We start from the raw sequence: 214,823 nt of genomic DNA on the forward strand, positions 1-214,823 counted from the left end.
GGCCCTCCCTTATCACTAGGGTAAAATGTAAACTCCTCTTTTCCACATCTAAAGTCCAACATAACCTGACTCCAATCTGACTCTTTCCAGGCTGATTATTTCTTCTCAGCACTCTAAGATGCAACCAAATTGTCTTACTTACTATTGGCAACGCATGTCATTTCAAGTAGTTAGGTGGTACAGTAGATATAGTGCTGGGCCTGGAATCAAGAAGACTTGAGTTCAAATCCTGTCTGAGACAATTATTAGCTGTATAACGTTAGACACATCACTTAACTGCTGTCTCACATTCCTCATCTGAAAAATAGGGATCATAATAGTACCTGCCTCCAAGTTGTTGTGAGGATCAAGTGAAATCTTATTTGTAGAGAACTTTGCAAATCTTGAAGCACTTTCTCTCTCTCTCTTATTATTATTATTCCCTCCCCTTTACCTTTATATCACCTTTCCTGAATGTTTGGAATGCTCTTAGCTCTAACTTTTGTTCTCAGAACCCCTAGCTCTCTTTATGTTTCAGTTAAAGTATTGTAGGAACAAGAAACCTTATCTGATTCCCTCAGGTATTAGTGTTCCACCTTATGAAATTACCTGTTATTTTGCACATCTCTTTCATTTACTTTTCTGTGTGTTGAATCTCGTCCAGGAGAATGTGAACCCCTTAAGAGTCTCTTTTTTTTTTCTTATGCCCTAGAACTTAACACAATGCCTGGCACATTGCAGGCATTTGATTAACACTTGTTGATTAATTGATTGATTGATTGAAAATAACTCGTGCAATACTGGAGAAAAAGACATTCTGTTTTTGTTGATGTCAGTAATAGTGCTTCTTCCAACTTCACCTTCTCTTCTATTTTCTAAAAAAACAAAACAAAACAAAACAAAAAACCATAGTCGTTACCTTTTTCTTTCTCCCTGGAGAGTTAACAAGCAACTGAGAATAGCTTTAATGAGAATATATTCTGAAATGTTCAAGGTTTGCATGTTGTCCTAACATTTCTAACAACCAGTCTAGGGAAACAAAGTGGTAAAGAAAAAATAATAGAGACTGAAGAGAAATAGTGATATTTTATATGAGAAAAACAAGTACTCTTCTAAGAAAAGTGAATGAGATCATAGCAAAATAATCTACTCAAGGTAATTAATAAACACAAAGCTACATTTTGTGTCCAGACCATTAAGATGTATCAATATATTGGGTTAAAGAAAAGGAATTTTATTTTTTCTGTTCAATAGTATTTCATTTTTTCCAATTACATGTACAGATAGTTTTTAACATCCACTTTTATAAGATTTTAAATTGCAAAATTTTAGGGGCGCCTAGGTGGCACAGTGAATAGAGTACTGACCCTGGAGTCAGGAGGACCTGAGTTCAAATACAGCCTCAGACACTTGACACATTTACTAGCTCTGTGACTTTGGGCAAGTCACTTAACCCCAATTGACCTCCAAAAAAAATCAAAAAAATAAATTGCAAATTTTTTTTCTCCCTCCCTCCCCTGTCTACTACTCAATATGGCAAGCAATTTATATAGGCTATACATGTACAATCTTATTAAATATATTTCTACTTTAGTCATGTAGTGAAAAAGAAGAACAAAAGAAATAAAAGAACAACAAAAAGAGAAGATAGTATGCCTCAATCTACATTCTGACTCCATAGTTCTTTAAGAGAATGAATTTTAGGGGCGGAGTCAAGATGGTGGAAGAAATAGCACTTCTGTGGGGCTCCTGCTTCCACCTCCTCCAATTCACGTAAAAGGTGACTCTGAACAAACTTTGGAGCTACAAAACTCACAAAATGACACAGAAAAGCTAACCTCCCACTGAGGACAGCCTGGCAGGCTGGCAGGAAGCAGCCAGCACAAAGCTCTGGGAGCCAAGCCCAGGCTCACATTAGCCCTAAGTGAGCCTGAGTTTATAGCCTCAGGGCAGCCACAACCAGTCACCAGCTAGAGGGACTTCAGATCAGCAGCAGCTGTAGTGGTTTTCAGAATTATCAACCCATGCTAAGGACAAAGTGAGAGGTCAGTGCAGTGTGGACTTTATGAACTGGGAGTGAGGTCGGGCCTTTACCCCCTGGAGGGAGAAGTGGCTGAGGCACTGTGGTGGTGAAGTCACCACCACATGGCTGTTTCAGAGTTCCTGGTCTGCAGATTGTAGGGGGACCATGGGAACAGTCTGAGGGGTAATTGCTCTTGCTTTAACCTGCTTGGATCTGGATCACTGTCTAGAGTGGAGGTCCTGAGGTGTGTGACCAGTTTGTCACAGCATGAGGAAGCTTCAGAGAAGGCACCCAACTAATAGCTCCAGCAGCTGAGAAAACCCCAGCAATTTGGACAAAGCTCCCCCCTCTGGTAGCAGAGTTCTACTGTGGCAAAAAGCTCAAAAGTCAAGTAATTGAGTGGCAACACGAGGAAACAAGGGAAGCAAGGCAAGCCTACAGCAGTCCAACTCTGGATTCCTTTTTTGGGGACAAAAAGGATTGGGGCATGGAACAGTAGGAAGACTGCAAAGTCAGAACAGCTGCACCAGAAGCTTCCAAGAAAAAATAGGCTGTTTATAAGCCACAGAGGAGCTTAAGAAGGATTTTGAAAACCAAATAAGAGAAGTAGAGGAAAAATTGGGAAGAGATGAGAATGATGCAAGAAAATCATAAAATGAGAATCAACAACCTGACTGAAGAAAATAACACCTTAAAATAGACTAACTCAAATGGCAAAAGAGGCTCAAGAAGACAATAAAGAGAAGAATACCTTAAAAAGCTGAATTTGCCAGATGGAAAAATAATCTCAAAACCTTAGTGAAGAGAATCATTCCTTCAGAATTAGACTGGAGCAAATGGAAACTAGGGATTTTATGAGAAATCAAGATTCTGTTAAATAGATCCAAACAAATGAAAAAATACAAGGCAATGCAAAATATCTCATTGGAAAAACTACTGACCTGGAAAATAGATCCAGAAGAGATAATTTTAAAATTATTGGACTACCTGAAAGCAATGATTAAAAAAAAACCTAGAAATCATCCTTCAAGAAATTCTCAAGGAAAATTGCCCTGATATTCTAGAAGCAGAGGGCAAAATAGAGCTTGAAAAAATCTACCAATCAGCTCTTGAAAATGATACCAAAAATAAAATTCCTAGTAATATTATAGTCAGGTTCCAGAATTCCCAGATCAAGGAGAAAATATTATAAGCAGCCAAGAAGAAACCATTTGAATTCGTGGAAACACAATCAGGATAATACAGGATCTGGCAGCTTCTACACTGAGGGATCAAAGGGCTTGGAATATGATATTCCAGAGGTCAAAGGTGCTGGGATTAAAACCAAGAATCACGTATCCAGCAAAATTGAGTATCATGTTTCAAGGGAAAATATGGTCATTCAATGGAATAGAGGACTTTGAAGCATTCTTGATGAAAAAAACCAGAGTTGAATAGGAAATTTGACATTCAGATACAAGAAGCAAGAGAAGCATGAGAAGGTAAACAGGGAAAAGAAATCATAAGGAACTTATCAAACTTGAACTACTTACATTCCTACATAGAAAAACAATAATTGTAACTTATGAAATTTTTCTCAGCATGAGAATAGTTGAAGGGAACATAAATGTGTGTGTATATATATATATATATATATACATATGTATACATACATATATGTCTATATAGGAGAGTATATGGGCATATGAATACATATGTGAATATGTGTATATATGTGTACAGGTATACATAGAGGGTACAGTACCAGTTGAATAGGAAGGGATGATACTTAAAAGGTGAAATAAGACGTGAGAAAGGAATATAATGAGAGAAGATGGGAAGAGATAGAATGTGGTAAATTATCTCATATAGAAGAGGCAGGGGGAAACTGTTACAATGGAGGGGAAGAACAGGAAGGCAAAAGGAATGAGTCAACCTTATTCTCAATGAATGTAACTTAGGGATGGAATGACATACACACTAAATAGGGTATCTCACCCTACAAGAGAGTAAGGGGGTAGGGGATGAGAGGGGGGATGATGGAAGGGCAGGCAGGCTGAGGAGGAGGGAAGTTGGAAGCACCCACTTTTGAAAAGGAACAGGATCAAAGCAGAGAATAGAACAAGTGGGGAAGTGGGATGGGATGGAGGGAAATATAGTCAGTCTTTCATAATATATCCACTATGGAAATGTTTTGCATAGCTACACATGTACAACCTATATTGAATTGCTTATCTTCCCAGTAAGTGTGGGTAACAAGGCAGGTAGGAAAAGAATCTGTAATTCAAAGGTTTAATAGCAAATGTTTAAAATATATATATATATTATTAATACTATTTTACATATAACTGGGAAATAATATACAGGCACTGGGGCATAGAGATCCACCATGCCCTACTGAAAAGTTGGAAGGGGGATGGGAGAAGATATAGGAGAGAGCAGATTGGGGAAGGGGATATTCAGTGGGATCTCTGTTTTGGGGTGGTGGGTGGGGGGAAAATGGGGTGAAAATTTGTAACTCAAAATCTTGTGGAATTGAATGATATAAACTAAAAAATAAAAAAAAACTAAAACATTTAAAAGAAAGAAAGAAAAAAAAAAACAGAAGTGTGGGTCAGACTGGAATGCTCTCCATCCTCCATTCTGTCTACTCATCTCCCTGGCTTCCTTTAAGTCCAACTAAAATCCCACCTTCTATAGGAAGCATTTCTCAACCATTCTTAATTCCAATGCCTTCCATCTGTTAATTTCTTATTTATCTAGTATACAACTTGTTTTGAATATATTTATCTTCATGCTGTCTCCCTCTTTAGATTCTAAGCTTCTTGGGGGCACATATTGTCTTTTGCCTCTTTTTTTGAATCATGTTTCTACTGTTTACAATCTTTATAACTTTAGAAAATTCAGAGTGGTAGTCAGATAAAATTGTGTTAGAAATATATCACCTCTTACAGATTGGGTGAGCCTGGGCAAGTCATTTAATATCTCTGGCCTTCAGTTTTCTCATCTATAAAATTAAGTGGTTGGATTTAATGACCTCTAAGACCCTTGCTAACTCCAAATCTATGATCAATGATAAAACAAGCACTTATTAAACACTTATTAATTTACACATGTGATGTTGAGGGCACAAAGACATAATTAAATAATTCCTACCTTGCTAGCACCTATATTCTATCTGACTAATGTATATGGCTAATTTATATATACAGATAATTTAATATGGAATACATAGTGGGAGAAAAGAACTTTCAGGGACCGGAGTCAGGAAAAACCCATTTGCCACATGTGTTCTCTGCATTTTTGCCTTGCTGCCAATGTAATTTAGGTTTAAACTACCAAAAGACTTAGGTATGCCTGTGGAAGAATACACCCCAGGCTTTTGGGAATGGAATGTTTATTAGCTCTTGTTTTTGGTATAACTCCTCAGAAAATATCTTTTTTAAAAGAGAATTGTACATGTGTACATTTATATGCAAATGTAAAATAATATATGGAAATAAATAATATACATTCACATTATGCATATATACATTCACACATTGTGTGTGAGTATGTATATGTGTATATACACATACACTCACACACACAAATATATGTGTATGTATATCTTTTGAATGCCTTTCTGAATATCTGAATAGTGCCTATATACATATGTATTTATGCATACACACAAATATATAATAATTATAACCATCTACAAATGTGTGTGTTTGGTGTCATTATGTCCAAAGGAAAGAGATTCTATAATAAAAAAACAGAACATAAAAGAAAATGGAAAAAAAAGAGAAAAAAATTTAAAGAAAGCATTAAAAAAATTTACACCAATCATTACTTACAATTTCTTTGGTATTATTTAAAACATTTTTTCACATAACTCCTCTGGAAGGGGCAAAAAGTTTTTGTGCCTGAAAACTGAATTGTCCATTTTCATTAAAATATAGGCATTTATATCAAACAATAAATTTTTCAAAACCCTCTCTCCATTCTCTCTTATTTCTTAAATTCTTGGAGAAAAATGTTTGTGACTTTTCACAAACCAGTTTACTGAACCTATTTAGGGCAATTAAGGAACTGAGAACTTTTTACCATATCAGAATTATCTCTTTAATTCTGTCAGTGATATTTCCAAATATATTTATTATAAGAAGACAGTTGTTTTATTATTTGGCGGGGGGGGGAGGGGCAGAGTAATATGCCACTTGGATTTCAAAGGGTTTTCACTTCCACAAGGCTAGTCTTATAATAGAGGAAATGTAGCATATTATAATGAAAATTACTAAATTTTAAGTCAGAAGACCTGGTACCCCAATGTGAATAGTTATTGACAAGTCATTTAATTCATTCTTCCTTGTCCCACATGTATTTACTCAGGTTCCAAATCTTTTTGTTTCTCCTTCCACATCTCACACATATGACCACTGCTCTCAATTCACACAGTTACCAGTTTATTTCAGTCCCTCATCACCTCTTGCCAGATTTCTGAAATGACCTCCCAATTGATCTCTCAATTCATCTCTCCTCATTCCTCTCTATCATACACAAAGATGCCAAAATGGTTTTCCTTGAGAGATCTGACAAAATCAGCTCCCTACCTAAGAAACTAAACTGGCTTCCTATTGACTTGAAGATATTAGTTAAATTCCTCTGTTTGGCTTATATGGACCTTCTTAATCTGGCCCAATCTATCTTTCCAGCCTTGTTGTATCGTATCCCCCTTACAAAACTCTGTGATATGTCCATATTGGCTTCCTCTCTCTTGCTGACTTGTGACATTCTCCCACATCTCTGTGCTTTGGCTGTCTCCCATGTATGGAATGCTCTCTCTTGTCACCTCTTTTCTTTTTAGACATAGCTTAAGCACTATCTGTCACGTGAGTCCCTTCCTGATTCCCCCAACTGCTAGTGCCCTCCCTCACTATCCTGTATTTGTTACCTTAATATTTAGTCTGTTAATGTTTATTATATGTATCGTTTTCACCCCCATTGGACAGACCATGTTACCTTATAGTAGGCATATTTCCTTCTTTGTTTTTGTAACCATAGCACCTAGTACAGTGATTGGCACATAATAAGTGCTTAATAAATTGTTTGATTTCTAATTTTTGATGGAGACTCCTTACATATCTCTGTGTTCAGGATGTTTTACAATAACTGGAAAGAAACACAGGTGGCAAATTTGCTGATAACAAAGTTAACATAGTGGATAACAAAGTCAAAAGATCTTGCCACATCTGTAAAATTGTGTACCATTCTGAGAACTAGATTCAGTAAGGATGCTGATAAACTGAGAAAATGGAGAAATTCAGCTAGAATGTAAAAGGACCTCAAGAATATGCTCAATGAGCATTAGTTGAAAGAACTGAAGTTAGCCTAGGAAAGAAAAGACTTAGTGTCTATACAATGGCTCTCTTCAAGTATTTGAAGAAGTGTTTAAATTTGTTCTGCCTGACCCCATACAGCAGAACTAGTAGCAGTGGGTAGAAGGTGTAAAGAGGCAAATTTAGGCTTAATGATATAAAAAAGTAGAATGGGCTTCCTTGGTAAGTATTGGGTTCTCCCTCATGGGAAATCTGTCTGTCTAGCCAGAACTTAGCTAATGACTCCAGGGCCTATAATGAGAAATGATGAAGAGTTTCCTAATTGCCTTCTTGTCTGGAATTCAGTTATCTCTTCTCTCACTTCTCTCACCTTCCAGTTTTGATACAAAAGGGCTATTCTGAGCAGTGACTAAAGAGTAGGGTAGGGGAAAGGTAGCTATTCTATCTTCTCTTAGCCCCATGTGATGATGTCCATGTGTTCTGCATAAGCAAACCAGCACCTGGCATGAGACCACTTGTCCTGGGGTTTCTTTTCCTCATATAAGTGACCTTGTGAATTTCAAAAGGTCTGGAGGTCTTCAGTGGCAATGGGAACATCGTTTTCTTGTCATGAAAGTAGCAGCAGTGTCCTTTGGCAAAAGTGACAATGTCTGACAGTGGAAGAAATATATACATTGGGGAGAATGACCACTGAAAGAAAGGACTATCCCATTTTAGCCACTATGGCAGGAGGCTTTCACCTCCTGATAGGACTCCAGATATATAAGAGAAAATAATGTAAAAATGACTAATTCTAGTACTGCAGACTATACCATATACCAAAGATGCTAGAATATTATCCTATCAGGTGATTATACTAATAGTTGTAAGTTGTTAATTGAATTCTCTGTTAATCATTCTGTTGGTATGCATTGTGATTCTTTTTATGGTTACCATTGCTTTCTACATAGGAATAAATGAATTTTCTTATGCCTGATTCATATTTGCATATTGCATAACTCTTTCTTACTGCCCTTTTTTGGGGGAGCTTTTGATTTGAGCCCCAAAGTAACATTGTCCCCAGGAAGCAGGAGTGAGATTTTAATGAATCAATGAGTATGAGAAAGAAGTTAATCCTAGTAATTAGAAGTAGGTGCCATTAAAAATGCTCACAACAAATGTCTGATATAAGAAGAAAAAAAAAAGAATGGCACAATGCCTGTACCTCTCTTGAACCAAGCAGTAGTTTTTTTCTAAAAGTTAGGAACACTTTATTTCTGTCTTAGTTTTAGAGTTTTATAAATTGACTTCCATATGAATATTTTTAAAATGAAATAAATGGTTATTTCTACCCTTTTTTAATTCTTTATAGACCTGACATTTTGAACATGAAAATTATTAGATCATTAATTCTCCTCCCTTTCTTCCCATTTTGATCTCTCTATAGGGAAAAAGAGGTAAACAACCTGACCTTTATACGTAAAATGAATTATATTGCAACATGATTTTTTTTTAATCTCTACTATCAGTTTGCCTTTTTGTAATATTGTCCTAATATGTGTTCTTTAATGCTGCTCTAAATGTTATAACCTGATTTAGCCATGGGTTATAATCTTCACAAGTACATAAACAGACTTTTTTTCCTGTAAGTGTTTCAAGTATTAGGCCCTTAAGGAACATAGGGATGAATCCTAAAATGTACATTATTTCATGATTGCTAAGGCAACCATATTGTTCCTTTTTAGATTTATTATAATTAATTAATTTTGTGATGCTTTTTCAAGTAGTTTAGTCTTCAAAATATTATATATATATGTACTTCTTTTTTAGATTAATGATGAATTTCTGTTACCACATTATCTGTTTCTCATAGAATAATAAAATGTCATTTATTGTAATGTATCTACCTTTATTTTTAAGTTTTAATTGATACATTTTACCTTGACTGCAAACATGGCCTAACAAAACCCCAACAATCTCCAACCCCGAAAAGTACATTCTTTCAAAACAATCAAAACCATCTCACAAAATGCTGATGATTTATAACATGTCTCTTTGCAATTTTGTAACATCATTTGTTAACAAAAAGGAAGAATGTGGGCTTTAACTTAAATAATATGGTGCCAACATTGTTCATTGCATTTGCTTCATACATTCATATAGCACTTTAAGGTTTACAAAGCACTTTACAGATGTCTTATTTTATCTTCACAATAACCCTGGAAGTTGGTATTATTATTATCCCTATTTTATAGAAGAGGAAAACAAGGCAGACAGATTAAGAGACTTACCCAGGTTCTAATAAGTATATAATGCTGGATTTAAACTTAAGTCTTACTGACTTCAGATCCATTTCTCTAGCAACTATACCATCTATTTACCTTCAGAAGGATCCTTAGAAATCACTTAGTTTAATCTACTTCATACCATGTTGATATAAAAACTACTCACTTAATTAGAACACAAATGTAATCAAATACTTTATTCCCTCTTAGGCACTGCTCCCTTAGAATAAATGAATACAGTAAATTGGTATCAACAAAATATTAATTTCTCCAAGTTAATTCAGTTTTAATAATCACATGTTACATTCCCAAAATACTGCACCAAAGAAAAGATTCTTATTTTCTAAACTAGCCATAGTACTATACTCAACTGTATTGACAGGTTTCTAAAGCTCAGAAATTAGATTTACATTGGGACTTTGTCATATTCATAAGTAAAAAGGTATTCAAAACAAATTCACTATCAAAAATAAAGACACAATAGTTTCATAATATTAGAATACCAATTTTCAAATGCATTAAGTGGTACTAGGAAAAACTATGAAGTAGGCATTTTGTCTTAAACATTTTTCTCTTTTCAGCTTTGAGTTTGCTTCTCACTCCCAACTAGACTGCTCTTTAGAGAATTCTTAGTCTGTATACTGACTTATATACCTTTATACATTGTACATTTTCAGTTTTTTGCTCAGGTTATTACCCCTGCATTAATACACCCCTCCTTTTCCCATTGTCCCCTTGGTGAAGCAGTTCAACTCTATACTGTCCTCTTTCTCTTGAGTCCATTCCTTCCTTGTTATATTGCCAATCTTGCCCTCCAAGCCTCAGCCTTGTACATTCCCACCATCCACTGACTGCATTGCAACACACATTGCTGAACAAAGCTGGAGAAAAATCACAAAACCATGCAGGTCCATTACAAATTTATATTACATAACCTTATTATTGCAAGGCAATCCCTTTGTTGCCCCTAATTAGTTAATTCTCACTCACTACAGTGACTTTTCTAAATCTTTTCATCCCTCCTTAAACCTCCCATGGCTCCCCATTTCCATAATCTCTCAGCTGAGGACTTTTCTTCTTATGTCACTGAAAGTATTGATACCATTCACACAGAGTTCCCTCTTCTCTCCTCCTCATCTTATATCACCCAGAAGCCTTCTGCCATGATCTCCTTCACCCCAGTCTTACATAATAAAGTGGCCCTTCTCCTTGCCCAGATAAACCCTTTTACATGTGCAAGTAATCCCATTCCACCTCATCTTTTCTAGTAGTTTACCCCCTCTATCAACCCCACTTTCTCACTCCTGCTCCCCTTGTCTATTGGCTGCTTCCCAACCATCTACAACATTTCCCTTACCCTTGAAAAACTCTCACTTGATCTGTTCAAGTGAGTTAAGTAGTTTGTTAACTAGTTAACTTGTTAACTAGTATCCCATTTCTCTCTCTTTCTCTCTCTCTCTCTCTCTCTCTTTCCCTCTCCTCTCCTCCTCTCTCTCCCCCGCCCCCCCCCCCACACCCCCCCCCCTTTTTTTTTTTAAATAAACTGCTTGAAAAGTCCATTTACAGTAATTTCCTCTACATCCTTTCCTCTCTGTTTGTAACTCTATAGTCTAACTTGAATCTCAACATTCAACCAAAACTGCCCTCTCAAAAGTTATTTATTTCTTTTCATTTTCTTTTTCTTTTTCTTTCACATGGTTAGTTTTTGTGTTAAGTGTCTGAGGCCGGATTTGAACTCAATTCCTCCTGACTCCAGAGCCGGTGCTCTATTCACTGCACCACCTAGCTGCCCCAGTTATTTATTTCTTAATTGCCAAATCTAATGACCTTTTCAAGTCTTCATCCTTGCTGTTTTTACTGCTTTTGACACTGTCAATCACTTTTCTTATCTGAAATACTCTAGTTTTTTGTGACACTGTTCTCTTGTGATTCTGTTCTTATCTGACCTTTCCTTCTCTGTTTCCTTTGCTGGATCATAATAATAAAACTTTGAAGAGTGCACAGGAAAGAACAGAAAGCTAGAAGAAAATAGAAAAGCAGGACAATTTTGAAAGCATTGTGCTGAATCTGTTACGTGCTCAAAAGGAAAAGCAATTTGTAGTCATTTTAAATGGAATTTCTCTATCTCTTCTAGAGATAGAGATTTTATTGGCATTATATGGAAATGCTGTGGATTTATTTTACATACTACAAGTTTGATGAAGTTATTAATTATTTCAATTAATTTTAGTTTACTCTTTTTAGGGTTCTTTACACCTACAATAAAGTGATGTGTGTTTCTTCTTTTCCTATTGTTATTTCATCAATTTCTTTTTCTTATCCTATCCCTTATACTATTTCTAGTATTCTGTCAAATGGAAGAAGTGATAATGTTTGTTTCCCCCCTGAATTTATTGGAAAGAATTATAATTTATCTCTATCACAAATAGTAGAAATTTTTTATTTTAGATATAAGCTGTTTGTCATTTTAAGAAAAAGTTCCTTTAGTCCTATTTTAACAGAAATTAAGTTGGTCATTATTGCTATGAAAGTCATTCCCAAATTATCTGTCCTTGTTCAGTCAGACCACCAACTTGTTAAAGCAAAGATCAAAATTTATATAAAACAAGAGGAAAGAATAAAACATGAAAATAAGATACAGAATATAATTAACTGTCCAGCCTGACCTATTTCAAAAAGCTATTAATGGAAAATTGGAAATGGATGGGAAAATACACATTGCACAGATAATAATTGGCTTCTAAAGAAATTTAATCAATGTAAATTATTCACCATAATAAGACCAAAAGATCCTAGAAACTACTTTAGCCAGTGAATACTTTATCTCCTTTCCAACTAGAGAGATACGGCAGCCAGGAACAAGATTACTTGATAATTTAAGCTTATTTGTAATATGATGGAAGATTATGAACAACATAAAACTTCAGTTCATAAAACTGAAAAAATAACCTGAAAGAAAAACAAATTTTTGGAAAGCTTGGCAAGGGACTTAACAAAGTAAAACCAACTTCAGGGTATTTAAGGATAAAACTGGAATGAGGACTACAAATAGAAAATTTTTTAATGTTATAAAAAATTTTATAATAAACTCTTTATTATCACTGAGATGGAACCAGAACATTTGGATTGATTCCATCACAGTCCTAGATGTGCTGCATGAGAAATGATGCTAAAAGAAATAATGATAGCAGGAATGTCTAAAATGAACTAAGTATAAAGAATGTAAGACTATGCTGAAAGTGATACAACTAAGAGGGCATTAAGAGATTGATTTTCAAGGTATCTAAGAGAGAATTTACAAAAGACTTAGAAAAAAGACATTAGAGATTATCTCCATCCCTCAAAAAAAATCTCAGAAATAGCATTATTACTGATTCATATGCTTACTTTCCCATATGCATATAATTTTATTAAAATGATCCAACATGCTCTGATAATGTCCTTTATGGGAGAAGGAGAAGGAAAGAAGGGAAGAAAGAAGGAAGAAAGGGAGGGAGGAAAGAAGAAAGGAGGGAGGGAAGGAGGAAGAAAGGAAGGAAGACAAGTATTTATTAGTATCTGCTATGGGTCAGATACTGTGCTTAGTGCTTTACAAATATTATTTCATATTATCTTCACATAACCCTAGGAGATATGTTTGATTATCTTCATTTTCCAATTGAGGAAACTGAGACAAAGAGAAATTAAGTGACTTACAGTTACTTAGTGTCTGGGACTGCATTTGAACAGAGGGCTTCCTGACTACTGGAGTAGCATTCTCTATTGATTGTGCCACCATTAGAATAAGCAAAAATACTAGCCCTTTTTTTCAGTTACCATTTCCATAACCATTGTTTCAGCTTTGCTACACATTGTAAGATGATAAATATACATGATTTTTACTACGCTTTGATTTGTAACTTTAATTGGGCTAAGTGATTAATTGGGGGGGATGATTTTAATTCCATTTTTAAGACAATCAAACTGGCATGGATTTTAGGGCCTTTAGAGAAATGTGAGATGGGAATAGTAAGGTATTCTCAAATGATATTCTATAGCAGACTACATTTTTATAGCCACTAGTACTTTATTAAAAGGCATAGAGACTGAGATATAGAAGGCATAGAAATCTACAGTGTTTATTTTTTGCTGACAATATAAAAGAATTTGATCCTTTAGAGCAAAAAAATAGTCTTAAAGCTTCTTCTGTTAGCTGAGAACAAAACCCAAAATTGATATACACACATAAATACATATGTACATGTGTGTTTACATATACATATATATGTACATGCATAAATATATACACATATCTTGGACTGATATTTTAAATGAAACTGAAAAGGAGTAGGAAAGTGGGTTGCATTGGCTATGGGATGTTATATTTTTAATGACTGTTTCTCCATGAAACAAAGGCCCATCTTTTTAATACTAATATTAATTCATCCAGCGATATATGCTTGCAAATAGTAGAATACCATTATCTCTGAAAAACTGAGATTGAGAATCAACCAAAAGGTACATGGTAGCTTCAGATGTCTACATCATATTACAGAGAAGGAATTATAAAAGAGAAATAACTAAAAGGATATTTTCATAGAAATGTATGGCTAAAAAAGAGGTAAGTTATAGTGAGAGCAAAATATCCTCAATGGGTCTATAGGAAATGTTGAAATATCTAAGGAGGGTCCTCTATTGCATTGTGTAGGCTCCATGTGGCTGATTTACAAAAGGACATGGACAAAAGCCAGACTCTCTGATAGGAGAGGATGAGTATGATCTTCATTGTTGAAGGGATTATTCATGCTGATAACAATCACAGAGTCTTACAAGTGCTTGAATTTCACCCTTAACTTTCTGTATTTCAAAGTAAAAAGCCAAATTCAGTCAATGATTTTTTTTGGCTAAGATATTTATTTTAAGCATAGGGTGATTTTAAGCATTGGTTGTTTCTTAAGTCAGTAAATTATTTTCCTTCACAAAAGAAACATAAGTAGAACCTTGTTTTCATTTATATGTTAATTGCTATTCTCTGTAGTAGTCAATAATTGTTGTATTTTTTATGTGTTGAGGGGAAGTGAGGACAGAAGTATAAAGTCCCAAGGCATAAGCAACATTCATTTTACAAGTGTGATTCATTTTATATTGTTCTACTAAAGAATGGACCATCAAATGAACAGCCAGACTTATAAAGCAGGGAATATAGTGAAGAGAGGCTCATTTAGTCCATTATTATACTGGTTGGAACTGAATCTCCTTAGCCAAAAGTGAAATAACACCCATCCTGGGTTTAGGATATGAAATTGAAATTTTCGGATAAGAAAGCATTAGCCATTTGCTCTGCATGTCCAAATGGCAGCCTAGCAATGGATCTAAAACATTGATTCATATAAAAGAACTTCCATTGTGACATACAAATAGACTTTAGCATAGAAAGAGGCCAAATATTACAAAAGACAAACTTGTTTTGCCAGATGGAGTTTACTATCAATAAAAAACAAATTATTGCAGATGTGTATAGGGGAAAGCTTTAAATATTTGTGTTCCTTGCATTTGAGAGAGAATTAACCATACTGAAAAGCAAACAACAAGCTAAGGAAATTCTATTTAAACATAAAGAAGCTATTAAATATAGGACAGGCAGTGATGCCATTCCAACTTAGTTTAACAATTTCTAACACTGATTAGGTATTAATCTTAAATAATTAATTAACTATACCCCCAGCTATAGGACATGGTAGGAAACATCTGAATGGTAACAAATCCTGGTCCTATAACTCAAAAACTGCAATTGAAAAGAAAAGATATTGCTTGCTCCTAAAGAAGATAGTAAAGTAATGAATACAAAGGTGAGGGTTGTTATGCCTCAGATTGTAATTACATAAATATTCCTCAAAATTCCAGTGATAATTGAAGATTACTAATATTCAGTAATATCAAGTATTGCTCATTGTAACTCTGAATGATTCAACAAAGAATTAAGACTTAGAAACTAAGACAAACAATAAATACTGACAGACTATCACATTCTCCAACAGATTTGCCTAATTTCAAGTTAGAAGAGCAGGGTGAAGGGTTTGCTATGGAAATTCACGATAGTCTTTTTAATGCTAAAAGTTCTAACAAGTATAAAATGATAAAAAATCCTTGATGATAAGTGGAGAATATATGTGGTGGATAATGAAGCAATGGGGGAAAAATACAATTTGAAGGCAAAATACTTTGCTTGGGCAGATTAAACTAGGAGGCACAAAACTGTCCATCAACTATTGTATTTAATAGGATTAGGGACAAGACCTGTGGTTTCCAGGGAATTCCAGGTGAGGAAATTCCCTCTACCAGTATAGGTCAGCACCTTCTCTAAAACTTAATCTTAAAGAATTACCTAAAGCACTATGGTTCTTTGTTGGGGGGGAAGAAGGTTGAAATGACTTAACTAAGGTCAGTTACAGGTAAAATGTGAACTTACATCATCTTATGCTGGAGCCAGTGTAACACAACTTATTCTGTACATATTTGGTATTTGCTCATCTGTCTTTATTTTCTTTCTCCCCAGTATGATATAAACTGCCTAATGGCAGGGACTATTTCATTTTTGTGCCCAGAACAATGGTTAGTATATAGCAGTACTTAATAAATAACTGCTGAATTAGTAAATGAACCTCTTTTAACTACCTAATTTTATAAATGAGAAAAGTTATATAGAAAAATCAATTGATCTGACTAAAGTTACATAGTTAGAAAGTAGAAGTCAGAATTCAAACCCAGGTTATCTCATTCTAAATCCAACACTCTTTCTACTATATCATATTATTAGGACTTAGGTCTTTGGATTGTTTAAATAGCACAAAATTATATCAAAGATTGCTAAAAAAAAAAGTACCTTTTGTCCCATTTTTACAGAAGTCAAATTTCTACCACAAGGCAAAAAGAGAAAAAATAGACACCCTGAATTTCCCTTTCAATCTATAATAAAATAAAACACAATGAAACATGAAGGAGAGGAGGCACGGAGAGAGTTTTAAATGTGCTGCTGAAATTAATCCAAATGAAATAATATGATATAAAAAAAAGCCACAACAGCAGGTCCTCTTGCCAAACATTGGGAAAATGTATCAATACAATTTACAAAAGCCTATGAGATAAAGTTACATTTATTATCCCTCTAGACCAGAGAAACAGCAAACAGTCCTTTAGATAATTCAAATGGATAAATATTGACCAAAATTATTATATAATGTATGAGGGAATTAGGACCGCAAGTGACTGATTGTCAGAATTGAGTGAACCACGGTGACTCCATCTTGTGACTATATTCTGGATCTAGCTCAGTTCCCTGGAATTATGGATAAGAAAACTTTGTTCAGTTGTGCAAGTTGGAAGAAAACCATTTGTAATATTTGTACCTAGCCCTGTATGACTGGGAAGCTGGGCTAAACCTACCTGATGCTTAGAGACCCTTAACTAAGGACCCAGGTTATGCTGACCAGAAACTCAGTCAGATCCAAAGATTGATGCAAGGAGTTTTTTTTCACAATTGTACATCTCAAATATTCCAGATGTATTATATGAAAATTGGTCCCATACTTACCGATCAGTGATTGTTTCCATGTTCCTTTGATTATTTACAGATACTTTGGGAAATGGGACACCTCCTTTTCTGAGAATTGCAAAATTATGAGAATTTTCAAAGAATTGCACAGGTTTACTCTCCCCCTTCCAACTTGGAAAGTCCCAAATTTTTCCTCCAGTTAGAGATCAGATTACTTAATGTTAGTCTTGTTTCCTTTTAATTAATTGGCCTTATCTGATTATTTGTTATATAAAAGTCTGTCTCCCCTTGTACTATACTCCAACCCTAAGGTGAGGAAGGGTCTTGGTCCCTATTTGTTAGAAATTTGTCCTGTATTATTTAACAAATTGATATGCTCTGGAAGATTGAACTTTTGTTTCCTCAGTCATTTAATCTTTCACTCTCCACACTGAGGAATCCATGAGATGGAGGAAATAAGCATAAAGTCAGACAATATATACACCTTACCTAGACTTCTATTACAGGCAAAAAAAAGTTTTAAAAGTGGTGTACAAATGCATAGGGTGTGGAACTAAATGGTGTTTTTTAGGAATTCTAAACTGTTTTACATTATGACTTTATATCTATCAGGAAGAACCTTCAAATTATTTGCATTATTTATTGATTTTGCATATTAGTTCAGTTAAAAAGATATCTTAGGGTGGCTAGGTGGTGCAGTGAATAGAACACTGGCCCTGGAGTCAGGAGGACCTGAGTTCAAATCCGATCTCAGACACTTAACACAAAAACTAGCCATGTGACCTTGGGCAAGTCACTTAACCCCAATTGCTCTCCAAAAAAAAAAAAAGAAAAGAAAAATATATCTTGCCTAGATTAATATCGGTAAGGCATCAAATGATGGGGTTATTATATTGTGTAATTCAAGGTCAGATTTTTACTGAATAAGTTCTATAAGTCATGAAAATTCAGTTAGTAATTATCAAAGAGCATTATAAAAATGACTATGATTTGGATAATTATTTCACTGATTATGTAATACTATAGTTGCATGGTACTTTATGGTCATTAGTATGTAAAATACACTCTCTTTTTTTGGATTTTTCTAAAGACTGACTCAGAGCCAGGTATGACCATAGAGGGGGGAAAAAAGAGGGCAGGAGCAAGAGACAATAAAAGACAACCTGCAAGTTCCTGTTATAATCACCCACTGTCTAGAGAGCTAAAGAAAGATCCCTACCATGTTGAGTAGACATGTGGAGAATTTGTGGGAGGCCCTGGACGAAGGTTGCATAGTATGAGAGGTCACAGATTTGAGCCTTATTATTAGGAGTCATACCCACATCACAAATGCACCAAAGTGTTGAAGTTTAATCATTTGGAGAAATCTTCAAAGGAAATAACACTTCCTGAGAGATCATTTAAACTTGTGGCTAATAAAATGAAGAGGTCTCCCAAATTGCAACAAAAGGTGGTTTTATTTTTTCTTCATGTTATCAGCACTTAGCACAGTGCATGGCAAGTAGCAGATATTTAATAAACGCTAGTTCATTGACTGACTTCAATCATCTCCTGACTTTCATGTTATCTTTAGTTTTTCTTTTTCTACTGGCTCCTTTTCTTCACCAGTAGGCCGTGTCAGATCTCCCTAATCCTGATGAAGAAAATTGAAAGGGATATAATGGAGAATGCAAGTGGAAGGGATAACTTTGGGAAGTAGAAGGATAATCTCTTCCTCTGACACCACAGGAAGTAACACAGAGCAGATGAAGACCTGACTAATTTGAAGGGGAGGTTATGAAGTTCATGTCACTGGGTCTTCATAATTTCAGTAAAGCTGGAAGATATTTACTGATATTAAAGGAAAAGGATTTAAAGGAAAAAGAAAACATACCCAAGCTAATTTGTGACCCTGACCATCAATTCCAATCTACAGCATGATCTGGCATTAAAATATAATGTCTTCCCAGTCTCTTTAACTTAATACTTTAACTAGTATGCCATACCTTGCTACAATAATTTTTCCATGTTTTCTTTCTTTTTAAATATTTTCATCACTATGAACTAAAAAAACACAGAAACAAACATTTCCTTATTAAAAAAATGAAAAATTAGGATTGTATAAACACTATGAATTGCTATTACATATTTTAAAATGTATATATTAAGGTTAACACTGTATTTCTAATATTCCTCTGCTTGACTATATCTCCTGAACTTCTTTCTATAGTCTTCTGTGTATTTAAAAAAAAATTCATCAAACTCTTTTATTTCTTTTCTTCTTCTGCTGCTGCTTCTCTTTCTTCATGTTGGCCTTTTTATCTTATTATTATTACTCATCTTCTGCTTCATCATCTCCATCATCTAAATCATCATCTCTTTTTTCTTTATCTCCATCTTTAACATATTTGGCATTTTCTTTATCTTTTTTCTCTTCTGAATCATCATCATCTTTTTACTCTTTCATTTCCTTCGTCAATTTCTTTATTAGCATTTTCTTCATCATTATTTTCATCTTCTGATGCTTCTTAATGTTTATCATCTTTTTATTTTTCTTCCTCATCATCTTTTCTTAATACAATTCTTTTGTTCGGGGAGGCCAGGTGGCTCAATGAGTAAGAGCACCGGCTCCAGTGTCGGGATGACCTGGGGATCAAATCCGGGCTCCGACCCTTAGCACCACACCCAGAAATAACTGGCCATGTAACCTTGAGCAAGTTACTTAACCCCATTGCTCAAAAAAAAATAATTCTTTTGTTACTTCATCTTCCTTATCATCATTCTCCTCTTCATCTTCTGCTGTTTAATCTTCATCTTCACCTTCTACATCATCTGCTTCTTCTTCATCACCATCTTCTTCATAACCACCATTCTTTATTCCAATATCTTTTCTTCTTTATCATCATCTTTTTCTTCTTCTCCTTTCTTGTCTTCATAATTTTTTCTTCATTTTTTTATATCTTCTTTCTATTCATCATCTTTTCTTCTTTATTGTCTTTATCTTTTTCATGTCTTATCATCTTTTTCTTCATCTTTTTTTCTGCATCTTTTTCATCATCATTGTGTGTTCTTTTTCTTCTTCATTATCATCTTTTCCTTCATCTTCATCATCAACTCTTCTGACTGCTGCTATTGCTTCTGCTTCCCTTAATTCACTCTAAAATTCTGCACCCAAGAAAAACAAAAGCCCTCCTTTACCACAAACATATAGAGTCAAGAAAAACAAATCCACTGGCCATGTATGAAATTTTATGTGTTATTGTGCATTTCTGCTCTATCCCCTCTCTGCCAAGATCTAGAAAGCATAAATCATCATTAGTGTTCATGGAATCATGACAATTCATTGAACTGATCAGAGAGATTGAGTCTTTTACAATTCTTTTCCTTTACAATTTTGTAGAAGTTGTATAGCGTGTTCCAAAAGTCTTAATGCAATTTTAAGTTATTAAAGTTTTAATTAGGCTAAAGCTGTTAATACATTTTTTTGGAGGGCAATTGAGATTAAGTGACTTGCCCAAGGTCACACGGCTCGTTTTTGTGTTAAGTGTCTGAGGCCGGGTTTGAACTCAAGTCCTCCTGACTCCAGGGCCAGTGCTCTATTCACTGTGCCACCTAGCCACCCCTAAAGCTATTAATATTTTAAACTGCATTAAGATTTTTGAAATGCTCTGTATAAATTATTTCTCTGATTCAGCTCACTTCATTCTGTATCATGACTCCTCCCAAGTTTCTCTGAATCCTACCCTTCTGTTATTTCTTATGGCACAATAATATTCCGTCACATTCACATATCATAATTTGTTCATCCATTCACCAGTTAAGGGATGCCCACTTTGTTTCCAATTCTTTCTTCAGTCCTTCTTACATCTAAAATTTCACTTGAAAGTATTACAATAGGGTGACTAGGTGGCACAATGAATAGAGCACCAGTCCTGGAGTCTCAGGTGGACCTGAGTTCAAATCTGGCCTCAGATACTTAACACAAAAACTATCTGTGTGACCTTGGGCAAGTCACTTAACCCCAATTGCCCTCCAAAAAGCAAAAAAAAAAGTATTACAATAACCAAAACCTTCTTGTAGGCATCCAAATCTGGCCTCTTACAACCACAACTAAAACGTTTTATTTACCAACTTTTTTTAGTCCCTGACATTTTGATGTATAGTTTGTAACAATAGTGGTTTTTCATGTCTTTCAAGAGTAAAAAATAAACCAACAATATTTATTTTTAGATAAAATAGGAAGATAAAAACAGGTGTATATATATATAGTGAACATGAACTGATAGAAGAACATTCACATTTCCAAATCCACTGCCTCCATGCTTCCCTCCCCCAGGCTTCTTGTCACCGAACTCACTCTAGCTTGGCTTCCTCTTGCCCCACCCCTTCCTGCTACATCAGCAAGTTGAAGGGGCATGAAAGATCTTCAAATCCCATAACCATCACAGGAGGATATATTATTATTATTGCTATCATATACTATTATTACTATTAAAGAATCATTTCGTTATGTTACTCCGTTGCTCAAAAACCTACAACCATTGCAAACACATTCAGTCAAATCATGTAAACTCCTCAGCCTAGTATTTAAATATCTCAATAATCCACACTCCCCTTGCTGACCAAACTTTAACTCCTTCTTCTCTTTAACATAAACCAGCCAATCCAATCATCTCACAAAATCTCACATAAAATGTGCTTTTTCTTGCCTCTCTGTTTTTGCTTATGTTACTCCTCCTAACCTGCCTTCTTCCTTCCACACACTTAAGTACTAACCATCCTTTAAGTTCAAGATCAAGCAAGTCCCATATCCTCCATGAATCCTTAACTAAGAATTTTTTCCACATTGATTTTGTCCTCTTGAATTCCTGTGGCACTGGTGGACTTTACCACACAATAGTGCTCTAGTTTATCCCTCTATCTATTGTTCTTCAGTTTTTTCTTTTCATAAATGTCTTATCCATGAATATCTTATTCTTCTAATTACATCATAAGGTCCCTGAGGACAGACATTTGTGGGGGAGGAGGGGAGGCAGTTTTTCTTTCCCCAGATTCCTCATGGCACCCTGAATACTGCTAAGGATCTGGTAAGTGTTAAGTAAATGCCATTAACTTTCCTACATCTGAGTGGGGAATAAAGAAAGATCCTTCTAGCAAGTCTTCAGCATAAGGGGCATAGATTATAATGGGCAGGTCTCTAACTTCTGTGAACTCCATTTTTTCTACTAATATCTAGTCTTGATGAACAGTAGCAGAGTACTCTACATTTCTCAGTTTTATCTCTAGCCCTTCTGTTTTAGAAAGAGAATTTCAGTTACTCATTGGCAGTGACTGAGTATAGGAGATGAATTCAGGTAGTTCAGGAAGTTGCTCAAGGAAATGGTTGCTTGCTGATACAAATGTATGCTGCAGTTTTGCACTCAATCAAACACTTGCGAAAATCCTTTTGTGCACTGCTGATAAAGGTTTAGAGCATATTGTCTCTAGCTACATTGAAACTAGACTTCTCTTCCACAGAAATAGGGAGCTCAAGATTCAGAAAGTCTCCAAAGAAGGCCTTTTCTCTCCCAGTTTGCCAGTCTAAAATTAATTCACAGTCACCTACCCTGTGTCTTTCAATAAAACAGTGCAGTGATTTCATTTCAAAGAGTTAAATTACTTCTTTAACAGTAATTATAAGAGTGATAACAAAAAACTGATGACTATGAGAACCAAATGTTTTCTTTCATTTCTGGATCATTATATCAGAATTTCCTGGTTAAATTACAGTTTTGTTACATGATGGAAGGAAATGTTTCCTTTCAAAATATCAAGGGGAAAAAATCAGTTTTCCCTTATATTCCCTCTCAACTTTTAAGTTACTTTAACATTTTTTATACTATTCATGGAATCTTCTCAAAGAGATAACCTAAGAGAAATTATGTCTAAAAATTGTAGTGAAACTTTAGCATAGATATTTGACTTAAAAGACTTTCAAATGAAAATCAGGGGAAAAACTAACACAAAATGGCCAATGAAGATGCTTTAAAGTTTCCTTCCTCTTTTATAGTTATTTGAGAGAGTTATGAAATGATATAATATGCAACTAAGTTTCACTGTGACATTGGATGAGTTCTAAATACTACTGAATACTTGGCATACATTGTCTCTGCAGATAGAGCTCTCAAATCCCCATTATGTGGGATTGATCTAGATTTAATTTGAGTATCTGTTGTTTTGTCACATAAGTAATTTTCCCCATTATAAAAAAATACTGAGCAATTTATGTATTCTCAGAAAAACACTAGAAAATGAAGAGTCTTTTTGAGTAATGAGTTAGCATTCTTCCCATGTAGAATTTACATAATGATATTTGCATTTTAAGATGTTGACAAAAAATGGAAATAAGTACTTTGGCCATAAGAAGTTCATTTGATAAGTCTCAGAAAAATTGGTAGAATAGTTGGTTAAAGCAGATGATAGGCTAATTTTTGAGGGATTCATATTGAACTGAGTAAGTTTTATTTCCAAATCTCTTATTCAAAAGGAAGTTAATATGATAATTTTGACAGTTTTTATCTAAGAAATCCTCTACAAAAGTATTATTATTTTGATGCTACATTGTGGAATGGAGACAGTTTTGGGCTCTCAAAAGCTATGCCTCCAGAATGCAAATTATGAAAGACCATACCAAGTTGCACAGATTTGAGTAAGACACCAGTGATGGATCACCTCTAACCCAAGTAACTGCCTAGCTAAGTTCTGAAAGGTTCATCTAAAAGCTTGGTCACAAGGTTATGAAATTTTTAGCCAGAGTTTACATGGCAGAATAAACTACTTTGTAACTGAAACTTGTCACATTTTTTAATAGAATTGGTCATTCAAATTTGGGTAATGGGTCTGTCAATCAATAAGCATTTATTAGGTACCTACTATGTACTAGGCATAATCAGACTACATCTCTTTACTTACTACTTCAGCTATAATCTTTATAGCCCTTCCTGCCTCAAAGGTAAATTTAGGGGTTTGTTGTAGAGAGACATTTAAAGGGGTTCAAAATATCAAGAAGATAAAAGAGTTACCCATGGAGTGAACAGAATTTTTCTGTAGCTGTTCCATTTAATTCTACAATGCCAAAATGCCTACAGGAAGACACCTGCCCCAGAGAAAACTACTTGACAACTTAAGAGCTATGAACCATACCTATACTTGATGGTAAAACTAATATAGAACATCCTGAATTATGATTTTCCATTGAATTGACCAGGAAGATAGCATCTGAAAAGATCATGATTGCAGAATTTGTAAAGCCAATCACAAAAGCGTTTTAAGATGTTGACAAAAAATGGAAATAAGTACTTTGGCCATAAGAAGTTCATTTGATAAGTCTCAGAAAAATTGGTAGAATATGTATATATGTAGAATATGTAAAGCTCTCCTGAGTACTGCTGCTATGAATAACTTTAAGATTCTGACCACATAGTAAACTCTGCATTTATTCAGCAATAAACTAAAGCAAAACATTCACAACAATGTAACATAATAATTTATTACTAAGGTGGCCACATAGTTTTAAACAAAATATATCATTCAGTAAGTGACAATCTCATCGATTACTATTGAGTACTTAAGTGAAGTCTCCTTTCATCCTTTAGTAGAGATTGGCTTCCAATCATCCTTAAGGAATAATCATCCTTCAGTCAATCATCCTTAAAGGTGTGTTAGATGAGTGTTCAGAGTCTGACTCTGAGATCAGAAAAGGTCTTTATTCTTTCTCATGAGAAAAGGCACTGCCACTGTTGCTAAAATGGCATCTGCCAGGGAGAGTGCAACATGTGAAAGCTTGTGGGCTTTTCTTGTCCTGATCCTAACTCCACTTCTAACACCTGTCCTACCTCAGCATTGGCTGGTAAGGCAAGCTCACAATCTTTCTAATTGGTGCAAAGCAGTTTCGATCCTTCATTATGTATTTCCTTTCACTAAATTTGGAAGTGTCCAATCAGAAGTAGACTCGTATATTTTTCTTTCAAATTACCTCATTTCTGGGAAATTATGAGTTATCACCAGACTGAACTGGTTTACAAAATATGGGGAAGAGATAGGAATGTAATGGGGAGTTAAAAGAAATGAGGAAACTTCACTGTGAGTCATCTCTCTGGGATAATGAAAAGTACAAAGGCCATCCACCCCTAGGTCACAAGCAAGTTACAATCTCATCAGTCAGCACTGAGTACTCAAGTAAAGGTCCTTTCTTCTTAACTCCAGGCTGACTTCCAAACTCCATGGCTCCTCTTCCACTCCCAGCTCTTGCCCACATTCACAGGTAGGCAGCTCTCCACTCCTGTTTCACACCTCAGTTTATAGGGACAGCTCTTCAGAAATATCTGTTTCTGGGAAGACAAAGCTTAACAGAGCCACAACAATATTTACACACATTAAGCTTAACAGAGTTACAACAATATTTATACACATTGTTGGCACTATCATCTTAATTTGCTTTCTATCTGACAAAGCAACACAATTCAACAGTCAGAAAGCTTCTGTTTGACCAAGTAACACAACCAACAGACAGAAAGCTTCTGTCTAACAAAATAACACCAACACAGAACAACAGACAGAGTGCCAACATCACAAACATTCTCTCAGTTCTGCTTGGTCTGAAATAGACAGCCGAGCAAAAATAGGACGGCAATGCCTATTACAATTTGATAGGAGTGTTTATTAGACGGCAAACTGCCTCCCAAGTAGGGAAGACAGCCCTGAGCTTTCTGCAGAGCAAATTTTTATAGAATGAGATGTTTCTAACAACGAAGTGTGGTTGCAAGGGGGTGTGGTCCCATTTCTTGGTTACCTAGCAAAGCCCTGGTTACAAACAAAGCTTTGGGCCATTTCTAGCTACACAGGTGGAAAGTCCCCTAAATACTATGGCATAACAGGTGGTTTCCAGGGACCCTGGTAGGGGTCCCTTTCTGGCAGGGTGTGACTAGGAGGGGGGCTTTGGTGTATAATTTCTGATGGACACTTCACTCTCCCCTTTTTATTGTTCATAGTGGAAACTCGGACTCAACTGAGTCCAGGGGAACATAGGTAGTGCGGAGGGTGAACAGCTTGACAGCTGGATCCTTTTTCTAACATAGGTGGACAGGCAATTTATGAGACACGGGGCCAGTAACAATCCCAGTAGTAGGTCACAGAGATCAAAGGAGAGGGTAGGCTGGCTATAAGTCTCATTGTTTGCAATAAGAGTCCCATCAATTTTCCTACTAAGAGTCCAAGAGTAGAAGGTGGGAGCGGAGCATAGGGGTTGGAATCAACCAAAGGCAGGAATACCAAGAGCAGAAGCATTAGGACAGCCTCTTAAACTTCAGTTGTAAGTCACCGACTGGCTCTGTTACCCACAGGTCTGGTGGGTCAGGAGGAGCCGTCACCTTGAGCGTGTGAAGGTGGATCCAGGCCTTTCTTCTGGCCACCTTAACAGCAGAGGGGTTAGGCTCAGGATCCTGGGGTGATGACTGGGAAGTGGCCTGGTACTCCGAGCAACCTGGACTTGAGAAGGGAAATCCTGAGCAACCATACATAACAGCATCCGCCACCTGAAGTACAATAGGAGGTGGAGTACCAAACAGAATCTCAAAAAGGGGAATGAATTTTACACATATACATCCAGTTACAAATGTTAACACTTGCTTAGATAATGGAATAACTACAAATTCAGATCAAAACAGCAAGTTCTTTTCTGCTTTACAACTTGTTACATCAATTCAGCAATAAACATGTCTTACAAATGGAGGTTTTAGTGGGTCTCTTAAAATCACAATAGAGACTTTTAAAATTTCTTCTAAAAGTCCTTCTTCAAAACAGTTTCAAGATTTATAAATGATCACCAAACTTTTATGAAGAAAGTTAGTTGAAAACTTTTAAATGATCTTAAGCAGTTTGCATAACTTTCTGTACATGTTCTAATTCTAGATGAAAAATAATATTAGATTTTCCAATAAACTAATATGAAAGAGCTCATATCTTTTACTGATTACTTGCTCTGTGCATAGAAACCTGTTATAGAAGGAAAAAAGCAAGGGCATATGACATTCCAAATATGCCAGGATAAAACATCCTTGGCTCTATTTAAATTCAGGTAAAGTCACAGATATCCAACCATGCAGCATCTGTACCACCTCATAGCTAGACTCAGGAATAGGTGGGAAACATTCCTTTTCAAAGGAACCCCATGGGTAAACTGAGCCAGGAGGGATCCCATCCCCAGACAGAGGCTAAAATTGTCCCTTCAGCCTTTACCAAATGTAGATTTCCACCTGTTAACAGTACAGGATCACACTCCCTCTGAGTAGCTAGCAGCATTTTCTTTCAGATACTGATCTAATGCAGACACTTCTACCCAAACTCAGACTCAAAATAAAATTTAGTCATGGTCCCAAGTGCCTTTTAACTTAAACAACAAGCTTCACCAATCACAGCTTAGAGCCAGTTATAATTATTTCTATTCTCATGTAGCTGCAATAAGCAATAAAGATTTATCAGGTCTCATAAATGTAAGGAATTCCATTTACCATCCTTTCTTCTGAAATATAAAAGCCAATTGATAGAAATCTCTTTTAATCTTTGCAACTTCTTAGCAAGTTAGCTTCATTTAAAACCTACATGACTAAAACAAGTTCCTTTCCCAGGCTGAATGACTTTGCCTAATAGAAATAGTTTCTATGGGATTTGGCAGTTTTAAAACATAAGAAAGAATTATATGAATTCTAAGCAGGAGAGACTGGGGGAAGGGCTAATCCTTTCCACATACAGTAATCAATTAATAGTTTTAGGTTTTAGCATTAAAACAGTAGCCCAAAATAGCTTAGTTAACAATCTTAGAAGTTTAAACAAACTTAACTGAAACTTCCTTTTAAACAAAGAGAGACTTGGAGAGGTGTAAACACCCCATTTGCTAAATAGCAGATATACAGGGGTGGAACCAAGATGGCTGAGTAGAAGCACAACCTTCCCATGGCTCTGGCTTCCACCTTCCCCAATCCATATAAAAAGGGGACTCTAAACAAACTTTGGAGCTGCAGAACCCACAAAATGACACAGAGAAGCTAACGTCTCACTGAGGACAGCCTGGCAGGAATCCAGCGCAGCGCTCTGGGAGCTGAGCCCAGACTCACACCAAGGCTTTAGCCTGACCAGCTGGGGCCAGAGGGACTCCAGATCAGCAGCAGCTGTGGCCGTTTCCAGATTTATCAACACACAGATTCGAAGGACAAAGTGAGAGGTCAGTGCAGTCTGGACTTTGGGACCAGTAAGTGGGAGTATGTGGCTTTCACCCCTGGGGCGAGAAGCCACTGAGACCCTGGCACAGCCAGCCAGCGCCACATGGCAGCTTCAGCTCCTGGCCTGCAGAGCGTAGGGGGACTAAGCACCAGTCTGAGGGGTAATCGCTCTTGCTTTAACCTTCTTGGATCTGGATTGCAGCCTAGGGTGGAGGTCCTGGGGTGTGTGTCCAGCTTGCCAGAGCATGTGGAGACCTCAGAGAGGGCACCCATCTAATACCTCTGGCAGATGAGAAAACCCCAGCATTTGGGACGAAAGCTCCCCTGTCTGGTGGCAGAGTCCTACTGTGGCAAAAAGCCCAAAAGTCAAGTAATTGGTGGCAAAATGAGCAAGCAAAGGAAACAAAGCAGACAGGAGATTCAGACATTACATTCCTATTTTGGGGACAAAAAGGATCAAATCATGGAACAGGAGGAAAACAGTGAAGTCAGAACTCCTGCACCAAAAGCTTCAAAGGAAAATACAAGCTGGTTATAGGCCATAAAGGACCTTAAGAAGCAGATAAGAGAAGTGGAGGAAAAATTGGGAAGAAAAATGAGAACAATGCAAGAAAATTATGAAATGAGAGTCAACAGCCTGACTAAGGAAAATAATACCTTAAAAAACAGACTGACTCAAATGGCAAAGGAGGCTCAAAAAAGCAATGAGGAGAATTCCTTAAAAAGCCGAATTTACCAGATGGAAAAAGAATCTCAAAAGCTCAATGAGGAGAATCATTGCTTCAGAATTAGATTGGAGCAAATGGAAGCTAATGACTTTATGAGAAATCAAGATGCTATTAAACAGATCCAAACAAATGAAAGAATAGAAGGCAATGTGAAATATCTCATGGGAAAAACCACTGACCTGGAAAATAGATCCAGGAGAGATAATTGAAAAATTATTGGACTGCCTGAAAGCCATGACCAAAGTAAGAACCTAGAAATCATCCTCCAGGAAGTTTTCAAAGAAAATTGCCCTGATGTTTTAGTACAAGAGGGCAAAATAGAGGTTGAAAGAATCCACCGATCACTTCCTGTAAAAGATCCCAAAAAGAAAACTCCTAGGAATATTATAGCCAGGTTTCGGAATTCCCAGTTTAAGGAGAGACTATTACAAGCAGCCAGGAAGAAACAATTTGAATATTGTGGAAATACAATCAGGATAACCCAGGATCTGGCAGCTTCTACACTGAGGGATCGAAGGGCTTGGAATATGATATTCTGGAGGGCAAAGGAGCTGGGATTAAAACCAAGAGTCACCTACCCAGCAAAACTGAGTATCATGTTTCAAGGGAAAATATGGTCGTTAAGTGGAATAGAGGACTTTCAAGTATTCTTGCTGAAAAAACCAGAGCTGAATAGAAAATTTGACATTCATATACAAGAAGCAAGAGAAGCATGAGAAGGTAAACAGGGAAAAGGAATCATAAGGAACTTATCAAAGTTGAACCATTAACATTCCTACATGGAAAAACAATAATTGTAACTTATGAAACTTTTCTCAGTAGTTGAAAAGATTGGAGGCCAGTAAGGGTGTTAACGCTGTGTCCAGCTTAGCCTCTTACTCTACAGGAGCACTCACCAGAACAGAAATAGAATTCTCGTGGACCAAATTGAAAGAATTTGGGAAGGACTCAAGTTCCTGGTCCACTCAGGAAAACAATACAAGCCTGGGGCCAAGGAACATCATCTTGGTGGCCACCCTCTAGGTCGGCTGCTTTCCTGGCCCTCCAGGGAACCTGCACCAGCTGTCAATACAGAGCCCAAGGCTATCTCGGTGGGACCTCCAAGTGAAATGGACAGCCGAGCAAAAATAGGACAACAATGCCAATTACAATTTGATAGGAGTGTTTATTAGTTCCACAGTGACTGCCTCCCAAGTAGGAAAGACAGCCCTGAGCCTTCTGCAGAGCAAATTTTTATAGAATGAGATGTTGCTAACAGCAAAGTGTGGTTCCAAGGGGGTGTGGTGCCGTTTCTAGAGAAGCCTTGGTTACCTAGCAAAGCCCTGGTTACAAACAAAACTTTAGGCTGTTTCTAGCTACACAGGTGGAAAGTCCCATAACTACTATGGCATAACAGGTTGTTTCCAGGGACCCTGGTAGGGGCCCCTTTCTGGCAGGGTGCAACTGGGAGGGGGCCTTTGGTGTATAATTTCTGGTGGACACTTCAGGTCCCAGCTTTTGCTCAAGCTTTTATCTGCTCTGCTTCTTCCTGTTCCACCTTTTCTTTTGTGTCCTTCCTGTTGTGCTCTTTTGGCAAGTTCCTCCCACCTTGGGCTCCATGCGATAATATTAGGCCTCTTAAGGGCAGCAAAGGTCTCCCAACTCCCTTAGGCCTATTAAGGGAAACACATTGTATACTTTTTCCAACAAAGACCTGATATAATCACAGGTGGGGCTCAAAGGCTCTTGAATAGCTGAAACAAGGAGCTTAAGTAATACTTTGCTTGTCATTACAATAACCAAAGCAAGGAGCAAAATACCACTTTGCTAGCCATTATAGCATTATATCTAAGTCTCTGCTAATCAGATCAATCAGCTGAAGAAACAATAGGAAAAGAATCTTATGATATGTGTTGTCACAGTCCTAGATGGCCTGGGTTAGAGAGCTGCCTAAAATAGTAGTAGTAACAGTAGCAGCTACATTTAGATAGCACTTTGATGTTCAGAAAAAGCTTTATAAATATTCCCATTTTATCCTCACAACAACTCTACATGATGTCTGCTATTATAATGTCCATTTTACATATGAGGAAACTGAGAGAGACAAAGGTAAAGTAAATTGCCCAGAGTCACAAAGCTATTAACTGTTCAAAGCTAGATTTGAACTGGTCTTTCTAATTCAGGGTTCAGCATTTGGTCTACTCACTATACACCTGTTGATTTGTATAGAATGCAATCAACCCGAACTACACTCAGAAGTAAATAAGAAATATTTGTTTTAATATTTGCATAGCACTCCTGAGAGACAGCATAGAGTAGTAGACAGCATAGAACTAGCCCCAAAGGCAAGAAGACCTGGGTTTAACACCCATCTCTACTGGTTGTGTGATTGTGGACAAATCACTTAACCTCTTACTACTTTAGGAAATTTCCTTAAAGTGTAAAGGTATCATAGAAGTTATTAATCTTCATTGCTAGAGAAAGTTTAACTTCATCTAGGAATTCTCTGTATAAATGAAATCCCATTTCTAAGCCCCAATAGTATATTTATAAACTCTTCTTTGCATTCTCTTGTTCCATTTTGTATTAAATTTATTAGTACATGTATCTTGTTCTACTTTCTTTCCTCAACTAGCTTATAAACTATTATGGACTTTTGTATTCTATATTACCAAGCCCACTTCCATAGTTCAATATCTTAGAAGGAATTTAATTGTTGAAGTGAATGAGACAAATAGTTCCTCAGCTAAGTGAAGTAAAAGCCAGTTTCAATTGCTCACAGAAACAATTGACTAGTTTCATGTTTCTAATTGCATAAACCACCAGTTTCCTCTCGAGATGTCAGACTGAGTAAGGAGTAAAGTAGCCCAGCTTTCTCACAAAAACAAAAACAAACTCCACTGAAATGACTGAAATGACATGGCTAGACTTGTGCTTTATAGAGATTATTTTGTTAGTTCTATGAAGGATGCATTGAGGAAAGGAAAGACAAACAAACAAGGATTACAGTTAAAAGTCTATTACAAGGGGCAGCTAGGTGGCACAGTGAATAGAACACCGGCACTGGAGTCAGAAGGACCTGAGTTCAAATCCAACCTCAGACACTTGACACACTTACTAGCCATGTGACCTTGGGAAAGTCACTTAACCCCAATTGTCCTGCCTTTCCCCCTCCAAGAAGCAAAAAAAAGTCTGTTACAATACTCCAAGTGAGCAGTGATAAGTCATTTTAATTATAGAGGTGAACATATAAGGAGAAGAAGGATGTGAAAGATATTAAAAAGGTGGAATGACAAGACTTGGCAAATGATTCATTATGAATGTGAGAAGTAGAGTCCAGGATTCTGGGTTTGTAAACCAAGGTGACTGGAAACATGGAAGTGCCTTAGAAAGAAAGAGGGTAGGTAGGAAAAGGGACAGGCTTAGGAGAGAAATAGTGAGTTTCATTTTGGAACTATTGAGTTTGTTTATAGGTTTCCTACTATTGAACAAACACTGCATTCCTGGAATAAATGCAGTATGGTGATACTGTATGATCTTTGTGATATATTGTGGCAATCTTCTTGTTAGTATTTTATTTAAAATTTTTTCAGGAATATTTATTAGGGAAATTGGTTTATAGTATTCTTTCTGTTTTTGCTCTCCTTGGCTTAGGTATAAAACCATATTTGTGTCATGAAAGGAATTTGGTAAGACTCCTTCATTACCTATTTTTTCATATAGTTTGTATAATATTGGAATTAATTGCTCTTTAAATGTTTTCTATACTTAATTCCATTTGGTTTTATTCTTTTGTTTCCTTAGGAAGCTGATTGATGACTTGTTCAATTTCTTTTTCTGAGATAGGGTTACTTAAGTATTGTGCTTCCTCTTCTATTAATCTGGGAAACATGCACACATGCACACACACACACACATATATTTGTAAATATTCATCCATTTCACTTAGATTGTCAGTTGTGTTGGCATAAAGTTGGACAAAATAGCTTCTAATAATTACCTTAATTTTTTATTATTGGTTGTACATCTACCCTTCTTGTTTTTTATTCTGTACATCTACCCTTCTCAAATTAATCAATGGTTTATCTATTTTATTATTTTGTCCACAAAACTAGCTCCTAGAATAATTTATTCATTCAATGATTTTTTAAAATTTTACTTTCAGTTTTTGAAATCATTCTTGTGACTTACAGAATTTCTATTTTGGTGTTTAATTGGAGATTTTTAATTCCTAATTGGGGAGTTTTAGTTGCATGACCAATTCATTGGTCTCTTTTTTGCGGGGGGAGGGTTGTTTATTTGTTTTACTGATATATGCATTTAGAGACAAATTTTCCACTAAGTACTGCGTTGGTTGCTTCCCATAAATTTTGGTATGTTGTCTCATTGTTATCATTATCTTTAATGAAATTGTTTATTGTTTCCATAATTTGTTCTTTGAAACACTTTATCTTTAGGATTGAATTATTTGATTTTGAATTCATTTTTAATCTAAGCTTCAAAGTTCTTTTATTGAATGTAATTTTTACTTCATTATGGTCCAAAAAGGGTATATTTCATATATCTATTTTTCTACATTTGTTTATGAGGTTTTTATTCTCTAATACATGGTCAGTTTCTATGAAGGTACCACGTACAGCTGAAAAACGGTATACTCCTTCATATTCCTATTCAATAGACTTCAGAATATCAAATAATTATCAAATTAACGTTTCTAAAACTCTATTTCTGTAACTTCTTTCTTGTTTATCTTATGTTTAGGTTTATCTACATCTGAGAGGGAATGAAGTCCCAAACTAGTGTAGTTTTACTGTCTATTTCTCCCTCTCTAACTCATTTAACTTTTCCTTAAAAAATTTGGATGCTATGCCATTTGGTGTATATATGTTCACTATGGATGTTAATCCATTGTCTACGGTACCTTTTTAGCAAATGTAATTTCATTGATTTGTTATTTTCAAGTCATTTCAGTTGTGTCCAACTCTTTATAACCTGTTTTGAGAGTTTTCTTGGCAAAGATATGGGAGTAGTTTGCCATTTCATTCTCCAGCTGATTTTGTAGATGAGGAACTAAAGAAAACAGAATTAAGTGATTTGCCCAGGATTACACAGCTAGTAAATGTCTGAGGTTGTATTTGAACTCCTAAAATTGAGTCTTCCTGATTCCAAGTCCAAGGTTCTACCCACTGAACTACCTAACTGCATTTTCCTTGACAATCTCTTTTTATTAGACCTATTTTTGCTTTTTCGTTGTCTAAAGTCACGATTACTCCCCCTGACATTTTTACTTTAGATGAAGTATAATAAATTCTGCTCTAGCCACTTATTTTAACTCTGTGTGTCTTTCTGTTTCAAGTGTGTCTCTTGAAAACAAGATATTTCTGGATTCTTGTTTCTAATCTGTTCTACCATTCATTTCCATTTTATCAGTGAGTTTAGCCTATTCACATTCACAGTTATGACTGATAGCTATTTTATTCTATATCCCTCCATCCATTTTCTTCAATTTATCCTTTTTTTAACCCATATCCTCCTCAAATCTGTTTTACTCCCTTTTATTATCTCCATTTTTCACTTATCCCCTTCCCACTTTCCAGTTGGATAAGATGAATTTCCATACCCCATTGTATGTGGGTGTGTATAATATATATGTATGTATGCATGCATGCATACATGCATGTATATAATTTCTTCTTTGAACCAGTTCAGATTAGAGTGAGGTTCAAGGTTCAAACATTGCTTACTATCTCCCTCCATTTTCCTCTCCATTGTAAAAAGTCTTTCTTACACACCTTTTATGTGAGATAATTTTCCCCAGCCTTCCTCTTTCTTCTCCCTTCTCCCAATGCAGCTTTCTTTCTAACCCTTCCATTCTTCTTTTGAGATTATCCCAGAATGATAGACTCAGACCTATGCCTTCTAAGTAGACTCCTTATAATTGCCTTAATAATGACGTTTTTAGGAATTACATGTATCATCTTCCCCGGCAGGAAGTCGAGATATTAGAAAACACCCTGTTTTCCAGAGCTAAGGCCCAGCAAGGAGGCTGTGCCTTAAGCTTGGCATAACAATCCTTTGTACTCATCCTCTGGATGATCTCACCCTCTGGCAAAATTTCACATAATTATTGTATTGCTTTGACCAGCATCAAGTGTTCTCTGAGCTTGGACAAGCACTGGACAGGTACCCATGCTCTGGTCATGAAGCCCTGCTATGAGTTAAACTTGTCACATTGTTGCTATTATCCCTCATTGTCAGGACTACAATTCACTGTGTAGCCATTAGTATAAGTACTGAGATTTTTGACACACTAAAGCAGGTTCGCTCCAACTAGGGGGAGGACCCTGGTACATCTCTTCTTGTTTACAAGCCAGTTCCCTCACTTTGAAATTAAACTTCTGTTTGATTCCTGCCTCTCATATCTCTAGCCTGCTCTGTTTGACTCTGATCACCCACAGATTAGAGACTAGTTCTGTGTTACTTGACAAGGAATTTAATCAGTTTAAACTTTTAAGTCTCATGATTTCTCACTCATGTTTACCTTTTTATGCTTCTTTTGAATCATATGTTTGAATGTCAAATTTTCTATTCAGCTCTGATTTTTTCATCAGGAATATTGGATTTTTCTAATTCGTTAAATATCTATTTTTCCCCATAAGATTATACTCAGTTTTTCCGGGTAGGCTATTCTTGGCTGTCATCCTAAGTCTCTTGTCTTCCAGAAAATCATATTCCAAGTCTTCCATCCTTTTAGTAGTATCTGTTAATTTTCAGGCAATTCTGATTGTGGCTCCTTGGTATTCTAATTCTTTCTTTCTGGTTGCTTGCACAATTTTCTCTTTAACCTGGGATCTCTGAAATTTGACTGTAATATTCCTGGGAATTTTCATTTTGGGATTTTTTTTAAGGAATTGGGGTTAAGTAACTTGCTCAAGGTTACACGGCCAGTTATTTCTGGGTGTGGTGCTAAATATCAGAGCTGGGATTCGATCCCAGGTCATCCCAACTCTGGGGCTGGTGCTCTTACTCGCTGTGCTACCTGGCCACCTCCATTTTGGGATTTCTTTTAGGATGTAATTGGTAGTCTTTCAATTTTGCATTTGCTCCTTGACTACAATGTATTTGAACAGTTTTTTTTTCTTTATAATTTTTTGAAATACAATGCCTAGATTATTATTTTTTTAAATCATGGCTTACAAGTCATTCAATAATTCTTAAATTATCTCTCTTCAATCTGTTTTCCAGGTCAGTTGTTTTTTCCTATGAGATATTTCACATTTGCATCCTTTTCCCCCCATTCTTTTGACTTTGTTTTATTGTGTCTCATTGCATCATTAGATTCCACTTGACATATCCTCATTTTTAAGGCATTTCAGTGAACAAAACCCAAATGTGAAAAAGTTTTAGAAAAAAACTTATTATGTTATTTGGCAGAGGAGACAGATCAAAAACAGTGTGGCTCATGCCCCTTCAGTCAATATGAGTTTTACAGAGTTCAAAAAAAGACACAAAGATTAACAGCTGAGTGGCTGGTCCACAGACAGTTTCTAAAGGTTGTAGTTTCCAAATAAGGCACAAAAGTTGCTTAAGATGTATATCAGCAGTCAAGTCCAAACTTTCAATAAAATTTGGGCAAAACCAAAACATAGCTCTTGGGTGAGGTCTCAAAACACAAGACCTGAGTGGAGTTCATGTATTTCTTTCAGCTATTTCTATCTCCCCTGGAGGATCTCAAAGGTTCTCAAGATCTGTAAGTCCTGCACATGCTGAGATAAGCAATTTCTGACTACACAAAATGTAATAAATAATTATTTTCCCCCCAAGAGTTATTGTCTTCAGTGAGATCTTGTAATTTCACCATTCTCAATTCTGATTTTTTTAGGAATTATTTTTGTTCAGTATTTCTTGTGCCTCTTTTAGTAAGCTATTAATGCTCTTTTCACAATTTTCTTTCATTGCTCTCATTTCTTTTCCCAATTTTTCCTCTTCTACTCTTATTTGATTTTCAAAATAATTTTTTCTCTTTTTTATCTCTTTCTTTGGTCCTAGGAATTCTTGTTGAGATTTTGTTCAGTTTGCATTTTTTTTAAGTTTTCTTAAAGACATTTTAAAGTTATTATCATCTAAGCTTGTGTTTTGTGCTTTCTTGTCAACACAGTAGTTTTTTGTGATGGGATTCTTTGTTGCTATTGTCATTTGCTCATTTTTCCAGTCTATATCTTGATTTTGCACTAGACTTGATTTACGTTAGAGCTGAGATTTGCCCACCTTTGGGATGGTGAACATGTCTGACCTGAACTTTTATGAGACCTTATTTAAAATAACTTTTAAAAAATGAGCTTCTGTTGTTTTTATAGCATGGTGGGTTCCTGAAAGTTTTTGGTGCTTCCAAATGACTTGGGAAGAGGTCTGGTCATTGTCATTCTGGCTAGCTCTCTGAACCTCATGTAAGTGTGACTGCAATCATTCCTCTCCACCCTGAACTGTGAACAAAACAAGTTAATGGGCAACAGAGCTGTGAAATGCTACCCAATCCTGGACCCAGTGCTATACATTGGGATCTCTTTCTTACCACATGTTCACTCCCCTTACCATTGCTAAGCATTTTTCTTTGCCATTACTGCCCCCAACCCAGTCCAAAAGCAGTGCTACTTCCTCCATACTCTACTCCTCACCAACCCCCACCTCAGTGTCCACAGGTCTCTCCTTCTGTTTTCCTAAGTTGCTCTGGACTAGAAAAAAAATACTTCACTGTGGCTTTTGGTTGCTTTTCCCATTCAGAATTCAGTTTGATAGTCTTAAGAAAATTGTTGTAGAGGGATGAGTTATGACAGCATGGCAAAAATTCTAACTTCACCCCATCATCTTGGCTCTACACTGCCTGTTAAGTTTAATATGCCAATGAGATATCAAGGTGGAGATAAATAGCAGGTACTTAGTGATGCAGGGTATCAGCTCAGAAGAGAGATCAAGACTGGTTATATAGATTTGGAAGTCATTGCTTATTGATGAAAACTGGATATATAGGAACTGATGAGATCATCAAGATATATTGTATAGTTAAAAGGTTCCAAGATAGAGCATGAGGGCAAATCCACATTTAAGGGGGAGAACATTAGGTGTGATCCCAATGAAGAGACAAATCAAATAGGCATGAGGGAAATTGGGAGAGAGTAGCATCACAAAATTCTAAGATGAGAATACCAAGGCTGTCAAGGTGCTTGTGTGAAAAGATGAAAGAATGAAAAGAAAGATGAAGAATGATAAAAGGTAATTTGATTTAGCAATTAAAAAATTATTGATAACCTTGGAAGGAGCAGTTTCATTCAAGTGGTAAAGTCAGAAGCTAGGATACAAGGGTTTGAGAAATAAGTGAAAGGTGAGAAAATGAAGATAATGAATACAGAAGGCTTTTACTAGTTCAGCTGTTAAATGGAGGAGAGGTATAGGAAGATAGCTAGAGAGAATAACACAGTCAAGTGAAGGGTTTTTTTTTAGAATTGGGAGACCCAAACACCTGCTTTGGGAAGCCAGGAAAGAGCAAAGGCATAAGAAGAAATTAAAAATTAGTAACAAAGAGGCAGTTATCTGTAGGGAAAATTCCTAGAGTAGTGGAGAAGGGATGGGATTAAGATTTGAAGTAGAAGTGATAGCCATATCAAAGAGAAGAACCACTTCTTCCTCAGAGACTAGAACAAACAAGAAAATGGTGATGATGTCAGGGAATTTTGTGGTAAAGAATTAGGGAGAAGTGAGAACTTATGATGCATCATTTATTTTTTAGTGTAATGAGTCTTTGAAGTATGTCCAGATCATCTAAGTTACCTTAAGGATCTTGCCTGCTCATGCTCAGATCTCCTGAGATGCATTCATCATCCACTACCATGTGAGTAGATGTAGCCTCTTTTGAGTCCTACATAATGAGAACAGTATATTATTTTTTATTATTAAATTTTATTTTATTCCAGTTTAAGTTCTTTCCCTCTCTCCCCCATCCATTGGGAAGGCAAGAAATACAATGCCCATTACACATCTGAAGTAATGCAAAACATAGTTCTTTATTAACCATGTTCAAAGTAAAAAAGGAAAAGAAAGAGGAAAAAAATATGCTTCAATCTGCTCTTTGAGTCTAATAGTTCTCTATCTGGAGGTGGAGATCATTTTTTCATTATGAGTCCTTTGGAATTGTGGTGAATCATTGTACTGATCAGAGCTGCTTAAGTTTTTCAAGATTTATTATCTTTACAATATTGCTGTTACTGTGTAAATTGTTCTCCTGGTTCAGTTCACTTTATTTTGCATTATATAAGCCTTCCCAAGTTTTTCTGAAACCATCCCTTTCATAATTTCTTATAACACAATACTATTCCATCATATTCATATACCAAAACTTATTCATAGCCTATGTCTTTAAATTGGAGAGACTGAGATGGTTTTTCCACCTCTTTCTGGCTCCAAGCTTTTTCCCATTCCATCCGGAGATGGATCACAGTTCACCCACAGCATGAGCTCCATGAGCTGAATCGGTAAAAGGGAAGGACTTCCTTCCCTTGTTCCACTTTCTTTTATCCTAGCTCTGAGAACTAGGCATCAATTTTTTCTTGTTTCATTTGCCTCCGTTTCAGGTGATAGCTTTGATCACATCAGAATTGGGAATTCAAACTGTTGTGAATCTGTAGCAGGATTCCATGTGGGATGTTGCAGCTAGCCAACCTGATAGGGAAGCCCGGGAAAACTAGGGTCCCTCCGATACAAGGAGGGTTTTAGAGTTGGATATTGGTACTGTGTACTTTATAGGAAACAAGCTAATCTATGAACCTAATTCCCTTCCCCTCCCCAAAGACTAAAATTATACAAGGGGAGAAAGTTTAAATAGTATGCTTCAATCTACATTCAGAGTTCATCAGTTCTCTCTCTGGAGGTGGATAGTATTTCTTCAAAATGGGTCATTTGTAATTGTCTTGGATCTTTGTCTTTATCAGAGTAGCTAAGTTTTCTACAGCTGACCATCCTTACAATATTGCTGTGTACAGTATATACAGAGAACACTGTGCACAGTGTCCTCCTGGTTCTGCTCACTTCATCTTGTATCAGTTCAGGCAAGTCTTCCCAAGTTTCCCTAAAAACATCCTGTTCATTTTTTATAGTACAAATGTATTCTATCACAGTCACATGCCTCAACCTGTTCAGCCATTTTCCAGTTGATGGGCATCCCCTCAATTTCCAATTCTTTGCTGCCACAAAAAGAACTGCTATAAATCTGTTTGTACAAATAGTTCTTTTTCCCTTTTCTTTGATTTCTTTGGAATACAAACCTAGTAACAGAAGAGAAATATTGTAAAGTTGTAAATGACAGGACTTACTACTAGTTGGATATAGGTAAGAAAGAGAATGAGGCAATAATATATATGTGTACATATATACATACATGTATGTTTATAATGCATATAAGTACACACGTGTATTTATACATTTACATAAAACCACTTCCTTACTTCTGCTTTGGTATGTTGGCATGGACATTTAAATTTAATTTAATAAAAACTTTTTGCTTAACCTTAAATGACCATTAGTAATGGTTGTATTACTTTCCATGTTTTCCAGTGATCCAATAAAAATGCAAATGAAGTTGCAAAATATCCTTGGCAAAGGAGAGCAAAAAATTTTTAATACCTTAAATTATAAAAGCAATTAATTAAAAGACCAAAAAACTCCAAATGGTGACCAGATCTTAAAGCCAGAAGTTAGTATTGAAACAGAATGGCTCAGAGCCATGTTTGAACATTGTTTTCTATACTCTTTTAGTACTTTGGTATTGAATATTAGCTGAAAAGTTTTTAAATAGTCTTCAAGAACTCTTTATTTTCAAAAACTGGATCACTAACCATTATGAAAACACTAGGTGGTCCACAGCTAGGATAGTCACTTAGGCCTAGAGACAGGAAGACATTAGTTCACATCTAGCCTCATACATGTCCTAGCTGTGTGACCCTCAGCAAATCACTTAATCTTTGTCTGACTCAGTTTACTCAACTGTGAGATGGGGAATATAATAAAATCTACTCACAGAGTGGTTAAGAAGATCGAATGAGATAGTATTTGTAAAGTATTTAGAATATAGTAGGCACTTAATAAATGTTTGTTCCCTTCTCTCTTCCTTGATAGGGGAAGCATGACCTAAGCAGTACAATGTAGAGACAGGAATGTTGGTGTGGTTAGAAGAAAAGTTCTTTATTTTCTAATTAAATAATACTATTGGAATCTTTCCTTAACATTTTCATTAACAGAACTATCCCACAACCAAATTGTGAAGCTCAAAAAATTTTATCTGAACTTTCTCTCTGCCCTATCAGACTTTAAGACCCTTCCTCTCTTTCATGGGAAATCCCATCCCAAGGCACCTGCCTTATTCTCAGCTAGTTGTCTAATAATCCCCTCTAAGGTAGTAAGTAATATAAATTTAAGATGTTCTTTCAAAAAATATTTTTATTTCAGGAATTTGAAATGGTGGCAATGGTAAATAAATGTGGAAGCAAATACTCTTCTTGGTATAATATATACTACTTGTGGGGTGGCCAGGTAGCACAGCGAGTAAGATCACCGGCTCCAGTGTCAGGATGACTTGAAGATCGAATCCCCAGGCCCAGACACTTAGCACCCACCCAGAAACACCTGGCCGTGTAACCTTGAGCAAGTTACTTAACCCCGATTGCTTAAAAAAAATATATATATATATACACACACACTACATGTAATTACTCCATCTGTTCATAATATTGGCTTTATGTTAAGATGGAGAAACATATGTATAACCTTTGGCTCAAAGGACCAATTGTGTGAGACTTTCTAATTGCTCAATGCTCTTTACCTGCCTGAAGGATAGGCAGAACTGATGAGAGCAAAAGAGAAGAGAAATTCTGGCTCTTGTAGCTTTCAGCCTAAAGAGAGAAAATGCATGAATTCAACCTCTCTTTAGGTCACTGAAAAGAGATAAAGACTAGGGGAAAGCCAATAGGCAGAGAAGTGCACAGTCTCTATAATGTCAGTATACCCAGTTTATTACATTATAATCTTTGGAGAATGATGGAAAACAGGGCATGGATTAAAGAAGACTCATCTTTCTGAGTTTGAATGTAGCCTCAGACACTTTTATTAGGTGTGTGACCCCAGGCAAGTCACTTAATCTTGTTTGCCTCAGTTTCCTTATCTGTAAAAATGAGCTGAAGAAAGAAATGGCAAACCACTCTAGTATCTTTACCCAGAAAATCACAAATGAAATCACAAAGATTCAGACACAACTGGAAATGACTAAACAACAACAAGATCTGGGATCTTCTCTCTCTCGGTTGAGCTGACTTGTCACACTTCCAGTGGGAAAGTACTTTCGCTCTGTATTGTCTGGCATATATTCCCTTATGTACACTTTGGTTTTCTGTTTGCTATCCAATTGGATACTTTTTTTTTCTTCTCTCTCTCTCTCTCTCTGAAGAGCAGAGTAGCCAACCTCTGTTTCCAACTCCTGTTTCCCTTCCTACAAGGAATCAATCTCCCTTAGAAAATGATGGGGAGAAGAGACACTGGAGATGTTGATTCTTACTTCCCTATAAGCCCCTTCTCAACAGATCTATGCAGAAATACACAATCTACATGGGTGTGATAGTAATGGAACATAAAGATTCCCCTGTATTGGCTTGGTTTTCAAACTGATTGTGTTAAAACCCAGAGCTTGTTAATCCCACCTCTGGGATGGACTTGTTGATGTGAAAAGAGAATCCTGAACTGGGAGGAGCTGATGACGTAGATTTGGAGAGACAAGAGAGAGGCAGAAGAATTTTTTGGAAGCAGTACCTCGTGGAGGCAGAGAGAGACTGAGAGAATTGCTGGTGGCCACTTTGAATTGCCCTGGACTTTTGAGACCTGCCCCCTGAGCTACCAAGGACTGAGGAGACATGGCTGTTTTGCTGGTACTTTGTCTGTCTGTTTTGATGTTGTTTTGCCAGATTTGTCCACTGGTGAAAGACAGTCCTTTTGTTGAAGAAGTCCTGGAACCTGGCTGTTGGCTAAGAAGCCCTGAGACTGTCCTGCAGACAGAGAGTGAATACTGTCCACTGGTGAAGGACAGTGCTGTTGTTGCAGGGGTCCGGGAATCTTTCTGTTGGTTCAGAAGCCCTGAAGAAGGATTTTCTTGTTGTATGTTTACAGAAATCCTGGGAGAGGGTTTTGCTAATGTTTTCAGGGGTTCTAGGACTGTCCTACAGACAGAGGATGAATTAATGAAGGGACTGGCAATGTATCTTGTGGCCTTGCTAAGCCTTGTCTCCCCAGGAACTAAGATTGTTGAGAACTTGCCTGTGTGTCAAGATGAAGAAAAGACCTCCATTTGGGTATTAAGTGCTGTGCTTAAACTTGATGTAACTCTGGGGTAGATTCAATTGTGATCCAGGGGTGGGGAACTTTTGACCTTTTTGTGTTCTATGGTTGAGCAAATGAATGTACTTTACTTATGTTTGGAAACTAATCTCCATTTGAGAAGAGGGACTTTGTGGTGGACTAAATGAAGGTACAGCCTAGGGGGTGGAGTAGTATTTAGAACAGGGACTTTGTAATTGATTGAATGAGTGGAAGGTCCTGGGGTGGGGTAGTACTTGGAGATTATTTAATCACCCTTAGTAAATGCTGTATTTTGAATGATGTCATGTTTTGATCTTCTCTGTTCTTGGTTTGTCACTGAATAAAATGGAGAGCACCTATGCTGGTATTTTGAACCTTGGGAAGTTGCCTTTGGTTGGCATTACAGTACAATGGGCCAAACAATACAACCACATACACATACATTCTTACATGTATTAGTAACACACACAGTGAAACAACATAAACAGGCATATCCCTTGATGTTACAGTAACTTCTTTTTCCATATATAATATGAGAGTATAGAGTAAGATCAGGAGAGAAGATAGTAAATAAGGAGCTTTCATAACTTTTTTAGTATTCCTCTGACTTTGGAGAACAGATGACTTTTGGATTCAGTCCATTCCCTGCTACCATTATCTCTGCCATTGGCCAATTTTATTAAGAAGCCTGAAAATGCCAAGAAAATTGTTGTAGCCATCACTCCTATACTTTCCTAAATTCTCCCAGCATAATGAATGTTCTTATAGATTTAAACTTCCAGGAACCAAGATGACATAGTATGTAGTAAGTTGCTTTCACTTTCCTTTACTGACCTTGAAAAACCCAGAGAATATTGGTGGATTAATGGGAAAGGTCCCTCTTGCTGGGGCTGAAAGGGACCAGTACAGGATAGGAGGCATGCCAGCAAGCTAACAACAAGCCAACTGCCAACCGCAGGACCGTTAGCTCGGCTTTTCACTTTCTCTTGCTCTGCTATGTCAGCATGTCCATGGGACATGGGAGATCTTTAAATCCCATAACCCTTACACCAGGCCACTAGCCCCCAGCACAAGAAGTCTGGGACAGTACAAACAACATGACCAAGAAGAATGAAAAAAAAATCAATGACCATATAGAAATATTTTGGTGACAGGGAAGATCAAAACACAAATTCAGGAGAAGACAACATGGTCAATATACCCACATCTGAAACCTCAAAGGGGAGAATGAGCTGGTCTGAAGCCCAAAAAAGCCTTTTTGGAAGAGTTCAAGAAAAATTTTAAAAGTTAAATAAGAGAGGTGGAAGATAAATTTCAAAATACCATTGACAAAATTGGGTGGGGGGGAAGTATACTGAAGAAAACAACTCCTTAAGAAGTAGAAGTGACCAAATGGAAAAGGAGGTACAAAAGCTAACTGAAGAAAAAAAATCGTGAAAAATTAGATTTGGCCAAGTGGAATCTAATGACTCTTGAGACATCAAGAATCAGTCAAACAAAATTGAAAGAATGAAAAAATGGAAGAAAATTCTCGTCTTACATTGAGAACCTCCATGTTCTCAACCTCCTTCTTGAAAAGATCCTAATTGTTTTACTGTTGTGAAAAGAAAGAAAGAAAGAAAGAAGAGGAAAGGAAAGGAGACCTGGAATGAGCCAGAGTCCAATCAGTTTGCAAAGATTATAAATGCATTTATTTCCTAAGAAGGAGCTTGCAAGCTGAACAGTGAGACAATGTCCACCACATCTGTTTGAAGGGGGGCTGGAAAGGGTGAAGTATTTACACTTTTCAAACAAAGGAAGGCAGAGGACTGGGGAGAAAGGCAGGAATTAGGCAGGTCTTAGAAAGGAATCAGACAGAGAATCCCATTCCCAAGGGAAGGGGAGATCCAGGAAACAAGAGGAGTGAGGAATTCCAGATGTCAGACCTGTGACCCTTGACACACAAATTAGAAGGTATTCTGGGTGATAAGTAGTTCTGACAGTTCAAGGCTTGAGCACAAACAATAAGGTAGTGGGATGTTTCCAAAACCCATAAAACAGAATGGGTCTGAGAACCCCATAACCAACAAATAGGGGAGTCTCTAAAGATAAGGTTGTCACTTCAAGGTCTATAAACCATCAGATGGCTTAGGGTATGCTTCAAAACTGGTGTGAGCTTAATTGGCTTCAGAGATGCTGATTTTCTGCAAGTCCATATGGGTTTACTCTTGGTCACCTCAAAGGACTGTTGGTATGTCAGGCAGCCCAGGACATCAGAAGTCCTCTGCACTGGCTAGTTGTCGTGCTATTCCATTCTATGGTTTCCCTGTGAAAAAGGAAATCTCAAGCACATTTAATTAGTACAAGGATTATGTAAACCATGTTCACAACATCATATAAGATTTATACAAGGAAACCCACACACAAACCACACATATACAGTAAAACAATTTTGTCAAGAGAGTAACTTGAAAACAAGGTAGATTGAGATGGATATGAATAAAAATAAATATTCAATAAAATTTAGGCAAAGTCAAAACACAAGTTTGGGTGAACACAAAATAAGACCTGGGTGTGGAGATCTCAAACAAGAATATTTTAAGTGGATTCAGAGACTGTAGAAACTCCAAATTCCTTGTAGTCATCTCTAGCATCCCTGGAGAGTTGCTGGAGTCAGGTGACATGCTAGGTTCAAATAGTCTCTATTTAGATTTAAATGGTATAACAATTAATAAGTTTTCTGAACAACACAATAAAGCATTTTTTCACCACCTCTTCTCAATATCCACCCTTTGCTCCTTGTTCTTCCTTCCAGGAATAAGAAAAGCAAGGGGTCTACAATACATTCTTTGAAATATTTGAAGACAGTTATCACATTCTCCCCAAACACTTCACCTTCTTTATTATTTATTTTATTTATTATTTATTTATTTAGACTAAATACTACACATTGTTTCAAGAGTTACTCAACATGGTCTGACTCCAAGTCTTTCAAGATCCTGGATATTCTCCTCTCTTCTTCATCTTATGAAGAATGTTCTTCAACTTATGAAGGATGTTCTTCACTTATTACTTTCACATCACCCCAAATGTCTCTTTCATTCTTTCCACCCTTCCTCCCTGCCTCCACTGAAATACTTTCTCTCCACATTCCCTGTACTTTTCACACTAGTAGGAAAACCCAGCAAGTTTTATTGAAAGTTATATTGACTCAGTGACCTATTGTTTCCAGTACTGCTAGTCAATCAGTGTTGGGGGAGGCTCTGTTGGAGAGGGTTACATAGAATCTGCAGTTTTTTTTGTATTCCCTGATCTTTGTCACATACCCCAACCTGCAAAATTGTCATGTACTTGCTACCTCGGGGCAGAACTGGGTGCAAGAGTCCAATCTCTTTTGCTGAGGTTGACTTATCTAAATTGTCTATCACCAAAAGTTAGCAATAAAAGCTGTCCACCTTAAAACCAATCACTCATCTCCAGTGATCAGCCCATGCACATGTTGCTACCTAGAGCTATGTATAATAAACTTCTTTTTAATTCTTTGTCTCCAGTTTTGTCTTGTTAATCAGGGTAAACCCAAACAAAGAATTTTTTGTCTTTCTACATTTTGCTACTTCTTCCCAGCACTGAGGCAGATGGAACAATTCACTCTTGGAGAATAACTGAAAAAATTAAAATGTAATTTGTGAAATGCCCTGGCCCTCACAGCATATATACAATATTTGGAAATCTTGGCTGGTCTTCATTGCTTCCTCTGCATATTACTTTGCTCATTCCCAAACCATCCATCATTCCTTACTTATCCAATCAGAAACATGAGTGTGGACTTGTCTGATAATTTAAAGTAAATACTTCATTTGTTTAAAACTGACTAGAGAAGATGGTTTCACAGTAAAAGATCTGCAGTAGCCTTGTCTCTCCTTCCTTTACATTCTCAAAGGACCTTTTTTTTCCCCCTTTTCCTTTTATGTTTTACCATGCTATGGTATCTTTTCAACTTAGATACTCTGTTGAAAGAAAAAAATTCTTTATTTGGTCTTTCACCCTGAATAACAAGGCAAAATTCAGGACAAGAGAATTAAAAGAATTTTATTATATGTCCTATATCATATGTCAGTGTAGCAATACATTGAGGGCTAATCACTGAAGATTATCAATGGCTTCAAGGTTGGGATAACTTTTATAGGTAACTTTAAAATAATACAGATAGGTCTACCTCAGCAAGAGATGGGGCCCTTGAATCTCAGGTCCTCCCTAAGGTAGCAAGAATATGAAAAATTTGCAGGTAGGTGCTCCTGAAAAAGAGCAGGTGATACAAAAACTGCAAACAGTGCCTCTTTCTGCCCCAGAGCCTCTCCTGACACTGTCTGATGAGCAGGACTGGGAGCAAGTGGTAAATGACTCCACATATCTTTCAACAGTTTTATTCCCCATAAGGGGTTCTCTTGAACCCAAAGTCTCATGAGATATGATTTAGGCCAGTCTTTTTAGTAGGGTGTTCCTCAGTTCCTAAGAATAACAAGTATATTGCAGAAGTGTGGGGAGTGAAAACTTCTCAGGATGGTTGACTTCCCTTTCCCCTCCTTCACTGCTGCTGTCAATCAGCAGCAAGCCCTTTTAGGAGTCTTTGGACCCCCACCTAGCTTCAGTCCTTTGTCTGCTTTCCCACCGTTGTGGGTCCCTTCTCCCGGCCAATGGGAGTCAAGGACATTCTGAGCTCACCCTCCCCTCCCCCCCAACCAATGGGAGTGAGGGACAGTGGGGGAAATGTGACCCTGCTGTGCTAGGGTTTAAAAAATCTGTCACACCTTGTGCACCTCCTCTTTATGATCAGTGATGGGGAGGATCACCCTCTTCTCCTAGGGGGAAGAGAATAAAATTTCCTGTTCTTATCCTGAGAAATCTCCATGTTCCTGGTTAAATTTTAAATGCCATTTTTCATCCCAAACACACACAAAGAGGTTCCTAGCTTTTTCATAACACATTCAAGAGGTATCTTATAGCAGGAGCTTGATAAATCCTGCTTTAAAATACTTGCTGTATTATAAAGCTTGCTTGTAGGGTGAAATGTTATAGATATACAAAATATTGGGATGAGCATAACCTTTGAGGAAACTGACTCTAGGATCTTAGAATTTGGAAGGAAGGCAGGAAGCTCAACTTAGGGAATTGTTAGTGAAAATTAGCTGAGCTCAATCAAAATTAAAGGGAAATTGAGCAGTTTAAACCTGATGAGCAAGTAATGAAAATAAAAAATAAGAAGACTAGAAGCCTACTGGCATTAGGAAGGGTGTAACAATAGGTGTTCTATGGGGCAATGTGAAATGAATGAGATTTATATTTACGTGTATGGCATTGTTGCAGTTTGGGGTGCTGGGAACCTCGAAATGCAAGGGTATAGGGAGGGTCTGTCTCAGAAGAATTTGACTACTCAAACCTTCCAGTCAAAGTAGGGAGTTTATTTTCATTCCAATAGAAGCAGGTGAGATTCTATTTAATGGAGGTAAGATTGATACTTACATACAAAGAAAAGATGGGAGAAGATCTCCATGGGATTTAGGCATGGCAAGTAGCCTTGGGGTGGGCCAGGTGCAGCCAATGAAAGGAGTTAAGTGGTAGGGTCACAATGAAAGGACAGTTAAAAGAATTATTGAGTGTCTAAGTAGACTTTGTTGAGCCAGATCCCTAGGGTAAAATGCCAGGGATGCTGAATTTTGTGGGAAAGTTCATCATGGGGATGGTCCTTACAATATGATGGGTTTTTACAATATATGGGAGCTCTTGTTCTTAGTAATATAATTTCTGGTCATTTATTTTTGCAAGAAAATGTTTTTGTTAAGTTTTTCTAAAAAACTTGGAGAATTTATTTTTTTCTCTGTACTTGCTGTGGTTCTTCAGTAAGTTTTCTCATAATCAGGCATCCCATTGTGTTCTGAAAGAGGGCACAAACCCAAATTGCTTCAGGCTTTCATTGAATGACCAATAAAAGCTCCAGACTTGTCTATTCCACAAGACTAATTGTTTTTATTTTGTTTATACTTCTGCTGACCAAGAGTGAGTGTAAATATGAATTGTCTTCTATTAACAGTCTGGTTTACATCTTATGTTTGTAAGCCAACATTTTTTGAGTGTGTGTAAGAAATTTGGAAGAAGGATCTTTCCCTCCCCGGATAATTTTTTTTTTGTGGTGATGACTCCTAAGGCTACTCCTTTTATCTCAATTCTTACCTAACCATTAAAGATTGAATGGGCATTGCCTCAGGCAAGCCCTCTAAGGTTTGGGAAGCTTTTTAGGAAGTTCCAAGTTCGGTTAGTCTTGTTTTGGAAGCAGGGCTGTCTTCCCATTCTGGAAAACACTTTTTGTTTGAATTTTTCTTTTTCTTCATTGGAAACATAATTTTTTAAAGAGTCACAGAAAATTGCTTCTTACTGGTTATATTGTGGATTTTTTTTTAAAGTAATTTTTATTTTATTTTATTGGGGGTTTTTGGAGGTGTAAGAAACTTATCCTGGTTTGGCTTCATCTTGTTATTATGCAAATGCTGCACTGGGAATTCACCTCTACCTCTGGGGAGAGAGTCCCATACCAATGGGATTTGGGACTGGGGTTACACACTTTAGGGGAGTCTAAGAATGTAGGAAAAGAGAAAGATCAAAAAATAGGAATAGAAGTGTCCAAAACAGAAGACAAATTATATAGCAAAAATTATGATCTTTAGTTAAAGCAAGAGAGTTAAAGTTGCAGGTGCCACACAGCAGCAAGTGTTGTAATGCCTGCAGAATATCTGCTGAACCTATTGGGATCCCCTCCCCCATCAGATGCACCCCCATTAATTACCTTGAATCTGTAATAGTCTTGTCAGGGCAATTTGTGAGTATGTGTGTATGAGATGGAGGTACTCTCAGTTTCTACCTTAATTTCAGAGGGTTGTCCAAAAAAAGTCAAATCTTTGTATTTTACATTTTTAAGAAATCTTATATGATTTTAGTGTAGGGATGAGAGACATTGGATGGGAAGAAAGCCTTTTATAGCTATATTTTGCTTTATTGAATCCTGTGATAATCCCAGTGAGGTTTTTAATTTCATATGTTAAGAAAAGTTCCATCAGTGCTCTTTTTAAAGTATTGAGAATTGGATGATTTTCTCTAGCCCAGTACTTTTCCTTATGCCTTATTCTTTGACAATCTTGTCAGATAGAGAGACAGTGATTAATAAAAGAGGTAGCTAGTGGAGAATAAGAGAAGGTATCTGTCAATTGGTGATTAAAAAATATCTCACATTCATACCCTCAATCCACATATCATAACCTTCAGCCATCTCTGCATAAGCTAATAAAGCCAGTTAAATCATACCTCAATCTACCTATTTGGAGATTTCGGCTCTGATGACACTAAGACCATCAAAAATGAGTTGATAAATGTTCACCTTTTCCCTTTATCGTCAAGGTAAAAAAAATGGCAAGAATTATTTTTTTCTACTCACTAATTTCCAGGCATGTGTTTTTGTGGCTTCTTTCTTTTTCGTCTAGGCTTTAGTTTGCCTTTCAATCTGATTTCACTCATATAAGCATGTTTACATCAGTAGGGGACAGCTCACATGGTGATTTGTCCTTCACTCTGCATCCTTTGCTGGACATACCTGAGTTGCACTCTCTAATTTTGTGCTATTAGATGTATGTTTTTTCTCATGGCCCCTCCCTTCATTTGGGGGAGAGGGAGGTTGCAGAATCCACCTTTAAATTTGAATAATGCCCTCAGTCACCTGAAAATGCTAAGAAATCATCTAACACATAGGAGTTGATAGATTTGTGAATAGTTTGTTAAAATCTTAGCAAAGAAGTCAAGATGAATTTGTCTTGAGGTTAGCTTTAACTACACACAGAATTCCTAAGGACATACATAAAGAGAGGTTACCACCTCTCTTTCAGCTTAGAGAAAATAAATCAAATATGGGGTTTGGAAAATGTCATTTTTTTTTAAAAACAATACTTTTAATGCACCAAACCTCCATATTGCATTCACCCTAGTAACACTTATTTACCTTTTAACTACTATCCTAGTTTAACTACTATCCTACTTTTCAACTCTGAACTGTTTTTTTAAGCTTAGAAATTCTACTTGGCTATAAAATGCAGTTGCTTTCTAATCTTATCAATAGGATACTTTTCAGCAACTGCAAGTGGTTTTACCCACATCTGCCCTGAGGGAACTTAAAGCTGTTTTTATGCACTAATAATATTCTACCTTATATTATATTTTTGCACATCTATCAACCTGAATTAATGAAAAGGCAGCCAACACAGCAAAAATTATGATCTTTAGTTGGGGGCAAGGAGTTGCTGCTGAGGTTCCAAGCAGCAGCAAGTACTGAAGAAGGAAATGGAGGGACATAGGGTTCTTTATAAAGTATTTGGATGGAGGGAGAGGGGGGAGTAGGGATAGGTGGTTTCACTGGGTAAGTTATTTTGCATAACTACTGAAAGTACCTAGGGAAAGCTTGGGAATCCCTAGAGGGGAAAGTTTAGGACTTTTACAAAATTGTCTGTGGTTGGGAGTGATAGTGTATGGTCAGCCTGAATAGGCAATTCACAGGTCTGGGAAGGAGATAAGATCAGCTTCAGTCTGCTGCTTTTGGCACATGTTTTAGCATTTCCTACTGGATTATAATCTCCTTGAGGTTAGGAAATATGTTTTATTTATCTTTATATACCAAAACTCCAGTACTTAACACAAAGTATTCCGTGTGTTGTTGTTTTTCAGTCATATCCACTTCATGACCCCATTTGGGATTTTCTTGGTAGATATTGGAATGGTTTGCCATTTCCTTTTTCAGTTCATTTTACATATGATGCAACTGAAGCAAACAGGGTTAAGTGACTTGCCCAGCATTCTAGCTAGTAAATGTCTGAGACCAGATTGGAACTCAGGTCTTTCTGACTCCAGGCCTAGCACTCTATTCACTCTGAGCCACCTAGCTGCCTATTGCATAGATTAAATGCTTAATAGATGTTGAGTAAATTAATGAATTTGATTCTCGATTCCTCTATGTAATATTCTAAAACCTAGGAAATTGAGTTTGGGTTTTCCCATTTGTAGTGTCGATTTGTTTTGTCTGTCATCTGAGTCAAATTTGTTAGCAAATGGTCTTCCCCATTGGTTAAATTTTAAAAAGAGAGAGATAGTAGAGAATAGAAGGGCCTGGTGTGTGGGACAAGATGACCCTTGCCCAAAATAAATTAAGCAGAGATATCTCCAAGTAGAGACAGGAAGATTTATTTAATTATTTCTTCTTTCAAGAAGAGTGGTCTCACTACTAGAGACAGTCTAGTAGGAGAGGCAAAATACAAAATGCAAAGCTTGGTTATATACCCAAAAGACCACCCCTTCTCTCCACACTTTGTCCTGTCCTGTTCCTGTTAATCAGGAACTAAGGCACACAATCTAACCACAAAATAATCTGCTGGCACTTGCAGGTGAAATGTCAGTAATATGAAAAAGCAGAAGATACATGTCTAGAGGAAATGAAAACAGACAAAATATGTCATCAATATCAACTTAGTTATGAAAGCAGAAAATAGATGTTCTAACAATATCAACATAAATATGAGAGCAGACAATATTTTATGAATCATGGAGATTTTAGGACATGGTGACCTGTCCAGAGTTCTTGTAATGCCATGCACAGAAGCTTTCCAGAAGAATGCTACTGTGAACAGCTTTTAAGGTTCTGATTACTCAGTATAGTGATCACTCTCTATTCCACAACAAAAACAAAACATCCATGGAAAATCAAGGTACAGCATTCACAATATTACAACTTATCACAGAAAATCACAATATAATATTCACAACATTGTCTCAAAGTAAAATAGTCACTCTTAAGTTAACTCAATCAGTCACTTATCAGTAGTCACAAAGTACACAGTCAATGTCTTCCACTCTTGGGGCAGTCTTGATTGACTCAATTAGTCACTTATCAGTAAAATATCTCAAAGTACAATCAGTCACTTATTCAGCCAAGTCTTACTAAGTATCATACACAAAACCCTCCACCCCTTAGGTCACTAGTAAACTATAATTCCATAATTACTCAGTATCTAAAGAGGTCTTTTCTTCATCTTGACTTGGGGCCTGTTCTCAGATTCTCTGGATCCCCTTCCATGGTCCCAGATTCTACCTGGATTCACCAGATTGTCACCTGGGTTCAATGGCAAACAGCTCCCAGTTCCTTGACCAGCTCTCTGGTCAGGTCTTGCTCCACACTGAAATTCACAGGGTCTGGTCCATGTCAGATCCTTCACCATTTCTGCTCCAGGGAATTCAAGGCTCAACCAAGGTGAAAACAAACAAAGTCTCAGCATCCCAGTCATGCTTCAGTCATCTGGGCTCCTGGCTCCAGGCTCTTGGCTCCTGTTCAGAAGATGCTTCACCACCACAAGTTTTCAGGACTCGGTTCTCCATTCTTCTGTAGCTGTTCTGCCACCAGATCTCAGTCTAAAGGAAATTCTGACTGTGCCTCTCTGTGGCTTTTCTTTATATACACAAAGCCTGTTTCAGCCAACCCCTTCTTGTTACATCAGTAACAGGAGACAGGAATTCATACCTTCTGTTTCCCCAGCAGAGGCTTTCCTGTTACATCAGTAACAGGAGACAGGAGTTCATAGCTTCTGTTTCCCCAACAGAGGCTTGATCATTTACTAAGTGCTAAGTACCTGCTACTTTTGCCAACATAAAGGGATCTTCAAGTTCAAAATTACATTACCATTACAGTTCTGAAACAGGATTTCCAATTTTATATTTGTACAGGTCAGATGGTGGTCAGTGAAAACAAGTCTGGAACATTTGGGACTGTGGTTAAATTTACAGGGTCTGTGCTTCCCCTCCCATGCTTACCTAAGATTAGCAAAAACTTCAGCTTATGACCAGGGAAATAAGGCAAGGGTCCCAGGCTCCCAGCCCAGGTTTGCTAAGTCTTTGGTACTTTATTACAATTCTGTTCAAATTTCTGTAATGTTACCTGAGAAGTTTTCACTTTTATTCAATTCACTGATATGCTAGGTCATGAAGTATTGGATATGACTAAACAACAACAAAGATATTACATTTATATGTGAATTTTTTGAGACCAATGTGTAATGGAAATGCAGATTTAAAGATCTTCCCTGCCCCTAGGCTAACGTGCACCTGGAGCCTGGGGTGGGAGGCTTGTTTTTCAGTAGATACTTTTTGATTGGCCAGTGGGTCCAAAAGTTTGTTACATTCTCTGAGCCAGGAGAAGGCTATATAAGCCCTGATGTGTAGCTTTGTTTTGGGACTCACTTTGAGAAGTGTTCTGTGATTTGATCTGAATTCTGGGAAGCCGTTGTTGAGAGTCCCCCAGCTTTGAAAAACCCAGAATGTGGAAACCCAGATGTTGACTGGGTATGGATGTAATGGTTGTAGAGTTTGGAAATCTGTCTACTTGATGTTTCTGTCTTGATAATTATGCCTGTATACTTTGAGGTTCAGGGTGCTGACCTTTTCTCCTGAACAAGGTAAACGATATATGTCTGACTGATTAAAGTAAGCTTGTTAACCCATTTTGAGTTGCTTTCCTTTAACAAAGCAGATCCAAGAACCTGTGGTAGCTCCAAACCCTGAGGACGCTTGGGGTGCTTGCTGTTACACAATGCTATGAAGGAATTACTAAATTCAAGCCCATTCTTCCCAGTGACCAAGGTGATGAACCTTAAATATCCTCAGATTATACAATATTTTGCAGAACTGATGAATGGCCATTGTTCTATTTCACCTCAATTCTGCACTATCTCTCTTCAAAGTCCATGTTTAGTAACCAACCAGGGCTGGGCTTGAACTCCTCTTGTGAGTGGTTGTTTTCTCCAAGGCAGAAATTCCCCTACCTCTATTCTTTTCAACCCAATGGGCCTAAGGCATGTAGACCTTTTGACTTCCCAAGATCACTGCCAAAACTAAATGTAACCATCTGCAGAGCAATGTCTAGTATTCTATACAGGAAAGGAAACACAAAGAAGAAAAGACAGCCAGGGACTCAGAATCAAACTCACTATGTATAAAGACCCAATACCAATTAAGAAAAAAGGGACTTGGGTCCTATTTATCCAGTGGCCATCTGCATTGTTTAGCTAAACCTTTGTATCAGCAAGCACCCCAGTGTCCCCAGGGTGGCTGCCAATACAGGTTCTTGGATCTGCTTTTCTAAAGGAAAGCAACTCAAAATGGGTTAACAAGCATACTTTAATCAGTCAAACATATATTGTTTACCTAGTTCAGGGGAGAAAAGGTCAGCACCCGGAACTTCAGAGTATATACAGACAGAATTATCAAGACAGGGAGACAGATCAAGCAGACAGGTTTCCAAACTGTCCAACCATTACATCCATACCAAATCACAGTTGCCAGAGAGGGAAACATCAACATCTGGGTTTTTCAAAGCTGGGGGACTTGATGGCTGCCCAGAGTCTCATCTGGTCAAATCACACACTTTTCAAAGTGAGCCCCAAAGCAGAGCCTCACATGAGGGCTTATATAGCCTTTTCCTGGCTCAGAGAATGTAACAACCTTCTTGATCCACTGCTCAAACACAAAGTATCTCCTGAAAAACAAGCCTCCCACCACAGGCTCCAGGTGCACTTAAGCCTAGGGGCAGGGAAGATCTTAAAAATTTATATTCCAATTACAACCTTTGACTTTACTGCTTCCATAGTTCATTAAGCTCTTTCTTGGAAACTCAGGTGCTAGACTCAATTCTAGCAGTCTTGCTCAGTCTGGGAAGTAAGTGTACTTTCCAGATCTTCTCATTTACTCCCAAGCAAAGCTTAGGCACTGGGGGAAAGGCAGCTACTTAAGCTTTTTTTTTTAATGAATAGAATATGCTAAACAGTGAATGTTGAAAAGAAAATTGTTATTCTCAATTGCATCTGTGATAGCTTATAAGGCACCTGAAAGGGAATTAGGAAGGAGATCGATACCGTTGGCCCTACTTAAAAAAGTAAAAGAAAAAAAGAAGGAACTGGGATAAAAGAGAAATCTGTTGCTGGCACCTATACCTGTGAAACCAGTTCATAAATACTGGGAAAATAGAGATGTCTGAATTTGGTTTTTATTTATTTATTTTTTTGTTTTGCCAATCCCAAACAAGCAGAGCTCATCTTAAAGAAGGAGGGAAGGAAGGATGAAAGAAGGGAAGTGAGGAAAAAAATGTGTGTGTATGTGTGAGTGGGTGAAAGAGGGAACTTAGCAAGGTGTAGATTCTGAATTCTTAAAGTTCTGCCTCAGTATTGATTTCATTTATTTCAGGAAAAACTCCATAAAATAGCATAAATTCATTATCAGCTCCTTGAGCAGATGATGATGTCCTTCAAGGATGTCAACTTGACCATTTTCTGCCTGCAGTTTGAGTTTGTTATTTTTTTGTTCTTCCTTAAAAATTAGTATTTTTTTTCTTTCCTTAGTGACTTCTCTAGTTTTCAGTTTTATATTACACACACACACACACACACACACACACACACAAAAGGATGTTCCATATTCAAAGTCCTCTGTACAATACCTTGTATATTGAGGAAAGTCATTGTATGAAAGTACAAATATGTATTTCAAATTAACTATAAAACTAGAAATTGATATTGTACAATATAAAACAATTTGCATGGATATATAATGAATTTTTTTGTATATCATTTCATTATTAGAAGGTTGCTCAAATAATGGTAAGTTTGTATAGTTTATGGTCAATAAGCTGCTTTATCTTAAATTTTTATTAAATGTATGCCTCATTTAAATTTTTTTTTCTATTTTCCATACTACTCATTTGGAAGTTAATGTATCTTTCCCTCTCTACTGAAATAGATAGATAGATAGATGGATGGATGGACAGATAGGCAGACAGGCAGGGAGGGACGGAGGGATGGATGGAGGAAGGGAGGAAGATAGGTAGAAAGGAAGGAAGGAAGGAAAGAAGAAAGAAAGAGAAAGAAAGAAAGAAAGAAAGAAAGAAAGAAAGAAAGAAAGAAAGAAAGAAAGAAAGAAAGGAAGGAAGGAAGGAAGGAAGGAAGGAAGGAGGGAAGGAAGGAAGGAAGGAAGGAAGAAAAAAGGAAAGAAAGATAGATGCATATACTGAGACAACTGAACATGAAACTATTTTACTTAGGTCATAAAGCCTAATGACACTGATGGGGTACCTGGGGTCTAGGTCAATTTGTGAAACCAACTTGTGAAACCAGTCTGTGAAATTGTAACTGCAATTTGTATTGTAAAATTGTTATCTGTAAAATTCCTTTCCCAACCTCCGACTCTGCCCCTTCCCCCGACTCTGCCCCTTCCCCCTATCCGCACTAGGCCTAGGCAACACCTTGGGAATCCTTTGTTCTTACTTAATCCCTCATGTCTCCTTGGGTCTGGCCCAAATCCTCATGTCTCCTCCGGCTTGGCCCAAATTTTATCTAAACTATTTATGCATTGAGGTCCCTTCCCTCTGGTCAGCCCAGACAATGGCAGCCTTACCCTTTAAAAGTAAAAGCATGTACCCCTCTCACTCGCAGGTTCCCTAAAGGACTCTTGCCCGCTGTAATGGCGTATTAATAAACTTTCTCAACTATAACTCCAAGAAAGGCTGAGCTGAATTCTTTCCAGATGCCCTGTTGAACCTATCGGGATCCCGTTTCTCCCCCTCCCCCCCCCTAACAACACCAATTGGCAAATAATACAAAATATATTAAATGGGATCCTCATGAATTATTGTCTGAAGTCTTATTCTGAATACTGAAAATACCATTCTGGATATATGATATAGTCCTATTCCCCATTTGTTTCTATGAACATATATTCACATATATAGAAAGATATGTGTATGTTGTGTTAAGTATTCCACCTAGTGGCCAGAACTCCTGCTATCATGCTTCCCAAGAACCATTATAGAGATGAGATAAACAATGTATGAATCATAACATCATAGATTTAAAAATGGACAGGACCTCAGAGGCCATCTAGTCCAAACCCCTTATTTTACAGATGAGGACATAGGGAAAATAGCCATTTTAGATGCTTTGGTTCTTAAATACTTAGAGTAAATCTCCTGCCCAATTCATTCCTTTTCTTAAGACAACAGAAAAAAAAGAAAAAACACTTGGACCAATTTCAGTCTAAATTCTTTGTCATTTTGATCTAAAATAGGAAGGGAAGGTAGAGAAAGAAATTCATAGACTCTCAAACAGCAGTGACCTAGTAAAAGTATAACAACTATCTGAAAAGCTGAACACACTTTTAAATTTAATATGTATTATTAACTTTTTTTTTCTCCATCACTTTTTAAAAAAACTCTAGACAATCAACAAAACAATAAATCTAAACCTTGGGTTATATTGTTTGCCAATTTCTAAGGTATACTCACACAAAAAATTTACAATTATGATCTCCTTAGCTTATTCAAACAGCCTCTAAGCACACCCCTGCCTCAAGGAAGAGTGCTCCAGTAAAGTAAGAGATGGATGGAGTACGGTGAATGAAGCTTTCAATGAAGCTTTCTGGACCTCCTTCCTTACTTCTTCCTTTGAGTAGCATTCCTCACCTCTGTCCAGAGCTAAGGATACCCCTATGCTTAGGTGGCAATATTTTTAGACATTAAGTCACTAAGCTTTAGCATATGTCAGTTTTTCATCTTGGCCTATGGACCACACTTTGAGAATCACTAAAAAAGTTTATAGACTTAGAGCTGGAAAGACCCTCAGAGTCCATCTAGTCCAATTTCCCTCCTAAGGAGACAGTCTCAGACAAGTTGTAACTTGCCCACTGTCACAAAAGTATCAACAACTGGGATTTGAATTTGAATCTAGGACCCCTGACTCTAAACCTAGTATTCTTTCCAAATTTACCTTGAAACATTTATGTTTTCAGTATCTATTCAAAAGTTCTTCCATGCGTTTTAGGAATGTCATGGGGTTTTGGTCTACAGGAAAACTGACTGGAAAATTGTCCCCCCAAATCTACTATAAACCTAATGCTATTTTAAATAATATTTTATTTCCCTCCAATTATGTGCTAAAACAATTTTAAACTTTTTTTTTTTTACATTTTTGAGTTCCAAATTCTATCCTTTCCTCCTCTCTGAGATAGTAAGAATCAGATATAGGTTATACATGTTCAATCATATAAAACATTTCCATATTAGTAATTTTGTACAAGAAAACTAGAATTTTTTTAAAAAAGAATGAAAGAATGTGAAAACAGCATGCTTCAGTCTGCATTTAGACAATATAAGTTCTTTCCCTGGAGGCAGAGAGTATGTGTTTCATCATTAGTCCTTTGGGATTGCCCTAGATCATTGTATTGCTGAGAATAGCTAAGTCATTCACAATTCTTCCTTGTACAATATTGCTGTTACTGGGTACAACATTCTCCTGGTTCTGTTCACTTCACTTTGAATCAGTTCATGTAAGTCTTTCCAGGTTTTTCTGAGTCATCCTGCTTGTCATTTCTTATAGCATAATAATATCCCATCACAAATATATACCACAAGTTGTTTAGTCATTCTCCAATTGATGGACATCCCTTCAAATTCCAATTATTGGCCACCACAAAAAGGAACTGCTATAAATATTTTTGTACAAATAGATCCTTTCCTCCCTACACCCCCTTGAACTTTTTGTCATCTTTAGGATATAGACCCAGCAGTGGTATTGTTGGATCAAAAGTTATGCACCATTTTTAAAACCCTTGGCCATAGTTCCAAATTGCTTTCCAGCATGGTTGGATCTGTTCACAACTCCAACAAGTGTCCCAGTTTTCCCACATTCCCTCCAACATTTATAATTTTCCTTTTATATTAGCCAACCTGATAGGTATGAGGTGGTACCACAGAGTTGTTTTAATTTGCATTTCGCTAATCAATAGTGATTTAGAGCATTTTTTCATGTGACTTATAGATAGCTTTGATTTCTTTGTCTTAAAACTGCCTGTTCATATCCTTTGACCATTTATCAATTGGGGAATGACTTGTTTTATAAATCTGACTCAGTTCTCTTTATAGTTGAGAAATAAAGCCTTTATCAGAGATACTTTGTTGCAAACATTTTCCCCCAGTTTTCTGCTTTCTTTTTAATTTTGGTTGCATTAAGATCAGCATTCCTGTTGAAGGAACCAGGGATGTTTAGCATGAAAAATAAGGCTTAGGAGAAAATGATTTCTGACTTCAAATATTTGAGGAATTGTCATGTGAGGGAATTTGATTTGTGCTTGGTCCTATAAGGCAGAACTGGGAGCAATTTGTTGTAGACTGCAGAGAAGCTGATTTAGGCTTGATATGAAGGAAAAACAAAACAAAACAAAAATCTCTCTAATGAAAAGAACTATGCAAAAGTAGAGGGGTCTGCTTTGAGAATTAGCGAGCTCCCCTCATAAGAGGTCTCCAAGCAAAGATTTATTAGTTATATTATAGAGTAGATTCAGTTTCTAGAAAAGGTTGAATTAGATGACTTCTGAGATGCCTTCTTTCATTCGTAAAATTCTATAATTCTGTGCTTTTTATCTTTGTTTATTTTAGTTTTAGTTTAGTTTAATTTTCTGTCATTGGATTTTGGCAAAGAAGGCATTTAAAAAAATAACTTCACTCTTGTACAATCAAAATAAGCCACAAAAATGACACTCTCTGCTATAGTGAGGCCTAGTCTAGCTACCCTTTCTTCTTTGAATCCCAATGCCACAGAGGGAATAATTGGTTTTGTGTAGACTCCCTGAGCAATTGAAAAGTTTACAGGGATGGTATAAGCCTTTGTTTTAGACTTTAATAGTATCCTCCTATGGACAAGAAAGACATACTTCTTGGAGCTTCATGGAATATTAGTAATTGGGGATGAATTATTTGGCTTGAACTATTATAGATGTAATCATCCTATTTAGGAAGAGAGTTGGTTGAAGTCAAACTTCTTGGTGAGATTCCTAAGAAAGCTAAACATAAATCAGAGAGCAACTAAGCTAAAAAATGGAGCTGCCCTCCAGAGGGCCAACAAATTTATTCTTAATCACTAAGGATCCATTTTCCATAAGATGCCAAAGGGCATAGCATCAATCATACAATCATTAACCTAGAGCTAGAAGGCTATTTAGTCTAAGTCCTCCTCATCTCTACTTCCTGGTTTCCCTAGTTTCCTTCAAGTCCCAGTTAAAGTCCCATTATGAAAAGCATTTCCTGATTCCTCTTCATGCTAGTGCCTTCTCCCTGTTGATTTTCTCCAATTTATCCTGTATATATTTTGTTTGTAGTTAACAAGTTGTCTCTCCTATTAGATTGTAAGCTCCTTGAGATCAGGGACTGTTTTACCTTTTTTTTGAATCACCAGTGCTCAGCACAGTGCTTAGAACATAGTGGGTGTTTAATGAATGTTTACTAACTGACTAACTGAATAACTAACCCCTTCATTTTCCAGATGAGGAAACTGTGGACTAGAGGGGTAAACTTACTTAATATCATAAAAGTTGTAAGTGGCAATGCCAGGCTTCTAACTCTGGTCCTCCAAACTGCAAATCCAGTGATCTTTCTATTATACCACACTGCCTGCCCATGTGTGCCCTTGATTGTAAGATACAACCAAAGTCTTAAACAAAAGTCACCTCCCTGTAAACTAGTCTAGCAGTGTCAAACTCGAATAGAAATGGGGGCCACTACACCATACATAATCCCCACAGGATGCATATTGACTTAGAAAACCATACTTTTATATATTTATTTTTTAAATTATATATCAACACATTAAAATCAAATAAAAATGAACTAGATATAACATGCAAAGTTACAAATTTGACAGTTTGTTTTCAGTATTTATGTATGTGTGTGTAAACACACATATACATGCACACACATAAAATCTAGATACATATAAATTAGGTAAAATCTAGTTAGAGATAAAAAGCATGTGTTTTTTAATTTATTTTTAATTTTTGGAATTAAACAAGCATTTCAATAACAGTCCAATAAAAAAGATGTACAAATTTACTATGCACAACTTGCTATTCCTTTCACATATACAGCAAAATTATTACATAAATTTCTTTTTGTTCTTCCATCCCTCCTCCCCCACCCTAGAGATGGTTACTATTAAACACAAATACACACACATGTACAATTATTCTATATATACTTCTATTTATCAGTTCTTTCTCTGGATGCAGATAACAATTTTCTTCATAAGTCCTTTATAGTTAATTTGGGTATTTATAATAGACAAAATAACTTTTTGCTCAAAGTTGTTCTTAAAATAATATTCCTGTTACTATATGAAATATTCTCTTGGTTTTTCTCTTTTCACTCTTTATTATTTTGTGCAAGTCTCTCCATGTTTTTCTACAGTCGTTGAGCTCATCCTTTCTTACAGCATAGTAGTTTCCATCACCATCCTATACCAAAACTTATTCAGCCATTCCCCAATTAATGAGCCATCCCTACAATTTTCAGTTCTTTGCCACCACAAAGAGAGCTGCTATAAATATTCTACAACACGTAGGTTCTTTTCCTTTTTCCCTAATCATCTTTGTAAATAGACAAAGTAGTGGCATTACTGGGTCAAAGAATATAGGTACTTCAATAAGTCTTTGGATATAATGCCAGATTGCTCTTCAAAATGGTTGGATCATTTCATAATTTCTGCAAAATGAATTAGTACCCCAATTATGTCTTAATATCAAACTGATTAAAATTCACTACAAGAAAAGATTCAAAATTAATTTAATATTGCTTACTAGAACCTTGGCATCTTTTATCAGAAACAATTTTATTATCAGTTATAAGCTTTTGTGATAATGCAGTTTTCAATATGAAATGAATGTTAATTTCATGCTGTGTTAAGTTTTAGTAGTCTTCAGGATTAAAAATAACTACTCTAATAAGTATTTACTACCAAACAAACAAAAAAAAACCATCCTTGCATAAAGCTTTCACATTTCAACAAAATGTCTTGGCAAATAAAAATCTGGATCACTAACTTAATTATATGTTTTTAGCACTGTATTACATTCATTTTCAAAAACTTCCATTTGAATGCTACTTTTTACTCTTACATAAAAAAAAATTGAAGCACTAAATAGAAAAAAATGTTTTCACACATTTTGAATCCTTCAAATCACCTTTTAAATTCAAAGAGCAATGTTTTCTATCTTGTTTGGTCTTGAATTCTTCCTCTCCCTTTAGATCTGACAGGTAGAGTATTTCTTGCTCTTCTAATTTGCTTATGGAGTCACTCTTTATGCCTAAATCATGCCAAAGATTTGTCATCTCTAACTTCTCTTAACATTCTATTTTACCTTCTTAGTTTCTTTCTTGTTCATGTTTTGTGTTGGATTTATCGAGTTCTGAGAGTTGAGTTCCCCTACTAGTAGTTTTGTTATCTATTTCTTCCTGTAACTCATCAAATTTTCCCTTTAAGAATTTAGATACTATACCACTTGGTGCGTATATGTTTAGTATTGATATTGCTTCATTGTCTATTTTTTTTTTAGAAAGATGTAGTTTCCTTCTTTATCTCTTTTAATTGGATCTATTCTTATGTTTGTTTGTTTTTGCTTTTACTTTGTCTGAGATCAGGTCCCTGTTTTGTTTTGTTTTCTGCATCTGAAGCATAATAGATTCTTGTCCAGCCCTTTGCCTTTACTCTGTGTCTCTTTGCTTTAAGTGTGTCTCTTGTAGACAACATATAGTAGGATTCTGGTTTTTGATCCATTGTTCTATCCACTTCCGTTTTATGTGAGAGTCCATCCCATTCACATTCATAGTTATGATTACTACATGTGCATTTCCCTCCATCTTATTCTCCCTCCTGTTTGTCCTCTCTCCTCTCACCCTTTCCCTCCTGACCAATATTTTGCTTCTGTTTACCGCCTCCCCTGATCTTCCCTCCCTTCTGTCAGTCTCTCCCCTTCTCCCCCTTTATTTAATCGTCTCCCCTCCTATTTCCCTGTTGCATAAGATAGATTTCTATATTCAACTGATAATATATATGATTCCCTCTGTGAGCCAATACTGATGAGAGTAAGGTTCAGGTGATGTTTGTTGCCCACTCTCCCATCTTCCTCACCATGGTAATTGGTCTTTTGTGGGAAATTTTCTTCATGTGAAATCATTTGCTCCATTCTACCTCTCCTTTCCTTCTACGCCCACTATACTCCTCTTTCTCATTCATTAATTTTTTTCATGTTGTTCCCTCAAACTCACCTTATGCCCATACCCTCTGCTAATATTCCTTCTAGCTGTACTATTTAGTGATATAATTTTAAAGAATTACAAATATCATCTTCCTGTGTAGGGATGTAAATAGTTTAGTTCTATTGAATCCCTAATGTTTTCTTTTTCCTTTTTACCTGTTTTTCTTCCCTTGGGTCTTGATATTGGAGGTCAAATTTTTGCTTTAGTTCTGCTCTTCTACATATGAAAGCATGACATCCTTCTCTTTCATTGAATGACCATTTTTTCCCTTGATGCATTATGCTTAATTTTGCCAGGTAAGTGATTCATGATTATAGTTTTAACCCCATTGCCTTCCATAATGTTATGTTTGATGACCTATGATCCTTTAATGTTGCAGCCACCAAGTTCTGTGTAACCCTGATTGTGACTCCCTGATATCTGAATTGTTTCTTTCCGGCAACTTGCACTTTTTCCTTGCAATACCACTACTAGGTCTGTATTCCAAAGAGATCATAACAAAGGGGGAAGGACCTACATGTACAAAAATATTTATAGCAGCCCTTTTCATGATGGCAAAATATTGGAAACTCAAGGAATACACATCAATTGGGGAATGGCTGAACAAGTTGTGTTATATGAATGTAATGAAATACTATTGTGCAATAAGAAATGATGAACTGGCAGATTTCAGAAAAATCTGGAAAGACTTGTACAAACTGATGCAAAGTGAAATGAGCAGAATCAGAAAAACATTGTACACAGTATCAGCAACATTATGTGATGATTAATTAGGAATGACTCAGCTCTTCTCAGCAACACAATAATCTGACAAGTACAAAGGATTCATGAAGGAAAATGTTATCCATATCCAGATAAAGAACTGATGGTGCAGATTGAAACATTTTTTAAACTTACTTTATTCTTTCTCATGTTTTTTATTTTTAATCTGTTTCTTGTTTCACAATTGTGACTCACATGGAAATATTTTTATATGATAGCACATGTATAAACTGTATCAAATTGCCTACCATTTTCAGAAGAGGGGAGTAGATGTAGGGGGAATTTGGAACTCACAATTTTGCAAAAATGAATGCTGACATTTTTCTTATCATGTAACTAGTGAAAAAACAAAATACTATTTTTTAAAAATTAAGAAAACCTTCAGATAGTAATTCCTAAGTGCTTGGGGCATAGCTGCTAAAATTACAAGAATCAAATGATTCTTTTTAATTTTTACATGTAGGAAAAACTATTTTTTTTATTTTTAGTTGCCTTTCCAAAAATGGAGTTTTATCTTAGCTGAAACAAATGTGCATAAATGTAACAATCTTATTTCAATCTTGAAGTTTTAAATACAAGTCACTTAAATGCCCTATAATATCTACATTGGAAATTAAATCCTGAAGTCATTTCTTATAAAAATTTTCTGGTGTTCTTTCATTTCTAAAAACATTTGATTTCATGGAGAAATTGCTAAATTTACTTCAAAACTTCATGACAAGAGAGCCAGAAAAATTCTGTATAATAAAGCAGACCTACCTGCTTCACTTTAAAATTCTCAGAGTAATGAAGAAAATCATCAATTCAATCCCCAAGTATGCTTAAAATTTACTGTTTTCTTAATAAAATTTGGCACAGTTCTGTTTTCATTACTTTTAAGATGTATAATGCAGTGAATATGATGAAACTTACCATTGAGAGCAATTTCATCCTGATTAGTTAATAATTTAGCTACAAATCCATTGGTCTTCCCTGTCCCGGATGCTACATTGAATGGAGTAACACACTAGTTTTGATATTGGAAGATTATAAAAAAGTCCATATATGGGGCAGCTAGCTGGCACAGTGAATAGAGCACCAACCCTGGAGTCAGGAGGACCTGAGTTCAAAAACGGCCTCAGATACTTAACACTTACTAGCCCTGTGACCTTGGGCAAGTCACTTAACCCCAATTGTCCTGGCTTCCCCCTTCACCCCCCTCAAAAAGAAGAAAAAAAGAAAAATCCATATACTTCCCTAACAATGTTTTTACCTGTTGGACTGTCATTAAAGAGAAAGAATATCAAGCAATTCATCACTCATAGTAAGATTTTTGTGACATGTGTGAATAAACACAGCTGTCTAAGCCAGTCTATCAATATTTGTACTTTTATCAACTACAACTGAAAAAGTCAATTCTCCTATTTTGATTTAAATTTTCTACTGATGTTGGTGGCAAAATATTCTGAAAATTTAAAAATATTCATTGAAGAAGTCTTCATCATATGCTATTGTCTATACTGTTGATTTCTGATTATGATTGACATTTCACATGTACATATGTATGTAGTATGTATGTAACCTGGGCATGGCAAGGCATGCCCAGTTCTAATATGGAGGCATTCTTGAGGGGTCTCTGGAGCATATCTAGATTGTCAAACATAGAGGTCTTTGAGTCCCCTTACACATGGGGGTGTAAGTAGCCTCCTTTGACTGACTCTGCATCTTTAAAACTGCTAAAAGTGAGCTGTTTGCTCTCTACTGCTCTGTTAGTAGCTGTGTCAAGAGGGAAAAGATCCCAGTTCACCTATAGCCAAGTATGGCATGAATTGTACCAGGGAGAGGGGAAGGACTTTTTTTCCCTTGCTCTTTTACACTAGCTCCAAGAAAGAGGCCTGGAATTGTTTCTGTCCTGTGTCATTTTCAGTTTCAGGTGCACAGCATGGAAATCTTGAGAAGCTAGGGTATCTGGCGCTTGAATTTGGAACTGCGCTGTATGGGAAGCCTTAAGCTATGAACCAGTCAAGATATTAGGATATTAGGAGACATTGTCTATATCTGACTTATCTGACACAGTCCTATATCTGACTTTGTGACTAAATGTAATGGGGATACAAAGGGCCTATTTTCCAGAGCTAAGGCTCAGCAAGCAAGCTGTGCCCTGAGCTTGGCATAACAGCAAACCTTTGTACTCACCCTCTGGCAAAATCCCACATAATGTATTGCTTCAACAAGCACCAGGTGTTTTGAGTTCAAACACTAGACAAGTGCCTGTATTCTGGTCATGAAATCTTGCTATGAATCAAACTTGTCTCATTGTTACAGTTACCCCCTCATTGTCAGGACTACAGCTCATTGTGCAGTCATTGGTATATATGTCTCCCCAGACTGCTTCTGGTGCCCACACTAAGGGTGGGGCTCTGGCACGTGTCCTTGCCTGCAAGTCATTTCTTCTGTTTGATCCCAGACTCTCCTGTCTCTAGCCTTCTCTGTTTGGTTCAGCCACCCACGGGTTAGAAGATGGTTCTGGTCCTGGTGACAAACCTAATCCTTTTCCCTTCCCCAGAGACTGAGGTGGTGCTCAGGAGGAGACTGGGGGGAAGAGCAAGGGGTGCTGCCTCCCACATTAAGGGGAGTAAGTTTGTATATTTGTGATTATAACTTTTTGAAGTAAATATTCATGTAAAAGCTAATCTGAGTTTAAGTGACTAAATATAATGGGGATGCAAAGGAACCCCCACCTCCACCCCCCTACAATTAAGGGCACATTATTGGTGAGTTAAAGCCTTTGCAGAGAGCCTAAATATCCCAAACTCCTTTAAGGGTAAGAGAATCCTGGAGGAGGGGTGAAATTTAACCTACCTGGCTTTCCAGGTGGTGAGGGCCAGGACAGTTTGTATCACATGTACATACAGCAGAAAATGTAAAGCACAGATTAGGGGGCACTTAGTAAAAGATATATGAAATTATAAATGCCTTCTATAGAGGAAATGTTATATATCTGAAGATATTAATTTTTAAAGCATGGCTCTGTTTTTACACAATTCAAAGTTCAATGAAGTGCTACCTAATTTGCATGGGGAGGGGTAGTTTCCTCTCTAAAATGTTTATTTGAAAACAGTATTAAGTTGGTTTGGTTCAACTGGCAAACGTCGTATCTTCTACTCTTTGAAGGGACTGCTCCAACAGATGAGACTGGTGCATTAATCACTCTCATTTTAACAAATGAAAAAACATTTAATATGTACTTCTGTGATGAATTTTGAGGATATAAAAAAAAAAAAAGTGAAGATAGTCCCTACCATCAAGGAACTTATAAGAGGGGAAGAGTGGCTGGGGCATTTTGTTTTAAAAAAGAGTGTAGCCAAAAGAGAAGTCGATACACCCTTTTCCATACTCCTGGCTGGACTGATTTATAGTTCTAGAACTGGAAAGGATAGGAAGGATACAGCTGGATACAGCGGGTGGTGAGGGTGTGCCAGGTGAGAAAAGAGAGGCTAAGGAAGTATGACTAGCCCAACTGGTCTCAACCAGAACACTTACCATTAAGGACTTCAGGTGCTTGTAATTCCTAGACATTTTCACAAGCATCACCCAATATAGTCTTTACTCTGACACTGGTATTTTTATGTGTAAAACAACTAAAAAAAAAGACTCAATTCAAAACACAGTTTACAAGATAATTTATTATTCCTTTAGTTTAAGTTTTTTAAAACTATAAGCATGCCTCCTTTGATACATAAAAATAATTTACTCAAATTTTCTTTTGTATAGACTTCTTATATACAATGCTTTTAAGAACTTAAAAAAAAATTAGTAACCAAACAGAAATAAATAAGATTTCCTCAATTTCCTCCACAGCCCTAGCTTTAAATGACAAAAAGAAAGAACATTCCAAATTTCTTAGCACATGATGTATCAAAATAGAAAACAAATCAGTTGTGGTTTCACACCAGAAAGTGAGCAGGACATGCTGCTATCTGCTTTGTGAAATCAATTCACATCAAACCAAGGAGTGCAGCTAGAGAATAAGATCATCTGTAGTTTGGTGGATGGCACCATCTACTGAATTGTAACAGTATTGTAATTTACACTCAAAGTCATTATTTATTTCCAAGAAAGGATGCTTCTGCTGCACAAGATCTTCTATCATCTAGGCAAAAAAGCAGTCTAAAGACTGTAATAAGTGGAAAAATGTGAAAAGCACTAATACTATTAGTATTATTTGAAATTTAGTGCTTTCAGATGTGCAAAGTGCCACACATAACATCTCATTTGATCTTCAAAATACCCCTGTCAGTTAATAGTTTATAAATATGCATAAGGTGCCTATGTGCCAGGCGGGATACAAATACAAAAAGAACAACAACAAAAAAAACCCAGTCCTTACAATCAAGGAGCTTACAATCTAATAAAGACAACACACAAAAGAAAGCTGAAACCGAGGTTGGGGGGAAGGTATTCTATGATCTGGAGTTGGAGATAAGTCAGAGACATCCCAAAATAGTGCAGCCACATGAGAAATGAGAAGTTTTCAGGTGAGCATAGTCCTTAAATGGAAGTTTTGGAGTTCATGGCTCCACCCCTCAATAAGAGGGCAAAGGGTGGTGAAGAGGTAGAATACCCAGGCTTATAAGATCTCATAAGATATAGAGGTTTTTCCAATAATGAGTTTTCTGGAGGATGATGGAAAAGTCAGAGAAGTGCAGCCAGCAGATTTTACAGATGAGTAAACTAAGGCTTACAAAAGGTGAATGATTTGCCCATGGACTCATAGGTATTAAGTGTCAGAGGCAGTACTAGAACCCAGGTCTTCCATATTTCAAGTTCAAAACACCCCACATTCATTAAGCTAATACAATGTGCCAGGCACAGTGGATACAACACAGAAAAAATAAGGTTTGTCCTGAGCTTACATTGTAACAGAAGCTAACAAACATAGGGCAGTGCTGGCCAGTTTGGAAGGATATTGTGGTCTAGGAAGTCATACGGTGGTGAATTGAGTTATAGGGCAATTGACTAACATATCCTTTTGGGTAATGATAGGACAGTGCTGACTCAGTTACCATTCCCAGAATAAGAGGAGAAAAAGAAAGGATGTGAGTGTTGACAGGGCAAAAAAATGGCAGGAATGAAATGTAACACTAGATTGCATTTCATGATGTAGCCTTAAGTATCTGATGATTACTAAACCATGGTATGTCTGGGTGCTCAGTGATATTAATAGTATATAACAGGTCAGAAATGAATAGCCTAATAGGTCAGAAGTGAAAACTTGATTCCCTCCCCTAATATTTATACTCAAAGGTGCCATACTATTTGTCAGAGCTGCCTATTAGTTCGCAATGGTAACATGTTCAAAATGAAAACCCAAAGGCCTTGGAGTATCTTAAATGCCTTCTCAAAGAAAGGTAAAATTTCATTCAACCTATGGATAAAGTACTGGCCGTGGAATCAGGCTCATCTTCCTGAGTTCAAATTCAGTTTCAGACACTTATTAGCTGTGTGACCCTGGGCAAGTCCCTTAACCCTATTTACCTCAGTTTCTTCATCTTTAAAATGAGATGGAGAAGGAAACGGTAAATTACTGCAGTATCTTTGCCAAGAAAATTCCCAAAGAGGTCATTTAGAGTCAGACACAACTGAACAATAGAGTTTAAATTAAAAACTCTTTCCCACCATAACAGATAGCTGACTTGTAGTTTGAGCTACATAATCAACACCATTATGAGAGAGTGTATTCAAGAAAGTGTATTGAAGGACTGGTCAGGCATCCAGGGAGTAACCTTTCTGAGACTAATACACCATTAAAGAATGTTACAAGGAAGAGGTTATATATCTTTTAAAGTGGTAAGGACAAAGCTTACTCTAGAGCAGGAGTAGGGTACACAGGACAACGTAAAGAGGGTTAGATCAGTCATTTGGGGTCAGTCAAACTGGGCTCAATTCTTGGCTTTGCTGGTTATTATATAGGTGCCCTTGGGCAAATGACTTTAACTTTTCTGCACATTGTTGTGCCTGACTCTTCACGACCCATTATGGGGTTTTCTTGGCAAAGATACTTAGAGTGGTTTGCCCTTTCCTTCTCTCGCTCATTTTAGAGATAACAAAACTGAAGCAAACAGGGTTAAGTGACTTGCCTGGAGTCACATGGCTAGTTTATGAGACTGGATTTGAACTCATGAAGGTAAGGTTTAGGTGCAGCGCTGGCACTTTCCTGAGCTGCTGACTATTGGTGACACCAAGACCCTTCTTACTGATCCTAGCCTCCTTGATCCAAGTCCCATTGTCTGTCTTACCCTTAAGGTATAAGAAGATTGGAAAGGTCACAGGGATGAAGTTAGAATCTTTGGCTTCAGAAAACAAAAGGTTAACTGAAGAAATTCCAAGAGTGGAATGAGAAAGAAAAAACACACCATATGAGTCTGATATCACTAATAAAACTGAAATCATCTTTAGAAACATCTGTTCAGGGGCGGCCAGGTAGCACAGCGAGTAAGAGCACTGGCTCCAGTGTCAGGATGACCTGGACATCGAATCCCAGGCTCAGACACTTAGCACCCATCCAGAAACACCTGGCCGTGTAACCTTGAGCAAGTTACTTAACCCCAATCGCTTAGGGGCAGCCAGGTGGCTCAGCAAGTAAGAGCACCGGCTCCAGTGTTGGGATGACCTGGAGATCGAATCCTGGGCTCTGATACTCAGTACCACACCCAGAAATAACTGGCCATGTAACCTTGAGCAAGTTACTTAACCCTGATTGCTTTAAAAAAAAAAAAAGAAACAGATGTTCAGAAGTATCAGGCATATATGAACAATTTGGTGTTCCACTATTCTTGATCAGAAATTATTCTCAGTGAAGAAGCTCCTACAGCAGAATTAGAATTAGAAGCAATAAAAAGAAGCCTGACTACAAAATATTATTGATATCGATAAGTATTTAAATGCCAACACTGGGAGAATACATCAGGAAAGAAATTAATTCCAGTAAACCATCAAAAAACTAATCACAGAACTAGAGACAGAAGAAAGCAGTTATGGGATGAAAAACAAAAATATGCTAGAAGCGAAGAAGTGATTGAAGCACAAACTGGCAGAATATCACAAACTTGATAAAAAATTAAAACTTAAAAATTAAAAAAATATTAACTTTTTGGAATAAGAGTGCAGAGAATTCCAAAGGTTACAACTTTGAACTTAAGTTTAATCCTGAGGCTGGTACACATTATCCTGTGAAATACAGAATTCAAGTCTATTTACCACTTACGGAGCATCTGAACCAAAATGAGAATAAATAAACCAAGTAAAATGAAGAAACAGGTTCAGAAGAGACCCTAGAACAAGGGAACACAATGATAACAGAATTGAATAGTGTAAAAATGTTAAATGATGAAATTCAAAAACTGAAGGATCTTTAAAAAAAATTAGGGAAGCTAAAGAGAAAGACAGAAAATGTGCCACTGAAATAGAGTTCCTGGATAAATATAAACATTTACTTGAAAGTGGAGTTAATAAAGGCCTCAGTGAAGTCAGGAATGAACTGGATAACATTCAATAGCAATACCAGCTGGTGTTACAAATGACAACTGAAGACAAAAACTAAGCAATATTTTACAGTATGTCCTAGGAATAGTTGCTAACCACATTAGATTTCTTGAAAAAGCACCTTGAGAAACATTGCTACACAAGAGTGTGAAGGATTCATTGCTGAAGATTTTGTGGAAGATATTAAAGAAATTGTAGAAAAGTAAAAAAAAAAAAAGCTACTGTTATCTTTTCCAGTGCATGAAGACAAGTGAATTACTGTATTATAGATGAAGGCTTCATTTCTTAAGACGTGTCAGTGCCAAGACTTTTTTCTTTTTATTTTTTTTTAAAAGCATTTATTATTTGTATCTCCTGCCAATTGTCAGTAATGCATCAAAAGCAGAGAGTTAATTAGAATTTTTACTCTTTACGTTTGTATTTGCCAACTTGTATCTTCCAATCATTTCTGAATTTATTTTCTAAGTGTTAACTTGCCAGCATATGATATTCATTCAACTCTCCTTAATCTTAATGTACTAGGATCTCCAAAAGATCAATGAAGGACAAAGCATGAATTTATATTTACAATAAAAATGATTCAAATGAAAAAAAAAACATAAACTATGGCCCTCAGAAAATCAATGGGAGGGCAAAAAGAAATGTTAAGTTTTATTTCCTTCACCTATGACACCACATTCAATTTAAATTTTTGCATTATCCTCCACAAATATACCCACTGTGTGCACAGAATTAAGCACTACAAATATCAATGGGGTTTATGCCATTAAGGATCATATCATTCTAAAGAAACTTAAAACCTTTAGAAAACTTTTAAGAATTGCTCTTCCTCCAAATGAGCATGGTTCATATACTAAAATACGTATGGATCTTCTTTATAAATTAGACAGTAATGCAATTGTACTTAAGCATTTGTTCCTCTCATCAACTGTGAATCTGAATTTTCTCATGGCCTCTTTGAACTCATGCTAGCTATACTCTCTTAGGATAGTTATCCTTAATGTCTGGATTTGTGGTTGTTCAGTCATTTTCTTTTTTTTTTTGGAGGGCAATTGGGTTTAAGTGACTTGCCCAAGGTCATGGGGCTAGTTTTTGTGTTAAGTGTCTGAGGCCAGATTTGAACTCAGGTCCTTCTGACTCCAGGGTTGGTGTTCTATTCACTGCACCACCTAGCCACCCCTGTTCAGTTATTTTCAGTCATGTCTGACCCAATTTGGGTTGGCTGTTTGGTTGTTTTTTGACAAAATTACCATTTCCTTCTCCAGCTCATTTTATAGAGGAAAAGACCGAGGCAAATGAGGTTAGATGACTTGCCTGGGGTCACAAACTATTAAGTGTCAGAGGCCAGATTTAAATTCAGAAAGACAAGTCTTCCTGACTCCAGGCCCAGCACTCTATCCATTTCGTCACCAACTGTCCTAGTGTCTAGGTTAATAGATCTCAATGACTGTTACATGAAAAGATCTTTATCACTGTACTAAGTAGATAACCCTGTGTCTGTGATAATAATCAAAGCTGTGCTTGTAACACTCAAATACTCAATTTGGCCAGAGGGGGAATTCCATTTAGGCATTTCCATTTACCCATCACTCCCCATCCTCTATCAACAAGGCACCCCACATTATCCAATTTGGGATTCTGAAAGGGCAAGCTAATCTGTTTCAACAAATGGAAAAACTGCAATGTTTAAGAGAAATGTCATAGCCACCAAATATTCTATACAGACTAATCTATGCAGCAGCTTAAGTTGTCCAGTCAAAGATCTCCTAACTGTGTAATCTTAGGCCTGCATGGCTTTAGCAAAAAACTCAAGAGACCATGAGACCAAATTTGAGAGTACCCACCTTATGAACTTTAATGAGGGTTATCTTTCTACTGCCCTGTGGAAGGTGTACTTATTTTACTATGAGTTCATATGCAGCTGTGTATTTTGTGAATATGTATATTCTGAGGGATCCCTAAATAAATGTTTTGGGGATTTGAAAAAAAGATGAGTCTGATTCCAGGCCTGGCACTGTATCCACAGCACCACTTAGCTCCCCAATAGTTAATTACCTCTTCTTTAAAATTGAGGGGATTGGATGACATAACTTCTAAGGTTCCATCTAGCTCTTAATCATGCAAGCAGGGTCCACTATAGTTTACAAGCCTGAAAAACAAGATTGGGTTGGGAAGGGACATGGAGGACAAAGAAAAGATAGACAAAAAGATATGGTCATACAGTAACTCTACAAATTGGCATATTTGATATCCAATGACCTAGACAGATGGAGACTTAAGATTAGATCATTAGAAACAATTCCAATTAAAATTTGTAAGAAACCAAAATATTCATTTTAAGAAGTTGCATGGGTTAGTTAAGGAAAAATTGCTAATACACTTTTAAAAAATGGAATAGAAGTCTTTTTTCCTTTCAAGCTGGAGGTGAATTGCCTGAATACTCCAAGTGAATGTCTAGACTTCCATACAAAATATAAAGCACATTAAGGACTTTTTCTTGTATAGTATCAACTTGCTCAGAAGGACAGTAGTCATCCAAACTTGACCTGTAACCAAAATTTGAATAAAATTACATAGTTGAAGACAGATGAGGCTAACAAGCTTTACTATTTAACACCAATGAACTTTACAGTGATGAAAGCCTGCCTGTGAGCTTTGTGATGACACTGTTAGAATTTTTAAAATAAATCATTCCTTCCTGGAATTTACTAGAGAGGAGGGTAGATATATTTTGTTTTGAGACATGAGTACTTTTGTCAATTCTCACATAAATGCTGTGGGTTTATGTTACTTAGAAAGCCAAATAAAAGGACAATTAGAACAGCAATTTTTAAAGTTTGGTCCATGAGATTAGATTTTAGATGAATAGCTGGTGAAGTCTGTTGAGTTTCCAGAGAGCACAAAGAAAAAAAAGCTAGGCAGAGGGAAACACATCTTGTGACTTAGTGACTGACTTTGTGGCTAAAAAAAAAAACAACATCGCTTAGCTGTAGACTAAAGGAATAGATGGACAGAAAAGTACAAAAATCTCGGCCAAAGCAGCCCCTCTATAACAATGATTTTCCTATGCCTATCCCAGCCACGACTGATCTTGCCTTGAGAATGAATCCAGGTCTCCCTCCTGCTACAGAGCACAATGACAGAGGGTTGAGTAGCAAAGACTGAAGTCAGGCAAAGGTTTTTGTTTTGCTTTTCCTTTTGGGGGTAGAAGAATGGAGTTACTTGGGCAGGTGGTCTGTTTTCAACGCCAAAAAAACTTCTGAGTAAAAAGTTTAGGAATCAGGGTATTTAGCATGTTGCTATGCCTCAGTTCTGTTCACCCTAAATTACACAAAATTTGCTAGGTAATGAAACCAGTATGTACGTATGTGTCTGTAGACAGATACAGATACTATAGCTATAGAGAGCCATTAAAAGTCAATAGAAGGAACATGTACATAGATAACAGCAGTTAATAATTTTATGCATTTACTCTGTAGAAAAAGAAAAGAATAATTTAGTGAGTCTTACCGGGCAATAGTCACAAGAGTAGGCTTCGGTAAGGTTTTAAGTAAATACTTTAGAGATTGTACCAGACACTCAATTTCTTCTTCAGTGCTGACATGGTGAGGAAGCTCAGAATAATCACAGGTCAGACCAGCCTGATGGACCTAACATTAAAAAAAAAAACCTTTAAAAAGATAGTTTTAAAACACTAAACCTTTTTTCTTTAGCATCGTTATAGTAAAACTTTTCTTTTTATACATTTCTAAATATAGTCCTCTTCATTTTCTACCTAGAAAAAAAAGTGGTTCAGCAAAACTAACCAACACAGCAACTGAATTTTAGAGCATATGTAATGTTCCATACTCTGAATTTGCATATCTGCAAACAAGAGATGTAGGACTGTCTGCTTTCAAACAATTTTATATTCACTAAAGTCTTTGTATAGAGGTGACAGGAATTTTGTCAATAGCAGTTCATTTTCATTTTTTAGGATAAGAGATTTAAAGCTCTACTCTCTCATTTTACAGATGAAGCAACTGAAGCAGAGATGAAGTGACTGGACCAGGATCACACAGCTGGTAAAAAGTCTGAGACAGGATTCGATCCCAGGCCTACCTGACTCCAAGTCCAGAACTCTACCCATTATACCAAAAGACCTCAAACTTTTTCAGTCCCACCAAAATATGAAGATAAAGGACAAACTCCTAAGCCTTAAGAATGTTATATTAAAGGCTCAATCAAGCTGTGTTTCTGTGTGCAATAATCTTTACTCTAAAGAGCAGAGGATTTCATTAGCCCAAGTCTAGCCAATGAAATCACATTTTGAGCTGTATTTCAAACCAATAGACTAAATTAAGGTTTTTGGGGGGGGGGAGGGGAGAAGGATGAGGAAGAGGATAACTGTTTATCAATAAGATTGCCTCTTTTTCTTAAGTCACTGCTTAGAATATTGGCTTGTGAAAACAGATACCTACTAGTAGTCTCCTTTGTTTCTGTATTAGTGAAAAACTTTCTACAAGGAAGCAAAAACATGGTATAGGCACCCCCAATACACTGAGAGGATATGCAAAGCTAAATGTATTGTATTTCTATATCATATAAAAATGATGAACCCAAATGTTGATTATAAAAAATTTTCTGATTAATGGAGAACTAGAGATTTTTATTTTTCAATAATTTTTAATTCTTTTTAATTCATTTCTTTCAATAATTCAACCCTACTTCCAAAGCAGAGAAGCCAGTGAATCATTGATAAAGAGGCAATCTCCCCTCTCAAGCTTGCCCCCCCTCCCCCCCAAGCAAATGCTTTATAAAAGGCTAATTTATATTTCTCAGTTGAAAATATTTACCATCTCATAGTCTGGCGTTTCTGTCCGGTTTTTCAAACTCTGAACAAGTGGAATTAAGGACCCCATTCTGTAAAAATAGCACCTCCCCCCCAAAAAAAACATAAGTACACAAACACCATACATATCTTAACATATCACAATAGGAAAAGAAATTCTACTTAAAATTTTGAATTAGGACCATTTTATAAAATGTTTGTAGCATGAAGGAAAAAAAGCTATTATTATCTTTTCATTATCTTTAAACTTAATAATTTGTTTTCTACTTAATATCTTAAGACTACAGAATGTGTAGAAAGGTGAAGAGTTATACTTCTTATCCCTTTAAGCTAACATTCCATTGTCCTTTTAAAAATTAATCTGATTGGGGAGGCTAGGTGGCTCAGTAAGTAAGAGCACAGGCCCCAGTGTGGAATGACCTGGGGATCGAATCCCGGGCTCAGATACTTAGCACCACACCCAGAAATAACTGGCTACTTAGCACCACACCCAGAAATAACTGGTGGTGTAACCTTGGGCAAGTTACTTAACCCCAAATGCGTTAAAAAAAAATTTAATCTGATCGGGAGTCAAGATGGTGGAGTAGAAGCAGGACCTCCACCCGCCTCCGGCTTCCACCTTCCATGTAAAAATGGGACTCTGAACAAACTTTGGAGCTGCAGAACCCACAAAATGACACAGAGAAGCTAACCTCCTGCTGAGGACAGCCCGGCGGCAGTAATCAGCCAGCGCAGTGCTCTGGGAGCTGAGCCCAGACCCGCATGAGCTGGAGGTTTAGCCAAAGGGCGGGCCTGACCAGCCACTGCCTGAAGGGACTCTAGATCACTAGCACCTGGTCGTTTCCAGATTTATCAACATAAAGATGCTAAGGACAAAGGGAGAGGTCAGTGCAGTCTGGACTTTGGGACCAGTAATTGGGAGTGTGTGGGCTTCTGCCCCCAGGGCAAGAAACCTTTGAGAGGCCCCAGCACAGCCAGTGCCACATGGCAGCTTCAGCTCCTGACCTGCAGAGTGTAGGGGGACCAAGCATCAGTCTGAGGGGTAATCGCTCTTGTTTAACCTGCTTGGATCTGGATTGCAGTCTAGGGCAGAGGTCCTGCGGTGTGTGCCCAGCTTGTCAGAGCATGTGGAGACCTCAGAGAGGGCACCCATCTAATACCTCCGGCAATGGAGAAAACCCCAGCGTTTGGAACGAAAGCTCCCCTGTCTGGTGGCAGAGTCCTACTGTGGCAAAAAGCCCAGGGGTCAAGTGACTGAGGGGTGGCATGACCAGGCAAAGGAAACAAAGCAGACAGAAGATTCCAACATTAGACTCTTATTTTGGGGACAAAAAGGAGCAAAGCATGGAACAGGAGGAAGCCAGGGAAGTCAGAACTCCTGCACCAAAAGCTTCCAAGAAAAATACAAGCTGGTTACAGGCCATAGAGGACCTTAAGAAGCAGATAAGAGAAGTGGAGGAAAAATTGGGAAGAGAAATGAGAATGGTGCAAGAAAATTACAAAATGAGAGTCAACAGCCTGACTGAGGAAAATCACACCTTAAAAAACAGACTGACTCAACTGGCAAAAGAGGCTCAAAAAGGCAAGGAGGACAGGAATGCCTTGAAAAGCCAAATTTGCCAGATGAAAAAAGAATCTCAAAAGCTCAATGAGGAGAATCGTTTCCTTGGATTTAGATTGGAGCAAAGGGACGCTAGTGACTTAAGAGAAATCAAGATAATGTTAAACAGATCCAAACAAATGAAAGAATAGAAGACAATGTGAAATATCTCATGGGAAAAACCACTGACCTGGAAAATAGATCCAGGAGAGATAATTTAAAAATTATTGGACTACCTGAAAGCCATGATCAAAGTAAGAACCTAGAAATCATCCTCCAAGAAATTCTCAAGGAAAATGGCTCTGATGTTTTAGAACCAGAAGACAAAATAGAGGTTGAAAGAATCCACCAATCACCTCCTGAAAAAGATCCCAAAAAGAAAACTCCTAGGAATATTATAGCCAGGTTCCAGAATTTCCAGATCAAGGAGAGAATATTATGAGCAGCCAGGAAGAAACACTTTGAATATTGTGGAAACACAATCAGGATAACACAGGATCTGGCAGCTTCTATACTGAAGGATCGAAAAGCCTGGAATAGGATATTCTGGAGGGCAGAGGAGCTGTGATTAAAACCAAGAATCACCTACCCAGCAAAACTGAATATCATCTTTCAGGGGAAAATATGGTCATTCAGTGGAATAGAGGATTTTCAAGTACTCTTAATGAAAAAACCAGAGTTGAATAGAAAATTTGACATCCAGATACAAGAAACAAGAGAAGCTTGAAAAGGTAAACAGGGAAAAGAAATCATAAGCCACTGATGAAAGTTGAACTATTAACATTCCTACATGGAAAAACAATAATGAAACTTTTCTTAGTATGAAAATAGTTGAAGGGAATAGAAATATATATATCGGAGGGTATACGGGCGTATGAATAGATGTGTGAATGTGTGTATATATGCTTACAGGTATACATAGAGGGCACAGGACCAATTTAATAGGAAGGGATGATACTTAAAAGGGGAAATTAAGAGGTGAGAGAGTAATATAATGCGAGGAGATGGAGAGAGACAGAATGGGGTAAACTATCTCATAAAGAAGAGGCAAAGGAAAGGGGTTACAATGGAGGGGAAGAATAGGAAGGCAAAAGGGAATGGGTCAACCTTATTCTCACTGAATTTGGCTTGGGGAGGGAATGAAATACACACTAAATAGGGTATCTCACCCTATAGGAGAGCAGAGGAAAGGGGATGAGAGGGGGGATGATGGAAAGGAGGGCAGACTGGGGGTGGAAGGAAGTTGGAAGCACACACTTTTGAAAAGGGATGGGATAAAAGTAGAGAATAGAACAAGTGGGTGGTGGGATAGGAGGGAGGGAAATATAGTCAGTCTTTTACAATATATCTACTATGGTAATGTTTTGCATTAGCTACACATGTACAATCTATACTGAACTGCTTATCTTCCCAGTAAGGTTGGGTAACAAGGGAGGAAGGGAATGAATCTTGAATTAAAAGTTTTAAAATCAAATGTTTAAAATTATATATACTTATTAATACTATCTTACATGTAATTGGGAAAGAAGATATACAGGCACTGGGGCATAGAGAGCCACCATGCCCTACTGGAAAAGTTTAAGGGGGTATGGGAGAAGATATGGGAGAGAGCAGATTGGAGGAGGGGATATCCTGTGGGACTGCTATTCTGGGGTGGTGGGTAGGGGAAAAACGGGGAGAAAATCTGTAACTCAAAATCTGGCAGAAATTAATGATGTAAATCAGAAGTTAATAAAGCATTTGAAAAAAAATTAATCTGATCCACAACAAATGTGATAAAAGGAAAAAAAAAACCCACAGGTTTCCTAAAATATATTTTAAAATGACTCACTTGACCCCTCCTCTCCTTCAAGACACCATCCTATCATTCTCTCCCTAGCCTCTCACAGCCAGTTGTGATTTTTTTTAGAAAAAGCCAGTTAGATCAGTATCCATCCTTGTCCTTACCCAATTATCTCTCAATCCCTTGTAATATGGCTCCAAAGCTCAGTAATAAATTAATACTCTTCTTTCCAAGATTACTCACAATCTCTTAACTGCAACAAATGTTAACCTTTTCTTAGTCAACATTCCTGACCTTTTCTCAGCTTTTGACACTGCTGACCACCCTCCCTTTTTGACAATTTCTTTGGGATCCTGCACTTTCTTATCTTTCTTCCTATCTCTCTGAGTCCTTGATTACCCTTTTCTTCCAGCCCCAATTAGTGTTGGCATCTTCCCTTTAAAGTCTTCTCACTCTCACCCTCTTGGTGACCCATCAGGCAGCATGGGTCTACTGAATCAGTTTTGTGCAGATGATTATTAAATCTCTCCTCTAAATTTCCAAAACAGAAGCTATAATGGCAACTGTCCCACCTATCCCCTTCTTTTTATCATTCTGGCTCATTGGGCCCTTGGAATTTTGAATCATCTAGGCCTCATTTAATAACTCCTTTGACTAACTGGCAAGGGAGTTTGGAAAAGGGGAGTGAGCAAAGGATGCCACTTCCTTCTCCCCACTTCTAATCTTGGAAAGCCTCGTGTATGCGTGTGTGTGAAGAGCATACATGCTGAGATAGCTATTATACATTACATAATAACTACATCAGGAAGGTTAAGAGTCCAGATCTCAAACAAGCTAAATTGTAATCAATATATGAAAGAATATATTTCTCAGTTCACTGAGAACACAGAATACATACTAAAGATGCTGATGATGCTAGTAACAGAGCTACAAATAAGTCATCAATATTTAACAGGCAGTAATATTTCTTTATACTTGAGTTTTCTTCTAAGCTGCTTAAAGAAAAATAATCAGTATTTTTGTTATGCTGGCTTGAAACAGTGCTGATATGAATAGAGAAGAAAATTCTCCCCTTACAGTGATGACACACTTTAGAAGGCTCCTTTTTTATCTATGGACTTAACAAGATGTTTGGGTTGGCAGGGCTTGGTTAGCACAGGACCCCTGGAAAAGCCCTGCCCTACACTTCTCAAGATGCAGTTCCCACAGCAAGAAACAATTTTTTTCTAGCTGTAGAAAAATGCTACCTTTTACAGAGTTATGATAAGTTTTACTTTTTTAAACAAGGCTAACGATCTACACATATAAGCAACATGAAAAAAAATTCTCTAGAGGATTCCAGGAGGAAAAAAACACCCCCACCCCACGCCTTGATTCTCACCCAGGATTTGAAGCCCATCTCTGTACTGTTTCTTCATCATCACCATCACACAAGTCTGCAAAAGCAGCTTCTAAGTCTTCCAGCTGATGAATCCGACTTTCGACACAGTCTACCAAGTCCTCCTTTAAGAATGGAGTGTAACTGATTTCAGAATTCAAAGAAAATCCCATTACAATGAAAATTTCAGTTCCACAAGAAAAAGAGGGAGAAGCCTCATAAACCCCAACAAGAGGAAGATTTATTTAAATGAATAACAAACGAATGTTGGCAGTCCCTTGGAGGTTGTCACCTTAATAAGCTGCCAATCACGTATAACACAGGGTCTTAAAGAGGTTTTTTTTAATCCCCTCACTTCCCCCAAATAAAATTGGCATACCTCTGTCAGGTCTGTATCTGGCTTTTTAAAACTGTACAGTTCTTGTAAGAGCTTGTATTCTTCCTGGAAGACAAAACAAGCCCCCAGGGGAAAAAATGCTTAATAGTTTCAAAGATATGTATTAACATTAATGTTCAAAACAGTTTAACAATGGCTGTTACTAAGAAAAACTCCCTCGATGACTCTTTATAGGTCATTCTGGAAAAGTCAGATGAGAAGTGATCTTCAGATTTTTACACTTAAATGGTCCAATCCTTTTCAGGGACTCTTCACAAATGATTATTATTGGAACAATGAAGATTAATTAGTTATGTACAAATATTGCCTGAAGCCTACAGAGTAATAAAAGCCAGTATAGCTCTAAAGCATATGATAAAAATTCTTCAAATATTTTTAACTGTTTATAAATTTTACAATTTAAATATTTTAAACAAGATACTTATTCATCAAATAGAGATTTTCCAGATACCAGGCCAAATTTCTGGGAGCAAATAAGCAATACTGGGAGGAAAAAGTCCAGAAAACAGGACATATTTCAGTCAGTGAGGTACTGTACACATAGGGCTTGAAATTTACTGCAATTTTACACAAGACTTTGAGGGAGAAAAAATCCTCCCACTATGTGCTCATGTGCAAGGCTGTTAGACCACACCACTTACACAGGAGAGCATATGTGGCACCATAATCCCACTTGGGAATATGGGAAGCAGAAAGAGCCTTAGAATACATGTCCAAGCATTCTCTACTATGACAGCTTTCTAAGGAATTCTGATTGCTACTTAGTAATTTCTGATAGCTGTTGGTCACGGAGGCCATTGGCTCCAGGTGAATGATTCTCCACTTGAACACAACATACGTCTCATTCCAGCAGAGAAATGGGGAGAGCTGTAGATAGAAAATTTTCTCCTTTTTGTAGTTCCAGAGGGCATGATGCACTGTGCTCTATAGCAAGAAGGGGAAAATCAGGATGATGGATATTAGACAAACACTGAATATAGCCTACATTATAAAATCTTAGTGACCTTTAATGTTACATGAGAGTGCTGTCCTCTAAGTGACTCTTAATTGATTCCTATGTATCCATGTTGTAAAGACAGTAAAATGGAGACTGATATTTATGAGTACTTTTGATTTCTGACAATACAAGTTGTAGATTAACCCCCCCCCCATTTAAATTCTAAATGAGATACAAATAATAGGTGATTCTTTTAAAAAAAACTCACTAAAATTTAATGGTTTCACTTACTTTAAGGTTAATACTCTTCCAACACAAGTGCCTACAAATATAGGTCTAGAATAGCAGTTAAAAGTAAACTAGAGGCATGGAACATTAGCCCATTTGAATGAAAGATGTCATGTTGTTGTCACGATGTCACAAATGCAGTTATGCCTCAGATTCTTGCATTCTAATCTTTTTTTTTTTTTAAGCAATCGGGGTTAAGTAACTTGCTCAAGGTTACACGGCCAGTTATTTCTGGGTGTGGTGGTGAGTGTCTGAGCCCGGGATTCGATCTCCAAGTCGTCCCAACACTGGAGACGGTGATCTTACTCGCTGAGCCACCTGGCCGCCCCTAAGCAATTGGGGTTAAGTAACTTGCTCAAGGTTACACGGCCAGGTGTTTCTGGGTGGGTGCTAAGTGTCTGAGCCCGGGATTCGATCTCCAGGTCTTCTCAACACTGGAGCCAGTGCTCTTACTCGCTGTGCTACCTGGCCGCCCCACATTCTAATCTTAATCAGAACACATACTGCCTTGCTTCTGTGATCTGATAAAGCAGCCTGACAATCACATGCTTCTAGGTTGTTAGTTTTCCCTTGGGTTGCGTTAGTGACAGACAATGACACATGAACTTAAGAAGACATCTTTAGATCATGAGAAAGAGACTCTGAAAAATGCAAACCTATTTCCCGCCCTATACCCTGTATGTCTTTAGTAACCCATGCTAGTATATTTACCTGAGAGAACATTTCTTTGAAGGGATTCTTGACTGAAAAAAAATCTAAGTCAATGTCTAAAACAAAGGCATCTCCTTTCTTCAGAATCTGGAGAATCTCCCTAGCACCAGCTCTAGCTGGGCAGTCCTGAGTTTCAGAATTGCTTGAAACTGCTGGTGCTGTGCAAATTTGGGGAGTCAACTGTGATTCTGTTTCCTTTTCCATCCTTTCTGCTTTTGGGTTTGGACAAAGTCCTTCTGAAGAGGAAGAGTTTGTCAATGCAGTGCTTTGTGACTCTTCTGCAGCTAGCTTCAGCCTCTTAGCAGAAGGTGCTACTCCATTTTCCTCTTGACTACTGACTATCTGGGAAGAATTTACCAGAATTACATCCAACTCTAAAGGCTTTGGGTTCTCCAGCTGGTCTTCAGAGACATAAAGACCATCACTTAAGAAGTAATGATCTGTACTTGTGACCCTGAATCAAAGGAAAACAATTTCCAAAAGTGAAAAATGGGAAAATATGCTAAGATTTCAGTGTGCACTGTAGGAACAGGAGACATCTAAAAACGTAACAGAAACACTAAATTTGCAGAAGAAAATTTCATTAACTTGCAAAGAAATAGCTTTCTATAAAATCTAGAGTTTTTAAGTTTTTAAAAACTGAGAATGAATTTTTAAAAAATATTTACCTTTATAATACTTAACATGGAAAGCTACCTTACTGAATCACATGAACATGAGCGGAAGGTGCCTTTACCTTTTATTTACTTTTCTCCTTGAGGGCACTTTAAATTAGGTCCTTTAATGACCAGACTCTCCTTTTTTTATAGCACAGTTTACCAAAATAAAAAAATTAAATTAAAAAAGAACAAAAATAGATAAAAAATCTTTGAATTACTTGATAAGAAACCATACCAAAAAAACATCCTTTACAATCTAAATAGGAAATACAATTTCCACACTAACTGAAAACTAGATTAGCATATTCTTAAGTGTTCTAAAAGGGAGTATTTTAAAATACAACTGTGCCACTATCACTGAAAATTAGGAAAGGCAACCTAGTATGGCAGAAAGAAGACTTAGGAGTTAGAATGTGAATCTGATCAGGGCTCAAATCCCAGGTCAGACACTTACTATCTGTGCAACCTGTGGATTCGATGAGATCTCAGGGTCTCTTCTACCTCTAACATTCTGTATCTGTGTGAAATTCATTTTTTTAGATAATCTAGCCAAATTTCAATGACTATACCGCACTTATATTTTGCCTTCAGAATCAACAAAGAGCAGAACCTGCAGGATGAAAAACCTGGGCTAGGCAATCTCTGAGACACCTTTTTAACTAGCAGATTTGGTGATTTTTGTAAGAATAGTTAATATTATTCCCCACCTCCCCCGCCCCAAAAGCTTCTGTTGAACATTTAGCTTAACTGCTTAAATGAGCAGAAATTACATCAATATATCAAGGCATTGTGATTTCATTAGAGTGATAATTCAATTTGAGGAAGCAGATCACAAACTGTGTATAACATAAAGAATTAAGTGAACTATCTGAGGCTTAAAAAAGTTAAGTGACTTGCCCATTATGCTCAAGCTAGTAATTGCCAGTTCAGAGGTAGAATTCAAGCCCACGGTCTCCCTGCCTCCAAGTCTGGCACTCTAGCAATAAAATAATGTTTAATTTTTATTAAACCTGTTAGCTATCAGGTCAGGCTCACATTTTACAATATTAGTTCCATAAGTTGTCCTACACACAACTTGAAAATAAACAATTTTTATTATGTATATAAAAATCCTGCCAGTACAACTTTTGTGTTATAAAAATCAGTATTTTAATGGCTTAAAGTTTTTTATTTAGTCATAAATATACAGCAAAGTTTGTTATACTGGTGTACATAATGTAAACTAATTATGTGTAACATATGCTATGATAGATGTGATTTATTATATACTTTGGAGCTAAATTATTTATAATTAATGATCTGAAAAGGCCACTCTAGTTCTAAATATGTGATCCTAAGATGGAAAATCTAATGCTACAGCCAATGTTAGTAACTGCATGAAAATGATTGCAACAGTTAAATACAAGTGAAAAAAAGAAATACCTTTATTTAGTAAGTTGGTCTGTGAGATAGACTTAATTTTATCTACAACATTATATTTGATCACTCAATTGTTGATGACAAAATAGTATGCAATAACACAAAGGGAAAAACAGCAACATATTCTTGAGTTTTTTTGTAATAAAAAAAAACCACACTAACTGAAAACTAGACCAACATATTCTTAAGTTTTCGAAAAGAGAATATTTTAAAATACAATTGTGCCAATCTCACTTAAAATTTGGAAAGGCAGTCTAGTACAGTGGAATCCTGAAAACAAAAATTCACCAAAATTTACACATTAAAATAAAAATCAGCAAACAGGAAACATTTAATATTGGCAGTGGTTTCAGAAGAGAATGATGAAATGGGAATCAGAAGGCCTGGCTTCTAACACTTAATCCCTCTAAGCCTCAGTTTTCTCACAGGTAAAATGGGGATAATAATTGATGTTTGTACTACATCTCACAGTGTGAGAGAATACTAGTTTTTAGCTGAAAAGCACTAGATAAATATGAATTATCAGTGAGATGAAATGAGAAAATATTTGGAAAGGAAAATAAAATAAGAAAAAAAGGATCTAATATTATGTTACGTACTCTGTAATATAATAGGTTTTGCATCATTTAATCAAATGGCCAAAGGGACACTGCTTGCCAAAGAATTAAAGTGAATTAATGACATCACTCATGTGATGAAACAAGATTAGAATTCAGAGTTCTATTTTAGAACAACGTTATAATTTAAAAGATCTGAACATCAACTTAAGGGCAAAACATAAAAGTACAATGTGTATTGTGAAAGTGCATTTGGATGGTAGAGAGAGACTGGATTTATAAATGAAAACCTGGATTCAAATACCAGGTCTGACAATTACTAGCTGTTTGGTTCCAGGGCAAGACACTATATCCCCATCTAAGCCTTGGTTTTCTCATCTTACATCACAGAGCTATTGAGACAAGGGCAATCTCTAAGTTTTCCAAGGCCACAAAGACATGAACTCATTATCCTATTTAGCTATGACTAAAAGACACATGAAGCATTCAACCCTTTTCATTCCTACAGAAATGATAATGTGTTACCTGATAGTTGTAGTGGAGGTATCTTTGCCTACTAAAAAACAATGTTTGCCCTCCTTGATTTGCTGAGCCCATGATGGATGGAGCCATATTACATGAGAAAAATGACCTGCATAAACTACAGGCATAATCCAGTTCTCAATACTCAATTCCCTAGAAAAGAAATGAAAGAAGAAACAATTAAGTCATAAATTATATAGATTTTCATTTAAATCTAGGAAATACTCTTTATGTAGTTGATATGCTATAGCTATAGAAATATATACTTTTATCAACATTTGCTTGGTTTTACTTTAAAATTCCAAACTACAGAAAATTGCTACTGAAAGGAATGAAAATGAAAGAATTACAGTACTTCCCTAAGGATTAATACCCCTCAAAAAAAAAAAAAAAGCATGGTGGTAGGAAACTGTTAAGTGGTCTTTTGTAAAAGGAAAAGGAAATATACAGTCAAAGAAAAATGACTGAATAAAATCTCAGGAGAATGAAGTTGGACTTGTGTCAGAGATGCACGAATAATTCAACATTAGGGAAACAATCAACAATTATTTTTAAAACAGAGTAATGTGGCTCAGGGGACAGGTATCAAGAGTCAGGAAGACCTGTATTCAAGTATCATCTAACATGGTTTAATGACCTTAGGAAGGGCACTTAATCTCTCAGTCACTGAGGCAACTCTCTAACACAATAAGCACAAAGTAGGGACCTCTATGCACAGGAGGGGGGCGGGGAACAGAAGTGTGAAAGCAGAGTTTCCTCACCAAGAATTCAAGATACCAATGAAATCACAGGTCTAGACAAGAACATCACAAACTACTTGATTCTATCAGTAGATGAAACAGAACATAAATGGAAGAATCACATTTAAATGATTGTGTCTGTGTATATGTGTGTTTGACCAAAAGTTAGCATTATTTGCAATGGGGAAACATTAGAAGCTTTTTCAATAAATAAAGGAGTCAAGGAAGAAATACTAGAAGCTTTTTCAATAAATAAAGGAGTAAAGGAAGAATGTCACTGTTATGTGACACAGTCCTATAAATGTCAGTTATAGCAGTAGGACAAGAGAAAGAAACTAAAGGCATAAGCATAGGTGAAGAAGAAAGAAAATGAATCCCTATTTGCAGATAACACGATGGTTTCCTTGGATAATCTTATAAAGCAAAAAAATGGAGACGAGCTTGGATAAAGGAGTAGAATACAAAACGAATACATGAAAATAAACAGCAGTTCTATATATCAACAACAAATAAAAGAGAAAATAATAATGTTAATTTGTGGTTTTCTAAGTAAGTATGTGGCTGTAGGGATCTGTTTCTATAATGACAAGAGATAATGAGGAAATGCATGATCAGAAGAGGAAGTGAGTGGACAGGTGGAAGGATAGAATGGTAACAAATAGTTATTCAGTGTTCTACTGGTACCACAGAAATGTTCAAAAAGCTAGCAGGTCCAAAGCACACTGGATGAATTCTCCATGGAGGATCTTTGAAGACTACTGGCAAGAAGCAGAGGATGAGATGGGAGGAATTGATTCCAACTTGCAACAAGAAAGGAGTATTACGATATTTAAGCTCATGTATCCAATGAGGCAATAAGGTACATTATTTACGACAGGTAGTTTCATTCTTTTTCCTACAAACCTATTGTGACATATTCTGTCATATTTTGAGAATGTTTTAAAGGAGATTTAGGTTTCAGGTAAGAAGTTATGGCCTTTGAGTTCTCTTCTAAATAAGATTCTCTAACTCAGAAAATAAGGATCACAATTGAAATTATATAAGAAAACTTCTCAAATTGTCCATGACCTAGAGCTCTACAATAGAGTATATACCCCAAAGAGGTAAAAGAGAGGAAAAGCCATTTCTGAGTTATAATGCCCCCAAACCTCAAAACAAGTGGATGCCCATCTTTTGGGGAGTGACTGAACAAACTGTGTTATGCTACTATCACAGAATATAATTTGATGTTGAAAAATTACAAACATGAATAATTAGAAAAAACACAGGAAGACTTGTATACAGTAAGGCAGAGTGAAAGAAACAGAATAATAATAAAAATAATAAATTTAATTATAACAGCAGCTCATATATACCTGGTCTTTAAGGTTTACAAAATATTTTATATACATGATGAAAACACTAAAAAGCAGTTGAAAAGATTGCTTTGCTTAAAATTTTTTTAAAATAAGCACTTATTTTTTCTCTTTGTTCCTATTAAGACAGCAAAAAGAGAAAAATATATTCCCTGTAACAAAAGTGTATAGTCAAGGAAAATAAATATCCACAATAGCCAAGTCCAAAAATGTCTTGTCCTGAATTGTAAGTTCATTAACTTTCTGTTAGGAAGTGGGCAGCATTGTTCAACCCTGGTTTTCTGGAATCTTGGTTGGTCATTGAATCAATCAGCAACTCTGCTTAATTGTAATGCTCAATCTCAGCCCTGGAGAATTGATAACAAAACATCTTTTCATTCTCTCAGTAGAGCAGTGGGATAAGCAGAAGTAGAATATGACACATAATATCAGACAGTCTTCTACCTGTTGGTTTTGCTTACATGTATTTCTTTTTAACAAAGGAAGGTTCATGGAGGATAGGGAGGAAATACAGAGAAAAAATGGGGTATAAAAACAAAAGGCACAATAAATTTAAAACCAAAAAAGACTATGACCACTTTTCAGCAAAACATAGCACATTACAAATAGTGCATTAAGTTATCTGCTCAAGCTTTTATTCCGCTCCTATATGTTTTGTAATTCAAAGCAAAGGAAAAAAACAAAAACATATGCTGTGGTTTGATTTGACTCAGGACAAGTTAAACTTAAAGACAATTCTACTTCCTTAGTTACTGAACATCTATAGAAAAAGTTGTTTCAAACACATGAGAAATGACTAATATTGAATATACATTACCCGAACAGAGCTTCCTTGTCAAACACAGTATCTGCTGGCATATTCACAGGAATAAGGAGGTCAGGATGTGAATCAAAATGAACAAAAGTTATTTTACTGGCAGGAAGATGTTTTGAGCCAATAGCACGGTATATAAAAGGCAAAACCTGTAAGAGATAAATGGAAGCATAAATGCATTGAGCTGACTTTAAGAAAAAAAAACATAAATGTATAGTATTCCATACTAAGAAAACCTTAACAGAATAAAGAGCTAAATTTTAAATGGGATAGATGTAGTATTATTTATTGCTGATGACGTCCAAATTGCTATTTCTAGTCAGTGTACTTTCATTCTAGTCCTGTCTCTAGAAATAACTACTTGTGTGATCTAGAAGGCCTGCTTAACTTCTTTGGAATTTAAGTCTCCTCATTTATAAAATAAAGGTTTTAAAATGGTTGATCTCTAAGTTCTTTTTTTTTAGCTCTAAAATTCTATGATTCTGTGACTCTCTCCTCCTGGAAACCCCCATTAACTAAACTCTCACAACATCTCTCTAGGATATATATATACCCTAATGATGACTTAAAGGCAAGGCTTCCTAAAAATATTACAGATCTGGGGTGGTGACTGTAATCTGCTGCACAGGTAAACCCAAAACAAATTCATTATGTGAATTAGATTTTTAAAAGAATGAATTAATTCTGGTTTTTAAAAGTTCAATACTACAGTCCTACTGGTTGCTACAATCAGCCTGAGCTCAAGGTCCAAATACAGAGCAGGGAGTCTGTCCTTTTCCTTTCTACCACTGGGAATGAAAAGGTGATCTATAGTAAGTGCCTCCACTTTCTCTCCACTCACTCTTTTTTTTTTTTTTTGGAGGGGGGAAGGTAGGGCAATTGGGGTTAAGTGACTTTCCCAAGGTCACAGGCTAGTTTTGTGTTAAGTGTCTGAGGCTGGATTTGAACTCAGGTCCTCCTAACTCCAGGGCAGGTGCTCTATTCACAGCTGCCACCTTGACCTCTTTTCAGCCTTTAACATTATGGATCACTCTCCAGAATTGATACTTAATAAACGTTTACTGATTGAGTGGAATGACTCCCAAGAAGGATACATTCCTTCCTTTTGTACTAGATTAAGAAAGAGGGCCTTTTTTTAAAAAAAGCAATTGGGGGTAACTTGCTCAAAGTTACACGGCCAGTTATTTTTGTGTGGGTGTTAAGTATCCGAGCCCCAGAACCGATTCCAGGTCTCGGGGCTCTGGGGCGGGGGGCTCTCAAAAGGGCCTCCTCTTGACAAGTGTTCATCAACTTCGGAAGGTGCGTCTCACTCTGAGGAAATAAACTGCAATTTTGACCTCTATCTCTATGTTATGTGGCTACTTACTTGCATTACCCAATGTATCCCAAGACAATTTTCTAATAACCCCATCTGTGTTTTGTTTGTACTTAGTTGTTTGCATGATATCTCTCCCACTTGGACTGTTTTGCCTTTCTTTGAACCTGAAGCTCTTAGTACAATACCTGGTACACACCAGACATTAATAAATGTTTGATTCATTCTTGATGCAGGTTCTCTATTCATTACTCCATGCCTAACTCTATTACTCTAACAATGAATCCCTACAAATCTCAAATTAAAGTAATTTGAGTAGTCCTTTAAAACATTAATACCACAGATCAACCAATTAACAAGTCTTAAGCGCCCACTATGTGCCAGGCATTGTGCTAAGAGCTGAGGATAATACCAAAGACACAAAAGTTTAGTTCTGTCCACAAGGAGCTTACAATCTAATAGAAGAGAACATGCAAAAAATACACAAACACACACACACACGATACATACATGACAAACGGTAAATGAACGAGAGAAGGAAGGCTCTAGAATTGAGAGGGGCTGGGGAAGGCTTCCTATACAAAGCGGGATTGTAGTTGGGCTTTAAAGGAAGCCGGGAGGGGGGAGGGGCATTGCAGGCTGGGGGGGGGGGGGGGGGGGGGAGGGGGGGGGGGGGGGGGGGGGGGGGGGGGTTAACGGGAGGGGGGGGGGGCAGAAGCCTGGACAGAGAGGAGTGGGTGGGCTTTGAAAGCCAAACACAATATTTTGTATTTGATCCTGGAGTTTACTGAGTTGGGGGAGTGACATGGTCGGACCTGCGCTTTCCAGTCCTAGCCCTGACAGCCGGGGGCCGAGCTCTTACCTCCTGGTGATCCTCCACTACCCACACGGGTAACTTCGGATAGAGCCTGAGCTGGGGCCGCTCGCCGGGGGAGTCAGTCATTTTTATCCGCGCTCAGAACCTCAAGGTCTCCAGAGTTCCGAGATGGAACCTCAGGCTTGCGAACGTTCCATGGGAAGAGGTGGAAGAAGAGCTACGGGCAGAAATCTCTGCTCAAAACCAAAACGCTACAAAGCTCTCAAATAGCAAAGAAGCTGTCAACGGAAATACTAGCTGTCACCCGGATGTGGAAAGAGGAAGAGAGGGCCGACCCGGCTTAGATCGCCCCGCCCCGTCGGGGACGCATAGCGTTGATTGGATATTCTAGACTTTGCTCTTCCTGACGCAACACGCTACCTTACCAATTTCGGAGGGAACCTGGAGCGCATGTGCCCGCCGCAGGGCTGCCTCTCGCGCCGCAGTCCTGTCCTTTAGTCCCTAACTTCCGGTTCCGGTGGTGCGGGCTCGCCTGCCGCAGCGTCGGCCCTCCGGGCTCCTCCCTGTTTTCCCCCCTGGTGGCGGCTGCGGTAGCGGCGGCTAGCGTTGGCAGGGCCCGGGCTTCGCCCCCGTCAGCCGGCTCTCCCGGCAGCTCCCCGCAGGTAAGAAGCGAGGCCCATGGATGGAACCTGGTTTGCGGATGTCTGTACCGGGACGCGCTGTCCACCGTCCCTGGGGAAGCCGCTGTCTCACGGAGGCGGGGCGGGGGTATGCCGGGGCCGGCCGGGGTCTGGGCTCGCTCCTCGCCTCGGTGGGGTCTGGAGCAATCTCCTGGCCCTCTCCCAGCCTCAGTGATGCTTAAGCCTCTCGGGCCCGGGAGTCCGGGGTTGAGCCGGATCGGATGCGGCACCCGTGAGGGAAAGTGACCCCCGAGGGGATGCCTCCCTGAAATAGCTGCGCGGTGGGGGCGGGGAAGGAGAGCGGGGCGGATTTCAGATTTCTCTTCTTTGATTCATAGGTTGCCATGGGCAAAGAATTCATCACCCAATGGACAGCCTGCTGGTGATGAGCCTCTCTGTACGTAGCTGGGTTGGTCCTTGAAAAGCAGTCAGTCAGCTTTTTGTTGTTGCTGCATGCATTTTGCATAAATTATCCTTTCTTTAATCTTAACCTTTTTTAAGGGGTCTGTCTAAAGAGCTGCACCTGCTTTTCAGATGGCTTACTTTTGGGGCGGGTGGGGGTAGATAATTTTCCCACTTAATGGTACAAGTCTTTTCCTTTTTTAAGTTAAATTTTCCAGTTCATGCATTAGATTACTATGTTTTTGGAAGTTTAATTTCACGATTGTTTCATTTATAAATTAAAAAACTACCAAGAGGTGTAGTGGTATAGTGGATGGAAGTGCTGGAGTCAGGAAGACCTGGGTTCAGATCCTTTCTTAAAGAACTAGCTGGGAACAAAAAAAAAGAGAAAAGAAATAACTGGGAGAGCTACAAGACATCTGCTCAGTTTTAGTTTCCTCATCTATAAAATGGGGCATAGTACTTAACCATTTCTGGGTTGTGGTGAGGATTCATTTGAATTAACATATGTAAAATACTTTGTAATTGGTAAATACCACACAAAGCACTGTTTTGAGATTATTGTTATATATTGTGCTATTTCATGGTAAACAAGGCGTAAGCAAAACACCATGCAAAATTGCAAAAAAAGCATTTCTTCCCCTGCAGTAAAAATGTCTCAGATTTAGATAATTGTCTTATTTTCTCTCTTGAACTTCATTCCTGCATTACCAAACTGCCTAGTTGACATTTTAAACAGAATGCCCTCAAAATCAACATGAGGAAAACTGAACTTATCCCCTTAAATGTAAGCTCCTTGAGAGTAGAGATTGATTCCTTATTTGTATTTGTATTCCTGTTGCCTACCACAGTGCCTGGCACATGGTAGTCACTAAAATGCTTGTTGACTGATTAACCTTCCTCCAAAATTAATGAATCTTATGAACCTCTCTATTTATCTTGGTACTATCATCCTTCTAGTCACTCAGATTTGCAATCATGGTGTCATTCTTGACTGAATCCTGACTGTCATTTATTCTGTGCATCCCATCAGCTGTCAACTCCTGGGCTTTTGCCTCCAGGCCTTAAGTGGTCTCAACTAGACTTGAAATAGCCCCCTTCTTGGTATCTCAAGTCTCTTTGTACTTCCATTCATCATTCCCTTCTCCACACAGCTGTCCAAGTGATTTTCCTGAACTGTATGGCTGACTACATCACTCCTCTACTGAATAAAATTGCAATGACTTCCTAAGATTAAAGATCAAATAAAAACTCTTTTGATTATAAAGCCTTTCCAACTTTGTCCCTATTTAACTTTCTGCCTTATTATTATGTTACTCCCTTTCACATATACTGTAGTTCATCCAGTTTGCTTACTTAGTGTTTTTCATACACAGTGCTTGAAATCTTTTCTGTGTCTCTGTGTTGACTGGGCTCCAATGCCTAGAATACATTCTCTCATCATCTCCAGCCCTTACAATAAGAATCCCTAGTTTCTTCAAGGCTCAACTCAAGGATCACATACATGCTGCCTGTCCTGATCCCAGCTGCTAGTGCCTTCCTGCTAAATTTACCTTCTATATATTGTATACATTTTAATCTCTCTGTCTATATTTCTACACACATCCCCTGGTTAGAATGTACACCCCTTAAAATCAAAGATTTTCATTTTTGTCTTTTAATACTCAGTCTGGCACATTGACTGGTACATAGTAGGTCCTCAATAAATGCTTATTGATTGATATAAGGAATACTGGTATATAAAATACTTGTGACAGCTTTGTGAGGTTGGTAGTGCAAATATCACTAACTTCATTTTACAGATGAAGAAACTGAAGCTCTAATAAATTTTTGGCCTAAGTGACATAGGGAGTTGTTGGCAGGGATAATAGTCAAACCGAAGTCTTCTAATTTCAAGTCCAGTGTTCCTTCTACTGTAACACTGTACTTATAGAGAAGCATATCCTGTAGTTTATAATACAGTGTTATAGAGAAGTACGTACTGTGTAACACTGTGCTCATAGATAAGCATGTAATAAAAATGTACAGAGGTAAGTACTGTTGTGACCTCTAGAATTCAGTTTCATCATCTATAAAATTGGGATGTTGGATTAGGTCATCCAAAAAAAAAAAAAAGCATTTTATTTGAAGCTTCCAGTGTAGAAAGATGAGGATTAATTATGGCTCCTCTTCACACACTTAAAATTTTTAAGCTTTAAAAATTTTGTTTTCCAGATATTTTGACCTTTTGAGAGTAGTGGTAGTAAATTTTAGGCTTTGGGGAGTGTGGTGGAAACCAAAGAGAGGTGATGAGGGCAGGATATGAATGAGAAATGTTAGGAAAAGGTATTAAAAATATAATACTGAAATAAAGGAATATTCAGTGTAAAAGTCATTCTTGTATGAGAAATCCCACTGGATTTATGACCTTATTCATTCAAGAGTATCCTCCAGCAATGCAGACTGCAACCATCTATCCCTTTGCTTATTCTGTATGACTTTTATCTATCCTCTAAAAGATTTTTCATAAGGTGTCTACTTAAGATGTTGGAGGCCTTCATTTCACTTGACATTGCTATCAGTGGAACATTGGCAACCTGTCATTAATTCCTTGTTCTTGCCTCATGAATAGTCTATATTTTCTTCCTGTCTTACAGTTTCTTGATGACATCATTTACTCCTATTCTTCAGAGTTCTTGTTGTAACCTACTTATTCCATCATATGCTTCAATTTCCCTCCATATGATGCTCATTTTTAGTTCTTCACAGGCAGTTGTATTCCATGTTTTGCTACCATATAGCAGCAAAATTTTAATAGCAGTTTAAATTGTTAATATTAAAGAGATGATCCTTTGCTTCCATGGGAAGCTTGGGGTAGATAAAGGAGCTTTGTGGTTTCCTCAAAGCAGTCCAACCTATTTGCCACCTCTTGCTCAACTCTACCCAGTCACTTCAAGCGTTGTAGTATGTTCATCTAGAAGCATGTTGAAATTTAAGTAGTAGACGTTTTTCATCCACTTGGTTTTTCCTGGGTAGATAGATAAGCCAAACTTCTTTGATTACAGATCTCTTCCAGGAAGCTTTGCAATATCTCAGGACTTTTGATGCAGTCATCACATTGTCTTCTTTGAGCAACAACATAGGAAGGACCTCACTATCCACAGAGAAAAGCTCTTCAACCCAAACTCTGCTCTATCTCCTCTGTCAAAGTGACAAATGCATTTCCCTGTTCTATGCTTTGCCTCATGATTTTGTGTTTTATTTTTAATCATGGGTCAGTGAACAGTATTGTTTCTGTTATATCTTTAATTCAGATAATATTAAGGTTTATTATATGCTCTGACCCCCTAACCTTCACCATTTGTATACTTTTCTTCTCATGAATTCCAGTTATGAAAGGTAGCAAGGTCTGCCTCTTTTTTCCTTCTTTATAAACTAGTGTGTACCCTTTGCCCTCCCTTTTCTTTCTTAAAACCTGCAGAACAGAACAGAGCATTCTGTTTTTCTCTATTAATTCTCTCAGTATCTTTTGAATATATTAAAGTTCTGAAGGGATATTTGCTTTTTTTTTTGCTTATTACAGTGTTAGCACTAAATCACCATGCAGCTTTAAATTGTTCAAATAAATTTACCTAAGTTTCTCTTAAGTCTTGTGTTTGCATTTCAGAGCTCATATTCTTTTTATCAAAGGCTTGAAAGCCCTCTTCCCTTAAAAGTCCATGTTGTTTTTCCTTGGTAGGATTTGTATAGCTATTTAAAAAGCTGTTATTCTTGATTGTAAGCTAGAAGATGCAGTGGGTAGCGCTCGACCTGGAATCAGAAACATGTGAATTCAAATATGGCCTCAGATACTTTTTAGCGGTGTGACCATGGGCAAGTCACTTAACCCCTGTTTACCTCCATTTCCTCATCTTTAAAATGGGAATAGTAATAGCACCTACCTCCCACGGTTGTGAGGATCACATGAGATGGTAATTATAAAGCAGTTAACACAGTGCCTGACACATAGTAGGTGCTATATAAATGTTAGCTATTGGAGTGGCCAGGTGGCTCAGCGAGTAAGAGCACTGGCTCTAGTGTCAGGAAGACCTGGGGATCAAATCCAGGCTCAGATACTTAGCACCATACCCAGAAATAACTGGCCATGTAACCTTGAGCAAGTTACTTAACCCCGATTGCTTTAAAAAAAAAAAGTTAGCTATTATTGCAAACTTTTATCTTTCGCTTTTTGGAATATTTTTCCAAGAGCTCCTCTGCTTTAAAAGCTAGAAGCTTCCATGTCCTGTGTGATCCTGCTTGTGATTTCTTTTTTTCTATTTGCTTGTAGGATTTTTTCTTTAACCTGGAAGAACTAGATTTTGATTGACATTCCTCAGATATTTCCTTTTGTATTTTCTTTGAGGAGGTGATTTTTGGATTCTGTATTCATTTTGCCCCCTGGTTCTCATGAATCTGCTTTCTTGAAATATCATTTTAATACTATCTTGAAATATCCGAGATTTTTCTATATTTTATCCTGATTTTCAAATATAATAGTAATTCTTAAATCGTCTCTCCTTGACCCGTTTTTTAGACCAGTTATTTTTAATGTACAATGCCTTACATTTTCTGATAATCTTCTTGAATTTGATCTAATATTTCTTGTCTCATGAAGTCATTTATATATCTTTGATCTACTTTAATTTTCAGGGCAACTGTTACTAGAGTAGGATATATCCAGTTCTTTTGAGCTTTTATTTCGTTTCTAACCTCTTTGTTTATCATCTCCTCTGTTTTTCTTGTTCTCTCTCCTGCTGGACTGTGAGCTCATTAGGCAGGGACCGTCTTTTGTTTTCACTGTATCCTTAACCCTTAGCACAGTTCCTGGAACATTTAATAAGTGTTCACGGACTGTCTTTGACTGGAAGGTATACATACTTATTCAAAGCCATAGTCATGGATTTAATCCCATCAAGGCCCAATTTGCTTTTTTCCAAATTAACCATAAATATTTATTCATTGCTTTCTGAATATTGTGCCAGGCAGCATTTTAAGCATAGAGAGTACAAAGAGAAAAACCAAATAGTCCTGGATGAACACTAGGAGCTTACATTGTATTGTGGGAAAACAGAAAAGTACTTACAGATTAAATAGGGCTGGGGAGAGACAGGAGCAACCGAGGGGAATCTTCAGTGTAGGAGCCCATGCTTAAACTGGGCTTTGAAGGAAGCCCAGAATTCTAACTAGGAAAACCAAAAAAGAGGATATTTTGCAGACTTGAGGGGGGCAGCTTATAGAAAGGTGCAGAGTGAAGATGGCATGTTATATATAAGGGACAGCAAGGAAACCATTTAGTTGTATCCTACAATTCATTTAAGTTCATATTTTATAATAAGTCTAGAAAAATTGTGATTATGAAGAGCTTAAGCCCCAAACTGAGAAATTTATATTTGATCCTAGTGACAATGGGAAGTTACTGGGTTTTCTTGAAAAGGGGGGTGACTTGGTTAGACGTATGCTTTAGAAATACTGCATTGACAGCTATGGAATATGAGTTATAGACTGAGGCAGCAGAGATAACAAGCTATTGGAATAGTACAGGTGAGAAGTGTTGAAGGTTTGAGGGGTAGTAGAGACAAGGGCTCATCTGTGAGAAATGTTATAGACATAGAAAAAAAGACTTGGCAAATGATTGGATATATGAGGTGAGGGAGAAAATGATACAGATTGTGAGTGACTAGAAGAATGATGTCCCTTCACAGAAATAGAGATTGTGGAAAGGGGAGTAGGTCTTTTATTTTATTTATTTATTTTTTAAAGCAATCGGGGTTAAGTAACTTGCTCAGGGTTACACAGCCAGTTCTTTTTGTGTGGGTGCCGAGTATCTGAGGCCAGAACCGATCCCAGGTTTCCCAATGCTGGGGCTGGCACTCTTACTCACTGCGCCACCTGGCCACCCCTAAGCATTTGGGGTTAAGTAACTTGCTCAAGGTTACATGGCCAGTTATTTTGTGTGGGTGTTAAGTATCTGAGCCCGGAACTGATCCCAGGTCTCCCAACTCTGGGCTGGCGCTCCTACTCACTGTGCCACCTGGCTGCCCTGGGAGTAGGTCTTTTAGACATAATGAGTTTGATTTACTTATAAGATGGACATCTAGTTTGAAATATCTAAGAGGAAGTTCCTGATGCAGAAGGAGAACTCAGGAGAGAGAATAACTATGTCTTACAGAAACGGGATTCATCTGTATACTGATGGTACTTGAATCTTTGGGAGCTGAGTTAATACTTACATATATCTTCAGTATATGACCATTATCAACTATTTTCCTTATTCTAGCTTCACTAACTTTTTCTTGTGCAAAAGCTTTTTAATATTATGTCTTCAAATTAATGTATTTTAGCTTTTATGATCTTGCCTGTCCCTTGTTTGGTTAAGAATTTTCTCCCTAGTCACAATTATGAAAAATACTTATCCATTTTTTTCTGATTTTTAAAAAAATGGCATGACACTTTATTTTTAAGTTTTTTATATAACTTCACTGTTTGATTTATGTACTTATTTTATACAGGAGGAAGACTAGAGCACAGGAAGGTGAAGTCATTTTTCTCAGAGCCTTGCAGCAAGTTAGAGGTAAAGATAACACAAGAAATTTAGGGGTCCTTGTTTTTTCATTGAAAAACTACTTACACCTACTGAGCCTGTTGGTCACAGGAGCATGTATCTAAGCCTCTCATATTTTTGAGACTTTGTATTTAATAAGTCAGCATTAGTTTGGGTCTTGAATCTTAATTCATTTCAATTTAGCAAACACTTTACTTGATTGCTCAGTATGCTTGGTGCTTTTGGGGGATATAAGATAAGGAGGAAAGATTTATACCCTTAAGAAACTCCATCTTTTTTTGGGAAAAGATATATCCATATGAAGTGCTGAAGTAAGAGAATAAGGCAGATGTGGTAAATGTTAAAATGGAAGGTCAGCATAGTATTATAGGATTTAGAACTAGCTAGGACTATAGAGAGCATTTGGGCCAACCAGCAAATCATGGAGAAAGTAACTGGCAGAACTTACCTGGGATCTTCTGATTCTAAATTCAGGGTTTTTTCCACTGTGAAAAGCCAGACTACCACCCATTCCCCAACTTTTCCCTGGACAAAAAACTAAAAAGCAGCATAAACCTTAGATGTTTTTTTAAAAAGTTGATGGAGTTGATTTTCCTAAAGTACAAGAAGGTGGTCTGATCCATTGAGTAGAGACAACAAGCAGATAAGAATATACAGATTAATTATAGATAGGATAAATAAGAAATAATTAATATAGGATAGGCACTGGAATTAAGAGGGATTATGAAAGGATTCCTGTAGAAGGTGGGATTTTAGTTGGTTTTTGAAAGAAACTGCTGGTGAACTGCCCAGAGCCAAGAGATAAGAGTGTCTTACATGAGGAACAGCAAAGGAGGTCTGTGTCACTGTATCCTAGAGTATATGGAAGGTTGTAAGGTATAAGAAGACTGAAAAATTGAAAGGGAGTGGCAGTTAGGTAGATAGATTACAAAGGATTTTGAACACTAATCATGGTAAATCTTCATTTGTGTCACAATTAATTAGGTAGGCATACCATTCAACAGGCTATTGCAGTAGTCCTGTGATGATTAAAAAGGTTTGAGAGATGTAGTTTGTGGGTAATTTAATCATTTTATTAATAAGGCCAGCAAATTATTAATAAAAAGATGGCCAATTGACCATCTCTCTTAGATCAAAGACAATCATGGAGGTGGGCTAAGAGATTATATGTTTTTTCGCAAGAGGAATGGCAATTAACTCTGATTGGTCAACATAGTAGGTGAGCTATATTAAAATGAGAGGCTGAGAATGACACCATGTCACCTTTGAAAGGAGAATCTATCTCTGTACTCAGACCCCTCTGCCCCAGTCTTGGAATATCTAGACAAATGGATCTGTCTCTACCCAAGCTTGATTGAATGGCCTTCATCTGAGATTAGAGATTCCTTGTAGGGTTGGGTTGGGTCAGATAGAGAAATTTAATTTGACCTTCCAAGACTGATGTCTGAATCATTAGTTATTGTAATCATTTCTCTCAGTCCAGGCATGAGATGATGAGGGCCTATACAATGGTGATGGCAGTGTCAGAAGAGGGTGTATTTGAGAAATCCTGCAAAGATGAAAATAGGCCTTGGCTGTGGGGGTGAGAGATAGTAAGGAATCCAGGATGGTGCTTAGTTTTTGAGCCTGAGGGACTGGGAGGATGGTGGTGTCTTCAACAATGATAGGAGAATTTATAAGGGAAAATGGTTTGGGGAAAGCTTACGAGTTCATTTTTGAACATGTTGAGTTAAAGATGTCTGAAAGGCACTTGGAGATGTGAGACTGGAGGTCAGCAGAGAAGTTAGATATGAGAATTAACAGCATCAAGATGATAATTAGAGAGAGGATTCTGTGAACATGGTGGAGTAGGTGAGAAAATTCCAAGCTCTCAAGATTTTCTCCCACAAAAGAGATAAAATAGAGCCTCAGGTCAGATAATAGAGTAGTAAAAATAAATAAGCATAGGGGTAGAACAGGGGTCTTGCTGGGACAGTTGTACTTGATCTGAAGAAAAATCCTAGGATGAGGTTTGGTCCCTATGAAGAATAAACACATCCAGGCTAGGGACTGCTTAAACAACAAACCACAAGCCATGGAATTAGCTGAGTTGGGAGACTACCTGGGCCCCAGGCATAGGAACTTTTATCCCCGAAACAATGAGGGGTGTTGGACATCAGAGCTGGGGAAGATCGAGGGAATGTCTGTTGACCAGGAACATCAGACCCAGCCATGCTTCAGAGATAAAGCTGGGGGTAAGAAAGTAGCAGCACAAGTAACTACAGAAGCAGTAGGGCAGGGATGCTGCTGGCTATAGGCACTTCTAAGAGGGTGGAGGATTTGGTTTCAGTTCCAGGATCCAGAGTCACCACCCTGCCCATACCCCAGAACTAGATGTGATTACAAAAACTAAACTATTACAAATGGGAAAAAAAATGTAGAGGCAAAGGAGAAAGAAGCCAACCTGATTGAGTTACTGTGGGAATAGAGAAGACCAGGGTTTATCTTCAGAGAATGATCCCAAAGCAAAGAAACAAACCCTCTTCTACCCCAAAGTGTAATGTCAAACAGTTTATCTGCCCCCAAAAAAATTTATGGAAGAACTCAAAAGACTTTAAAAATCAAATGAGAGAGATTGAGGAAAAACTTTAAAAAAATAATAATTCAAGAAAAACAAGATTATGAAAAGAAAATCAACCAGTTAGAAAAGGAGATCCAGAATCTTAAGGAGGAAAACTACTCTTTGAAAATCAAAATTTTGCAAGGGAAAACCAGCAAAGTTATAAGAGATCAAAAAAATAATAAAACAAAAAAATAGAAGAGAATGTGTAACATCTCATAAGAAAAATAACTGATATGGAGAACAGATCAAGAAGAGAAAATGAGAATAATCAGACTATCTGAAAGCTATAACCAAAAAAAAGAATCTTGATATAATAGTACAAGAAATAAAGAAAACTGACTTAAAGCATTAGAACAAGAGGGGAAAGTAGAAATAGAAAAAGTCAACTGATGATCACCTGAAAGAGATCCTTTGAGGAAAACCCACAGTAATATTACAGACAAATTCCAAAACCCTCAAGTCAAGGATAGAATGTTACATGTAACATTTGAAAAAAAACAATTTAAATATGGAGGCGCCGCAATTAGATTCACACAAAACCCAGTAGCAGTGACACTAAAAGACAGGAGGTCTTAGAACACTATGTATCAAGGATCAAAAAGCTAGGATACCAGCCAAAAATATCACACACACACACACACGCACGCACGCACGCACACACACACACGCACACACACACACCAAGCTAAGCATAACCCTGAAAGAAAAAAAAAAGTGAACATTTAAGGAACTGTCTGACTTTCAGGACTTTAAAAAAAAAAAAACTTGAACTTGATAGAAGATCTGACATACAATGGGCCTGGCTAGGTGGCATGGCCTTGAGTTCAAATCCCGTCTCAGACACTTAACACTAGCCATGTGACCTTGGTCAAGTTACTTAACCCCAATTGCCCTGCCTTCCTCCCCTTCAAAAAGCAAAAAACAACAACAAAAAAAGATTTGACATACAAGAGCCTAGAGAAATGTAAGGTGCATACCAGAGACTAATTGCACTCAAGGACAGATTGTTTACTTGTAGGTATATCTAAGATTTTTAGTAATTGTGTACTTCATAAGAAAGATTGGGTTAGACCTGAGTATGATATGATTTTTAAAAGTAAAACCATTTAGGAACAGCTAAAAAGAGTAATTTTACAAATGAAGTGTAAGAGGAAGAACTGACACATAGGAATTAGATGGAGGAGGAAGACTGTTAGTTTTGGAAACTGAACGGGTTCAAGAGGGAATAATACGTCTATATCCAGAAGAATGTAAAAGTCTTCTAAATTCAGAAAGATCAAATGCCAAAGGGATAGGGATAGGGGAGAGGATAAGGGATGGATCTCTAGAAGAGAGGGTGAGGGAACAGGTTAAGCGGGGAGGCATAGAAGGGTTTTTAGATTAATGGGAATGGGAGAACAAGGGAGGGATCCTTGAGGTTAAGGGAGGGATCTTTAGAGGGGAGGATAAGAGAATAGGTCAAAGTGGGGTATAGAAGGGTGTTTAGATGTATGGGAATGGGAGGATACAGGAAGATGGGAGTATCATGTGACAAACAGAAGACCCATTGACTGGATCATGGAATAATGAAGGGGAGGTAATGTCCAGTGAAATTGGAAAGGTAGGTGGGGTCAAGTTATGTACGGCTTTAACTCTTAACAGAAGAGTTAGGGTTAGTTTTTGTCCTGGTGACAGTAAGAAGCCACTGGAGTTGGTTGAATTGATTTTTGTTATTTGTATAGTATATACATTTTGAACTTTTTGTAGTACATGGTATAAGATATACGTCCATACAGTTTTTGCCATATAGCATTCCATTTTTTCAGTAGTTCTTCTGAAAAGGATTTCTTAACCTCAGTAAAATTATGTTCTTGGGTTTATCAAAAACTAAGCTGTAGTTTTCAGTTTCTTATTTTTCTTGCCTTTCTTTTCTGTTCCACTGATCTACTTTTCTGTTTTTTAGCCAGTAACAAATAGTTTTTATTACTTCTTGATAGCATAATTTGAGTCTGGTAATGCTATGCCTTCCTCATGTATATCTTTTCTCATTACTTCCCCTTGAGATTGTAGACCTTTCAGGCTTCCAAGTGAATTTTTTTCTTTTGTCTAGTGTTAAATAGTATCTCCTAGGTAATTTGATTAGTATAATACTAAAAATATGTAAACCAACTTAGATTGTATTGTCATCTTTATTATATTTGTATAGTCCAACCATGAACAGTGACTAGTTCTCCATTTATTTGTCATCACTATTTTGTTCAAATGTTTTACAATTGTATTTATATTTTAAAATTTGCCTGTGTCTTAGTAGGTTAATTCACAGAAATTTTAAGCATTTTTTAGTTATTTTGACCAGAATTTCTCATATCTTCCTGGTTCTTATTAGTATGGTTTAGAAATACTGATGAATTCTGTGTATTTATTTTTGTATCCTGCTACTTTGCTGTAGGTGCTAATTATCTCAGATTTTTCACTGATCGTCTAAGGTTTTCCAAGTACACCCTCATACTATCTGCAAATAGAGATAATTTTGTCTCTTCTGATATTAATACCTTAATTTTATCCCCTTGCATTACTTGTATGGCCACAATTTCTGAAACTGTGTCATATAATAATGAGAAGAGTCCAATTCCATCTTTTACGTTGCTACTAAAACAGTCTCTGCCTCTGAGACAACATTGCTTAGTTGCACATTTTGCCAAGTTTTCTTTAGATTGGCCTTATATTCCACTGCTTCGCTCAGCTTTGTGAGACAATATCACCTACCTGTTCAAAAATCTTAAGTAATTTCTGTATTCTCTGTAACATAATATATAAATATTTAAGCTTGGCATTTGAATCCTTTCAATTTGGTTGTGGCCTGCCTTCTTTTCACCTTCCTTTATGTCCATGTTCCAGACAAATCAGCCTCCTTTTGTTTCCTGAACTAGGTATTCCCACCCATATCTCTCTCCCTATTCACAGACTGTCTTCAGAGCCTGGGGTTCACTCTTTTCTCACCTTTGCTTCTTAGATTTACCTTCAAATGTCATTAGGAAGACTTTGATAATGAGATGTTTGAGGTGAGACTTAAATCAAATTCACTTGGTGTCCAAAAGTGAGCTGGAGCCTCAACTACTCTTTAGAAACACAAAGGCATTTGAACATTAGTTCCTCAAAGCCTCAGTAACCCTGTGTACTGGACTGTGGATGGGATGCAGGGGGAGTCTTTTATTAGAGGGTATGAAGGATGATACCTGAATCTCCAGGAAAGCTAGAAGAAGAAGAAAGCTAAGGGCACCTTTTCTAGCAATTAAACTTGAGGAGCCCAAAGAAGTTCTGACTAGTTTAGAAGGAGAGCTTAATGCTGCCGTATGTGTAGTCTGACTTTATTAGCAAGACAGTATTTGGGACTGGACTTTGGAGGATGAATAGAAAGGAGGTAGTGGACATTGCAGTAGCTTGATAGGGTCCTGTCATTTGATAACTGCTTGGCTGCATTATTGTGAAACAAGGTTTTATATGATAAGATTTATTATATTCTTATTGTTTTAAAATTTCAGTCAAAGAATGTCATTCCACTCTGGACGAGGCAATTCCCGAGGACGAGGAGGATCTGGTGGAAGAGCTTCAGCTCAAACCTTCCGGCCTCAGAATTTGAGACAGCTTCATCCTCAGCAGCCTACTGGGCAGTACCAGTATGAACAACCAGTTGCCCCCCCAACTACTTTCACAAGTCCTCCAACTACAAGCTACTTGCCTCCCAGGCCAGATTTTGTCCCCTATCCCCCACCTGTGCCTCCAGCAGCACAGACTCCTGTTACCCAGTGTCCTCTCAGGCCACCTCTCCCCAACCATCAAGTAAGACCAACTTTTCCAGTACCACCTTGCTTTCCTCCTGTTCCTCCTCCTGTACCTACTCCTACTAACACGTCAGTACCTGGAACACCTGCTACACAAACTACCTTTCCCTATATGATGCCACCTCCTTCCCTGCCACCACCACCCCCAGTCATACCACCACAAGTTAATTACCCATCAGTTTATCCCACAACCTATTCACAGCAGTCTTTCCCACCTCCTAATTTTAGTAGTTACCAGAATAACTCTAGTTCTTTTCAGACCAGCAGTAACAATAACAGCAGTAGCCATTTTAGGCACCCAACTCAGTATCAGGTAGAAAAGCCTTCGAGTGAAAGGAGGTCCCCAGAAAGGAGTAAGCACTATGATGACCACCGGCATCGAGAACATAGTCATGGACATGGGGACCGACACCGGTCAGATAGTCATGGAGACCGCCGGGACAGAACCCGAAGTCCAGATAGGAGGAGACAAGAGAGTAGCCGACATAGATCAGATTACGACAGAGGGAGGACCCCCCCTCGTCACAGAAGTTATGAACATAGCAGGTAAGCAAGATGTCTGGCATTTTTTGATAAATTTGGCAAAGACCCATATACAGGCAAGTTTCCATTTATCTGTAACGTAAACCAGAAAATTGAAACATGGAATTTTTTTTTTTCAAATAATGGATAAACTGATTCCAGGAATTGATATATTTAAGCAAATGATGTAATATACAGGACCAGAGATAATCACAGTTCATTTAGATCTCATTCCACCAGTAACCTGTTGCTCTTATAATACTCTAACATGATCATTGATATACCTAATAATAACCCCAAGATAATGCAAGATTTTAAGTGCCTTGACTTATCTAAGAAAGATTTATTTGTACCGGTATAATTTTAGGGCTAAGTGTATATTGCTTTCATTTTTTGGAAATTGGTAATATGATTGGTGATATGATAGTTTTCATTGAACCAAATTATTTAGTTAAAACTAGCATACTTCCTCTCACTGCAAACCATTCTGGATAAATGGGAGTTTATTGTATGTTTCCTTCTCATATTTTTTTGTTTGTTTTAGAGTAAATGTGATAAGTGATGCAACTCAAAAAGCAACTTGCCTGGGTCAAATGTCTTAAATTTTTTTTACTGTGATGTTAATGGATTTTTCTTACTTATAATGGAGAAATTCTTGTTCTTCAAGCTACTATGTTCCAGACTTGTTATTTTTCTTTTTCATAAGACCAAAAATCTATAAACACAAGAAAAACAAAGTTTTAGAGGGAGAAAACAGTAAGTAGAAAATGATTACATTACTTGTGCCTTTTTATGTTGGTATGGGTCAGTATTTACTCTCATTGTCATGCTGATATGTTTCCGTTCTTCTCTTTCTCACTTGCAGTTTAATTAATTTTCCTATAGCATTTTTCACACTGAAATATATACTTTATATCCTCAGTTAAGGTTACAGCTCCTCACAAAAGCATATTCTTTTCTTCTGTTGGCTTCTCCAAAAAACATATCAGCTTTTTAGATTTGTTTCTGTATAAGCATTTCACTATTCCTCTGTCAATTTGAGATTGAACATATTGGCATTAAAGGATAATAACCATTCTCTGCCACTAAGAAGATGAACAGCACCAGTGAAGGAAGGTTCTATGTCCATTTCTTCTTTATGGAAAATGTATGTATATGTAAGGATTACAATGTATGCTGGATTCATGTAGTCTATAGGCCCTATGAATAGTAAAGGAACACCTAAAAATGGGAGAAGTGACCACAGGCATCACCAAATTGGGCACTGCCTCAGTGTGATTAAGACTTTTATAAGGAGCGAGAGGATTTTATTTAAGTTAGCAGTCTGAAATATGCTGGAGAGAGTGAAAATGAATAAACATCTTTTTATTTTTTTAATTCAGCAAGAACCAATGAGTCCAGTCATGTCCATTCACATTTCCAAAGTAGAGATACTTTGGATTATGTTTTCCAGATTTCTTAAATTATTTTGTGTTATAATCTTTAGGGAAAACATTTAACTGAGACTTTGAATACTTTGGATAGCTTTTTTTTTCCTGTTACTTTATAAAGCTGTTAGATAAACTCTTAAAATCACTTTATCAGCATTCAGCCCTTCCAATATAGACTTAGTTTTTGTTTTGTGCTTGTCTACAACCTAGGAATATCTAGATAGTAAGTATGTTTTAAGCTGAATCAAAATCTGTTCAATACATAATTGCTCTAAATTTTTTTTCCTTTTACTGTCATGGGGCAACTTTCTGGATTATTGCTGTTCTTTATAAATATCTCTTGATATATATCTACACACACACAAGAGTAGTGCCATAAGATAGGGACATTATAATCTCAAAAACACGGTGAGACTGCCTTACAGGAGATATCATCTTATAACAAAATCCATTTGATTCTGTTGGATGGCCTACCTTATACTTCTCTTTAATCTAAAATTCTAGTGTAAATTTCTAAAAGCAATTTAGATCAGACTACAACCTTGCAGATATAGAAATAAGATTGTATTTTAATAAATTAAACTAAAGTTTCATAAAACCTCTTTCTCTGACTTTATTTAGTAGAATTTGAAAGTATAGCACAGAATAATTCATTCTTTCTCAAACTCTGTCCTTTCTTTTTTTAAACCAAGGGTTCAGCAGTATAAGGACAAAATGGGCCTAACCAATTAAAAAAAATTATTGATGTCATTTTTTCCCATCACCATTTACAAATTTATTTCTCCCCTTCCCATTAGACCTAAACAATTGCTAAGGTGAATTTCATTTTTAAAAGGTTACATTATAGTACCATAAACATTGCTGACATGCTTAATCTAAATATACCAGACTACTTAATCTGGTTTTTCAACCATAACTGGGCACATTATTTAGTATCAGTAGTGTTGCAGGATCTTTGGAAGGGACCCAAAAGCCAACCATTCTAACCTATACCAAACAAAAGTTCCCCTCTGTAACATACCCAGCAAATGGATATCTAACCTACCAAAATGATCTGTTCTACTTTTGGATAGCTTTAATCACTAAGAAATTTTTCTATACTTCAAATCTAAATTTGTCTCTTTGTAAATTCTATCCTTTGTTAATTCGTTGTTCCCGTTGGTCCCAAGAACTTTATATCCTCATACCTTTTTAAAGGATAACCCTTTAAGCTATTAAGCTCTGTAAGCCAAATATGCCTAGTTCCTTTAACGTATCCTTGTATGGCACAGTCTCATTCTTAAGGCCCTTTATCATCCTAGTTAGTTTTCTCTGGATGATCTCTAGGTTATCATTTTCCTTTTAAGTGCATATTTAAATTAAAAATTCTATCAGTTTTTTAAAATGATTTCAAATTGACTTCTTTTTGGAATATCTTATGTGGAAATTATGGTATTTTTCTTTTCAACAGTAGTCTTTTATTATGTTTAATATAGAATTAATACTACAAGAGAATTGAATTTAGCTATCATTTCAGGGTCACATCAAATTCAAAAGCCTAACATCTTGTGCTCTTCTTTTGGTGGACACCACTTTTAAACTAGAAAAATCTTTTTAAAATACTGTGTACTCTTGTTCAACAGGCGTTACTGAAAAGGTATATATAAAGCAGATTTCTCCAAATTGAGTTCTTGACCATTCTGTTTTGTAAGTTCTGAATTTTATAAAGTAAAACATATTACTTGGTCACAGAATTCTTAATTGGAAACTAAAGACTGACTATTTTCTCAATGAAATCTTATTTAAGATCTCTACTTTCTGTATTAAAGGTATCATGGCTTTTCTCAGCCTTCATTCCATTTTGCAAAATCATTTGGTTATTTCCCTTTGCTTGATAGGTATCTTCTGATCAAGGGTCCTTTGATGATATTGAATTTCATTTTGGAAATTTATTTCCAGATATTCATTTAGGGCATAATTAAATATATATCTTTTTTTTAATATCACAGGATTTGACTAATCAGTTGATTTCATGCTAATTTAATTCCATTTTTTATTGTGAAATAGTTTTAATATAATTCAAGCTGTGTGTGTATATATATATATATATATATTTTTTTTTACATATATATATTTTTTGCTTTTTAGAGGGGGGGAGGGCAGGGCAATTGTGGTTAAGTGATTTGCCCAAGGTCACATGGCTAATAAGTGTTAAGTGTCTGAGTCTGGATTTGAACTCGGGTCCTCCTGACTCCAGGGCCAGTGCTCTATTCATTGCACCACCTAGCCACCCGTTAAGCTGCATATTTCTTAATCTCACATTTCAAGTTACGTATAATTTGATAGAATGGTATGTTTCTATGCAGCAGTGGGAAGTATGTTAATTTTACCTGACAGACTAGATTAGTAAGGATGGTGATTGGAAGATCTTCAGAAAAATTGACCATGATCAAACTGCATTTATTTTTAGAGTTTCAGGTGTGTTCTTTGTGAGGTTTGGTAATCAATTTTCATCTCCAATAAACATTGTGAAAGAAATTTACTTTTTTGTAAAATGAAAAGTTGCTTTATCTTCTTGAGGAATTAATGGCAAATAGCAAGCAAAATTAGAAAAATTGCTGTAGTGAGGCCTTTTTCTATGGAAGCACGTTGATAACAACAAATATGCTAGTGGTTTTAAGCTTTTCTATCAAAAACAGCTTTGTGTATTAAACCCTTTAAGAGAGCGAGAACGGGACAGGGACAGGGACAGACACAGGCACCGGGAAAGCCGAAGATCCCCATCTCCAGACAGATCCTACAAAAAAGAGTACAAGAGAACCAGCAGGTAAGACTTAAGGGGTTGGCTTTGGAGCCAGTATTAAACTAGGAAAGCCTAATTGTATTCATTCTAGATTTGTGATATAAAATAACATAACATAAAGTACAAATTTAAAATCTATACAAAGATGCTTTTGAAGACCTAGAAGAACTATTGACTTTGGAGATCTCTAACCATCAGAATATATATATATTGGTCTTAAAACTTTTCAGGTACATATTTGGTATGAAAATTCTGAAAGTAAGCATTTGTTTCTTCTTTGAAAGTCCCTTATTTACCTGTTTTGAAATAGTATTAATCAATGATAGTTACCAAATACTCTCAAAATGTCTCTGTCTAGTGAGGGTTGTGGCATAACCTGTAATCCAAGTGTAGGTGTATAGAGGGACATCAATTTAAGGGCAAAATTATCAGTGAGTGACCATGAACTTTTGCTTATAAAACTGGAGATTAAGTATATAATTCCTCTTAAAATGTATAGAAAGAATGCTGTTAATTTGGACTGCCAAACAGTTCTTTTTTTCCTTCTTTCTTGATGAAGCCGATCCCCAAGTAGAGAGAAGAAGAGAACTCGATGGGAAGATGATAGAGATCGATGGGTTGACAGTCAGAATTCTGGCAAAGAAAAGAGCTATACCTCAATCAAGGACAAGGAACCAGAGGAGATCATACCTGACAAAAATGAAGAAGAAGAAGAGGATCTGCTTAAACCAGTATGGATTCGTTGTACTCATTCAGAAAGCTATTATTCTAATGACCCCATGGATCAAGTGGTATGTATGTCTGAAGTGGAGTGGGAATGTTTTTGCACATACCAGGCATTTGCTGTGTTAAATTTAAATTTGTGATGGTCATAAGCCATTTTTCCAGAGATAAACTTGAAAATTAGACATTTTAAGGTTTTCGTACATTAACACATAAAAGAGTTCTGTGTTCTCCACCTCCCCAAAGCCTCTAAATTTCTTAATTTTGAAGGTCAGGACATACTGCTTTTTTCTCAGTGCCTTTTGTAAACAGTTTACTGTATAAGAACAAGTATAAGGCAGTTGCCAAAGTGGGTCTTTGAGGAGGAATAAGAGTTTATCTCTCAGAACTAGATCATGGGCAAGAAAATAATAATGAAGTTTCCTATAACAGTTCTCCTTTCTTCTTCATCTCAGAATTCTGAGGTATCATCCTCTGCTTTCTCCTTTCCCTTAGTCTTTGACCAAAAAAAAAAAAAGGCTCTTCCTCTCCTAGACCAACCTTTCTATATCTGCCCTTGATTCTCTTCTGTCATGTTTTGTTCAGAAAATTGCACTCTCTCCATCTTCAGTCTTTAACCTCTCCCTATTTACTAATTCCTTACTTATTGCCTTCAAATAGTTTTCAGTATTTTCCATTAGGTGCAGATCTGACCATGTGATTGTGTGTGTGTGTCTTTGTACTCACATATTTTTTCCTCATTAGACTATGAACTTCTTGAAAGGTGGGATTGCTTGTTTCTTTTTTATGTTTATCTCTTAACATTTAGCACATTCCCTGACATTTTAGGCACTTAATAAATATTTACTAGGTCCAGCTTTTCAATTTGGAAAATACCTTCCTTGAGTCCTTTGAAGTACAATTTTCAAATGTGTTAAGATGGAAGTAGCTGCCTGTGGCATGGATTTTATTAGGTTAATTATAATTGGAGACCCTTTGTAAACTAGAAAGAGTTCTGGATTTAGGAGTCAGAATTTTTTAAATTTGATTCCTGCCTTTGCTATTTATTATTTTGTGCAACCTCAGGCAAGTAACAGCTTTTCTGAACCTTAGTTTTCCTCATTTGTGAAATGAGGTGTACTGCGTCCCTTCAAGCTCTATGGTCCTGTGATGATGACATTATGTTATTCCTCACCAAAAGTACTACCTCTTTTCTCTTTTCTCACTCTTTTCTTATTTTTCTTTCCTAATTTCCCTTCCTTCATTCTTCCCTCCCTCCCATCTCCCTCTCTCTCACCTTCACTTAGAAAATTGCTTGTTTTCTTCCTTCATTGTTCTTTACCTACCATTCTGTGACTAGTTCCTGGATTTATTAAACTTGGTATGTCTTTAATGTTTTTTCCCAAATGTTTTCTGTTTGTTTTATCATAGGTATCCTCAGTATTGCTACCCTGCCCTGAGAGTCAAACCATGATTTTTTTTAATTAATTAATTTTTAGTTTTCAACATTTACTCGCAGAAGTTTTAAATTTTATCCACCTCTCTACCTTACCCCGTCCCCAAGACAGCATGCAGTGCTATATAGGCTCTACATATACATTCCTGTTAAACATTTTCACATTACTCATGTGAAGTTCATAGAATTAGAATGAGTGGGAGGAACCTTGAGAAAGAAAAAATGTAACAAATAAAAGGGAGAAAATAGTATGCTTCAGTCTGTATCCAGAGTCCACAGTTCTTTCTCTGGATGTGGATGACATTTTCCATCATGAGTCCTTTGGAATTGTTTTAGGTCCTTGCGTTGTTGAGAAGAGCTAAGTCTGTTAAAGTCAGTCATCACACACTGTGCCTGTTACTAGTATTGTGTTCTCTGGTTCTGCTCACTTCACTTAGCATCAGTTCATATAAGTCTTTCCGGGTTTTTCTGAAGTTCGTCCATTTGTCATTTTTTATAGCACAATAGTATTCCATTACATTCATATACCAAAACTTGTTCAGCCATTCCCTAATTGATGGGCATCCCCCTCCATTTCCAGTTCTTGGCCACCACAAAGAAAGTTGCTATAAATATTTTTGTATATGTGGGTCCTTTTCCCATTTTATGATCTCTTTGGGATACTTAGAAGTGGTATTGCTGGGTCAAAGGGCTGCACATTTTTATAGCCCTTTGGGCATAGTTCCAAATTGCCCTCTAGAATGGTTGGATCAGTTCACAGCTCCACCAACAATGAATTAGTGTTACAGTTTTCACACCTCTCCAACATTTATCATTTTCCTGTTTTGTCATGTTAGCTAATCTGATAGGTGTGATGTAGTACTTCAGAGTTGTTTTGATTTGCATTTCACTGATCAGTAGTGATTTAGAGGAATTTTTCATATGACTATAAATAGCTTTGATTTCTTTGCCTGAAAACTATCTGTTCATATTCTTTGACCATTTATCAGTTGGGGACTGACTTATATTCTTATAAATTTGACTCAGTTCTCTCTATATTTAAGGAATGATGCCTTTATCAGAGACACTGATTGTAAAAATTTCCAGTTTTCTGCTTCCCTTTCAATCTTGGTTGCATTGCTTTTGTGCAAAATCTTTTTAATTTAATGTAATCACAATTATCCATTTTGCATTTTATAATGTTCTATGTCTCTTTTTTGGTCATAAATTCTCCATTCTCCATAAATCTGACAGCTAAATGATTCCTTTCTCTTCTAATTTGATTTGTGTATATTTGTTTGCTTGTTGTCTTCCCATTAGAAGGGCATGACTTTAGGGCTTGGATTATTTTTTGCTTCTTTTTATATTCTTATTGCTTACTACAGTGTCACATAGAAGTTGCTTAATATATGTTTATTGATTGATATCAAACCTTGTATTATTGAGTAGCATTTCTTCTTATTCCCTCTTTTTAAGTGGTTCCATTGGTTTGTCTTCCTTTTTTTTTTTTTGACCAGTACCATGTGGTTTTGATGCTTGCTGGCTTTATAATGTAATTTTAAGTCTAAAAGTGTCATTCTCCTTTACACCCTATTTTTTTCCCATCATTTCCCTTGATATTGTAGATCCTTTTCTTCGATCCTTTTATCTTCATTCCTTTTCTTCTTCAGGTCAAGTTGTTTTCTGTCAGCTTCTTTTCAAGTTACCTCAAATGTTTCCACATTTCTTTTCCCCAAATTGAATCTCTAGTCTTCTTCACAAGTCCAGAATGCTTTTGTTTTCTCCTAATTCAACCCAAGTCCTCTCTTCATGTTACTTTTCAAGCTGCTGTCATGGAAACCAGAATTCAAAGTCTGAGCAAATAGCTTAACAGGAAGAACTTTTTTTTTCCTTTTTGGTTTCCTGACATTTCTGTGGATTCCTCTGTAATCCTCTTGGGTGTAAATCAACTTTTAAAATTCTAACTGAGAATGGGAGGGTGGCAAGACCAAAGTTTTCTGCTTTGAGCTTTAATCTTCTTTATCTTACTTTTTTTTTTTTTTTAACAAATACAGCATTTTCTTCATTATCACTGTTAGATAAACTTACAGGATTGATATTTTTCACTGGTATTTTTCATTGGTATTTCACTGGTATTTGTCACCTTAAGAAAATATTAGTAGTAAGTTGTCAGAAGTAAGAGAGATTTTTGTTTTTAAATTTATAAAGTAGAAACTGTAATATTTTGGTATCAAATTCTAGACCTATCAAAGTATCTAAGTTAACTTGTTGGTACTACTAATTTTTTGGTATGTTTTTCTTTAAGGGAGATTCTACAGTTGTTGGGACAAGTAGGCTCCGAGACTTGTACGAAAAGTTTGAAGAAGAATTAGGGAAGAGACAAGCAAAAGCCAAAGCTGTGAGGCCCCCATGGGAGCCACCCAAGACCAAATTAGATGAGGATTTAGGTAAGTCCTTGGGAAGGATTTGTACCTGAATTTTTGAATGTATCTTTTTAAGCCTAAAACAGACTATTTCAACTCTTGAAAGTTTTCTTAATGTTAAAATTGAGAGTATTTTTATTATTAATTGTAACAGTAATAGATCATGTTCCCTAGTGTGTACTTTCTTCACAACAACGCTATAAGAGATGGTACAAAATTTAACAAGCCTTTAGGTTCCTCTTATGTGTAAGGCACTGTCATAACAACAGGATACTAAGTTGAGAGTAAAATAGTCTATTTTTTCACAATATTTTTGGAGATAAAAACTAGCCCATTTGAGAGAATAAAAAGAACACTAACAGCTTCTATGGTTAGGGATGACTTCATAGAAGATATGAACCTTTGTTCATCCCTGAAGGGAGGTTCTAAATAGAGGTGAGGAACAAATGTACTCCACACCTTGTGTAAAGCCTTAGTGATGAAAGATGGAATGTGAATTTCAGTAGTCATTTTCTCTGGAACTTAAAGTACAAGAAGGGAAGTTGGAAGAAATAAGAAAGGTGGGTTGGAATCAAATTGGAAAAGACCTTAAATATCAAGCTTAGGAGTTTGTATTCTATCATAAAGATAATAGGGAGCCATGTTGAAGCAAAATCTGCCTGCACAAAATTGTGTCCATTGTTACTAGTGCTACATGTATAGCAACACAGTATATTTCATTCTTATTTCATAGAATATAACCAGGTCCCAATTAGTGTGAATGATGAATTTCATGAAATGGTTACATATATTCAAATCTACACTATTCAAAATTATAATTATGCAAAATATGATAATTAGTCTCACCCCTATGGAAATATGCAGTACAAATTTGAATAATGCAAAAACTTCATGGAATTCTTTTTTCACACTAATTGGGACCCCACTGTAACTCTTCAGATATTTGAAGGCAGCTATTATGTTCCCTTTTAAGACTTCAATTCTTTAGTGTAAGTACAGTAAGTAAGTAAGACTGGAATCTAGGTTTTCTGAGCCCAGATATCATGCTTTTTTTTTTCTATTCTATACCATATTTTTATGTCAAATAAGTAGACTGTGCCACTTAGCTTTTCTTAATCTCTCTTATAATGTTCATTAACTCTTTTGTTATGTTTAGTCTTTATACATATGAATCTTGTTTTGCAACTAAATTACATATTCCACAGGAGTATGGATTAGAAAAAAACAAGACTGGGTATTTACCTATCAGTACCTAATATAGTGCTGTGTATATTATGTATAATTGGTGGGGATTCAGTAATATTTATTGAATGTTACTTTAAAATCTAAAGTTTTGATTTAGCACCTAAACTTTAGATGTTTCAATCAGAAGTCTCTTTTAAAAACAAATTCTTTCCTCTTATCTGGCCATCCTTCTTCACCCCCCCCCCCCCCATTGTTATATTAGATAGCTCCAGCGAATCTGACTGTGATTCTGATGATGATAGCAGTTGTTCCAGCAGCTCAGACTCTGATGTTTTTGATGTAATTGCTGAAATCAAACGCAAAAAAGCCCACCCTGATCGACTTCATGAAGAACTCTGGTATAATGACCCAGGACAGGTTCGTATATTTATTTTTAAACTATTTTAAACTAAAGTGCTTTAGTGTAATTGGTGACTATCCTCTTCTGTACATTTCTGACAAGCATCGTTGGAAGAGAAGTATGCTCAGCAGTGCTGACAGAATTCTACTTCTGGCATCCCATATGTTGTGGGTTCAAAATTTTTTTGAAGCCACATTATGGCTTCAAAATTTGCCTCATAGCCAAACATTGCAGAGACATGATTTTCTGAGTCATCCTTGACTGAGTGTATAAGTTTTGAGCTATGCCATTGTAACACATTAGATTATCCTTGAAGACACTTTGGATGGGAGAACCTTAGTAGATAAATTATCTTCTGACTACTTAAATTTTCTCTTGGGCTTGGTAGTTACATTTCTGGAGAGGTACTTAGAGATCCTTTCTGTAGCTTTGATTCTGTGTATTTGTGCTTTGCTCTAATGCCAATTATTCAGTGTAATTTTTATTGTGATTTCCCAAAGTATGGTATCTAACCTTTTTGTTTTACTTTTTCTTGGGGAAGAGAATTATGCTTCTTAGGTTCTTCCTTTAATTTTTAAAATTTTTCAACCAATGGTTTCTAGTGTCTTATTCTTTTTTTCCCCTAATATTCTGGCTGTATTTGTAACTGAGTTATCTTTTAGAGATTTCTGCTCGTATTTTTTAACCTTATGTTATTTCTTCAGATTTGAAGGTTTTTTATTTTTTTACTTTTATTCACTTACTTTTTTTATTTACTTATTGTTTTGAAGTGATGAAGGGAAGGAAAGAACCAGTTTTTTACTCATTCGTGTTGCCAGAATATTCTCCCCAACTGAGAATTTTTTAAAAGACGTAGAACACATAGGCAAGGTCAAATAACTCAGGATAAATACAGAAGTATTACAAGGATTATGTTAGGAACATTGCAGTCCAAAAGAAGCTGAACCTGGTGATGAAGGCCAAGGACAAGAAAATTTTTAGCTAGGTTGGAAGCAAAAGGATAATTAAAGAGGGGAGAGAACCACTACTTGAGATGGATGGAATGAAGGTAGTGTACAATGATGAGATGACTAGATGAAAAACAAATCTGCTTGCTTTTTCTGCCATAGAGAATGACGTATGAACTGGAAGGATAGTAGAAAACTATTCATCAGATAGTAGAAGCACAGATTAGGTGAAGGGTTGGGTCAGATAGCATATAGCTACCATCTGTGTATTAAAGTCACTAGGCCCAGAAAAACTACATATTAGTGTTTAGGAAGAGCTGTCAATCATTACTAAAGTGTGATTAGGGAACTTTGAAAGAATTTGGAAATTGAGAAAATGGCTAAAGGCCTGAAAAAAGACAAATGTCTTGATTTTTCAAGAAGAGGAGGCTAGTGTTTTGCAGTCTGTAGGCCAATGAATTTGACTTCTATTCCTGTCCCAATTCTGTAACATTATTAGCAGGATGGTTGTTGAAGATTTAGGGAGGCAGTAATAACTAAAAGACACTGTGGCTTCATCAGGCAAAGATCATGCCAAACTAACCTAATTTATGCTTCAGTAGAATACATCAAGTCATTTACAATAGAGGTTCAGGTATAAGAGGAATTCATTTATAAGGGAATATAGTATATTTAAATTTCATTAAATTAGTTGACGAAGTCATGCTTTCTTTATAGTTAAGATGTAAAAATGTGTACTAAATGGTGGTATGATTAAATAGATTTGGAACTAGTTCAGTTATTACACTCAAAGAAAAACCATTGGAAGGTTGAACCCATAGTCAGCTTGGTAGAAGTCCCTAACAGAGTATCCTGGGAATCTGTACTTCACTTTTCCCTGTTTAACATTTTTATGAATGATATGCCCGAAAGCAGACAAGGCATTTTTGCCAAAAGAACACATGCTGTGAGCCATAGAAGAGTAGCAAACACTCTGGACTACAGTGTTTGGGTGCATAAAAATTTCTCAGCAGGCTGCAGAGATGTGTCATCTAGAATAAGAGGAAATAATAAAAGGAAGAAGTATAAAGGTCCACAATTTTATTCATCACTTTTATAAATATGAAAGTATGAATATAAAGGCAATATAAAAATATTTTATAAATATTAATAGAAGATAAACAGTTTTATAGAAGTAAGAGATGTGGCTAAGAATAACATTTGGGATTATTAATGGATTGTAAATCCAGCATAAGTCAACATTCTGATGTGTGATGGACCATTAATTAACATTAAGAAATATATTGTCCAGAAATAGTGCGGATATCATTCCATTATACTTTGCCTTCATCACACCCTTTGTGGAGTACTGTGTTCAGTTCTGGGTAAAAACATAGGCATATCTAAAAGAAGGTGAGAATGATAAAATAGAAAGACTTTAGAACACACGCTGGGAAGATAGGGCAGCTAGGTGGTATAGTAGATACATTGCAGGCCTGGAGTCAGGAAGATGCATCTTCCTGAGTTCAAATGAACTCTGTGACCTCGGCAGGTCATTTAACCCTTTCAGCCTCAATATCCTCATCTGTCAGATGAGCTGGAGAAAGAAATGGCAAACCACTCCAGTATCTTTGCCAAGAAAACCCCAAATGGAGTCACAGAGAGTTGGACATGGCTGAAAAACAGCTGAACTGAATAGGAGGATAGTTTGAAAGAACTAGGGATGTTTAGCCTCTATAAAAGAAGACTTAATGGATAGGAAGGGGCTTTATAATTGTCTTCACATATTTGAAAGACTGTCATTGAAGAGGGATTAGACTTGGCGTCATTGTATTGTAGATTTTGAAATGGAAAGAAAAGAGGACAAAATTAGGAGCAGTGGGTAGAAATGAGAGCCAGACTGAGACTGAGATTTAGTTCTAGTATAAGGAAAAATTCCTAATATTTAAATCTATCAAAAAATAAAACAGGAGGTTGCCTTGGGAATTGGTGAGTTTCCTCCATTACTTGTCCTTATTTAACATTTTGTCAATGACATTTCTGAAAGCAGAAGATGAATAACCACTTATGAACACTAAAGAAAAAATTCTTAGGAAGTCTGGTTTGTAGGATTATACATTTAGAACTAGAAGACACCATACCTATACCTCCAGAACTTTCATTTGGAAAATAATCATGATCAGAGCAGTTAAATAATTTATTAATATTTCCCATGTCTTTGTTTCATCTGTCTAGACAAATTATAAACATCTGAAGGGGACAGGGATTATGTGTTATCTATAGATATAGCATTATGCCTTTCATGTAGTAGATGACTTAGATTCTTCTAATGTACAAATGACCTTGATCAGTATTAAACTAAATGCCAAGTAAGACTGGGGGTAAAACATAAGTTTAAAACCTGTAATACATTCAAAGTTTCTCTGTTTCTGAAGGGTACATTCCTGATTCTGGTTGAGAGTGATTCAGATTTAAAAATCTTGAGGTCACTTCAGTGTTCCGGTTGTTTCTACAAAGTCAAAATTATATTAGTTCTTTGTGGAAAAGTACATTGTTCCTAAAAATAAATAGTTTTGAAAATATATAAATGAGTTTAGAGTAAAATGGGGGCAAAGAAGTATGCTGACTTTGGTAACACTCAGAGCTTATATTGTTTTTTGGGTTTTCTTTTATCACAATGTAAATGGATACTTTGCACCTTTATGGGTTTTAGAACAATCACTTAATCTGCTGTCCCTGGCACATGCTCAGGATCTTCAGTACTGATGACATAAAAACTGAAACCATTTCTGAGACTTCATCTTAAATGTTTTTTTTTTCTTTTCAATAAAAATGGAATTTGCTTCTTTCTCTAACAGATGAATGATGGCCCTCTCTGTAAATGCAGTGCAAAAGCGAGGCGCACAGGAATCCGACACAGCATCTATCCCGGTGAAGAGGTGACTGGTTTGGAACATTACACTTTAAAGTGCCAGGCCAGTGCGCTGGGCAGGCAAATGCCAACACTTTCCCATTTCACTAAAATCATATACATATTTTAAAAATAATCATTGTCTTTCAAGAAATTTCTTTAACTGCTGACAAATTCAAAGGAAACTTGAGGTGGAATCACCCTCAATATAATGACTTTTTCATTTTGAAGATGAGTACAACAATAGTTAGGCAATTTAAGACATTATGTTGGTATTTTATTATTCTCTTATAACTGCAAGTGTCAGGATTGTCTTAATCAAACAAATTTCCTTATAATTAATGTGCATAGTGAAAAAACTTAGCTATGACTTTGAATTATTAATTTCTTTTATTTATTGTTATTCAGTTAAAAAAAGAGATCTCCTCCCATTATCCCCTTATTGGAAAAAAGGAAAAAAGAAAGGCAAAAACCTTATAATACTTATGCAGAGTAAAAGCAAATTTCCACATTGGTTGTATCCAGAAATATCCATCTCATTCTGTCCCTTGAGTACATTTCCTGTCAGTCATTTGGGGAGCATGCTTCATCATTGGTCTGCTGGAATCATAGAACATGAATAGATCGATCAGAATTCTTGTATCTTTTGAGTTTTTGCAGTATTGTTATTGAATAAAATTGTTCTTTTTCTACTCACTTTACTCTGCATTAGTTCATACAAATCATCCCTTTTATAATTTTTTATAATGCACTAATACTTCATTGTATTCATATACTATAGTTTATTCAGCCATTCTCCCAATTGGTGGCTATTCCCTTAGTTTCTATTGGCTATTCCCTTAGTTTCTATCCCTGTCGCTAAAAAATGAGTTGACATAAATCAGGTATTATTCTGAGAGCAAGCAGAGCTCAATATAAGGAGAATTCACGAAGAATTTCTAGAAAATTAATTATTTTATTTGTGTGATTATAGCCATGGTGATTAATGGTTTTCTCATTAATTTTGGTTTATATTTCCTCGCAGTTGCCTTATATTCCTTCTCATGTATGTATAGGGGTGTGTGTGACTTGGGGGGGTGTATATACACATATACATATGCATACACGTGCACATGCGCACGCGTCTCCAACAGTTTATTTTTTCTTCCACACTCAAACTAGACTTTTGATTCTGGTTTTTCTTTTTCTACCCCTATTCTAGTAAAATTTAGGACTGTTCTTAGATTTTTAGGATTATCTGTAAGGTCATGGGTTTAGCACTTGCAGGAACCTTAGGATCAAGTCCAACACCCTCATTTGCTTTTTCTCTTCTTAGCACAGTTCCTTTCTTTTCTTTACTACATTTGAAACTTAAGCCATATGATCATGATTTTTTTTCTTTTACTAATTGAATTATATCTAATTTCTTAAAGGTGACAAGAACCTTAGAATTTACATAGGCCAGCAATTTCACTTTATACAGGAAGTAATCCTTCAGTCGACTAGCATCTATTAAGCATCTTCTTTGTGCCAGGGACTGTGTAAAATGCTAACTATAGATACAAAGAAAGGCAAAAATGACACTTTTTTTGAGGAGTTGACAGTCTGATAGGGGAGATAGCAAGTAAACATTTATGTATAAGCAGGATAAATTATGGATAGCCTGAAGGGAAGGCACTGAGATTGAGGACTGGGAAAGATTTCTTCCTACAAGTAGGACTTAAGCTAAGATTTGAAGGAAGTCAGGGAAGCCAGGAAATGGAGATGTAAAGGGAGAGATTTTCAGGAATGGTGTTCAGCCAGTGTAAGGGCTTGGAGTCAAGAGAGGGATTATGATGGGGTCAGAACAACTAGTACGTCAATTTCATTCAATCAGAGAGTAAGGTTTAAGACAATTGGAAAGATAGGAAGGGACCAGGTTATTTAGAAGGCTTTAAAAGCCAAAGAGATTGTTTTACATTTGATCCTGGTATGTAATAAGGAGCCACTGGAATTTGTTGAATGGAAGGGTTACGCAGTCACCTGTCCTTTTTGAAGATCACTTTGGCAGCTGAGTGAAGGATGGGTTGTAATGGGAAAAATCTTGAGGTGTAGAGACCAGTCAGCAGGCTATTACAGTAGCCCAGGTATGAAGTGTTGAGAGCCTGTACCAGGGTGGTAAGTAATGTCAGAGAATAAAAGAAAATGAGCTTCAGAGAGGTTAAGTAATTTGTCTAAGGTTACTAGCCACTCAAATGTGTCAAGACTTTGCTTTCTTTACTTTTCTCCAAAGGAAAACATGTACACAACCTCTCCTCCCCCTTTCTCAGAAGTTGACTCTTATTCTTATGTAATTTTTTTTTTCCTTTTCAAGCCCATCAAACCCTGTCGTCCTATGACCAACAATGCTGGCAGACTCTACCACTATCGAATTACGGTTTCACCTCCTACAAACTTTTTAGTAAGTACTTAAACAAATTCTAGCCATTTAATAAGATGGTAGATTGTGGAATCCATTTATGTAATTCTCACACTTTGCTTTCTTCTGTAATTTATATGATTTTAAGAAGGGCTCTGTCTCGCAGATTCTTATGATTTGATCCTTTAATTTCAGCAATTAGGTCATTTTATTTCTGTTTTTTGCAACTTCTTAATGGAGCTTGACAGATTATGTGTGTATGTGATGATGATACATGTGGTGGGCTTGTTTGTGAAATCAGTGAGCTGTGCATAATTTCTCCACATTGACAGGAGACCTATTACATTTTGGCCCAAACTCAGAAGTTGATATTTTTTTGGGGGGAGAGAGGCAGTTGGGGTTAAGTGACTTGCCCAGGGTTATACAGCTAGTAAGTCTGAGGCTGGATTTGAACTCAGGGTCTTCCTGACTTTAGGGCTAGTGCTCTGTCCATTGTGCCACCTAGCTGCCCCTTGGTTATTATTACCCTGGATAGTTAGTTGTCATTAATATGAGTGAAAATGTAAGGGGGTTTAGGAACAGCTTATTTTTTTACACATTTCTTAGATAAATAATACTCTATTTTAAGTCCTGATTTTCAAATAGGGGCTTGGTTGATAATTGCCATCTTTTCTGCAAAATTGTTGTTTTCAGCTAATTAGCCTAACATTTCCTACCTCCATCTATTTTATAGGAGTCATCCTCTAATCTCAGAATGTACTTCTACCTCTGAGAGTTTGTGTTTTCCTCCTAGGTTCAGCTCAGGTGCCATTTTCTCCATAAAGTCTTCCTTGATTCACTCCCCCTTCCCCCAGTTACTTTCCCTCTGCAAATTACTTTGTATGAGTTTGAAAATAAGTTTCTTAAGGGCAGGGATTATTTCCTTTTTGACTTTGTGTTCACAGATAACCCTATGCTTTGCAAAATAGGCAGATTAAAAAAGTTTAATTTGATCCTCTCTTTGTCTTTGACTTCTGACACACTTCTCTGAGTTCTGCCTATGATAGATTTACTTTTTCATTCTCCTTTACTAGAATATTTTGTTCCTCCTGACATATATTTTGAGTATCTACCAAAGCTCTATTCTTCACCACCTCCTCTCTTTCTACATTGTCTTTTGATGAATGTTTCATTTACCACCTCTATGTATGATTTCCAAATGTATACATTTAGCAGCAGTCTTCCTTGAGTTTTATTCTCATATTTTCAACTGACTGCTAGACATCTCTGTCTATATCCAGATACAGCTCTGTAGGCTGCATATACCTTTGGTCAAGGACTGGACCTGCCAACTTCTTTGTTCGCTTTGACACTAGTTGGTGGCCCCCTTTCCTGTAGCTCCCAGACTTCTGGCTGGCTTATAATGCCATACCAGAATAGAAGTCTTCACTTAATTACAGTTTCTTATTGTATTTCTTGGTGGCCAAGCGGTGCAATGGATAGAGCTCTGGACCTGACGTCAGGAAGACTCATCTTCCTGAATTCAAATATGACCACAGATACTTCCTTGCTGTGTGACCCTGGGCAAGTCATTTACCCCTCTCTGCCTCAGTTTCCTCATCTATCAGATGAGCTGAAGAAGGAGATGGGAAACCACGCTAGTATCTTTGCCAAGAAAACTCCAAATGGGGTCATGAAGAGTTGGACACAAACTGAAAAACTGAACAACAAAAATTGTATTTCTTGATCATTGTTTATCAGGTGATTTTTAGTTTGTTTTTGTTTTTTTGTTGGAGTGGGTATGGGGTTGCTGATCTGTCTACTTCCATTCAGATAACTTAGCTAGAAGTCTCTGCAAGTATTCTTGTTAGCATTTTCCAAATTACAAAACAGACTCTTCAACGGTTAAGCTAAAATTATAGCCACACAGCTAGTAATAGATGTGGGATTTGAACCCAGCTCATTTGACTCCCAAGTACAGTTCACAGCTATCATAACATCCTGCTTCTTAGCTTAAGATATCTTTTTTTTTAAATGAAACTTTGTGTTGTCACACTTTATATCCTATCATGCTTACTTGTATATATATTTTTTTACTCCTTCCCCTGGCCCCTTTTATAGTGTAGCACAATGTCTTGCACATGGTGAATACTCAGCATACTTTCATACATGTGATCTCCTCATCCCAGTGATTCTGAATTCTCATCTATATTGTAAAAATTCCATTCACCGTCCCCCACTGCTAATTTCTTTACTCCTTTTATCTTGGGCCTGAACCCCTTTCCTAAACCTCCCTTAGTGTCCCATTCCAGATCAACATACCCTTTTCCATTGTACTCTCTAAAATGACTGCTCCCTGTGTAGAAACTTTCTTTTATCTTAAACCTTTTCCTTTCGTATTCCTTTCATCTTCTTTTACTCTATGAGATCTGGCTCCCTCCTGATAACACGGCCACCCTGGTCACCCTTTTTTAGCACTGGTTGTACTTTCTTTAATTCCATCCAATTCACTGGTCTAGATGGGAGAGTTGGAATCCTTCTTGCTCCCTATTGGCATTCCTGGATTCTTCTACCTTCATCAATCAGTAACCGCTTCTTCTTTGAAGTTCATTCTATCCATATTTATTTCACAATCAAGACTGGTAACTGTTACCTGCTCCAGAACACTTTTCTTCCTCACTGAATTCAATTCCTGGCTCAGTTATTTCAGCCCACCTCTAGTTCTTATGCTTGGGGATTGAACCATAACATGTTGGTACTCCCTCAAACACTCTTACTTCCCAGTTCCTCAGGTTACTCATTTCATATGACCTATTCCTCCATCCCTCCTCAGCTACACTTAAAGATCTTTAATTTTTCAGTCACCCCATAAGCGTTCCACTTATATGTTCATGAACTCTTAAATGTATTCCTTAGACCTCTAATCAAGTAATTTGTATACAGACAGTTCTTACTTTAAGTGAACCATTCTGCAGACCTCTGTGTAAAGTGATTTTTACATAATTTGCCTGTAGACATGGGGAAGGGACAAAAACCACAAACATAGTACTCAAGGACACATTTTTCACACTCACTAGTTTTTGGTCTCTCCCTGTCTTCTGGCTGAGTCCCTGCTCCATACAAACAGGACCATGTCTTGCCCATCCTCCAGAAATCTTCACTTGAACTGTCTTTACCTGTTAGCTACAATTCATATCTGTCCTTTTGTGTCTAAACTCCTTGAGAAAGCTATCTATAACTGATGTCTCCACTTCCGTTCCTATCACTGTCTTCTTAGCTCTCTGCAGTCTGGCTTCTGACCTCATTCAGCTAACACTGCTCTCCAGAGTTACCTATGATCTTTTAATTGCCAAATCTACAGGCTTTTTCTCAATAATCAATTGTCTTTATTGATTTACCTGTAACCTAGATACTATTGATCATACTCTTTCCCTTCATACTCTCCCCTCTCTCTAGTTTTTCATGACACTGCTCCCTCTTGGTTCTCCTACTGTTTGGCTGACCTACCTATCTCCTTTTTTGGATTCTAAGTATACATCATACCACTTAGACATAGCAGTCCCTAAAGGCTCTATCTTGAGCCCTTTTATCTTCACTATCTGTATTACCTCTCTTGATGAACTCATCAGCATCCATAAATCCAATTATGAACTCTATGCAGATGATTTTCAGATCTGCATTTTATAGCTCTAACTTCACTCTTGACCTCCATGCTGTATCTGTAAGAGCATCTTGGTTATCTTGAAGTTGTCCCATAGACATTGTATGTAGACTAGAAAATTAAAACAACTCCATTTTGTCTCAAGTTCTCTGTTTTGCCCCGAAACTGTTCATATTGTGGCCACCACCCTGTTTTTTCTCCTAAAACATCAAGTATTTTGAACGGTCCCACATGTTTGGGCAGGGTTTCAAGAAAAAGCCAACTCAAAGAAAAGCCTTCCCTATCACAAGTTCCCAGTCTTATCTAGAAGCCCTCAGCAGCAGTTGCTGGATAATTAAGAAGTGCCTGTGCCCAGTCAACCTCCTGCCTTCAGAGAGTCTTGGCATACATGAGTGGGTCTCCTTTGCTAGTTCTTTAACTTTCAGGTTCTACTGATCCAGCAATACCACTACTAGGTCTGTATTCCAAAGAGATCATAAAAAAGGGAGAAGGACCTATAGGTACAAGAATATTTATAGCAGTCCTTTTCATGGTGGCAAAATTTTGGAAACAGAGTTGATGCCCAATAATTGGGGAATGACTGAATAAGCTGCAGCATATAAATATAATAAAATACTATTGTACAATAAGAAATGATGAACAGGTAGATTTCAGAAAAGCCTGGAAAGACTTGTATGAACTGATGGCAAAGTGAAATGAGCAGAACCAGGAAAACCTTGTACACTATATCAGCAACATTGTGTGATGATCAACTATGAATGACTCAGCTCTTCCAGCAGCACAGTGATGATCTAAGACAAGTACAAAGGACTCATGAAGGAAAATGCTATCCATGTCTTCATAAAGAACTGATGGACTCTGAATGCAGATCAAAGCATACTTTTTTCACTTAGTTTATTCTTTTTCAGGTTTTCTTTTTTTCCTTTTGATGTGTTTTTTCTTTCACAGTTGTGACTAATATGGAAATATGTTCTACATGTATAACCATTTTTTGTTATTTCTCCTGGATCTATTTTCCAGGTCACGTGTTTTTCCAATGAAATAATTCACATTGTCTTCTATTTTTTCATTCTTTTGGTTTTGTTTTATTTTTTTCTTGATTTTCCATAAAGTCATTAGCTTTCCTGTGTTCCATTCTGATTTTTAAAGAATTATTTTCTTCAGTGAGCCTTTGAATCTCTGCTTTTTAAGGCACTCTTCTCATTGGCTTTTTGGACCTATTTTACCATTTGGCTTAGCCTGTTTTTTAAGTTGTTGTTTTCTTCAGTATTTTTTGTATCTTGTTTACCATACTGTTTACTCATTTTTTCATGATTTTCTTGCATCATTCTCATTTCTCTTTCCAATTTTTCCTTTACCTCTCTTACTTGATTTTCAAAATCCTTTTTGATCTTTTCCATGGCCTGAGACCAATTCATATTTTCCTTGGAGATTTTGGATGAGCAGCTCTGACTTTGTCGTCTTCTTCTGAGTATGTTTTTATCCTGCTTATCACCATAGCAACTTTCAGTAGTCAGAATTGTGTTTTTCTTGTTTGCTGATTTCTCCAGCCTATAATTTGACTTTTAACTCTTTCTTAAGATGGAAGGTCCCAAGCTTCAGGGGTTTTGTGCAGTTGTTTTTAGAGATAATTCTGTGAGTTTTCAGTTCTTCCAAGGTGGTCTTATCTAAGGGGAGATGTTTGCCACTCTCCTGACGTGTACTGTGGTCTGTGAGTGACCTCAAGCACTCTTTTCTGTCACGAAACTGTGAGGAGGGTCCCCCTTCCACTGTGACTGCAAGCTCTTCTATGCTAGTGTTCCTCTTTCCCCTAGGACTGTCACCCAGGGCTACAACTCAGATCCAAGTATGGACAAAGTAACAGAGTCATGCCTCAGTGCTAGCAAAAAGACTCTTGTAATCTTCTGACCAGTTGCTTGACTCCCTTACCATCTGTGGACTAAGAGCTCTAGAAGCAGCCACTGCCACTGCTGATTTAGTGACTCCCAAGGTCTGCTACTGGATTTCTGGGGCCAGGGATGTGCTGGCATAGTCTGCGTTCCACTCTCACTCAGGTGTGACAGACCTTTCCTATTGACCATCTAAGTAATCTTTGGTGTCTGTGGGCTGAGGGGTCTGGAAATTGCTACTGATGTCAGTGATTCAGTTGTCCTGAGGTCTGCTACTAGTTTGCCAGGGCCTCCTGTGCTGGACTTCACTCCTTTCTTACCCTGGTGCAACAGATCTTTCATGCCTACCCTTCCAAGTTGTCTTAGGCTGGAAATGTGTTTCACTCTGTCTTTTTGTTGGTTCTGCTACTCTAGAATTTTAGAGTCCTTTTTTTAAAGGTATTTGGAGGAGTTTGGGACACAGCTCAGGCAGGTCCCACTTTAGGAAGAAGGGAGGGAGAAAAATTTGGAACTCAAAATCTTGTATAAATGAATGCTAAAAATTGTCTTGACATATAATTGGGGAGAAAATATTATTAAAAGAAAGAAAAACTTTCTGGTTCTAGTATCATTTTGTTTCAGCACTCACAATTTTACTTATAACATCTTAAAATCAGCATGTCCAAAATTGAACCCATATTTTCCCCCAAAACCCTTCTCTTCCAAACATCTCTATCACTTACTATTTCTACCTTATATGAGCCTACTTTTTCCTCACACAAGATTCTTCATCTCTTGATTCTATGTTTTTCATTGGCAATCCCCTGTTGCACTCTCCTATCTCCTACAAGAAGCCTCTCCCAGTTCACCTTAACTAATGCTAATGCCTTTTCTCTCAGATTGCTTTATATTTATAATCTTGCATATGTTCTCTTCAATAGAACGTCAAGTCTTTCAGGGCAGTGTGCTATATAGTAATTATTTAATAAATTTTTTTTGGTTGGCTGACTGCTTAGTAAATATTGAATTCATTTTATTTCTAGTGGGCTTGAGTTTTCATTGAGAAACAATTTTGGAACAATATATGCTAGCAAATTTTGCATAGCCAATATGTGATATATATTTTAAAATATTTTTTGCTTCTTAGACTGATAGACCAACTGTTATAGAATATGATGATCATGAATATATTTTTGAAGGATTTTCTATGTTTGCACATGCTCCTCTGACCAATGTAAGTACATATTCTTTTTTCTTAGAATTCTCTAATGTCATGTAATATTGCTAAGTGAGCATCAGAATATCGTGTGCTTTCACAAAGTGTGTGGGAATGTGATATCATTCCTAAAAAGTCCTATTTTGGGTTATGTGGATTCATATATCTATATATAAATGTCAGAGTAATATTTTTAAGATGTAAAAGATTGAAAAGAAATGGTAACATGGATCAACATATTAAAGCTATTTTGAGTTTTTATTTAAATAAAGTTATGAAAGTTTTTAGGAAAGAATAAGACCTTATCTTTGAACTGTGCAAAAGAAAATGAAACCTTTCAGAACATCTCAGGCCTGAGTTAATTTTAGCAGAACCAGAATAATCTTGTGTCCTAAGATCTGTCCTTTGAGAAACTTTCTCCAAGATACAGAATCAATCCTTTTACTAATTACTCCTCACATTACATGTTTGGTACAAAGTTCAAAATGAATTTTTGAATTTCAGTGGAAGCAACACTGTGTTGGGGAAATGTGACAACTTAAGTAATTGACAAATTGTATTCTACACTTTCAGTTGACCTTCATTATATTAACTTGCTGAAATAGCTGCTTATGTGTTTTGGAAAAGAAAATAGAATATACCAATTCCACCATCACATGTGTTGGCTCAAAATCACTGCCAAATGGAATTCTTTGCTGATTTGTGTATTTGAAACTCTCTTACTATTGGGTAAACAAAGAACCAATGTGCAGGGTCCCAACACAATATGAAACTTTGTTCTAAAACAGAAGGAATTGATGGAAAATTATCTGCCTCTACTTTCCTCCACCTTTTGCCAGTCTTTAATTGCCTCTTTCTACATTCATCAATATTTATAGTAATTATGAAGATTCTGCTTGAAAAAGATGATTATTTTATTTTACAGTCATATATTTGATCCAAATTATCCACTTTGAGAAATTGTCTACATCATAAATGTAAAAATCACTATGATAGTATTAGGTTTGTAGACATACTTGGGGTTACCATGTGTTGAAGAAATTATTGAACTTTCTAAACAATGAAAGGAAATTTTGACCATTATCTGCTTTTTAAAAAATCATCAAAAATTTTGGTGTAGTTTTTTAGTAGCTATTTAGTATATAAGCCCTCTTTGCTAAATAGCAATAGATCTGAGAGTCAAAAAGGACTTTAGAGTCCATCAAGGCTGACCTTTAGTGCATATACTTTTGTGAAAGCCTTTGATAGAAGAATGTGAATTTAATAGAAGATAGGATAATTAGTGTGAATTCAGTTTCAGTTTTAATCTTTGCTAGATCTAGACTTTGATTAGACCAGAGAGTTCAGACCTTCAATTCTACCCACTGTTTAATCCCAGTATAGAAATAAAGACCTGTTTCACCCAGAGTTCTTCTGACTTTATCATAATTTTAATCTAAGACTCTCTTGATAAGTTGTGGTTTATGGCAGTGCTTCTTAAACTTTTTCCACTCATGACCCCCAACACACTGTGACCCGAATCCACTGTTTAAGGATCTTTTACTGGTTTAGAGTATATGCCCTGAGCTATAGGTTTGAGTGTAGGTATCTTTTTTAATTTTGTGTTTTTGTAGGTGAGTAAAATAAATTGTGAGCAGGTCTCAGAATTTTTAATTCATCCAATTTTACTTTCCATAGAGTAATCTTTATTCAAAAATGGTTTTGGATCTCTATTTCTTGAACTAATGTTAGCTGGTAGCCACTTTTTAAACCCAGTATAAAATAATTACATAATGGGTCAGTATAAAGTAACCTAAAATAGTAGTTCTAGCCTCTTTCTTTAAAGACTCCCAAGAGAAATTCAGAGTTGAAATAGTTAAGGAAGAACACAGTACATGTTTCAAACAAGTACATGTACTTGATAAAATATAATACATAATACAGTGGTATATATTTCGGTAAAAAAGAAAGTAGCAAGAGGAAAAAATAAAAATGAATTGACAGTCATGACTTCAGTTTAATATAATAGAAAATTTATACAGTTGTCTGTTGATGATCTTGTAAGTTAAATGAGATAGGTAGGGATGTGGGACTTGAAAATGGCAGTGACCTTTAATTGTGATTTTTCTTTATATAGTTCATTGGACAAAAGATGAAAATTCTCCTCTGTCAATGTAGAAGTTGCTATAAAATTAATTTTAACAGTACTTTTTTTTTTATGGGATACGGTAACTTGAACAAGATTCTTTCTCCGGTAGATGGTACTGCAAACTATTTTGCCATTATATCAGCTTCATAGTTGTGGAAAGCATGAGACATATGAGTTATCATGGTTTTCCTGATAACTATAATTTTAGGAAGTATAGAATTGTTTTCTTACTACTTTTTTTCTCCAAGGGAACTTTTAGTGTCCACTCAAATGCTACAGTAATACAAATGTGATGTTAAGTTCCTGAGATCACTACTTTCCTCAGATTTCCTACCAAGTCTAGGTGAGGTGACAGGTTTTTGTTGGAACAGGTCAAAACTCATCCTATTTTCTTTCAGCTTAGAGTTAACCTTGAGTAGCTGATCACAATTAAATTCTGCTTTTTTTATCTATGTAGGCAGTTTAGTTGAATTCTGTGTCATTTATCTACTTAAGAACACCATAGTTTTTTTTTTTTTTAAAGCAATCGGGGTTAAGTAACTTGCTCAAGGTTACACGACCAGTTATTTCTGGGTGTGGTGCTGAGTATCTGAGCCCGGATTTGATCCAGGTCATCCCGACACTGGAGTCAGCGCTCTTACTCGCTGAGCCACCTGGCCGCCCCTAAGCAATTGGGTTTAAGTAACTTGCTCAAGGTTACACAGCCAGGTGTTTCTAGGTGGGTGCTAAGTGTCTGAGCCTGGGATTCGATCTCCAGGTCTTCTCAACACTGGAGCCGGTGCTCTTACTCGCTGTGCTACCTGGCCGCCCCTAACACCATAGTTTTTTAATAGTACCACTGTAACTTTGATTTTATGAATTACGTGAAATATACAAGAAAAATACTGGGAGCAGTGGATGATGGTGGGAAATTTGTTATGTGGTGTTTCTGCTGGTAGTGACTTTTGAGGTGACAGATTTTGATTTTAATGATTTAACACTTTTTCCCCCTTAATTCTGTTAATAAATCATTGCTAGTACACTGATGTAGAGAGCAGACCTGGTTCTTTTTCGTTAGCTTTACAACCTGCCCAAAATGGCAGGACTTTGCAGTATATACCTCCGAATGGTAATTAATAGAGTTATAAACACTATACTTCATATGTGTCTATTATTTTTTAACTCAAGTAGAAAAACACTTAAAGAAAAGTAAGAGCTAAACTTCTCTTATTGCTATTACAGATTCCTCTGTGTAAAGTAATTAGATTTAATATAGACTACACAATTCATTTCATTGAAGAGATGATGCCTGAGGTAAGGGAGATAATTATTTAACTTATCACCATGAGACATTTCTTTCTTTTTTTTAAATTTATAATTTCTATTTTTTTAAGTATTGAAATGTTCTGTATTGGTACTTTTACTACATATATAACCTAGGATCATTATTTTTTGACAAAGACTGTTGAAGCAGGTAACAGTTTAAAATGTGGGCCATCGTCTCTTTTTGAACAAACACATTATTCTTCATATTCTATCAGCTAACAGTAGCTTTAAATCTGTTTCTAATTCAGTTCATATAAGTCATAGATTCTGTTACTGGTCATTGAATAAATTAGAAAAGCGAAACTTCATCATATGGCTTTGGGAAGAACATTTTTCAAAAACAAGATCAATGCTTCATTTTCTTTTCCTTGATGTATTGTACTTACCTTTTTTTCCTTGTTTTTCATTACTGCTGCTCACTTGCAGCACTTAAGCCATTAAAGCTGAAAACTGTGCTGAGTCTTTTATTAGCAAGAGAAGTGAAATTCCAAAAGCAAATTAATGTGAATCTCTGAGAGTTCCCTTGAGTCAGCTGGGAAGGTTAAATGACTTACCCAGAGTAACACAAACAGTGTACATCACAGTGAGAATTTATACCCATGATTCAGTGCTGTCCTTTTGTATTAATATTAACAAGTTAGTCATGTTGAACAACTCATATTCCTTTGGTTCCATAGTTTCAAAATTATTCTGAAATAGCAAACTTACTACTTTAATACTTGAATGATATCTGTAATGCTGACTGCAGCCATTTTAGGGCTTAGTTGATGGTTTTACTTTGTTGCTATTGCCAAAAAATTGATCATATTTTAATGAACCTCTGAACATACAATTTACCAGATTCAGACTCCAGTCCTTCCCAATTTGCTGGGCCCCGTTAGAGCCTAAGCTGCTGGCAGAGCTTCTGAGAACCAATAGTCATTGCCACCCTACAGTGAAACATCAGAATAAGTCTTTGTGGTCTATAAAATATCATACTAAAATAGTTATTATTTTTCAGAATTTTTGTGTGAAAGGCCTTGAGCTCTTTTCCTTGTACCTGTTCAGAGACATTTTGGAACTCTATGATTGGAATCTCACAGGTATAGTATTTCAGCAGAAGACAACTAGTATGTAGTGCAGATCACAGTACTGGGGCACATATAAAATTTATGTAAAGTTGTAATAATAATAGTTAACATTTATATAACCCTTTAAGGTTTGCCAAGTGCTTTACATATGTTAACTCATTTGATCCTCACAATAACCCTGTGAGGTAAAGGTTAATGTTACCCACATATTACAGTTGAGGAAACTAAGGCACAGAGAAATTAATTGACTTGCTGAGGGTCATAAAGCTATTTAGTACATTAGGGCAAGTTTTGGAAGTAGGTCTTCTCTATTCCTAAGTTCTGTGTGCTATCCCCTGAACTACCTGACTGTCCATTAAGGAAATCATAATGTGGATGTAATGAAAAGGGTAATGCTTGTATTAAAAGTCATGGGTCTGCAGAACATCTTAAAGCCAAGTTTGGTTATAAAAAAATTTTTAAAGGAGTTGAGTAAAAATAATTCTGTCGTTTAAAGTATCCAATAGGAACTGATTGCATCTGTATGAACAAGGATTATTGGTTGGACATCAGCAGGTTCTTCTTTTTTTTGCTTTTTTGGAGGGCAATTGGGATTAAGTGTCAAGGTCACACGGCTAGTTTTTGTGTTAAGTGTCTGAGGCTGGCTCTGAACCCAGGTCCTCCTGACTCCAGGGCCGGTGCTCTATTCACTGCGCTGCCACCAATCAGCAGGTTCTTAAAAATGCTTATATAATACTATATGTCAATACCCAATATGCTTCAAGAAGGTACTCTCTGCTGATTTTTAAGAATGACTGCTTAAATTTCATTAATTATATTTCTGTTAGTTAATATTTTAAGTCAGTAAAATCTTATATTAAACCTCCAAAAGCCTTTTAATCTTAAGTTTATAAAAATAAAATGCCGTGATTATATGTAGAAAACCAAAAATGATTGCAAATATATGCTTTTGTTGGCTACTGCCATGCTTCTTTTCTCTTTGCCTGTGCAGGTATGCTAATGATTACACAGCAGACTACCAAGATTTTAAAAATATTGATCTCATTGATTAGCTCTTCTTCTGCAAATGCCTCTCCAGCATTGTACGCTCACTTTGAAAGGAACCTATTAGAGTTAATTGTCAAACTAGGCTGCAATGATTATTTGTTAAAAGTTTAGTTGCATATTCCTTAAATGAATTTCTGAGAGACAAAATGATAAGAACAAAATATATACTTTTCTAGTATTTCTCTTTATTACTATAAAGCCTAGTGTTTGAGCAACTTTATAATATTTTTAAAGTCTTTTTTCCCTCTTCTAATTGTTTTAGGTCCTTCATTTGAAAATAATAGTTCATGCTGTCCAAGATTTCATTTCATGCCACGTTTTGTAAGATTTCTTCCAGGTAAATATATATGTTGTCAAATGAATTAAAATTTATTATTCCATATAATATTTGTGATGTTATACAACAATGTAATAATAATTGAGCCTGAATAATCTTTAGAGAGATGATAGCTACTGTGTTCTTCTCTGTGTCCATATCTATGGCATTAGAGTCTATCCTGACCCACTATATTTTGTACTTAATAAATTTTAAAAATTTTCTACATACATTTTGATATTTCCCAAGAAATACTCATGTCCACCACCATGGGCATTTCTCTCAAACAGTTTATTGGTATGTTGACTACTGGGAGGGTGGGGGATAATCTTCAACTATGAAAATATGATACTAACAGTGATTGTATTTGAACAATTTTGTTACCTCTCGTTGTTGACTTTATTTGCATTGTTGTGATCATTGTATCTAATTTTACCTGTTTTCTGCATTTTGTGTCATCTCTTACAAGTCTTCCTCTATGTCTGAATTTTTCATATTTGTCCTTTCTTATGGAGCAATATTATTCCATTACATTCATGTACCGTAATTTATTCAGCCACCCCCCAATTGTCAAACACATATTTTGTTTCCTTATTTTTGTTATGCTTCCATGAATGTTGACTTACATATAGATCTTCACTTCCTATCATTAAATTCCTTGACTTGTAATCCTAATAGTAAGTAGAGTCTCAGGGTCAAAGGATTTAAAAACTTAGATCCTTCCTTGCAGAAATCCAAGTTGTTTTTCAGAATTTGTTGTACCACTTCTCAATTCCATTAATGGTGAATTTAGTGTTCCTGTTTTCCTATAGCTTTTCCAACAGTGATATTTCCCATTTTTTCCCATCTCTGCTAGCTGGAAATGGACAACCTCAGGGTAGTTTTAATTTTTATTCCTCTAAATTTTAGTGGCTATTGTATCTTAAGAAAGATGCTATCAAATTGGAGCCTGTCCAGAGGCTAGTGGCAAAAATGAATAATGAGGAGAGTTGGAAATTGTCATAGGAAGATGATTTAGGTTCTTAACCTTTTTTTGTATCATGCATCCATTTTACAATCTGATGAAACCCTTAGAACCCCTCCCAGAAAAAAAGTTTTAAATGCGTAATAAGCAATACATAGGATTATGCAGGAAGCCAATCATATTGAAATATAGTAATCAGAAGACATATTTAAAGAAAAATTCACATACTCCAGGGTTAAGAATACTTGATTTAGGAGGAAGCTGGAACAGGACAGCAGTTTTTAATTTTTTAAGGGCTATTACATAGATGTGTGACTTGTTTTACTAGGTTCAAAAGGATGGAACTAATAGCTGTAAGTAGAACTTGCAAAGAGGCAGATTTAGGCTTAAAGTAAGGAAAATGTTTCTGACAGTTACAGGAAAATGTATAATTTTTCCTCAAGCATTTTTCTTACATAAAAAAGGCTAAAAGTAGAGTGAGTTTTCATGTAGATAGTACACTAGAAGTCTTCCCTATGCTGGAAGTATTCATCTTGAAGGACTGGATGACCACTCTTAGGGATGTTGTAGAGGAGATAATCCTATGTGTGTGTGTGTGTGTGTGTACATATACATGTATGTTTATGTGTGTGCATACGCACATGTTACATTATATTTTTCAAATGCTTTATTAACTTCTGATTTACATCATTCATTTCCGCCAGATTTTGAGTTACAAATTTTCTCCCTGTTTTTCCCCTACCCACCCCCAAAAAATAGCAGTCCCACAGGATATCTCCTGCTCCAATCTGCTCTCTCCATATTTTCTCCCATACCCCTTACAACTTTTCCAGTGGATCTCTATGCCCCAGTGCCTATATATCTTATTTGCCAATTACATGCTTCTCTTGCTTCTAGTATCTGAATGTCAAACTTTCTGTTCAACTCTGGTTTTTTCAGCAAGAATGCTTGAAAGTCCTCTATTCCACTGAATGACCATATTTTCCCCTGAAAGATGATACTCAGATTTGCTGGGTAGGTGACTTTTGGTTTTAATCCCAGCTCCTCTGCCCTCCAGAATATCATATCATGCCCTTCGATCCCTCAGTGTAGAAGCTGCCAGATCCTGGGTTATCCTGATTGTGTTTCCACAATATTCGAATTGTTTCTTCCTGGCTGCTTGTAATATTCTCTCCTTAATCTGGGAATTCTGGAACCTGGCTATAATATTCCTAGGAGTTTTCTTTTTGGGATCTTTTTCAGGAGGTGATCGGTGGATTCTTTCAACCTCTGTTTTGCCTTCTGGTTCTAAAACATCAGGGCAGTTTTCTTTGAGAACTTCCTGGAGGATGATTTCTAGGTTCTTACTTTGATCATGGCTTTCAGGCAGTCCAATAATTTTAAAATGATCTCTCCTGGATCTATTTTCCGGGTCAGTGGTTTTTCCCATGAGATATTTCACATTGCCTTCTATTCTTTCATTTGTTTGGATCTGTTTAACAGCATCTTGAGTTCTCATAAAGTCATTAGCTCCCATTTGCTCCAATCCAATTCTGAAGTAATAATTCTCATTAAGCTTTTGAGCTTCTTTTTCCATCTGGCAAATTTGGCTTTTTAAGGCATTCTTCTCTTCATTGCCTTTTTGAGCCTCTTTTGCCATTTGAGTCAGTCTGTTTTTTAAAGTATTGTTTTCCTTAGTCAGGCTATTGACTCTCATTTCATAATTTTCTTGCATTGTTCTCATTTCTCTTCCCAATTTTTCCTGCACTTCTCTTATCTGCTTCTTTTTTTTTTTTAAGCAATTGGGGTTAAGTAACTTGCTCAAGGTTACACGGCCAGTTATTTCTAGGTGTGGTGCTAAGTATCTGAGCCCAGATTTGAACCCCAGGTCATCCCGACTCTGGGGCCAGTGCTCTTACTCGCTGAGCCACCTGGCCGCCCCCTCTTATCTGCTTCTTAAGGTCCTTAATGGCCTGTAACCAGCTCCTATTTTCTTTTGAAGCTTTTGGTGCAGGAGTTCTGACTTCCCTGGCTTCCTCCTGTTCCATGCTTTGCTCCTTTTTGTCCCCAAAATAGGAGTCTAATGTTGGGATCTTCTGTCTATTTTATTTCCTTTACCTGGTCGTGTCGCCCCCTCAGTCACTTGACTCCTGTGCTTTTTGCCACAGTAGGACTCTGCCACCAGACAGGGGAGCTTTTGTCCCAAACGCTGGGGTTTTCTCAGCTGTCGGAGGTATTAGATGGGTGCCCTCTCTGAGGTCTCCACACGCTCTGGCAAGCTGGACACATACCCCAGGACCTCCACCCTAGACTGCAATCCAGATCCAAGCAGGTTAAAGCAAGAGCGATTACCCCTCAGACTGGTGCTTCGTCCCTCTACACTCTGCAGGCCAGGAGATGAAGCTGCCACATGGCGCTGGCTGGCTGTGCCCTCGCTTTGTCCTTCGCATCTGTGTGTTGATAAATCTGGAAAGGGCCACAGCTGCTGCTGATCTGGATTCCCTCTGGCCACGGCTGTTCAGGCCCACCCTGGGGCTAAAGCCTGGGCATAGGGCTGGGCTCAGCTCCCAGACCACTGTGCTGTATTCCTGCCGGCCTACAGGGCTGTCCTCAGAGGGAGGTTAGCTTCTCTGTGTCATTTTGTGGGTTCTGCAGCTCCAAAGTTTGTTTAGAGTCCCCTTTTTACATGGATTGGGGAAAGTGGAAGCCGGAGCTGTGCGGAAGTCCTGCTTCTACTCCGCCATCTTGGCTCGGGCCCCCCCCCCCCCACATGTTACATTATTAAATGGCTTCTTAGATTCCTTCCAACTCAGAAATTCTGGGATTTGGTCCTATATTATTGAGCACTTACACTTTTTTGCCTAGTTGGGAACAAAATGTAAAATGTATAGCCCAATTTATTATCCTCCCTATCAAAACAAGAGCCCAAATGTAAAGAACAGGAACTAAAATGAAATATAGTGTTCATATAGAATCTTAAGTTTGGTTTGATAAATTTAGCTATTTTCTTTTTTTTTTAAGGAAGGAACATTTCTTTGGGGTGTTTTTTTTTTTTTGCTTTTTGTAGGGAAATTGGGGTTAAGTGACTTGCCCAAGGTCACAGGGCTAGTTTTGTGTGTGTATGTGTGTGTGTGTTAAGTGTCTGAGGCCGGATTTGAACTTAGATACTCCTGAATCCAGGGCCGGTGCTCTATTCACTGAGCCACCTAGCTGCTCCCAAATTTAGCTATTTTCTAAATAAATAGTCATTATAATTTGAGGCATTATTTCTTAAAATCATAGAATTTCAAAACTGTAAGAGATCTTAAGAGGTTTATCAAATCTAACTTATTTTACAAGTGAGAAAACTGTGGCTCAGAAAACAGAAGTGTCTTGGCCAGCAACTTAGTCAGGGAGCTAAGATTATGAATCATATCCCCTAACTACTATCTTATTGTATGTTCTTTCCATGATGCCAAGATTATAGATTGGTACTAAAAATCCTTATGATATCTTGCTGTATATTTATGTGGACCATCATTTTGATTATTTAATCAACTAGAGGGCCAAGTCCCCCAATGCATATATGATAGGAAAACTGGCAATGATTGTCTTATAATAAACAATATTATCAGACTCAAGAAACACTATTTAAAGCTACTTCTAATTAAGTTTCTCACCATCAATTATATGTACAACCTTTTCATTTGAGACAGTGAATTAATAAACCAATAGTATGAACACATGCCGTTTACAACTCTAACTATTCTTAAAAGTTTAAGTTCTTTTTGTGGAGGAAAGGCCACAAAAGAATAAAGGGATTATATTATTGGTTCTGTCCTCGGGGTAGTTGCTTGGGGGAGGGAGAAAACAGAAGGCTATTGGTGCTTGGGTGAGGATTAAGAGAGAGAAAGAGATTGATGCTATTTTCTTGGACCGGCATTCACAGGGGATGACACAGGACTGTGTCTTATACATACCCAGCTGTCATAGTGGTCATAGATTATTTACTGTCATCTTTTTAGAAATAACTTCAGAACCCTTTCTTTATGTAATCCTGTTCCATTTAAATTTTTCCTATATAGACTCTTTGATGAATTGATGTATGAATGAAAGACATTTCTATGTGCCCAGATGGGTCTTACTTTCAAGGATCTTATGTCCAAATAGGGAAGGAAAGACAACATACCTGGGAGGTGTCAGCTGTAAGTTAGATAGCCAGGCACAGCATGGTTCTTAGGGATCAACAATAAAGCAGATGGTAATCCATGTTCTTGAATGTCATTTGCATTGGGGAGAATATGTTAAACAAGTTGATTTTTGCCAAGGAATTTGATGAGAACTTTGTTGCTATGGCTATTGAGGAGACCCTGGACCACAGCTCTTTCAGTGGCAGCTGCTTGGTTTATCTCTACATGGTTACTCCCTTTGACAGTGCCTTCAAGGGATACACCTTGAAATCAGCGTTAGTGTTTGTGGGGAAGGGAGAGGGAGGTAGTGTGCCTAAATTCTCAGACTTTTGGACTTTACTTTTAGAGTATATAAAAAGAATATTGTTAGGAAAGAACCCTGGGATAAGAAGTTTGAATAACAAATATGCTAGACTTTTTAATATTTTAGATGTTTTCCTCAAAAGCAGTCACCTTTGGGAAGCTGAATATCTTTTTTTTCCATCAATGTTGCCATTGTTCAAAATTTTTTCATAATACGTATTTCTTGTTTTTTTTGTTTTTTTGTTTTTTAAAAGCAATCGGGGTTAAGTAACTTGCTCAAGGTTACACGGCCAGTTATTTCTGGGTGTGGTACTGAGTATCCGAGCCCGGATTTGATCCAGGTCATCCTGACACTGGAGCCGGTGCTCTTACTCGCTGAGCCACCTGGCCGCCCCTAAGCAATTGGGGTTAAGTAACTTGCTCAAGGTTACACGGCCAGGTGTTTCTGGGTGGGTGCTAAGTGTCTGAGCCCAGGATTCGATCTCCAGGTCTTCTTAACACTGGAGCCGGTGTTAACTAGTATTTCTTTATGGCCATAATTCATTTTTGAGCAAAAGACTGTGTCTTGTTTAACCATTTTATTCAGTATTGCTTGTCTATAAATTACTTGTCTGTAAAACTGTCTATACAATTACTTGTCCTTTGCACCATTTCTCAAAAATATCCACTTCTCTCTTCTCACCACTGACACCAACCTTCATCACCTCCTTCCTGGATTATTGAAATAGTCTGCTAACAATCCAGCTTCACTATCTACTCCAGTCCATCCTCCATTCATCCAGTAAAGTGCTTTTTTGAAATAACTGGTTCAACTATGCCACCCACTCCCCACTTGGCTCCCTTTTACAACTCCAGCATCAAATACAAAATCCTCTGCATGGTATTCAGTGCTCTTTATAACCTAGTCCCCTTTATTCCTGTCCATGTACTCTTTCAGTCCAGTCATACCCACCTTTTTGATATTCTTCAAACAAGACTCTACATCTCTTGGCTCTGGGCATTTTCTCTATCTATCCCTCATTCCTGGCATTCTCCCTTTCCTCAGCTCTGCGTATTGACTTCCCCGGTTTCCTTTTAAGTTCCAACTAAAATCCCATCCTTTACAGAAAACATTTTCCAGGACCTCTTTATTCAATTACCTTCCCCCTATTAATTATTTCCTATTTATCTGGTTTATATCCTGTTTATATTTTTGTATGTATTTGTTGTCTTCTCAATTAAATTATGAGCTTCTTAAGGTCAGGGACTCTTGCCTCCTTTTATAGCACTTAGCACAGTGTCTGGCTTCAGTACAGAGCTTATTCACAAGAATGTAGCATAATTTGAACTGCATAAAGATGAGTTTCAGAAATGTTTTTGGGCAATGGTGCCATCTTTGGAGTATGTGTAATATAACCTTACACTTTGAAGGGAATCAGATTTTAAAGGTAGACGGGTATATGTGTGTAATAGGATCTTGCTTTTGCACTTACCTATATCTAACATGGAAATACCTTGTTAATGTGAGTTCTGTCTTGCTTAATCTTTTGAAAGATCACATACTACTTTATGGTTATACTTTGAGAGAATTATATATGGTCACAGTTGGTTTTAGTTCCAGTTGTAACACATAAATTTGCAGTTTTGTTGTTATTGTTTGGCTGGTTGGGGTTTTTTTTTGTTGTTGTTAACATCACTAAGAAAAAATAATTAGTATTCTTGTGTAAACTTTCACATGTGAGGATTTAAATTCCGCAAATATCTGTTGCTTTTAAGGCTTAGAGTTATGAACTGCCTATTTAAGGATGTTTAAAGAATAGTCTTGATCTTTTGTGTGTGTGTTCTTTGTAACTTTTCCTGTGAGTCTTTGAAATGTGAAGTGTGTTTAAATATATTTATTTATCCAGCATACCTAGAAACAACAACCCTCCTTTTCTCTAGAGTATATCTGAATTCATTAGGTTGAGCATACTTTCAAATGTGTAGATGAAATAATAGTTGACTGTTCTTTGATCAGATTTCCTTATAGCCTTTCTTATTTATGGATGGGTTTCTTTCTGCTATAAGAAATTTACTCTTTCACAGTTTGAGAGAAAATGTTCTCTGAGAGCTAACACTGATTAATCTTTTCATATTTGGACCATCAAGTATTAAATTGGCTCTTCTGAAGTACCTTGTATATTGTCTTTATTGTGCTTTGTCCTTCTGTAATATAAAGTAAGCCATATCGTGGTGATATGTTTCTGTACAACTCAGTATTTTATTTTCCCCCATGTTTAGTTCATAGAATGATGACACTGGTATGAGTACAAACCCATTTGGTTCTTTTCTTTGGGGCAGGTACAGCAAATTAGCACCAAGAATTATTCTATGACAACAATAACTAATTGACTACATCCATAAATGTCTCATAAAAGACTTGCATTTCTTTAAGAAAATGCTCTAATTCCAGAGAGTTTTTAACTAGTAATAAAAAGAACAGTAAGCATGTATATCATAATCTATAGCTGGGAAGTATAATGTGGCTCTTTAAGCTGCTCTTTTAAAATTTGTTTTTATTATTCAAAGTTTACCAAGTAAAAAATTCTAGTTGTTAATAGTGTTGTTACCATTTTAGTAAATCAGATTATTTGTGAACACTATTTGTTAATTAAATGAATGTGTTTCCTCCTATTTGTCACCTGAACGAGCAATTTAAAATTTATACTGCCTCTAAAAAGCTTTTTGATATGCTTTTTTTTCTGTGCTATTTAATACGAAAATTCTTCTTGTCCTTCTTTCTTCCCTTCTCCCTTACAAGATGGAGGAAAGGAAGTGCTATCAATGCATCAGATTCTACTCTACTTGTTGAGATGTAACAAAGCATTGGTGCCTGAAGAGGAAATTGCTAACATGCTCCAGTGGGAAGAACTTGAGTGGCAGAAATATGCAGAAGAATGTAAAGGGATGATTGTTAACAATCCTGGCATGGTATGTTTTGGTTGTCTAAATACTTTCACATCTTAAAATACTTTATTACCATATTCCCCAATTTTTAATGTTCTGTAAAAAGAAGGAATGTGGCTTTTAGAAACTTTAAATGTAGGGGCGGTATCTTATAGTAAAAGAAAATAGGAGAATTGGAAACAGTAGTCCAAATAAAAGTTCTTTTTGATTTTTCTTATGATTTAAAAGTTAATTTGTACTTTATGTCAGGAAAAAAATTGATCCTCTGTAAAAATACAAATATATCTAATTTTTTTTTCTGGAAAAAGTTCTTCTTTTTACAAAATACCGTAATTACAACTTAATATAAATTTAACTTGCTGACTTTCACACAGTAACATCAAATTTGTGAATGGGAAAGAGCCTGAAAGCTAAGGGAGAGCTAATTTTTTTGAGCATGCTTCCACATGTACATAACTTGCAAATATATCCTCAGTACCTAAAGTGAAGTTAAAACAGAAAAGTCAGCATATCTTGTTTTCTGAAATGTATTTCTTATTATTAGTTTTTAAAGAAGTTAAGAAAAAATTATGACTGACTGCTGCCCTTTTGAAACCTTCACATTTAAAAGATGTCTGTCTCTGTGGAGTACTAAAAAGGACAAAATCATTCATCATGCCAAATAGTATTGACTTGCTTGTAGAAATAAAAGTTCAGTCTCTGTGAATAAAGTTTTGACTAACATCATCCTTTCAGGAAGTTTAGGAATTTCTACAAAAATTGATTCATTTTCAATCCTCATCCTTCTATCATGATTGATAAGTGAGACTTCTTATCAGAGTAATCAGCTTTGATTTTTCTCTCTAGAAACCTAGCTCAGTACGCATTGATCAGCTGGATCGGGAACAATTCAACCCTGATGTGATTACTTTTCCAATTATTGTCCACTTTGGGATACGCCCTGCCCAGTTGAGTTATGCAGGAGACCCTCAGTAAGATATCCTTCTCAATGTTTGTCTTAGTCTTTTCATTTTCCACTGAAGAGAGACTTTTGTATCGATGCCTTGCCCCTTCCCCCCTCCCTTTTTTAAAGTTGTCTAAAATAGACCTTACTTCTACATTTGCAGTTTCATTTTTTTATTTATCATTCAAAGCTCTTCACAATCTGGCCCCTTCCCATCTTTCCAGTCTTGTTACACTTTACTCCCCTCCATGCAATCCACAATCCCAGCTATACTGTTCTTCTTGCTCTTCCTCACACATGACACACCATTTCCTGTTTTGTGCCTTTGCACTGTCTGTCCCCCATGCCTGGAATGCTCTCCATCCTCACCTCTACCTCTTAGAATCCCTAGCTTCTTTCAAGACTCAGCTCAAATGCCACCTTCTGCAGGAGACTGCTCCCGATCATCACAGCTGCTAGAGCCTACCACTCTAAGGTTACCTTCCATCTACTCTGTATGTATCTTGTATGTACCTCTGTATTTACATGTTGTCTCTCCAGTTAGAATGTAAGCTCCTTGAGGGCAGGGGCCGTTTTTGTCTTTCTTGTTTGTATCCCTTGTGCTTTGCACATAGTAAGCACCTAATATATGCTTGTTGATTGATGTGTTGTTACATCACCAGAATAAGTCTGTTTTCTATATGTTCAGCCGTTTGAAGTTTTATTCTAACATCTTTGGAATTCCTGGCTTATTTAGTCCTCTTTTTATAGAATTCTATCAACATTATTATCCTAATTTTATTAGTTTATATAGTATTAGGGTTTTTTTTCTTTGTTTGAAATTGAGCTTTGTATAGCATTTTAATTTTTTAACTCAGTACTCAAAATTTTTGAAATTGCAGAACCTGTCACTTTAATTGAAATTAGTAGGGCTCTTGCAATGAAATCATAATGATTTCTTAAAATACTTATTAATGATACTAAAATAACTTGAGGATCATTTTTTGGTGTTAGGGTGGAGAACGGGGACCTTAAGGACCATTAAAACTTGTTTAACTTACTTAGAGGGGAAAAAAAAGAATGAACCCACTTTCATTTCCTGCATGTCTTGCTTTCTTTTAGAGAAGCAGCAGGGTATAGATAAAAGATAGATTTGAAGCAAGAAAGACCTATGTTTAAAGAACTCTGGTGTACATTGTGCATTCCTTATTGTGTGTTCATGGGCAAATCAGTTAATTTCTGAGCCTCATTTTCATCATCTGCAAAATGAGGATAGGACCTGTGTCCTTACAGGGGCTCAAATGAAAGAACTGATATAAAGTGCTTTGTAAATTTTAGAGTAGCATAAAATGTCCATAATTTTTTTTAAATTTCAAACTGATTGCAGAGAACATGAAATGGATCTACTATGGTATCATGTTTGGTTGCTTCCCCAAACAGACCGAGGGAGAGAAGGATAGGTATACATAGCTAGATAAGGCATTTACTACAGAGACATCTTAACTGCTTCTAAAACTTTTCATTAAAATTTTAGTCCTCAATGTATGAGATACTTAGTTCAGAGTGGGTAATTGGGTATGAGAAAACCTGCTGCTTCTACTAATATCTTGGGAACTGGTAATCTTTGCTGATCTTGCCTCTGCCTAGGTCCATACACTTAGAATTAGCTTGGGCTAAAATAGACATCACTGTGAGGAAGTAGAACATTCTCAGGTCCTAACAATCGTGGCACATGTGACACTTAGTTGTGAAGATAGCTGCACCAGTATTTGGTAGGCAGAAATTATCAAACACAGCAAGGATGTGGTGGTTGGTCATAAAGAGAAAAGAATAAGGTTTTGGGGAGGTTAAAAATTGAAAACCAAATAACAGGCCAGAGGAGAACAGAGAAGTTTTGTTGTTGTTTTGAAGTATAAGGTACTTTGCCCAATCTTCCCTCAGTGTCAGTCCCCCTACACCATAAGAAATTGTGGATAATAGAGGCCCCTTGTCAAGAAGAACAGCTTTAACTAAAGGAAATGAAGACTTAGTATCAGAGAACTATCTTTTTGAACATTCCTCTTCCAAAGTGAAATGGAATTGAATTTTTATGAATCCCTGAATGGGTGACAATTGATTTAATTTAGAAAGACCATGTATTCCTTTGATTCCCAGTATAAGTTTTGGCAGTTTCATCAGTTAGGATCAGGTTTGATAAATATTTGACTTCTCCCTAATGACCTATTCATGAATCTACTTTTGCCATGAAAATCATAGATTTTTGTACATCATTTTCATTTGGAAAATGAACCTAGCCATATGATCTGGGTATAAGTACAATTGGTCTGCAGTACTATCTTTAAGACTTATAAGTTATCATACTTTTAGAGTAGATAGTGTTGATTATCAACTAATTATATTGACTTTGTAATGAACATAAAATAATTTATCCATTCGAATGAGTGTTTTCCCCTTTAAAGTAGTCAGTTTGTTAGGCTACCTTTATTCCACTAATACTGCCATAGCTCAAAATATTTTTAAATCTTCTATGAATCCACCTACAGAGCCAGTTTAAGCATCACGCACAAAATCATTCCTTTTTAATTTTTTTTTCCTATCAAAATCAGTATCACTTTTTTTAAACCAGATTGGGCTAAGCAATTTTATGGATCACTTTAACTTTGGAAAACAAAACAAAGGATAAATATTTGCTACCATGTGGGATATTCAGAAGAATGTTTCAAGCTCTGACTGAGATTTCAAAAGAGAAACTCCAGAAAACATTTTGAGCAATGCTACCTTTTTGGAATAAATGTTTAGCTTGCCAAAGTGACTAGTAATTATCAGTGACCTTGCACAGGTCACTTCATATTCTTGAGCTGGATTTGATCCCATCCAGTTCTGACATCTTAATATGGGTACTTAAATTCTGACATGCTGACCAAGTGGTGTGTCTGTCTCCCTTTCTTTAGGTATCAAAAACTATGGAAAAGCTACGTGAAGCTCCGCCACCTGTTGGCAAACAGCCCCAAGGTCAAACAAGCTGACAAGCAAAAGCTGGCCCAGAGAGAGGTATGTTAAGGATGTAAGATTGATGTTGTGAGTTAGTCAGTTGTAGCATTATAATGTTTTTGTTTGTTATTTTTTATTTTGCTTTTTGGAGGGCAGTGGGGGTTAAGTGACTTGCCCAAAGTCACATGGCTAGTAAGTGTTAAGTGTCTGAGGCTAGATTTTAACTCTGGTCCTCCTGACTCCAGGTCCGGTGCTCTATTCACTGCGCCACCTAGCTGCCCCGTATTATAACATTTCTAAGGAAAAACAGCATCCATGATTAATATCATCCCATTTCATCCTCCATTGTATATCATTAAGTTTACTTTGCTTCCTGAAGGAGAGAATGTTATTCTGCATAATTACTGTTAAGGCATTTATGTAGTTACTGTTATTGAGGGACAAATATTTTTTCTAAGAAAAAGTAATTTTGTATATTTGATATTTTGAATGCTAAAATAGATTTCCTTCATGAAAGTGGTTTCCCATAATAATGTACTTTACACAGTTTGCTCCTTTGTTTTATATTGCAGAAGGCAGTCTCTAATACTTTTGACAGTCCAATAGGTGAAACTTTTTTTTTAACTTTATAAACAGATGGTACTCTGATTTATTGGCTCTGTTTCAGTTTTAAGAACAAATACATTCTGCAATGAAATTGATTTTATCTTTGGTATAGCTTTTTATAACTCAAAAAAAATAAGTTATTGGGTGAAAAGGAATGGATGGGTTATTGCCTTGTGAGATTGCTTAGTTTCAACTCATGATCTTACAAAAAGATTCTTCAGATTTCATCACTTCGCTGGGACTTATGAAGTAATAAACATTTGGTTTTCAGGTTGTCTCACAGAATGAATCTTGTACCATTGAATGTTAGAAAGATGTGGTTTGTAGAGCCATTTCTTTTAGAAATGGTAGATTTATTCCATGACCAACTGCATATTACAAAGATTACTGGTTTTTTTGTCTGATTCATGAATCCAAGAAGGATGCTTATTGCTTTCTTTAAGACATTTAGCTCTGAGAAAAATTTTGACATGTTTCCTAATGATATTTAAAAAAATATTGACAAAGTATTGTATTGATGTAAAATCATAAACTTAATTTATTTTTCATTCTCCAAAAGGAAATATTTGATAGAACTAGTTTTATCTTAGGTTCCTCTTCCATATTTACTGGGAAAGAATGATGTAATCATATGATGCTTTGAACATCCTAGTTTCTCTGGTGCTCCAGGTATTATAGTTTTAATGTAGAAATGGATGAGTATCTGGATTAAGTGTAGTTTTCAATGAATCCATTTTTCTCTGGCTTAACGGTACTTTTGAAGTATTGAGTTGGCTCTCAGAATTAGTTCTTCTCTTCTAGGAAGCTCTGCAGAAAATTCGACAGAAGAATACAATGAGAAGAGAGGTGACAGTGGAACTGAGTAGCCAAGGATTCTGGAAAACTGGCATCCGTTCTGATGTTTGCCAGGTAATTATACTTTTGAAATTAAAATTAGATTTACGTCTCTTCTCTTAGCAGGTACCTGGGTCCTAAAAACATCCTCATGCTGAGAGCTGTTTTTTTTTGTTGTTGATTTGGGATTGTTGGAAATCTGTACCAAACATGGTTTCCTTTTTTTTTTTTTAATCTTCAGTTCAATTCAGTAAAAAAAATCTTTTAAGTACATAGTGTTTGCAAAATTCTTTGCTCAGCATTGGGAATTGAAAAGTGTAATATTTCACAATCCCTGGTTTCAGACAGTATTTAGGTTGATGCCACAAGCACAGAATAAATGTAATACAAATTAAAATGAGAGCAGTCCATTCAGGAGTAAGAGAGGCATGCAAGATTGGGGGAAAGTAATAATTACTCCTAGATGAGGGAATACAGGAAAGCTTCATGGAAGTGGTAATAAAAGTGCTTTTCAAAGGATTTTTAAAAACTTTGACTTCTTGCTGCATTTGAAAATACATGTGGAAGCACTTGAAAAAACACAGCAACGAGGGGCGGCCAGGTAGCACAGTGAGTAAGAGCACCGGCTCCAGTGTCAGGACAACCTGGAGATTGAATCCCGGGCTCAGACACTTAGCAACCACCCAGAAACACCTGGCCATGTAACCTTGAGCAAGTTACTTAGCCCCAATTGCTTAGGGGTGGCCAGGTGGCTCAGCGAGTAAGAGCACCAGCTCCAGTGTCGGGATGACCTGGAGATCAAATCCGGGCTCAGATACTCAGCACCACACCCAGAAATAACTGGCCATGTAACTTTGAGCAAGTTACTTAACCCCGATTGCTTTAAAAGAAAGAAAAAAGAAAAACACAGCAATGGGTGGCTAGGTGGTGCAGTGAATAGAGCACCGGCCCTGGAGTCAGGAGGATCTGAGTTCAAATCCGGCCTCAGACACTTAACACTTACTAGCCGTGTGACCTTGGGCAAGTCACTTAACCCCAATTGCCCTGCCCTCCCCCCTCCAAAAAGATAAAAAACACAGCAACATGACAGCTGCACAGAATGACTATTAAATAGAAAACACCTAAAATTATAGAGTAGGATAGTTCTTTACTTCAGAGAGATAAAGACTTACTTCTTAGTAGAGAAAATTGATGATGACAGAATACAAAGTCTAATGAAGCATTCAAATATCTGGGCCAAAATAAATCATTTTAGCTTTTGTTTGTTTTTTAAACCCCACCATAGCTTATTCAGAGAAAGATTTCATCTAACTATTATTGTAGTTGGTTTTATTGTGAGTTAAAAACCACAAAACACTTACTAGACCTCAGTTTAGGTGACTTTGGTCTTTAGCATTGTATGTTCTATCTTAGAATTACTTTCTTTGTTGGGGACCTCTGTGATTTTTAGAAACACAAACTATGTTCCCTTCTTGCCATCATTTTTAATGAGGAACTTTTCCATGATTTTCTTCCAGTGTTTCTCTTATTTCTTCGTATTTTTTGTTATTGATAGCACAGTAATATCCCACTGCATTCTTCTACCTCAGTTTGTTTATTCATTCTCCAGGCATTTGGTACCCACATTGTTTCTAGTACATTACTAGCACAAAAACTCTTATGATGAATATATTTGTGCTAACATTGGGCCTTTTTGTTTTTTAATTCATTAGGATCTCTTAATAGGATTTGTGGATGTTTTATTTACTTTTTTAGTACAGTTCCAAATTGTTTTTCAGAATAATTTGAGCAGGTCACAATTCCACCAACATGATAACTTTTGTCTCTCCAGGTTCTTCAGACTGATTTATTTCTCCGACTGCTTTTTAGTTTTCTTTGCTAGTACCTCATGTCATGTACACTAACCATGGGTGTTCCCCAAAACTCTGTTCCAAGCTCTGCTCTCATCTGTATGAGGATTTTTCCCAGTCTATATATCTAACTGTTGTCTTTTTGCTGAGCTAAAATCATTCATCTCCAACTGGCTGCTGAACATCTCAAACTGGATGTCCTTGTACTCATCTCATACTCAACTTGTCCTTAGCAGAAGCCAACTTCTTTTTCCTCAAACTTTATGCTGCTCCAAACTTACTTATTACTGTTGAGGGCTTCACTACTCTTCCAGATTCTCAAGTTCACATTCTTAGTGTCATTCTTAATTCCTCACTTTCTTTCACACACATCCAGTCTGCTGCTGAATCTTTCCATTTTTACTTTCACCAGATATCTATAAGATATTATCTACAAGACATTACTTTCTCTTCACTTATGATTACAACCCTAGGTCAGAACCTCATCATCTCTCGCCTGGACTTGTTTTCTTACTAGTCTCCCTAGCCATCTCTCCTCATTCCAGTCCATCCTTTACTCAGCTATCAAAGGGATTTTTCTAAAGCAAAGGTCTGACCATATCTCCGCACCCCCAACTCAGTGAGCTCTAATACTCTTCATTACCTCCAAGAACAAAATAGAGTCTTCACTTTAGCACTTCTTACCATTCCAGCTTTAATCTTATTCCCTCTACAAATTCTGGTACAGCTCTACCAACCTAGTTGTATTTCCTCCAACACAGCATACCATCTCCTCTGTCTGGGCCTTTTCCTTGGCAATTCTTCCTCTCACCATTGCCTTTTAGTTGTTCTGTCTTCCTTCAAGACTGAACTCAAAGGCCGCTTTCCGCAGGAGGCCTCCCTAGTCTTCCAGCTGCTCATGCCTTTTTCTTTCTGATTATATTGTGACTATGCTGTGTATGTATCTTGTTAGGGACCCAGTTGTTTCCGTATTTCCTTTCCCCCTCACCTTTATGATGTACACTCCTTGAAGGCAGGGACGGTTTCCACTTTTCCTTTTATCCCCAGTATTTACATACTGCTTGGCATATAGTAAATGCTTAATTTGACTGATAATGGATTTGTACATCTATGTAATTGTATTAAAATAGTCCCCTTTCACTTATTTGTAAGACTTCTGGCATAAAATGAGCATTGTTTTCTTTGTAAAACTTTCTTGAATCTGTTTATATAATTATGTAGTTTCATGTGTCTGATAATACCAGCTAATTGTTTTCCTAAAGTTGAACCATCCTTACATCCCTGCTATAAATTTAATTTAATTATAGTACATTATTTTTTTGATACATTGTTCAAATTTCTATTGTTGTTGTACTAAAATCTGATTTAAAATTTTAGCATCAGCATTCGTTATTTTATTTTTTTCTTTTTGGAGGGCGGAAGGCAGGGCAGTTGGGGTTAACTTCCCCAAGGTCAAATAGCTAGTAAGTATTAAGTGTCTGAGGCTGGATTTGAACTCAGGTCGTCCTGAATCCAGGGCCCATGGATTCACTGTGCCATCTAGCCACCCCAACCAGCCTTAATTATTGATAGTTGTTTAGGGTTCTTTCTTTTTTTTTATATTGTTTTGGGTTTTAAGACCATCCCCCCCAAAAGGAATTAGAGTGCTTTCTTAAACTTTTATAATACTTTATGTAGTTTAGGTATTAATTACTTTTTACATATTTTGTTTTCTTTTAAGTGTTTTGCTTTTATTTTCCTCTGTTTATGAATTCATCTTCATTTTCTTTTTAAATTAAAGACTTATCAATTTTGTTAATCTTTTCAAAGAACCTTCCTTCTTACATTCCCATTGCATTATTAAAAGTTCTGGTGTTTTGGGGCGGCCAGTAGCACAGCGAGTAAGAGCACCGGCCCCAGTGTTGGGATGACCTGGGGATCGAATCCGGGCTCAGACACTTAGCACCCACACAGAAACACCAGGCCGTGTAACCTTGAGCAAGTTACTTAACCCCAATTGCTTAGGGGCGGCCAAGTGGCTCAGCGAGTAAGAGCACTGGCCCCAGTGTCGGGATGACCTGGGGATCAAATCTGGACTCTGATATTTAGCACCACACCCAGAAATAACTGGCCGTGTAACCTTGAGCAAGTTACTTAACCCCAATTGCTTTAAAAAAAAAAGTTCTGGTGTTTTTACCAAGAAAAGCCCTTGTTATGAAGTAATAAACATTCTAATAATTTTAAGTTGTTTTTGATAATTAAAAAAAAATACATTTCAATAGAGTAAGCTCAGGCATTTCCCTTAGATGTTCTGATTTATATGCAGATACTATAGTTTCTTGAATTAACAGACCATTAGCTTCTGGTTCTCTCTGGTTCAGTGTTGACACAAGAAGGGACTCACTAAATGTTGATTGAATGACTGAGATGCAACTAACCTCTTTTTAAATCCTTAAAAGGTATTTATTGTTGATGAGCATCTCTAGTAAGCATTTTATGTTATAATAATAGTTCTTCCATCTCTAGAACTCACTGTTCCAGAACTCATTCCTTTATTCTTGTGATACATACTAATGAAATAATAGATTAAGTGTGCCATTTAATACTATTGGGACATAATTCTTGCATACATATGAAAGTCACGAAATAGAATTTTGTCATGCATAAATTCCCCCCCCCCTTTTTTTTTCAAAACAGAAGTAACCACTTTATGTTTAAAAAACAACTACAACAAAAGCAGCCTGCAAATCACCACCACTCCAAAAATCCATCCAGTTACCTGAAATTTGCATAGAAGTGATAGATTCTAGAAAGAAAGAACTGGTGGTGTTCATTCAGGAACAGAGGGTTATATTAGTGATGTGTTTTCTTATTTACAGAGACCAAATAATTCTAGATGCTTATGACACACAGTAGAGAATCATCATCACCATTAAATAGCCCTTCTGTCAATAGATGCCCTTTCCCTGTGTATTTTGTACCTATTTGTTGTTCAGTTGTTTTCAGTCGTGGGTCATCTCTAGTTATCCTGATCCAAATCTGGCTACTGGACCCAGATGGCTCTCTTGGATACTCAGAAAATTTTTTGTCATCGAAATGAAGTGTAACCAGAGTGAGAGAGAGAGTGTGTGTGTGTGTGTGTGTGTGTGTGTGTGTGTGTGTGAGAGAGAGAGAGTTTGAAGCATGGGTATATTTTGTCTTGATGCTCATCTATAGGTTTTCTTAAATTGAACCCCTCCCCCTTTTCTCCTCCCCTGTATTCAGAGAGCTCAGCAAGAAAAGTTTTCCTTTTTCCAAGTAAATCACATTTTAAAAGATTTTGTGTATTTTTCCTAGCATGCAATGATGCTTCCTGTTTTAACCCATCATATCCGTTATCACCAATGCTTAATGCATCTCGACAAGTTGATTGGTTATACTTTCCAAGATCGTTGTCTGCTACAGGTAAGAACCGTTTTTCTTTCTTATCTAAAAGACAGTATATTTTTATTCCATGAACACAGCTTGCTGTGTTCTCCTCTGGTAGAAGAGATCTTTAGAACAGAGTTTCTTAGCCTAAGGTTAAGATTTCAGGTGTTCTATGAACTTTGGTGGGAACACAATCCTACTTATTTTTCTCAATGCTTAACTGAAATTTAGCATTATTTCAGTTATTTAAAAATAATTATTCTGAGGAGTATATAGTCTTCATCAGACTGGTAAAATAGCACATGAAAGAAAAAAGGTTTATAATGCTTTCTTTAGAGTCTGACTTTTTATCCCTTCTTCTGTTTTATATTTCTGTTTGACACTTTAAAACACTTTCTCTCATGGCTAGAGCCCACCCAAGGCCAAAGTGTTAAATAATTGGTGTTCATCTGCTTTGGATACCACTCTTTTTGTCATTTATTATCCCTTTTACTTAGTGTTCTTGTTCCTAATGGTTTGAAAAGATCTGAAAGTCATTCCTACTAAGGTATAAAACTCACTGGCAAGTCTTAATGTTATCACTTAGAGGCATTTGGCATTTGAAAGAAAGTTTGCTATAATAAAAGGAACCCTGGACTTTTAGCCCATGTGTTGGTTTGAACAATTTCAAGCTATGTAAGTGGGCAAGTTAAGTTTACATATATGAGGTTTAGTATCCTCGTTTGTAAAATGGAAATAATGTATTGCTAACTTACCAGGGTTTTTGTGAGGTAAGTGCTTTGTAAACTTATAAAGTACCTTATGAATATAAATGATTCATTAATGAATCTTTAATTTTAGAATTTTAGGTGAAATGGATAGAGGTATTTTTTGAAAATGAGTTCTTTTGTTACCCTTGAAATCATACCAAATTGATAAACTGATGTGCTTAAAAGTGAGATTTGCACCGTATATACTCTGATAAGTGTAAGCAGATTTGGATTGGGAAAAGAGAATGGAAACATCAGGATTTGCAGCTTGACTTATAGCTGGAACAACACCAAGAAAATAGCCATTTCATTCTTTAGGGGAAAGAATTGGAAGGATAGACAAATGGTACCTGTGTTCAGAGACTGTAAAAGTGAGTTTGTTTAATCTAAATTTTAGCTGGCAATGACTCATCCAAGTCATCACCTAAACTTTGGAATGAATCCTGATCATGCTCGTAACTCCTTATCCAACTGTGGCATACGTCAACCCAAATATGGAGACAGAAAAGTACATCACATGCACATGAGGAAAAAAGGTTTGCGTGTATTATTTTCAAGATGTTCTTTCTTCCACTGCTAGTATTTCAACCTTTGCTCTGTACTGTTATTTCAAGGATCTTGGGAAGGGAAAAGGTCTTGGATTATTTTCTCAGTGTGGAATGGTCTACTTTGTAATTTTTTTAAAGTAATTTTTAGTGTCTCTGGGTCTTTATAAAGTAATAACATTCATTTTGAATAAGTATTACAATAAGACTTGATTTTTTTATAAGCTATTTATCTCCCAATAAGTGAATTTCATTGGACTGTTCTTTCTTTTGGGGAGATTTTTTTTTGTGTGTTTTACAAAGAAATAAATATAAGCTGTTTGTAATTCTAGAAATTTATCAAATTGTTCCACAATTGTGAAGCATCGTAAAATTAAGTTGGCACATAGTAGATGGTGGAAATTTTTTTGGTTTGTTTCTCAAACAGTGTTTGCATGTGTGTTTGTATTTTCTCTGTTCTTTATTTTGAAAATAGGAATTAACACCTTAATAAATATCATGTCACGCCTTGGTCAAGATGACCCTACTCCTTCCAGGTAAAACAAAACAAAACAAAACAAAAACCTTGTATTTTGGTTTCCTGCTTGTATCATTTTAAAAGATTCTTTTATAAATGTACTTTATAGAAGAGTACTCTGAAAAGTTAGTGTATTTTTTTTACAGAGTACTCTAAAACACCTACAAAAAGCAGTATTTTATCATTATAAATATTTTCATTATTGTTTTTCTTTCTTGGAATATGAGAAAACAAATAACATTTTAGTTTAGTGTAACTTTTTTTCCATGTAAAATTTAATTCCCCTCCTCTGCACCCCCTGTCCCCCAATTGTTTTCTTTCACTTTGGATCTTCAGCTCCAGTCACATATGTAATAGCTGCTATCTTTGTAAGCATCTGTCCCCCTTCTCTAAATGTTGTGGAATACTATATGGATTCAGGTTATGTGGTATGTGGCTGATTAGCTCAGTTGGTTAGAACACATGCTAATGAGGCCAACTAAGGTCATTCGTTCAATACCTATGGGGGCCAGTTAGAATCATTCTGTTTCACAGCCACAGACTGAACCCGAACTCCAGCAAGCCGTCTCACAAATGTGTGCCCTTGAGTGCAAGGAAGATCAGGTGAGGAGAGTATGGATGGATCAGCGCAAATCTGTCACCACCACTGGAAAATGATATCCCGTGAGGAGCTCAGTAGTACAGTGTATCATATTTGTAAATGAAGGACGATGTGTTATTTTTTTGAGGGAAAGGAGAGGAAATTGCCTTAGAGATCTCGTGTGCGTGTGCGAGTGTGTGTGTGTATTTGTATGTTTTCCAAAAGTATATAGCAAATGCTATAGAGTGATTATTTAAGAGAAGTGCTTATAGGAATCTAGTACTGATTGCATGGGAAAAAAAGAAAGATGGGATGAAGCAAAGGGTGACATTTACACAGCTAGGATGATAAGCACTAAAGCTGGTGAAGTGCAATAATAATTTCTTTTACCAGCTTTAGGTAATGTGATTTCTTCCTCCCACCCTCGTGCCTCTTTCCTCATGTGTTGCATCTTTCTGTACTTGGCTTGTCCTGGTCCCCCATCTTCTAGAGGTATACCACAAACCAGAATCACATTTTAAAGCTTGAGATTAAAGGTGGTCAAACAACTTCCTACTTGGCTTACCAGAATATTCTGAAATGAGAAAAGTATTATTCAATTACAGAATCTTCACTCATGCTCTCTGGGACATTGTGAGCCATGATTCTTTCGAACTTGTTATGATAGAAAACCTCTATGTGATCAGTTTGTGTTTTAGTTACTGATAATTTAATGATAATAAGAGTTAAGCTAAGCAGTTACCACAGTGATGTGCATGCAATTGGCGCGCAGTTAATGCTTTTTGATGTTTCCCAAATCTAACTTGCTATTTCAGCTATACCTTTTCTAGCATTGTACAAGTTTCAGGATCTTCATGTTTTTCACATCTATAAAGCAAACAGTTACAGCTGCATGCAGTACAAATACTGTCTTCTAAAGATTACTGCTATTTTCATCTCTTTGCATTTAAAGGTGATATTTCCCAAGACAACAAGTAGTCTTTTCTAACTGTTCTTTGATTTGTGGCCATTGCTATTATTTGCAGGATTTAGCCCAAAGCCTTTTCTCAGAAAGACCTTCAGTTCAATGGCTAAGTACCAGGCTGGTCTGTCTTCTGCTGTTCCTCAGCAGTCCACAGCAAGCCCACATTGGAACTGCACTCCACAGTATTTATTCTTCATTCAAAGGAAGTCTGATGGGTGTTAAGAATCTTGAGGCGGTTGGTTACCTACTATGTTATTTTTCAGTAATAGTGAATTCTCTTTAAATAATTCACTCTTTCCTTTTTGTTACTGAATTTCCTGTTGTAAAATTGGATTAAATAGCATAGAAGGTATTCAGAGGTCTTAAAGTAAATGCTACAAAATCATAAATAGACATACCTTCTGCCCAAAGCAACGACTGCTATACCTTGGCACCTGTGAAAAGTGGGGGCCCTTGCTGTATGTGATTTTTTTTCCTGAGAATGATAAAGCCAGTGGGGTCCCTTTTCAAAGTTTTAACTGGTATTTAACTTTATGGTAATACTACAAAATGATGGTATTACTTAAGAATTGGAAAAACCAGGTGAGTAAGAGGGATGATAGTAACCTAAAGCTTTTGAATATATCAGCTCTAGTTTCTACATCTCATTTAGGATTTCAAAGAGTGAAATTTTGGAGACTTTTAAGATTATCTGCTATCATTCTGGTTACCGGTTGGAAAAGCATAAATCATTTCTCTTACAATGTATCAACCAGAATCTCAACAGCCAAATAGTGATCCTACCCACCAATTTTTAAAGCCTGTTGAGGGAAGCTAACCACATCTGTCTCAGTTGAATTTTTGTTTTTAACTTGTAAATTAAGATGGCATAAGGTTTGAGGCTTTAAAAAATAAATCACAAAAGTAATCTAAAAGTATCAGTAAGACCTTTGGAAAAAGGAAGTGCACAAAAGGCAGTGATACAGATATTTGCCCTATTTTGTATTGACTGAGTCATTGCTGACTAAAATGTTGTTGAGTGTCTAATTTAGTGACATGAAGAAATTAGCTATTCATTAGTATAATTTAGCCATAATGCTTTTTTTCAAAGAGGAATGATGACGCCGATGCTTATTGAATGTGTACTAATTTTTTTTTTACATATTAAGGAAACACAAAGGATGTAAAAAATTCAGTCTATTGTTTTAGTTCATGGCACAGTGACTCTGCTAATAAATAATGATTCATTGCTCAGAACTTCTATAGAGTAGAAGTTGTATCACCTTATAGAGAAGAGTCCCCTATACCCATTTGTTAGGGATGCTGATGGGAGTCCTGCATTGTGTGGAAAGTTGAACTAGATGATCTCTTAGGTCACTTACAACTCAAAATCTATGATTATATGGGTTCTTTAATGCTTTAGTACCTAAGGATCCATAAGTGAATTCTTAGATTGGCCTAAATACTAAATTCCATTCTTTGGCAAATGGTACAGTGGTCCCGTAAGTGTTATAGTTAGCATTGTCTGACTTGGTAACTTCTATGTTAAACCACTCTTTGTTTACTACTCATATAAACATGACCTGAGTCATCAGAAACTTTTTAGAACCTCTAAAGAGAGTGATTTTTAAAATTAAGTTATCTGTGGACATGAGACAAAAGAACAGAGGACGTATTAGTACATTTCCTAACAAAGCCTAACAGGCTCAAAAGTTAATTTTTTAAAAAACAAACATAAGCTTAAAAATTTTTCAACAGAATTATAAAAGTTTGAGATAATTCATTTGTAAGTTTAGTTGTAAATGTATACTCTAATAAAGAGAAAAATTCTTAATCCCTGGTAGTCTTCCCATTTACTAAAAAAAACTGAGAATACTGACTGTATTTTAATTTGAATATTAATCTACATTTGCAATTAAGATCCTGGTTTAAACCTCACTTTCCCAAATTTTACAAAAACAGATTAATCTCATTGAGCAAATTTTATTAAAAATACTGTGTAGTTCAAAGTCATTTTTATTCTCTAGAGGGTTATATTGCTTCTTGTTGAATAAAATTACAGTATAATCAAAAAGTGATTAATTAAAAGTACTAATTTTTTTTTGTTTTCTAAACCCCTTCTTCCCTTATAATTTAGACTTAAAGTTTTGTTAGTATTTCATGAAATAGCATTTTCCTTTCCTTTAAAAAACCTATATCATTCCTCTTTATTACTGAGCCTTTGGTATTACAATAAGTCACTCTTTTCAGAGTTCTGTGCAGTCATTCAATTAGTTTTATGCGCTGACATTTTCTTTCTTCTAGTGCCTTTTTAATGCTTGAATTACCCTTTTTTGGTTTTATTTTTTATGGTAACACAGGTGATTAATCATAGGACCATAAATCTAAAGCTGAATGGAACCTCAGAAGCCATTTAGTCCAAACTCCTCAGTTTATAGGTGAGAAAACTGAGATACAGGAATATTGTGACTTGCTCAAAGTCTCATGGAGAGTGTCAGAGGTAGGATTTGAACCCAAATATTCTGATTCCAGAGGCAACAGGCTTTCCATTCTACCTTAGAAGATGTTTGTTTTGTAAGCAACTTATAGGAATTTCTGATAAAATATGGTTCTGAGGCATTTCTGAGTCCTGAGGCTTTTCCCCAAGGCATTTTTAGATATACTCTTTTCTTGGACTTACTTAACATGTTCAAAAAAGTTCTCATTTGAAACCATCAGAACCAGGTTTAACAAATTTTTCTTGTTAAAATTATTTTCCCTTAAAGTTAAAAAACTGGGAATGATAGGTTTGCTACAGATAAGAAATTTGTAATGACTGGGGGAAAAAATGAATTATTATCCCTACTTTACTAATAACCTCGATTTCTCATTCATACAAGTAATTAACGAGGGCTTGCTAAGTTCTTGCAGTCTTAGCCAGTGTGGAGAGTACAAAAGAGAAATAAAACAGTCTCTGCCCTAGAGGAGTCTGTAATTTAGGTAGAGTGAAGATAGGTCAGGAGCTGGGGAAAATGTCAGACTTGCCTCCTGTTTGAAGTGAAGAAGTCAGACAGGTAGCATAAGGGCCAGTCAGTCACACACTCAAAAAGATGGGTCAAGGCAGGGAAGTTGAAGGGGGCTGTTAAGGCAAGGGCCAAGTTTGTGGTAACAGGAACTGATCTTGGAAATGAGCAGGCTTCACTGTAGTCTTCCTGTGAAATGCCACCTTTTAAATAGACAGCACAGAGCACCTTAGCTTGTAAGAAATCCATCATGGTTTCCACCCTCCATTCCCCTTGGGTTACACTATTAGGAATCTAGACTTCATTTCAGGTGTCTAGTTAGACTTGGGAAACAGCAATTGGGTCTTTCCTGTAGAAGATGTTTTGCATGCCTGGGGCGTGCAATCAGTCTCCAGGTTTTTTCTTCCTTTAGTTCTAATCCATCCACTAGGACCAGAGGGTCTGAAAAATTGAAATCAGAGAGAGCTAAGAAACTACTGTAATAAGGAATCTACTGTATCTATTCATCTTTTACTTTTTACTGTTTCAGAACATTTACTTGTATATTAGTGTTATCAACTAATATGAAAAAAAGGAAAGGACATTTTTTTTTTTTTTTGGTGAGAGGAATACTCCTAATTCTAAATGGAACAATCAAAATCAGTGGAATAATTTCCAGATAGAGTCATAATCACCATTAAATAGCACTTCTGTCAGTAGATGACCTTTCCCTGTGTACTTTGTACCTGTTTGTTCAGTTGTTTTCAGTCATGGGCCATTTCCAGTTGTACTGATTCGTATCTGGCCACTGGACCCAAATGGCTCAGGAGGAGAAAGTGAGGCTGGTGACTTTGCACAGCCCTCCTTCACTTAAATCCAGTTCACTTGCATGTCTTGGCATTACCTCCGTGAAGCCATGATCCTCTTCAAAAATGAAGGGCAAACAAACAACAGCAACCTCTTGCTATAAAGAAATTGATCCATAGGAGAGGAAAGTGCTCAGATTTTCTCGGATGGGAAGTTCAGATTCTATGGGATTCTAGGTTTACAGCTGGCCATCTAATTCAATACCCACCTTTTAGAGATGAAAAAATTAAATCTCAGAGAGGTTAAGTAGCTTTCTGAAGGCCACACAGGTGGTTCCTTTCTCCAGGGCCAAAGTTTTGTCCACTATACCACACTGCCTTTAAAAAAACAGGATATTCTACATCATTACCCACATACCATCTAAATTCTAAGTAGAAAAGCAGAGTGTTATTGACAACAAAATGAATTTCATGACATATTACTTGTAAAGCTATCTTGTTAAAGTGAAAAGGGTGCTGGAAAAGTCCTGTGTCCTCTTCTAGTCCTGCCATTTCCCAACTTTGTGACCTTGGAGTCATTCTTTGGATCTTAGTTTTCTCATCTATAAAATAGTAACAACAATAGCTTCCTTGTTACTTTTGCTTTGTAGAGTAATTGTTAGGATCAAATGAGATAATATCTATGAAAATTCTTTGTAACCATAAAGTATTTCTGAAATATAAGTAATCAATAGGCATTATTATAATAAATGTAATTATTATAATATATAATAAACATTATAAGAGCCTACTGTGTGTCACACACTGTGCTAAGTGCTGGTATAATAAAGGCAGAAATGAAAGAGTTCATGCTATCAAAGAACTTAAGTATAGCAGCTATTGCTGTTTTTAGTCAAATATATGATATGGTAGTTAGGGGTTTTATTAATATGTTTTGTGCACATACTGAATCGTCTTTGGGTCTCTTGCTTAATTAATACAGTGTATTTGTGCCCATTTGATAAAACTTTAAAATCAATTTTATTATTTTAAATTATTATGATGACTTGTAGTTTAACATGCTTTTGCTAGTAGGACATTGTTGGTCCTTTCTACTCTTTATTTGATGTCAACTACTTATTAGGGAAATATTCTATGACTATAGCATTATGCAAGCATGAAAAGATAGTCCACTTTATAAGCTTCCAGGAACTATTTTTTATAAAACATAAAACTATATTTAGCAACAGACTGGAAGGATCCTTCTGAGGATGACCTCATAGTCATTCTTAGCACATGTAATGGATCAAAGTATACCTTTAGTCACCTAGCTGGAAAGATTTACTATCATTTGGGCCATAGGATCTTGGATTTAGAGTTGGACTTACAGATCATCTAAGTCAAACTTCTCATTTTACAAAGGCCTAGGGAGGTTAAATGACTCATCCACTGTTGGACAGGTTGTAAAGATTTGAATTCTGGGCTTTGGACTACAAATAAAATGCAAGATCCACTGTACCATGCCATCATCCTTAAGTTGATAAGACCTTTAAGTTCTGTTTCCTAGGAATGTTCACAAGTAAGGAAAACTGATCCAGATGATGATAAGATGAAATTAAACCTTCACTATGACAGAATATTGTTATTGCATTCCAAATGCCACCTTCTAAAAAAAAAGTGTCTTAGGCCTCAGTGCTGAGAATAGTAGTTTTATTGCATTGTGTCTTTGAGAAATAGCCAAGTAGGAGTTTTTCTTATCTAAGAGCTAAATCCTATATTTCTTTTCTTTAAGTATACATATTATACATAGGTATGCATATACATACTACTTTAAATGATCCTCTCTGTACAGGATTAACCACAATGAACGTTTGGAATTCCTGGGTGATGCTGTTGTTGAATTTCTAACTAGGTGAGTGTACTTTTCTGTTGTTTGCCCATTAGTTCTGTATCCAGTTACTTCCACCTCATATATTGCCTTCTTTGCAATTAGTTTAATGAAAAAAAATAAGCAGATTTTAACAGTTGAGTCTTTTCTATCCACAGTGAAACTAAAAAGCTACACCTCTCCTACTGATTGCCTTAGTATCTTGCTATCACAGATGGTATAATCAAAATTACAAGATAAAAGGCAATGTCTGTCCTGTCAGATTCTTATTAAAGTTCCTGACAACTGTAAGACATCTGCTTGTCTTGGAATAGGTGCCTTCAAGCTTAAATTTAATTTATAGAGGAAGAGATATTTTTAAATGCATTTTTTTCTTTGATTTGTCTTCATTATCAACTCCCACCCTTTCATTTGTAAAGGATATATGGATAAGTGATTATGAATGGTATAGTGCTGTTTGTTTCTCTCTCTTTAAAAAAGAAGCCTTGTTCTGAATATTTGAAAATCTCAAAATGTTTATTATGGAAAGAAAATGCAAAGAAAAAGAAAAGCCACAACTGAAGAGCTAATATAACTGATTCACAGACTATAGTGGTATATCATATAAACAAATAGTATTGATGATAAATTGTTTTTCACTCATTTCAATTGTGTCCAACTTTGTGACCCCAGTTGATGGTTTTCTTGGCAAAGATACTAAAGTGGTTTGCCATTTCCTTTTCCATCTCATTTTACAGATGAGGAAACTCAAACAGGGTCACATAGCTAAGAATTTTCTGAGACCAGATTTGAACTCAGGAAGATGAGTATTCCAGGCCTGGAACTCCATCCACTGTGTTATGTAGCTGCCCTTTGCATTTATAATTGCTATTTGTCATATAGTTTATAAGTAACAAATATACATTTCACTGTACATAATACAGTATTTATACCACATATGGTAGGGATACTTTTCCAAAATTTACTCCTGTTGGAGAATTTTGAATAATTTTTTAAAAAGGAACACTTTAAAAATATTTTTTCTTTAAAAAGTCTTTATATTTTAAACATATAAATGGAACTTTATTGCTACAAGATATTTCATAAACTTTTAGGGGGGGAAAGGAAAGGATTTCCTTTTTGTTTTCTGAAGTTCATTGATGGTAAGTACCATATGAAAATGAGATAGCTTTTACAAATATCTGAGTTTAAAAGTTCTGCCTCTGGCATATATGTCTGTGTGACCCTAGACAAGTTACTTATTTTCCCAATGCCCCAGACAATTCTTTTAAGACATCAATTCTCAGACTTTTTGATCCCAAGACCACTTCTACTCAAATTTTATTGAAAACCCTGTCTCCCTTACCACTTCCTTCCTCTGAACTTTTCTTTATGTTGGTAATATCCATCAATATTTACTATGTTAGAAATCAGTGCAAAAAAAAAAGTAATAATATTGTGATGGAAAGTTTTGACTTCATGGAACCGCTTCAGGAATTCTCAGTTGCTCTGAAACTACATGTTGAGAACCACTGTTATGAGACAAGTTAGAGTATAGGCGCTAACCCGCATTGGTGGAGAAGTTTCCTTCCTGGCATCTCCATTACTATTGAAATCACTGGACCTTTCCAAGAAGAAGAAAAACTTGAATATGATGTCTTTTAAAAAGAGTCATGCCCTACTGCTCTTTGACCCCTCTCTTCACATATTTCTCTCTCATATGCTCTCTTCACATATGCCTCTGCCACTCCACAGTATGAAGAAGTTTCATTCGAATTCCAGTAGACAAAGAGTTGATGATGAGGGCTTGGAAAATGGCTTAGAAATTTAGGAAACACAAAGTTTTTCCTCCCTATCATTCCATTTTTTATTCTAGCCCATTCCAAATGCTTCTGTCTTCATACAGGACTTTGAAATAGCTCCATAGGAACCTTACAGTGGAGACGTGTGAGAGGTCTAGCCTTTCTGTCAGTGGGGCTATCACAAATGGAGTTGTCAGTCTAACATATGGTGATTGGGATTTTTCAGGCCTGTGTTTTTCCTCAGCCTTTGCGACTCCAGAGAAACCTTTAATGTCAACAGCCCTTTTTTTGTGTTTATCAGTGAGTCTGTTGTTGCTGTTTAATAACCATTACAAGACACATTCCTAAAACATTTTTCTCCTGTAAGTTATATCCAAAATATTATGTTCAGGTTCTTGTGAATTAAAGCAGCAGCTAGAAATTTATGAAATGTATTTATTTTATATATGATATGTTTACATATATTTTTTTTCAGTGTCCATCTGTACTACCTGTTTCCCAGCCTAGAAGAAGGAGGATTAGCAACCTATCGCACAGCTATTGTGCAGAACCAGCATCTTGCTATGTTAGCAAAGGTATGTAAAGTGTTTAAATCATTAAGCTCCTTTTATAGCGGTGTCTATCATACTTTTTTCCCAGCCTGTTGCTGGTTTTGCATTTGAGTAAGAGAAACTCAGTTATTAGTTTCTCGAGAAATTCCTTTGGCATTTTTCAAATTCTTTGGGGGAAGTTACAATTTGTAGTCCAAAACAGAGTTTCAGATCATATTTGGCTTGTGTTCTCTCCTGGGTACCTTTGTGAGTTCAGCAACCAGCTAATGAATTCCACAGTGAGTTGACTTAATAAAAGATGAGGAAATAATTGAACAGATGTACATAGTCAGAGAGTTAAGCATTTGGGATATAGAAACTTTGGAAAAATGCAGGAGAAATTGAAATATTTTATACAGCTTATTTTAGTGTGTGTATATTGCCTTTACTTTTTACTATTACAAGCAGGATAATGGCTTTAGAAAAAGAATAAATACTTTTATTCATTTTTCTTTATTTTTATGTTAATTTCTTAGTGAGTTTTTTAAACCTACTATTCCTAAAAGGTTAAAATTTGATACAGAAAATTTAATTCTTAGTAATAGGCTACTGTGACTTTTTTTTTTACCTAGCCAAAGCATTAATTTTCCTTATTCCTGTCCATGATATTGTAGAATAGTGACTCAGTGCTTTATTTCATTCTTGTTTTTAAATTATTTTTATTAGGAATAACAGTAAGACTAACAAGTGCCACATACAGTACTTAAACATTCACTTACTTCTTAATTTACATTTTCTTATTTTATCTTCCAAAAAACCCTGTGTTTAGTCTTGCAGACTTCCTTATTTGCAACCTAGGGCTACTATCTTAACACCCCACACTCTCCCCTCACCCAAAAAAACAGAAGGAAAAAGAAAGATCAGCACAACAAATGCTCCTACTTTTTTTTATGATCTCTATGTTAAAAGTTTAATATTTAGTGGAAAGATTTGTCTAATTGTTTTCTGATATTTTGCATATATTTCCTATATTTGTTATTGTTAATATACAGATATTTTCCTCATTGTTCCCTTGGCGTATTACATTGTAAAACAATAGATTACTATTAAAACTGTTCTTCAGTTATTTATTGAGGAAATATTGGCAGACTATGGGAAACTAACTTAACATAAAAATTGAAACTGTTCTATAGTACAGTAAATGTTGTCCAAAAGAATTGAAAGCAGGGTGGCTAGGTGGCACAGTGAATAGAGCACTGGCCCTGGAGTCAGAAGGACCTGAGTTCAAATCTGGCCTCAGACACTTAACACTTACTATCCATGTGACCTTGGGCAAGTCACTTAACCCCCAATTGCCCTTCCCCCCCCCCCCCCCCAAAAAAAAGAACTAAAAGCATGACGTTTCCATTTTGACTGAATACTGTTCATAAGTGCTACAGACTGGTAAATAGAAATTGAAAATGAAAGTAGCCAACCTTGTTCTTTCCAGGTTAGAAGAAACTAGATTTATAACTTAGATCTTTTTTATTTTTGATTCTGTGAAACATATGGTATATTAAAGTTTTAGGTACATTAGATAATCATTTAGCATCTTGAAAATGGGAATTTGTTATTTGAAGTAAATAAACATCTATATTAGGTATGATAGCATGTATTTTACAGACATCACCTTATTTCATATATTTCCTGATTCACTAGAGCATTATACCCTGGTATTCATGGATCCTTGTGTTTTGTTTGACTTAGGTCTTTTATACGTCTCTATCTACTGATGCTGTTAAAGCTAAGAATATCACAGCAACTGATCTCCTTAATCTTCATTATTGATTCAGTTCTATTGATTTTCAGGTGTAGACCTCATGTTTTCCAAGTACTAAATAGTTCTGTCATTGAGAATTTTGTACTCTGCCATTTTCTCTGAAGTTCACCTGCTCCATGTTTGCTATAGTTTAGCTGAGGAAGAGGTGATCCCTTTATATCATCCCTTTAGATCTGTCTGTACAAAACTGTGCATTGTGAAAAAATAGCATTTTCCAATAATATTAAAACTTATTTCTAAGATTACATCTCTAAATTGTGTTTCTTTCTGTCTGCCTGCCTCTTAAATGTATTATAGGGTGCTAAAGGAGAAAATTATTAGGTGTTGTAATTCAGTATAAACTTTAATACATAGTAAGGGCAAGCCAGGATTAACTCAGACATAATTTTATAATACATAAATCTTTCTTCTTAGATCTAAGTAAAAAAAGGAAGGAAAAATCAAGTTGGAGGGAATGATGTGTTCATAAGCGAGGAAATTTGTGAGTCTCACAATAGTAAATCTACTTCTCCCAAGTATTACCCAAGAGGAGCTGGCAAACAGATTTCCCTTTCTAAGCTGTTAAGTGAAGATAAATTATGTATCACAGCCCATGACATGCTAGGATTAGATTTTATTTTCTGGAAGAGGTAAAAATTGGTTTATTTCATGTGGCTAAATTTCTAGGTGATAATTTCCATATGAAAAGGTGAACTAAGATATTAAGAAATCACAAGAGTTAAAACAGTACAGCAATGTGAACTTCTTATTGCCACTATCTCTACTTCCTTTCAAGTTCTTATTACCATTCCTAAGGTAATTTCCAAGAATTTAGTACCACTTGTACTAGGATTACTAAGGTAGATCATATTATATGCAGGTAGTTCAAAGACTAGTAACTTGCCCCATCTTAAGTACCACTTTGTTTTGTTTTTTTTAATTCTTTTAGATAGATCCTGTTATTTCATTGGCATAAGAAGGTCCAGATCACATCTGTTTTGTAACTTAGATAGTTTCTAGGCAGCAGTGAAAGGTTAAGTGTCTTACCTGGAGTCAGACAGTTAATATATAGCAAAGGCAGGACTGAAGCCCAAATCTGCCTGACTCCAAGGCCAGCTCTATCCATTATGCCATATTAGCTCTCTTAACAGATACTTACTTAGTATTTACTATATGAAACACCAGGTACCTGGTGTATCTCTCTGTACTAAGTCAGCACTTAATAAATGTTTGTTGAATTCTAACTTTTAGATTCAAAAATTAGAAGAGACTATTAAACAACATTATTATATGACTTAGTTTTTAGAGTAGGTTATATAATATTGAAGCATAGGATATTAAAATTTAGAATTGTAATATCTGTTCCTTTCACTTATCGTGGAATGATTTGTGTCTTTTGGTCTAATAAAAAAAATGCTACTTTGGTTCTGAGGGAATCCAGCAAGGTAAGATTTGGGTTTGTGGTTTTGCTATTTTCTGCCAAGGTCTTCCATTTGACTTTGGACAAGTTACTTAATCTTTTGGGCCACAGTTTCTTCATCTGCATAATGAAGGATCTCCAAAGTCCTAACTCTGGAGCTGATATTATGAAAATAATATTTTCAAGTATTCCAATGGATACAACCTAACATTGAATATGTCAGTCCCCTTTAGTTCACCATGGAGGGCATCAGCACCACATGCTTGAGGAAAGAAGAAAATAGACCTTTTGAATCTTAGACTACTTTTGTGGCCCCAGGAACACTTTGGGGCAAGGGTTAGCTAGAGTTTTTGTGGATTCCATGTGAAATTTGTTGTTAATGGGTCAGCATAAGTGTTGTAGAAGTAATTGGATCAGTTCTGGGCATCGTGATACAGGGGAGGAGACTCTGGCTAAGGAATTAGAGGACTTTGCCTCAAATCCCACCTCTCACATGTACTACCTCTGTGACCTTGGGTAAGACGCTTAAGTTTCCTGAGGCCTCAGAGGTCACTTCCGACTCTAAAAACCTATGACATCCTAAAGGTTTTATTTCACTCGCAGTAGTTCTGTTCCATTTTCTGAGGTTCCTGGTTAGATATGGTTCCTGTACTTCCTCTTGGATTTGATAGCCTGCATGAGAAGGAGGTTCAAGACTGACTTATTTTCAAAAAAGACCTTATATACATCAGTATCACTGACCTGACTATATAGTCACTGTAAGTGACAGAGTTTATAATGCTTTGTAATAATACTTTGTAAGTGTAAGATTGTTATTATGGATTTTGCTTGATTTGATTTCTTTATTTGTTCTTATTTTGCATTATTTTGATATTTGTAGAAACTTGAACTCGACCGATTCATGCTTTATGCTCATGGACCTGACCTCTGTAGAGAATCAGACCTTCGCCATGCTATGGCAAATTGTTTTGAGGCCTTAATAGGTAATATCTCTTATTACAAATCAAGCTCTTTGTTGCAAAGTTTTGGCACATGGATACATTTTCAGATATAAAATGCTTAATTGAATTGAATCTAATTCCACAGAGACATTTATTAAATGCATACTATTGACTCTGAGAATGCAAAGATAATAATGAATTAGTCTTGTGTTCAAGGAGCTTTCATTCTCTTAGTTGGGGGTGGGAAGGGAGAAAAATACAAGAGATATGTGAATACAAAGTATAACCCAAATAATAAAAAAAAATCTGAGATTTCAGCAACAATAGGAGTTTGGGAGAGATCCTAAAAATCCTTAAGTAGGTGTGAAAAAGGAGTGAATTTTAGACATGGAGAACAACCTGTTCAAAGGGACAAGTGTAATAGTTGGAAACAGGTGTGGGAAATAGCTAGCAGGCCAGTTTGACCTGAACAGAAAGTGTGTGGAGGGGAGTAATATGAATTAAGAATGGGAAAGGTGTGAAGGACTTTAAAAGGTCTCATTCCTGAAAATCTGTAGATAGACAATAAAGAAGTCACTGTTCACATAAGCAGAATAAAATTGGCCTTAGTTACAGGAGAACATGAATACTAATTAATTAGCAGTTATCTAAAGCCTTCAAATTATTTATGCTAAGATAGATGAGGAAAGCTTTGAAATATTTAAAAATCAATTTATCTTTTTGTAGAATTCACTCAATGAAAAATTAGAAAATTATAAGGTAAATATTAAGTGTATCTGATCACATTTCAAAGGTTTTGGTACTTATGTTCTCATTATTACTTACTTCCTTGGAAAACAGATTAATGTTTGACAGTCTATTTTTTCCACAGCAATAATCCTCAGACACTTTGTTGTAGCATGCTAGGGATTGTATCTTCTGGCAAGTATTGCCAGCTTCAACAGGACTGCCAATTTAGGTTTTTACTACAAAGCTAGAAAACCTTTTTTAAGGTATAAACCTGACAACAAACTCTGTTTGAGGTCCAGCCTGACTAAATTAGAAAAAACTCATCACCATAAGGGTGGCCAGTGGATGATTAATTTTTTTTTCAGCCATAGCAACTCATAAAGACTGTTCTTTAAAGCATTTTAAACCACCAAGACTTTTTGATCTTTGTCAATAGAGGGAGCGCTCACATTGATTAAATCACAGATCCTTGCAATAATATTTAAGTATTCTAGAGTAGTAATCACCTTAATTCTACTTAATATTTAGTGTGTACACTTTGCTTAATAATTACTTTATAGGTATGAACTCTTACACTCATTTGAGACTCTTATCATTCAGTTTACAGCAGAATTGTGCCCCTGAGCCCAGGCTCATATTTATCAGCTTCTGACTCTTCATCTGAATAGACCTTAAGCCATAAATTTTTTTAAAAGGACTTGATACTTTGCCTCAGACACCTACTAGGAAAATCATTTTTACCACCTATCAACCTAAGTTTCCTCATCTACAAAATGGAAATAATAACAGCACCTATGTCACAGGGTTGTTGTGAGAATTCAAATCAGATATATGTAAGGTGCTTTGCAGAAGTGACACGTAAAATTAGCTAATACTAGTTCTTCTACCACTTAATTCTTTCAGATTAAAAAAATATTAATCCTAACTTGATGATTCCTAATGTATTTGCTGTAGCCTTTTGTTTTTTTTATTTAATCTTTCATTTGATTCATCCTAGATGCACACCTTTTCTCTGAAGTGTACATTAAAATGAGAGGCAAAAGATTATATGTTTAAAGATAAACACTTACAGGTTCTTTTATTATAAGATTCAATAACAATATTACAGGTTCTTTTCTGAGATTCAGATTCATCATCACTTCATGAAATTTTTGTGCATCCATCTTGTTTTGCACAATTTTCATGCTTTTTAAAAGAAAGTTTTATTTTGCATTTAAATAAGTTTTATAGTATAAAATAATACTAAACGAGGGAAAACTAGATTTTTTTAATCACTTCTCCCATTAAGTTGTTATGGAAATCAGTTGTTTGTGTATGTGTGTGTAGTGTTTTCCTTTTGACAGTGAACTAGGGCTTACAGGGATTTGTAATTTTCTCTGAATTAATACAACTTTTCCTTTCCTCATATTGTTCCTGTCTCGTAGGGGCTGTTTACTTGGAGGGAAGCCTTGAAGAAGCTAAACAGTTATTTGGGCGCTTGCTCTTTAATGACAAGGTATTTTAACTTGAATTATTTGGCTTTTTTCTTCTTGATTGTCTCTTTTCATAAGATTTTACTTTCAGTAAAACTTTTTGAATTTTAGTGAATAATGGGATCAATTAAATAAAATATATTTGTTTTAACACATTTAATATAGAATTAAAAGAATCAGATCATTCAGATTTTGATATAAATCTTTAAGTTTTAAGCATTAGGTCTTTTGGGATACCCGGTATTCAAGGAGTCATTTCATTGCTTTGCATGACTAGACAGAAAATAAAGAATTTTTTTTTTTTTTAGAAAATTTTAGCTTTGAGACGTTCACTAGTTTCTAAAGTAGTTCTTGTTAGTAAATTGTTACATTTGGAAGTTTTGTATCACTAGAGAGATCTTTAATCCTTGATGTAAGGAGGATATTTCTTTTATAATCAGGCTAAAGAATTTATGTGACATTTATAGAGATAAAGCTGTACTTCAAATTGAAATAAGTTATCATAATTGTAATAGTCTTCATAGTGTAATAAGAAAATGTGTAGTAGGCATGTGTTCTCAATCCTGACCCCTTTATATTTACCGGCGTTTTTCATTACTATTATATTTGAGACTTAAAAAAAAAATAAGAGAGTATAAAAAAGTAGCCTGCACTTTTTATATATAAATCTTTTTTTTTCCAAGATATGTGTAATAGTTCATATATTTCATCCTTTAGGAAATGTTCTGAAGGAAACACATCCTCCTACATATATAAACCTTTTATAACATATTTTTAGTTATATGTCTATTTTGCAGAAAGTTTTTATGACTTTCTTCAATCTTAAAACCTTATTTTTTAATTTATTTTATTTTTCTTTTTGGAGAGGGGAAGGTAGGGCAGTTGGAGTTAAATGTCTTGCCCAAGGTCACATGGCTAGTTTTTGTGTTGTGTCTGAGGCCAGATTTGAACTCAGGTCCTCCTGAGTGCTCACTGTGTCACCTAGCTGCCCCGGTCTTGAAACTTTATTAATGTCAGTCATTACATTAAACTTTTATATTGGCTTCAGTGTCCAGTGGTCCTACTGCAACTTTATAAATGGGATTACTAAAGACCAGGTTTTTTTGTTTAAGTGCAGATCTTTTGTGAAATTGAACATAGCCCAGGTATTTATAAGTATATTGAATGCTTGCTTTTTGTGACATTCAGATTTGATTGGTCTTTCTTCTCTTAGTGTCTGTGACACTTCAGTGTTGCTCTGATCTTCCTTCTCTATGACTGTTTGTAATGTAATGCCAAAAGAAAGGCAACTTCCCAAGGTTCAGAATACCAGCATAGGTGCTCTCCATTTTATTCAGTGACAAACCAAGAACAGAGAAGATCAAAACATGACATCATTCCAAATACAGCTTTTACTAAGCGTGATTAAATAATCTCCAAGTACTACCCCACCCCAGGACCTTCCAATCATTCAATCAATTACAAAGTCCCTGTTCTAAATACTTCTCCACCCCTAGGCTATACCTTCATTTGGTCCATCACAAAACCCCTCTTCTCAAATGGAGATTAGTTTCCAAACATAGGTAAAGTACCTTCATTTGTCAATCACAGAGCACAATAAGGTCAAAAGTTCCCCACCCCTGGATCACAATTGAATCTACCCCAGAGTTACATCAAGTTTAAACACAGCACTTAATACCCAAATGGAGCTCTTTTCTTCATCTTGACACGAGGCAAGTTCTCAGCAATCTTAGTTCCTGGGGAGACAAGGCTTAGCAAGGCCATAAGATACATTGCCAGTCCCTTCATGAATTCATCCTCTGTCTGTAGTACAGTCCTAGAACCCCTGAACACATTAGCAAAGCCCTCTCCCAGGATTTCTGTAAACATACAACAAGAAAATCCTTCTTCAGGGCTTCTGAACCAACAGAAAGGCTCCCAGACCCCTGCAACAACAGCACTGTCCTTCACCAGTGGACAGTATTCACTCTGTCTGCAGGACAGTCTCCAGACCCCTGCAACAACAGCACTGTCCTTCATCAGTGGATAGTATTCATTCTGTCTGCAGGACAGTCTCCAGACCCCTGCAACAACAGCACTGTCCCTCACCAGTGGACAGTATTCACTCTCTGTCTGCAGGACAGTCTCAGGGCTTCTTAGCCAACAGCCAGGTTCCAGGACTTCTTCAACAAAAGGACTGTCTTTCACCAGTGGACAAATCTGGCAAAACAACATCAAAACAGACAGACAAAGTACCAGCAAAACAGCCATGTCTCCTCAGTCCTTGGCAGCTCAGGGGGCAGGTCTCAAAAGTCCAGGGCGATTCAAAGCGGCCACCAGCAATTCTCTTAGTCTCTCTCTCTCTCCACGAGGTGCTGCTTCCAAAAAGGTCTTCCGCCTCTCTCTTGTCTCTCCAAATCTACCAGTCACCAGCTCCTCCCAGTTCAGGAATTTCTTTTCACACCGACAAGTCCATCCCACAGGTGGGATTAACAAGCTCTGGGTTTTAACACAATCAATTTGAAAACCAAGCCAATACAGGGGAATCTTTAATTGCCATTACTATCACACTGTTCTCTACTACTTTATCTCTAGACATCTTCATGGTTCCCCTTCTCTTTATATGTTTTACTGACAGGTCATCCACTCCCAGTGCTACAGCTATCACTGCTACATGAATGATGCCCAGATCTCTATCTCCAACCCAGTCTTTCTTCTGTGCTTCAGATTTATGCTTCTTTCCCTATCTCTGTCTTGCCAGTACCTCAAACTTAACATCTACACTTTGAACTAATTATTTTTTCTCTCCAGAAAAAAAAGTTCCCCCCTTTGATTTCTCATTTCTGTCAGTGAAGCAACCATCTTTGTAGTCAAGCTATGCTTGAAACTTTAGCCATTTTTTGGTGGCTCCATCTGTTTTCCTTATTTCCTGTAGCTAATTGGTTGCTAAATCCTAAATCCTATTATTCTTACCTCCACATCATCTCTTATAATCTTCCCCTACTGTCTGTTTTCTTTTTTTTATTTTTCAAATGCTATATTAACTTATGATTTACATCATTCATTTCCACCAGATTTTGAGTTAGAAATTTTCTCCCCGTTTTTCCTCTACCCACTGCCCCAAAATAGCAGTCCCACAGGATATCCCCTTTTCCAATCTGCTCTCTCCCATTTTTTCTCCCATACCCCTTTCGATTTTTCCAGTAGGGCATGGTGGATCTCTATGCCCCAGTGCCTGTATATCTTATTTCCCAATTACATGTAAAATAGTATTAATAATAATATATATTTATTTATTCATTTAAGCATTTGATTTTAAAACTTTGAATTAAAGATTCATTCCCTTCCTCCCTTGTCACTCACCCTTTACTGGGAAGATAAGCAGTTTAGTATAGGTTGTACATGTGTAGCTAATGCAAAACAATAACATAGTTGATATATTGTAAAAGACTGACTATATTTCCCTCCCTCCTATCCCACCTCCCACTTGTTCAATTCTCTACTTTGATCCTGAACCTTTTCAAAAGTGGATGCTTCCAACTTCCCTCTCCCTAAGCCTGCCCTCCCTTCCATCGTCCCTTCTCTCATCCCCTTCCCCCCTACTCTCCTATAGAGTGAGATACCCTATTTAGTGTGTATTTCATTCCTTTCCCAAGCCAAATTCAATGAGAATAAGGTTGACCCATTCCCTTTTGCCTTCCTATTCTTCCCCTCCATTGTAACCATTTTCCCTTGCCTCTTCTATATGAGATAGTTTACCCCATTTTGTTTCTCCCCATCTCCTCTCATTATATTCCTCTCTCACTTCTAAATTTCACCTTTTAAGTATCATCCCTTCCTATTAAATTGGTCCTGTGCCCTCTATCTATGTATACCTGTAAACATATATGCACACATCCACATATGTATTTGTATGCCCATATACCCTCGTATATAGACACACACACACACACACACATATATATATATATAATTCTATTCCCTTCAACTATTTTCATACTGAGAAAAGTTTCATCAGTTACAATTATTGTTTTTCCATGTAGGAATGTTAATAGTTCAACTTTGATAAGTTCCTTATGATTTCTTTTCCCTGTTTACCTTCTCATGCTTCTCTTGCTTCTTGTATCTGAATGTGAAATTTTCTATTCAATCCTGTTTTTTTTCATCAAGAATGCTTGAAAGTCCTCTATTCCACTGAATGACCATATTTTCCCCTGAAACATGACACTCAGTTTTGCTGGGTAGGTGATTCTTGGTTTTAATCCCACTTCCTTTGACCTCTAGAATATCATATTCCAACCCTTCGATCCCTCAGTGTAGAAGCTGCCAGATCCTGGGTTATCCTGATTGTGTTTCCACAATATTCAAATTGTTTCTTCCTGGATGCTTGTAATATTCTCTCCTTAATCTGGGTATTCCGGAACCTGGCTATAATATTCCTCAAGAGTTTTCTTTTTGGGATCTTTTTCAGGAGGTGATCGGTGGATTCTTTCAACCTCTGTTTTGCCCTCTGGTTCTAAAACATCAGGGCAGTTTTCTTTTAGAACTTCCTGGAGGATGATTTCTAGGTTCTTACTTTGATCATGGCTTTCAGGTAGTCCAATAATTTTTAAATTAACTCTCCTGTATCTATTTTTCAGGTCAGTGGTTTTTCCCATGAGATATTTCACATTGCCTTCTAGTCTTTCATTTGTTTGGATCTGTTTAACAGCATCTTGATTTCTCATAAAGTCATTAGCTTCCATTTGCTTCAGTCTAATTCTGAAGCAATGATTCTCCTCCTTAAGCTTTTGAGATTCTTTTTCCATCTGGCAAATTTGGCTTTTTAAGGCATTCTTCTCCTCATTGCCTTTTTGAGCCTCTTTTGCCATTTGAGTTAGTCTATTTTTTAAGGTGTTATTTTCCTCAGTCTGACTGTTGACTCTCATTTCGTAATTTTCTTGCATTGTTCTCATTTCTCTTCCCAATTTTTCCTCCACTTCTCTTATCTGCTTCTTAAGGTCCTCTATGGCCTGTAACCAGCTCATATTTTCCTTTGAAGCTTTTGGTGCAGGAGGTCTGACTTCACTGTCTTCCTCCTGTTCCATGCTTTGCTCCTTTTTGTCCCCAAAATAGGAGTCTAATGTTGGAATCTTCTGTCTGCTTTGTTTCCTTTGCCTGGTCATGTTGCCTCTCAGTCACTTGACCCCTGGGCTTTTTGCGACAGTAGGACTCTGCCACCAGACAGGGGAGCTTTTGTCCCAAACGCTGGGGTTTTTTCAGCTGCCGGAGGTATTAGATGGGTGCCCTCTCTGAGGTCTCCACACACTCTGGCAAGCTGGACACACACCCCAGGACCTCCACCCTAGACTGCAATCCAGATCCAAGCAGGTTAAAGCAAGAGCAATTACCCCTTAGACTGGTGCTTGGTCCCCCTACACTCTGCAGGCCAGGAGCTGAAGCTGCCACATGGCCCCGGGCGTCTCAGCACCTGGGGCAAGAAGCCGAGGCACTCCTACTTACTGGGTCCCAAAGTCCAGATTGCACTGACCTCTCATTTTGTCCTTCGCATCTGTGTGTTGATAATTTTGGAAACAGTCACAGCTGTTGCTGATCTGGAGTCCCTCCGGCCAGCGGCTGGTCAGGCCCTGAGGCTAAAGCCTCTGGCTCATGCGAGTCTAGGCTCCGGCTCCCCGAGCACTGCACTGGCCAATTCCTGCCAGCCTGCCGGGCTGTCCTCTGCGGGAGGTTAGCTTATCTGTGTCATTTTGTGGGTTCTGCAGCTCTGAAGTTTGTTCAGAGTCCCCTTTTTACATTGATTGGGGAAGGTGAAAGCCAGAGCCACTGGTTCTACTCAGCCATCTTGACTCTACACATGCTTCTACTCAGCCATCTTGACTCTGCCCCCAATGGGTAGACTCTTAAGGAGCCTAAGTATATGTGAGGCTTTGTATTGACAAGCAGGCCAGAATAATCTGACGCAGAATGAGTCTGTGCTAAATTGAATTTCCGGCCTACTGTCTGTTTTCAATGTAGTTACCTAACCTCTAACTTAGACTTACTTCATTAACCTCAGAACTGATCTTCATTTCTTCCATATCCATCTTTCACATCACTACTAGATTATTGTCTAGTGTCTAGCGTCTGGTATTGTTTTTGTGATCCCCTTGCTCAGAATTGTTCAGTGCCTCCCATTGCCTAATTTCTTTGCCTAGAATTAAGCACCTTCCATAATTTGGCCCCAAACTACCTCCTAAAACTTAGCATCTACTGCTTTCTTTATATACCCAACAAACCAGAAAAACTAGACTGTTTGCTAATGCCCTGTGTCTTCTTAATTCCATTTTCCCCAGTTTTATTCAAATTCCATCTCATCAATGAAATATACCCTCTGTTCCCTCTTCTACTCCTTATTCCTTTTCCCAGCCAAAAGTAATCTCTGCCTATGAACTAATCTTAAACTTTTAGTGCCTCTCCTGTTTCACTTTCATGTTATAGTTATTTGTGTACATGCCCCATGTCTCCTATTACTTATCGTCTGTGATTGCAATGAAAACCAGGATTATTTCTCATTCTTGTCTATGTCTTCCAGAGCACCTATCCCGATGCCTTGCATTATGTATTCAATTAGCGGTTTAGGTAAAACATTATATGTAATACTTCAAAGGAGGAGAAAATGAATGTAGACCAAAGTAATTGTCCATATAACTAATAGTAGTAATAATATTGACTCATGAGCTGGACCCTGAAGGAAGAGTAGAATTTGGACAGGTGGAAAGAAGACTTTCCAGGTTGGGAGAACAGTATGAGTAAAAAGTACAAGAAGCAGACAAGAATGAAAGGAAGAGTGAAGTGACAACACTGGTTTGACAGGAATGGAGAATTCATATTAGGGAAAAATTAGAAATAGATTACTTAATGTTCATCTAGAAAACAGGACTAGCCTGGGACCATTGAAGGTTTTTGAGCAAAGTAGGGATATGGCAAAAGTATAATTTTTAAGAAAGTTTTAATCAACTGAAAGTATGGCAGATTAGAATAGAGAGACAGTAGGAGCACAAATTCCAGTTAGGTGACTTTTAAATTCATCCAGTTGTCAGGTATTGAAGGCTTAAATTATTTGGTCATGACGGTGGAATTAGAATGAAAGGCCTGGTTCAATAAACTGTCACTTAGTGATTATTTTGTGAGGAACATTGTCCTCAAAATATAAGATTCAAACATGAAAATAGGGCACAATCCCTTACTTAAGGGGTATAATGGTGGAGAAAGACCATCACAGATAAGTATGATACAAGGTAAAATGTGTTAAGAAAAGGTAGTTCTAAACAAATTACTGTAAGAAATTTTGGGAGTGGGAGAAGAATGAGGTCAATTAAGTTATCTTGGAAGAAGTGGCTTCTGCTCCCGATATTGAATTTAAATAAGAGTTGCAGAGTACATTCCAGAGATAGAGGATGACCTCTACAAATACACAGAGGAGGGAGAGGGCAAAATGTGCTCATGGAATAACTAATGGTCTGGTTCAGCTGGTTATGTTTTATTCACAAAAGGAGTAGAATCAAATAAGGTTGGAAAAGTGGGTTGGCACTAGACACTTAAATAGCAGCTTAATTAGTTTTTTATGCTCAAGATTAGAGGCAAACCATTGAAAATATTTTATCTATATTAAGGTGGTTTTGATAACTATAAGAAGGTTGAAGTGAAGAAATATTATACTACACAAGGAAATCAGTCAAGAGACTATAGACTTGAGTAAAAAATAATGACATAATATTGCTTTTAAAAGTACACATATAGAGTGTCTGTAGATTCACTCTTGTGAATCCTCAAACTCATAAAAATAGCAAAGTTGAAAGTGATTTCAGAGACCCTTTAAACCAACATATCCCTGAATAAGATTCCCAAGCAAGAGTCAATCTAACCTTTTCTTGAAGACCTCTTGGGAGAGGAATCACTACCTCCCAAGTCAGCTTATATTACTTTTTTAGAGCTAACTACTTGTTAGGAACTTATTCTTTACTTCAAGCCTAAATCTATCTCCTTCTGATTTCCACCCATTACTCCTGGTTCAGCTTTGTGGGATCAAGGAGAACTAATCAAGCTCTCTCTTCAGTGTTTTTTTGACATCATGTCTTACCCAAAATCTTCTTTTTTGGATAAGAGATCAGTCCTCAGATTGTTTGATCTTAGAGCCTTTTCCCATTCTGTTTGAGTCCTTCTAGCTTCTCACTACACTTCTTAATGTGGTTTCTAAAATTGTGAATGAGTTCTGCAAATGAAAAGGTTATTATATTAGAGGTATTAAATTAGAGTTCTCTATAGCTATTTTAAGTTTTCTGCAAAATGTAAGTTAGAATTTGTTTTCCAGCACTATTTTGAATTTGCAGCAATCACAGTCAGCATCTAAAATAGTTCAGTATTTTAAATAAGGACATTTTATTTAGTATTCTGAAATATATCAAATAAATCCTTTGAACGTTAAAAGTTTCTCTCAAATTTTTTAGGACCTCCGGGAAGTATGGCTTAATTATCCACTACACCCACTCCAAGTAAGTGATTCTTTAGCGTCATTTAGTGGTTTTGCTTTATTTTAGAATTTGAAGTTTTTTGGCACTTTTTATGCTTAGATTCTGTCAAAGATACTATGAAATTCAGCTGTCATGACAGGATTGGAAATTTAGTAACAAATAGAATGATGCTAACCGTATTACCTACTCTGTGTCTTTTTCTCCCTTTTATAAGACAAACATAGCTTTTTGTGTAGAAGAATTTGGCAGCAAGGTGATAAAACACGATTTTGATGCTAGTTTGCCTCCTATATAGGATAAGAGAATAAGGAAAATATGTTTTATAGAAAAATAAGTAAACCAAATTTGAGATTAAATTTTACCTAATTTGTACCTGAAAAATTCAAGTCTAACTTAAGCTGCTAAAAGATTATTGCTAAATTAAAATCATAAGGTAGTATAATGACTTTTACTGGCTATCTCTAGGACCTTCTGGTGTTTATTAGCAGGACACCTTCCTACACCAATTTTGAGAATCCTTGTTTTGATTTTTTTTCTTTGGTACATACGTAATCTTAAGTAAAAATTTTCAAGCACTCTGGGATTAATGCTGATTATTATTGTAAAGATTCTCATGAACCTAGCTCATATTCATTTGGCACACATAGAGTTTATAATAACTGTCAATAATTCAGAGTACTTGAAAAACATTTCAGTAGCAAAGGATGAATGATGTAAGCATGACATGAGTTAGGCAAAAACTTGAATCTTGGTTTTAATTTTTATATTTTCTCTTCATCAGATGATGAAGGTTCCCTGTTAAGCAGAACCGATTTCTACTTTAATAGAAAATGTTAGTACTCTTTAGAGTGAGCTGGGTCTAGGCTTTTTCACTTGCCAGATTATATTGGTCACTAAAAAAAGAGACTCGTTATTTGTAGAATGACAGGATTGGAAGATTTAGAGATTTTTTTTAGTCAGATTTCTTCTTTTTATAGATGAGAACACTTGAGACCCTGAATAGTTAAGTGACCTAGAATGGTTACTAAAGGCGAGTCACATGCTCTCTCTTCATGCTCTTCTTAGACCAATGCAGATGCAGTTATGCACCCTGCCTACTCTGAAGGGCCAATACAGCACATGGGATTTTGAATACCCTTTGTACAATACTTGGTTCTGTAATGTGATTAGAAAATATTATTGTAGAACTTTCTGTAAATACTAAATCTGTTTATTCTTCTTGTTCAGTAAGGATTTGAGGGATGGTAGAGAAGATTAAAATTTTTTTTTTTTTAGATTTCAAATATTTCTACTTGATTTATACATACAGATTATTCTAAAAGAAGATTTTGGATTTTTTGGAACAAGTAGGGATGATTGAGTAGCAAGCAAAGCACTTTAATGTTCTGCAATTTATATAATGTATCTTGGTGTTGTTTTTTATTGTTGTTGTTGTTTTTTCTGTTAAGCTACAAGAACCAAATACTGATCGACAACTTATTGAAACTTCTCCAGTACTACAGAAGCTTACAGAATTTGAGGAAGCTATTGGAGTCATTTTTACTCATGTTCGACTTCTGGCACGAGCATTCACATTGAGAACAGTGGGATTTAATCATTTGACTCTGTGAGTTGAAAGTGGCATTTCAGTTTGAGAGTAGCATTAGTGGGCCTATTAAAGTAATGTAGACTTTGGCCGCTGCCATATTTCCTTTGAATAAATTGGAAGCTACATTGTAAGACTCATTGAGCAGCCTCAGACTGTTAGATCTGAATGTCCTTTCTGATGTAGTTTTCTTGGTCACTCTGTTTTCTGATCATTTATAGTAAAAGAGTAGGACGTATCTGCAACTTCATTAAAGACTACGTCAGTGTATAGCTATCAGAATTTGAAATATTTAAAGGATTTGGAATGTTTTTTAAAATTATATGTATAATTCTTCAAAGTATGAGATTTTATTTATTTGTTTTTACTGGACTTCTGTTATTAACTTTGAACTCGAGTCTTTAAACTCTATTCTGATGAATGATTGACTAACAAATGAAAATGCTTAATACTCTTAGTTTTAACTTTGACACCAAATTTTTATTCGTATTCTTGTATTGTATTCTCAGATAAGTGGTCACCTCCTCTAGTTGATGGGTTCTTTACCTAGGATCTGTGCACTTGGGTGGCTTTTTTAAATAACTATTTCACTATAACTGACTTCCTTTATAATCCTATGTATTTTATTTTATTCTTTTAAAAAATTATTCTCAGAAAGGGTCCATAGGCTTCTCCAGATTGCCAGTGAGGAGTCTATGACACAAAAAATGTTAAGAACTTTTACATTATTTTATATTGTTATATTATTTTCAGGTCTATATTTTAGAATTTGTTTAAATTTTAAAATAGGTTTGTTTGTTTTTATAAATTTTCATTCCAAATGTCAACTACTACTAGACAAAAAGAGGTTATTTTCTTCTCAATTAGTAAATTCTAGAACATTATTAATTTTCTTTTAATCAGTATCAATTTATGCTTTAAAATAAATCTGGTATACTTGTACTCTTAAATTATCTTTTACTTTATTTTCACCCGAAGTACTTATTGATCTTTTTTGTATGATGTTCATTTTTCAGAGGCCATAATCAGAGAATGGAATTTTTGGGTGACTCCATAATGCAGTTGGTAGCTACAGAGTACTTATTCATTCATTTTCCTGATCATCATGAAGGTCACTTAACGGTGAGTTTGTGATAAATCATTCCTAATAGTAAGGCAGCCACAAGACAGAAAATAGGAATTAAGAAAGTAACTAATAACATATTCTTCGTTTGATTAATGGCTTAAACTACACTAATTTCTAATGGTTTTGATAATTTTAATATGTGAATTATACATTCAACAATTAGTCTTGTTTGATGTAATAGAACATTTCCTTGATTTTTTTTTTTTTGCTTGTTTCAGGAATCATGAAATGTTTCAATAATGTCAAATCAAGTTAATAAACATCTGTTAAGCACTTTACCATGTGCCAGGGACTGTGATAAGTGCTGGGAATATGAATACAAGCACAAAGAAAGATAGAATGTAAATTTCCTGGGACTAGGAGCTAATGGGGGAAGCAGTACATAAAAGGAAGGGAAGTTGCATTAGGAAAAAAAAATTGAGTCTGGAATGGAGGTTAAAGGGCTTATTCTCCATGGGAGATTTCCTTAAAATGTAGGTCCTGGAGGAACCACCCATTCAAGAAGAGACAGGAGCAGAGGTATTTCTAATGAAGTCCAAGAGTTGAGTGAGATTTAAGGTTGAGGAGGCTTTCTGGCATTGTAGAGACGTGGAGTGGAGTGAAGCCTAGAGAAGACTGATGAAACAAGATGCATTGGGTAGCCAGTTATTACCATATTTCTATATGTGTGCAGTAGATTTTGGATTTTCACTTTTAATTGGCATTCTTTTTTTTGGTCTTTTTGGAGGGGGGGAAGGGAGGGCAATTGGGGTTAAATGACTTCCCCAAGGTCACACAGCTTGTAAGTGTTAAATGAGACCAGATTTGAACTCAGGTCCTTCTGACTAGGGCTGGTGCTCTACTCACTGTGCCATCTAGCTGCCCCAGCATTCATATTAAGATCCTAACTAAAATGACAGAGAATCTGTTGGGAAAAGAAGCAAGGGATAAACATGTTGGAGCACTTTTAAGATATTTTTCAATACTTTTTCTTCTTGACCTCTAGACATGTTACCATTGAGAATTTCATTACTTTGAGACTCATTGTAAACACTGACTCATTTTTTATGCAATTTGGAGTCAGAATTTATTTTTCCAGCACTTATAACTTCAAAAATAAATTACATGGAGCTGTCAGAGAAACCAGAATAATGATTGTTGAAATAACGCTGCTCATACAGCCCCTTGGAACAGAATTTAAAAGTCCTTAGACATATGATTTATTAAATTTTTAGATAAATTGTGTTTAGTTGATTAAGGAACTATCTTCTTTCTAAACTAATTTTGAATACTTGTAAATATCAGAGTACTTTTACAAAGTTAGATGATAACCTCATTTCAAGTACTTCATAATGCTTTCAGTAAGTAAACATCAATTTCAAGTTACTGTCCCATCAAGAGACAGTATTTGATGGTATGTGTCTGATTGATGTGATAAATGAGTTTGGGGAACAAAGTACCTTTAATTAAGTGATTATTAATGCCATACTATGGATAGTAGAAAGAATACTCAATTTGGAGCTAGAATATCTGGGTGTAAATCTGCTACTTATTAGCTGTATAATGTTGGGAAAGTCGCCTAACCCTTTTAAGCCTCTTTTTCCTCATTTATAAAATGAAAAGGTTGAACTAAAGTTCCTTTTCTACAGTAGGCCTTCTGTCTCACAACTCATTGGATGTATCATGTGAGTGCTCTCTCCTCTCTTCAGTCATTTTTCAGTTGTATCTGACTCTTTATGACCCCATTTGGGGGTTTCTTGGCAGAGATTCTGGGGTGGTTTGCCATTTTCTTCTCTAGCTCATTTTTTTAAAACATGAGAAACTGAGGCAGATAAACTTAAGTGATTTGCCCAGAGTTGTACAACTAGTAAGTATTTGAAGCTGGGTTGGAATTTAGGAAGATGAGTTTTTCTGACTCCAAGCTTGGCATTCTATCCACTGTACTATTTAACTTCCCATTATATATTTGTCAAGCATTTACTGAATGACTTCTGATTATTAAAGCTCTAGTAAGCAATCTTTGAATAAAATCTCTGCCTTCTGTGATACATAACTTTCACTTTAATGTACTCTCAATTCCTTTATTTTTATAATTTTTAAAAATTTTAAACTTAAATAGAAAATGAGGAAAAAAAACCACATTGCCATAATCACAGCAGATAATGAGAGGATTCAGTATAAGACAATAAATTTACATTTCAAGAAAACCTATATAATAAAAACTACACATTGTTGTCAAAGCGGCCCAACTTTTCTTTGCTTCCTTGTTGGTTTTCTCTTGTTCTTTGCTATATACTTTTTACTTTATTCCTTCTCCCCAAAAGAAGGCTACAATTAAAGCAGATACACACACACACACACACATACACATATATACACACACACACATATAATACATAAATATCTATAATCATACATATATATGTAAGACCCTACCTATTTCCTTATATCATTTATTTTTCTGAGTGTGATAGCATCTTGCTTAAGTCTAAGTCTTTCTGTGCTTTTCTAAATCCAGCTCATCATTTCCTACATCACAGCAATATTTCAACTTAGTCACATTCTATCTGAGAGATTGTCTATGAAAATTTTTCCCCAATTTTCCTCATTCCTTCTGTTCTTGGCTACATGTTTTATTTATACAAGAAAGTTTTAATTTAAAATAATTAAAACTTTCCTTTTTACACTTCAACAATGCTCTCACCTTATAGTTTAAGGTCTGATACTGCTGAATTTACTTTTCTTTCCATCTTTTTTCCCTGGTTTCTTTGAAGTTCCTGACCTTTTGTTCTTCCAAATGAACGTTGTTATTATTTTTTTCTAACTTAATAATTTTTTTTAGTAATTTGATTGGGATAATATTGAATAAATAGATTAGGTAAAATTGTCATTTTAAAGATTATGTCAGTTTTACCTACCCATGAACAATCTGAGTTTATTTGTATAAAGTATAAAAGTGTTCTGCATTTCTGTTCATATAATTCCTGTGTCTGTTTTGGCAGGTATATGCTCAGATATTTTATACTGTCTAGGTATTTTAAATGGTCTAAAATGATATTGAATACTATTGCTAAAATAGTGTTGTTTCTGTTTTTCACCTTTGATTAAATCTATTTTAACTTTAACTTTGAGATCATGATTGCTATCCTTGCTTTTTTTTTTTTGTATACTAAATTCTATTCCTGCTCTTTTATTTTATTTTTATGTATATCTCTCATTTTCATGTTTCCTGGAAGCAACATATTATTGAATTCATATTTTTAATCTGTCTGTTTCTGTTTTATAGGTAAATTTGTCCCATTCACATTCTAAGCTATAATTATTTATTATGTATTTTCCTTCCTATTTTTCTCACTATCCTTCTCACTCTACCCTATTCCTCCTCATTCCTTTGCTTTACTTCTACCTGCTTTCTTGCCCTCCTATTCCTTAACCTATCCATCCCTCTTAGAATCCCTCCCCCCACCCTATCCCCTTGCCCTCTTATTTCCTTCTGAATTTAGAAGACTTTTATGCCCTTCGAGATATATATGTTGTTCCCTCTTTAACGCATTCTCGATGAAAGTAAGGTTTCAGTACTACCTGTCCTCCCCCAAATAGCATCATCTGTATCAATTTTTCATTTTGTGCCTTTATTTGTGTGAGATAATTAGTCCCTTTTATTTCTCCCTACACAGATTTATTTTCTTAGAATCACCCCATTGTACTTAGCTTAGCCCACGCTTTTCTTTCAAACTACCCAAATAATGATGATAATCATAAGAGTACTACCAATATTTTCACATATATGAAGTAAACAGTTTGACTTTGTTGAGTCCCTTTTATTTGGTTTCCAGTGTTTACCTTATATTTCTTCTTGATGTTCTTTATCGAATTTTCCCTTAAGTACTAGGGTTTTTGTCGCAAAAAAATTCATTAAATGCCCTTTTTTTCCCATTCCAGGATTATGCTTAACTTTGCTGGGTAAATTAACCTTGGTTGTAATCCCAGCTTTTTTCCTCCACAGAATATAGTATTCCAAGGCCTACAGTCCTTTATTGTAGTAACTGCTAAGTCTTATGTAGCTTTTAATGTAGCTCTATTATTTTAAATTGGTTTATTGTTTTTGCTGCTTCCAATATCTTGTCCTTAACCTTGGAACTTTGAAACTGGTTATGATGTGCCAAAAAGTTTTCTTCAGGGGATCTCTTTCAGGTGGTGATTGGTAGATCTCCATTCAGTTCAAATGCTCTGACCTCTGTCAATGCCTCATTTTCCCCAACTATAAAATAAAGGGGCTAAGTTCCTTACTGGTTCCAAACTTGCAAATCACAATTTGCAATTTTCATGTTTTGCACTAGATGGTCCTCTTTGTTAGATTTAATTTACATTTTGCTTTAGCAGTAGAAATTAGAAAGAAATCCAGAGAAGAATGCCACTATTTCTTAACAAATTAGACTTATTAAACACATACACATGCACACACACAAAAAAAAAATTGGGAGAAAAATATTTCTGTATTCTCATATTTAGTATTTATAGTTTGAAATATTTGAGGTACTCTGACAATCTGTTATAACTGCTTCTTGTTTCCTAGTCTGTTGTTGTCCTAATTATAACATTCCAGTCTTCTCTCCTTTCAGTTTCTCCTTTCTTGTCAAAAGGGAGATGGGTAGTCCTTAGTTAACAGATAATCACAGAGCTGGGCCTTGTGGCACATACCTATAATCCCAGCTACTAGGGAGGCTTAAGCTGTTGGTTCTTTTGAGCTCAGGAATTCCGAGGTGTCATGAAGTAAGCCAATTGAATGTCCACACTAAGCTTAATATAATATAGTGAGCTCCTGGGGAGTGCAAGACCACCTGGTTGCTGAAGGAGGGAGGCACATTGGCCCAAGTCAGAGCTTTTATGCTAATCAGAATGGGATGTACTTTCCAGACTGGACAAGATAAAGAGACCCAGCCCCTGAGATAGAGAGAAGGCAGGCTTGGAGGCAGGGGGAAGATATCACAAGGGAACAGATACACATTTGAATCTTCCTGACTTAATCAGAAGTATTGAAACAGCTATGAAAAAGTGAGAGACTTGCAAACAGTAGATTATTTACAGTATTACATGTTTGCCATAAATACTTGATTAATTTTTATTCAGAGACAGCTCTAGCACCTAATTTAGAGATACCATGGTGGAAGAGATAAAATAGAGGCTGTACTTAAAGTTGAGAAGACTGAGTTTACATCCCACCTCAGATACTCAGTAGCTATTTGGCTGTGAGGCAAGTCACAATTTTTTCTGAGTCTCAGTTTCCTCATTTGCAGAATGGGGATTATCTGGTGGGGAAGTGGCTTCAACCAGGGTAGGTCAGTATCTGTCCTGCAATTTATAATCACACAATTTGATCTAGGACACTGAGGTTACATTACTTGCCTCCATTCTCAAAATCTATCAGAGGAGGATGTTAATGAGCATCAGAATGAGACATAGCATTGTAGATCTAGACCTGGAAGGAATCTCCAAAGGTCATTTGGTCTAACCTCCTCATTTTATAGATAATATATTTGAAATGCTTTGCAAAACTTAAAGCACTAAATAAATTTCTATTTTTAATAGTAATCTTATCATTCTTATTCTTCCCCCAATAATGTATTTGCTATAATTAAGACATGTTTGCATGTCAGATGTCTACCCTTAGTGGAGACTTTGTGGCACAGTGAATATAGAACACCAACCTTGAAGGTCAGGAGGACCTGAGTTCAAATTTGGCCTCAGATACTTAACATTTACTAGCTGTGTGACCTTGAGCAAGTCACTTAACCCCAGTTGCCCTGCCTTCCCCCTCCAAAAAGCAAAAAATATATATATATATGTGTGTGTGTGTGTGTGTGTGTGTGTGTGTATTCTTAATTAGGAGTCTTAACTACTGTATAATATATTTTCTAACTTTTTGATAACATCAGTGTCCTGTTCCTTTTGATTTAAATAGGATCTTAATATCAGTTTCTAGAAATAAAATATATTACTGTCCTTCTGTCATGCTATTTTCTTGGCTCTACTCTCCCTTTGCTAAGTAGGAAGATTTATTTTGAAGTGAAACATTGCTGGATGTTCTCATTTAACTTTTCCATCTCCTCACTTCACTTTTGGGACCAGTCAATCAGTTTTGGGAGAAGTCAATTATATGACACTAGCTCCCAGGGACTCTGTTCTTTGATATATCCTTAGTTTTCACTTAAGCCCTTTCTCAAGCCCTACCTCTCCTTTGTCTGCATTACTATTTGATTGCTTGGTTAAGAACCTTCTGACTAGCTATAATATTAGAATGCATAAAATTCATAGTGTCACATGACCTAAGAGCTAGAAAGGAACCACAAAGATTGTCTAGGTAGTCTCATTTTACAGGTTAAGAAAAAGAAGCCCTGAGAGATGAAATTTCTCTCCTTAAGGTTACATAGATGCTGAGTCAACTTCTAGCTGTAAATCAAGTGTTCTTCAAACTTTACATCTATAAATAATGTAGTATATATATATATATATATATATATACACACACACACACACACACACACACACACACCCTTTGTATTGTTATTAATAAGTGGTTCCGTTGATTTTCTTAGTTGTAAGGTGATATCAATCAAGGTTTTCTTTGGTTCATCTAATTCAAAGGTTATTAGGGTCCATGGACCCTTGTGAATAATTTTTAGGGAGTCTGTGAACATATATGTGGGGGAGGAGGGAGAGAAGTGGGTATGGATTGTATTTTTATTTTCACTACTAACTAAAATTTAGCATCTCCTTCAGTTATTTAAATGCTTTCTGGGGAGTTCATAAGCTTTACCAGACTGCCATGATACAAAAATAGATTAAGAAATCATGACCTAATTTCTTACCAGACTTTATAGACTTTACTACTTTTTTCTCTTAAGAGTAATAAAGCCTAGTCTTTATACATCTTTTTAAGGTTTACAAGGTACTTGATAACTATTCTCTTATTTTATTTTTAAGTCAAGCCTAGGAGGGTAGGTGCTATTGTTATTACCATTTTACAGATGAGTAAACAACCAGAGGGTTAATTGACTTGCCCAGGATTACAAAATGTATCTCAGGCCAGATGTAAACTCAGGTCTTCCTGGCTCCACATTCAGAGTTCTATTCATTTAGCCAACTAGCTGTCTCTAATGTTTCCATTTTTCAGAACCTATCTTTCCATGAAACTTTACCAGTTAACCAGGGTTCTCACCCACCTTATATTTTAACAGTGAAATTTATAGTCTGTATGGAAGAAAGTTGTCAATTAAATGTGGATGGGAAGGGGCCCAACAGAATATTTATCATAGCTGTTCTGTCTACAATATAATGGAAAGGCATTCTGAACAAGGAAACTTAGAGAGATTTGGCATCAACTCATACAACTGAAAAAAGTATGAGAGAAGCTAAAAGGGGGTGTGTAAAAGGAGAAGAAATCACAAAAAGGGCGTCACAAATTAACTTTTCAACTGATAAGGAAAAATGAGGTATCTAGGAAGGACACACTATAATAACTATACAGAGTGAAGAAAAAGCAAGGAAATAAATATGGGATGCCAGATACTCCAGAAAAAGTTCATAGGCAAAACAATAGAATTAAAAGAAACAAACAATGAAGTTAGTGTGGAAACTAAAGCTCTGAAATGTTTTTTAAATGAGTATATACAACTTAGAACACATATCAGTTAATCTCACTGAACAGTAGCTACTCTGAAAAGGAATGGGAGACTTGGAACTCAAAAATAAAGAGATGTGACATAACATTTGAAAGACATGAGGTCTGTACAATCCAGGGCGACTGTTTTGAGATAGAATTCACAGATATAATCTGAGCATCATGAATCTTTCTTTAAACCATCATGAAATAAAAGTCTGAAATGACACACTTCTGGAAAGAATACAAGAAAAATGCCCATAAATATTTGAAGCAAAAAGCATGTCTTTTAAAGAGATGCCATGAGAAACCAACAGAAAGAAACCCCAAGTTTAACAGTATCTGTTGCTAAATGATTCTGGAGGAAGGTCATGCAACTGAACTGACCAGGTTATTGAACCAGAATTTGTATTATCTAACCTCATCCTGGCCCTCACTACAGAAAGCCAGTCCTTTTACTCTTTGCTAATTGATTCCCTTTCCCACTTTGCACAAAACCTTTTCTGAACCTCTAGGGCAGCTAGGTGGTACAATGAAGAGAGGATCCAGTTTCCTGGAGTCAGAAAAACCTGAATTCAAATCCAGTCACAAATAGCTGTGCGACCCTGAGCAAATCACTCTGTTAGCCTCAGTTTCCTCATCTGTAAAATGGGGATAATAATAACACCCACATCCCAGGGTTGTTACAAGGATCAGATAAGAATATTTACAAAGTGCTTAGCACAGTGCCTGACACTTGGTAAGCTCTATATAAATATTAGCTCTTCTTATCATTACTCAAGTCTTCATACCTCCTCTTTCATCCTCAGCTGAGGATATTTCCTCTTTACTGAAAAACAATTGAAACCCTTTACTGTGAACTCCTCCCCTTCTCTTCTCAAAACCCTTTGACATCGTTTCTACCACCTTCCTTTTCTGTACTCTCTAAAATGAAGTAGCCCTTCTCTTTACCAAGGGCAACCCTTTTGCACATGGCTTTGATTACATTCCTTCCTATTTTCTCTAGCTGATCATCTTTTTTTATAGTTCTCCTTCTACTTTCACTCTCTTCCTTTATAGTAGTTTCTTCTCTACTGCCTGCAAGCATGTCCAAATCTCTTTATCTTTTAGTAGACCTTACCATCCCTTCTAGTTATCACCCAATATCTCCCCCACTTTCTCAACCAACCTCCTAGAAAAAGCTTTCTACAGTTGTTTCTTCAGCAACTAACCCCTTCCTGCCGCTCCCCTTCCCCCCACTCCACACACACACCATGTGAGTCTCTTCCTTTCTCTCTTTCTCTCTCCCCCTTCTCTCTCCCTTCCTCCTTTCAAATTTGATGGTCAGTTTTCAGTCCTTATACTTTCTGACTTCTCTTCATTTAACACTGTTGATCATCCTTTCTGAGTTGTCGTAAGATGACAAGGGGACAGACTTAAAAGGGAAAAAGAAGAAATAATTCTATCCATTAAAGTTATTTCTGTCTTTTGGGCCAGCTGTTACGCAGCTCCTTGGTGAATAACAGAACACAAGCAAAAGTAGCAGAAGAGCTGGGCATGCAGGAATATGCCATCACCAATGACAAGACCAAGAGACCTGTCGCTCTACGTACTAAAACCTTGGCCGATCTTTTGGAATGTGAGTCAGAATGAAACCTTTACCTAACCTTTATTTTTCAGATTGAAAAGGTTAAATCCAATGAAAGCTATAATCCATTTTTAGGCTAATATGGCTAAAATAATCTGTCATGCTCCTGTGCTTTTTATCATGCTTTTTTCTCTAGTGTTTGTTAGAAAGAGAATAATTGGGAATTAAAAGATTGTTAATCATACATGTTATAATTTCAGTTTGGTTTTCTTTTTAGGTCTGTTCACTTTTTATATAAAGTTGGACAAGAAAATATAGAGATTTAGAATTCTGAAGCATAATCCTTTTGCACTAAGGAATCATTAGTTGTCTTCTCATTATAGGGTACCAAAGAGCATTTATTAATTCACTAAATTCTAAAACCTCTTGATATAGTATGATCAATAAATTGATATTTTGATAGAAAGTCTCACAATGAACTTTTATAGCAATTTGTATCCAATGAGCAAAAAAGAAAGATATTATTTATATTGTTATATTTTCAAGTGACAGTGCCCCTTAAATACTTTATGCTAAATTTCCATGTTTTTCAAATTATTGCTTGAACTAAGAAGATCGCATCATGTCTATATCTTTGTAATGTCTGATGTGATAACAGTTGAAATTAACAGTGTATCATGGACCACAAAAAGAAATGGGTCCATTTGGAAAGCTAAAAGAAAAAAACAACAGCCAAATAAGAAATTTTAAAGTTAAAATTTTACTGATTTTGGAAAAGTTAAAAATCATTGTCACTGTTTCTCTTAGGTCAGTGAAATATGTTTTTAAAATTGCTTTCCCAAATAAAATATTTATTCTGTAAAGGTAAGATTTTAAAACTAGCATTTAAAGTTATTTTTTAAACCAGTAAAATTGCTGGACTTTAAAAATTAGTTTTATTTTGCTTTAATCCGTGAGTCAAGCTTTTGTTTGCATTTAGTTTATTGATTGTCCATTTCTACATATGGTCCTTAAACATGTAGACAGAAAACTTAGAGCCTGGAGCAAGCAAATGACTTTAATATTACTATTTGGATCCCCAAAATGTTTAGTGTCATAAATTCACATTACTATTTTAGGAGGTATGAGGGTTTGAATGACAACTTTAAAATATTTGCTACTATATTTGTGGGTCTGCAGGTCTGTTACTTAACCTAGTTATGTCCTCAAATAGCATTCATCTTCTGCTCCACAGTAATGCTTTAGTTGCTGTAACATCCACAGTGTGTCAAATACAACCTGTACCTTTTTCTTCACTAATTTACACGGGGGTGATATTTAAAGGAGTAGTTTTAACCACTCTTCACGCTCCTCAGCTATGCTATTGTTCCTTGTAGTTAGAATTAAAAGACAGACTTGCTTTCTGTTCTAAGAGAAAGGTAGCAGCATCGGTGGGAAAGGAAAGTCAAGAATTTTTAATGATCTAGACTCATTGATAAATGATGTAAAATAGTTTTACTTAAAAGATCTTTTTAAATATTCTCTTTTTCAGCATTTATCGCTGCACTATACATTGATAAGGATTTGGAATACGTTCACACTTTCATGAATGTGTGCTTCTTTCCAAGGCTAAAGGTTAGTTCTTAAAAAACTTTTAACTGTTGATATTCTTTTAGTTTGTTATTTTAATAGTCAGTGATGCCAAAACCATTATTGAATAGTCTTTTGGGGACTTACTGCAGGAGTTCATTTTGAATCAGGATTGGAATGATCCTAAATCCCAACTTCAGCAGTGCTGCCTGACCCTTAGAACAGAGGGAAAAGAGCCCGACATTCCTCTCTATAAGTAAGTAAGCTATCACCTGTAGACCATGGTCTTTGTACATGGCATACTCAGACTTGATTATCCTCATTTAGAAAATATTCCATGTGACCAGGATAAAATTACATATCACTTTTCAGTGAAAAGGGCAGTAGATGTGACTCAGTCTGGAGACCTGGGTTCTGACTCCACCCCAGCCTGCCGTGGTTACCAACTCACTTAAGCTTTCTGACCCACAGTGTCTTATGGGTAAAATGAAGGTGTGAACTAGATGATTTTAAAGTTCCCTTTATGGTTTAAATTTTATTATTCTTATATGTTAATAATTGAAGCAGTAAACTAATTTTCTAAGAGATAAGAATATCTTAAATGTATTTTTTCCAGTTGCATTCTTTTTAGTTGCTGCTGAGTTATAAATTATCATAAAATTTTCATTTCTCATATATGTATTATGTGTGTATTTATTAAAAGTCACTTGCCTTCTGTGTGTATTGTAGACAACTATGATCTAATGATTTAACGGGTCTAACAGGCAGAGCTGAATTTATACATCCAGATAATAGTTGTTCCCTTCAGCCCTTCTGAAATCCTTGTACTGATTCAGTGATGCTACCATTGCTTAGAGAGCATGTTTGGAATTCTTCTTTTGGAATTACCTTCAGGGCTTGTGGCACATTCTTTTGACTGTTAAGATATTTATAGATTGTGGGTCTGTTACTTAACCTTGATCTTATCCCCAAACAGCATTCATCTTCTACTCTAAAGTAGCTTTTCAGTTGCCATTGAGACCCACAGTATCCAAAATATAACTTGTTCCCTTTTTCCTCAAATATTGAAATCCTCAGTCATGACAAATCTTTGTTCCTTTGGGGTGAATTTTCTTTCTGAAAAGAGGAAAAAAGCCGGGGCTTTTGAATGGGTCATTGTTCAAACTTCACAGTACTACTTTTGTTAAAAAAAAAAAAAAAGATGTGATTATAAAGTAGTGACTGATTTGTTTTTATGACTCATATATAGGCTCTAAAGGAAAATCCAGAGACGTACCAAGAAAAATTTTTATCAAAGATAGACATACTTTAAAGTGTGTCCACTTTTTTAAAGCATTTTTTATTTTACTCCACTTTATATATTTAAACAGAATGTATTTGTATAGAGAATACTCCACATTAATTTTTAATACCACAAGACCTCTAAATGGTTTAAAGAAACTTTTCAGAACTTCATCTTTGTGTTTGAAATTGCTCTCCAAGATACTTACAAGATATCCTTTCATTTGGATATCACAAAAGACTGTACAAACTGGCTAATTGATCTTTACTCCATAAAGAAAAAAGCTGAGGTACAGAGATAGAACAGCAGAATTATATACCAAACACACTATAAATGAAAACTGGGTGTCGATATCAGAAAGTTGTCCCTATGGAAGAGTTTCATTTATTCTGAGGATAAAAGAAAGAAACTAAGCTGTGCCTAGTGAGTGTAATGATAGTTTTATAAATTATGACATAGGAAGTTTAAAATGTTTTCTTATTTAAGTGATGATTATGATTCCATAAAAGCAAGCTGGTAAAGCTGCGTTTGGAGATCTGGGTTAATATGCTTACACTGCAACTATTGTCTGCATAACCCTGGACCTCAATTTCCTCATCTTAAAAAGAGAGTTGGACTGAATGGTGTCTGAGGTCCCTTCTAGCTCTGAATCAATGATCCTATTTAATGGAAACATGTTGTGATGATATATACCTTAAAGACCTTATCCATTTTTTGTTTGTCCAGCAAAAACTTGCTATTTTTATTCTTCAACATGAATAAACACAAAGGAAATTGTTGTCCCTACTCACAAATCCCTCCCTGTTAAAAATTAAAAATATGATTTGGTTTTATCAAGATGATAAATTGATATATAGAGTTTAAGGATCATTTTGTATTTGCTATTTTCTTTGACTACTTTTAATTTCCTCCTTCGTTTTATCTTTTCTATTGCATTTGGAATCTGCACTATGTCTTTGAAACATATAGTAGCTTTTATTTTATGTGTTGGATTGCCATAATGTTTTTTTCTTTAAAAAGTTATCAGATGACTCAGAAATTAAATTTTTTTTATCTTTCTGAAAACATATCCAGATAGTTGAAAGAACCTGAGAAGGAAGGGGAATCATACAGGAGAGAATTCTTTTCTCCTAAAATTATGTCCTATATTTAACATTTTATAAATAAATAGACTGAAAAAGTTAATTTTTGTTGAAAATATAATACCTACTAGGCAAAGCTTAAAATAGCAACTAGAACCTGCCTGTGTCACTTAGTACTTGTGCAGTCTTGTTAAATCATTTAATTTTTCTAGTATTCATTTTCCTCATATGTAATGAACATGTTGATCTTTAATGGCCTCTCTTCTAGCTCTAAATCTGTGATCCTGTGATTAAGAATTTCTTTTTTTCTGTTCTGCTTTCAACTTTTATTTTTTTATGTCTGCTTATTTGCTTCAACTTTATTTTTTTAATATATTTTGTTTTTGCTAATTTTTATTGATATTTTTTGTTTTTATAACAACTGCATCTCTTCTCTTGTGCCCAGTGAGTTATCTCTTTAAATAAATAAATAAAGCTTTGCAAATTAAAACAAAAAGGACATTCAATAAAACCAACCAGTAAAGCAACCAGGTCTGTAAAAGTCTGCAGTCTTTCTCAGCATTAGTCCTCCCATCTTTGTAAAGCAGGGCAGGGAGGTACATTTTCTCATCTCTTTGTTATGGCCAGCCTTGGCTATTATAATTATACTGTATTTAGTTTCATTTTGTTATTTCCATTTTTATTTTTGTAGTTATTGTGCATATTCTTTTCTTGGTTCAGGTTACTTCATCTGGCATTATTTTATATATATTTGTCATATTCATTGTGTGATAATATTCCATTACATCCATGTAACATAGTTTATTCATCCATTCCCCAATAGATGGTCATTTACTTTGTTTCCAGTTCTTTGCTACCACAAAAAGTGTTGCTGTGAATGAATATGTGATATATATGTGAATTTTCTTTCTGTCTTTGACCTTCTTGTGGCATATGCCTAGCGGTGGGAGCTCTGGGTCAAAAGGTATGGTCATTTCATTATTCTCTTAGTATAATTCCAGATTGCTTTCCAGGAAGACTGGAACAATTCACAGTTCCACCAGCAGAGTGTCTTTTTCTTCCCTCATCCTTCCAGCATTGACCTTTCTAATCTTTGCTGGAGTTCTGGGTGTTGGGTAAAACCTATAGTTGTCTTGATTTGCATTTCTTTTATATTAATGATTTGAAATAATCTTTCTTCTGATTCTTAATAGTTTGTAACTCTTCTTTTGAATAGTATTTGTTCATATCCTTTGACCACTTAGAATTTAAAGGTAGGCTTTTGATTTTTATATATTTATGTTATTTCCTGTTTATCTTGGATTTTAGACTGTTAAGAGAAATATTTCATTTCTAAGATCTAGTTTTGGGGACAAATATTCCAAACATAGAATTTTTTCTTATTTCATATTAAAAACTCTGAATCTTTGTTGATGTATTCATTGCCCCACAAATACCTACTTTTAACCCTTACTCCTTCACCAGCACTCTTATTGCTGTCTACCCCACCCAGGTGCTGAGTAGTTGCTTGCTCTCGGAGTGCTGTGCAGTTCCCAATTGGGAGGATACTACTTTACTAAAAATAATATATCTTTCTTTCTCAGGACTCTTCAGACAGTGGGACCATCTCATGCAAGAACTTACACTGTGGCTGTTTATTTCAAAGGGGAAAGAATAGGCTGTGGTAAAGGCCCAAGGTAGGGAGAAAATTTTTTTTTTTGGTTTTGGCTTTTAGATTGAGAAGACCTTTCTTTTATTTAAGCACTCTGAACCATTCTGGACATTGGCTACCAGCTACTCGACGCTACTTTGTGGCAGAAACGTGCATTTACAGACCCTCGTATTATTTAGTATAATTTTGGAACCAAGTAACGTATTATAATGATATTGGACTTATATGAATTGGGTCACATCGAGGAATGTATATTTGCAAAAAAACCAATATTTTATTGTTTATAATTTTGTACAGTATGATAAGTTTTGAAACACTCCCCAATATGCATTGCAGGCTGATTAGTGCATGTTTGACAGTAATAAGTGGTTTGACGCCTGCCACCAGGTGTTTTCCTGTTAGAACACACAATGCAGTCCCGTTTTCTTTGTCCCACATCGGGAATATATAGTTTATTGTTTAATCTATTGTCCTCAGAAGATGTGGATGGACGTGTTCTTGATACACGAAAATTGCCCTTCAATTGGTCAACGAGTGTCTTGACAAACTTGTGGTGTGTCATTGGCGTTTCATTACTTGTTTGTTTTTCGATGCGATACATTATGTATGAGTTTATCACACACATTTCCAACCCCCCAAAAAATAACTTCCTCCACCATTTGAGCGATTTACGGAGGAAACAATACGTCGAAGCGTATTGATCCGCACGATCCACACCACCCATATTTGCCGTATATTCTAACACCATTTCAGGCTTACTGACTGTTACGATATGTCCACCGCGTAATGTTCTCTGGGTAGATTGTAGGTTTGTGTTATAATAATTGGTGAGCATGGTAATAATTCTTTTATCTTTCCACGCAAGAAGCGAAGTATTATTTCTGTATGCAACTGTTTTATTGGTTGAAAATTTTGGTTTTTTTATTTGTGTTCAGTACGCCTTTTCGATTTATCTTTATAGTGCCAGTAAGATGACAATTCATCTTTAGCAGTTCTTCCGCTAAAAGGATGCTGGTATAGTACCTGTCGGTGAACATGTGGTATCCTTTTGCCTCAGGAACTCTTTCTAATAATTTCTTGAATAAATGTAGCGGAATCCTGGAATACCACTTGTGCCAAGTTGACTTTCGGGAAAGCTGTTTCTTTCCAATTTCTTCTTTGGCATAATTGTTTGTCTCTTTTATTATGCTGTCTACTAATTCTTCAGTAAAATATAATGTGAAATAGTCTATGGGCTCTTTTATGTTACTCGGGACTTGTGGTCCAGCTCTTTCTTCGTGTAAATCAAAATTTATCGTGGGTGGAGGAACGTCCGATTCGGTAACATCTTCCCACTCTTCACTTGACGATACCTTGTCATGTTGCCGTGTGTTTTCTTCCGTACTACTATTATCGCTTTCGCCATCTATGCGAACAATTCGTCGCCTTCTAGGTTGAACGATATCACTATCACTGCTGTCGTTTTGTTCTACAGTTAGTCTTTCTAACGTGTCTGTATAGAGGTCTATCTGGAGCTCATCTTCACTACTACTTGTGTCATGAGACTCATTTGTGGTTGGACGCTTTGCCATTGTTCTAATAAAAAATATGAATAAATGCATGGGTTGAAAATTTCTAATTGTTATTACTAACTGACAAGATGATATTTACCAAAATAGCTTTCACCAAACAATTTATTCACTAAGAAAAGAATCACTTTTCCAATTTTCTCACTCGTTAGATCTATGTGCACTGCTCGAAGCTTCAAACCAAAATGAGCTCAGCTTTGAAAATCTTTTCCTCCAGATGTAGACTTGTTTATTTGTAATTATATATCTCACTATACAGTGCGCACTATGTTCGAAAACCGACCTTTCTTCTACAAACTCCCCTTATCGCTCTTTTCAAGTGGCGTCGCGAAGTGCTCGGACCGTCGTGAGCACGCATCTCACGTTCTCGTCCGACACAAAACCCGCTGACATTTCTTGTATATATCTTAGTAATTTTACGATATTTTGATTTAATTTCTTGTGCCATTTCAAGATAAAACTTCAGGGAAACATGCATGTCTCAAAAAGTTGCATTAAAATAACTCGATTCCCTGTAATCACTAATAAACTGCAATGTCCCCTGAGAGGGGACATCCGAGTAATATGCTAGAATTCCGATGTCCCCTGAGAGGGGACAGCGGAGTGCAAAGCATTAAGAAGCCCAAGTTAACAATTCTAGGGGTTCCATAGTGTGGTCCAGAAGCACTAGCCTGGAACTCAGGGAACCTGAATTCTAGTGTCAGTTTCCTGTCTAACTGGTTTTTGACTCCAGGCAAATAGCACTTTACCTTTTTGGGTCTCAGTTGCCTCAGTTATAAAATGTGGGAATTAGATAAATGTAGATGAAGTCTGATCTCCTTTCCATCTTCAAGAGACCCAATTTTGATCTTCTTAAGTACTCAATAGATTTGGCTTGGGTGATGACAGAGTAAACTTCCTTGCTTAATGTTAGACTAACGAGCTTCAGCTCTGAACTAGAAAAGACAGTCTTGGGAATGAAAATGTAGATTTGGTGCTAGGAGGTAGGGTGAGAGTGGGACTAGGCGTATTCTCACTCCTTTACAGTAGTCCATTAAATCGGAGGAGAGAATGTCACAATGGTAACATGCAAATTAATGACCGATCGTTTTAGAAAATACCATACCTGCAGATATCTGAGGTTAGTAAAAGATGTGAACCTGAACTTGAGGACCTCTGAGGTCCCTTCCAGCGTCTAGTTCTTTGATCCTATATAACTATAAATTACACACACACAAACATACATGCACACACATACACATATATCTTCTGTAACTAATTCCAAAAGCCACATATGAAAGCCATTATTGTTATTCTATAGGTACACCTATGTTTCTGGGAAATATTGTTTAAGTTTTAGATAGTACTTCAACTTTTCTTTCCTTTTTAATAGCATTCAGCAAGCAGAAATGGGAGCTGCAATGGATGCCCTTGAAAAATGTAAGTTGATCCTCATTTCTGTTGTGTTAAAAATTCACAATAAACTTAATGTTTTATAGAAAGGAAAGCAGAGAACAGAACAATAGATAGTAATATTATTGTGTTGTCTTTTTTTGTTCATAACTGTTTATATTGAAACATGTAGCATAAATATGGGCTTAAAGTAATTGGTATAAATATTAGCATGCTTTTTTAAAGTATATTCTGGATTTTCTAATTAACATGATCTTATAAAAATTTGTTTTGTCCTACATAGCATGGTAATCAGCCAACTCTGGTATATATTTTCTAATTCTTACTACATGCCTTAAGAATCCTGATATAACATTGTCATTAGCTGAATCAGCTTTGCCCTGAGATAGGATGAGAGGAAGATAAAATTGATTTAATTACTCCTTCTCTTCTGAGACTACAAAATGGTATATTTTCCCTGTACCACAGTAAACATAAGAGTTGATCCATTTGTATATAAGTATCTCCTACTCTAATTAAATATTTGTTGTTGTCCAGGCATGTCTGATACTTCATGACCTTGTGGACCATAACACACCAATGCTGTCCATGGGGTTTTCTTGGCAAAGATAATGTAGTGGTTTACCATTTCCTTCTCCAGTGGATTAAGGCAAACAGATTAAGTGATTTGCCCAGAGTCACATAGTTAAAAAGTGTCTGAGTTCTGACTTGAATTCAAGTCTTCCTGACTACAGAACTAAATACTCTATCCACTGAGCTACCTACCTTCCTGTAATAAAATGTATAAATTTCAGCTTTTGAAATTGAATTGATAAATTTCAGGCCCAATTAATTAAAGCTTCAAATAGTTCAACGTAAGTAAAGAATCTTAAGTATTAGATCTGCTTTCAGAGTATGAAATTGCAACCCAGATTCATTAGTTGTAAATACTCAGACTACATGAAGCAGGAAGTAAAGTATTAGAAGCTGTAAGTGCCCAACCACAGGATCATCAAGTGTGGGAATATTTCCTGTGGTCTAAGAAAAGATGAATGTGGCTTATAGACAGTTGGATCGTTTTAATAGAATATCTCTTACAGTTCATGGGGAGAAGATGGAAAGATAATGAGCTAGACAATTTAGATGGATTCAGGACAAGTTGAAGAAGCGGACTTTCACAAAGGAGTTGTTAGTTCATTGTCAGTGTTCCAGGGGATCGCCAGTGGAGCACTTACCACAGGTGTCTATGCTTGGCCCTTTACTGTTTAACATTTTTAATCAGTGACTTGGATAAAGACATAGAAGATAGGAATGTCATGTTCAGGCAACACAAGACTGGAGGGAATATTCAATATACTGAATAATAGGATCCAAAAATATCATGATAGGCTAGAACACTGTACTTGATCAAGTAACATGAAACTCAGTAGGGATAAATGTAAATTTTATATTTGAACACAAAAAATCAGCCTCAGAACTCCAAGGTCGGGAAGGCATAGTTAGTCTTTTGTGTGAAATAGATCTGGGAATTTTAGTAGAGCTCCGTATGTTTCAGCAATATGACAGGATAACCAAAAAAGGTAATGCATACTTAGTGTATATGAAGGAGGTGAAGCTTTCAAGAGCAGGTTAGTGAAAGTTCCAATACACTGCACTCTCATCAAATTTCATATGAAATATTGTGTTCAGTTCTTGGCACCAGAGTTTAAGAAGCTAGATAAATTGGAGATGTCTGGAAGAGGGATGATGAATGGCCTTGAGTCCATATCATATGAAGGTCAATTGAAGAATTAAGAAAGTTTAGCCTGGAAAAGAGAACACTCTGGAGGATAGTTGTACCTCAGGGAGATAGCTTTTTTAAAATATTTAAAAGGTTATCATTTAGAGTAAGGATTAGATTTGTTGTATTTGACCCCAGAAGCATAACCAGGAACAGTTGGTGGAAGTTGCAAAAAGACCACTTTAGCATAAATGCCCAGGAAAACTTCCTAACAGTTAAAACTGTCCCAAAGTGGTATGGGATGTGATTGCTGTCCCCTTCTTAGAGGTATTCAGACAGAGGCTAGATAGCCACTGAAGTGGAACTGTACTGTAGTATTCAGGGGAATGCACTCTATTCCTATTTCTTCTTTTCCAAAAGTAAAAGGTGATTTTTTTTTTTAGCTTCCATCTTGATATATTCTTTCATTTCCTTGTTATTTGGCTAGTTAGTGTGAGTTTTTGTGGCCAGATTACCTAGCCAAATAACTTTTATGCTGTGTTCTTTTCAAAAACTCTAATTCTCCACAAATAACAGCATGATAGTGTGAGCCATTTATTTTTTCAGGGATTTTAGTGTAGACTGTCTTTCACAATACCTTGTGTACAGCCCCACTTCAGTGTGCCTTGAATTTTCTCTGTAAAGCACTTGTTGCTACAAGAGTGATTTTAAAGCATGTGAGAGGAAAAATTCCCAAATTGTACCTGTGCATTTAAACATTTCTGTTTGCTTTGATGATTCTTAAACATCTTGAAATCGTGGTCAGATGATTCAAGACTTCCCAGTTTGTTTGAGTATTAAGTGAATGAGAGAAAATAACAAACTAGCTTTTTTCTCTATTCTTTACAAAAGGAAGGGGGAAAAAAGTAATTTGGAGTATTCTCTGCACTAGTGGCTGCTCTTTATTAAATGTAAAATATTTCTCCTTGTGTCAGATAACTTTCCCCAGATGGCCCATCAGAAGCGGTTCATTGAACGGAAATACAGACAAGAGTTGAAAGAAATGAGGTGGGAAAGAGAGCATCAGGAGAAAGAACCAGATGAGACTGATGAAGTAAGGAAATAAAGGAGGGCATGGAAGCAGTGGTGAATTTAGTTGCTTAATAACTCTGACTATGGCCCATGGAGACATAGTCTAGTTTCATGCACACAATGAATGAAGTATACCCATTGAAATAAAATACAAAGTCAAGTTGTTGTTATAAGAGCCTTTTCATCTCTTTTAGCTGTCTTTTAATTAGGAAATATTTTATTTTTCTTCATTTTGAAGAATACTTTTATGGACTTGCATATATCCAATATTCTCACTGTTTTTTTTTTCTTTTAAGAAATATAATTCAGTAAGTATGTTCTTCCAGGAATATAACCTTATCTCTCTGTCTCAGGTGGTGACACCATACATACAAGTGAAACGAGAAGAATTAAGCCCATGAACCAAATGTTTGATCTACAGTATGCCAGACAGCTATATTTTCGAAAACATCTGATGAACATGGAAACCAGTTCTCTTTAAGCAGTTTGTCTTCTGTAGAAAGGAGACTCTAATAATAGGCTTAAAATGGAGGGAAGAAAAGACATCTGTATGTTTCAGTGTCATTGGAAAGGACATTTGAATCACAGACCATACATTATTTAAGTTTGGTAGGGAAAAAAAGGTAGTAAAAAACTAAGTTAATAGTTTAAAAGTGATTTTGAAAATAATGTTGTTTTTAAGTTAACTTTATTGGTATTTAATAAAGGGAAATCTATTTTAAGACTCTCCCAAAAAAAGATATTATTCATGGTCCCTGTTTCCCAAGTAAAGATCCCCATTTTTCTTGATTTGTTACTTCCAAAAGTGCAAAATTATAACCCTTTAGAAAATACAACAAACTATTTTTAAAACTTGGCCCTTAATTCTACATATTTGTCTTTATACTTTTCATATTGCAAAATCTTTGGAGAAAATACACATCCAAGTGCCTTCTATTTTGTGGGAGGGGGTGGAAAAGATTTATTTTTTTTAATAACAGTATTGAATAGAGTTTACTTATAGAATGTTTGAACTGGAAAGGACCTTAGAGATGATATAGTCCAATCTCCTTATTATACAGATGATGAAACAGACCCAGAGAAGTGAGTGGTGTGTGATCACCCTCCAAGACCAAGATAAGACAATTGATCTGTATTCAGTTCTTTGTATCACATTAAAAATTGAATACAAGTACAAAAATTGGAATTATCCTATCCCTAACCTTAATGATGTTGGAGTATCAGAGAATCATAAGTTTATCTTATACTACCAGACTCTTAAAGTATGCTTCTTTCTACTTTAACAAATTGTGTGTATGTCTGGGTTATTGTCTCCTTAAGTTCTAATGTAATACCTCCTCATTGACTGGAGGTGGTCCTGAGTTTTTAATGATTATACTGTCAGAGCACAGCCCCTGGCAGGTTCTACCAAGTTGTAAAGGCTTCAAGTATGAGCCTAACAACAGACTCTTGACCTGAGGACCAGCCTAGTCAGGTTCAAGCAGGCTCATCACCAGAAGGTTGACAGTCATGGATATTTCTTTTTTTGCCTTGTAGCAACTTATGGGACCATCCATTACGTTATGAGAGAGTTTTGAAATTTGTCAGTGGAGGGAACACTCACACTGATAAAATCACTAAAATTCTGTATTATATTAGCACGTATTTGTAAGGGCTGCAGTGACTGTCAGGAATATCTTGCCAAACACCTAGGGAACAGTATATGTGGGGCTGGAGAGGCTTTCACTGAGTCCCTGTGTATCATTGTGTCTTGAAAATAAAAGCAACCTGCTGTGTGTCACAGAATAATTCTTAGTTCCATGTAGAACCATGTTTTCTCTAGTCCTTGTCATTTTTCTTCCTTGTACTATTTGTGACCTTTTTCAGCTTCTGCTCTATATTATATGCTGCTGAAATGTGGAGAAGTGTAAAAGTTACATATCAGAATCTTAATGTGAAAAAAATTTAACATGAGATGTTCTTGATAAATGTATGATATACAAGAAATGAAAGGAATTGGTGCACACACATAAAGCTTGAAAGCCATTCTCCAATAGCTGTGTGCTCAAAAGGTAAGAACATTTTCCAACATAATAAAAATTAGCTACCAGCAACCATTTGAAAGAATGCTTCAAATTACTTATAATGAAGAACTATAGATTAAAATATTTCTGAAACTTCATACCTCACCACTTGACAAAGATAAAAATAGTAATACTAAAAGGATTGTGTGAGGAAAAAGCACCCTGAAGTAATGGTAGTGTAGCTGTGAATTAGTCCAACCAGTCATTCTGGAAAACAATTTGGAACTGTGATAGAAGAGTCACATGATTTTTGACCCAATAATCACTTTGCACATAGCCTTGTAGCTGCAGTTTCTGTGGTAGCAAAAATACTCAAATCAGTCTGGGTGCCCATAAATTGGGGAATGGCTTGCACAAATTTTGTTGTATTAATGTAATGAAATATTAGAGTGCCATAAGAAATTGCAAGTGTGAAAAATTTAGATAAACTTGGAATGACTTTCTCAAATTGATGCAGAATGAAGTTAGCAGAAGGAAAAGAAGATATAATGCTTAATGACTGTAGTAATATGAAGGAAATATAAAGGAAAATGACCCTAGCAGACACTGGAAGTCTGATCAGTGCAATGCAGAGTACTGCCTGTGAAACACACCTCCCTCCAGGGATGGTCTAGACTCTATGTACAAAATGCGACTTGTATTGTCAGATATGGCTGATGTGTTGTTTTGTTTTGCTTAACTATGCTTATTTGTTTACAATGGAGGGGTGAATTGGGGTGGAGGAAGGAATTATTGAGAAGTGACAGTGATGTAAAAAAAAAATCAATAAAGCATCTATTTAAAAGCAAAACCATGCCAATAGAATTCTTACATTATATGGCCAGTTGAAATTAGAAATGACATTAAAGGTCATCTACGTCAACCTGATTTAAAATCCTCTGTACAACTTCTCTGACAACTGGTTATCCATTCTACACCTAGTAAGGTCTCACTCTCTCTCAAGATAGACCATTTCAATAGCACTAATTGTTAGGAAGTTTTCCCTTACATCAAGCCTAAATTTGATTTAAGTAACTTCTTTTGATTGTTCTAGTACTGCCCTAGGGCAAGTCTAAAGTTTCTTCCTAATAAATGGTAACTGGCTTCTTTGCAATGCTTTAATATGGAACTTGACTTGATCTTCACAACAATCCTGTAAGGTAGGTGCTATTATTATCACCGTTTTTCATGAGGAAACTTATGGCTGAAAAGTTGTAACTTGCCCCAGATCTCACAACTTGTAAGTATCTCAGACATAATAAGTCCTCCTGATTTATACTATCTTCTGCACTATGAAATACTTGCAAATCAAATGAATTAATGAATAACTGACTATTAAAAGCTTATGAAAGATTTCAACTGCGTGTGAGATGGGAAAATCTCATATACTTCAAAGGGCAGCATCAAAATCGATGGTCATGCCTCACGTTCTGACCTAAGTCTTATCCAGCCTAAACATCCCTAGGTCATGTGAGTAAAAGCACAAACTAAATGCTGTTTAAGTAAGATCATTACCAGCTGGAGATGTCAAGGCTAAACATATTCTACATGTTATCCAACCATGGCAGAATAGCAACAACTATGACTTCATTCTGAGCATTTTCCCTCCTTTAATGCAGCTAAAAATCACAATAGCTTTTTTTTTGCTGCCATTGCTATTATTTAGGCAGATTGGGAAAGCTATTTGAATGTCACAGCTTTTTGCAAAAATAGGGAAAAAAATGCAGAAATCTTACCCTGGTTGTCCTGTATTGAAGTCCCATTGCTTAAAGGAAGACCAAACCAAGAATGGGTATGAGTGACTTGGTTCAATTCACTATCACTACAAGAGATTCCAAAGTTTCATTGGCACCTCCACCTCTTTGATTTCTCAACAGGTATTAGGAGCTCAGTAAATTGAAACAAGTTAGACTGGAGCTGAAGCAACTGAATAACTTTGATCTGGACTAGCTAGTTGTGACTACAGATACAGTTTGTATTAGTCAGTTGACTTCTTAAGAATTATTTCTAGCAGCTTCTTATAGCAAACAGTTTGCTTGACATTTCCTTCATGCATCAATATGGGTTTCCTTCCTCTTAGGCCATTGGTACAAGTTAAGTCTTCTGTTAGTCATGGTTGATTGACAGATAAAATAGTTTTTCGACTTAACTATTTTGTTTTTGTTGTCCTAATACAAGCAATTATGAAGGGAGACATTATTGGAGAGGATCATGGTGTAAAAAAACAAAATGCATTGTTTTAGCAAAAGTATGTTTTCTGGATGCTCTTACCTTCAGAGACTTTGCTTTTGCAATCCAATATTTTTTGGATCTTTGCATCCTTTTTTCCGAAAATCTTCACATATATAGACATTTTTTCCTTATACAACCTACTGAAGATTCCTGAAATTTTCACAATTGTTTACCTTTTTAGAAAGTTTTACCTGTTACAGAGCACATCATATGCATTAGCATCTCCATTTCACAGAGGAAGCAAGTTCAGAGAGATGACTGGTCTAAGGTCACATACTTAGTAATAACTGAAAATAAAATCCAGATCATCAAGCCCAGTGTGCTTTTCCATTAGAAAAAAATAAAATTCTTGCATCTTTCAACAACCTAAATAGAACAACTCATGAATAGAATATGCTTTGGAGCAGAGTTGTTAGACTTAGGGCCTGCAAAACTTCTGAGTGAGTGGGCCCAAAACAGATTAAAATGTGGGAAGTGTTTAATAAATATAAATAAAAATGCACTCTAGATAATGTGCATTGGTGGTTTTCCAAGTCAGTATGAAGTCAGCAGTGATCCATTTCTATTTGAGTTTGACACCGTCCTGTTAAGAGGACAGCACTGACTGCTGTTTATGGGATTGAAGCAGAGCAAAGTTGCTGGTTAGTTTACTTGCTGTTCAGAAATGGCCTTGCTTCTTATATGGAACATTTTTATATGTAACAAAGAAAATGGAAAGAGAGAGAGAAAGAATATGTGTGTGTGTGTGTGTAACATGACTAAAGACAAAATGCAGCTTTTAGGAAAGTGATCTGTGTTTTATCTGTCCTTTAAAAACAAGATTTACCACTGGATCTAGTCCTTCAGTCCACCTGCTTGATGACCATTCAAAGCAAGGCAGGCCTTGTTCCTCTCAGAGCAATGAACACTTTCTAATATGTCAATTCTGGGGTAAAAATTGAAAAGACTGATTGGCTAGTTTATTTTTGAATTGACCATTGGAGTCTATCTTGTTGCTGCTGCTCCTCTTCCTCCTCCTAAAATAGCTAGAAGTCAGTAAAGGTTTTTAAGGTTTGTTTTAAAGCTCCAGGCCATTTTCTACAGGGTCTAACTGGACTGCTTTGTGTGTTTTATAACTCACAGCTGGTCGTTTTCCTTTACAATTCCACAAAGTAGCATCATATGTTTCACAGTGTGTTCTAGAGAGTATATTACACATAGAAGAGAGATTTTGTAGCTAATAAACCTGTCCATGGCCTGGGGATACCTGACAAGTTAAAAATTTAAATACAAAGGTGTGTGTGTGCACTTAAAAGACTGTTAGTGAAGACTTGGGGGAGTTAGACTGTAGGAGTTTCTTTAAGAGTGCCCTGCAATGCAAAAACTGCATGTATCACTAAACAGTACTGACCATACTCTAACTGAAGTAGTTTTTCCTTGAAGCAACATATTAAAACATTAAATCAGTCATTAAGCCAGTATATATTGAGGGTCATGTAAGTAAGTACTGTGGTACACATCCTTCTCAATAATGCCATAAAACCCTCATGAGGGAAAATGAGCTTAACTCTCCTTTTCTCTCACACACCTGAATTAAGCTAGCCTAAAGGAGTAGCATGATTTCCCATTTAGTTTTTATTTTGTTGGAAAAAGTCTACAGGTGAAAACTAAACAAGCTATCAAATACGCCCTGGCAATTTTAGGGTGAGTGTAGTTTTGTCTCTTTCAGTTATTCCTGCATATGGTATCATTTTCTGCCTCTTGCTTCAAAGGATAGGTTTTCTCTTTTTGCCTTATGCAAAGTATTTACATATCTCTTCTTAGATGAGGGATGAAGGAAAGGATTATACATCCTTAAGGGAGAAAGTATTCTTACATGGGCCATCAGAAAACTGAGACATTCAAAGCATCTCATGGATTCTCATTCTTTAAGAATGATAGCAACACCATTACTATGTGATAAAAGTTCCCCCATACATATAGGAGTATATTCTCATATATATGTACGCATGTAAGTATATGTATGTACATACATATACACACATACATTTTCTCATATACATATATGTGTGTATATACGTATAGTATATATATATGTATATATATATATATATATATATATATATATACACACATTGCCAAATTATCAGTGGAGAAGGAAATACATAAGAGAACATGCATGACCAGGGAATAGAGATGATTGGAGGAATTCACCTTCTATGTCATAAAACTGCTGATGTCTTATAACATTGTAAGTGCTGCTGTCTCTGCAAAGCCATGGTCTTCTGTTTATATGCTGCTCTCTGCTACGTATCTCTACTGTTGTTTCTTGGTCTACACCTGCATTGTGGTTTCTTTTTTTTTTTTTTTGCCTTTTGGAGGGCAATTGGGGTTAAGTAACTTGCCCAAGGTTACATGGCTAGTTTTTTTGTGTGGGTGTTGTGTCTAAGGCCGGAACCGAACTCAACTCCTCCTGACTCTGGGGCCAGCGCTTAACTCATTGCGCCACCTAGCTGCCCTTGTAGTGTGGTTTCTTAGCTCCAGGAGTATGTGTCTGCCAACTCTTTAGTTTACAGCTCTGTGTTGTAAATGTAGCCAGCAAAGTCCATGAACATTTTTAAGTCCATCATTTTAATGCAATGTTTCCTTTGATTCCATTCCTGTCCTTTAGTCTACTCCAGGGGCAGGAAACCTGTGGCCTCCAGGATTTGTTCCGCGAAGTTTGGATTTCAGTCAAAGGGCTACACTTGAGGACCTAGAGGGCCACATGTGGCCTCAAGTCTGCAGATTCCTCACCCAGGTCTACTCTTATCTAAGTTATGGTCAGTCCTTTTAAGTCCTATCATCATTTGGTATAGGCTGATCATTACAAGTGCCTCTACTTTTCAAAATTTTAAAAGGAATCTAAGGAAAGAGATTTTCCTTTACCCTATCATGCCACTTGTGTTTCATGCAAATCACAAAGTCTGGGTTCAAAGAAAGTAAAAAAGATTGATGATAAAAGACCAACTATAACTGTGTGTGAGGCATTGTACCAGATATTGGTAGGTAAAACACATAAGACTCTATGCCCAACATTTAGTCAAAGATGGAATATAAAACATGTATGGATGTAGTACCCTTCTTTCTTTCAGCCTTTCCAGTTGGGGAGAGTTGGGTTTAGGATTCCAGTAGTAAGAATGATTCAAAGTGGATATGGCAATGATGGGAAGCAAAAGAGACACTGGATAAGCTCAGAGAGATTAGGGACAGAGGATGCCAGATGTCAGATGGAACCACCATGCCTGCCCTTGCATAAATGCCTCTTTCCATCAGGATAAGCTGGCTATGGCAATAAAGGGTTGGAGGTCCCCAAAGGACAGCTTGGGTCATGAATAGAACTGACTAGAGGAACTTCTGGCTTCTCCCAAACCCACTGAATCCCAGGTTTATGACATGTTAATGAGGGAGAATGAGGCCCTGAGTCAATAGTCTGAACACCAGTTACTAGCTGTTTTGCCTATCGGTAAGAGCAGTTGAGACCACTAAATAAACTGGCCTGTGCTTTTCTTTTCTTTTTTTTTTTTTTTTAAAGCAATCGGGGTTAAATAACTTGCTCAAGGTTACACGACCAGTTATTTCTGGGTGTGGTGCTGAGTATCTGAGCCCAGATTTGATCCAGGTCATCCCGACACTGGAGCCGATGCTCTTACTTGCTGAGCCACCTGGCCGCCCCTAAGCAATTGGGGTTAAGTAACTTGCTCAAGGTTACACAGCCAGGTGTTTCTGGGTGGGTGCTAAGCGCCTGAGCCCGGGATTCGATCTCCAGGTCTTCTCAGCACTGGAGCCGGTGCTCTTACTCACTGTGCTACCTGGCTGCCCCTGGCCTGTGCTTTTCAAAGAATTCTCAGGTTTGAAGCTGCCTTTGAACTATTTGGGAATTGCCTAGGTCTGGGAGAAGTTGTTAGAGGCACAGCTGAATGACAACTTTTGGTTTTTAATGTATTGCTTATTACTAACTGCTAATTTAACATCTACTGAACATGTTCTCTCTGTTTCTGTCTGGAAAAACTCCATTATATCAAGGTCACATGACTAGGACACAGTGAAATATAAGCTCAGGGAATTTAAGATAGTTTTACCAGTGCAATAATGACTTGAGAATTGATTCAGATTGGAAAGACACTCAATAACCAAACCCCTTAGATTGACAGAGCTAAGGAATAGATCATCTTTGACTCTGGAAATCATAGATCGCCTAGAACTTCCTTAGTATTTCTGTCCATTGTAGTGTAGCACCCTGAGTACCAAAGTACCTAATTCTTCTGGTTGAATTGGAAAGTACTTATCAGTGCCACTGCAATTAAACACCAATAAGCATGATGCCCAGAATGGATAAAAGTAAAGAAGAGATCTAGGCAAGTGCTTTTAAAGCACCTAAGTGAGAGGACAGAAAAGAAAGGAAAAAGAAACCCCTCCTGTGAATAGCAGGAATCATTGCTTTAGGGCTAGAATGGATCTTAAATGTCATTGAGTCTAATGCCCTCATTTTGCAGGTGAAGAAACTAAGGTCCAAAGAGACTGTGCTTTGCCCAAGGTGGCAGGTACCAGGTAGTGGAATTGGGGTTTTAACTTAGGTCCTCTGACTCCAAATTCAGGTATAATCAAATACATTAATTGCCTTCTCTGTGCAAAATACAATGCTAGAAGCTGAGGAGAATATTTTCAAATATTGGGAATAGGAAAAATTTATGGTTCAATCTCAAGGAGTTTATTAGTCTAGTAAGAAGATGATACTAATACAGTTCACTGTAATACATAGTATATGTTTATAGATTTGGAAGTTATTGCCATGTGTAATGTAATGCCAAGGAAAGGCAACTTCCCAAGGTTCAAAATACCAGCATAGGTGCTCTCCATTTTATTCAGTGACCAACCAAGAACAGAGAAGATCAAAACATGACATCATTCCAAATACAGCATTTACTAAATGGGATTAAATAATCTCCAAGGACTACCCCACCCCAGGACCTTCCAATCATTCAATCAATTACAAAGTCCCTATTCTAAATACTTCTCCATCCCTAGGCTATACCTTAATTAAGTCCACCACAAAGCCCCTCTTCTCAAATGGAGATTAGTTTCCAAACATAAGGTCAAAAGTTCCCCACCCCTGGATCACAATTGAATCTACCCAGAGTTACATCAAGTTTAAACACAGCACTTAATACCCAAATGGAGTATCTCAGCAATCTTAGTTCCTGGGGAGACAAGGCTTAGCAAGGCCACAAGATACATTGCCAATCCCTTCATGAATTTATCCTCTGTCTGTAGAACAGTCCTAGAACCCCTGAACACATTAGCAAAGCCCTCTCCCAGGATTTCTGTAAACATACAACAAGAAAATCCTTCTTCAGGGCTTCTGAACCAACAGAAAGGCTCCCAGACCCCTGCAACAACAGCACTGTCCTTCACCAGTGGACAGTATT

General features: G+C 36.4%; 2 protein-coding genes and 1 pseudogene across 8 annotated transcripts; 2 read left to right on the forward strand and 1 right to left on the reverse strand.

Annotated features, from left to right (window-relative positions):
* The first annotated feature begins 57,997 nt into the window (after window positions 1–57,997).
* LOC138171309 (kinetochore protein NDC80 homolog pseudogene) lies at window positions 57,998–73,156 on the forward strand (annotated as a pseudogene).
* CUNH5orf22 (chromosome unknown C5orf22 homolog) lies at window positions 69,024–93,340 on the reverse strand. 2 transcript variants are annotated; one of them, XM_069100759.1, is made up of 9 exons: window positions 93,071–93,340; window positions 90,897–91,042; window positions 87,988–88,137; window positions 84,828–85,281; window positions 82,874–82,936; window positions 82,498–82,619; window positions 77,738–77,819; window positions 76,413–76,552; window positions 69,024–75,448 (listed from the first exon to the last, which is right to left on the reverse strand). In XM_069100759.1, the coding sequence occupies exons 1-9, from the start codon at window positions 93,149–93,151 to the stop codon at window positions 75,316–75,318; spliced, it is 1,371 nt and encodes a 456-aa protein (XP_068956860.1). In that variant the 5' UTR covers window positions 93,152–93,340; the 3' UTR covers window positions 69,024–75,315. The 2 variants fall into 2 exon arrangements, with proteins under 2 accessions (XP_068956860.1, XP_068956861.1); XM_069100760.1 differs by having other exon boundaries at window positions 77,738–77,804; window positions 93,071–93,339.
* Window positions 93,341–93,523: 183 nt separating this feature from the next.
* DROSHA (drosha ribonuclease III) lies at window positions 93,524–207,955 on the forward strand. Of its 6 annotated transcripts, none has more exons than XM_069100756.1 (36): window positions 93,525–93,687; window positions 94,044–94,102; window positions 100,635–100,696; window positions 106,811–107,656; window positions 111,764–111,868; window positions 112,404–112,635; window positions 116,287–116,428; window positions 117,852–118,006; window positions 121,774–121,854; window positions 124,159–124,245; window positions 130,859–130,945; window positions 134,277–134,348; window positions 135,361–135,442; window positions 136,740–136,814; window positions 144,988–145,157; window positions 145,980–146,080; window positions 149,007–149,106; window positions 150,454–150,561; window positions 155,652–155,759; window positions 156,870–157,008; window positions 157,493–157,553; window positions 158,069–158,137; window positions 164,676–164,735; window positions 166,968–167,067; window positions 171,121–171,223; window positions 173,335–173,405; window positions 181,848–181,892; window positions 183,320–183,477; window positions 184,473–184,578; window positions 193,698–193,839; window positions 195,320–195,402; window positions 195,510–195,613; window positions 199,305–199,397; window positions 202,313–202,359; window positions 205,006–205,124; window positions 205,456–207,955. In XM_069100756.1, exons 4-36 carry the CDS (start codon window positions 106,818–106,820, stop codon window positions 205,501–205,503), a joined length of 4,092 nt encoding a protein of 1,363 aa, XP_068956857.1. In that variant the 5' UTR covers window positions 93,525–93,687; window positions 94,044–94,102; window positions 100,635–100,696; window positions 106,811–106,817; the 3' UTR covers window positions 205,504–207,955. The 6 variants fall into 6 exon arrangements, 5 of the variants coding, with proteins under 5 accessions (XP_068956859.1, XP_068956857.1, XP_068956853.1 ...); XM_069100752.1 differs by having other exon boundaries at window positions 93,526–93,687; window positions 145,980–146,104; XM_069100757.1 differs by lacking the exon at window positions 158,069–158,137 and having other exon boundaries at window positions 93,526–93,687; window positions 145,980–146,104.
* The last annotated feature ends 6,868 nt before the right edge of the window (window positions 207,956–214,823 follow it).

The sequence above is a fragment of the Petaurus breviceps genome, unplaced genomic scaffold, assembly GCF_028583685.1.
Source record: "Petaurus breviceps papuanus isolate PSGF00001 unplaced genomic scaffold, PetGlider_PUasm1.0 42, whole genome shotgun sequence".
Taxonomy (NCBI): Eukaryota; Metazoa; Chordata; class Mammalia; order Diprotodontia; family Petauridae; genus Petaurus; species Petaurus breviceps.

Excerpts from the sequence above, each read along its gene's own strand:
- CUNH5orf22 (XM_069100759.1), bottom strand. The coding sequence starts at position 93,151 with ATGACTGACTCCCCCGGCGAGCGGCCCCAGCTCAGGCTCTATCCGAAG. Across the intron at positions 82,937-84,827 it reads TCAAAGAAATGTTCTCTCAG|GAAGAATACAAGCTCTTACA; the intron begins GTAAATATACTA and ends TTTGTCTTCCAG. Across the intron at positions 75,449-76,412 it reads ACTCTTGTGACTATTGCCCG|GTCAAGTTTGGATGACTACT; the intron begins GTAAGACTCACT and ends TTTTGGTTACAG.
- DROSHA (XM_069100752.1), top strand. The coding sequence starts at position 106,818 with ATGTCATTCCACTCTGGACGAGGCAATTCCCGAGGACGAGGAGGATCT. Across the intron at positions 157,009-157,492 it reads CATGCACATGAGGAAAAAAG|GAATTAACACCTTAATAAAT; the intron begins GTTTGCGTGTAT and ends TTTTGAAAATAG. Across the intron at positions 164,736-166,967 it reads GTTGTTGAATTTCTAACTAG|TGTCCATCTGTACTACCTGT; the intron begins GTGAGTGTACTT and ends ATTTTTTTTCAG.